A 288,358-nucleotide genomic window follows, 5' to 3' on the forward strand; every position below is an offset into this window, starting at 1 on the left:
TCTGGAGGCGGAGGTGGTGTCGGACGCTTTTCCAAAGGTGGCCGCGTACTTCGTAAACGTAGAGATGGGCGTTTATATTCGGATAACAAGGGTTCTCATCACCAATTAGTTTACTAGAACTTTCCTCACTAGGGGTGACTGTGAAACGCCGACCTACTTCAACTGGATATTCTATACGTGGAGCTTGTGTCACCACAAAACAACCGTTGTAAGGTTTATTACCACCCAAAATAGACGAGTAGAACGAGGTTTGTCGGAATGGACTATGTCGGTACTCTGTGCGTTTCGACTCTTCCTAGTTTTTGGACATTCACCTGTTTGTTCTTTTAGTAATTGGGTTAAGGAATCGCCCTACGATTCCTCGTTGCAGTCTTTAGCCCTTCAACAATACTCTCTTGAAAATGTGCACAGCACGCGAGGGTGTTTTGCGATGAGTTGAATATAGTTGGGGACGTGCAGTTGAGGTAAGCAATAGTGCTAATGAAGCAGTCTCTGAGCTTGACGCCTTTGGTGTTGAAGTTGTGTCCTAGATGTTATACGATCCTTTTGTATGGTCGCAGGGCCGCCAAAATTTAGGCTGAAGCAAATCACAAATCTTCACGTTGGTATAACGCCTTATAGGACTAGTTTTGCGACAACCCCTTTTGGTTTTATAAAAATTTCCGATTAACTGCGGAAGCAAAAATCTAATTCTTGCCTTTTTTCCCAGCCGGAAAACTCGTGGCTACCTTTTCTTTCCTTTTTTAAAACTTTCTTACTCTTTTTTGGTGTTTCTACGGCCGGAAACTCGTGGCTTTTTTCGCTAGTGATCGCCGGTCTTTCTTTCTTGTTTTTCGATACTTTTGTATTGCAACTTTCGCCCCATCACCAGTCACTAGGTGTGTTCGCACGAAAACGCTCCCAAGTGGACCGTAACCGTAGACCATAACAGCAGACCGTAACAAGCTTGTTCTCTGAGAAGATTCAAGAAGAAAGCAAAGCCACCATGATGGAGTAAGGAGCTGGGTCTTCTTAGAGGGCAGGTAAAAGAGATTTAGCAGGAAAAAATTGCGGAAAGCGAGGAGTGCTGGGACGAATACTGATATCTATTGAGGATCTATAAACATGAAACCAACAGGTCAAAGTGGGTGCCATTGCAGAATTTCGTAGAATGTTCCAGCAAAACGGCGAGACTGAGGAAAGTCCAACTAAGAAAGATACAGTCCAGGACTGATAGAAAAGGACGACGGAGTATGGTCACACAGTAATGAAGAGACCCTTGAGGTTTTACTTAACACACACTTTCCATCATGAGATGATATGGAAAAGTTAGTAACCACGTCTAATTGGATGGAACGATTATAGAATGGCTAAGAATAATCTTTGAGGGTTGCATTAAACTGAATCACGTTCCTCAATCTTGGAAAACGGCTCGAGAAGTCTTCATCCCAAAGCGGGAAAATCTAGACATCAGCACCCGAAAAAACCCTAGAGGGATTGATAGATGTGTATATTAAATCAAATATGAACGAGGAATTACTCTCTTCAGCACAATATTCGTACACCAAAGGCAATTCAGTCGATACTGCATTGCATAGGGTGATTATGAATATAGAGAAGGCCTTGGAACATCAGGAATATCCCCTAGGTGTTTTTCTGGACATTGCCGGAGCTTCCAATAATGTCTCGAAAAGAGCAATCATGGACAGTCTCAATTGGATTGAAGTTCATCCAGCTTAACCAATTTGTATCAACTCCACATAAGCTGCAGAATGATCAGATCGCCAGTGGGCAACAAAACCTGTAAACAGAGGAATGCCGCCGGATGGGATTCTATTACCAATGCTGTGCACGCTGGTTATAAACCAATTCCTTAGGCGGTTCGACAGAGGACGTGTCAAACTTACGGTATATACAGATGACGTTTCAGTCATCATAAGAGGCATATGCCTAATAAAAATCAGCTCACTGATTGATCAGGCATTTCGAGATGTACGTGTATGGTATCTGGAGACGGGTAAACCGCTTATGAGGAAATCAATCTAGTATTATTTAATAGGAAATATAAGGTCCCTAATTGGACAAAGCTTAAGCTTCCCTCGTGAAAATTCCATGTGAAAGAGAGAGCGAAGAAAGCCTCCGCGGCATAGTATTCATCCAAGAAGGTGCTAGGGGCCTACCTCCCAAGTTATCTCATTAGGTATTTACGGAAATCGTTAAACCCATACTTTATTATGGGGCTTTACTATGGGGTCTTGGTTGACGGTCAAACCAAAAAGTATGTACACCAACTTGAGGGGGCACGCAGAGTATCAATGATTAGCATAACGGGAGCCGTAAAACCTACCTCGTCAGCCGCAGACTAATGGCCAAAAACACTGCATTAGCAACTGCAGCAAGGCCTATATTGCAGTATAACGACAACTTATATCGGGCAAACGGAATATATGGCCCCGTGCCTGAGATTCGGAAGAGATCTTACGGCCACAATTGAGCCGGAGAGTTGGTGCCAGTGTACAGAAATGGCATACATGTGTATACGGATTTTTACAAATTAATGGAAGGGGTCGGGTCTGCTATTTACTGTGTCGATAAAAAAGTAAGTAAATCCTACAGGCTGCCAGTTTACTGCACCGTCTTTCAGGTGGAGATTATTGCCGTGAAGAAACCTGCAGACATTTGGTAGGAAGGCTGTACAAAGCCTACGACATTAGACTCACAAAGTGGCTCATATCTCTGAAGAGAGAAAACTTATGGTTTACGATGAGCATACTAACTGGACACTGGCTTCTGGCGTCACGTGCTTATAAATTTAGCCTCGTTAGTAACAGCAGGTGTAGGAAGTGCGAGCTGAAAGAAGAAACACTCACTCAGTCAATGTTAGGCCACTTCAACCTAACCCAAGGCCCAAGTCGACACCATTTTCCAATTTAATGTTAGCACTTTAGTATTTTGTGCTTAATTGTAAGATTGGAAAAAAATATTTCAACACATAAGACCTAAGCGATTTACATATTGGAGTCTTTATGAAAACTGTGATGAACCAAATTCATATCCGCTGTAAGTTATCAAAATACATTTGGGTTTACTTTACGGCTAAACGTCATAATAGAAAAGTCAGATAATTTTCACATCTTATCGTCATTAATAATTTGCGCTTAGCCCCTGTTCCTGACGCCAATTGAGGGCACTAGCAAAATTATAGTCTTCCTCCACCTGCCCGTCCGATCTCATTGGAGGTCTCCCCTCTTTCCGCTTCCGAATACGGGTGAAGATAGGAATACTTTCTGAGTAGGAGCGTCTTCTTCCATTATCGTGTCATTATCTAACCAGCGAAGCCATTGTCCGTTGATTCGACGCACTATGCTCGTGTCTTGTTAAGCTCAGACAGTTTTTTCTCTGATGTGTTGCGAGTTGTTTTATTGGACAGTTTCTACTGAGGGCACAGGGCTCTCGTTCGTTCGCCGTAAATAGGACTCATTTCCCCTTTTTCAGTTCTAATGCCTACACCTCTCACCTGACCATCGGTACCATGAAGATTGCTCACGCGTCCTATCCGCTACTCGTAGAGTTGAAAGTTCTCTTTTTTGTGACCACAAGGTAACCTTTCTGTTTGTTTTCGGAAGCTTCCATTTGTGTCTTTTCTACACTTACAAAATATATTCTCCTTTACATCGCTGACAAAATTTGTGAAGAATTGCCACGTGTTTATAACGGTGGAAGTGGACTGGTATGAGTGGTTCCTGGTCCGATGGGTCATCCGATGATGGACTCAATGACTATGAATCTAGGCAAGCTTCTATCCGACACAATAGCGTTTGGAACTCTTCAAAAGAAAACTTGTGTGGGAAGTCAATCTTTTTTAAAATTCTTCACTCCCTCCTCCCACAGACCCCCGTATGCGAAGAGTCGTCCCAATGAATGGTATAATATCTCGCGATCATTTGGTAAAGGCTTTAAAGTCTGATTGTAGAGACCGCGAAGGTCCGAAAAAGGTGGTGCCGTTGTCGAAGTAAATATTTATTGTACATCTTCGTCAGGCAATAAAACGTCAAAGACTGCAAGGAAGGATGGGGAGCTTAGGTCTCTGGTGGCCTCCAAAACAATCCTTTGGGTTGTGAATCATACGAAGAGGCAGACGTAACCCTTCGAAAGTCGATACACCCTTTATCTATAACTCCTTAGATGAAAACACCCGGCAAAATCTAGACCTCGCGAAGATAGTGGGAAGTTTACCCTTGTGTTAAGCTTGTTGTTGCCCTCTTCTCCTCCACGGATGTTGTTTAGGCAGGATGCCTAACTTTTCCGCATCTGATTGCGACCCCCCAATGCAACTCTGAAAATCGATACTTGATACTCGACTTAATTTATAACCACCCATACCATCATCGCCACATGAATGTGCGTGCCTTTCCCCTCCGAAACGGAGGATTTTGCGGGTCAACGGTTGTAGCTTTCTATACAACCGGCCTCTTGGATTCTAACAGCCAACGCGTACACATCTGCCGCCAGGGATCTCTGCCGTTTTTCCTGCAAATACACTCAGGTAGTAATGTACCCAATTTATTTCTATATTTATTCTATAAAGTTCACCCATTATAACGAGAAATTCTCGTCTTCTCTTATTTATTTGCAAATATACCCATTCCCATTGATATCGACCCCGGTGCGCCCACCGACTCAGGAGCAGACGCACCCCGGCCGAACATTTGGTACTTCTTCACCAGGAATTTGGAATACAGTACCTATTACAGTCCACAAATCACATAACAGCAACAAAAGTTATCCGAAAAGTCATTTGCCCATCAACAGCTATACCACAAAATTTGGAAGGTTATATTAATCTCTTCACATCAGGGTCAAGACACTAAACAGGCTAAGCCCAGCGGAAACCACTGCAGCACCACAAGCTGTCACATCATCTCATCAGCACCATACAAATCACCAAAAAGTTCAAAGTAAGTGCAATATTTCTTGCTACATTTTTTTTGGTTAAAATAATAAATAAATAGTGCGAAAAATCAATTTAAAGTGCTATACGTGATTGTAATTAACCGCGAAAAGTGTGAAAAAACTGTGTAGTGCCAAAAAGAAAATAAGTGCAAACGCGGATTCATTAACGTTGTTAAGATTCCTTGTGACTATCTGGCCTGTCCCCCGACCAGCGGTAAGGCTCTCTGGACACAGCACAAGAAAGAGGTGCACATAACCTCACTTTCACTAAAATTTCACGCCATTCGGTTGCGGCAAATTTCAATTTCCTGTTTGCATCACTATTATTTTTTCACTAGTTTTTCTCATCAATTTTTATTACACAGTTTTTCTTTGTCTTTGTTGCACAAATTTTATCACACGTTTGCACACTTTTCGTCGAGATTCATATCAGTGCGCGCACTTATTTATAATAAAGTTGAACGTTTGAGTGGCGAGTGGCCCCCTTTATTTCCGTCAAAGACACTGTTGTTGTTTTTCCCTTCTCCCTGCTTTTTCGGTAGGAAATCAGCTGCAGCGACAGAAAAAATTAACAAATTAAAAGTAATAAATCAATTTTGCGTAATTTTAATAGTTGTTGGTTGGGTGACTCGCTCAGGTTTTCAAGTTTTATATCCCTTGGTTAATTCGCTCTCCACTTTTCAACCATGAATATGGAGTCTTACATTAGATTGGCCGATCCAATAATCGAATTCTAGGCCGATTTTAATGACATATATGCCGCTCTGCACACAGTACACACTCTTGCAATTCAGCAAAATGAGTTGCAAGCTAAGTGGGAAAAAGCAGAGACCACCCTCGAAGAGTTACTTGACTCTGACACGCTTAACGCAAAAAAAATTGCAGCGGTCAAGATCAAGCATAAAGGGGCAAATGCCGTATTATTGAGATGCATGTCGAACATGGCTGAAATTCAAACTAAATTGAAGGAGGAAAAAGAGAGGGCAGTTCGACCTGAGGGAGAACGCGCGCGCGAACATAGTATCCGCCTGCCAGCTTGCGATACTGAGATATTCAAGGGCGACTACCTACCTTGGCCAACGTTTCGTGACCTGTTCACGGCCATCTATAAAAATAACAGGCGCTTAAGACCGGTAGAAAAGTTGTTCCACCTTGTTCCACAAAACCCAAAGTGAGGCAAAGGACATTGTCAAGAAATGTCCTTTGAGAAATGAAGGCTTCGAAACAGCCTGGAAAAACCTATGTGAGAGATACGAGAATAAACGGATTCTCGTAAACTCACAACTACAAATTTTGTTTAATCTAAAAAAGATAGATAGCGAGAGCGGCAGCTCAATCAAAACCTTACAGCGCGACATAAATAATTGTTTAGCATCCTTAAAAACCCATCAGATTGATGTTTCAAATTGGGATGCGATTATTACTTATTTATGTTCGACAAAATTACCTGAAACTACGTTGGCTCTATGGGAGCAGAGCATTAACCACAAAACGGACATATCCAAGTGGGAGAATATGGAAAAATTCTTGTCAAATCGTTTTCAGACACTTGAAACCGTGTCTTATTTTACAGGGAATGCCACTTCGAAAGTGCAAAAATCAAACGCGTCGCGACAATCGACAGATACCCCTACGAAAAGACTTGGTGCTTTTCAAACAAAATTATCCAAGCAAACAACAAAATCAATCTGTAAAATGTGCAAATCTACGGAGCACAGATTACGCAACTGTTCACGCTTTTGCGATCTAACCCCGGTAGAAAGGATTAAATTCGTTAAATCCACAAATGGCTGCCTTAACTGTTTATCCCCAGGACACACAGTGACGAGGTGCACCAGTTCGTACAACTGTTCTAAATGCCAGTCTCGTCACCACATGCTCCTGCATGCGGACACTTTTCAGCAACCGGCGGTGCGCAATCCTTTCAAAGATGCGGATAATACCCCATCAACTTCGGCACAGGCACGGAAAAGACAGGAGACGGGAGAACCACCTTCCTCTATGAACCAGAATGTCAAATCCTGCCATGCCAATTCCAGCACAGGTGTGCTATTAGGAACTGCTTGCGTACATATTCACCATAATGGTACCGACTTCTCCGCGCTGGCATTAGTTGATTCTGGGTCTGAATGTTCCTTTATAACTGAAAGACTGAAACGCAGAATCAATTTGCCAGCGAGGAAAAAGCATGCCCAGGCTTCAGGCATCACAAATGCGGTGTCAGCTCAGGTGAAAGAAGCATCCAACATCGAATTACGTTCACCAGTGGATCCCTGCTTCAGCCTGACTACACCCGTACTAGTTCTAGCGAAACTCACTGGGAATCTTCCATCCTGCCATATCAACGCAATGAATATGCAGGCATTCCCAGACTTGGTTTTGGCAGACGAAGACGTAGACCTTATACTTGGTGGAGACATATATCCCCAAATCATCTTAAGTGGCCTTAAGAAAAACGTGCTTAATACACAGCTGGCCCAAGAGACAGTGTTCGGTTGGATACTAACCGGTCGTATCGAAGCACCGAATCCAACGAAGAGGATCATGTCCTTCTATAACGAGGTTGCGTTAGACAATCAACTGAAAGCTTTCTGGGAGGTAGAAAATGTGTCTAAATATAAAATATTGAATGATGAAGAGAGGTATTGCGAAAAATTATTTAAAGAAACAACGAAACGTGATGAAGATGGAAGATACACCGTATCACTACCATTCAAGCAGGATTACCCTAATAACATTAATTTAGGACCGTCCCTGAAACGCACAATTCTTCCGAAATGAGGGGCGGCTAATAAAAAACCAAGATTTAGGGAAATAGTATGTTCGAGTGTTATCAGAACATGAAACGCTCGGACATATGAGAAAAGCAAAAAAGAATATCCCAGCCGACGATTCGGATAATTACTTCCTGCCCCACCACGCCGTTATTAAAGCAGAAAGTACCACTACAAAGGTACGCGTAGTATTTAATGCCTCGAGCCCTACGGCCAACGGTAATAGCTTAAACGATATCCTCCTCCCAGGCCCAGTTATACGAGCCGATCTACCCATCCATATCTTACGATGGAGACTATACCGTTTCGTCTTCAATAGCGACATCGAAAAGATGTATTGACATATTTGGGTGAACGAAAATCACACCAAATTCCAACGTATTGTGCATCGCACTTCCCCGAATGACCCTATTAGTCTTTACGAATTAAAGACGGTTACCTTCGGAGTGAACTGCGCTCCATATCTCGCGATAAGAACGCTCCTACAACTAGCAGACGACGTCTCAAGTTCACACCCTACAGCGGCTAGCATACTGCGAGAATACATGTGTGTAGATGATGTGTTAGCGGTTGGACATACGATCACATCGACCATTAAAGCCAGAGATGAGATTCGTCAAGTCCTACACTCAGCGGGCTTTCCACTTCGCAAATGGACATCCAATTCAGAGGACATTCTAAGGGACATCCCCAAAGCAGACCTGCTCAGTGAAAACTTCCTGGCATTCGAAGATACCAGTTCAGTCAAAGCATTAGGCATTCGATGGAATGCCCACTCAGACCTCTTCTATTTTAAAGCAGGAATGCTGGGCAATCCCGAAAACAATACGAAGAGAGCGATATTATCGGCACTCGCCAAACTTTTCGATCCATTAGGGTGGCTGGCACCAATGGTCATTGTGGCAAAAATACTCATGCAAAGTATTTGGTTAGAAGGCACCGCTTGGGACGAACCAGTACCTACCAGTACGCTAGAACGATGGAAAACCTTCACCGACCAATACCATGAAATCGATAAGATCAGTATACCTAGATGGGTCAACTTTTCACCAGGAACCGACACCGAGATCCATGGATTTTGTGACGCGTCCGAGAAGGCTTATGCAGCAGCCGTTTACATGCGCGTCAAAACGGATGATAATGTCTGCACAAACCTGCTTCTAGCCAAAACACGAGTAGCCCCAGTGAAAGCTCTTTCTCTTCCGCGTTTGGAAATTTGCGGAGCCGTGCTGTTAGCGGAAATCACCGAATCAATTTTCAGGAATCTTAAACTGGGACCAGTAAGAGTTCACTTTTGGACGGATTCAACTATCGTCCTCGCGTGGATAAGGAAATCGCCTTGTTCCTGGTCCACTTTCGTCGCACATCGGATCACCAAGATCATCGACATGGTCGGAAATAAGGACTGGTTGCACTTAAATTCAGAATCAAACCTAGCAGATTTAGGTAGCAGAGGATTGCCTGCGTCCGAATTGGTCAACAATTCGTTGTGTGGCAGGGATCTTCTTGGCTGCAAGAAGATACTTCCCAATGGCCAGCACAAGAAAGCGACTACATCACCTCCGTAGAGGAAAAGAGGGCGAAGGCCTGCGCAACAACAACCGTAAATACTACCGATATTCTTCAACGCTCTTCCGACCTACCTAGGGCTTTGCGGGTGTTATCATTCGTTATGAGGTTCTACCGAAGAACTCACCCCAAAACAAAAAAATCATTTCAGGTCAAGCCACCTTTAATCTCCCCTGATGAGATCAAATCAGTAACTCAACTTGTCATTAAAATCTATCAGAAACAACATTATAGTTCAGAATATATTGATCTAAAGGCCGGAAAACCAATTGCAGGGAAAAGTGCAATACTCTCACTTAATCCCTACTTAGACCAAGATGACATCATTCGGATAGGAGGGCGACTCGGGCGTTACAGGACTTAGCTTTTAATGAACGCCACCCAATCCTTCTCCCATACAACTGCAGGTTATCTCGTCTGACAGTCCTAATGTTTCATCAACAAAGTCTGCATGGGGAAAACCAACTCATGTTACGTCTGATACGCACACAATACTGGATACCTAATGTAAAAACCATGATTAGGGCAGTCATTCACAATTGCGAGGTTTGCACTATATACCGAAAGCGTGCTCAGACCCAACTTATGGGTATTCTCCCTCGCGAACGCACGACATTCAGCCGTGCATTCACGAATACTGGAGTCGACTTTGCCGAACCCTTCGACATTAGAAGTTACCGCGGCAGAGGGTGTCGCCTATCCAAAGGCTATGTTTGCCTTTTCGTGTATTTTTCCACACAAGCAATTCATCTGGAGGCCACTACTGAGCTCAGCACACCATCATTTCTTGTGGCATATGCCCGTTTCATATCTAGGCGCGGATGCCCAAAAAATATGTACTCCGACAACGGTACGAACTTTGTCGGAGCGTCACGATCCTTACGATCAGAATTCAAGACTTTCATTTCACAAGCCCGAGACAATGCTGTCTCGAAGTACAGCCACCAGTCACTCACTTGGCATTTCATCCCTGCAGGCGCTCCCCATATGGGAAGCTGTGGGAGGCTGGAGTGAAAAGCTTCAAAAGCCACTTCAAAAAGATAGCCTCACCACACAAATTCACCTTCGAGGAATTCCATACACTCTTGTGCTGCATCGAGGCATGCCTGAACTCGCGGCCACTCAGCCCGGCATCCAATGACCAAACGGATATAGAGCCGCTTACCCCAGGCCATTTCCTCACTGGCAGCCACCTACTGGCTTCGCCAGAAGCAGATGCTAGTGAGAGCTCTGCCTAGATGATCAATCGGTGGCAGAAACTCAAAGCCCTCCATCACACCTTCTGCAAACGAAGGAAGGTGGAATATCTATCCGAACTTCAAAAGCGTGTAAAGTGGAAGCATCCTAAACAAAATATAAAAGTGGGAGATAAGTTGTCCTCTTTGAGGAATGGAGGTTAGGTCGAGTTGTCAACGTGCACCCCGGCGAAGATGACCGAGTACGCGTAGTCGACCTCAAAACCGAGAAGGGTCCAGTCAGACGACCTTTGGTCAAACTGATCCTTCTTCCACCGGAAGAGACGGATTGCGAGAAGGCGACGAGCTGCTCCTAACAATCCCTGCGTTCCTCCACATCCCTACTTCCAAAAAAAAAAAAAAAATCAAACCCAGCTCTCGTTCACCCGGAACGAGGCCAACCAACAATCCTAATGCAGATCGCCCATCTACCACCAAACACTTATTTTTTAATTTTTACAGAAACAACCCCAACTCACTCGTTATCCCAGAACGAGGATACCAGAACGCTAACGCAGATTCACTGTCTGCCAGAGAACATAAATACACTCGGCCAAAAGCACGAGACCAACAGGATTTTTTACTGACTGAGTAGGGACAGCCATATACTAAATATGGGTTGACATCGTTTTACAGAGCTTTGCTTAGTGGAGTCCAGGAGTCGGTCACAAGAGGGTTTAGGAAAAGTACGGAAACCATGGAAGCGTGGACTTTCGTAAACCTATGAACATACGAAACCTAAGCCACATCAAATTCATCGCTCGACGTCAAAAAAATTATTTCATTAATAAATGGAGATACCATAACGAAATGCACTCATTGAGCATGCTGATGCGTTCCGTATGTTCGGAACATTAATCTCTCGAACACTTCCACGAAGACTTAAGCGGACAAAAGCTTTCCGAAATTTCTGACAAAAAGGGCGAATACGCCCTGTTTAGCAGGATCGCACAAAAGTTGGATTCTTCTGTCCAAGTTAAGGTAGGAATATAAAGTTGTCAGACAACAAGCCATTTTCTCTATTTTTTTGTTTTTTGTCAGGGTATGTCACAGGGCCGCCCTATATTAGAGTTAGATTGAAGAACGCTTCATCTCAAAATGCTTTTCATTAACCCCCTCTTGTGACCAAATGCCTTGAACTTATGCTCATATAGGGAGTTTAGGCAACAAATATTGGGATGGTGCAGCATTCTTCAAACAAGTTCTGAAAGAATGACCAACCCAACATAACTTTATCAACTCACTGAATATTTAGTAGAAGATGAATTATTTCCCCAAAAACTTGTGGCATTGACAAATTTAATAGCACTACTAATATCCTACTAAAGATACTTGTCTACTACAATTTCACTAAGGTGATTGAATTAGTCCCCGTTTCCCTTACTTAGTCAAAGGAACCCGTCCAGATTTCTCAGTTGGGAGTGTCAAAGATCTGTCATTATTGACGAACAAACCTCTAGTAACTGACTCGAATCAATAACATTTCGGAACTTATATCAAACAGCTTAAGTGTAAACTTATTCAATCAAACTCACCCACTCACTGAGACAGGTGAAGCTGCATCCATCCCTGTTGAAAATGGCCCTTTGTCGCCTTTCGTTAAATTCCATTTGATGGAACTGAATTAAATTTTCTCGGTACTCATTGGCGCATTTAATTTTCTGTGCTTGTTGTCCAAGTTGCATTGAAATCTTCGTTGGCAATCGTTGCGGCTAAAAATAGAAGTTTTTGCATAAATGCGTAACGTGTTATATTGAAAATACAACCTGCATTATGTTGATTTTTGTTTTACTGTGAATAACGACACTATCCCTGCTTTTATTCATTTTCGCTTTAATTACTTCATTGGGAAGTTCATTTAAGATATTTAATGCTAAATCAAATCCCCACTGTATACGTTGCTGCAAACTTTGTAATGTAAGATGTTCCACGGCTTAGTCAGTATGGCTTAAGGTGCAAAGAAGGCCAAACAAATTTGCGTTTCCTGGGAGTCGACGTTCCAAAAAAAATCAAAACCCATTCTCTCGGACTTTGCCAGATTCAACGCTAACGAAAAATCGTCTTCCTGTCAAGGTCTTCCCATCCACACATACGATACTACTCAGCACGTTACTATTTATTACTCTTGAGGGCCTTTATAACTCATTAATTTTTTTTTTGCAACAATTCGCCACGCACAATTTCTAGTATGATTTTGTGACGGAAGTACTCCATATGTTGCTGCGAAAATGTTATCTCACGATTTCTTGTTATATACTCAGCAAACATACAACTAAATACACCTCTTTGCTCGGTTTCCGGCCATTCTCCTACCAACTTCTTTAAGTACTTCAAAAACTTCAAACTTCGATTTAATGCGAATTTCACATAATGTCTCGGCTCATGCATATCGATGCGCTCCCTTATGCCTGTAATATTGGTATAAGCCGGCAATGTCAGCTTCAAATAGCCATGGAAGTAATTAGCCGCCATACTTGAGACTGAATCGAAGCCATGATTGGCTCGTATAAAGGGTACATTGACGCAGTGGTATAACCATAAATTTGGCATGTATGCCAAATAATGAAGAGGTGGAAATAAATGTAAGCTTCGACTAATGCGCGCACGGTATATAGAAATACCTATAATACAAAAGAATAGAACCCTTGAAGGAACATTGTAGCAGTATGCGCGGCATAATATGGTCCATAAACGATTTTCAGGAGAATAGTGACTTTTGTACTTGAAATATTCGACGAGTGTTTTAAAAATTCGTTGGATGATGTCGGCTATATATATATGTTGAACATTATGTGCACGTTGACATCTATATAATCGCCAAACGCATCCATTTTTCGTTTTTGTTTTTTTTCGATTCAGTTTGTATTTATTACGTGTATCAAAATTTTCATCATTGCTCATATCCCTTCCAATTTATAGGCATGCAGGGCTAGACTTAAGGCGCCGTTTAATTCACTACTCTTATTAAGGGCAGGTTGTATATATGAAACATTGTCCAAATGAGGAATTATAAACAAACAACTACATGCACCGGCACAGGAATTATATCTTTGGAGAATATATCTAATTTGCGTATCCAACGTTTCACGCCACTATGACCAGCCAGAAGTAAACGGGGTGTAAAGAAGGTATTCATTGCGTACACATTGGGGAGACCATGTGTTTCAAGCTTGGTCTCACCGCGTTCAGTGATTAGTTTCAATATAAAAATTGATGATTTCAACATTAAGCCCATTGTTGCCCAGTAGCGTGTGTATGTCACGACGGGTTATGTTCAAATTAAATTTCGAAACAAGAACTTCATAGAGCGGTCCCATATTGGAACTCAGTTTTGCACTTATTCAATTCCTGCAACAAAGTAGAAAATTTTCGTGCCATTTCTTCATTCATTTTATCATACTCATCTAAACGATTTGCATATTCGCCTAATAATTTTTGTTGCTCTGCAATTTGGTTGCCTTGCTCAGATGATTTTCGTTTACAGTTTCGCAATTCATTACGCAATACAGATAATTGATTGTTGTAAATTTTCATACCCTGCTTAATTTTGCGTATACCCTTGCGCAATACCATATTGCTTTGGGGTGGTGAAGACGAGGCGCTGTCAGCATGATCGACGGAGGTTACCAAAGCAGGTCTTTTTGTTGTGGTGGGCAATTTAAAAAAGTCCTTATTAAAATAAGCAATTAGTTTGTTCAATGCGATCTCTGAAGTATTCCATGGCCATTGTGGAGAGATCAAATAATTCATCGGTAACGCGACAAGGCCGTTCTAGGCGGCGTGACGGACTTATTCCTGCTGAGGTATGCCCAGTCCGTCCAGGGTTCCTATATTTGGTGGGGAACCTATTCCGCTTGAAATAAATAAGCAAAGAGGTTTCGGAAAACGTTATAATATTTATTCAAAAAAAAGATCGATGTCCTTAATGGCTACTCCTACTCTCTGTCTCTGTTTAAATAAGAGTAGCGGAGGTAGAACCCCTCTGCTAAGCTCTTCGTCAGTTGGAGTAGAAACCTCCTACTGAATATAAAATAACCACGAAATGAAGTAGAAACCTTCAGGTCGTGCTGATCAGTGGTAGAAGACCACTGACTCGTATGCCTACCTCCTAGCTTCTGATCTTACAAGCTAATTTGCCGCCCTTATATATGATTTTGTACGCCGGCGGACGGTTATTTCCTAAAAACAATTCATTGGTAATAATTCCTCCGTTATAAAATTATGTGGGACTGCGCGCAGGCAGTCTGTAACTTTACAATAACAATTTTAACAATTATAAAAGGTGGGAATGCAAAAATCGAATTCTAGTTTAACGCTACTTTCGCTGTGTTCTATTAGTGCATACATACGCTTACATGCTAACATGCGTTTTCCCTCTTTCCAGTATCATACATGTGGTTGTACCTCTGTATATATACATATATGCATATTTTCGATCATGTATGACAATCCGCTATCCCGGCATTTCATATCCCAATTTTCGGGAGCCCTAATATACGTATGCCTGCCGTGTTTTCCAGTCTTTGCTTTACTTATCGAATTCGATCATTTGTGTTTATGCGTATGTTCGCTGTCACTTGGTTTTGATGGTGCGTTGGCCTCGTTTGATGCTTTCGGCTTCTGCTTAGGGCGTGCGTTGGTGTGTCGTATGCTTGTACGTAAGTATGTGGAGAAAAGTCCCAACTAGTAGCGGCGCTTAGTTTGGCGACTTTTACTGTTGGTCTTCGTTTATCCAAATTATTATGCATGTTGTATTTGTAGCTGAGTGCATTGGATGCGCCAAGGGTTGGTTGACGGGCACAATTTTATGGTTTGTGCATTTCCACTTTCCTTCCAAATGTTTGAGTGTATGTTAGGGTGACCTATATTTGAAATTTATGTGGGCGAAAAATGTAAATATTTTGCTTGCGTGCAAAAGTGCGCAAGTCTGGTTTGTCCTTCAATTTAGTAAATAATAATTCAATATGCAACTGCATGTATGTGTTTTGACGTGCAATTCATAAAGATATAATTCATGTCATAAAAATGTATAAATGTTAAATTCAGAGTTAGATTCAATTCTTGTATAACATGTATGTCAGAAAAATTGAAAAATAGGTATATGTTGTGAGGGTACAAAACCCTCGGTTTTGGGGTCCTCACATCGGGGTGTATTTCTTACATAATTCAAAATATTATAAACTTCATCTAAAATTGTCCTGGAAAGAAATAACTGTGACCACATTCGTTATGTTTACCAAATGTCATTTGCAGCAACTACAAACGCATATAGCAGGTTTCAATTATATCACATTCACAAGCCAATGAATGATTGCGACGCGCAGATTCACGACGTGGCATATTCGCTTTAATTGCATGAAAACGATTATATGTTTGCGTAATAAGACGTTGGCGGCCACCGTGGTGTGATGGTAGCGTGCTCCGCCTATCACACCGTATGCCCTGGGTTCAACTCCCGGGCAAAGCAACATCAAAATTTTAGAAATAAGATTTTTCAATTAGAAGAAAATTTTTCTAAGCGGGGTCGCCCCTCGGCAGTGTCTGGCAAGCGCTCCGATTGTATTTCTGCCATGAACAGCTCTCAGTGAAAACTCATCTGCCTCGCAGATGCCGTTCGGAGTCGGCATAAAACATGTAGGTCCCGTCCGGCCAATTTGTAGGGAAAAATCAAGAGGAGCACGACGCAAGTTGGAAGAGAAGCTCGGCCTTAGATCTCTTCGGAGGTTATCGCGCCTTACGTTTATTTTTTTTTATGTTAGGATAGATAACTTAAGTGCATATGCGAAGCATATTATTAAATACAATTTTTACCAAGATGAAATGCGTTATTTACGTTCACCTTACATAAATTTGCAGATTGGCGATGCGTTCTCCGCGACACGTTCTCTCTGCACGTACCATTATGCTAAATGTAACATGCAACCCTGTCGTGTATTTATTGGTCAGCTGATAGCTGGTATGGTGAGTTTGTGGCGTGCGAACATCCTAACATACGTTTTGTAATAAAACACCTCCGCTTCACCCAACCAACCTCACGGCCGCTCGCCGCGGTACATCCATAAAATACCACAGATGCCTTGAGAGGGACACGATACATTAGACGCTGGAACGGAGACCTCGGCCTCTTCGTCCAGCCCAGAAAAACCTAAACAAAAAATGGGAGTCCGGAACGGAGACTTCGACCTCTTCGTCCAACTAAACAAAAATAATGCGAATCTGGAACCGAGACCTCGGCCTCTCCGTCCAACAAAAAGAGAAAAAAAAATTTTGCCAGTCTGGAACGGAGATCTCGGCCTCTTCGTCCAGCACTATTGACCTTCTACATCATATCGCTTTATGGATTCTATATATATCTATGAATTATGTATAATCAAAGGCAAGAAATATTCACTTTCCTCCCCTTCTAATGTTTATTTTCATCCTAGCTTAGGTGGCATGCTAAGCAAGTCGGAAAGGATTCCCGGCCATTTTGCGTCGCAGACGAACTCCTCATCTAGATTAAGTTTAGTGTGTAAGTTTTATATTCATTTTTCTCGTTTCAGCGGAGGTCATTGGCGGAAAACGATGTTGCGTATCGCAAGGGGGCTGGCATGTTTAGGAAGGATGCCTTACTTTTCCGCATCTGATAGCGATCCCCCCAATGCAACTCTGCAAATCGATACTCGATACCCGACTTAATTTATAACCACCCACACCATCACCGCCACATGCATGTGCATGCAAGTACATGCACGTGTATGTGTGCTTTTTGTCAGCACTCATGCATATGCAGGTCGGGGTTGATGTGTGGGTGCCTTTCCCCTCCAAAACGGAGGATTTTGCGGGTCAACGGTTGTAGCTTTCTACACAACCGGTCTCTTGGATTCTAACAGTCAACGCGTACATATCTGCTGCCAGCGATCTCTGCCGTTTTTCCTGCAAATACACTCAGGTTATATTGTACCCAATTTATTTCTATATTTATTCATATACCCATAGAGAGCATCGATCAGAACGGACGTGTTATGTGTTGCTCTGTGCTTTTGCTAAAATTTAGTGGTAAATGCAAAGATATATCTCATAAATTGCTATTAAACATAAACTAAAAAGTCAATTATTGAAATTGGATATTTAAACTTATAAATTATTGAGACAGTGACTCTTAAAATAAAAAAAATAAAAATAAATAAAATTTTAATATTGCCTCAGCTAGAGTGTAAAGATTGCACAGCAAAAATACTGCAAGTGGAAGATATGCTAACATGCAGTGGGGGCTGTGATAATGTTTTTTGTGTGAAGTGCAGCAATTTAAAAAGAGCAGAATTAAAATTTCTAAATGAAAATTTAAATATTAAATGGTATTGTAACCAGTGTAGCTTATCAAACGTAAATACAAAATTTATTGAAATAAAACATTCTATTGAAAAAAGTGAATCAAAAAACTTAAAAAGATCAGATGTTAAAGAAATAGTGGAGGATGCAATAACGAATAAAATGCAAAAAATGAAAAATGACTTTACAGTTGAAATAAATGCAGTAATAGAACAAATATTTAGTGAAAGATGCAAAATATTGAAACAGGAGCTCATAAGTGAGATACATAAGAGTCTGAACAGCAGCTGCGATAAATTAAGTGAAATGCGGGCTGAAAAGAAAAAATAAATGCAAAATCATCATATGCAGAAATGGCAAAAAGAAACGCAAACAAAATAGTTATTAAACCTATAAACAACAAAAATACAAAAGAAACTAAGAAAGCACTAAAAAAAGTAATCGAACCAACCGAAGGTCTTATCACGACTGTTACTAATATAAATAAAGGTGCGATAATAGTTGAGTGCAAAAACAGTGAAGCAGTAGAAGAAGTACAAAAGAAAGTAAACAAAGAAATTGGTCAAGAATATGCTACGGAAAAATTGAGAGAAACGAAAAAGCGGAGATCGTTAAAAATAGTGGGGCTCTCAACAAAATTAAATGATGAGAGAATTATTGAGCGTGTAAAAAAACAGAACGATATTGAAGATAATAAAGAGTTAAAAATTATTAAGGTTTATGAAGATCGCAATAAAAGAGAAGAAAGCTATAATATTATTATAGAAACAGAGTGTGAAACGTATGATCATCTAATTGGGAAGAAGAGAATAAAAGTTGAATGGGATAGTTGTAGAGTTTTTGAACATATAAATGTACCTAGATGTTTTAAATGTCTAGGTTTCCAACATAAAGCTAGTGATTGTGCATTTAAACAAGCATGTAGCAAATGTGGTGAACAGGATGATGTTAAAGAGTGTAACTCAAACATCATAAGATGTGTTAACTGCTTTGACTTGGTGAGAAGAAAAGTTATAGATGTTGAAGTGGATCACTATGCCTATAGTACTAAGTGCCCTGCATATATACGCTATCTGCAGAGCAAAAAAGCGAAGAATTAGCAACCAAATAAAAACTTTGAATTTAAATGTATCTATTTAAATATATGTAGTATTAATTCTAACAAAAATGAACTAGAAAATCTTATTGTGGAGCAGAAACCTGCGTTACTATTGTGCTCGGAAACATGTGCCACGGGTGATATTAGAGAAGCAGAGTTACATATTAATGCCTATACGGTAATTAGATGTGACTCACATAGCAGACACACAGGAGGTGTCTTAATATATGCTCACAACTCTGTGAAATACAACGTTATATATAATAACAGCATTAATAATAACATTTGGTGCATCGTAATAAAACTAAAAGAGTGCGATAAAAAATGGCAAATAGGGGTTCTATATCACTCACCTAATACGAGTGATTCTGACTTCTTAAATTATCTAAATGAAATATTGTTGGAAAAAGTTGAGTTAAGTGTGAATTGCTTCGTGGTTGGAGACTATAACATTAACGTTGATAATGCCAACAACACCTATAGCAAGAAATTAACAGATATGTTTAATGATTTGGCAATGAGCCAAAAAATACTCTTCAACACACGTATCACAGATATAACTGAAACAAAAATCGACCTTCTATACTCAAATTCGAATGATGTTATTTGTCAAAACATGGACAAGTATAAAATATCAGATCATGAAACGATAGAAATAAAAATTAATACATCAGCACCATATAAAATGAGAACAACAAAAACAATTACCTCATGGGAGCTTTATAATAAAGAAAATCTACTTAACTTGTTGCGCGCATGCAGTTTTGTGATAAATGATTCAACCAGTATAGAATCCTACAATGTATGACAGGATTAACATTTGAAAAAGTAGTGAAGCCCACAACGTTACGAGCCCGCGCGCCATTGCCATAAGCCTCGGCGGCAGAGTCACGCATACACACGACGCCAGCAGAGTTACGCATACACACGACGTTGGCCACAGCAGAGTCACGCTTACATACGACGTTGGCCGCAGAAGAGCTACGCAGATATACGAGGTTGGCCACAGCAGAGTCACGCATACACACGACGTTGGCAGCAGCAGAACTACGCGTACATACGACGTTGGCCGCAGCAGAGTTACGCAGGCATACGACGCTGGCCGCAGCAGGCTTAGAACTGCCACTAACCATAATAGGAACACGCCGGCGCAAGGCGTCACCGAGACACATTCACACATACCTAGAAGGCGACCAGTACGGCGACAGAACGTTCCTAACGGGACACGAGGGACCGCTAGCCCATCACGAATTATAAATTTAGGGAATTTACCAATAAAGTGAATTTATATGAAAACGATTTGCAAGGCGCCCCGAAATACAAATTCATTGTAAATGAACCTTGGACACGGCGAGTATACCCCAGCAGTTACTGAAGAAGCACCGGGGCATGGAAAAGCTTCGTTACAAGGTCTTTGCTAAAAGGAAATACGTATAAATCTTATTTTCTTTAGTTATGAAATATAAACGGCTGCCGCATATGCCTTTTCAGAAAATCCATCAATTTGGATGTCCTCCGCTGGTGAGAAGTTTACGCATCCTGAACCCTACATCTCGTTTATTTCGTGAAAGTCTTGTATGAAATTTCTTCCACCTCTCTGAGGTATCAGGTGAGACCGGGCTGTTGTTGTTGTTGTAGTGATAAAGACACTCCCCGAAGGTTTTTGGGAATGTTATCGATGTTGATGGTCCTTTGCCGGATATAATTCAGATACGTTCCGGTAAGAAGCACCATTAAGGTACAAACCCGACCATCTCGGGAACGATTTTATGTGACCACATTGAAACTTCTAGGTCATCTTTCCCCCGCCCCCTACTTCCATGGAACATGAGGTTGCCAGAGCATCGGCTGCTAAAGAAACAGGATTCGCCACTGGTGGGTGAGGTTGACAATTGTGGCGCTTTCGTCTTAAAAACAGCCTGGTATGTCAGAAAATAATCACCATTGTCATCGGCTGATACATTGTTTTTAATTTTTTGCATGTGTCCTAGCAATTCATGCTTCGAAAGTACACGTTTGTATTCTTTTCCCAAATAGGGGTCCTTTGTTAACCGTGTCGCATTCCGAAAGAAAAGGCGTTTAAGTGACCCGCCCAAACTTAAAGTACCTAGATATTCTGGTCTAAAGGGTAGTCAAACTGTATACTTCACTATGGAAATATGATGTTGATTTGACTCGCCGTGGCAGGCCCGGCTGTTAGTATCCAACCAAACACTGTTTCCTGCGCTATAAGTGTACCTAGTACGTTCTCTTTAAGGCCACAAAAGGTAATTTGTGGATAGACATCCCCACCCAGTATGATGTCAAATTCTTCGTTGACATAGATTCGGTTATCAGCCAACACCAGATCTGTTAAGGCCCTGATCTGACAGAATGGCAGATTTCCTGCTAGTTTTACTAATATTAGCACAATTGTTGTCAAGCAGGGATCGGCCAGCGAGCTTTGTTCAATGTGGGCTGCTTCTTAACTTAAGCTGATGCCAAGTTCGTGATGGGTGATACCTTAGCATGCCGCCTGCTTTGTGGCTTTTGCCCTTTTGGCGTGGCATTTTGATAGGAATGGACAAGTTCCTCCCTTTTGAAAGCCCCCAATTGAAAGTATCGATTGCGTGCCACTTAAGGGACGACAATTATTACTAGCGCTATGTAATTTTTTAATGCGATACCACATTCAATATCTATTTTTCTTAAATATAACAAAATTTGCGCGTTTACTAAAATTTTTCAATTATATTCTGCCAAACCATTTCAAACCCGCCCTTAGCCATTGTGCCTCCCTTTGTGTCTTATTGTTGAGGTGGAAAAGCTTTTCTACGTGTACGTGTAGGTTAGGGTGATTCAAAAGTAAAAAATTTTGGAATTTTCATAGAGAACGTTCGGATTCTTGAAGATAGCTGGAAAAATAGCCCCCTGTTAAAATTTTTGAAGGACATTTAGTGGTCGCTCAACGCCATTTTATATTTTTCAGAAAATGAGAATTTTAAAAGAGATCCTTTAGAAAAGTAATCATATTTTCATCATTTCCTATTGGATGTTGCTGAAACTTTGCAAATATATTGCATAATAATGTAGTGGGGGAATGGGATAAAAAAAATCATATAGGATATTAATAATCACTTAGTACAAAAAATTATTTATTCTGCATAAAACCACTTACCATTCCATAAAGAAAGAACAATAATAAATAAAACAAAACAAGTTGTGGCAATTTTTTATGAGTCTGTCACGCTCGGGTGTTTATTGCATTAAACATAGTAAAAAGCCTTATGATTGGTGTATTATTTTGATCACGTCTTCTTTATTTGCCCTTGGTAACATCTTTTGATGGTTGCCTACAGTCAAAAATAGCGCTTGCTGCTGCTCTTCGGGTTTTGAAATTGTATTGTCAAGACTTTGAACGAGTGCGACTCCACGTTAAGCGGGATCGTTCACAACTTTTAAATTTGCTATAATTTTTTTAAGTGTTTCATAGTTGTCATGTTTTGGCCAGTATCTTGCATTTAAACTTAAAAAGCTTATATCCTCAATTCCAAGTATTTTAAAAAAGTTTTTGCTGTTAGCACAAACGAAGTTTTCTAACTTAAAGGCTTTAATGCTATTCATATTTATTTCAGCCCGTACCTTTCTATTACTTATCAGTTTGCCTTCTTGAGTGGATTCATCAGCATTTAATATTTTAGAAATTTTGTTTTTTGTTGCAACACATACTTGTTCGTCAAATAACGAAAGGCAGATGGCTTCCTCTGATAAGTACCACAAGTGACGACAAAATTTGTTTAAAGCAGCATCACTAATCTCAATATCAATACTTTTATAAGCATGCAGCTTTTTCAAAAATATCAGGTCGTTTCGCGGTGCTTCGATTGTAACTGGCGCATTGTACCATCCAAACACATATACAGTTGCAACAAACATACTAATTCACTTAACGTAATTTCTTTCATTATCAGACATGGCAAATTCGTTGCGAAAAATATAAATCTTAGAGCGTAAATAGCCTTTGCCATCCATCTTGCGCGGTGCGTAGCTCCAGGAAGCCTAAACTTTGGTTTTTTCAAACTACCTGTAAAAACAAGAACCAACTCCAAGAGCTCCTTATAATAGTCACGCGATTGAACCAAGAGTAGCTTTTCGGAAACAAATTGGTTGACTTCGTGGCAATTATGTGTTATGTATGTCGCCACATCTGGATCACTTGATTCACTCTCAAAATTATTTTTGTATAAATTGCCCCACGATTCTTGGAATCGTTTGAAAATAGAGGGCTCTGGACCAGCAGATGGACCAAAACATACGGAAAAGGCAGCCTCTATTACGAGCTCAAATACGTGATGCCGACAAGTAAAAATTAGTAAATCTCTTTTTAATTTATTTTGTAGACTAACGCAGGCCCCATTCTTCAGCCCTGTATTAGAACTTGTTGTGTCAAAACACATAACACTGGTCAAATCTGCGATATTCCACTCAATTAAATGTTCAAAAAGTGCTTTGCTCATTTGATCACCTGTTCCGCGGTTCAGTGCTGGTATACCTAACAGCTGTTTATCTCCGGTTGCAGTTGATACCACAATTGGCAGTCTTTCAACTTTTTTAATACCTTAAAAATTATGAAATATGTGTAGCAGCTGCAATGTTAAATATTATAACTACTACATACCATTGCCTGCTGGTAACAGTTTACCATCCCAGTGAAGCGTGAATGGACCGACTGGCTTAAAATTTAATCGGATTTTAGTTGTTTCCGCTAGCCGTGTTGTTTGCCGAGTTCGACGAATTGAATAAAAGTTAACCTGCTGATTCAATGCACTGTTCCCAAACGCTTCAGTTATTACTGGAAGAAGCATTGCGGCTTTTCTATTACTAACTTTAACTCTGTCTAAAGTAAGAGCAACATTTGGGGTTACAATCTATTTAGAAGGTTCTCTGTTCTTTAGTTTGAAGTATTTAGAAGGAGCGAACTCAGCTTCGCGGTTTGTATCACTACAAATACTTAACTACGGAGACAAAGATGATTGCCTTAATTCATTGGTGCCTGCCTTGATGTCACACAGATCAACATTTACACTGTCTTCAGTAATAGCATCATATAATGACTTGTGTGTGTATGAATATTTTTGCAAAACATAGATCCGAAGTGGTCGGCACGTTTTAATTTGTTTGCACAAAAAATCTTGAATTTTTGATTTTTCACATTTTTTGTAGCACTGTTATTGATCCCGCTAAATATCTTTTTTATTTTCTGTTTGAAATGTTGTTGTTTGTATTTTTCTGTTTCGGACATTCTATTTTTGTTCTTTTTTAACTTTGACCAGGCTTTGAAAAGATTAAGCACATCACCAACTACTCGGTTTTTCGCTCGTATTGGTACCCCCAATTTAAAACATAGTTGCAGAACATCTTTCGTTGTATTGTGTGTGCTTTCTTTTAAATTGCACTTTTTTTAAAATGATAGAAACCGAACAAGGATAGCACATGACTCTGGGCTGGTAAGATTCTATTTGGTAACTTTGAAATCACTTTACCGAATAACCACATTATGCAATTCAAAATTGTTCACAACGCGTCTTTAAAAAATTTACTTTTTGCACGAATAAACATATGAAGAATGAAATTTGTCTTTCAAACAAGAAAGTTATGTCAAGGCCAACAATTCTGTCGTGTTTAAAGTACAATGGAAAAGCACAACTTTAATAAGAACAAGTACTACCCGAAAGTCATCGACCAACTACAACTACCACGAGAAGATTTTGTTTTATTTGTTGTTGCTTGTTTTTATGGAATGGTAGGTGAAGAAGAAGAAGAGCAGCAGCAAGCGCTATTTTTACTGTACGTAACCATCAAAAGACGTTACCAAGGGCAAATAAAGAAAGGATCAAAATAATACACCAATCATAAGGTTCGCTTTTTATTATGTTTCATGCAATAAACACACGAGCGTGACAGACTCATAAAAAATTTGCACAACTTGTTTTGTTTTATTTGTTATTGTTCTTTCTTTATGGAATGGTAAGTGGTTTTATGCAGAATAAATAATTTTTTGTACTTGTCACATACATAGTTGTGAAAAAATATGGAATCAACACGGCGTACGAGTGATGCTAATGAGGTGATTTTTATACTCAGTTGAGCAGAGCTCACAGAGTATATTAACTTTGATTGGATAACGGTTGGTTGTACAGGTATAAAGGAATCGAGATAGATATAGACTTCCATATATCAAAATCATCAGTATCGAAAAAAAATTCGATTGAGCCATGTCCGTCCGTCCGTCTGTTCGTTAACACGATAACTTGAGTAAATTTTGAGGTATGTTGATGAAATTTGGTATGTAGGTTCCTGGGCACTCGTCTCAGATCGTTATTTAAAATGAACGATATCGGACAATAACCACGCCCACTTTTTCGATATCGAAAATTTCGAAAAATCGAAAAAGTGCGATAATTCATTACCAAGTACGGATTAAGCGATGAAACTTGGTAAGTTAGTTGAACTTACGACGTAGAATAGAAAAATGGTAAAATTTTGGACAATGGGCGTGGCACCGCCCACTTTTAAAAGAAGGTAATTTAGAAGTTTTGCTAGCTGTTATTTGGCAGTCGTTTAAGATATCATGATAAAATTTGGCAGAAACGTTACTCTTATTACTATATGTCTGCTTACTAAAAATTAGCAAAATTGGAGAACGGTCACGCCCACTTTTTAAAAAAAATTTATTTTTAATTCAAATTTTAAAAGAAAAGTTAATATCTTTACAGTATATAAGTAAATTATGCCAACATTCAACTCCAGTAATGATATGGTGCAACAAAATACAAAAATAAAAGAAAATTACAAAATGGGCGTGGCTCCGCCCTTTTTCATTTAATTTGTCTAGGATACTTTTAATGCCATAAGTCGAACAAAAATTTACCAATCCTTGTGAAATTTGGTAGAGGCTTAGATTCTAGGACGATAGCTGTTTTCTGTGAAAAAGGGCGAAATCGGTTGAAGCCGCGCCCAGTTTTTATACACAGTCGACCGTCTGTCCTTCCGCTCGGCCTTTAACACGATAACTTGAGCAAAAATCGATATATCTTTACTAAACTCAGATCACGTACTTACCTGAACTCACTTTGTATTGGTGTAAAAAATGGCCGAAATCCGACTATGACCACGCCCACTTTTTCGATATCAACAATTACGAAAAATAAAAAAATGCCATAATTATATACCAAATACGAAAAAAGGGATGAAACATGGTAACGGTATTGGTCTATTGACGCAAAATATAACTTTAGAAAAAAACTTGGTAAAATGGGTGTGACACCTACCATATTAAGTGGAAGAAAATGAAAAAGTTTTGCAGGGCGAAATCAAAAGCCCTTGGAATCTTGGAAGGAATACTGTTCGTGGTATTAAATATATAAATAATTTAGCGGTACCCGACAGATGAAGTTCTGGATCACCCTGGTCCATATTTTGGTCGACATCTCGAAAACGCCTTCACATATACAACTAAGGGCCACTCCCTTTTAAAACCCTCATTAATACCTTTAATTTGATACCCATATCGTACAAACACATTCTAGAGTCACCCCTGGTCCACGTTTATGGCGATATCTCGAAAAGGCGTCCACATATAGAACTAACGCCCACTCCTTTTTAAAATACTCATAACCACCTTTCATTTGATACCCATATCGTACAAAAAAATTCTAGAGTCACCCCTGGCCCACCTTTATGGCGATATCTCGAAAAGGCATCCACCTATGGAACTAAGGCCCACTCATTTTTAAAATACTCATTAACACCTTTCATTTGATACCCATATCGTACAAACAAATTCTAAAGTCACCCCTGGTCCACCTTTATGGCGATATCTCGAAAAGGCGTCCACCTATAGAACTAAGGCCCACGCTCTTTTAAAATACTCATTAACACCTTTCATTTGAAACCCATATCGTACAAACGAATTCTAGAGTCACCCCTGGTCCACCTTTATGGCGATATCTCGAAAAGGCTTCCACCTATAGAACTAAGGCCAACGCCCTTTTAAAATACTCATTAACACCTTTCATTTCATACCCATATTGTACAAACGCATTCTAGAGTCACTCCTGGTCCACGTTTATGGCGATATCCCGAAAAGGCGTCCACCCATAGAACTAAGGCCCACTCCCTTTTAAAACACTTATTAACACCTTTCGTTTGATACCCATATTGTACAAACGCATTCTAGAGTCAACCCTGGTCCACTTTTATAACGATATTCCGAAAAGGCGTCCACCTATAGAACTAAGGCCCACTCCCTTTTAAAATACTCATTAATACCTTTCATTTGATACCCATATAATACAAACAAATTCTAGAGTCACCCCTGGTCCACCTTTATGGCGATATCACGAAAAGGCGTCCACATATAGAACTAAGGACCACTCCCTTTTAAAATACTCATTAACACCTTTCATTTGATACCCATATCATACAAACAAATTCTAGAGTCAACCCTGATCCACCTTTATGGCGATATCCCTAAATGGCGTCCACCTATAGAACTATGGCCCACTCCCTCTTAAAATACTCTTTAATACCTTTCATTTGATACACATCGATTACGCCCGAACTTTACCTTCCTTACTTGTTTATAGTCAGTTGAGCAGAGCTCACAGAGTATATTAACTTTGATTGGATAACGGTTGGTTGTACAGGTATAAAGGAATCGAGATAGATATAGACTACCATATCCGTCCGTCCGTCCGTCTATCCGTTAACACGATAACTTGGGTAAATTTTGAGGTATTTTGATGAAATTTAGTTCCTGGGCACTCACCTCAGATCGCTATTTAAAATGAACGATATCGGACAATAACCACGCCCACTTTTTCGATATCGAAAATTTCGAAAAATCGAAAAAGTGCGATAATTCATTACCAAATACGGATTAAGCGATGAAACTCGATAGGTGAGTTGAACTTATGACGCAGAATAGAAAACTAGTAAAATTTTGGACAATGGGCGTAGCACCGCCCACTTTTAAAAGAAGGTAATTTAGAAGTTTTGCAAGCTGTAATTTGGCAGTCGTTGAAGATATGATGATGAAATTTGGCAGGAACGTTACTCTTATCCCTAAATGGCGTCCACCTATAGAACTAAAGCCCAATCCCTTTTAAAATACTCATTAACACCTTTCATTTGATACCCATATCGTACAAACAAATTCTAGAGTCAGGCCTGGTCCACCTTTATGGCGATATCCCTAAATGGCGTCCATCTATAGAACTATGGCCCACTTCCTCTTAAAATACTCTTTAATACCTTCCATTTGATACACATGTCATACAAACACATTCCAGGGTTACCCTAGGTTCTTTTTACAACATGGTGATTTTCCCTTACTTTGTCTCCACAGCTCTCAACTGAGTATGTAATGTTCGGTTACACCCGAACTTAGCCTTCCTTACTTGTGAATTGATGATTTTGGTCCTTAATGATACGAGCGGCTATAAAAATGATTTTTAACGTGAGCTTTGAAGGATTTGGTATGCGTTTGCTGGTTAAGAAAGAAAAAAAAGCATTGCAAATACCAATTGCTTCAAAGACAAAACATACTAATTAACTAGTTAATACAAGTGATTATTAATAACCTATAGGATTTTTTTTTAGCCCTTTCCTCCACTACTTTATTATGCAATATATTTGCAAAGTTTCAGCCAAATCCAAAAGGAAATGATGAAAATATGATTACTTTTATTAAGGATTGCTTTTAAAAGTCTAATTTTCTGAAAAATATAAAATGGCGTTGAGCGACCTCTAAATGTCCTTCAAAAATGTCCAAATTTTAACAGGGGTTATTTTTCCAGCTATCTTCAAGAATCCGAACGTTCTCTATGAAAATTCCTAAATTTTTTACTTTTGAATCACCCTAATGGACAGGGAACAAATTTTCACATTAACAGTAAATGAGTTGAAAGAGAAATTGGTAGCTGTCGGAGTTCCAACGACTGGACGCAAAGCTACCTTGTAGGGTCGTCTTTGTGAGCACTATGGCCTGACCATCGGTGACGACGATGGGTCTTACAACAGTACTGATCCATTTCAGAGCAACGTAATGCAAGAAGGGGTGGGTAGTCGTCCAGCCTTCACATTGCGTGATATAGAAAGTTCCCTGACATCGTTTAGCGGTGTCGGACATCCCTCGGCTGAGGAATGGCTTGACGATTTTGAGGATAATGCCACGGTTGTGCAGTGGGGTGATTTGCAAACATTTATATATGGCAAGCAGCTGTTAAAGGGTGCCGCTAAAATTTTCGTGCGCAGCCAACGCGGAATAAACAGTTGGTGTTTGCTGAAGGATGCACTAAAGAATGAATTTGGAGTTATAGCTTCTTCTATTGAGGTGCACCGTGTGCTTAGGAATCGTAGGAAACGTCCAAACGAGGACTATCGGGAGTACCTATATAGCCTTATAAGATAGGTAGGCCCGTAAATTTTGACGACAAAAGCCGCATAGAGTATTTTGTAGATGGTATTCCTGGCTCCAGGGCAGGAAAAGCAAATTTGTATCAAGCTAGGTCAGTTGCCGAGTTGAAAGCTCAGATTATAATATATGAAAAGATACGATAAAGTCGTCAGATTAGTTCAGGTGTGTCGCAGAGAAAGCGGGAGGATTCCAAAAAAAAAATACAGGCAAGTCGCAAGTAACTAATACCAAGCGATGTTATCCATGTGGTGAAGTAGGTCATTTAGCTAATGGCCGCCAACGCGAACGCAAGTCGACATGTTTTGGCTGCAACCAAACTGGGCATCGCATTGCTGAGTGTCCGAAAAAAGAAGCCAAAATCAAGCAAGAGACGCCTCGCGTCAATACTTTAGAATCGGTGTGTGCTTCATCCTCTATAGGATGTGTTATTTTTAAAGATCTGACAATAAATAATTTCACATTTTCGGCTTTGCTGGATACAGGGTGCGACCTGTGTCTCTTGAGATACGACGTTCTCTTGATGTTAGGATATATTGACTTATCTAGGGAACGACACCAGTTAAGGGGCATAGGTAATAGTGTTCTTCATACAGTTGGCGGATTCAATATCAAATTAAAAGCAGATGACGTCAAACTAGATGTAACATTTCACGTCGTCCGTGAGCGAGACATTGTGTATCAGGCAATAATTGGCAACAACGTTTTGAAACAGGTTGACTTGATTGTTTCGGAAGATAATGTCGAGTTTAAGGCGAAAGGTAAGTTGAAACCGACAGAGTCTCCTGGGTTGAGGGGGCCAGAGTTAGAGATGTGTGTATTGCAGGAGTTTAAAGACTTGTCGTTATCAATCGATGAAAAACCTAAAAACGAAGTAAATATTAACCTATCCCACCCAAACAGCGTGCAACCTAAAGCAATTGAGATTGCTGTGAGAGGTTATTCGCCGATGAAGCATCAGGAATCCCCAGTTGTGATGAAAATTTGTTTAACTGATGATAGTCCTGTTTTCCAAGGACCACGTCGAGTGTCATACTCTGACAGGTTTATCGTTGACAATCAAGTTGCCGAGTGGCTAAGGGAAGGCATTATCCAACCCAGTGCCTCAGAGTATGCATCGCCAATTGTCCTTGTCTCGAAAAAGGACGGTAGTAAGAGATTGCGCTGCGATTATCGTCGTCTTAATGAGAAGATAATCAAATACAATTTTCCCATGCCGCTCATGGATGATGTGATTGAGAGGCTGCAAAGTGCACGCGTATTCACAACCCTAGATTTGAGAAATGGTTTCTTCCACGTCTCAATCGAACCAGCATCCAGGAAATACACTTCGTTTGTTACCCATCAAGGACAATTAGAATTTTTGTATGTACGAATTTCGAATTCTCCTGCTGAACTTACCAGATACATTTACGCCGTGTTTAGGGATCTTGTTGGGAATGACATTGTAGTAACATACATGGATGATCTTACCATTCCCTCTAAGAATGTGGATCAGGGGATAATAAAGCTGAAGGCAGTTTTAGATCGGGCAGCACAGTTTAATTTGCGCATTAAGTGGGAAAAATGCCAATTTCTCAAAACAAAAGTAGACTTCTTAGGGTATGTAGTGGAGGGAGGTACGATAAGACCACCAGAAGGTAAAACCGAAGCAGTAAAGACATTTCCGATCCCAAATGACAAAAAAGCATTGCAAAGGTTTCTCGGTTTAACGTTTTATTTCCGCCGATTTATTGAAGGGTATGCAATGATCGCGGCCACCGTGGTGTGATGGTAGTGTGCTCCGCCTACCACACCGTATGCCCTGGGTACGCACCCCGGGCAAATCAACATCAAAATTTTAGAAATAAGGTTTTTAAATTAGAAGAAACTTTGTCTAAGCGGCGTCGCCCCCGGCAGTGTTTGGCAAGCGCTCCAAGTGTATTTCTGCCATGAAAAGCTCTCAGTGAAAACTCATCTGCCTTGCAGATGCCGTTTGGAGTCGGCATAAAACATGTAGGTCCCGTCCGGCCAATTTGTAGGGAAAATCAAGAGGAGCACGACGCAAATTGGAAGAGAAGCTCGGCCCTAGATCTCTTTGGAGGTTATCGCGCCTTACATTTATTTTTTTATTTATTTATGCAATGATCGCCAAACCATTGTCTGACCTTTTGCGTAAGGACGCCAAATTTGTTTTTGGGGAATGTCAACAGGCCGCGTTTCAGCAGCTGAAGGTAGCATTGATCAGTGCACCGGTTTTGAAACTTTAAAACGCGAAGGCCTTTACTGAGGTTCATACTGACGCGTCTATGTATGGGTACGGAGGAGAACTCCTACAGAGAGACAGTGAAGACCAGCTATTCCATCCGGTCCAGTATATGAGCCGAAAGACAAAACCGGTTGAGGATAAGTACCACTCATATGAGCTGGAAAACTAGCTATAGTGGAAGCTCTCAAGAAATGGCGGGTATATTTGATGGGAATTCACTTCAAGATTGTCACGGATTGCAACGCGTTCACCATTACAATGAAGAAAAAGGACGTGCCTCTAAGGGTAACTCGTTGGGCAATGATGCTACAGGATTACGATTACGTCATCGAGCATCATAGTGGCACCAAAATGCGTCACGTTGACGCGTTAAGCAGGGTAGCCTGTTTGATGCTAGAGGACTCATTAATCCATAGACTCAAACAAGCTCAGCAGCAGGATGAATGCATTCCAGCGATTTTTAAGGTCTTGAAGAGAGAGACGTACAACGATTTCTTTAAGAAGCACAACCTCTTGTATAAGGATCTTGTAAAGGAACTTATAATAGTACTTACGGTTATGGAAGACGAGATAATAAGAACAGCACACAAGCAGGGGCATTTCTCAATAAAGAAAACACAAGACGCTGTTGAGAAAAGCTTTTTCATACCACAACTTAACTCAAAAATATGCAAAATCGTAAGGAGTTGTGTTGAATGCATTGTTACTGACGCGAAGGCTGGGAGGAAGGAAGGTCTGCTGAATCCCATAGATAAAGAGACCCGTCCTCTAAGCACTTACCATATCGACTATGTAGGGCCCATGGAGCAAACAAAGAAGGCCTACAATTATATTTTGGTTGTGGTGGATGCCTTTTCCAAATTTGTGTGGTTGTACCCAACCAAAAATACTGGTGCTGAAGTTGTCGTTGACCGTCTTTCCAAACAGGCAACGAATTTCGGGAATCCTAGGCGTATAATAACAGACCGTGGAGGCGGTTTCACAGGTAACCTTTTTAAAGGATACTGCGAAAAAGAAGGTGTTGAGCATTTATTAATAGCAACGGGAGTTCCGAGGGGAAATGGCAAAGCCGAGCGGATGTACCAAATAGTGCCAATGTTGTCAAAGTTGTGCGCGGAGGAGCTCAAATGCTGGTATAAGCATATAGAAATAGTTCAACAGGCCATAAATAACACTCCAACGCGCAGTACAAAGTTTTCACCTTTTAAAATATTGACGGGGTGTGATATGAGGGCAACCGGGTTGTCGGAATTAAATTAGTTTTTGCAGAATGCAGCTTTCGATGAGCTAGATTTAGAACGTGAAGCTATAAGAGAACAGGCCAAAGAAAATATTGCGTTGATTCAGAAAGAAAATAAACGTAGCTACGATACTAAAAGAAAAGAAGCAGTGAGGTACAAGCAAAACGAGTTAGTTGCCATCAAGCGCACTCAATTTGGGAGTTGCTTTCGGTTAAGGCCGAAGTGCCTTGGCCCTTACAAGATTGTGAAAGTTCTGGCTCATGATCGCTACGAGGTAGAAAAGGTTGGTGAAGGTGAAGGTCAGGGACGAACGACCATAGTCGCCGAGTATATGAAAAAGTGGGACCCATCGTTCGAGCCGAACGATTAGTCAGGATGGCCGAATGTGGGATTGCATGCCTTAACATGATATCCCTAAACGTGCCATAAGGTACGGTCCTGCAAATACGCTAATATGCAACCTTGCACAATAACCCTTTCTTGACGAACGACAACAAAACGAGGACAGCATCAGCGACATTGACGAACGATTGGACAGTTGCATTTGAATTCGAGACACGGACCGCCTAAATATAAGCAAATTTAATTAGTTCGAATATAAGTATTTTTATAGTTATTCTACACTTTAACAATTTAAATACTGAATAAAATAATAAATCCACCAAATTTTAAACGGTCGTGTGTTTAATTTAACTGTGCCTCTATATATATGGTACGTAACAATACTTCCAGTAGAGATAGACTTATCAAAAGCTTTTACACAGTCAACCACTGCACGTTACTGTACGACTTGTAAGGGCCCCCCCCCCCCCCCCTCCTCCTAGTCTAAAAACGTGGGCCGTCAATTATCTGTTAAAAAAAAAGCATTTAACGTAAGAAGAATTTTACAACGTGGTAAGCTATCGCCGCTTTTGTTTAACTTCTATATATTAAAGCTCCCTTCGCCACCAGAAGGAGTTACCCCTCGATATGGTCACCGAGCCTAAAGGTTACTCAAATACGAGCCTGTCAAAACACCGCTCTCAGAACCGACACGGGCTGTCTTCTTATGTCCACAGAGCGCCACCGACATAGTGAGGCGAGAGTTACCCTTTCCAACGCCTCTAACACCCCTCTCACTGTGGCCACCCGTCTTGAAGCTGATGGCTTCCTTGGACTCCCGTTAGAGGATATTGATGACAATTTGGGAGTGGTCGCTCCATATGGATGGGGCGAAGCACTGTTTCAACAAAAACCACAAGTAGAGATATGGAAGTGAACATTACATAAGTTCTATTTGGTTAATCTCTTCACAAAACGAACGACTTACCTCCGAGGAGATTTAGACCCAGCTTCTCTTCCAATTTACGTCATGCTACATATTTTATGGCGATCCCAAACGGCATTTGCAAGGCAGATGAATATGCACTGGGAAGTTTTCATGGGAGAAGTACACTCGGAGTGCTTGCCAAACCACTTCCGAGAGGCGACCCCGTTTAGAAACACTTTTTTCTAACTGAAATTTTTTTAACGCCATAAGTCGATTAAAAATCTTTTAAATCAATTAATTTTCGTGTGGTATCCCTTTAAATGTATCCTTAAAATATATGTAAGAGCACACAGATGGGTATATAGTATTCGGTTTCGTCCAAACTTAAACTTCCTTACTGGTTTTCTATTAAATTCAAAACATACGATCTCATTTAAAAAAAAAGTTACTACACTTTTGGTAAAACTTCCGAAGTACTCACTTGGATCGAGTATACTCGATACCTTTTACTGTATATGAATACTAGCATAGATACTTTGATCCGAGTATTTTATATGAGTACCGGTATCGATACTTTATCTAAAATTTCTATCACTAAGCGTAGCTATCGTTAAATTTCGCCTATTTCTAAACCAATATATTATGGGTCGAAATAAGCCAGCATAGGAAATGTGATAAAGATACATATATGTACTTAAGTAATCGTGTTAACGGACGAACGCACGGATGACTCAGTCAGAATCTTTTTCGACGCCATTACATACAAACGTTATCCAATCGAAGTTATGATAACTTTGTGAATAAGTACCCTCTGGGTATAGATTTCCCACCAACTGAATTTGATTTGGTGCCCTCACAGACTTTTTTTTATCGTAAATAAGGAATGTGTGGTGTACCTTAATACGCAGCGGTTTAATCGCCTAGGCGTAATAGGCAAATTTTGATAATTTTATCAGAACAAGTACTGTTTTAAAATATCCAGGGCAAACGTTAGTTTTATTATTTTTATATTATAAAAGTAAATAAAAATATGACTATCTTAATATTTCTTATTTAAGCACTTCCCCACCGGCACATGCTGCCATGCAACTGAAGCTAAGCATTTTTATTTCAAGAGTTCAAAATATTGGTTTTCTTCCAGTAGTGAACCTAAAGAAGTTGTCATATCATTTATAATCATGTTTGCATTCGGATGAGTTGAACTGCTGACACCTTGATATTGTTCGAAGTTGCTTTGGATAATATTGCATGTAGCCGTTGAGTGATTGGTTTCCAACCAGCTTTGACAATTCTGCACATATTCGAGGGTTCGCTGGTATGTATCAAGCCGCATGCTCTTATGAGCGAGCGATCCGTTTGCATCAGGTATGTTTGAGTGCGTATGCACTCACCACCAAAATCGCTAGTGAAACCAGTACTGTAACGATCAACTGGTATTGCTGTTATTCGATTAGGAGCACTGCATACAAATTGTCCTGCGAACGGGGTTGCTTGTGTCTGATAAGTTGCCATTGATTGTACGGCCATTTTCCTAGTGATTACGGTTTTTTGTGTTGATGTATACGATCCCGGGAGGTTCTTAAGCAGGGCCGACTGATTATTTTCAAAGGTGGGAGACATTAGAGATTGACTAATATCACAACATTGTATTTCAGTAAACGGTAACTCTTGAATTTGACCAGTCAAGGGCTGCAGAGATATCTCTGGTAATTGATCCATATTCTGTTCCTGCTGCATAGGCCGTAATGTAGCAAACTGCAGGTTATTATCTGTACCTTTAGTGGCATATTCTTTAGAACTTAAATCATCATAAGCCTTAGTGTCGAGTAAACTAGACATTGATGAATCAATATAAATACTAGTGGCTGATGGCTTTAAAAGCTTATGAATATGTTGCGGTTGTATACATGTATTGTGTATTCTAGATTGAATAACATATTTTTCACTTTGATAGCCTGAACGATGTTTGAATATCTGTTGCTGCTGCCCCTGCTGCTGTTGTACACAACTCAATGGAGTTTCAGCCAAATCTATTTATTTGCGCGCGTCTACTTGTGCTTGAGGCCGATAATAATCGTTGGTAGAAGTTACCGAAGGTGACCCACTCTGTTCACAGTTAAAGGTATAGTGTTGTAACTCATTTGCTAACGTAGTATTTCCCAAGTAGGCACCATAATCGGTCTTACTTCTACTAAATGGTTGTTAGATAATGAATTTATGATGGGGACAGGTTGTATTACAGAAGAAAATATTGGAAAATCCGGGTTCGAAATTCCTTTATTGGTTAGTTGGTCTGTATATTTCCGATTGTTTGTGGCACTTTCGTTAGTTATTTCAATGGCTTCTGACGGATGCCTTTGAATAAATTGTTGAGGTGCATACTTTTCTGGTTCATTAATGGAATTTGGCTTATCAGACACTTGATTCAAGTACACAAGCATTTCGTCGGGTAAAACCAATTTATTCTCGATAAGTTCATTTTCTTCAACCTCATCCAAGTTAACTCTTTCGTTTGGATGATGTTCGATGGGCACGGCTATTGATTTCTCTGTACCGGGAACGAACCTGTTTTTAACTTCTAAATTGGTTCGATAGTCATCAATTTTTAAATCTTTAGTAGTGCTTTTATTCCTTCGGCTTCTGCATGACATTTGCGTCGGAGATAATTGAAGAGGATCGCAACAAGAATCGTTGTGTCCACTAATGGGTTCTGAATGTCGACGCCAGGAAGATATCTGTATGTCGGACACTATTGGAACCGCTTCTTCATTGTCACATTGTTCATTCTGAGACGGCAATTGTAGGCCTGGAAATGAGGTACGACCGCCATCATTTTGTAAAGCTTTTTTTGAATAATTAAAAGACTGTGCTCGTGAGGTCGTCAAATGTGAAGATCTTGGTGGCGGAACATTGTTTCCTTTTAAATTAGTTTTATACATTTCCAATGAATCAATGCGTGATACTATTTTATCTTCGCTGGAAAAGTGCCCTATATCACATGATACTAATGTCTTCTGGACGTTGTTATCATAAGCTCGGATATTGTTTATATTATTACCATTGGTGATCCCAGTTATAGCTATATTATCTATACCATTATAGTTATTTGCACATCCTCCTACTATGCCACAAGTAATATTTGAAAGTTGACTCGATCGCCTTGAACAGCCAGGCGAAATTGGATCGTAGAGGGATCCTGTATTATATGATGGTCTCATATTTGACATAAGAGATACCTGGGATGACTGACTACTTCGTCTACTCTGCATGCTGCAATAGTATGTACTGACATTAGAACTTTGACTGTCACGGCGTAAGAACTGATGCTGTTGAAGTCGTTTTTGCAACTTCGTTAATTGATGAACTGGTTGCGGCATTTTCGGGATGTTTTCTGAAATTGTGTCATCAGATGGCTCCATTTTTAAGTTAGTTATTCGATGGTTAAGCTCTCCAATACCTATGGTCATATTGCGATGGGGTTTTGATATATTTGATAGGAATGTTGTTCCCAAATGTATCCCTTTGGCATGTAATCGACTACGTAGTCTCTGGCGTGGTATTGCACCACCACCTCCTGCAGTTTCGTTACTTACGCTTCCAATAGAACCAGCATTAGCTCCATTATCAATGCTTACCATTGCTCGTAAGACGTATGGAAAATCTGGTACCTTAAAATCTTCATTACATTCCCAAGGTTCGTCCACTGTACTTGCAACATTGTTCAATTCAATTTCGTCATTTATAAGGTCCAAGGCACAACTTGCAGTAATATATTTGGATTCAGAAATGTTACCAATTACAAAATGCTGTTCATCCAGGCCATTCTGAGTATGCTCGGGCACATTGGTATCCGATTCCGACTTTATGTCAGGGCTAGATACACTTGTTGGCTTTCCAGAGTGTGTATCATCACTTCGGGGGCTGCAATTGATGTGAGGACGACTTCGGCCATGAAACTGTGCATGAACACACGATTTTGAACTGATCATATCGAATGTACCATTATTGCCACCCTGCGCATCTAATCCAAAATTATCGTGCTCTTGCGGTGCACCCTTGTGCTTTTTGCTTGCACAGAACTCGGCACCATGCACTGTTTTAACGTGTTTTCGCAACGAACTGGGATCCGTGTACCTTTTTGTGCAACGAGGTGCTTTACAAATGTATGGTTTCTATAAGAAGTAAACAAATTGTTATTATTTCAATGGATTTCATTACTGACCGAAATTGATGGGAGGGAGGGGTTTTTAAAAATACATGTAAATATTGATATTAAGTGTATTAATTCAATGAGTATCATGAGATTATCACGGTTGGTATTATGCAAATCAGACGAGCTATTTAGTGCACTCATATTGCGTAGTACATGTCTAAACAAAAATTGAAACCTTCTTTTGAAATATTTGTACATGTGTGTGAAAAATCCAAAATAAGCATACTTTTGTACGAAATAGCATCGCCTGTTCCTTAGTTACAGTTAGTCATATGAAATTTCAGCAAAATAAATAATGTTTGAAAAAAAAAATGGACAACTAAGAGACGAATTCGGACCGTAATTCACGCTCTACTCTCTTCATTTCAGCCATAATAAATGGAGAAAAGCAATTCTGCCACATTAGTGTCAGAGCTCCCTAACATTAAATTATTAGCTTTTTTTATTATTAGCACAACAGAAAAAATGTTATAGACTTTCTTACTTCGAGCGGAAGAGTTTGTAGCAAAATTACAGAAGTGTTGGGCATTGAGTATAACACACATTACAGATAAAACAAGTCATTATTTAAACTTTATTCAAAATTTCTGTAATAATTTTTTGTATATTATATGTATCGGCCCGAAAATTGTATTTTCATATTCAGAGCTGCTCTACCCCCATACACTTATAGCACCTTCATATATTGGTAACATATTAGTGCAATAAGATTGAAAGATTTTTCAAGTAGCACAAAGATAAGAAAAGAAGTATGAAATTACGAATACGTAATTAGAGAAAGTGAAATAAGTGCACAAATTAAAAATAAAAGTACGATTAAAAATGGGAAAAAGGAAAAAAAAGGTTTATTATTATATATATATATATATATATATATATATATATATATATATATCAATTTAGAAAGTAAAATTCTATTGATACAAAGCTCTTTTTCGCCCAGATATAGCTTATTATTTTCGTGTACGACCCTTTTAAAAATCCTTTATATAAAAGTGGGCGTGGTCTTTAACCGATCTCGTCCATTTTTTCTAGAAATATTTCCTGCTATAGGGAAAATTTGTGTACCCAATTTTATTACGATCCGTTAATTATAACTTTCATGAAAATGAAATGGAATATTAATTTCGTCACGAAACCCAAAATCGTAAGTCCTTAAAGGAAAATAGATAGACCCAACATTAAGTATACCGAAATAATCAGGTTGAAGAGCTGAGTTGATTTAGCCATGTCCGTCTGTCCGTCTGTCTGTTTGTATGCAAACTAGTCCCTCAATTTTTGAGATATCTTGATAAAATTTGGTGAGCGGGTGTATTTGGGTATCCGATTAGACATTTGTCGAAACCGGCCGGATCGGACCACTATAGCATATATCCTCCATACAACCGATTTTTCAGAAAAAGAGGATTTTTGTCATATCTTCCTCAAATTAACAGATCGAAGCTTCAAACTTCACCATATAATTTCGTATATTGCACATATTATTGCCTGAAAAAATTGATGAGATCGGTCGTATATATCCCCCACAACCGATTGTTCAGATAAGAAACTTTTCGTAATTGCTGCCCTATTTTAAGAGCTAGAGGCTTCAAATTTCAACGAATGCTTACGTATATACCATATATTGTTGTCTGAAAAAATCATACAGAGTGGTGGTATATATAGTATATATATGTTGGTATATTTAGTATATATATATAGTATATATATATATTTTCGCGATTTTAGCCCCATTTTAACAGCTAGAAGCTTCAAATTTTACCGAATGTTTACGTATATGGCATATATTGTTGTCTGAAAAAATCATAGAGATCGGTTGTATATATAGTATATATCTCATACAACCGATTGTTCAGATAAGAAACTTTGCGCAATTTCTTCACCATTTTAACAGCTAGAATCTTCAAATTTCACCAAATGCTTACGTGTATAGTATATATTAAATATAATAAATGTAAGGCGCGATAACCTCCGAAGAGATCTAAGGCCGAGCTTCTCTTCCAATTTGCGTCGTGCTCCTCTTGATTTTTCCCTACAAATTGGCCGGACGGGACCTACATGTTTTATGCCGACTCCGGACGGCATCTGCAAGGCAGATGAGTTTTCACTGAGACCTTTTCATGGCAGAAATACAATCGGAGCGCTTGCCAGACACTGCCGACGGGCGACCCCGCTTAGAAAAATTTTCTTCTGATTGAAAAATCTTATTTCTAAAATATTGATGTTGCTTTGCCCGGGAGTTGAACCCAGGGCATACGGTGTGATAGTCGGAGAATGCTACCATCACACCACGGTGGCCGCCGAATACATGTATAGTATATATTATTGTCTAAAAAAATCATTGAGATCGGTGGTATTTATAGTATATATCTCATACAACCGATTGTTCAGATAAGAAAATTTACGAAATTTCTGCCCCATTTTAACAGCTAGAAGCTTCAAATTTCACCAAATGCTTACGTATATAGCATATATTTTTGTCTGAAAAATCATAGAGATCGGTGGTACATATATTATATACCCCATATAAACTGTATTTGTTTGCCCCTTTTTTACGGGTAGAAGCTTCAAAATTCATAAAATTTCATCAAATAGTTACGTTTACGTCATATATTGTTGAAGTACGTGATTCGTAGTCATAGTTTTTACACGCAGACCACAAAAAACCTGAAACTTTGCACCCTCACACAAAGTACCTACCTGTTTTTATACTCAGTTGAGCAGAGCTCACAGAGTATATATATATATAACTTTGATTGGATAACGGTTTGTTGTACAGGTATAAAGGAATCAAGATAGATATAGACTTCCATATATCAAAATCATCAGTATCAAAAAAAAATTCGATTGAGCCATGTCCGTCCGTCCGTCCGTCCGTCCGTCCGTCTGCCCGTTAACACGATAACTTGAGTAAATTTTGAGGTATCTTGATGAAATTTCGTATGTAGGTTCCTGGGCACTCATCTCAGAGCGCTATTTAAAATGAACGATATCGGACTATAACCACGCCCACTTTTTCGATATCGAAAATTTCCAAAAATCGAAAAAGTGCGATAATTCATTACCAAATATGGATTAAGCGATGAAACTTAGTAGGTGAGTTCAACTTATGACGCGTAATAGAAAACTAGTAAAATTTTGGACAATGGGCGTGGCACCGCCCACTTTTAAAAGAAGGTAATTTAGAAGTTTTGCAAGCTGTAATTTGGCAGTCGTTGAAGATATCATGATGAAATTTGGCAGGAACGTTACTCTTATTACTATATGTCTGCTTAATAAAAATTAGCAAAATCGGAGAACGACCACGCCCACTTTTTAAACAAAATTTTAAAAGAAAAGTTAATATCTTTACAGTATATAAGTAAATTATGTCAACATTCAACTCCAGTAATGTTATGGTGTAACAAAATACAAAAATAAAAGAATTTAATTTGTCTAGGATACTTTTAATGCCATAAGTCGAACAAAAATTTACCAATCCTTGTGAAATTTGGTAGAGGCTTAGATTCTACGACGATAACTGTTTTCTGTGAAAAAGGGCGAAATCGGTTGAAGCCGCGCCCAGTTTTTATACACAGTCGACCGTGTGTCCTTCCGCTCGGCCGTTAACACGATAACTTGAGCAAAAATCGATATATCTTTACTAAACTCAGTTCACGTACTTATCTGAACTCACTTTGTATTGGTGTAAAAAATGGCCACTTTTTCGATATCGAAAATTACGAAAAATGAAAAAAATGCCATAATTATATACCAAATACGAAAAAAGGGATGAAACATGGTAATTGTATTGGTCTATTGACGCAAAATATAACTTTAGAAAAAAACTTGGTAAAATGGGTGTGACACCTACCATATTTAGTAGAAGAAAATGAAAAAGTTTTAGTAGCGGTACCCGACAGATGATGTTCTGGATCACCCTGGTCCACATTTTGGTCGATATCTCGAAAACGCCTTCACATATACAACTAAGGGCCACTCCCTTTTAAAACCCTCATTAATACCTTTAATTTGATACCCATATCGTACAAACACATTCTAGAGTCACCCCCGGTCCACGTTTATGGCGATATCTCGAAAAGGCGTCTACATATAGAACCAAGGCCCACACCTTTCTAAAATACTCATTAACACCTTTCATTTGATACCCATATCGTACAAACAAATTCTAGAGTCACCCCTGGTCCACCTTTATGGCGATATTTCGAAAAGGCGTCCACCTATAGAACTAAGGCCCACGCCCTTTTAAAATACTCATTAACACCTTTCATTTGATACCCATATCGTACAAACAAATTCTAGAGTCACCCCTGGTCCACCTTTACGGAGATATTTCGAAAAGGCGTCCACGTATAGAACTAAGGCCCACGCCCTTTTATAATACTCATTAACACCTTTCATTTGATACCCATATCGTACAAACAAATTCTAGACTCACCCCTAGTCCACCTTTATGGCGATATCTCGAAAAGGCGTCCACCTATAGAACTAAGGGCCACGCCCTTTTAAAATACTCATTAACACCTTTCATTTGATACCCATATTGTACAAAAGCATTCTATAGTCACCCCTGGTCCACTTTTAAAACGATATTCCGAAAAGGCGTCCACCTATAGAACTAAGGCCCACTCCTTTTCAAAATACCCATTAACACCTTTCATTTGATACCCATATAGTACAAACAAATTCTAGAGTCACCCCTGGTCCACCTTTATGGCGATATCTCGAAAAGGCGTCCACATATAGAACTAAGGCCCACGCCCTCTTAAAATACTCATTAACACCTTTCATTTGATACTCATATCGTACAAACAAATTCTAGAGAAACCCCCGGTCCAACTTTATGGCGATATCTCGAAACGGCATCCATCTATAGAACTTAGACCCACGCCCTTTTAAAATACTTATTAATACCTTTCATTTGATACCCATATTCTACAAAATAAATTCTAGAGTCACCCCTGGTCCACCTTTATGGCGATATCTCGAAAAGGCGTCCACCTACAGAACTTAGGCCCACTCCCTTTTAAAATTATCATTAACACATTTCATTTGATACCCATATCGTACAAACAAATTCTAGAGTCAAGCCTGGTCCACCTTTATGGCGATATCCCTAAATGGCGTCCATCTATAGAACTATGGCCCACTTCCTCTTAAAATACTCTTTAATACCTTCCGTTTGATACACATGTCATACAAACGCATTCCAGGGTTACCCTAGGTTCTTTTTACAACATGTTGATTTTCCCTTACTTTGTCTCCACAGCTCTCAACTGAGTATGTAATGTTCGGTTACACCCGAACTTAGCCTTCCTTACTTGTTTATTTTATATTTATCTTAAAAATCGTTTAGGTATGTAGATTTGTTCACTATATATTTCTTATCTTATACATCCGACTATTCGGAGATTACGAATCGGATAAGATTATTGTTGAGCCCCATTCATGAAAGGTATGAAGTCTTCGGCACAGCCGAAGACACTCCCGTCCTTACTTGTTTATTTTATATTTATCTTAAAAATTGTTTAGATATGTTCAAATTTCACCAAATGTTTACGTGTATAGCATATACTGTTGTCTGAAAAAATCACAGAGACCGGTGGTATATATAGTATATATCTCATACAACCGATTGTTGAGATAAGAAACTTTGCGCAATTTCTTCCCCATTTTAACAGCTAGAAGCTTCACATTTCACCAAATGCTTACGTGTATAGCATATATTGTTGTCTGAAAAAATCATTGAGATCGGTGGTATATATAGTATATATCTCATACAACCGATTATTCAGATAAGAAACTTTGCGCAGTTTCTGCCCCATTTTAGCAGCTAGAAGCTTCAAATTTCACCAGATGCTTACGTATATAGCATATATTGTTGTCTGAAAAAAGCATAGAGATCGGTTGTATATATATTATATACCCCATATAAACTGTACTTTTTTGCCCCTTTTTTACGGCTAGAAGCTTCAAAATTCATCAAATTTCATCAAATAGTCACGTTTACGTCATATATTTTTGAAATACGTGATTCGTAGTCATAGTTTTTACATGCAGACCACAAAAAACGTGAAGCTTTGCATCCTCATACAAAGTACCTACCTATTTTTATAAATAAATAAATAAATGTAAGGCGCGATAACCTCCGAAGAGATCTAAGGCCGAGCTTCTCTTCCAATTTGCGTCGTGCTCCTCTTGATTTTCCCTACAAATTGGCCGGACGGGACCTACATGCCTTATGCCGACTCCGAACGGCATCTGCAAGGCAGATGAGTTTTCACTGAGAGATTTTCATGGCAGAAATACACCCGGAGCGCTTGCCAAACACTGCCGAGGGGCGACCCCGCTTAGAAAAATTGTCTTCTAATTGAAAAACCTTATTTCTAAAATTTTGATGTTGCTTTGCCCGGGAGTTGAACCCAGGGCATACGGTGTGATAGGCGGAGCACGCTACCATCACACCACGGTGGCCGCGACCTATTTTTATACCTTTCATGAAAATGAAATGGTATATTAATTTCGTCACGAAACCCAAAATTGTAAGTCCTTAAAGGAAAATAGATAGATCCAACATTAAGTATACCGAAATAATCAGATTGAAGAGCTGAGTTGATTTAGCCATGCCCGTCTGTCCGTCTGTCCGTGTGTCCGTCTGTCTGTTTGTATGCAAACTAGTCCCTCAATTTTTGAGATATCTTGATAAAATTTGGTGAGCGGGTGTATTTGGGTGTCCGATTAGACATTTGTTGGAACCGGCCGGATCGGACCACTATAGCATATATCCTCCAAACAACCGATTTTTCAGAAAAAGAGGATTTTTGTCATATCTTACTCAATTTAACAGATTGAAGCTTCAAACTTCACCATATAATTTCGTATATTGCACATATTGTTGCCTGAAAAAAATGATGAGATCGGTCGTATATATAGTATATATCCCCCACAACCGATTGTTCAGATAAGAAACTTTTCGTAATTACTGCCCTATTTTAAGAGCTAGAGGCTTCAAATTTCAACGAATGCTTACGTATATAGCATATATTGTTGTCTGAAAAAATCATAAAGATCGGTGGTATATATAGTATATATATGGTGGTATATATATTATATATATATAATATATATATATATATATTTTCGCAATTTTAGCCGCATTTTAACAGTTAGAAGCTTCAAATTTCACCGAATGCTTATGTATATGGCATATATTGTTGTCTAAAAAAATCATAGAGATCGGTTGTATATATAGTATATAGCTCATTCAACCGATTGTTCAGATAAGAAACTTTTCGCAATTTCTACCCCATTTTAACAGCTACAAGCTTCAAATTTCACCGATTGCTTACGTATATAGTATGTATTGTTGTGTCAAAAAATCATAGAGATCGGTGATATATATAATGTATATATGATGGTATATATAGTATATATATAGTATATATATTTTTTTTTGCGATTTCGGCCCCATTTTAACAGCTAGAAGCTTCAAATTTCACCAAATGCTTACGTGTATAGCATATATCGATGTCTGAAAAAATCATTGAGATCGGTGGTATACATAGTATATATCTCATACAACCGATTGTTCAGATAAGAAACTTTGCGCAATTTCTGCCCCATTTTAACAGCTAGAAGCTTCAAATTTCACCAAATGCTTTCGCATATAGCATATATTGTTGTCTGAAAAAATCATAGAGATCGGTGTATATATATTATATACTTCTTATAAACTGTGATTTTTGGCCCTTTTTTACGGCTAGAAGCTTCAAAATTCATCAAATTTCATCAAATAGTTACGTTTAGGTCATATATTTTTAAAATACGTGATTCGTAGTCATAGTTTTTACATGCAGACCACAAAGAACGTGAAGCTTTGCATCCTCACACAAAGTACCTACCTATTTTTATACCTTTCATGAAAATGAAATGGTATATTAATTTCGTCACGAAACCCAAATTGTAAGTCCTTAAAGGAAAATAGACAGACCTAGCATTAAGTATACCGAAATAATCAGGTTGAAGAGCTGAGTTGATTTAGCCATGTCCGTCTGTCCGTCTGTCTGTTTGTATGCAAACTAGTCCCTCAATTTTTGAGATATCTTGCTAAAATTTGGTGAGCGGGTGTATTTGGGTGTCCGATTAGACATTTGTCGGAACCGGCCGGATCGGACCACTATAGCATATATTCTCCAAACAACCGATTTTTCAGAAAAAGAGGATTTTTGTCATATCTTACTCAATTTAACAGATTGAAGCTTCAAACTTCACCATATAATTTCGTATATTGCACATATTGTTGCCTGAAAAAACTGATGAGATCGGTCGTATATATAGTATATATCCCCCACAACCGATTGTTCAGATAAGAAACTTTTCGTAATTACTGCCCTATTTTAAGAGCTAGAGGCTTCAAATTTCAACAAATGCTTACGTATATGGCATATATTGTTGTCTGAAAAAATCATAGAGATCGGTTGTATATATAGTATATATCTCATTCAACCCAAGAAACTTTTCGCTATTTCTACCCCATTTTAACAGCTATAGGCTTCAAATTTCACCGATTGCTTACGTATATAGTATATATTGTTGTGTCAAGAAATCATAGAGATCGGTGATATATATAATATGTATATGATGGTATATATAATATATATATAGTATATGTATATTTTTTTTTGCGATTTCGGCCCCATTTTAACAGCTAGAAGCTTCAAATTTCACCAAATGCTTACGTGTATAGCATATATTGATGTCTGAAAAAATCATTGAGATCGGTGGTATACATAGCATATATCTCATACAATAGATTTTTCAGATAAGAAACTTTGCGTAATTTCTGCCCCGTTTTAACAGCTAGAAACTTCAAATTTCTCCAAATGCTTACGCATATAGCATATATTGTTGTCTGAAAAAATCATAGAGATCGGTGGTATATATATTATATACTTCATATAAATTGTCATTTTTGGCCCTTTTTTACGGCTAGAAGCTTCAAAATTCATCAAATTTCATCAAATAGTTACGTTTAGGTCAAAATTGTACGTCCTTAAATGAAAATAGATAGACCCAACATTAAGTATACCGAAATAATCAGGTTGAAGAGCTGAGTTGATTTAGCCATGTCCGTCTGTCCGTCTGTCTGTTTGTATGCAAACTAGTCCCTCAATTTTTGAGATATCTTGATAAAATTTGGTGAGCGGGTGTATTTGGGTGTCCGATTAGACATTTGTCGGAACCGGCCGGATCGGACCACTATAGCATATATCCTCCATACAACGGATTTTTCAGAAAAAGAGGATTTTTCTCATATCTTACTCAATTTAACAGATTGAAGCTTCAATATTCACCATATAATTTCGTATATCGCACATATTGTTGCCTGAAAAAATTGATGAGATCGGTCGTATATATAGTATATATCCCCCACAACCGATTGTTCAGATAAGAAACTTTTCGTAATTACTGCCCTATTTTAAGAGCTAGAGGCTTCAAATTTCAACGAATGCTTACGTATATAGCATTTATTGTTGTCTGAAAAAATCATAAAGATCGGTGGTATATATAGTATATATATGGCGGTATATATAGTATATATATATAGTATATATATATATATATATTCGCAATTTTAGCCCCATTTTAACAGGTAGAAGCTTCAAATTTCACCGAATGCTTACGTATATGGCATATATTGTTGTCTGAAAAAATCATAGAGATCGGTTGTATATATAGTATATATCTCATTCAACCCAAGAAACTTTTCGCTATTTCTACCCCATTTTAACAGCTATAAGCTTCAAATTTCACCGATTGCTTACGTATATAGTATATATTGTTGTGTCAAAAAATCATAGAGATCGGTGATATACATAATATATATATGATGGTATATATATAATATATATATATATTTTTTTTACCGATTTCGGCCCCATTTTAACAGCTAGAAGCTTCAAATTTCTCCAAATGCTTACGTGTATAGCATATATTGATGTCTGAAAAAATCATTGAGATCGGTGGTATACATAGTATATATCTCATACAACCGATTGTTCAGATAAGAAACTTTCCGCAATTTCTGCCCCGTTTTAACAGCTAGAAGCTCCAAATTTCACCAAATGCTTACGCATATAGCATATATTCTTGTCTGAAAAAATCATAGGATCGGTGGTATATATATTATATACTTCATATAAACTGTCATTTTTGGCCCTTTTTTACGGCTAGAAGCTTCAAAATTCATCAAATTTCATCAAATAGTTACGTTTAGGTCATATATTTTCGAAATACGTGATTCGTAGTCATAGTTATTACATGCAGACCACAAAAAACGTGAAGCTTTGCATCCTCACACAAAGTACCTATATCAACATTCAAGTTGATATTTTAAAAAACTCTTTTATTTTGGTTTGCAATATAAAATTTATTTTTGTTTATTTTTTTGTTTAAATATTTTCCAACTAATTAGAATTTTCTTTTTTTGAAGTTATTCAAAATTTTAAGTTAACACGAAAACTCAATTAAAATTATTTTAAAAATTAAAGTAAAGAGTACAAAGTAGTTAACACTATATTTGCTCCCTCTCCAAGAAAATTTGAAACAAACAAATTATTAATTAATATTAAATGTAACCTTTTTTTGTTTTTTGTTGTTTAATGTATTTGTATTTAAATTAGTGTTAATAAGTATGTTTGCTGGTTTAAGTAAATCAATTGAAATATTTTTAATAGTATTTTTGTATTGAATTGTAAATGTTTTATGTTTCTTAGAGATAACTTTAAAAGGTCCTTCATAAGGTGATTCTAAATTAGATTTACGAAGAACTTTAACAAAAACTTACTCACAATTTTCTAATTGTTTAGGAACGAAAAAATTTTCTTTGTTATGATGAAAAACTTTAGAACGAACAAGCGAAATATAATCTCTTATTTTATGAAGAGCGTCATTAGAAAAATCATGTTCTTTATTACTATTTAAAATAATTAATTCACCAGGTATTCTAAGTGTTTGGCCATAAACAAGTTCAGCAGATGAACATTTTAAATCTTCTTTAATAGAAGTTCGTAAACCAAGTAGAATGAATGGTAAAATGTCAGACCAATGCACCGAGTCGTTTGATGCTATAATTGCTGCTTTTAAAGTTCGATGAAATCTCTCTATCATGCCATTTGCTTGGGGATGGTAAGGAGATGTATGAATTTTATGAGAACCTAAAAGTTTAGTTAATTCCGTAAAAAATTTTGAAGTGAATTGTGAACCTTGATCTACTGTAATATTTAATGGTATACCAAATCGTGGTATATATTTTGAATAAAAGTTTTTACTATAGTATTTGTTGAAATAGCAGTGTTGAAAGGCAGTATTTGGCAAGCACTCCGGGTGTATTTCTGCCATGAAAAGCTCTCAGTGAAAACTCATCTGCTTTGCAGATGCCGTTCGGAGTCGGCATAAAACATGTAGGTCCCGTCCGGCCAATTTGTAGGGAAAATCAAGAGGAGCACGACGCAAATTGGAAGAGAAGCTCGGCCTTAGATCTCTTCGGAGGTTATCGCGCCTTACATTTTTTTTTTTTTTTTATTTGTTGAAATATCTTTAAGTGGATAAGCTTCAGGCCAACGTGAAAATCTGTCAATAATTGTTAAAATATAACAATTTCCATTTGAAGTTGGAAGAGGTCCAACAATATCCATATGAATATGTTCAAAACGGCCTGATGGTATTTGAATTTTTTGGATAGGAGATTTAGTATGTCTTGAAATTTTGGATTTTTGACAATTGATGCAAGATGAAGTCCAATCGTTAATCTCTTTACGCATGTTAGGCCAATAATATTTATTTTGAATTAGTTTTCTAGTTGTTCTTATACTTGGATGAGATAATGAGTGAATTTTGTCAAATATAAATAATCAGGTTGAAGAGCTGAGTTGATTTAGCCATGTCCGTCTGTCCGTCTGTCTGTTTGTATGCAAACTAGTCCCTCAATTTTTGAGATATCTTGATAAAATTTGGTGAGCGGGTGTATTTGGGTGTCCGATTAGACATTTGTCGGAACCGGCCGGATCGGACCACTATAGCATATATCCTCCATACAACCGATATTTCAGAAAAAGAGGATTTTTGTCATATCTTACTCAATTTAACAGATTGAAGCTTCAAACTTCACCATATAATTTCGTATATTGCACATATTGTTGCCTGAAAAAACTGATGAGATCGGTCGTATATATCCCCCACAACCGATTGTTCAGATAAGAAACTTTTCGTAATTACTACCCTATTTTAAGAGCTAGAGGCTTCAAATTTCAACGAATGCTTACGTAGATAGCATATATTGTTGTCTGAAAAAATCATAGAGATCGGTTGTATATATAGTATATATCTCATTCAACCGATTTTTCAGATAAGAAACTTTGCGCAATTTCTGCCCCGTTTTAACAGCTAGAAGCTTCAAATTTCACCAAATGCTTACGTATATGGCATATATTGTTGTCTGACAAAATCATAGAGATCGGTTGTATATATAGTATATATCTCATTCAACCGATTGTTCAGATAAGAAACTTTTCGCAATTTCTACCCCATTTTAACAGCTATAAGCTTCAAATTTCACCGATTGCTTACGTATATAGTATATATTGTTGTGTCCAAAATCATAGAGATCGGTGATATATATAATATATATATGATGGTATATATAGTATATATATATTTTTTTTTGCGATTTTTGCCCCATTTTAACAGCTAGAAGCTTCAAATTTCTCCAAATGCTTACGTTTATAGCATATATTAATGTCTGAAAAAATCATTGAGATCGGTGGTATACATAGTATATATCTCATACAACCGATTGTTCAGATAAGAAACTTTGCGCAATTTCTGCCCCGTTTTAACAGCTAGAAGCTTCAAATTTCACCAAATGCTTACGCATATAGCATATATTGTTGTCTGAAAAAATCATAGAGATCGGTTGTATATATAGTATATATCTCATTCAACCGATTGTTCAGATAAGAAACTTTTCGCAATTTCTACCCCATTTTAACAGCTATAAGCTTCAAATTTCACCGATTGCTTACGTATATAGTATATATTGTTGTGTCCAAAATCATAGAGATCGGTGATATATATAATATATATATGATGGTATATATAGTATATATATTTTTTTTTGCGAATTTTGCCCCATTTTAACAGCTAGAAGCTTCAAATTTCACCGAATGCTTACGTATATGGCATATATTGTTGTCTGAAAAAACCATAGAGATCGGTTGTATATATAGTATATATCTCATTCAACCGATTGTTCAGATAAGAAACTTTTCGCAATTTCTACCCCATTTTAACAGCTATAAGCTTCAAATTTCACCGATTGCTTACGTATATAGTATATATAGTTGTGTCCAAAATCATAGAGATCGGTGATATATATAATATATATATGATGGTATATATAGTATATATATTTTTTTTTTTGCGATTTTTGCCCCATTTTAACAGCTAGAAGCTTCAAATTTCACCAAATGCTTACGTGTATAGCATATATTAATGTCTGAAAAAATCATTGAGATCGGTGGTATACATAGTATATATCTCATACAACCGATTGTTCAGATAAGAAACTTTGCGCAATTTCTGCCCCGTTTTAACAGCTAGAAGCTTCAAATTTCACCAAATGCTTACGCATATAGCATATATTTTTGTCTGAAAAAATCATAGAGATCGGTGGTATATATATTATATACTTCATATAAACTGTCATTTTTGGCCCTTTTTTACGGCTAGTAGCTTCAAAATTCATCAAATTTCATCAAATAATTACGTTTAGGTCATATATTTTTGAAATACGTGATTCGTAGTCATAGTTTTTAGATGCAGACCACAAAAAACGTGAAGCTTTGCATCCTCACACAAAGTACCTACCTATTTTTATACCTTTCATGAAAATGAAATGGTATATTAATTTCGTCACGAAACCCAAAATTGTAAGTCCTTAAAGGAAAATAGATGGACCCAACATTAATTATACCGAAATAATCAGGTTGAAGAGCTGAGTTGATTTAGCCATGTCCGTCTGTCCGTCTGTCTGTTTGTATGCAAACTAGTCCCTCAATTTTTGAGATATCTTGATAAAATTTGGTGAGCGGGTGTATTTGGGTGTCCGATTAGACATTTGTCGGAACCGGCCGGATCGGACCACTATAGCATACATATATCCTCCATACAACCGATTTTTCAGAAAAAGAGGATTTTTCTCATATCTTACTCAATTTAACAGATTGAAGCCTCAAACCTCACCATAAAATTTCGTATATTGCACATATTGTTGCCTGAAAAAATTGATGAGATCGGTCGTATATATAGTATATATCCCCCACAACCGATTGTTCAGATAAGAAACTTTTCGTAATTACTGCCCTAGTTTAAGAGCTAGAGGCTTCAAATTTCAACGAATGCTTACGTATATAGCATATATTGTCTGAAAAAATCATAAAGATCGGTGATATATATAGTATATATATATAATATATATATATATATTTTCGCAATTTTAGCCCCATTTCAACAGCTAGAAGCTTCAAATTTCACCGAGTGCTTACGTATATGGCATATATTGTTGTCTGAAAAACTCATTGAGATCGGTTGTATATATAGTATATATCTCATTCAACCGATTGTTCAGATAAGAAACTTTTCGCAATTTCTACCCCACTTTAACAGCTATAAGCTTCAAATTTCGCCGATTGCTTACGTATATAGTATATATTGTTGTGTCAAAAAATCATAGAGATCGGTTATATATATAATATATATATAATGGTATATATAGTATATATATAGTACATATATTTTTTTTTGCGATTTCGGCCCCATTTTAACAGCTAGAAGCTTCAAATTTCACCAAATGCTTACGTGTATAGCATATATTGATGTCTGAAAAAATCATTGAGATCGGTGGTATACATAGTATATATCTCATACATCCGATTGTTCAGATAAGAAACTTTGCGCAATTTCTGCCCCGTTTTAACAGCTAGAAGCTTCAAATTTCACCAAATGCTTACGCATATAGCATATATTGTTGTCTGAAAAAATCGTAGAGATCGGTGGTATATATATTATATACTTAATATAAACTGTCATTTTTGGCCCTTTTTTACGGCTAGAAGCTTCAAAATTCGTCAAATTTCATCAAATAGTTACGTTTGGGCCATATATTTTTGAAATACGTGATTCGTAGTCATAGTTTTTACATGCAGACCACAAAAAACGTGAAGCTTTGCATCCTCACACAAAGTACCTACCTATTTTTTATTTTATATTTATCTTAAAAATTGTTTAGATATGTTCAAATTTCACCAAATGTTTACGTGTATAGCATATACTGTTGTCTGAAAAAATCATAGAGACCGGTGGTATATATAGTATATATCTCATACAACCGATTGTTGAGATAGGAAACTTTGCGCAATTTCTTCCCCATTTTAACAGCTAGAAGCTTCAAATTTTACCAAATGCTTACGTGTATAGCATATATTGTTGCCTGAAAAAATCATTGAGATCGGTGGTATATATAGTATATATCTCATACAACCGATTGTTCAGATAAGAAACTTTGCGCAGTTTCTGCCCCATTTTAGCAGCTAGAAGCTTCAAATTTCACCAAATTCTTACGTATATAGCATATATTGTTGCCTGAAAAAATCATAGAGATCGGTTATATATATATTATATACCCCATATAAACTGTATTTTTTTGCCCCTTTTTTACGGCTAGAAGCTTCAAAATTCATCAAATTTCATCAAATAGTTACGTTTACGTCATATATTGTTGAAATACGTGATTCGTAGTCATAGTTTTTACACGCAGACCACAAAAAACCTAAAACTTTGCATCCTCACACAAAGTACCTACCAATTTTTTATTTTATATTTATCTTAAAAATCGTTTAGGTATGTAGATCTGTTCATTATATATTTCTTATCTTATACATCCGGAGATTACGAACGGCATAATTATTATTGTTCAGCCCCATTCATGAAAGGTATGAAGTCTTCGGCACAGCCGAAGACAGTCCCGTCCTTACTTGTTTTTCTTCGAGTTATGGCTCCCGAAACATAGAAAATTGTTTAGTCATAAAAGGGGAGGTGCCACGCCCATTTTTTTAAATTTGAAAATTGTCCTATTTATTGTTATAAGTCCACTTGGGAAATGAAATACCATTGATATAAAGCTCTTTTTTGCAAAGATATAGCTTATTTTATTCGGCCGCGACCCTTCTAAAAATCTTTTACATAAAAGTGGGCGTGGTCCTTAACCGATTTCGTTAATTTTTCTTCGAAGCATTCCCTTTAGTAAAAGCAACCTCTGTGGGCGTGGTTATCATCCGACTTCGCTCATTTTCAATACCATTCTATTCTGGGCCCAGGTAAGCTCATGTACCAAATTTGGTTAAGATATCTCAATATTTACTCAAGTTATCGTGTTAACGGGCAGACGGACAGACGGACAGATGGACGGACGGACATGGCTCTATCAATTTTTTTTTTTTTGGTAATGATGATTTTGATATATGGAAGTCTATATTTATCTCGATTCCTTTATACCTGTACAACCAACCGTTATCCAAAATTTTTAAGTTTAACCGTTTTATTGAAAACAACATTTATATAAAGTAAAAATAATACTAAAAGCTAGAAAACAATTAGGTAGGTCCTAGGTACTAGTCATCACACTCCTCATCAATCTAGGACGTTGATCAGACAATTAAATAAAAGCGTTGGGCGCGTAAAATTTCTAAAATTGTGAGGCATAACCTGATTAAGGTTCAATTGGTCTTACTTATGACTATCAATAGAAATTTGACGTGTCCAACGCTTTTATTTAATTGTCTGATCAACGCCCTAGATTGGTGAGGAATGTGATGACTATTACCTAGGACCTCCCTACTTCTTTTCTAGCTTTTAGTATTTCTATTACTTAATGTAAGTATTCTTTTCAATTAAACCGTTTAACTTAAACATTTATTTTACTATTTTATTTTCAAGTTTTTAGTCCTTATTTAGTTGCCTATTACTAAATTCATTCTATTTAGTTCATTTAGTGTCTCATTATTACAAAGACTTTTTCCTGACAATTTGTTACAATCTAAGTCCTTCCAAAGACTTTACTCTACTCAGCGCCGCGTAAGCTTGTCCCTCCTCGAACTCCAAAGTATTTTGATGTCACTTCTACCGGACTGTATGTAATATTTGTTCCAAATATAAGCCAAATCGGACCACAAATACGATTATTTTAAATATCTAGATCCTTGCCGCACCTAGCAGGATTTTTTTTCATAAAGCGATTTCTATTTCTCTATGTAATATGTGTTCCAAATTTGAACCAAATCGGACCACAATTACGATTTTTTTTTAAATATTTCGATCCATTCGCCACCTATTGGAGCATTTTTTTTGCTTATTATTGCATTGTCATCGGGTTCTGAACTATATTCCAAGTTTCAAGCTTGTAGCTCATCGGGAATCTACTTAAATTTTAATTACAAACTTCGTAAACAATGGCAGGCCGGTTGGCCGGTCGCTACACAGAGTCAAACTAAATAAAACCGTTTAAAAACGGCCTCGTTGATGATAAAGTATTCAAGTAGGGTACAATTAAATGAGTCACTCGCATAAATGTGGTAAGTACCAACTTAAGAAAGAGGTAATAAGGGGATTTCAGCGTGATGAGCTTATAGATGAATATGCAGTTACGAGCCTTAAAGTATTCAGAGATCTCGCATCCCAATATGCTCCACGTAAAGAAGATATTTGATCAAACTTGCACAGACCGAGGACATAGCGCGATAAATTATTAAATAGAATCTCGAATTTGCGAAATGACTTGCTATCCAGCTTGCCTTAAACCAGTTCTGAAGGAAAATGGTGACCCTTTAATTTTTTATTGATTATTGGGAAAATGAACGACTTATCTCCATTGAGATGCAAGCCATTGGGCTTCGCTCATTGAAATCGTGGATAGCTCAGCATTGACATCAGACCACAGCTCAATAGATTGCGCCAGGAGAACGAACATATATAATTGTAAATCATCAGCATAAGCATGAAGATTTGCTTTCCTACAGACATGAAAAACTTCCTTTAAAAACAACTAAATTGCTTCTAATGAATTGAAGAGCACTATTACTAAGTCCAAAATACGTTTTAGCTTTTCATCTGGCTTTTGTCAAACAGTACAGTAAACGATTTGTAAGCATAGCAGTATTACAGCCATAATCATCTCGAAAACTTTATAGAGATCCGACAAAGTGCTAAAGGGACTAAAATCCTTTGAACTACAGGCAGATGCCTTCTTAGCAACAGGTAACTCAGAAGCAACTTTTCACAATAGCGGAAAGCACGTAGATGTAACACAGTGATTTATGATGTTAACTTCGGCAGGATAAATGGTAAACATTTTCAATGAATTTGATTGGAAGCTCATCTTTTCCCACCACATTCGAGCTCATGCCAAGGGCACACCTTCCCACATCATATTCACAGACTGTATCAAAGTCAAACAGTGTACCATCAAACCGCAATTCACTATGTGAAACAAATAGTATATCAGTTGGACATGATTCAAAAATGCATCATTGACAGTTTCAGGAGCGTACTTGCACAACGCATCGTCCTTACTGCGAACCTGTAGACTATTAACACAAGATACTGGTTTGTAGCCTAGTATCCAACTTTATTCCAAAATACGCCCGTTCTCACACCTAGTAATTAGAGTTGATCTATTTCTAGCAGGTCTGAAAGCCTTCCAATTTTCCAGTTAAGAGTACAGCTTGGAGCATAGCCAGTTGGAGTCGTATCGTCTATTAAGTAGAATCCTGCACTTGCAAGTCGAAAAGCGAATAAGAGTATACATTTAAGAATCACCACAAAATGTCGTGATTATAGTCAATTATATATTAGGACATTACTTCAAAAAAGGACTTTAGAATAAAATATTTTTAATTTTTGTTGTTATATCGGCCTACTGATTTAAAAGGTCGCGGGTTCAAATCGAGCTCAAGGCCTAACAATAATTATTTTATCATTATTATGGTTACGATACATTTTTTCTTAAATGAAACATTTTTTTTATACTTATTATTAAGAATTCATGAGCTTTACACCGGCTTATAATAACACTGTGGAACAAATTCAGGTTAGCAAAAGTTAGGTCGATTCTGAGAGTGGGGGTGAAAATATAGGCTAACTTAGAAGTCCCGTATCGCGGCGTTTGTTTATGTTAGTTCGAATTTTTTTTTTAATCGACCTTCGAACTTTGCAGTCATATACCGATTTTCAGCATATTGTTTGTATGGTTTTTTGGCAATAACTCGTAGACTAATTGATATTTTTTCAATCTGTTAAATCCGAAATCCGACTATGACCACGCCCACTTTTTCGATATCGAAAATTACGAAAAATGAAAAAAATTTCATAATTATATACCAAATTAGAAAAAATGGATGAAACATGGTAATTGTATTGGTCTATTGACGTAAAATATAACTTTAGAAAAAAACTTGGTAAAATGGGCGTGACACCTACCATATTAAGTAGAAGAAAATGAAAAATTTTTGCAGGGCGAAATCAAAAGCCCTTGGAATCTTGGAAGGAATACTGTACGTGGTATTACATATATAAATAAACTAGCGGTACCCGAAAGATGATGTTCTGGATCACCCTGGTCCACATTTTGGTAGATATCTTGAAAACGCCTTCACATATACAACTAAGGGCCACTCCCTTTTAAACCCTCATTAATACCTTTAATTTGATACCCATATCGTACAAACACATTCTAGAGTCACCCCTGGTCCACGTTTATGGCGATATCTCGAAAAGGCGTTCACATATAGAACTAAGTCCCACTCCTTTTTAAAATACTCATTAACACCTTTCATTTGATACCCATATCGTACAAACAAATTCTAGAGTCACCCCTGGTCCACCTTTATGTCGATATCTCGAAAAGGCATCCACCTATAGAACTAAGGCCCACTCCCTTTTAAAATACTCATTAACTCCTTTCATTTGATACCCATATCGTACAAAAAAATTCTAGAGTCACCCCTGGCCCATCTTTATGGCGATATCTCGAAAAGGCGTCCACCTATAGACCTAATGCCCACTCCCTCTTAAAATGCTCAGTAACACCTTTCGTTTGATACCCATATCGTACAAACACATTCTAGAGTCACCCCTGGCCCAACCTAATGACGATATCTCGAAAAGGTGTCCACCTATAGACCTCATGCCCACTCCCTCTTAAAATGCTCAGTACCACCTTTCGTTTGATACCCATATCGTACAAACATTCTAGAGTCACCCTTGGTCCACCTTTATGGCGATATCTCGAAAAGGCGTCCACCTATAGAACTAAGGATTACTCCCTTTTAAAATACTCATTACCACCTTTCATTTGATACCCATATCGTACAAACACATTCTAGAGTCACCCCTGGCCCACCCTAATGGCGATATTTCGAAAAGGCGTCCACCTATAGACCTAATGCCCACTCCCTCTTAAAATGCTCCGCAACACCTTTCGTTTGATACCCATATCGTACAAACATTCTAGAGTCACCCCTGGCCCACCCTAATGGCGATATCTCGAAAAGGCGTCCACCTGTAGACCTAATGCCCACTCCCTCTTAAAATGCCCAGTAACACCTTTCGTTTGATACCCATATCGTACAAACACATTCTAGAGTCACCCCTGGCCCACCCTAATGACGATATCTCGAAAAGGCGTCCACATAGACCTCATGCCCACTCCCTCTTAAAATGCTTAGTAACACCTTTCGTTTGATACCCATATCCTACAAACATTCTAGAGTCACCCTTGGTCCACCTTTATGGCGATATCTCTAAAAGGCGTCCACCTATAGAACTAAGGATTACTCCCTTTTAAAATACTCATTACCATCTTTCATTTGATGCCCATATCATACAAACACATTCTAGAGTCACCTCTGGCCCTCCTTAATTTCGAAAAGGCGTCCACCTATAGACCTAATGCCCACTCCCTCTTAAAATGCCCTGTAACACCTTTCGTTTGATACCCATATCGTACAAACACATTCTAGAGTCACCCCTGGCCCACCCTAATGACGATATCTCGAAAAGGCGTCCACCTATAGACCTCATGCCCACTCCCTCTTAAAATGCTCAGTAACACCTTTCGTTCGATACCCATATCGTACAAACATTCTAGAGTCACCCTTGGTCCACCTTTATGGCAATATCTCGAAAAGGCGTCCACCTATAGAACTAAGGATTACTACCTTTTAAAATACTCATTACCACCTTTCATTTGATACCCATATCGTAAAAACACATTCTAGAGTCACGCCTGGCCCACCCTAATGGCGATATTTCGAAAAGGCGTCCACCTATAGACCTAATGCCCACTCCCTCTTAAAATGCTCAGTAACACCTTTCGTTTGATACCCATATCGTACAAACATTCTAGAGTCACCCCTGGCCCACCCTAATGGCGATATCTCGAAAAGGCGTCCACCTACAGACCTAATGCCCACTCCCTCTTAAAATGCTCAGTAACACCTTTCATTTGATTCCCATATCGTACAAACACATTCTAGAGACACCCCTGGTCCACCTTTATGGCGATATCTCGAAACGTCGTCCACCTATGGAACTAAGGATCACTCCTTTTCAAAATACTCATTAACAGCTTTCATTTGATACCCATATCGTACAAACATATTCTAGAGTCACCCCTGGTCCACCTTTGTGGCGATATCTCGAAAAGGCGTTCACCTATAGAACTAAATCCCATTCCCTTTTAAAATACTCATTACCACCTTTCATTTGATACTCATATCGTACAAACACATTCTAGAGTCACCCCTGGTCCACCTTAATGGCGATATCTCGAAAAGGCGTCCACCGATAGACCTAAGGCCCACTCCCTCTTAAAATGCTCAGTAACACCTTTCATTTGATACCCATATCGTACAAACAAATTCTAGAGTCAGCCCTGGTCCACCTTTATGGCGATATCCCTAAATGGCGTCCATCCATAGAACTATGGCCTACTCTCTCTTAAAATACTCTTTAATACCTTCCATTTGATACACATGTCATACAACCACATTCCAGGGTTACCCTAGGTTCATTTTCCGACATGGTGATTTTCCTTATTTTGTCTCTATAGCTCTCAACTGAGTATGTAATGTTCGGTTACACCCGAACTTAGCCTTCCTTACTTGTTTTTTAGTCAAATTGAAAAAAAAGTTAATACCTTTACAGTATATAAGTAAATTAAGTCAACATTCAACTCCAGTAATTACATGGTGCAACAAAATACAAAAATTAAAGAAAATTTCAAAATGGGCGTGGTTCCGCCCTTTTTCATTTAATTTGTCTAGGATACGTTTAATGCCATAAGTCGAACAAAAATTTACCAATCCTTTTGAAATTTGGTAGAGGCTTAGATTCTAGGACGATAACTGTTTTCTGTGAAAAAGGGCGAAATCGGTTGAAGCCACGCCCAGTTTTTATACAAAGTCGACCGTCTGTCCTTCCGCATGGCCGTTAACACGATACTTGAGCAAAAATCGACATATCTTTAATGAACTTAGTTCACGTACTTACTTGAACTCATTTTATCTTGGTATGAAAAATGAACGAAATCCGACTATGACCACTCCCACTTTTTTGATATCGAAAATTACGAAAAATGAAAAAAATGCCATAATTCTATACCAAATACGAAAAAAGGGATGAAACATGGTAATTGGATTGGTTTATTGACGCGAAATATAACTTTAGAAAAAACTTTGTAAAATGGTTGTGACACCTACCATATTAAGTAGAACAAAATGAAAAAGTTCTGCAGGGCGAAATTAAAATCTCTTGGAATTTCGTAGTAAGTAAGTAAGAAAGTAGAAAGTAAGTAAGTAAAGAAATTAGCGGTACTCGACAGATGAATTTCTGGGTCACCCTGGTCCTCATTTTGATCGATATTTCGAAAACGCCTTCACATATACAACAACCACAACTCCCTTTTAATACCCTCATTAACCTTTAATTTGATACCCATATCGTACAAACACATTATAGAGTCACCCCTGGTCCACCTTTATGGCGATATCTCGAAAAGGCGTCCACCTATAGAACTAAGGCCCACTCCCTTTTAAAATACTTATTATCACCTTTCGTTTGATACCCATATTGTACAAACGCATTCTAGAGTCAACCCTGGTCCACCTTTATGGCGATATTTCGAAAATGCGTCCACCCGTAGAACTAAGGCCCACTCCCTTTTAAAATTCTCATTAACACCTTTTATTTAATACCCATATTGTACAAACGCATTCTAGAGTCACCCCTGGTCCACCTTTATGGAGATATCTGGAAAAGGGCTCCACCTATAGAACTGAGGCCCACTAGCTTTTAAAATTCTCATTAAAACCTTTCACTTGATACCCATATCGTACAAACAAATTCTAGAGTCACCCCTGGTCCACCTTTATGGCGATATCCCGAAAAGGCGTCCACCTATAGAACTAAGCCCACACCCTTTTAAAATACTCATTAACACCTTTCATTTTATAAATATATCTTACAAACAAATTCTAGAGTCACCCCTGGTCCACCTTTATGGCGATATCTCGAAAAGGCGTCCACCCATAGAACTAAGGCCCACTCCCTTTTAAAATACTCATTAACACCTTTCGTTTGATACCCATATTGTACAAACGCATTCTAGAGTCAACCCTGGTCCACCTTTATGGCGATATCTCGAAACGGCGTCCACCTATAGAACTAAGACCCACTCCCTTTTAAAATACTCATTAACACCTTTCATTTGATATCCGTATCTTACAAACAAATTCTAGAGTCACCCCTGGTCCACCTTTATGGCGATATCTCGAAAAGGCGTCCACCCATAGAACTAAGGCCCACTCCCTTTTAAAATACTCATTAACACCTTTCGTTTGATACCCATATTGTACAAACGCATTCTAGAGTCAACCCTGGTCCACCTTTATGGCGATATCTCGAAACGGCGTCCACCTATAGAACTAAGACCCACTCCCTTTTAAAATACACATTAACACCTTTCATTTGATACCCGTATCTTACAAACAAATTCTAGAGTCACCCCTGGTCCACCTTTATGGCGATATTTCGAAAGTGCGTCCACCCGTAGAACTAAGGCCCACTCCCTTTTAAAATACTCATTAACACCTTTTGTTTAATATCCATATTGTACAAACGCATTCTAGAGTCACCCCTGGTCCACCTTTATGGAGATATCTGGAAAAGGGCTCCACATATAGAACTAAGGCCCACTAGCTTTTAAAATTCTCATTAAAACCTTTCACTTGATACCCATATCGTACAAACAAATTCTAGAGTCACCCCTGGTCCACCTTTATGGCGATATCCCGAAAAGGCGTCCACCCATAGAACGGAGGCCCACTCCCTTTTAAAATACTCATTAACACCTTTCATTTGATACCCATATCGTACAAACAAATTCTAGAGTCACCCCTGGTCCACCTTTATGGCGATATCTCGAAAAGGCGTCCACCTATAGAACTAAGGCCCACTCCCTTTTAAAATACTCATTAACACCTTTCATTTGATACCCATATCGTACAAACAAATTCTAGAGTCAGCCCTGGTCCACCTTTATGGCGATATCCCTAAATGGCGTCCATCCATAGAACTATGGCCTACTCTCTCTTAAAATACTCTTTAATACCTTCCATTTGATACACATGTCATACAACCACATTCCAGGGTTACCCTAGGTTCATTTTCCTACATGGTGATTTTCCTTATTTTGTCTCCATAGCTCTCAACTGAGTATGTAATGTTCGGTTACACCCGAACTTAGCCTTCCTTTCTTGTTTTTTAGTCAAATTGAAAAAAAAGTTAATACCTTTACAGTATATAAGTAAATTAAGTCAACATTCAACTCCAGTAATTACATGGTGCAACAAAATACAAAAATTAAAGAAAATTTCAAAATGGGCGTGGTTCCGCCCTTTTTCATTTAATTTGTCTAGGATACGTTTAATGCCATAAGTCGAACAAAAATTTACCAATCCTTTTGAAATTTGGTAGAGGCTTAGATTCTAGGACGATAACTGTTTTCTGTGAAAAAGGGCGAAATCGGTTGAAGCCACGCCCAGTTTTTATACAAAGTCGACCGTCTGTCCTTCCGCTCGGCCGTTAACACGATAACTTGAGCAAAAATCGATATATCTTTACTAAACTCAGTTCACGTACTTATCTGAACTCACTTTGAATAGGTATAAAAAATGGCCGAAATGCGACTATGACCACGCCCCCTTTTTCGATATCGAAAATTGCGAAAAATGAAAATATGCCATAATTCTATATCAAATACGAAAAAAGGGATGAAACATGGTAATTGGATTGGTTTATTGTCACAAAATATAACTTTAGAAAAAACTTTGTAACATGGGTGTGACACCTATCATATTAAGTAGAAGAAAATGAAAAAGTTCTGCAGGGCGAAATTAAAATCTCTTGGAATTTCGGCAGGAATACTGTTCGTGGTATTACATATATAAAGAAATTAGCGGTACTCGACAGATGAATTTCTGGGTCACCCTGGTCCTCATTTTGATCGATATTTCGAAAACGCCTTCACATATACAACAACCACAACTCCCTTTTAATACCCTCATTAACCTTTAATTTGATACCCATATCGTACAAACACATTATAGAGTCACCCCTGGTCCACCTTTATGGCGATATCTCGAAAAGGCGTCCACCTATAGAACTAAGCCCACACCCTTTTAAAATACTCATTAACACCTTTCATTTTATAAACATATCTTACCAACAAATTCTAGAGTCACCCCTGGTCCACCTTTATGGCGATATCTCGAAAAGGCGTCCACCTATAGAACTAAGCCCACACCCTTTTAAAATACTCATTAACACCTTTCATTTTATAAACATATCTTACAAACAAATTCTAGAGTCACCCCTGGTCCACCTTTATGGCGATATCTCGAAAAGGCGTCCACCCATAGAACTAAGGCCCACTCCCTTTTAAAATACTCATTATCACCTTTCGTTTGATACCCATATTGTACAAACGCATTCTAGAGTCAACCCTGGTCCACCTTTATAACGATATCCCGAAAAGGCGTCCACCTATAGAACTGAGGCTCCCTCCCTTTTAAAATACTCATTAACACCTTTCATTTGATACCCATATCGTACAAAAAAATTCTAGAGTCACCCCTGGTCCACCTTTATGGCGATATCTCGAAACGGCGTCCACCTATAGAACTAAGACCCACTCCCTTTTAAAATACTCATTAACACCTTTCATTTGATACCCGTATCTTACAAACAAATTCTAGAGTCACCCTTGGTCCACATTTATGGCGATATTTCGAAAATGCGTCCACCCGTAGAACTAAGGCCCACTCCCTTTTAAAATTCTCATTAACACCTTTTATTTAATACCCATATTGTACAAACGCATTCTAGAGTCACCCCTGGTCCACCTTTATGGAGATATCTGGAAAAGGGCTCCACCTATAGAACTAAGGCCCACTAGCTTTTAAAATTCTCATTAAAACCTTTCACTTGATACCCATATCGTACAAACAAATTCTAGAGTCACCCCTGGTCCACCTTTATGGCGATATCCCGAAAAGGCGTCCACCCATAGAACGGAGGCCCACTCCCTTTTAAAATACTCATTAACACCTTTCATTTGATACCCATATCGTACAAACAAATTCTAGAGTCACCCCTGGTCCACCTTTATGGCGATATCTCGAAAAGGCGTCCACCTATAGAACTAAGGCCCACTCCCTTTTAAAATACTCATTAACACCTTTCATTTGATACCCATATCGTACAAACAAATTCTAGAGTCACCCCTGGTCCACCTTTATGACGATATCTCGAAAAGGCGTTCACCTATAGAACTAAGCCCACACCCTTTTAAAATACTCATTAACACCTTTCATTTTATAACATATCTTACAAACAAATTCTAGAGTCACCCCTGGTCCACCTTTATGGCGATATCTCGAAAAGGCGTCCACCCATAGAACTAAGGCCCACTCCCTTTTAAAATACTCATTAACACCTTTCGTTTGATACCCATATTGTACAAACGCATTCTAGAGTAACGCCTGGTCCACCTTTATGGAGATATCTCGAAAAGGCGTCCACCTATAGATCTAAGGCCCACACCCTTTTAAAATACTCATTAACACCTTTCATCTGATACCAATATCGTGCAAACAAATTCTAGTGTCAGCCATGGTCCACCTTTATGGCGATATCCCTAAATAGGGTCCATCTATAGAACTATGGCCCACTCCCTCTTAAAATACTCTTTAATACCTTCCATTTGATACACATGTCATACAAACACATTTCAGGGTTACCCTAGGTTCGTTTTCCTTCATGGTGTTTTCCCTTATTTTGTCTCCATATCTCTCAATTCGGTTACACCCGAACTGAGCCTTCCTTACTTGTTTTAGGTTTCACTTTGTTTATGTTTTCGATATGGAGTCTCACTTTTATTTTTATGTTTTATTTTTAAGCACTATTGTTTTTTGACGTATTTTGTTTTCAGGGGGGAAATCACTCTTTATTTCTTGTACCCAGAGGGTGACTTTTTTTGTTTTTATCTCACTTAAAGCTTTATTATTTATATTGTTTCTTATGTTTTGACAGCACACACTTTAATTTTCACTTTACGCGAACAGGGTTGCTGATGCAATATCAATGTATACTATCAAAACTTAGTATTAAACGTTTGAGCCACTTGAACCGAACCGGTTCGGCGGTTTGCCTGAGTGGTTCGAACCACTGAACCGAACCGCTTCGATTTTGGAGGCAGTTTGCAGCCCTGCTGGAAATACGGTGGAATGCGCACTCAGAAATATTTTACTTCAAAGCAGGAGCTTTAGAGAATGGCGAGAATATCACCAAACGGCAATCCTATCCGCTCTAGCCGAACTTTTCGACCCTTTAGGATGGCTTGCACCAATGGTCATCGTGGCAAAAATACTTATGCAGAGTATTTTGTTAGAGGGCTCCAATTGAGATGAACCCGTGTCGCAGAGTATTCTGCATCGTTGGAAAACCTTCACCTAACAGTACCACGAGATGGATAACATTAAGATATTGGAATGGGTCAATTTCACGCCAGAGGACGACATCGAAATACATGGGTTTTGCGATGCATCGAAAAGGCATATGCAGCACCAATCTTCATGCGCGTCAATAGGGACTAAAAAGTTTTCACAAATCTTTTGCTAGCCAAAACCCGAGTAGCCTCAGTGAAGACTATATCACTTCCGCGTCTAGCAGAACTGCTCCAGAAATAACCGAATCCATTTTCAGGAACATCAGAATGGGAACCGTAAAACTACGTCTATGAACGGATTTAACCATAGTGATCGCATGGATAAGGAAAGCGCCCTGTTCCTGGTCCACTTTCGTCGCACATCGGATCACCAAGATCATCGACATGGTCTGTAGTAGGGACTGGTTTCACGTGAACTTGGAGTCAAACCCAGCAGATTTAGGCAGTAGAGGTTTACCAGCGTCTGATTTGGTTAGCAATTCGTTGTGGTGGCAGGGACCTTCTTGGCTGCAAGGAGACACTTCCCAATGGCCAGCACAAGAAAGTGACTACATCACCTCCGTAGAGGAAAAGAAGTCGAAAATCTGCGCAGCAAAAACCATGAATGATATTGACGTTCTTCAACGCTTTTCCGACCTATCTTGGGCTTTACGAGTGTTACATATGTTAGGAGGTTATACCGAAGAACTCACGCCAAAACTAAAAGTTATTTCAGGTCAAGTCGCCCTTAATCTCCCCTGATGAGATCAAAGCAGTAACTTAACTTGTCATTAAAATCTATCAGAAACAACATTATAGTTCAGAATATAAAGATTTAAAGGCTGAAAAACCAATTGAAGGGAAAAGTGCAATACTTTCACTTAATCCTTTCTTAGAACCAGATGACATCATTCGGGTAGGAGGGCGTCTGGGGGCCTCACAGGACTTAGCCTATAATGAACGCCATCCAATCCTGCTCCCATACAACTGAAGGTTATCCCGTCTGACAGTCCTAATGTTTCATCAACAAAGTCTGCATGAGGAAAACCAACTCATGTTGCGTTGTGTCACGTTGATACGCACCCAATACTGGATACCTAATGTAAAAACAATGATTAGGGCAATCATTCACAATTTTAAGGTTTGCACCATACATCGAAAACGGGCTCAGACCCAGCTTATGGGCATTCTCCTTCGCGAACGCACGTCATCCAGCCTGGCATTTACGAATACTGGAGTCGACTTCGCCGGACCCTTCGACATCAAAAGTTACCGCGGCAGGGCATGTCGACTATCCAAAGGCTATGTTTGCCTTTTCGTGTGTTTTTCCACACGAGCAATTCATCTGGAGGCCACCATTGGCCTCAGTACACCATCATTTCTAGCGGCATTTGCCCTTTTTATATCTAGGCGCGGATGCCCAAAAAATATGCACTCCGGCAACGGTACAAACTTTGTCGGAGCGTCACGATACTTAAGATCAGAATTCAAGACTTTCATCTCACAAGCGCGAGAGAACGCTGTCTCAAAATACAGGCACCAGTCACTCACGTGGCACTTCAACCCTGCGGGCGCGCCCCACATGGGAGGGCTGTGGGATGCTGGAGTGAAAACTTCAAAAGCCATTTCAAAAAAGATAGCCTCACCACTCAAATTCACCTTCGAGGAATTCCATAAACTCTTGTGCCGGATCGAGGCATGCCTGAACTCGCATCCGCTCAGCCCGGCATCCAATGACCCAACGGACCTAAAGCCGATTGTCCCACGTCATTTCCTTACGGGCAACCACCTACTGGCTCCGCCAGAGCCGGATGCTAGTGAGAGCCCTGCCTCGATGATCAATCGGTGGCAGAAACTCAAAACCCTCCATCACACTTTCTGCAAACGAAGGAAGGTGGAATATCTATCCGAACTTCAAAAACGGGTGAAGTTGAAGCATCCCAAACCAAATATACAAGTGGGAGATCTTGCTGTCGTCAGAGAGGACAACCTATATCCCAACGAATGGAGGTTAGTAGAGTCGTCAACGTTCACCCCGGCGAAGATAACCGAGTAACGGAGGAGATGGATTGTAAGAAGCCCAAGAGCTCCTCATAAAAAACCCCCGGTCATCTCCCTCTTTTCCAAAATCTCTTCACAGACTTCCAGTGAGTTATTCCCACCGAACTTATCTCGTCACTGTGAGAGCATAACTCAGATACTACTCTACTCCTACACCGGGACTCATCGTGGGAGGCTCCCACTGCGGATTCCAAACCACCCTAGTCACTTAGTATCAACAGCGGAATCCCCGGGCTCGCCACGTGAGTAAACACGATCCCCTAAATTTATGCTCTCACGGTAACGGAGATGGGAGGGATGCCTAACAGAAAGACGGAAGAGTTCTGTCGAGGGAAAGGGATGTCAAAAACCCAGCTCTCGTTCACCCGAAACGAGGCCAACCTAACCTAACGCAGATCCGATATCTGCCACAGAACCATGAGTTCGGCCCATTATATTTAAAATTTTCGCAACTATCCCAACTCACTCGTTATCCCAGAACGAGGACACCAGAAAAGCCTACCGCAGAAGGGCGAACCGATCTGCCACAGAATCTAAGGGCTTTCGGCCTTTTATATTATTTAAATTTCCAACAAATCAACCCATATTCACTCGCTCACCCCGAGCGAGGATCACAGACCACCTACGCACTCGGCCAAGGGCGCGAGGCCACAGAATGTAATTGAAGCAATTTCTTCATTATTATAAAATTTCAATTTGCCTACTGCGAAATCCCTTACATTTTTTTGAGAGTTCTTATATTTGGCAAATTGCGGCCACAATCGCTTGTGCTTAAACGTATTTCTTTTTTTTTTTTTTTTTGAAAATGCTATTATATATGGTAGTCTGGCGGGACGGATTTCGGGTTCTTTGCCGTCTTTTCGCGTTCACTTCTTGGTTTGTTTCGGGAAGACTTCGGGTTCATTTAAGCATGGATCCTCGGCACCGACCAAGTGTTGTCGAGACTGCTTGGCTCACGCAAAGGAATGTCGGTAAACAATCCCGAAAACGAATTCTGTAACCTTCAACGAAAGACAAACCAAAGGCCACAATAATTCGGCACATAAATTGCTCAAACGAAGGTTAGGTTAGGTTAGGTTAGAACGAAAGAAAATTGTCTGTTATATTCCACAGTGACCGGTCTGACATTTGGTTCGACTTTGAGTCAAACTTTAAGCAATTTTTTTTTAAATTAATAGTTACAGATCGTTTTTAAACTTCATCAATAGAAGCCTCGCTTTCTAAGAATCTAATTGATTGTAACTGATGAAATATCAGAATTAAGAGAAAAAACGATATAGGTTTTACTAATAATTAATTTATTATATATAAAAATGATTACAAATTATACGCAAATTTTGTGTTATACGGTCGGTGAGAAACTGATTTTTCTTTTTGTGACTTGATGCAGCATACTTATAGCTTTTAGCTTTACACTATTAACATGTATACATGATTGAGTATCTCTATATTTGTGTATTCTCAGATGATGTTAACCGACTCTCGTTACTATGCATAATTATGTTAAGGTGACCAGATGGATGTATATATTATAACACACCTCCTTACATTAATGTTGGTCACCTTTTAAATCTTAACTTAGTACTATATTACAATTCAATAATTTTTCATAGTAATTCAGCATCAGTTAAAATTCTTCATTTTTTTTCAAATTAAATTTATATTTTCTATATTTTTCACAAAATTTGCTTTATGCAGACTTCACTATTTTACAATTTTAAAGTTTTACGATTCAATAATTTTTCATAGTAATTCTGCACCAGATAGTATGTATTTTTAAATCAAATTTAAATTTGCTCTATGGTAAGAAAATCTGCCAGATTATTCCAGGACTCGATCTTGATCTTGATTATTAAACCGTTTTCATAACTCTCGTTTATGTAATGATATTGTACCTCAATGTGCTTAGAGTTTTTAGTGAAATTTCCGAACTTTCCAATAGCTATTGCACATGAGTTATCTTCAAATATTTTAAGAGGTTTTAATGACAATTTGAAAACATCGTTCAACTTGTTTCTAACAAACAATACTTCAGTCACTGCTACTGATAGTGCAGTATACTCAGCAAATGTTGAGCATTTAGTTACTTTATTTTGTTTGTGTGTTTTCCAAAAAACTAAATTTCCATACAATCTAATAATGAAACCTGTAGTTGATTTGTTATCAATATTGTCGCCTGCGAAATCAGAATCAACCATACAATCAAGAGGTCTGCCTTTTAAATTATCAAAATATGTTAATTTCAAATCCTTAGTTTATATAAGTACTAGCAGAACCGGCAGACGTTGTTCTGCCCTAAATTTTTGGTCTATCTGCATACATTTGAATAAGCTTTTTCCGTCTAACTCTGCCCTCGCCCCTCTACACTTTTTCCTAATCTTTGTATTCACTCCGCCCTCCGTATTTTTCGCTTCATCTATCACCATCTTCGTCTCATTCTATGTCTTTCTCAACATTTTCCTTCTCTCTTTTCTCTTCTCTCAAGTTTTTCTCATTCTTGGTGGTAGGTATTTTGTTCCAGTCCCATTCCGCATCTCAGTCCCAGTCCCACTCCGAGTCTCAGTCTCAGCCTCAGTCCCAGTCCTAGTCCTAATCACAGTCCCAGTCCGTCTCTGGTCTACTTCCCGGAAAAAAGCATCGTAAATACTACTATAGGCAAATTTATATACCAAATTTCAGGCAAATCGAATAAGACTTATGTAAATAGGACCGTTGTATATATAGTATATATCTCATACAACCGATTGTTCAGATAAGAAACTTTTCGCAATTTCTACCCCATTTTAACAGCTATAAGCTTCAAATTTCACCGATTCCTTACGTATATAGCATATATTGTTGTCTAAAAAAATCATAAAGATCGGTTGTATATATAGTATATATCTCATACAACCGATTGTTCAGATAAGAAACTTTTCGAAATTTCTACCCCATTTTAACAGCTATGAGCTTCAAATTTCACTGATTGCTTACGTATATAGCATATATTGTTGTCTGAAAAAATCATAGAGATCGGTTGTATATATAGTATATATCTCATACAAATGATTGTTCAGATAAGAAACTTTTCGCAATTTCTACCCCATTTTAACAGTTATAAGCTTCAAATTTCACCGATTGCTTACGTATATATTATGAATTGTTGTGTCAAAAAATCATAGAGACCGGTGATATATATAATATATATATGATGGTATATATAGTATATATATATTTTTTTTAAGATTTCGGCCCCATTTTAACAGCTAGAAGCTTCAAATTTCACCAAATGCTTACGTGTATAGCATATATTGATGTCTGAAAAAATCATTGAGATCGGTGGTATACATAGTATATATCTCATACAACCGATTGTTCAGATAAGAAACTTTGCGCAATCTCTGCCCCGTTTTAGCAGCTAGAAGCTTCAAATTTCACAAAATGCTTACGTATATAGCATATATTGTTGTCTGAAAAAATCATAGAGATCGGTGGTATATATATTATATACTTCATATAAACTGTAATTTTGACCCCTTTTTTACGGCTAGAAGCTTCAAAATTCATCAAATTTCATCAAATAGTTACGTTTACGTCATATATATTTGAAATACGTGATTCGTAGTCATAGTTTTTACATACAGACCACAAAAAACGTGAAGCTTTGCATCCTCACACAGATTACCTACCTATTTTTTATTTTATATTTATCTTAAAAATTGTTTAGATATGTTCAAATTTCACCAAATGCTTACGTGTATAGCATATATTGTTGTCTGAGAAAATCATAGATACCGGTGGTATATATAGTATATATCCCATACAACCGATTGTTCAGATAAGAAACTTTGCCCAATTTCTTCCCCATTTTAACAGTTAGAAGCTTGAAATTTCACAAAATGCTGTGTAGCATATATTGTTGTCTGAAAAAATTATTGAAATCGGTGGTATATATAGTATATATCTCATACAACCGATTGTTCAGTTAAGAAACTTTGCGCAATTTCTGCCCCTTTTTAACAGCTAGACGCTTCAAATTTCACTATATGCTTACGTATATAGCATATATTGTTGTCTGAAAAAATCATAGAGATCGGTAGTATATATATTATATACCCCGTATAAACTCTAATTTTTGCCCCCTTTTTACGGCTAGAAGCTTCAAAATTCATCAAATTTCATCAAATAGTTACGTTTACGTCATATATTGTTGAAATACGTGATTCGTAGTCATAGTTTTTACACGCAGACCAAAAAAAACCTGAAACTTTGCATCCTCACACAAAGTACCTACCTGTTTTTATACCTTTCATGAAAATGAAATGGTATATTAATTTCGTCACGAAACCGAAAATTGTAAGTCCTTAAAGGAAAATAGATAGACCCACCATTAAGTATACCGAAATAATCAGTTTGAAGAGCTGAGTTGATTTAGCCATGTCCGTCTGTCTGTTTGTATGCAAACTAGTCCCTCAATTTTTGAGATATCTTGATAAAATTTGGTGAGCGGGTGTATTTGGATGTCCGATTAGACATTTGTCGGAACCGACCGGATCGGACCACTATAGCATATATCCTCCATACAACCGATTTTTCAGAAAAAGAGGATTTTTGTAATATCTTACCCAATTTAACAGATTGAAGCTTCAAACTTCACCATATACTTTCGTATATTGCACATATTGTTGCCTGAAAAAATTTATGAGATCGGTCGTATATATAGTATGTATCCCCCACAACCGATTGTTCAGATAAGGAACTTTTCGTAATTACTGCTCTATTTTAAGAGCTAGAGGCTTCAAATTTCAACGAATGCTTACGTATATAGCATATATTGTTGTCTGAAAAAATCATAAAGATCGGTGGAATATATAGTATATATAGTATATATATATAGTATATATATATATATTTTCGCAAATTTTAGCCCCATTTTAACAGCTAGAAGCTTCAAATTTCACCGAATATTTACGTATATAGCATATATTGTTGTCTGAAAAAATCATAGAGATCGGTTTGTATATATAGTATATATCTCATACAACCGATTGTTCAGATAAGAAACTTTTCGCAATTTCTACCCCATTTTAACAGCTATAAGCTTCAAATTTCACCGATTGCTTACGTATATAGCATATATTGTTGTCTGAAAAAATCATAGAGATCGGTTGTATATATAGTATATATCTCATACAACCGATTGTTCAGATAAGAAAGCTTCAAATTTCACTGATTGCTTACGTATATAGCATATATTGTTGTCTGAAAAAATCATACAGATCGGTTGTATATATAGTATATATCTCATACAACCGATTGTTCAGATAAGAAACTTTTCGCAATTTCTACCCCATTTTAACAGTTATAAGCTTCAAATTTCACCGATTGCTTACGTATATAGTATGTATTGTTGTGTCAAAAAATCATAGAGATCGGTGATATACATAATATATATATGATGGTATATATAGTATATATATATAGTATATATATATTTTTTTTACGATTTCCGCCCCATTTTAACAGCTAGAAGCTTCACATTTCACCAAATGCTTACGTGTATAGCATATATTGATGTCTGAAAAAATCATTGAGATCGGTGGTATATATATTATATACTTCATATAAACTGTCATTTTGACCCCTTTTTTACGGCTAGAAGCTTCAAAATTCATCAAATTTCATCAAATAGTTACGCTTACGTCATATATTTTTGAAATACGTGATTCGTAGTCATAGTTTTTACATGCAGACCACAAAAAACGTGAAGCTTTGCATCCTCACACAGATTACCTACCTATTTTTATACCTTTCATGAAAATGAAATGGTATATTAATTTCGTCACGAAACCGAAAATTGTAAGTCCTTAAAGGAAAATAGATAGACCCACCATTAAGTATACCGAAATAATCAGGTTGAAGGGCTGAGTTGATTTAGGCATGTCCGTCTGTCCGTCTGTCGGTTTGTATGCAAACTAGTCCCTCAATTTTTGAGATATCTTGATAAAATTTGGTGAGCGGGTGTATTTGGGTGTCCGATTAGACATTTGTCGGAACCGACCGGATCGGACCACTATAGCATATATCCTCCATACAACCGATTTTTCAGAAAAAGAGGATTTTTGTAATATCTTACCCAATTTAACAGATTGAAGCTTCAAACTTCACCATATACTTTCGTATATTGCACATATTGTTGCCTGAAAAAATTTATGAGATCGGTCGTATATATAGTATATATCCCCCACAACCGATTGTTCAGATAAGGAACTTTTCGTAATTACTGCCCTATTTTAAGAGCTAGAGGCTTCAAATTTCAACGAATGCTTACATATATAGCATATATTTTTGTCTGAAAAAATCATGAAGATCGGTGGTATATATAGTATATATATGGTGGTATATATAGTATATATATAGTATATATATATATATTTTCGCAAATTTTAGCGCCATTTTAACAGCTAGAAGCTTCAAATTTCACCGATTGCTTACATATATAGCATATATTGTTGTCTGAAAAAATCATAGAAATCGGTTGTATATATAGTATATATCTCATACAACCGATTGTTCAGATAAGAAACTTTTCGCAATTTCTACCCCATTTTAACAGCTATAAGCTTCAAATTTCACTGATTGCTTACGTATATAGCATATATTGTTGTCTGAAAAAATCATAGAGATCGGTTGTATATATAGTATATGTCTCATTCAACCGATTATTCAGATAAGAAACTTTTCGCAATTTCTACCCCATTTTAACAGCTATAAGCTTCAAATTTCACCGATTGCTTACGTATATAGTATATATTGTTGTGTCAAAAAATCATAGAGATCGGTGATATACATAATATATATATGATGGTATATATATAATATATATATAATTTTTTTGCGATTTCGGCCCCATTTTAACAGCTAGAAGCTTCAAATTTCACCAAGTGCTTACGTGTCTAGCATATATTGATGTCTGAAAAAATCATTGAGATCGGTGGTATACATAGTATATATCTCATACAACCGATTGTTCAGATAAGAAACTTTCCACAATTACTGCCCCGTTTTAACAGCTAGAAGCTTCAAATTTCACCAAATGCTTACGCATATAGCATATATTCTTGTCTGAAAAAATCATAGAGATCGGTGGTATATATATTACATAATTCATATAAATTGTCATTTTTGGCCCTTTTTTACGGCTAGAAGCTTCAAAATTCATCAAATTTCATCAAATAGTTACGTTTAGGTCATATATTTTCGAAATACGTGATTCGTAGTCACAGTTATTACATGCAGACCACAAAAAACGTGAAGCTTTGCATCCTCACACAAAGTACCTATATCAACATTCAAGTTGATATTTTAAAAAACTCTTTTATTTTGGTTTGCAATATAAAATTTATTTTTGTTTATTTTTGAGTTTAAATATTTTCCAACTAATTAGAATTTTCTTTTTTGAAGTTATTCAAAATTTTAAGTTAACACGAAAACTCAATTAACGTTATTTTAAAAATTAAAGTAAAGAGTACAAAGTAGTTAACACTATATTTACTCCCTCTCCAAGAAAATTTGAAACAAACAAATTATTAATTAATATTAAATGTAACCTTTTTTTGTTTTTTGTTGTTTAATGTATTTGTATTTAAATTAGTGTTAATAAGTATGTTTGCTGGTTTAAGTAAATCAATTGAAATATTTTTATACTCAGTTGAGCAGAGCTCACAGAGTATATTAAGTTTGATTGGATAACGGTTGGTTGTACATATATAAAGGAATCGAGATAGATATAGATTTCCATATATCAAAATAATCAGGATCGAAAAAAAATTTGATTGAGCCATGTCCGTCCGTCCGTCCGTCCGTCCGTCCGTCCGTCCGTCTGTCCGTTAACACGATAACTTGAGTAAATTTTGAGGTATCTTGATGAAATTTGGTATGTAGGTTCCTGGGCACTCGTCTCAGATCTCTATTTAAAATGAACGACATCGGACAATAACCACGCCCACTTTTTCGATATCGAAAATTTCGAAAAATCGAAAAAGTGCGATAATTCATTACCAAATACGCATTAAGCGATTAAACTTGGTAGGTGAGTTGAGCTTATGACGCAGAATGGAAAACTAATAAAATTTTGGACAATGGGCGTGGCACCGCCCACTTTTAAATGAAGGTAATTTAGAAGTTTTGCAAGCTGTAACTTGGCAGTCGTTGAAGATATCATGATGAAGTTTGGCAGGAACGTTACTGTTATTACTTTATGTCTGCTTAATAAAAATTAGCAAAATCGGAGAACGATCACGCCCACTTTTTAAAAAAAAATTTTTTTAAATTCAAATTTTAAAAGAAAAGTTAATATCTTTACAGCATATAAGTAAATTATACCAAAATTCAACTCCAGTAATGATATGGTGCAACAAAATACAAAAATAAAAGAAAATTTCAAAATAGACGTGGCTCCGTCCTTTTTCATTTAATTTGTCTAGGATGCTTTTAATGCCATAAGTCGAACAAAAATTAACCAATCAAAACTATTTGGTAGAGGATTAGCTCCCGGGACGATAACTGTTTTCTGTGAAAAAGGGCGAAATCGGTTGAAGCCACGCCCAGTTTTTATACACAGTCGACCGTCTGTCCTTCCGCTCGGCCATTAACACGATAACTTGAGCAAAAATCGATATATCTTTACTAAACTCAGTTCACGTACTTACCTGAGCTCAATTTGTATTGGTGTAAAAAATGGCCGAAATCCGACTATGACCACGCCCACTTTTTCGATATCGAAAATTACGAAAAATGAAAAAAATGCCATAATTATATACCAAATACGAAAAAAGGAATGAAACATGGTAATTGTATTGGTCTATTGACGCAAAATATAACTTTAGAAAAAACTTGGTAAAATGGTGTGACACCTACCATATTAAGTAGAATAAAATGAAAAAGTTTTGCAGGGCGAAATCAAAAGCCCTTAGAGACTTGGAAGGAATACTGTACGTGGTATTACATATATAAATAAATTAGCGGTACCCTACAGATGATGTTCTGGATCACACTGGTCCACATTTGGGTAGATATCTCGAAAACGCCTTCACATATACAACTAAGGGCCACTCCCTTTTAAAACCCTCATTAATACCTTTAATTTGATACCCATATCGTACAAAGGCATTCTAGAGTCGCCCCTTGTCCACCTTTATGGCGATATTTCGAAAAGGCGTCCACCTATAGAACTAAGGCCCACGTCCTTTTAAGATACTCATTAACACCTTTCATTTGATACCCATATCGTACAAACAAATTCTAGAGTCGCCCCTTGTCCACCTTTATGGCGATATTTCGAAAAGGCGTCCACCTATAGAACTAAGGCCCACGTCCTTTTAAGATACTCATTAACACCTTTCATTTGATACCCATATCGTACAAACAAATTCTAGAGTCACCCCTGGTCCACGTTTATGGCGATATCTTGAAAAGGCATCCACCTATAGAACTAAGGCCTACGCCCTTTTAAAATACTCATTAACACCTTTCATTTGATACCCATATCGTACAAACAAATTCTAGAATCACCCCTGGTCCACGTTTATGGCGATATCTCGAAAAGGCATCCACCTATAGAACTAAGACCCACGCCCTTTTAAAATACTCATTAACACCTTTCACTTGATACCCATATAGTACAAACGCATTCTAGAGTCACCCCTGGTCCACTTTTATAACGATATTCCGAAAAGGCGTCCACCTATAGAACTAAGGCCCACTCCCTTTTAAAACACTTATTAACACCTTTCGTTTGATACCCATATCGTACAAACAAATTCTAGAGTCACCCCTGGTCCATCTTTATGGCGATATCTCGAAACGGCGTCCATCTATAGAACTAAGGCCCATTCCCTTTTAAAATAGAAATTACCACCTTTCATTTGATACCCATATCGTACAAAATAAATTCTAGAGTCACCCTTGGTCCACCTTTATGGCGATATCTCGAAAAGGCGTCCACCTATAGAACTTAGGCCCACTCTCTTTTACAATTATCATTAACACATTTCATTTGATACCCATATCGTACAAACAAATTCTAGAGTCAGGCCTGGTCCACCTTTATGGCGATATCCCTAAATGGCGTCCATCTATAGAACTATGGCCCACTTCCTCTTAAAATACTCTTTAATACCTTCCGTTTGATACACATGTCATACAAACACATTCCAGGGTTACCCTAGGTTTTTTTTCAACATGGTGATTTTCCCTTACTTTGTCTCCGCAGCTCTCAACTGAGTATGTAATGGTCGGTTGCATCCGAACTTAGCCTTCCTTACTTGTTTATTTTATATTTATCTTAAAAATCGTTTAGATATGTTCAAATTTCACCAAATGCTTACGTGTATAGCATATATTGTTGTGTGAGAAAATCATAGATACCGGTGGTATATATAGTATATATCCCATACAACCGATTGTTCAGATAAGAAACTTTGCGCAATTTCTTCCCCATTTTAACAGCTAGAAGCTTCAAATTTCACCAAATGCTTACGTGTATAGCATATATTGTTGTCTGAAAAAATCATTGAGATCGGTGGTATATATATTGTATATATCTCATACAACCGATTGTTCAGTTAAGAAACTTTGCGCAATTTCTGCCCATTTTTAACAGCTAGACGCTTCAAATTTCACTATATGCTTACGTATATAGCATATATTGTTGTCTGAAAAAATCATAGAGATCGGTGGTATATATATTATATACCCCATATAAACTCTAATTTTTGCCCCCTTTTTACGGCTAGAAGCTTCAAAATTCATCAAATTTCATCAAATAGTTACGTTTACGTCATATATTGGTGAAATACGTGATTCGTAGTCATAGTTTTTACACGCAGACCACAAAAAACCTGAAACTTTGCATCCTCACACAAAGTACCTACCTGTTTTTATACTCAGTTGAGCAGAGCTCACAGAGTATATTAACTTTGATTGGATAACGGTTGGTTGTACAGGTATAAAGGAATCGAGATAGATATAGACTTCTATATATCAAAATCATCAGTATCGAAAAAAAATTTGATTGAGCCATGTCCGTCCGTCCGTCCGTCCGTCCGTCTGTCCGTTAACACGATAACTTGAGTAAATTTTGAGGTATCTTGATGAAATTTGGTGTGTAGATTCCTGGGCACTCATCTCAGATCGCTATTTAAAATGAACGATATTGGACTATAACCACGCCCACTATTTCGATATCGAAAATTTCTAAAAACCGAAAAAATGCGATAATTCATTGCCAAAGGCGGTTAAAGCGATGAAACTTGGTAGATGGGTTGACGTTATGACGCAGAATAGAAAATTAGTAAGATTTTGGACAATGGGCGTGGCACCGCCCACTTTTACAAGAAGGTAATTTAAAAGTTTTGCAAGCTGTAATTTGGCAGTCGTTGAAAATATCATGATGAAATTTGGCAAGAACGTTACTACTATTACTATATATGTGCTAAATAAAAATTAGCAAAATTGGATGAAGACCACGCCCACTTTTTTAAATAAATGTTTTTAAAATTCAAATTTTAACAAAAAATTTAATATCTTTACTGTATATAAGTAAATTAAGTCAAAATTCAAATGCAGTAATGATATGATGCAACAAAATACAAAAATAAAAGAAAATTTCAAAATGGGCGTGGCTCCGCCCATTTTCATTTAGTTTGTCTAGAATACTTTTAATGTCATAAGTCGAACAAAAATTTACCAATCCTTCTCAAATTTGGTAGGGGCATAGATTCTATGACGGTAACTGTTCTCTGTGAAAATGGGCGAAATCGGTAGAAGCCACGCCCAGTTTTTATACACAGTCCACCGTCTGTCCTTCCGCTCGGCCGTTAACACAATAACTTGAGCAAAAACCAATATATCTTTACTAAACTTAGCCCACGTACTTATCTGAACTCACTTTATCTTCGTATAAAAAATGGCCGAAATCCGACCATAACCACGCCCACTTTATCGATATCGAAAATTACGAAAAATGAAAAAAATGCCATAATTCTATACCAAATACGAAAAAAGGGATGAAACATGGTAACTGGATTGGTTTATTGACGCAAAATATAACTTTGGAAAAAACTTTGTAAAATGGGTGTGACACCTACCATATTAAGTAGAAGAAAATGAAAAAGTTCTACAAGGCGAAAACAACAGCCCTTGGAATCTTAGCAGGAATACTGTTAGTGGTATTGCATATATAAATAAATTAGCAGTACCCGACAGATGATTTTCTGGATCACCTGGTCCACATTTTGGTCGATATCGCGAGAACGCCTTCACAAATACATCTAAGGGCCACTCGCTTTTAAAACCCCCATTAATACCTTTAATTTGATATCCATATCGTACAAACACATTCTAGAGTCACCCCTGGCCCACCCTAATGGCGATATCTCGAAAAGGCGTCCACCTATAGACCTAAGGCCCACTCCCTCTTAAAATGCTCAGTAACACCTTTCGTTTGATACCCATATCGTACAAACATTCAAGAGTCACCCCTGGCCCACCCTAATGGCGATATCTCGAAAAGGCGTCCACCTATAGACCTAATGCCCACTCCCTCTTAAAATGCCCAGTAACACCTTTCGCTTGATACCCATACCGTACAAACATTCTAGAGTCACCCCTGGCCCACCCTAATGGCGATATCTCGAAAAGGCGTCCACCTATAGACCTAATGCCCACTCCCTCTTAAAATGCTCAGTAACACCTTTCGTTTGATACCCATACCGTACAAACAATCTAGAGTCATCCCTGGCCCACCCTAATGGCGATATCTCGAAAAGGCGTCCACCTATAGACCTAATGCCCACTCCCTCTTAAAATGCTCAGTAACACCTTTCGTTTGATACCCATATCGTACAAACATTCTAGAGTCACCCCTGGCCCACCCTAATGGCGATATCTCGAAAAGGCGTCCACCTATAGACCTAATGCCCACTCTCTCTTAAAATGCTCAGTAACACCTTTCGTTTGATACCCATACCGTACAAACATTCTAGAGTCATCCCTGGCCCACCCTAATGGCGATATCTCGAAAAGGCGTCCACCTATAGACCTAATGCCCACTCCCTCTTAAAATGATCAGTAACACCTTTCGTTTGATACCCATATCGTACAAACATTCTAGAGTCACCCCTGGCCCACCCTAATGGCGATATCTCGAAAAGGCGTCCACCTATAGACCTAATGCCCACTCCCTCTTAAAATGCTCAGTAACACCTTTCGTTTGATACCCATACCGTACAAACATTCTAGAGTCATCCCTGGCCCACCCTAATGGCGATATCTCGAAAAGGCGTCCACCTATAGACCTAATGCCCACTCCCTCTTAAAATGCTCAGTAACACCTTTCGTTTGATACCCATACCGTACAAACATTCTAGAGTCACCCCTGGCCCACCCTAATGGCGATATCTCGAAAAGGCGTCCACCTATAGACCTAATGCCCACTCCCTCTTAAAATGCTCAGTAACACCTTTCGTTTGATACCCATACCGTACAAACATTCTAGAGTCATCCCTGGCCCACCCTAATGGCGATATCTCGAAAAGGCGTCCACCTATAGACCTAATGCCCACTCTCTCTTAAAATGCTCAGTAACACCTTTCGTTTGATACCCATATCGTACAAACATTCTAGAGTCACCCCTGGCCCACCCTAATGGCGATATCTCGAAAAGGCGTCCACCTATAGACCTAATGCCCACTCTCTCTTAAAATGCTCAGTAACACCTTTCGTTTGATACCCATACCGTACAAACATTCTAGAGTCACCCTGGCCCACCCTAATGGCGATATCTCGAAAAGGCGGCCACCTATAGACCTAATGCCCACTCCCTCTTAAAATGCTCAGTAACACCTTTCATTTGATACCCATATAGTACAAACATTCTAGAGTCACCCTTGGTCCACCTTTATGGCGATATCTCGAAAAGGCGTCCACCCATAGATCTAAGGATTACTCCCTTTTAAAATAATCATTACCATCTTTCATTTGATACCCATATCATACAAACACATTCTAGAGTCACCCCTGGCCCACCCTAATGGCGACATTTTGAAAAGGCGTCCACCTATAGACCTAATGCCCACTCCCTCTTAAAATGCTCAGTAACACTTTTCGTTTGATACCCATATCGTACAAACATTCTAGAGTCACCCCTGGCCCACCCTAATGGCGATATCTCGAAAAGGCGTCCACCTATAGACCCAATGCCCACTCCCTCTTAAAATGCTCAGTTACACCTTTCATTTGATTCCCATATCGTACAAACACATTCTAGAGACACCCCTGGTCCACCTTTATGGCGATATCTCGAAACGGCGTCCACCTATGGAACTAGGGATCACTCCTTTTCAAAATACTCATTAGCAGCTTTCATTTGATACCCATATCGTACAAACATATTCTAGAGTCACCCCTGGTCCACCTTTATGGCGATTTCTCGAAAAGGCGTTCACCTATAGAACTAAGGATTACTCCCTTTTAAAATACTCGTTACCACCTTTCATTTGATACCCATATCGTACAAACATATTCTAGAGTCACCCCTGGTCCACCTTTATGGCGATTTCTCGAAAAGGCGTTCACCTATAGAACTAAGGATTACTCCCTTTTAAAATACTCATTACCATCTTTCATTTGATACCCATATCATACAAACACATTCTAGAGTCACCCCTGGCCCACCCTAATGGCGACATTTTGAAAAGCCGTCCACCTATAGACCTAATGCCCACTCCCTCTTAAAATGCTCAGTAACACTTTTCGTTTGATACCCATATCGTACAAACATTCTATAGTCACCCCTGGCCCACCCTAATGGCGATATCCCGAAAAGGCGTCCACCTATAGACCTAATGCCCACTCCCTCTTAAAATGCTCAGTAACACCTTTCATTTGATTCCCATATCGTACAAACACATTCTAGAGACACCCCTGGTCCACCTTTATGGCGATATCTCGAAACGGCGTCCACCTATGGAACTAGGGATCACTCCTTTTCAAAATACTCATTAACAGCTTTAATTTGATACCCATATCGTACAAACATATTCTAGAGTCACCCCTGGTTCACCTTTATGGCGATTTCTCGAAAAGGCGTCCACCTATAGAACTAAGGATTACTCCCTTTTAAAATACTCATTACCACCTTTCATTTGATACCCATATCGTACAAACACATTCTAGAGTTACCCCTGGTCCACTTTAATGGCGATATCTCGAAAAGGCGTCCACTGATAGACCTAAGGCCCACTCCCTCTTAAAATGCTCAGTAACACCTTTCATTTGATACCCATATCGTACAAACAAATTCTAGAGTCAGCCCTGGTCCACCTTTATGGCGATATCCCTAAATGGCGTTAATCCATAGAACTATGGCCTACTCTTTCTTAAAATACTCTTTAATACCTTCCATTTGATACACATGTCATACAACCACATTCCAGGGTTACCCTAGGTTCATTTTCCTACATGGTGATTTTCCTTATTTTGTCTCCATAGCTCTCAACTGAGTATGTAATGTTCGGTTACATCCGAGCTTAGCCTTCCTTACTTGTTTATTTTATATTTATCTTAAAAATCGTTAAGGTATGTAGATCTGTTCACTATATATTTCTTATCTTATACATCCGATTATTCGGAGATTACGAACGGGATAAGATTATTGTTCAGCCCCATTCATGAAAGGTATGAAGTCTTCGGCACAGCCGAAGACAGTCCCGTTTTTACTTGTTTTTATACTCAGTTGAGCAGAGCTCACAGAGTATATTAAGTTTGATTAGATAACGGTTGGTTGTAAAGGTATAAAGAAATCGAGATAGATATAGACTTCCATATATCAAAATCATCAGGATCGAAAACAAATTTGATTGAGCCATGTCCGTCCGTCCGTCCGTCCGTTAACACGATAACTTGAGTAAATTTTGAGATATCTTGATGAAATTTAGTATGTAGGTTCCTGAGCTCTCATCTCAGATCGCTATTTAAAATGAACGATATCGGACTATAACCACGCCCACTTTTTCGATATCGAAAATTTCGAAAAACCGAAAAAGTGCGATAATTCATTACCAAAGACAGATAAAGCGATGAAACTTGGTAGGTGGGTTGAACTTATGACGTAGAATAGAAAACTAGTAAAATTTTGGACAATGGGCGTGGCACCGCCCACTTTTAAAAGAAGGTAATTTAAAAGTTTTACAAGCCATAATTTTGCAGTCGTTGAAGATATCATGATGAAATTTGGCAGGAACGTTACTCCTATTACTATATGTACGCTTAATAAAAATTTGCAAAGTCGGAGAAGGACCACGCCCACTTAAAAAAAATTTTTTAAAGTAAAATTTTAAGAAAAAATTTAATATCTTTACAGTATATAAGTAAATTATGTCAACATTCAAATCCAGTAATGATATGGTGCAACAAAATACAAAAATAAAAGAAAATTTTAAAATGGGCGTGGCTCCGCCCTTTTTCATTTAATTTGTCTAGGATACTTTTAATGCCATAAGTCGAACAAAAATTTACCAATACTTTTGAAATTTAGTAGGGGCATAGATTTTATGACGCTAACTGTTTTCTGTGAAAATGGGCGAAATCGGTTGAAGCCACGACCAGTTTTTATACACAGTCGTCCGTCTGTCCTTCCGCATGGCCCTTAACACGATAACTTGAGCGAAAATCGACATATCTATACTCAACTTAGTGCACGTACTTATCTGAACTCACTTTATCTTGGTATAAAAAATGAACGAAATCCGACTATAACCACGCCCACTTTTTCGATATCGAAAATTACGAAAAATTAAAAAAATGCCATAATTCTATACCAAATACGAAAAAAGGGATGAAACATGGTAATTGGATTGGTTTATTGACGCGAAATTTAACTTTAGAAAAAACTTTGTAAAATGGTTGTAACACCTACCATATTAAGTAGAAGAAAATGAAAAAGTTCTGCAGTGCGAAATAAAAAACCATTGAAATCTTGGCAGGTATTACATATATAAATAAATTAGCGGTATCCAACAGATGATGTTCAGGGTCACCCTGGTCCACATTTTGGTCGATATCTGGAAAACGCCTTCACATATACAACTACCACCACTCCCTTTTAAAACTCTTATTAATACCTTTAATTTGATACCAATATAATACAAACACATTCTAGAGTCACCCCTGGTCCACCTTTATGGCGATATCTCGAAAAGGCGTCCGCCTATAGAACTAAGCCCCACGCCCTTTTAAAATACTCATTAACACCTTTTATTTGATACCCATATCGTACAAACAAAGTCTAAGTTGCGATACCTCGAAAAGGCGTCCACCTATAGAGCTAAGGCCCACTCCCTTTTAAAATACCCATTAACACCTTTCTTTTGATGCCCATATTGTACAAACGCATTCTAGAGTCACCCCTGGTCCACCTTTATGGCGGTATCTCGAAAAGGCGACCACCTATACAACTACCACCAAGAACTAAGGCCCACTCCCTTTTAAAACACCCATTAACACCTTTCGTTTGATACCCATATTGTACAAACGCATTCTAGAGTCACCCCTGGTCCACCTTTATGGCGATATCTCTGAAAAGGCGACCACCTATACAACTACCACCACTCCCTTTTAAAACCCTCATTAATACCTTTAATTTGATACCCATATCGTACAAACAAATTCTAGGGTCACCCCTGGTCCACCTTTATGGCGATATATCGAAACGGCGTCCACCTATGGAACTAAGGATTACTCCCTTTTAAAATACTCATTAACACCTTTCATTTGATACCCATATCGTGCAAACAAATTCTAGAGTCAACCCTGATCCACCTTAATGGCGATATCCCTAAATGGTGTCCACCTATAGAACTATGGCCCACTCCCTCATAAAATACTCTTTAGTGCCTTTCATTTGATAGACATGAAATACAAACACATTCCAGGGTTTCCCTCGGTTCATTTTCCTACATGGTTATTTTCCCTTATGTTGTCACCATAGCTCTCAACTGAGTATGTAATGTTCGGTTACACCCGAACTTAAACTTCCTTACTTGTTCTTTTTATACTCTGTTGAGCAAAGCTCACAGAGTATATTAGCTTTGATTGGATAACGGTTGGTTGTACAGGCATAATGGAATCGAGATAGATATAGACTTCCATATATCCAAATCATCAGGATCGAAAAAAGATTCGATTGAGCCATGTCCGTCCGTCCGTCCGCCCGTTAACCCGATAACTTGAGTAAATTTTGAGGTATCTTGATGAAATTTGGTATGCAGGTTCCTGGGCACTCATCTCAGATCGCTATTTAAAATGAACGGTATCAGACTATAACCACGCCCACTTTTTCGATATCGAAAATTTCGAAACACCGAAAAAGTGCGATAATTCATTACCAAATACGGATAAAGCGATGAAACTTGGTAGGTGAGTTGAACTTATGACAGAGAATAGAAAACTAGTAAAATTTTGGACAATTAGCGTGGCACCGCCCACTTTTAAAAGAAGGTAATTTAGAAGTTTTGCAAGCTGTAATTTGGAAGTCGTTGAAGATATCAGGAACGTTACCCTTATTACTATATGTATGCTTAATAACAATTAAAAAAACGGAGAACGACCACGCCCACTTTTTAAACAAAATTTTTTTAAATTCAAATTTTAAAAGAAAAGTTAATATCTTTACAGTATATAAGTAAATTATGTCAACATTAAACTCCAGTAATGATATGGTGCAACAAAATACAAAAATAAAAGAACTTTTCAAAATGGGCGTGGCTCCGCCCTTTTTCATTTAATTTGTCTAGGATGCTTTTAATGCCATATGTCGAACAAAACATTACCAATCCTTGTGAAATTTGGTAGAGGCTTATATTCTAGGACGGTAACTGTTTTCTGTGAAAAAGGGCGAAATCGGTTGAAGCCTCGCCCAGTTTTTATACACAGTCGACCGTCTGTCTGTCCTTCCGCTCGCCCGGTAACACGATAAATTGAGCAAAAATCGATATATCTTTACTAAACTCAGTTCACGTACTTATCTGAACTCACTTTATATTGGTGTAAAAAGTGGCCGAAATCAGACAATGACCACGCCCACTTTCTCGATATCGAAAATTACGAAAAATGAAAAAAATGCCATAATAATATACCAAATACAAAAAAGGGATTAAACATGGTAATTGGATTGATATATTGACGCAAAATTTAACTTTAGAAAAAAACTTTGTAAAATGGGTGTGAGAAGTAGAAGAAAATGAAAAAGTTTTGCAGGGCGAAATCAAAAGCCGTTAGAATCTTGGAAGGATAACTGTTCGTGGTATTACATATATAAATAAATTAGCGGTACCCGACAGATGATGTTCTGGGCCACCCTGGTCCACATTTTGGTCGATATCTCGGAAACGCCTTCACATATACAACTACCACCACTCCCTTTTAAAACCCTCATTAATACCTTTAATTTAATACCCATATCGTACAAACACATTATAGAGTCGCCCCTGGTCCACCTTTATGGCGATATCCCGAAAAGGCGTCCACCTATAGAACTAAGGCCCACTCGCTTTTAAAATACTCATTATTACCTTTCGTTTGATACCCATATCGTACAAACAAATCCTAGAGTCACCCCTGGTCCACCTTTATGGCGATATCTCGAAAAGGCGTTCACCTATAGAACTAAGGCCCCCTCCCTTTTAAAATACTTATTAACACCTTTCATTTGATACCCATATGGTACAAACAAATTCTAGAGTCAGCCCTGGTCCACCTTTATGGCGATATCTCGAAAAGGCTTCCACCCATAGAACTAAGGCCCACTCCGTTTTAAAATACTTATCAACACCTTTCGTTTGATATCCATATTGTACAAACGCATTCTAGAGTCACCCCTGGTCCACGTTTATGGAGATATCTCGAAAAGACGTCCACTTATATATTTAAGGCCCACTCCCTTTTAAAATACTCATTAACACCTTTCATTTGATACCTATATCGTACAAAAAAATTCTGGTCACCTCTGGTCCACCTTTATGGGGATATCTCGAAAAGGCGTCCACCTATAGAACTAAGGCCCACTCCCTTTTAAAATACTCAATAACACTTTTCATTTGTTATCCACATTGTACAAACGCATTCTAGAGTCACCCCTGGTCCACGTTTTTGTTGATATCCCGAAAAGGCGTCCACGAAGAGCTGACTGCGGTAATTAAGAGTTCTGAGGAAAGAGTGATGCAAAAAATTGGGGAGTTAGCCGGTGAAATTGCCAACATAAGACTTTATGTAACTGCGATAGAGTCAAGAGTAACTGCGGTTGAGAACTCTTACACCGAGGTTAATACTCTACGAAATAAATTAGCAAGTATGCGAGCGCAAGTTGCAGAACTATAAAGCAGCGCAGTCGCCACGGACATAGTCATAAACAGTATCCCTCTAACAGCGAACGAAAATCTGCCTGACGTATTCGCCAAACTAAGTAATGCAGCGCAGCACAAACCACCCCAGCTGCGCGATGCGTTCAGAGTGCGTAGCTCGAGTGAAAATGGGCAAAACAAAAACCATGCCCTCATTATAAAAAAACTTTGCTCTTCGCAGGAGCGGAATCAGCTATTAAAATCAATTTCCGCACTCTGCAAATCACACAAAAGGCCGCTCATACTCTCTGACATCGATCAGTCCGGATATGGCAGTGTATATGTGCACGAGTGCTTGTCCAAGATGACACGTGAAGTTATGTCGTATGCCTCTGAGCTCGGGAGGAAAAAACTCTTAACATCAGCTTTCTCTGTAAGAGGAAAAGTTTTCATCAGACTTAAACCCAATGAAGAGCCGCAACTAGTACGTACCAGATCTGATTTGAATACACCTACATACATACATATATACATTATACAGCATAAGTAAGAGTATACCGCTCTCAAAACATTTATTGATTTTATTATCTCTTTATAGTAGTTTTTAGCTTTTGATATTTCACTTATTTATGTTTTCGTTGTTTCTATACCTTCATATCTTCGTCCTTCCCGTTTTTCCTGCTTTTAATCCATCTCTACTTCCACAGCCGGATTTGTTATTTACGTTTTCCCTTTTGTCTTCCTTATATATGTACGTCTGTTTGTTACGCATGTATGAACGCTTGTTTGATATGAAAGCGCAGTGCTCATGTCATTGTTCTGGGCTGTAACACCATTTGTTCTAAGGCTTGTGACAGCGCACATAACATGATCAGAATACTAGGTAAGCAAATAAATGGTTTAAAAATCTGTCACCTTAATGCGCAGAGCCTCCCAAATAAAGTAGATGAGTTTAGACATATTTTTGAATCGTCCGACGTTGATGTTGTATGTGTCTCAGAGACTTGGCTTTCTGCTTGGCATAGTGATACCTTGCTGCATGTTGATAGGTATAAGATTTTTCGCGCAGATAGAGCTGGACGAGGGGGTGGAGTCGCAGTGTTTGTAAAACATGGCTTGTCTTGTAAAATCAAATGCACATCAGAGCCATCTAACTTAATCGAGTATATTTTCATTGAAATCGATTCTAAACTTTCAAAAATACTCATAGGATGCGTTTACAGACTGAATAAACATATTGGTTTAGACAGCTTAATTAACAACGTTTATGACCTTAGCCTGAGTTACAACAATATTGTGATAGTGGGTGATTTCAACAGTGACCTGCTTACTGGTAATATATTACCTTTGGCAATACAAACCCTATCTCTTTTTCCAGTGAACACATTATACCCTACGCACTTTACACAATCAAGCAGCACTCTTCTGGACGTATTTTTCGTAACCGACTTGTCAAAAATCCTGCTCTTTGATCAGCTATCTGTCCCGAATTTTTCCAAACACGACCTAATTTTTCTGACATATGACTTCAAGTTCTCATATACTTCGACCACATATTCATATAGAGATTTTATGCATATAAACTATGTTCAACTTGAAGGTGCTGTTGATAGCGTTTTATGGGAGTCGGTTTATAACTTGACATCTGCAGATGACCAAATAAATTTTCTCCAAGCTAATATTTGCTCACTATATGAAAAATACGTACCAATCGTGACAAAGTCCCGTAATGCTCGAAAGCGCCCTTGGTTTAACAATTATATCAAAGGCCTTATTCAAAAACGCAACAAGGCGTATCGTAACTGGAAACGGCTAAAATGTGAAGACACTTATAATATTTTCAAAGCTCACAGAAGAGAAGTCACCAAAGCTATCAAATCACAAAAACTCAAATATTATGAGAATCAGTTTGGCACTGCGATAGGGAGTAAAAATACATGGAAGCACATCCGAGATATTGGCATAGGCGTTAAGGACAATGCCACTGATGAACACATAAATGTAAATGAGCTGAATGAAAAATTTGTTCAGCTGTCTAACTGTGACAATAACGTATGTATTGATAGGTATAGTGATTGTTTGCATAGTTCTTTACCCGGTTTTTCATTCTCCAACATTGATGATTGTGCAGTTATTAAGTCAGTTCTTAGTATTAAGTCTAATGATACTGGCCTAGATGGTATTCACCCCAAGTTTTTTAAGTGCATACTTCCCAAAATTTTACCATACGTCACTTTTGCCCTCAATACTATCCTGTCCTCATCTATTTTCCCTCAATGTTGGAAGGTGGTTAAAGTAGTTCCAATAAAAAAACCAATGGGGAATATAGGTCCATTGCAATACTGCCTTTTCTGTCCAAAGTCCTCGAACGTTTAATGCATGTCCAAATAAGTTCTTTCTTAAGTCGTAATTCCTTTATTAATTGGACACAGTCTGAATTTAGAACCAAACGCAGCTGTGCAACTGCTCTAATTAATGTTTCTGACGATATTAGACTGAACATAAATAAAAAATTCGTAACGTTCTTGACGCTTTTGGATCATTCTAAAGCCTTCGACACTGTCAACCATGCCATACTCGCCATGAAGCTCAAAAACTTGTTCAATTTCTCACCGTCAGCGTTATGTTTATTAATCTCATACCTTAGCGATCGATCGCAAGCTGTATTTGCCGCTAACAATATATCTGATTATTTACCGATTAGCAAGGGGGTTCCCCAAGGCTCGATTCTTGGTCCTCTGCTATTTGTGTTATATGCAAATGACCTTCAAAGTGTATTAGAGTACTGTGATATTCACGTCTATGCGGATGATGTTCAATTATATGTAAGTTGTCCCACGGTTTCCGTCAATAGCTGTATTAGTCTCCTAAACGCTAACCTTGAGAATGTAAACAAGTGGGCCTGTGAAAATGGGTTACTTTTGAATCCCAACATATCCCAGTGCATAATTATTTATAAGAATATTTTGAAATATGAAGACTACAACAAAGTTATATTAAATAACACAGCTATAAAATTTGTAAATACTGCCAAAAATCTACGAGTAATTTTTAATAGAACGTTGACTTGGAATAACCACATATATCGTGCAATAAGCAGGGTCTACGGCATGCTACGTTCACTTTGGACCATCCAACATTTTATCCCAGTGCAAATTCGACTGCTTTTAGCTAAATCATTCAAGTTCCCTACCCTGTTCTATGGATGTGAACTGTATGCGAGTTGTGATAGCCTGTGCCGTAATAAACTTAATGTTCTATACAATAACATCGCAAGATATGTTTACGGTGTTAAACGTCATGAACACATATCTGCTTATGCCATACAACTATCTTCCATAAGCTTTGATAATCTGCTTAAGTTAAAATGTCTAACTCTACTTCATACGGTCATTGTCTCACGAGAGCCCGAACACCTCAGGGAACATCTTCAATTTGTCAGATCGCCTCGTTCGCTAAACTTAATTAGTTTGAAGTACACCAACCTTATAACTGAGCGCCAGTGCTTCGTTTTCGCAGTCCGCCTTTGGAACGCCCTGCCTGTGAAGCTTAAAGCTGTACAAAACCCACTGCGCTTCAAAACCGAGCTGCGACACTACTTTGCTCAATAATAGACATGCATATATAGTCATTTATTCAACTGCATTCCCTTCTTCCTTCAATTTTCCCTACATTAACACCTTTCCTCCTAAATTTTCTTCCACTCTATGTTATTTTCCCACATTTATTGTATTGTTATAATTGCTGTAATTAAGTTAAGCTCAAATTACTTTAATTGAGTTTAGGATCAAACACTGTAAAGTAACTTATGGTTGTGTGTTTGAAATAAATTTGAATAGAACTAAGGCCCTTTCCCTTTTAAAATACTTATTAACACCTTTCGTTTGATACCATATTGTACAAAAGCATTCTAGGGTCACCCCTGGTCCACATTTACCGCAATATCTCGAAAAGGCGTCCACCTATAGAACTAAGGCCCACGTCCTTTTAAAATACTCATTAACACCTTTCATTTGATACCCATATTGTACAAACGCGTTCTAGAGTCAACCCTGGACAACCTTTATGGCGATATCTCGAAAAGGCGTCCACCTATAGAACTAAGACCCACTCCCTTTTAAAATACTCATTAACACCTTTCATTTGATACCCATAATGTACAAAAGCATTCTAGATTCACCCCTGGTCCACATTTATCGCAATATCTCGAAAAGGCGTCCACCTATAGAACTAAGGCTCACGTCCTTTTAAAATACTCATTACCAACTTTCATTTGATACCCATATTGTACAAACGCATTCTAGAGTCAACCCTGGACAACCTTTATGGCGATATCTCGAAAAGGCGTCCACCTATAGAACTAAGACCCACTCCCTTTTAAAATACTCATTAACAACTTTCATTTGATACCCATAATGTACAAAAGCATTCTAGATTCACCCCTGGTCCACATTTATCGCAATATCTCGAAAAGGCGTCCACCTATAGAACTAAGGCTCACGTCCTTTTAAAATACTCATTACCAACTTTCATTTGATACCCATATTGTACAAACGCATTCTAGAGTCACCCCTGGTCCACATTTATCGCAATATCTCGAAAAGGCGTCCACCTATAGAACTAAGGCCCACGTCCTTTTAAAATACTCATTAACACCTTTCATTTGATGCCCATATTGTACAAACGCATTCTAGAGTCACACCTGGTCCACGTTTATGGCGATATCCCGAAAAGGCGTCCACCCATAGAACTAAGGTCCATTCCCTTTTAAAATACTTATTAACACCTTTCGTTTGATACCCATATTGTACAAACGCATTCTAGAGTCACCCCTGGTCCACATTTATCGCAATATCTCGAAAAGGCGTCCACCTATAGAACTAAGACCCACGTCCTTTTAAAATACTCATTAACACCTTTCATTTGATACCCATATTTTACAAAAGCATTCTAGAGTCACCCCTGGTCCACATTTATCGCAATATCTCGAAATGGCGTCCACCTATAGAACTAAGGCCCACGTCCTTTTAAAATACTCATTAACAACTTTCATTTGATACCCATAATGTACAAACGCATTCCAGAGTCACCCCTGGTCCACATTTATCGCAATATCTCGAAAAGGCGTCAACCTATAGAACTAAGGCCCACGTCCTTTTAAAATACTCATTAACACCTTTCATTTGATGCCAATATTGTACAAACGCATTCTAGAGTCAACCCTGGACCACCTTTATAACGATATTCCGAAAAGGCGTCCACCTATAGAACTAAGGCCCACACCCTTTTAAAGTACTCATTCACACCTTACATTTGATACCCATATCGTATAAACAAATTCTAGAGTCACCCCTGGTCCACCTTTATGGCGATATCTCGAAAAGGCGTCCACCTATAGAACTAAGACCCACTCCCTTTTAAAATACTCATTAACACCTTTCATTTGATACCCATATCGTACAAACAAATTCTAGAGTCACCCCTGGTCCACCTTTATGGCGATATCTCGAAAAGGCGTCCACCCATAGAACTTAGGCCCACTCCGTTTTAAAATACTCATTAACACCTTTCGTTTGAAACGCATTCGTTGTACAAACGTATTCTACAGTCACCCCTGGTCCACGTTTATGGCGATATCTCGAAAAGACGTTCACCCATAGAACTAAGGCCCACTCCCTTTTAAAATACTCATTAACACCTTTCATTTGATACCCATATCGTACAAACAAATTCTAGAATCACCCCTAGTCCACCTTTATGGCGATATCTCGAAAAGGCGTCCACCTATAGAACTTAGGCCCACTCCCTTTTAAAATACTCATTAACAACTTTCATTTGATACCCATATCGTACAAACAAATTCTAGAGTCACCCCTGGTCCACCTTAATGGCGATATCTCGAAAAGGCGTCCTCCTATAGAACTTAGGCCCACTCCCTTTTAAAATACTCATTAACACTTTCATTTGATACCCATGTCGTACAAACAAATTCTAGAGTCAGCCCTGGTCCACCGTTATGGCGATATCCCTAAATGGCGTCCATCTATAGAAATATGGCCCACTCCCTCTTAAAATACTCTTTAATACCTTCCATTTGATACACATGTCATACAAACACATTTCAGGGTTACCCTAGGTTCATTTTCCAGGGTTACCCTAGGTTCATTTTACGGAGGGTGGAGCCGTGTGTAGAAGTCCACGAAAGTGGGGAAAGCTTCTGACCGCAATTCACCTGGGAATGGCCAGAGCGATTCTTTTGCATGCGGTTCAAGCAGCTCACTACTGCCGGTCGCCTGCGGCCAAGTATCCTCTGGGTAGCCGCTAAACACCCGTTTAGAGGTGAGCTAATGTGAAAAGGCGACAACCTGGCTAGGCCACTCTGACATAATCGGTTTAAGGGCTAGCCGGGGGAGATTTCATCGGCAGCGTCTGTACACCTCTAGGTGCGGCTGCAAGCGGGCGTCTGTCTTGGAGCAAGCGGCTCGCTATATAAACGTGCCAAGTAATATTTTCACCCCCGCTGAGCGGGTTGTGCGCTGGGCTTGGGACCCGCCACGTAAAACCATACTCCAATGAATTATAACAACAAGCCTCGGATAAATACACTCTCTATTGATGACGACCATGGCAAACGTTTGAAGGACAATGAATTGAGGGCATGCACCTGGAACGTCCGCTCCCTGAATGGGATTGATGCAGATGCCCGGCTGGTTGATGTCCTCGTCAAAGCAAAATCTGACATCACCGCCATCCAAGAAATGCGTTGGACGAAGCAAGGAAGAAAGAAGATCAAAAATTGTGACATATATTGGAGTGGCCATGCGAATAAGCGCAGTTTCGGCGTCGGATTCGTGGTGGGAGAGAGACTTTGTCGCCAAGTGCTAGAGTTCACGCCTGTGGACGAGCGCCTAGCCGCTATTGGAATAAAAGCAAAATTTTTTAATATATCATTCATCTGCGCCCATGCGCCGACAGAGGAGAAAGACGATGAGGTGAATGACACTTTTTATGAACAATTAGAACGCACATACGAGCGCTGCCCCCGTCATGATATAAAAGTCGTGCTTGGCGACTTTAACGCCAGGGTGGGCAAAGAAGGTGTTTTTGGCCCTACAGTCGGAAAGTTCAGCCTACACAATGAAACTTCTCCTAACGGACTGAGGCTGATTGACTTTGCCGGTGCTCGAAACATGGTCATATCAAGCACGAGGTTCATGCATAAAAAGATACATCAAGCTACATGGCTGTCTCCTGATCGAAAAACTCGCAATCAGATCGATCACGTTGTGATAGACGGACGGCATGCCTCCAGTGTTTTAGATGTGCGAACGATCCGAGGACCTAACATCGATTCGGACCATTATCTCGTTGCAGCCAAAATACGCACCCACCTCAACGCGGCTAAAAACAAGGAACAAAAAACACAAGGAAAGCTAGACGTCGAAAAGCTTCAATCACAACAGACTGCCAATGATTTCGCAACTCGACTCTCACACCTGCTCTCTAAGGGCACAACTCATCCTGAAGGAATACAGGAGCAGTGGGAGCATATCTCCAAAGCACTTCATACTGCCGCCGAGGAAAAAATTGGTTACCGGCGGCCACGAAAAAATAACTGGTATGATGAAGAATGCCGCGTTGCAACCGAAAGAAAAGACGCTGCCTACAGGGCTACGTTAAAAGCGAGCGCGACAAGAGGAGTGTGTGAACGCTATCGTGAGTTGAAAAGGGAAGCGAGACGCCTTTTCAGGAAGAAAAAAGCAGAAGCAGAAAGGCGTGAGTGCGAGGAGCTTGAGCTGCTATCCACCAGGAATAACGCCCGAAAATTCTACCAAAAAATACGGCGACAGACGGAAGGTTTTAAGACCGGGGCAAACTCCTGTAGGAATGAAAACGGCGACCTTGTAACTGATGTCCAGAGAGTGCTTAGATTATGGAGGGAACACTTCTCTGCTCTCCTAAATGGAGGCAGCAATTCACCGCGCAGAGATGAAGAACCCGATCCCGCAATCGATGATGATGGAATATATGTCCCCCCGCCCGATTATGACGAAGTTAGAATAGCAATAACCAGATTGAAAAACAACAAGGCCGTGGGCGCTGATGGATTGCCTGCGGAGCTATTCAAGTTCGGCGGCGAGGAGTTGGTAAGGCGCATGCAGCAGCTTCTTAGCAAAATATGGGCGGACGAAAGCATGCCCGACGGTTGGAATCTAAGTGTTCTTTGCCCAGTCCACAAGAAGGGGGATACTACAAAATGCACCAACTATCGTGGAATCAGCCTTCTTTATATCGCATATAAGGTCCTTTCAAGTGTATTGTGCGAATGATTGAAGCCCACCGTGAACCGGCTGATTGAACCTTATCAGTGCGGCTTCAGACCTGGTAAATCTACCATCGACCAGATTTTCACAATGCGCCAAATCTTGGAAAAAACCCGTGAAAAGAGAATCGACACACATCACCTCTTCGTCGACTTTAAAGCCGCCTTCGACAGCACGAAAAGGAGCTGCCTATATGCAGCTATGTCTGAATTTGGTTTCCCCGCAAAACTTATACGGCTGTGCAAAATGACGTTGAGCAACACCATCAGCTCAGTCAGAATTAGGAAGGACCTCTCCGAGCCGTTCGAAACTAAACGAGGTTTCAGACAGGGTGAGCCCCTATCGTGCGATTTCTTTAATTTGATGCTGGAGAAAATTATACTAGCTGCAGAACTTAACCGCACTGGAACAATATACTATAAAAGCGTGCAATTACTGGCATATGCTGGTGACATTGATATCATCGGCCTAAACACCCGCGCTGTTAGTTCTGCTTACTCCAAGCTGGAAAAAGAAGCGGTAAAGATGGGTTTGATGGTGAATGAGGACAAAACGAAGTACCTGCTGTCATCGAGCAAAGAGTCAGCGCATATGCGCCTTGGCAACCACGCTACTGTTGGCAGCCATAATTTCGAAATATTAAAGGACTTCGTTTATTTGGGAACCAGCATCAACACTAGCAACAACATCAGCACTGAAATCCAGCGAAGAATCAATCTTGCCAATAAATGCTACTTTGGACTAGGTAGGCAATTGAAAAGTAAAGTCCTCTCTCGTCGAACGAAAATCATACTCTACAAGTCACTTATCGTACCCGTCCTGCTATATGGGGCAGAAGCATGGACCATGGCAACAGCAGATGAAGCGGCTTTGGGAGTGTTCGAGAGAAAAGTTCTTCGAAAGATTTATGGACCTCTACGCGTTGGCGAAGGCGAGTACGGAAGAAGATTTAATGATGAGCTGTACGAGCTATACGCAGACATCAACATAGTCCAGCGAATTAAAGCGCAGCGGCTGCGCTGGCTAGGCCATTTTATGCGAATGAAAGATGATGCTCCGACCAAGAAAGTGTTTCTATCGGAACCCGCCTATGGAAGCAGAGGTATAGGGCGGCCCCCACTCCGTTGGAAGGACCAGGTGGAAAACGATTTAAACTCCCTTGGTGTGACCAATTGGCGCCGGTTGACGGAGCGAAGGAGCGACTGGCGCGCCTTGTTGGACGGCCATAACCGTTTAGACGGTTAAGCGCCAATTAAGTAAGTAAGATTTTCCCTTATTTTGTCTCCAGAGCCCTCAACTGAGTATGTAATGTTCGGTTACGCCCGAACTTATCCTTTCTTACTTGTTATATACATATTTTGTATCAATTGTTATGGTACCTGTGAAAAGGGTGCTATGAAACGTTTGAGTATCGTTCAGAAGGTCTTGTGAGATGCCTCCTGTAGCTGCCGCGTGTGCACTGGCTTGTTCCCGGAGCTTCAGCCTGGGGCGGGGTAGTTCAAACAGCTGCAGGACCAAGATATATTCTCCCTATTCTACAGTCCTAACAAGAAATATTTATACTTGTACACTAAACGTAAAGAAAACTATCACCTGAATCTTACTTCTACAAGCGTACTTACGTGTTCAACCCTTATCACTCTGCAGCACATATATAGGTTTCGGCTGCTCTAAACCCACCCTACCTTGGCCTTTAAGATGGTTATAAGGCCCCATTAGACCACCCCCCACTTCCTTCGATCAGACCAAACTAATTATTTTAGCAATCCATTATAAAAACTATATTTATTTACATTCAAGGCATAATTATGTGCTTATGGTACTTATGATTCTAAGAGAAGAAACTCAACTTTCAAATTTCACATATGCTTCTATCACTTAACTACTAACACATTTTTTTGATGGATCTTATACAAAAAGACAATAACTAACCTACCTCAACAGCTGGTATCGTATTTGGTCATTGCCCTATATTCTTAAAGTATGTAATTTTCATGTTCTAATTACATACCTACATACACATGCATTGGTTTTCGCAAAGAAACAGGAAAGGAGCAAACCAAGAACTAGGGAAGAGTGGGAGAACAGAGTCTACCACGTTTGGTTCTCAAATAAAAACAATGTTGGCAGAAAGTTTGAATGAATCAAAAAAAAATGAAATTCTTTGTATTATGAATGAATTCCAGTTCTTTCATGATCTTTGCATAGTTGTGTATGTATGTAGATCAACAAACTAAGCTCCTCCATATGTACGTATCATCGTATCACTTAGAAGAGAAGATCAGGATAGTAAACCAAACGTAAAAGAAGTTTAAGTACACTAATTCTGCGTGTACAACCGCACTTGTGTATATACACACGTATATAGGTACATATGGATGAAAAAAAATTGTTTTTATAATTAGCGAAAAACAATAATTCAATATCACTTACATTGGTGTCAATAAAGCAGTCCCAGGTAGCGAAGAGGCCTCCTTGCTGTGTGCGCTGAAATCTTAGGTTTATGTTTGTTTCATATATGCATATGTTATTTATTTTCCTATCCACCCTAATAAGTATTCATATTTTTAGTTATTGTAAGAAATGAAATGAAACAAATCGACAAGAATTTCAATTGAAAAGCAGAAGAATAGTAAGGGAGGGATCACTAAATGTGATGATCTCCTAAATCACGTGACGGCATGCATGTGTATAAATATGTAAAATGTAGGTGTGCATTGAAATCGAGACTTTAAGATAAAACTAAAAGGAGAAAACCAACTCTTGTTGAGGGAGACTAATAATTATTTTGGCCCTCAAAAATGCCAAAATGACGCTCTTATTTTAGTCATAATTTAACAAGTATTATTGTTCTAATTAGATTTTATTTTCATTGACCTAATTAAGTTAGGTTAACAATAAGTTAAAAGGGGTAACTCTTTACTAAATTACCCTTTGGTTTTCTTTAGATAAGAAAGCAAATTCCTATGTAATATTTAGCGCGATTTAAGATTTTTCTTTTTCTCCTCTTTAAATTAATGTATAATTTCCTTCGGAATATAAAATGTTAACACCTTTTATCGCAATTAGCTTAGTGTGTGCACATGTTTACACACACGTATATATAATGTTAAGTTATTTTTACTTTGGTGCATGTTTAATTTAACATAACATTTATTGGCACGGCAAAGTTAAAAATATTTTACTTTGGGAGCACTAAAATTCAATTAGGATAAAAAGCAATATATTTGGGAGAGAAAATATGTTTATTTATCTGTGTCACGAATTTGTGGCTTCCAGGTGTAGGATGATGATGCTGATTCGCAGAGGATCGGCCTCCTCCTGGTGGTTTCCGAGTCTTGATGGTGGTAGCAGCTAATTAAAATCTGGATGGTGGTTGCAGCCTCGTAGCCAGCAGAGATTTAACACGCGTTGCCGATTAAAATATTTGAAGCGCACACTTTTTATTTACTACTTTAAATAATATTTATATAACCGCGTCAATATATATTTATATCGTTTGGTTATACCATTAAACGTGGTTTTGAACTCATGATTATGTTGGCGTGTCTCTGCTGGTCTTACCTCCTTACACGTTCGTTCCCAAAAAAGAAAAGAAAGAAGTTTTTCCGGAAACTCAAGTGGGCAATTTTTGAAGGCTGGCAAATCAGCTGTTTCATGAATGTCATTGAAGGAAGTGTTCGGAATGACACAACTTTTAGTACAAATTGGGTTAATTACAAGGGGAAAATGATATATACCCTATCGTAAGTTGTGTGGTTTTTTTCGGAATAATCATTATGACGAATATGTTTTTTTTTTCTCAGGCACGTACGCCAGTACACACCCCCCCACCTAGAGTGTTGGTGCGTTGTTTTTGGCTTCCAAAATGTCTTTTCGATGGTATATTCCTCGTTTTCCACTCGAATCGTCTTCAAGGTCATACATGCAGTTTCCTTTTAGTGCCACCACCTTAGCTTTGATGAATTTTGGTGCAAGTTTTGCACAGAACTTCTTTGCTGCATCACTTTGTGCAAAATTTCGCCTATAAACCATGTCTCCTACATTAAAGTTTTTGGTGGAGCTACGCAGGTTATACCGTTTAGCTGAGTTTTCAAACGCCAGTCTAATTTTATCAACTAAAGACGTTCGGATCAGTTTAAGCCTGTCTGTTCTATCTGTTTGCTGGTCATCTAGTACCTGGAGTGTTCGCAAAAGAGGATAGTCCTCGCTATGGGATAGCATTTGTTGACCAAACAGTGCATAGTATGGTGAGCATCCTATTGACTGATGGTAAGCACTTCTTAACGCTTCACCTATGTCAAGGAGATGTTTGTCCCAGAGCGTCTGATCATCCTTCAAGTACGCTCGGATGCCTTGTAGTATCGACCGATTCACCCGCTCGCTAGCATTAGCTTGAGGGCTGTATAAAGCTGTATATACATGTTTTACTCCCCGTTCCTTAAGCAAGTTATTAAATTGCGAAGATTTAAACTGTTTTCCATTATCACTAAGGATTATTTCTGGGGTTCCGAAGATGCTGAAAACTTGCTCTCTCATGAAATTACAAATGCCGGACGTATTAAAATTTCTATCTGGTTTGAGTAATGGGAATTTAGTTAAATGATCAAGAACAATTAAAATGCCGATATTGCCTTGTCGGGATCGTGGATATGGGCCAAGTAAATCTATATACAATTTTTGGAATGGACGTTGAACAGCATACTGGGTGGACATTGGAGATCGCAGGATTACTTTAGGCGCTTTGCTTTGACGACAAATGTCGCACTTTTGTACGTAGTCTTTTACATTAGCGACCATGTTTGGCCAATAAAAATTCACGCGTAGACGCTCCAATGTCTTTGCTATGCCTGCGTGGCCTTTATTTGGCGGAGAGTGTGCGTCTTGGATAACTCTCTCGACTAAAGTTTTTGGTATCCACAATTTCCAGTTAAATGCTTCTCGAGACGGGTCTCCGTCAGGGTGTTCAGTTCGTTTATATAAATGACCATCTACTATTTGCAGATCAGGTAGTTGGCTTTCATTATTACGAACTTGACGTATTAACTTTGTGTACTCATCGGACGAAAACTCTGACGACATGAGATCTATAGACGGACGGACTTGTAACTCACTAATATCTTCGAAATTCTGCCGTGATAAACTATCGGGTACTACGTTTTGGGAACCTTTTCTATGCTCAATTGTAAATCGATATTTCTGGAGCTTAAGTGACCATCGGGCTAGTCGGCTAGAGAGATCTGACTGGCGCATCAACCATTGCAAGCTGGCGTGATCTGTGACGATGGTGAAATCTTGCCCTTCTACGTAGGCTCTAAACTTCTTCAAGCTAAGCATAGCTGCAAGACACTCTAGCTCTGTAACGCTATAGTTGCTCTGAGCCTTGTTTAGCTTTTGCGAGAAATAGGCAATTGGTACTTCGACTCCATCGTCATTTTTCTGCAATAAAACAGCACCAACACCAAACTTACAGGCATCGCATTGTATTATGAACGGTTTTTCATAGTTGGGACTCGTCAAGACTGGGGCACTACATAGTTTTTGCTTAAGGCTTTCAAACGCTGATTGTGCCACATCGTTCCAGCTGAAGTGTTTACTTTTCTTTAACAAGTTGGTCAGTGGAGTGGTAACAGTGGCAAAATTATCGACAAATCGTCTATACCACCCTGCCATACCTAGGAAGCGTCTTAGCTGTTTTATGTTAGATGGGACTGGATAGTTTGTTACAGCAGAAATTTTATCGGGATCCGTTCTAAGAGTGCCATCACCAACAATGTAACCAAGATAACGTACTTCCTTGATACAAAATTTGCTTTTTTCGACATTGATTGTTAAACCGGCTTTCCTTAGGCAGTGAGCAACATCGGACAAAACGGACATATGTGTGTCGAAATCTTCCGACACTATCAAAAGGTCATCTAGGTAGACAAATACTTGGTTCTTTAACTGGGGAGGAATAACACGATCCATCAAGCGACAGAGAGCTTGTGGGGCGTTGCACAGGCCGAAGGGCATCACGCGGTATCGGTAAAGCGGACGATTTGGGACTGTAAAACAGGTGTAATCTCTGGAGTTTTCTGCTAAGGGAATTTGCCAAAAGGCGCGTCGCAGATCAAGGGAACTAATGAATTTAGCCTTTGGTATTCTACTTAATATACCTTCTATATGTGGGAGGGGATAAGCGTCCTTTATTGTGACACTATTTACTTTTCTGGAGTCTAAACACAGACGGACTTTATTCGGCTTTTTCACTAGAACAATCGGACTGGACCATGGACTATTTGGAGACTCCTCGATTACACCTAACATAAGCATCTCATCAATTTCTGCATGGACAAGCTTTTCCCACTGCAGGAGAGATTGGAAAATACCTTTGCTTAATCGGACGGACGTTCGGTTGAAGCTCAATAACATACTCCATTAACGAGGTTTTTCCCAAGCCTTCTTTCTCGAAGTTTGGGAAACGGCTTTTAACTTTTTCAAGACGACGTTTTTTGCTCAAAACTTAAGGGAAGAAGGTTTTCTTCTTCTTTCCATGGGGAAGGTGATATCTCGGCAACTATGTGGGGTGCGATTTGGAACTTGGCCCAAAAGTCAACTCCTAGTATAAACTTTTTGAGACAAGCTAGGTATTATAAAAAATTTTATTTTCTCACTTCTACCTTCAAATTTGACGTCAAGTTCTACTGTGCCATAAACAACTTGCATTTTGCCATCGGCTGTACAAACTGCTGTTGTATGTTTGCGCAGTTTAGTTTTCGTACTAATCTCTTCAGCTAAATTCGAACCTAAACAAGAGACCTGTGCTCCACTATCGAGTAGGGCTAAATATTCTATTCCAAAGATATGTATTTTCGCGTAAGGCCTCACATCAAAGTTTTTATGTTCAATAGAACAGATAGTGCTATTAAGCTGTTTTCGATTCTCCTTAACTTTTTTCCAAAACTCTACTGCACGTGCTGACGATCGAACTAAACGGCAGTTTGTTTTCGCATAATCAGTGTTGAATATTTTGCTTCTAATTTCATTATAATTTTGCATGCGAACTTTATATGGTATAATCGTATGAACGAAAGGGGTTAGTTTATTATCATCGCTAATATTATTATTATTTTTCCTCTCAAGTACTTTTAGATAATCCTCGCTTTGCGACTGATGTGCAAATGTAGATTTATTATTTACCGATTTGTTCTTCTGATCGTGGCGAGGGGTCTGTTTCAAACCCTCGCCCGCTTTCACGTTTCCCGGGTTACAGTTTTTACATGTAGGTCTGTATACATTACTGGCACCGCAACCGTAACAAAATACACTTCTTTCCTCCAGACAGTCGAAATACCGATGTCCTTCATTTTTGCAGTTCCAGCAAATAGATTTTGGTTTATTTAGATTTGTTGAAATTCCATCAATCTCGTATTCTATGTTTCCTGCTGTATCTTCTTCAGGGATCAACTCATTCACAAAACGTCGCTGTGGTGGTCGTTGATTGGTGGCAGATACTGTGGTGCTACAACTTCGCAAGTTCATTCAGAAGGCTTTCACCTTTAAGGACAAAGTCTTCGCAATTCAGCCATTGAACCGATAGGCAAGTATAAGAGTTGTTGGCGCACGCGGGGTCTCAGATTATGTTGCAATATTTCCACCAGCTCAGGTTCAGGCAAGGGAGTTTGTAAAGATTCTGCAATTTTCAGAACAGCATTTCGATAGTCATCGAATGTTTCGTTTGGCCCTTGCTTCCTACTGCGAATTGATTCCTTTATTTCAAAATCACTTTTGTGTTGTTGAAAGTTGGTTCGCAAAGCCCTGGCAGAGAGAAGGCCAAGTGACACGCTCAACAGATCGCCGGTATCGCCAATACCAATCCCTTGCTTCGCTTACAAATAGGATTTGGACATGCTCACATAATAAACTGAAATTGCCGCCTAAGGTATCGACAACCTGACTTTCTATTCTATATATATAAAGCTATCAACTGAAAGACTAGTGGAACCATCAAATTTAATATTCCAGTTTGATATAAGCTGAGCTATTCTTCCCGAGTTTGGAATATTGGTACTATCACTAAACCGTATTTGGTCTATATTTCTATGAAAATTCTGATTCTGAGAATCATACGCTAACTGAGGAATATCAATAGGCCACGAAGGAGTTGATACATTTGGTTGTACCGTGCGAGGTGGATTAACATGTGACGGGCTGTTGTTTACAACAGGTTGCGCCGACTGTGCATTTAGATTTAGTCTCTCTACTAGGTTGGCTATGACACCATCGAGTTTTTGCTCTAGAATTTAGGTAACGCGATTTTCTAAATCGTCAAAAATTGTTGCCTGCCTGGCAGATATCACTGCCGAAACGATGTTTTGGACTCGGTTGTCCTCTTCAGCATTGATGTTGATTGCACCTTGCTGTTGAAGTAGAGGTAAACTCGCTGCTCCTTGCGATTGGTGCTCAGGTAAACTACCTGCTCCTTGCTCTAGCGATTCTCGATGTTGGAAACTCGCGCTTAATCTCCGTCTCTCGTTAGGAGGATTTCCTGTCTGGGTAGCTAGACGCAATCTAGTATTCGGGCCTGGTTTCTGGGTAAATTCCTTGCTACAGCAATTCGCGTTGCATTGGGGACATGAGCTCTTCTTTTTGAGCCAAGTCAACAAGCACGTTCGGTGAAAACGGTGGGAACAGACTGTTGTCAAAAGCTGATCATTTTCATGGAAACTTGTCCTACAGATCGTACATCCGTTCTCCATTTTCAAAAGAATTTTGGAAAAAATGAACAAAATAAAAATATAGATTACTAGCTATACTGACTTTTTCCCGTCGTAATATTAACTAGTCTCGAGTAAAAGGGTATTTTTGTTTTAGCAACCTTCGAAAGGATGCCGCAAAATCGAGTTCAGAAAATATATTATAATATTCTTATAATATTAGTATTATTAGGGCGATTCAAAAGAAAACACAAAAAAATATATTGATATCTAATATTGGTCTGTCACAATATAGAATAGTTCCACAAAATTAAACCAAATTTCATAAAAAAATCAAAATATGATAAGTATAGAAAAATCTTCCAAAAAAACTGATAATTATCTATAATCAAAAAATGTTGTTCTGATTCTCCAGTCGTAGGGGTGTCAGAACTGGGTGATATCAGGATAATGTAAGTACGCTGCAATCGTAAGGCATGGATCAAGAGAAAGAAATAATCCACAAATTTAAATAGGTGGAGTAAACAATATTTCAAATTCTTAACAAAACTCAAACGAGTTGGATCTCAAATCTTATCTTGCTTATAAAATTACACAAATTGTTGGGTACTGTCGGTAAACCAGTTAGCATTTAGCTATACTGCAACTTAATTCCTCACAATTGAACAAAATGCAACTAACAAGAAGAAAATGTTTATTTCGAAAATTAAAGATATATAATTTATAAGATCGTCTACATACTTGGTGATTCGCGGTCAATTCCCAAGGCATATAACCCAAAAGAGTTGCAATTCCAGCAAATACTTGAGCACATAAACGCAAAAAAAAATTTATAAGAAAAAATTTAATTCCTTGGTAATTCCTCTTTGCATGAAAAGCTGGTCAAATCCGTAGGCATTAAGCTACATGGATTGCATTCCAAGAAATTTTTCGCTCAAAGATTCTTACATCACCAAAGAACTATGGCCGGACGGACAATAACGTATTCCAAAAGGGAATAAATACTACAGGCCAAAGAATGCTACTTATATAATCTCTCGGGCCCCACACTTGGACGCCATTTTCTGTTATGGTACCTGTGAAAAGGGTGCTATGAAACGTTTGAGTATCGTTCAGAAGTTCTTGTGAGATGCCTCCTGTAGCTGCCGCGTGTGCACTGGCTTGTTCCCGGAGCTTCAGCCTGGGGCGGGGTAGTTCAAACAGCTGCAGGACCAAGATATCTTCTCCCTATTCTACAGTCCTAACAAGAAATATTTATACTTGCACACTAAACGTAAAGAAAACTATCACCTGAATCTTACTTCTACAAGCGTGCTTACGTGTTCAACCCTTATCACTCTGCAGCATATATATAGGTTTCGGCTGCTCTAAACCCACCCTACCTTGGCCTTTAAGATGGTTATAAGGCCCCATTAGACCACCCCCCACTTCCTTCGATCAGACCAAACTAATTATTTTAGCAATCCATTATAAAAACTATATTTATTTACATTCAAGGCATAATTATGTGCTTATGGTACTTAGGATTCTAAGAGAAGAAACTCAACTTTCAAATTTCACATATGCTTCTATCACTTACCTACTAACACATTTTTTTGATGGGTCTTATACAAAAAGTCAATAACTAACCTACCTCAACAGCTGGTATCGTATTTGGTCATTGCCCTATATTCTTAAAGTATGTAATTTTCATGTTCTAATTACATACCTACATACACATGCATTGGTTTTCGCAAAGAAACAGGAAAGGAGCAAACCAAGAACTAGGGAAGAGTGGGAGAACAGAGTCTACCACGTTTGGTTCTCAAATAAAAACAATGTTGGCAGAAAGTTTGAATGAATCAAAAAAAAATGAAATTCTTTGTATTATGAATGAATTCCAGTTCTTTCATGATCTTTGCATAGTTGTGTATGTATGTAGATCAACAAACTAAGCTCCTCCATATGTACGTATCATCGTATGTATGATCACTTAGAAGAGAAGACCAGGATAGTAAACCAAACGTAAAAGAAGTTTAAGTACACTAATTCTGCGTGTACAACCGCACTTGTGTATATAAACACGTATATAGGTACATATGGATGAAAAAAAATTGTTTTTATAATTAGCGAAAAACAATAATTCAATATCACTTACATTGGTGTCAATAAAGCAGTCCCAGGTAGCGAAGAGGCCTCCTTGCTGTGTGCGCTGAAATCTTAGGTTTATGTTTGTTTCATATATGCATATGTTATTTATTTTCCTATCCACCCTAATAAGTATTCATATTTTTAGTTATTGTAAGAAATGAAATGAAACAAATCGACAAGAATTTCAATTGAAAAGCAGAAGAATAGTAAGGGAGGGATCACTAAATGTGATGATCTCCTAAATCACGTGACAGCATGCATGTGTATAAATATGTAAAATGTAGGTGTGCATTGAAATCGAGACTTTAAGATAAAACTAAAAGGAGAAAACCAACTCTTGTTGAGGGAGACTAATAATTATTTTGGCCCTCAAAAATGCCAAAATGACACTCTTATTTTAGTCATAATTTAACAAGTATTATTGTTCTAATTAGATTTTATTTTCATTGACCTAATTAAGTTAGGTTAACAATAAGTTAAAAGGGGTAACTCTTTACTAAATTACCCTTTGGTTTTCTTTAGATAAGAAAGCAAATTCCTATGTAATATTTAGCGCGATTTAAGATTTTTCTTTTTCTCCTCTTTAAATTAATGTATAATTTCCTTCGGAATATAAAATGTTAACACCTTTTATCGCAATTAGCTTAGTGTGTGCACGTGTTTACACACACGTATATATAATGTTAAGTTATTTTTACTTTGGTGCATGTTTAATTTAACATAACATTTATTGGCACGGCAAAGTTAAAAATATTTTACTTTGGGAGCAGTAAAATTCAATTAGGATAAAAAGCAATATATTTGGGAGAGAAAATATGTTTATTTATCTGTGTCACGAATTTGTGGCTTCCAGGTGTAGGATGATGATGCTGATTCGCAGAGGATCGGCCTCCTCCTGGTGGTTTCCGAGTCTTGATGGTGGTAGCAGCTAATTAAAATCTGGATGGTGGTTGCAGCCTCGTAGCCAGCAGAGATTTAACACGCGTTGCCGATTAAAATATTTGAAGCGCACACTTTTTATTTACTACTTTAAATAATATTTATATAACCGCGTCAATATATATTTATATCGTTTGGTTATACCATTAAACGTGGTTTTGAACTCATGATTATGTTGGCGTGTCTCTGCTGGTCTTACCTCCTTACACGTTCGTTCCCAAAAAAGAAAAGAAAGAAGTTTTTCCGGAAACTCAAGTGGGCAATTTTTGAAGGCTGGCAAATCAGCTGTTTCATGAATGTCATTGAAGGAAGTGTTCGGAATGACACAACTTTTAGTACAAATTGGGTTAATTACAAGGGGAAAATGATATATACCCTATCGTAAGTTGTGTGGTTTTTTTCGGAATAATCATTATGACGAATATGTTTTTTTTTCTCAGGCACGTACGCCAGTACACAATTATTTGTTTACCTTTAGGCATATCAACAACAACCCACGTTTTATTCCTTTTTATATTATTAATTTCTGAGTCCATTGCTTTTTTCCGTTCTTTATTTTCATTACAATTTATAGCCTCATCGAACGTATTAGGTATATTTGCATTGACATAGTTCAGGTAAATATAATGTGTAACAGGACTACCGAATCTATTTACAGGACGTTTATTTCGTTGTGAGGTTCTTCCTAATAAGAGGTTTTGCTCATTCTTCTCTTTTTGTTGTAAATTACTTTTTTTGTTTTCATCTTCAAAATTATTTTCCTTTTCGCTACACGATTTTAGGGTAGGTTCAGAGGGTATTTGATTAGGTATATTATTATTGTTCGGCCGGGGTGCTTCTGATCCTTGCGAGAGGTGGGCGCCCTGGGGTCGATCTCAATGGGAATGTGGCGTGTGGAAATAAAATAAGAGAATACGAGATTTCTCGTTATAATGATATGTTTTATTGAGTAGCTAACAAATATACAGGAAAATATATTACCTTGTGAATATGTGACTACGGCAGAGATCGCTGGCGGCAGATGTGTACGCGGTGGCTGTTGAAATCCAAGAGGCCGGTTGTATAGCAAGCTACAACCGTTGACCCGCAAAATGCTCCGTTTTGGAGGGGAAAGGCACCCACACATCAACCCCGACATGCATATGCATGAGTGCTGACAAAAAGCACACATACACGTGCATGTACGTGCATGCACATGCATGAGGGTGATGGTGTGGGTGGTTATAAATTGATTCGAGTATCGAGTATCGATTCGCAGGGTTGCATTGGGGGGATCGCAGACAGATGCGGAAAAAGTTAGGCATCCTGCCTAAACATGCCGGCCCCCCTTGCGATACGCAACATTGTTTTCCGCCAATGACCTCCGCTGAAACGAGAAAAATGACTATAAGATTTACACACTAAACTTAATCTAAATGAGGAGTTCGTCTGACGACGCAAAATGGCCGGGAATCCTTTCCGACTTGCTTCGCATGCCACCTGAGCTAAGATGAAAAAATTAGCGGTTATGAACAGTTAAGTGAATATTTCTTGCCATTGAATTATACATAAATATAGAAATTCAGAATGTAATATGTGTATAGTCGATGGCCAGTAAGGCTGGACGAAGAGGCCGAGGTCTCCGTTCCAGAGTGGCACCATTGTTTGTTATTCTTTGGTTTTTGTCGTTCCGGATGGAGAGGCCGAGGTCTCCATTCCAGATTTGCGGGTTTTTTGTTGGCTGGACGAAGAGGCCGAGGTCTCCGTTCCAGCGTATAACGTGTTGTGTCGCTCTCAGGTCGACTGTGGCATTTTATGTATGTGCCAGGGCGAGTGGTCGTGAGGTTGGTTGGGTGACGCGCGTTTTCGCTGCAGCGCATGTATTTCGTCAGTTGTGTATTATATTATTACCCTACAAAACACTTGGTCACAAAACTTACCCACGCCCATGCAAATGTGACTACGAATATAACCTATCACCGTAAAATGACTAGTCAAATGACGTGGAGTGACGAGAGCGTTTTTGCAAGGTAATTAGTGATGTGATTTCGAGCAGCTTATGCATTTCAACAAAACCAGCAAGATTGCGGTGTGTGGGAGGTTGGAACGGACGTGATTCCAAGCCACCCGCGCAAAATTACTTGTTTTCGTGATACGCGTGTTGTTTTATTAACGCAAAAAAAAATTTATAAGAAAAAATTTAATTCCTTGGTAATTCCTCTTTGCATGAAAAGCTGGTCAAATCCGTAGGCATTAAGCTACATGGATTGCATTCCAAGAAATTTTTCGCTCAAAGATTCTTACATCACCAAAGAACTATGGCCGGACGGACAATAACGTATTCCAAAAGGGAATAAATACTACAGGCCAAAGAATGCTACTTATATAATCTCTCGGGCCCCACACTTGGACGCCATTTTCTGTTATGGTACCTGTGAAAAGGGTGCTATGAAACGTTTGAGTATCGTTCAGAAGTTCTTGTGAGATGCCTCCTGTAGCTGCCGCGTGTGCACTGGCTTGTTCCCGGAGCTTCAGCCTGGGGCGGGGTAGTTCAAACAGCTGCAGGACCAAGATATCTTCTCCCTATTCTACAGTCCTAACAAGAAATATTTATACTTGCACACTAAACGTAAAGAAAACTATCACCTGAATCTTACTTCTACAAGCGTACTTACGTGTTCAACCCTTATCACTCTGCAGCACATATATAGGTTTCGGCTGCTCTAAACCCACCCTACCTTGGCCTTTAAGATGGTTATAAGGCCCCATTAGACCACCCCCCACTTCCTTCGATCAGACCAAACTAATTATTTTAGCAATCCATTATAAAAACTATATTTATTTACATTCAAGGCATAATTATGTGCTTATGGTACTTAGGATTCTAAGAGAAGAAACTCAACTTTCAAATTTCACATATGCTTCTATCACTTAACTACTAACACATTTTTTTGATGGGTCTTATACAAAAAGACAATAACTAACCTACCTCAACAGCTGGTATCGTATTTGGTCATTGCCCTATATTCTTAAAGTATGTAATTTTCATGTTCTAATTACATACCTACATACACATGCATTGGTTTTCGCAAAGAAACAGGAAAGGAGCAAACCAAGAACTAGGGAAGAGTGCGAGAACAGAGTCTACCACGTTTGGTTCTCAAATAAAAACAATGTTGGCAGAAAGTTTGAATGAATCAAAAAAAAATGAAATTCTTTGTATTATGAATGAATTCCAGTTCTTTCATGATCTTTGCATAGTTGTGTATGTATGTAGATCAACAAACTAAGCTCCTCCATATGTACGTATCATCGTATGTATGATCACTTAGAAGAGAAGATCAGGATAGTAAACCAAACGTAAAAGAAGTTTAAGTACACTAATTCTGCGTGTACAACCGCACTTGTGTATATACACACGTATATAGGTACATATGGATGAAAAAAAATTGTTTTTATAATTAGCGAAAAACAATAATTCAATATCACTTACATTGGTGTCAATAAAGCAGTCCCAGGTAGCGAAGAGGCCTCCTTGCTGTGTGCGCTGAAATCTTAGGTTTATGTTTGTTTCATATATGCATATGTTATTTATTTTCCTATCCACCCTAATAAGTATTCATATTTTTAGTTATTGTAAGAAATGAAATGAAACAAATTGACAAGAATTTCATTTGAAAAGCAGAAGAATAGTAAGGGAGGGATCACTAAATGTGATGATCTCCTAAATCACGTGACAGCATGCATGTGTATAAATATGTAAAATGTAGGTGTGCATTGAAATCGAGACTTTAAGATAAAACTAAAAGGAGAAAACCAACTCTTGTTGAGGGAGACTAATAATTATTTTGGCCCTCAAAAATGCCAAAATGACACTCTTATTTTAGTCATAATTTAACAAGTATTATTGTTCTAATTAGATTTTATTTTCATTGACCTAATTAAGTTAGGTTAACAATAAGTTAAAAGGGGTAACTCTTTACTAAATTACCCTTTGGTTTTCTTTAGATAAGAAAGCAAATTCCTATGTAATATTTAGCGCGATTTAAGATTTTTCTTTTTCTCCTCTTTAAATTAATGTATAATTTCCTTCGGAATATAAAATGTTAACACCTTTTATCGCAATTAGCTTAGTGTGTGCACGTGTTTACACACACGTATATATAATGTTAAGTTATTTTTACTTTGGTGCATGTTTAATTTAACATAACATTTATTGGCACGGCAAAGTTAAAAATATTTTACTTTGGGAGCAGTAAAATTCAATTAGGATAAAAAGCAATATATTTGGGAGAGAAAATATGTTTATTTATCTGTGTCACGAATTTGTGGCTTCCAGGTGTAGGATGATGATGCTGATTCGCAGAGGATCGGCCTCCTCCTGGTGGTTTCCGAGTCTTGATGGTGGTAGCAGCTAATTAAAATCTGGATGGTGGTTGCAGCCTCGTAGCCAGCAGAGATTTAACACGCGTTGCCGATTAAAATATTTGAAGCGCACACTTTTTATTTACTACTTTAAATAATATTTATATAACCGCGTCAATATATATTTATATCGTTTGGTTATACCATTAAACGTGGTTTTGAACTCATGATTATGTTGGCGTGTCTCTGCTGGTCTTACCTCCTTACACGTTCGTTCCCAAAAAAGAAAAGAAAGAAGTTTTTCCGGAAACTCAAGTGGGCAATTTTTGAAGGCTGGCAAATCAGCTGTTTCATGAATGTCATTGAAGGAAGTGTTCGGAATGACACAACTTTTAGTACAAATTGGGTTAATTACAAGGGGAAAATGATATATACCCTATCGTAAGTTGTGTGGTTTTTTTCGGAATAATCATTATGACGAATATGTTTTTTTTTCTCAGGCACGTACGCCAGTACACAATTATTTGTTTACCTTTAGGCATATCAACAACAACCCACGTTTTATTCCTTTTTATAGTATTAATTTCTGAGTCCATTGCTTTTTTCCGTTCTTTATTTTCATTACAATTTATAGCCTCATCGAACGTATTAGGTATATTTGCATTGACATAGTTCAGGTAAATATAATGTGTAACAGGACTACCGAATCTATTTACAGGACGTTTATTTCGTTGTGAGGTTCTTCCTAATAAGAGGTTTTGCTCATTCTTCTCTTTTTGTTGTAAATTACTTTTTTTGTTTTCATCTTCAAAATTATTTTCCTTTTCGCTACACGATTTTAGGGTAGGTTCAGAGGGTATTTGATTAGGTATATTATTATTGTTCGGCCGGGGTGCTTCTGATCCTTGCGAGAGGTGGGCGCCCTGGGGTCGATCTCAATGGGAATGTGGCGTGTGGAAATAAAATAAGAGAATACGAGATTTCTCGTTATAATGATATGTTTTATTGAGTAGCTAACAAATATACAGGAAAATATATTACCTTGTGAATATGTGACTACGGCAGAGATCGCTGGCGGCAGATGTGTACGCGGTGGCTGTTGAAATCCAAGAGGCCGGTTGTATAGCAAGCTACAACCGTTGTCCCGCAAAATGCTCCGTTTTGGAGGGGAAAGGCACCCACGCATCAACCCCGACATGCATATGCATGAGTGCTGACAAAAAGCACACATACACGTGCATGTACGTGCATGCACATGCATGAGGGTGATGGTGTGGGTGGTTATAAATTGATTCGAGTATCGAGTATCGATTCGCAGGGTTGCATTGGGGGGATCGCAGACAGATGCGGAAAAAGTTAGGCATCCTGCCTAAACATGCCGGCCCCCCTTGCGATACGCAACATTGTTTTCCGCCAATGACCTCCGCTGAAACGAGAAAAATGACTATAAGATTTACACACTAAACTTAATCTAAATGAGGAGTTCGTCTGACGACGCAAAATGGCCGGGAATCCTTTCCGACTTGCTTCGCATGCCACCTGAGCTAAGATGAAAAAATTAGCGGTTATGAACAGTTAAGTGAATATTTCTTGCCATTGAATTATACATAAATATAGAAATTCAGAATGTAATATGTGTATAGTCGATGGCCAGTAAAGCTGGACGAAGAGGCCGAGTTCTCCGTTCCAGAGTGGCACCATTGTTTGTTATTCTTTGGTTTTTGTCGTTCCGGATGGAGAGGCCGAGGTCTCCATTCCAGATTTGCGGGTTTTTTGTTGGCTGGACGAAGAGGCCGAGGTCTCCGTTCCAGCGTATAACGTGTTGTGTCGCTCTCAGGTCGACTGTGGCATTTTATGTATGTGCCAGGGCGAGTGGTCGTGAGGTTGGTTGGGTGACGCGCGTTTTCGCTGCAGCGCATGTATTTCGTCAGTTGTGTATTATATTATTACCCTACAAAACACTTGGTCACAAAACTTACCCACGCCCATGCAAATGTGACTACGAATATAACCTATCACCGTAAAATGACTTGTCAAATGACGTGGAGTGACGAGAGCGTTTTTGCAAGGTAATTAGTGATGTGATTTCGAGCAGCTTATGCATTTCAACAAAACCAGCAAGATTGCGGTGTGTGGGAGGTTGGAACGGACGTGATTCCAAGCCACCCGCGCAAAATTACTTGTTTTCGTGATACGCGTGTTGTTTTATTAACAAACGTACGTTAAAATAGATGAATAAACCGAGTTTAAAACGAAGCGTAGAGGCTGACGAAGGTATGTATTTAATTTTGTGTGAAAGCTCATGACGAACAGCGCAAATCGTAATTAAATTGGAAAGTGTACCAACTGCCGGTGCTTGCATGCAGATTGGCGATGCGTTCTCAACAACGCGTTCTATCTGCACGTACCATTTTGAGATGGCATGCAACCCTGTCGTGTATTTATTGGTCAGCTGACAGCTGGTATGGTGAATTTGTGGCGTGCGAATATATATATACATATATGTATTTGCTTGCCATTGAAAGAAAACTAGGTCACTGGGGCAGTAGCACACTAAGCCGGTAGAAACAGTTGACTTTTCCAATTTCGGGATTTTTGTCGTGTCGGGATTCTTTTATTTCGGGGCTCGGATTGTTTTTGCACCGAGCCCTTATAATGAGTTTTTGTGATGTTTGTTGTTGAAAAACAACAATTCCTGCCCCCCGCCAAAAAACAGGCAGTACCGACGGCAAAAAAAATAAAAACAAAAAAAATTTTTTTGTTGTTTTTTTTTTTTTGTTTGTAAATGAGAGCATTAATATTTAAGGAGGTTTTTGCCTTTATTTTTGTGAGTAAGTATGTTTTGGGACTGCCCGGGCGCCCATATGGGTTAAAAAAAATGCCGATCCCGATTTTGTGTTTTGCGGGTTTTCGGTACCCGGTTGCCTCTTTTTATGCAACACTAATATGATATGGCGAGCCAAGTAGGCATACATACATACATATGTACATACGTTGGTTACAAATATGCCAACGGCAAAAGACAAAGCAACTGAACATTCATACACACTCGTGTATCGAATGTAAAATTCCATTGAATTGAAAGAAGCGGTAAAAAATCGAATGATTTTTTTTTTCGCTCTTTCAATTCTTTTTACTACGGCGATTGAAGCATGACGCATGGACAATTGGAAGAAAATGGTAAGTTCGTTTTAAGATTTTTTCATTTGATATATTCTTTTAGTTTAAATTATTAATTCATTTTTCTTTATTTTCAGGTGACTGGTGATGGAGATCCAGGAGAGGTGATGGGTTTTATGTGTCGCTCCTTTTTTTTGTTTTCTAGGTTACCGGCATCGCAAAGGGGTGCTCCAACTGCGGCGTCGGCCGCGCCGTCAGTTGTCACACTTTTGCGATGCCCATTGATGCATGCACTAATGGCTTTTTCTCTTTTTCTTTACAGATTTTGTCATGGATATTTCTGGGCACTAGAGTTAACCTTGGAAGTTACAGGTTTGGAAGCTGGGGAAAGCTTTTCAGAAGTGCAGCAAGCGAGTGCTGCTGGCACTATACACGGCAATGACGAAGTAATGGAACATTGTGAAGATTCGCAAATTGCGAGCTTTGCCAAATCAGGAGAATTGAGGCGACAGAAACTGCATCATGGTGAAAGACCATTTAAATGCAAATATTGTGAATTAAGCTTTGTGCGAGCGGATGATTAGCGCCGTCATACACGTACCCCTGCCGGAGAAAAACCCAATAAGTGCAACTATTGCAAGCGCCCTTTTGCTCAAAGTAATGATCGTATTAGACGTACATATAGAGAAAGGTATGCCGCTGTATAAGAATCCATTGGAGAAGGGTCGCTGATTAAGGGTCACCTTACAAATGCAGATATTGAAAAGGCGATAGAGACGTTTGAGGACATATGTGAAAAATACAAGTGCATCTCAATGAAACATGAGCTCTTGAGTATGACAATTCGAATATGGCTACTAATGCTTCAGTAAAGGGTGTGCAAAATGGTAATAACTCGACATCACCAGCCAATGGTGGTGCGGGCGCCGCTCCAGTGTCTGAGACTAGCGATGACTCGAGCTTGAGCAGCGTTGATAAGGGTTTCCGATGATGGGCCAAATAGATGTGCGACCGTGAGCTTTCACTGTAAGGCGACTTAGCTGCCGCTGGCAGAGAAACATTACGATTGCGTAAGGTGAGTGAAAACGTGATTCCCCTACCTTTTCACATCTGTGCTATAAAATATCACCATCTATAAATTATAGGTAACAATTCGGCCGCGCGTAGTTGTTGCTGATGGATTTGTTGTGGGGAGCTGGATCTCGGGGGCAGGACCTCGTGTGGACAAGATACAAGTAAACGTAAGAGTTCGAAGGAAGGCATCCCAGATTTGGCACAATACCTACCTCGGTAAATTTCGATTGGAATGTGAGTAACTTGCTTTTTTTTTTTTGTATTTTGGGGACCTATTATGGTTCTAGTTTTGAGCATGATACACTATTAGAAGGTAGAACCCATCATGGCCGCCAAAAGGAGAGAATGGTTTTCCCTTTTTTTTGAACTTCATTTCGGCTCACCGGTTCCACCTTGTAATATCGGTATCATGGTTTTGAGTGTGCGTTCTGGAACGGAAGTAAAAATTTGAGAACGGGCGTACTTGAACCCAATTCTGTCTAAGATAAGCTAAACAACAACCTATGATGGGTCTAATCTCAAAGTTCGAAACTCAATAGCTGTGTTTTGAAGGATAATTTGAACTGCGGTAGTACATACCTGTGCTTACGCGGCTGATGCCAGTTTCACACAGAGGCTTAATGAAACAAAAAGGGCCTTTATGAAAAGGGAACCTTAATTATTTCAATAAATCCGATTGATATTCGATTAAGTCTCTGTGCGCAAATGGAGCAGATTCGAAAGATCTGCCTTTGAATTATGACACAACCTTCTCAAGTAACTGTCGCTGTACATTTCGGACTTGTTCCAAAGTTAAAAGCAAAGAGAAGGGAGGATATCATTGTGGAAGATCTGACTTCCAAGTCGGGTGGGAGAGGATAAGTACCCTAGTCCTATTTCTTGAAAATATATTGGATGTTTCGAAACGACTTTCGCTAAATACCCACCGAGACCCGATTAACTCCTGAATTATAAATCGGTATGACGAATGAATAGTTGTTAATTATCCGTTTAGGGCCTTTTTAATTAGAAGTAAGATAGGACCACATGCCGAAGTTCATAAGGTTAGCATTAATTCAGCTACCGGTCGGCAAAGACAACCACGAATGTTCAGACTTATTCTCACTATTTCTTCGTCAATAAAAATATAAGTTTAAGCACAAGCGGTTGGGACCGCAATGTGCCAAATATGATGAACCCCCAAAAGGCTATTTGAGGGATTCTCCAGTCTGCAAAGAAGTCTCTCTTCTTATTGAATTTTATAAGCGTCCAGGCATATTAGGAGGGTTTTTCTTCGATTTTAAAACCTTTACTAGTTGGATACGGAATTCCGATTTCATATCCTCAGATAAGTGAGAGTGTATGTGATATGAGGAATTCTGATAAATTCTGTTGGCCGAGTGCATGTGTGTTCTGTTGCAGACCGTGAGTCTGCGTTAGGGTTCTGGTATACTCGCTCGGGGGAGCGAGTGACCTTGGGTGTGATTTTGTAATTTCTTAACAAATACGTGTTTTGTGGCAGATCGGTTCGCCCTTCTGCGGTAGGCTTTTCTGGTATCCTCGTTATGGGAGAACGAGTGAGTGGGATGGTTTTTGGTGTCCTCGTTATGGGAGAACGAGTGAGTGGGATGGTTTCTGGTGTCCTCGTTATGGGAGAACGAGTGAGTGCGATGGTTTCTGGTGTCCTCGTTATGGGAGAACGAGTGAATTTGGGTTTTCTTTGGAAGCTTAAGGGTAGAGTGGGCTGAGTCTCTCTAGGTTCTGTGGTAGATAGAGGATCTGCGTTAGGTTAGGGTAGATTTTTGTGAAAAGAGGGATGGGGAGTAAAGGAGGGATTGTTAAGAGGAGCCCGTGGTCCTCTCACAATCGATCTCCGTAGGGAGAAGAATCAGTTTGACCAAAGGTCGTCTGACTTGACCCTTCTCGGATATGAGGTCGACTACACGTACTCGGTTATCTTCGCCGGGGTGCACGTTGACGACTCTACCTAACCTCCATTCTTTGGGAGATAAGTTGTCCTCTTTGAGGACGGCGAGATCTCCCACTTGTATGTTTTCCTTGGGATGCTTCCACTTCACTCGTTTTTGAAGTTCGCATAGATATTCCACCTTCCATCGCTTGCAGAAAGTATGATGGAGGGCTTTGAGTTTCTGCCACCGATTTATCATCGAGGCAGAGCTTTCACTAGCATCTGGTTCTGGCGGAGCCAGTAGGTGGCTGCCCGTTAGGAAATGTCCTGGGGTTAGTGGTTCCAGATACGTTGGGTCATTCGACCCTGGACTGAGTGGGCGCGAGTTGAGGCACGCCTCAATCCTGCACAATAGGGTTTGGAACTCCTCCATGGTATACTTATGGGGAGACGCGATCTTTTTGAAGTGGCTTTTAAAGCTCTTCACTCCCGCCTCCCACAAGCCGCCCATATGTGGAGCAGCGGCGGGAATAAAATGCCAGCTTAATGCTTGATGATTGTACTTTGAGACTGTTTTCTCGGCTTTCTGCCAGGAAGGCTTTAAACTCGGATCGTAAAGATCTTGACGCTCCGACAAAGTTTGTACCATTGTCGGAGTAGATGTTTTTCGGACATCCTCTTCTCGCGATAAAACGCGCAAAGGCTGCGAGAAAGCATGGAGTACTAAGGTCACTAGTGGCTTCTAAGTGGATGGCCTTAGTGGAGAAACAGACAAAAAGGCATACGTAGCCTTTTGACAGTCGACATCCCCTACCGCGGTAGCTTTTGATGTCGAAAGGCCCCGCAAAGTCTACCCCGGTATTGGTGAACGCGCGGGTAAAAGTAGTCCGTTCGCAGGGAAGGGTACCCATAAGTTGGGACTGCGCCTGTTTTCGATGAATAGTGCAGGTTTTGCAATTATGAATGGTTGCCCTAATCATGGTTTTAATGTTAGGTATCCAGTATTGGGTGCGTATCAGACGTAACATGAGTTGGTTTTCCCCACGCAGACTTTGTTGATGAAACATTAGGACTGTCAGACGGGATAAACGGCAGTTGTATGGGAGGAGGGTTGGGTGGCGTTCAGTAAAAGGCTAAGTCCTTTGACGCCCCGTGTCGCCCTCCTACTCGAATGACGCCATGTTGGTCTAGGTAGGGATTAAGTGAGAGTATTGCACTTTTCCCTGCAATTGGTTTTCCGATCATTATATTCGGAACTATAATGTTGTTTCTGATAGATTTTAATTAAGAGTTGGGTTACTGATTTGATCTCATCCGGAGAGATTAAAGGTGACTCGACCTGAAATGATTTTTTTGTTTTGGGGTGAGTTGTTCAGTAGAACCTCATAACGTATGAGAGCACTCGCAAAGCCCTAGGTAGGTCTGAAAAGCGTTGGAGAACATCGGTAGTATTTACTGTTGTTGTTGCGCATGTCTTCGCCCTCTTTTCCTCTACGGTGGTGATGTAGTCACTTTCTTGTGCTGGCCATTGGGAAGTGTCTTCTTGCAGCCAAGAAGGTCCCTGCCACCACAACGAATTGTTGACCAATTCAGACGCAGGTAATCCTCTGCTACCTAAATCTGCTGGGTTAGATTCTGAGTTTACATGCAGCCAGTCCTTATTTCCGACCATGTTGATGATCTTGGTGATCCGATGTGCAACGAAAGTGGACCAGGAACACGGTGGTTTCCTTATCCATGCGAGGACGATAGTTGAATCCGTCCAAAGGTGCACTCTCACTGGTCCCAACTTAAGGTTTCTGAAAATGGATTCGGTGATTTCCGCTAACAGCACGGCTCCGCAAAGTTCCAAACGTGGAAGAGAAAGAGTTTTCACTGGGGCTACTCGGGTTTTGGCTAGGAGTAGGTTTGTGCAGACATTATCATCCGTTTTGACACGCATGTAAATGACTGCTGCATAAGCCTTCTCGGATGCGTCACAAAATCTATGGATCTCGATGTTCGGTTCCTGGAGAAAAGTTGATCCATCTAGATATCCTGATTTTATCGATTTCATGGTATTGGTCGGTGAAGGTTTTCCATCGTTCCAGCGTACTGGTAGATACTGGTTCGTCCCAAGCGGTGCCTTCCAACCAAATACTCTGCATGAGTATTTTTGCCACAATGACCATTGGTGCCAGCCATCCCAAGGGATCGAAAAGTTTGGCGATTGCTGATAGTATCGCTCTCTTCGTAATGTTTTCCGGGTTGTCCAGCGTCCCTGCTCTGAAATAAAATAAATCGGAGAGGGCATTCCATCGAATGCCTAACGCTTTAACTGAACTGTTATCTTCGAATGCCAGGAAGTTTTCATTGAGCAGGTCTGCTTTAGGGATGTCCCTTAGAATGTCCCCTGAATTGGATGTCCATTTGCGAAGTGGAAAGCCCGCTGAGTGTAGGACTCGACGAATTTCATCTCTGGCTTTAATAGTCGATGTGATCGTATGTCCACCCGCTAACACGTCATCTACATACATGTATTCTCGTAGTATGTTAGCCGCTGTAGGGTGTGAATTTGACACGTCGTCTGCCAGTTGTAGGAGCGTTCTTATCGCGAGATATGGAGCGCAATTCACTCCGAAGGTAACCGTCTTTAATTCGTAAAGACTAATAGGGTCATTCGGGGAAGTGCGATGCACAATACGTTGAAATTTAGTGTGATTTTCGTTCACCCAAATTTGTCGATACATCTTTTCGATGTCGCTATTGAAGACGAAACGGTATAGTCTCCAACGTAAGATAAGGATGGGTAGATCGGCTTGTAGAACTGGGCCTGGGAGTAGAATATCATTTAAGCTATTACCGTTGGCCGTAGGGCTCGAGGCATTGAATACGACGCGTACCTTTGTAATGGTACTTTCCGCTTTAATAACGGCGTGGTGGGCAGGAAGTAATGATCCGAATCGTCGGATGGGATATTCTTTTTTAATTTTCTCATATGTCCGAGCGTTTCATATTCTGACAACACTCGAACATACTCTTTACCTAAGTCTGGGTTTTTTTTTTTTTTATTTATTTTTTATTTATTTATACAAATTTATTTATTTATTTACTTGTATGTCTATTATACAGCAGACACTTAAGAATATAGTACAACTAATGTAAATTAAGTATTACTTAAAAAATAGGTCTTTAGTTTGAACTGTATAACCGATTTGGTATACGTAAAATCTAAATTCAGAAAATTTGAGAAATAGTTGTAATCAGACATAATTCTATTCAAGGGAGCGTTAGCACCATAGATTGTTCTGTTAAATCCAACACGAAAACCAACAAAATTTCGTAAATTTCTGCAGGGCACATTAAAGTTAACTAGCTGAAGTAAGGAAGGACAATCTATCCTGCCAGAAACAAGATCCATAATAAATGTAACCGATAATAGCGTTCTCCTATCGGATAACGATACCAAACTAATTAATCGACAACGAGCAACGTACGACGGAATCCGTTCAGTAAAGTTAAGAGAGCGTAAAGCAAAACGAACAAAGCACTTTTGGACTTTCTCCAGACGATTTATGTGGACTGAATGGTATGGTCTCCAAATGACAGCTGCGTATTCCATTTTAGAACGGACAAAAGCCGAGTACAAAAGCTTATAGGTATATGGGTCTGAAAAATTAGAAGAGTGGCGTTTCACAAAGGCAAGTGTTCCAAAAGAATTTGTAATTATGTAGTTTAAATGAGTAGTAAAATTTAGTTTGCTATCAAAATACACGCCAAGATCTTTAATTTCATTAACCTCAGAAAGGCACGAGTCCGCCAACCAGTAGCAAGTATCCAAAGGCTTGACCATTTTAGAGTAAGTTACTTTGAAACACTTGTTAATATTTATATAAAGCCTGTTCAAGGCGCAATAATCTAAAAATTTATTAAGTTCACTTTGAAGCGCCGATGAATCACGCGAGTCACTTATTTCAGAATATATTTTAAGATCATCGGCATATAAGAGAAATCTAGACGAGTTAAAACAAAAGAAACATCATTAATAAACAAGATGAATAATAAAGGACCTAATATGCTACCTTGAGGTACACCAGATGTAGCAATGAATGGATCCGAGAATGCCCCATCTATAGCAACTATGCAACTCCTGTTATGTAAATAAGATTTTATCCATTTGAGGATACTGGAATGAAAACCCAGGAATGCAAGTTTCTCAATGAGGATTACGTGAGAAATTTTGTCAAACGCCTTAGAAAAATCAGTATAAATCGTATCAAGCTGAAGACCATTACGAAAGCACGAATGGCAATCCTCAGTAAAGACTGAAAGATTGGTAACTGTCGAGCGTGCTGCCACAAATCCATGCTGATTTGCGCAAATTATATATTTCACATGAAAATAAAGTTTCTCTTTTACAATGCATTCAAATAGCTTGGCAACAGACGACAACTTGGATATAGGCCTATAATTTAAAATATCATTTTTATTTCCACTTTTAAAAATAGGGGTAATAGAAGTGCTTTTCCAATCATCAATGAAAACCCCTGAAGCTAGGGACAGATTAAAAATAAGCATGAGAGGTTTTACCATCGAGGTACAATTTTTCAAAAGTTTCATGGAAAGCCCGTCAACATCGGTATGCGAAGAGTCTTTGACACTCTTTAAACCTTCGATGACATCCACTTCAAATAATACCAAAGATCCAAAATCAATAGAAGAACACGGTTTATCGTTGAGGCTAACACGTAACGCATCTAGGTCGTTTACAGTCAAGTCCTCATCTGATACAAAGTTCGATGAAAAGAAGTTCGCAAATAGATTGGCAGCCTCACTGATCGATGAGGCTGAGACATTGTTGTAGTACACTGTTTTGGGAATATTCGATACATTTTTTTTCGACTTAACATAAGCCCAGAACTTTTTAGGATTATTCTTAATGTTTTTCTCAAAGTTATTAATATAATTGTCATATAAAAGTTTATTCAAATCATTAAATTTTTTATTGTAATAAGCATGCAACTCAAAAAAGTTGGCTCTTTTTATGGCTTTGTACTTTTTGAAAAACTTATTTCTCAAATTTTTCAGATGCTTAAGCTCTGCCGAGTACCAAGGAAACTTATATAATTTACTCTTAATAGCAGGGATATATTTATGACACAAAGCTGCCAGAGAGCTCTTAAGGATACTGAAGCAGGTTGCAACTTCTTTATTTTTAAACGCGGAGTCCCAATCAATGTTGTTCAACTCTGCATCAAAAGCATTAAAATTGCAACGATCAAAATTAAAGGACGGTTTGGTCATAGAGGTAGACGATTTGAAAAATTCTAAAAATTCAACTTCCAATAAGATCGGGATATGATGCAAATTAGCAGGTGATATACAAGTTGCAGCCTGCGATAACACAAAATTCAATTCATTACTTATGAAAATCAAATCCAGAAAGCGATGCAGCTTATTACATAAATCATTAATTTGCGTTAAGCCGATACTTAAAAAGTTATCTATGACATAAGATTCAATAGCACTTGTAATATTTACAGCAGTTAAGTAGGAATTGTTATCAAGATAATTCCAGTTAACAGAGCTCAAATTGAAATCGCCAAGAACGCATAATTGATTGTTACCAATGTCTTGATGAATTGAGAGAATGTTGTCAATATGCGATTTGTAGACACATTCATCACTCAATGGCGGAATATAAGAAACACAAATATAGAGGTAACCAGTGGAACCACACAAACGGACACAAAGTTGATCGAGGAGGGAGTCGTTATCACGCAATTCACAAAATGACGCATGCAAATTGCACCGGGCTGCTATTAACACACCTCCACCTCTCTTGCAGCCAGTTCTAATAGGATCTCTGTCCTTACGAAAAACATCATAACAGCGTATGTCAAAAAATTCAGCATCGAAAAAATTTGAATTGAGCCATGTCTCAGTTAGAACCAACACATCATATTCTAAAAGAGAGCTTATCATGCAAACATCACTTGTCTTACTTCTAAGACCAGAAGTGTTTTGGTAATAAATCTTAATTTTCTCATAAGCACTGCCTCGATCTATTAGGTTCGAGGTGGTTGCTTCACTTCTCTTTGAAAAAAACGGAACGGACGAACAGACACATTCGCCGGCCAAATCTCTGGATTCATCAGTTTTTTATATTCGGTTTCAACCACACCCAATTTGAAATTAACAAATCTAAGAGAATTTGTATCAATCTCTTTTTTTACCAGCTTATGGCAGCACAAATGTTGCTTACCAACATGCGCATATTTTTCGACATGCTCCATAATATTCTCCGGCTGAACCGAAGGCTTAAATGAAGCTAAATGCAAATATTTAAAACGGGCAGCAACCAGCAAATCATCGCTCTCACCAGTTCCTACCAGTGGTTTTTCTTACTGCCTCTGTTTCTTTTTATTTTTGCTCTTATTTTCCACTACCACCCATGCATTATTATTATCCGAAGCTGAGTTAGTAAGAGATGGAGAGATCGTATTTTCTGCATTATCAAAACGCGATTTATGCACCGGTTTGTTGGTAGGAGCATTAGCAAGCTCATTATTGTTTACACAAGCATTGAATTTCACTGTACTATCCATTGGCGCAGCAGAATGAAGCGAAGTAGAGGGCACAGCAGAAAACGAAAACACCTCAGCATTGTTGGTATTTGGCACACTAGGAGAACTAACAATTGCAGCAGAATTAATTGCAGAGTGTAAGCAACCAGAATTTAAGAGCTTATGCTTCAGGTCTTTGACCTCGATCACCAAATCAGCAACAATGGAATGCAAATTGTTATTGACACATTTATCACAATTGAACACTATATTTTTGTTGCTTTTCATAAAATTTGTTATGTTGTCATCAATGCTCTTGCATGAACTATGAACTACGGCCTTGCAAAGTGAGCAACTTAATGCATTATCTTTGGCAATAGATTTACCGCATAAATCACACCTCGTACGTAAGAGCGACATTGTAACGAAAAATAAATAGCAATACAAACACGGAGCTAAGAAAAAACACGTCCGTTTAGCCTGACTTCACTTTACACGAATGTTATTAGCCGCCCCTCATTCCGGAAGAATTGAGAGCATGCACGCTTCAGGGATGGTCCTAAGTTAATATTCTTAGGATAATCCTGCCGGAATGGTAGTGATACGGTGAACCTTCCATTCTCACTTCGCTGCGTTGTTTCTTTAAATAGTTGTTCGCAGTACCTTTCATCTTCATTTAATATTTAATTTTTGGGTACATTTTCTACCTCCCAGAAAGTTTTGAGTTGGTTGTCTAACGCAACCTCGTTGTAGAAAGACATAATGCTCTTCGTTGGATTCGGTGATTCGATACGACCGGTTAGTATTCAACCGAACACTGTCTCTTGGGCTAAGAGTGTGTTTAGCACATTCTTCTTTATACCGCTCTTTATAATGTGGGGATATATGTCTCCGCCAAGTATGAGGTCTACGTCTTCGTTGACGTAGAACCTCTTGTCTGCCAAAATCAAGTCTGGGAATGCCTGCATAGTCATTGCGTTGATATGGCAGGATGGAAGATTCCCAGTGAGTTTCGCTAGAACTAGTACGGGTGTAGTCAGGCTGAAGCAGGGATCCACTGGTGAACGTAATTCGATGTTGGATGCTTCTTTCACCTGAGCTGACACCGCATTTGTGATGCCTGAAACATGGGCATGCATTTTCCTCGCTGGCAAATTGATTCTGCGTTTCAGTCTTTCAGTTATAAAGGAACATTCAGACCCAGAATCAATTAATGCCCGCGCGGAGAAGTCGGTACCATTATGGTGAATGTGTACGCGAGCGGTTCCTAATAGCACGCCTGTGCTGGAATTGGCATGGCAGGATTTGACATTCTGATTCGCAGAGGAAGGTGGTTGTCCCGATTCCTGTCTTTTCCTTGCCTGTGCCGAAGTTGATGGGGCATTATCCGCATCTTTGAAGGGATTTCGCACCGCCGGTTGCTGAAGTGTGTCCGCATGCAGGAGCGTGTGGTGACGAGAGTGGCATTTGGAACAGTTGTACGAACTGGTGCACCTCGTCACTGTGTGTCCTGGGGATAAACAATTCAGGCAGCCATTTGTGGATTTGACGAATTTAATCCTTTCTACCGGGTTTAAATCGCAAAAACGTGAACAGTTGCGTAATCTGTGCTCCGTAGATTTGCACATTTTACATATTGATTTTGGTGTTTGCTTGGTTACTTTGGTTTGAAAAGCACCAAGTTTTTTTGTGGGGTTTTCCGTCGACTGGCGCGACGTGTTTGATTTTTGCACTTTAGAAGTGGCATTCCCTGTAAAACCAGACACGGTTTCAAGTGTCTGGAAACGATTTGACAAGAATTTGTCCATATCCTCCCACTTGGATATGTCCGTCTTGTGGTCAATGCTCTGCTCCCATAGAGCCAACGTATTTTCAGGTAATTTTGTCGAACATAAATAGGTAATAATCGCATCCCAATTTGAAACATCGATCTGATGTGTTTTTAAAGATGCCAAGCAATTATTTATGTCGCGCTGTAAGGTTTTGATAGAGCTGCCGCACTCGCTATCTATCTTTTTTAGATTAAACAAAATTTGTAGTTGTGAGTTTACGAGAATCCGCTTATTCTCGTATCTCTCACATAGGTTTTTCCAGGCTGTTTCGAAGCCTTCATTTGTCAAAGGACATCTCTTGACAATGTCCTTTGCCTCACCTTGGGTTTTTTGGTTAAGGTGGAACAACTTTTCTACCGGGCTTAAGCGACTGTTATTTTTATAGATGGCCGTGAACAGGTCACGAAACGTTGGCCAAGATAGGTAGTCGCCCTTGAATACCTCAGTATCGCAGGCTGGCAGGCGGATACTGTGTTCGCGCGCACGTTCTCCCTCAGGTTTGACTGCCCTATCTTTTTCCTCCTTCAATTTAGTTTGAATTTCAGCCATGTTCGACATGCATCTCAGGAATACGGCATATGCCGCTTTATGCTTGATCTTGACCGCTGCAATTTTCTTTGCGTCGAGCGTATCAGAGCCAAGCAACTCCTCTAGGGCGTTCTCTGCTTTGTCCCACTTAGCTTGCAACTCTTTTTTCTGTATTGCAAGAGTGTGTACAGTGTGCAGAGCCGCATTGATATCATTAAAATCGGCCTCGAATTCGATTATTCGATCGACCAATCTAATGTAGGAGTCAATGTTCATGGTTGAAAAGTGGAAAGCGAATTAATCAAGGGATATAAAACTTGAAAACCTGAGCGAATCACCCAACCAACAACTATTAAAATTACGCAGAATTGATTATTACTTTTAATTTGTTTATTTTGTCTGACTTTGCAGATTATTTGTGCCGTAAAACAGGGAGCACGGTGAAGCACCACAATGTCTTTTGTGTAAATAAAGGGGGCCACTCGCCACTTCCAAGTTAAATTGTATTGTATAATAAGTGCGCGCGCTGGTATGAACTCGACGAAAGGTGTGAAAAAGTGTAATAAATCTTGTGCGAAAATTTATTAAGAAACTAGTGAAACTAAAGTGATGCAAAAGGAAAATTTAAATCGAATGGCGTGAAATTTTATGTGAAAATGAGGTTATGTGTACCTCTTCCTTGTGCTGTGTCCGGAGAGCCTTACCGCTGGTGGGGGGACAGGCTAGATAGTCACAAGGAATCTTAACAACGTTAATGATCCGCGTTTGCACTTATTTTCTTTTTGGCACTACACAGTTTTTTCACACTTTTCGCGGTCAATTACAATCACGTATGGCACTTCAAATGGATTTTTCGCATTTTTTATTTATTATTTTTAACCAAAAAAAAAATGTGGCAAGAAATATTGCACATACTTTGAAATTTTTGGTGATTTGTATTCCGGTGTGGCAAGTAGCTTGTGGTGTTGCAGCGGCTTCAGCTGGCTGTCGCTTGCTCAGTGGTTTTTTTCTCGGTTTTGTAATCAAATATAACCTTTTAGTTTTGGTTTTTTATAGCTGTTGGTGGGCAAATATTTTTCCGTATAAATTTTCGGGCTAATTATGTTGTGGACTGTCGGCAGATGTGTACGCGTTGGCTGTTGAAATCCAAGAGGCCGGTTGTATAGCAAGCTACAACCGTTGACCCGCAAAATGCTCCGTTTTGGAGGGGAAAGGCACCCACACATCAACCCCGCATGCATATGCATGAGTGCTGACAAAAAGCACACATACACGTGCATGTACGTGCATGCACATGCATGACGGTGATGGTGTGGGTGGTTATAAATTGATTCGAGTATCGATTCGCAGGTTTGCATTGGGGGGATCGCAGACAGATGCGGAAAAAGTTAGGCATCCTGCCTAAACAATTATTAATGTTTTCCTTTTCCACACTAATATCATTGCCTTCATTCTCATCTTCCAAACTTAAATGCACGAGACTTTCATTTTCTTTTTCTAAGCAAATTAAATCTGTTTAATTTTCTATAACTCGTACATGTCTGGCATAGATAACCTTATTTTCAACAAGAACCCTATACCAATTATTTTTATACCCCACTAGGATTCCTACTTGTGCCTTATCGTCCCATTTGCATTTCTCAATACTTCTGGTACTCTTACAAAAACTTTACTGCCATAGATCTTTAAGTGACTTACATTAGGTTTTTTACCAAAAAGTATTTCATATGGAGTTTTATTTTGTTGTGTGTTAGCTATTGTACGATTTTTTTAAATAGGAGATAGTTGTCATTATTTCTGGCCAATATCTGTTATGTATGTTTGCCTCTCTTGCCAGACATCTGCCATATCCATTGCCGATCTATTGTAGCGTTCAGCTACACCATTTAACTCATGCACATAAGGTGGGCAGGGTAAAATTTCAATTATAAATTTCTTTATTTAAATATTCTCCCCCATTGTCGCACTGCAATTTTTTAATACACTTGTTGAATTGGTTTTCATCTAAATTTACATACTCTATGAAACCACTTGCTGTATATGACTTGTTTTTGATGCAATATACTTTAGCATATTTACTAAAGTTAGAAAATATTTTTCCCCGCAATACCCTGTAGTTTTATGCGGCCAATTTAAGTCTGTATGTATTAATTCCAATATTTCAGTTGCATGTGTTCGCTTATTCTCAAATGGCTTATTGGTCATTTTACTCTGTATACAATTTGCGCATTTCATATCATTAGTTTCTAATCCATCTGGCAAACCTTCCACCAATTTATCATTTACTAGTTTATTTAAGTACTGAAAATTTATATGGCCAAAAGCCCTATGCCATTTTTCTTTTTCCGTTATCTTCACTAAATTTATACAAGCATTACTTTTATTTTTAGAATTATTCGTGTTATAAAAATTTTCATACGCGAACTTTTTCGTTCGCTACTGCTACTAGCTTTCTGTTTTTGTTATAAATTTTTGCAACATAATTTCTTACTATTATTGTGTTATATTTACTTATTTTTGAAAAATTTCTCTTAATACCTTCTACATAATAAACATTTTTTAAATCGACATCTTTTTCCTTATAGTAAGTTTTAAAGTAAGTTTTTACCGTTCCTATCCTTTGTCGCTTTTAAAGTTTTATCGTCGTGCAGTTTTACATCAATTGGTTTTCTAAATCGATACAATTTGAAAAATACCTTTCATTATTAATAATGTGATCACTGCAACCACTGTCCAATAACCACTCAATTTCGTTAGGCTGTTTATGTTCTACGTGATTCACATTCACTCCTACTACTTGTACTCCCTATGCTTCTTTTGTTGACCCATATTGTTCGTCGTTCCGTGCTTTTAGTTGCCTTGACCCTCCGCCTCGACCACTACTTTGTTGTACTCCACCTCTGTTGTTTCTGTGTGAACCTCGCCCTCTTGGAACATATCTTGTTAGGCTACTTTGCATGACATCACCTGTGTTGATAAATTAAATGCGCTTTTAATCCTACAGAAGTGCTTTATCCGAAAAATGTGTAACGCAGACCGTCTATCACACTCTATGGACCTTTTCAAAAATTAAACATACTTCCCACTTGTACTATTACAAAGTTTTGAAAATGTTTTTTATAAGGAGTGGGTATTCACAAAGCCCGATTATAACCCTTACAGCTTAAGAAGTAAACCGTTATCAAGTGTAAAAATTCCTCGTTTTCGGACCACACTTTTCCGTAGCTTTTACACAATCGTGTCATGTAAACTGTATAATAAATTACCTGCTGTAATACAACTCATTAGAAAATTTTCTAAGTTTATGAGGGAAGTGAAACGGTGGCTACTTGGTTTCAATCATGAGGGTGTAGAAATTCTGTTTGCGACCCATCGTATAAATTCCGCTATGTAATATTTATGAAGTTTTTAGCTTTATATGTAAGTACTTTGTCATTTATAGTATTCCTTTTTATTTAATATAGTATTTTTTTAATTTAAAATAGTTATTCTTTGGTCTTTACTGTAACTAGGGATTGTAGCAATTATATCTTGTGATTATTATGCGCCCACAAGCATTTATAATTATTTTTAAAAGAAATGACATTTCCACTGCTTTTATAATTAGCATTTAATGTCATTAACTATTTTCTTATTTGAATTTGTTACTTTTTTATATTGTACTACTTGGAAAATTGTACGTATTTATAAGAAAATAAAGAATATACAATACAATACAATAAAAATAACTGAAAATGTAAGGCGCGATAACCTCCGAAGAGATCTAAGGCCGAGCTTTCCCTCCAATTTGCGTCGCGCTCCTCTTGATTTTCCCTACAAATTGGCCGGACGGAGAGTTTTCACTGAGAGCTTTTCATGGCAGAAATACACCCGGAGCGCTTGCCAAACACTGCCGACCCCGCTTAGAAAAATTTTCTTCTAATTTAAAAACCTTATTTCTAAAAGCGCTTTGCCCGGGGTGCGAACCCAGGCCTTACGGTGTGGTAGGCGGAGCACGCTACCATCACACCACGGTGGCCGCCAATATACAATACAATACAAAATATTTTTCTGACCATGCCAACAGTCTTTGGCCCAATGCCCTGTTTTTCCACACTGATAACAGGTTCCTTTGGTCTGAACATTAAATCTACTCACAATTGGTTTCTTCAGAGTCAGACCTAGTTAAATTTTTTTCTTGGAAGTTCGATTTTATTAAGTCAACTGTTTTTTGCTCTTGTGGTACTAAGTCTATAAAATCACCAATGTAGCTATAACTTGGTGACAATGCCTTAATCATGTATCTCATTTTTATACCTTTCATGAAAATAAAATGGTATATTAATTTCGTCACGAATCCCAAAATTGTAAGTCCTTAAATGAAAATAGATAGACCCACTATTAAGTATACCGCAATAATCAGGATGAAGAGCTGAGTTTATTTAGCCACGTCCGTCTGTCCGTCTGACGGTCTGTCTGTTTGTATGCAAACTAGTCCCTCAATTTTTGAGATATCTTGATAAAATTGGTGAGCGGGTGTATTTGGGTGTCCGATTAGACATTTGTCAGAACCGCCGGATCGGACCACTTTAGCATATATCCTCCATATAACCGGTTTTTTTCAGAAAAAGAGGATTTGTGTCCCATCTTCCTCAATTTATCAGATTGAAGCTTCAAACTTCACCATATAATTTCGTATATTGCACATATTGTTGTCTGAAAAAATTGATGAGATTGGTCGTATATATAGTATATATCCCCACAACCGATTGTTCAGATAAGAAACTTTTCCTAATTACTGCCCTATTTTAAGAGCTATAAGCTTCAAATTTTACCGATTGCTTACGTTTATAGTATATATTGTTGTGTGAAAAAATTATAGAGATCGGTGATATATATAATATATATATGACGGTATATATAGTATTTATATTGTCACGGATATTAGCATCACTAAGCTATACCATCACTAAGGCGATGCTAAGGCCATGCTAAGCGATATTTACGTCAATAATCAAATCATGTATACACATATATAAGGCAGCCGAGAGATGTCACACACAGATGCATTTACTTATACGCCTATGTGTGCGCAAGAGACTGTAAAATACAAACATTCACATCAATAACTCAATCATTATGTATCAACATAAACGAATAAATAATTGCGTCTACACATATGTACCATGTACGTATACGAGCAGCGGAGGGACAATGCACAAACACATGCATATATCTGAGATACTCCTATAAGTATGCAATGAGAAAAACTATAAAATTGTACAATTGTAATTATACCCGAGATGTTTGAGAGCTAATGGACTAGTAGATTCTGGAAGCGCCTAGAAGATGCGAATGTTAAAGTCAAAGAGTATAAAAGGCGACAGATGTAGAGGCGCTGGAATTCAGTTTGATTTGAGCTGTCAAGCAGTTTCGATTAAGCGCTACCTAGCGAGCTATAGCAGTATTATTTTGAATAGTAGAGTTTCATTTAAGCTATAGGTTTGGTTATTAAGCTATTCGTTGCACAGTTTGAGTGTTATCGTGAAGTATTTTAATAAAGGCTGTTTTTCCATTATTCAATATTGGAGTTATTTATTCAACAGTTTAGCGATACGAACCTAGCAAAAGTGCAAATAAGAGGATTTTCAAGCAAATTCGTTACAATTGGTGTCAGAAGAGGAATTGTTGAATAAATTCCGAAGATTGGGAATACAACTTGGACATGGCAAAGTTCAGTGAATTGAAGATCCAGCAACTGAAAAAGGAGTTGGAGAACCGTGGATTAAATACAACCGGCAATAAGATCGAACTTCAAGCACGGCTACGAGAGGTAATGGAGTCGCAAGGAATTGATGTGGATGAGTTTGTCTTTTATCCTGATGGGGACGAAACAACAACAAAAATAGAAGAGAAAAACGAAACCTCGCAGACAGTTACGAGCACAGACTTGAACATGATATTGGCTGCAATAACTGCTCAAACATCGCCAGTGGCATTTCAATTGGAATCGCAGGAGACACGCATAACATCGAAGATTGGAGCACAGGAAACACAAATTTCTACACAACTGGAAAAACAGAAAACATATATGTCATCACAATTGGGATCACAGGAGACACGCATAACATCGAAGATTGAAGCACAGGAAACACAAATTTCTACAGAGCTCGAAGAAAAGAAGACATATATGGCATCCCAACTGGAGCCGCAAGAGACACGTATAACATCTAAGATGGAAGCACAAGAGGAGTGCTTATCATTGCAGGTGGCGCAAATGTCTTCGCAGTTGGAAGCACAGGAATCAAGGGTAACATCAAAGCTGGAAGCAAAGGATACAAAAATTGTGCAGCTCGAGGACAAAATTGATGCTGAGATAGAAGCTTTGAGAGGTCGTATACAGGAGTTGCAATTAAATCGGCCAACAGTTTCAGCGAGTAACCCAAAAGTTAAGACACCATCCTTTGACGGTTCTGTTCCTTTCCAGGTCTTTAAGCTACAGTTTGAGAAGACCGCAACAGTGAACAACTGGAATGCTGAAGATAAAGTTGCTGCACTCTTCGTAGCATTGAAAGTACCAGCTGCCGAAATCTTACAGACTATTCCAGAGTACGAACGGAACAGCTATCAAGCATTGATGGCCGCTGTCGAGAGACGTTATGGAAGCGAGCATAGAAAACAGATATTCCAAATTGAGTTGCAAAACCGTCACCAAAGAGCGAATGAGACTTTGCAGGAGTTTGCCTCGGATGTTGAAAGATTGGCACATTTGGCAAATGTGGACGCACCCATGCAGTACACCGAGAGGGTAAAAAGCCAGAGTTTTATACATGGCATACGGGACGTAGAAACGAAGCGAGCGACATATGCAAACCCAAAACCTACATTCGCAGAAACGGTATCCCATGTACTGACTCAAGAAACAGCGTCACTTTTGGGTAAGCCAGCGTACAAAGCTCATCGCGTGGAAGTAGAAAGGCCAGACTGGGTAGACGCAATTTTGGAAGCATTCAAGGGTACGCAGCAGAAGAATAATGATGCAGTCAAATGCTTTAAGTGTGGGAAGCCAGGGCACATTGCACGTTATTGCAGTACCAATCCTAACAATTCCAGCAATGTGGGTGGCCGTAAACGCAGAGCTGAAGGAAACGAGCAAATCTCCAAATCCACTCAATCGTTAAACTAAAGCGAGTCAGCCGCAAGGGGCGACAGCTGGCTCACTCAATTGAATGCCCCATAATCCCTATCTCGCAAATTGGAAGAAGGTCGAGGAATCTTACTGTCGGAGGACATGTGGATGGAAAGGAACGTTTAGTGACTGTAGATACGAGTGCATCCCATTCCATCATTCGATCAGATTTAGTCAACAAGAAGATAAGACCACTGCTTGGAGCAAGATTACGTACAGCCACGGGAGAGGATACCCAGGTAATTGGAGAAGTAGAATGTGAAGTAGCAATTGGGAACGTCACGGCACTTCACAATTTTATAGTGGCAGGTATTGTTGATGAAATCATAATTGGAGTGGACTTCTTAATCAACGAAGGCATCAAGATCGATGTGCAAAGCAAGACGATTTAGTCAACAAGAAGATAAGACCATTGCTTGGAGCAAGATTACGTACAGCCACGGGAGAGGATACCCAGGTAATTGGAGAAGTAGAATGTGAAGTAGCAATTGGGAACGTCACGGCACTTCACAATTTTATAGTGGCAGGTATTGTTGATGAAATCATAATTGGAGTGGACTTCTTAATCAACGAAGGCATCAAGATCGATATGCAAAGCAAGACGATTCGATATAAGAACATGGATGTGCCACTTAATTTCGGCTACGAGGGAGGCTACCGCAGTAAACGAGTGCTGGTGGAAGAGAGTCAGCAAATACCACCAAAATCAGAAGCAGTCATCTGGGCAAAGGTTGATGGAGATTGTGGGACAAACAAATTGTGGGTTGTCAAAGCAGCAAATAAATCAGCACTGAACATACTTGTAGGAAAAACCCTGGCTATGACAAAACAAGATGGACGTATTCCGGTAAGAGTACTCAATGAGTTCAAGTCACCACTCAAACTGACCAAAGGAGCTATTTTCGGAAGATGCCAAGAGGCTGAAGTAATTATTAACTGTGAACAGCTCCAGGAACACGTTTCATCTAGTAACACTTTTCATCTAGTAACACTGATCTTTCAAATGACATCACGGAATGGACGGAGGGGCTAGAGGAAGATTATCAGAGTAAGGCAAAGCAACTGCTCCTAAAGTACGCAAACATATTTGACCAGGATGGTTCCAAACCAGGCCGCACCAATGTTGTGAATCATCAAATTGACACTGGAGACGCGAGGCCGATACGTCAAGCTCCACGTAGTGTTCCACTGGCGAAGCGGGAAGTTGTGAGTCAAATCATACAAGAAATGAGCGACAGCGGCATCATCGCACCATCAGCTAGTCCCTGGAGCTCACCGGTAGTACTTGTAAAGAAGAAGAATGGAAAAATGAGGTTTTGCGTGGACTACCGGAAGTTGAATGACGTTACGAAAAAGGATAGCTACCCATTGCCAAGAATCGACGACACTCTGGACTCGCTCTCTGGTACGAAATGGTTTTCCACACTGGACTTGAAAAGCGGCTACTGGCAAGTGGAGGTGAAGGAGGAAGACAAAGAGAAAACAGCATTCAGCGTCGGAGATGGTCTTTGGCAATTTACAGTAATGCCCTTTGGACTTTGTAATGCACCAGCTACTTTTAAGAGACTCATGGACCAGGTACTGAGAGGACTACATTGGAAAACATGTTTGGTGTACCTGGACGACATCATCGTATTGGGCAAGAATTTTGATGAACATCTTAGGAACTTGGAGGAAGTTTTCCAGAGGATAGCTGGCGCTGGTCTGATGTTAAGTCCCAAAAAGTATGCGCTGTTTAAAAAGGAAGTCAATTATTTGGGTCACAAGGTAACGACAGAGGGCACCTGCACTGCGAACGAAAAAATAGAGGCTGTAAAGGATTGGCCAAGACCACAGAACCTACATGAATTGAGAAGTTTCATTGGGCTGTGCCCATATTACCGCCGATTTGTACCAAATTTTTCCAGCGTAGCCCATAGCCTCCATGAGCTTACAAGAAAAAACAAAGCTTTTGAATGGAAGAAGGAGCAAGAAGTGGCTTTCCAAACATTGAAGGAGCGTTTGTGCACTGCCCCAATGTTAGCATATCCGATTCCAGGAGCAACATTTATTCTAGATACAGATGCGAGTGGATATGCTATAGGAGGCGTTTTATCACAACTGGTCGATGAACAGGAGAAGGTAGTTGCATATTACAGCCGTTCGATTGGAAAACCAGAGAGGAACTACTGTGTTACGCGGTGAGAGCTGTTGGCATTGGTAGAGTGCATTAAACATTTTCACAAATACCTCTACGGCCAGCGATTCCGTGTCAGGACAGATCACGCAGTGTTGAAATGGCTTCTGCAGTTCCGTAATCCGGAGGGACAATTGGAACGGTGGATCGAGCGACAACAAAGCTATGACTTTTCCATTGAGCATCGAAAAGGTAGTACCCATGGAAATGGCGATGCAATGTCACGAAGGCCATGTAGTTTGGAATGCAAGCACTGTTCAAAGGTCGAGGATAAAGAAGACATTATAGATGTCCGGCTAATGACTATAACGTGTACGGATGAATGGGACAAGGAACAACTAAGAAAGTGTCAGCTAGAAGACACAGATCTGTCAGATGTTATGCAAGGGCTCGAACGAAACGAAAGACCAAGCAGAGAGGAGATGTCAGCAGAGAGTCCCATTGCGAAATCATATTGGGCACAGTGGAACAGTTTAGAATTGATATCCGGTTGCTTGCATCGAGTATGGGAGAGTGAGGATGGTCAATGCAAGAAGAAACTGAGAGTTGTTCCCAGAAAGAGGATTCCTGACGTGCTCAGCGAGCTGCACAATGGTCCAAGTGGAGGTCATCTTGGAATCACGAAGACACTCGAGAAAATTAAGCAGAGATTCTATTGGGTTGGTTGCCGTCAGTCGGTCACCGAGTGGATTGCCAATTGCGAGGTATGCAACAGAGCGAAAGGGCCCAAAACCCGAAGTCATGGTCAGATGAAGAAGTATATTTCAGGTGCACCATTTGAAAGGATCGCCATGGATGTCGCAGGTCCATTTCCTACTAGCAACGGCGGAAACAAATATGTACTGGTGGTTATGGATTATTTCAGTAAATGGCCAGAGGTATACCCAATCCCAAACCAAGAAGCAGAAACAGTAGCCGAAGTGGTTAAAAACGAATGGGTTGCAAGGTATGGTGTACCAATGGAGTTACATTCTGACCAAGGCAGGAATTTTGAACCAGCTGTGTTCCAAGAAATGTGCAAGAAGTTGGGCATTCGAAAAACACGGACAACTGCATTGCATCCTCAGTCCGATGGTATGGTGGAACGTTTCAATAGAACATTGGAGGAGCATTTAAGGAAAGTAGTAGACAAGTACCATAAGGACTGGGATACACACATATCATTATTCTTGATGGCCTACCGATCGGCAGTACATGACACAACTGGCCAAACTCCCGCAAAGGTAATTTTTGGCAATGACCTTCGACTGCCAGCTGATTTGAAGTATGGGATAGATGCCGATGCGGAGAGGAATGTCAAGAAATCCACTGGTGCCTTGGAAGAAGAGCTGAGAGAGATACACGATCTGGTAAGGCAACGAGCAAAGATTATGAGTGACAAGATGAAAGCGAGGTACGATAAAGCAAGTAACTGGGAGGGCCCATACAAAGTTGTAAAACGAATCAACGATGTAGTGTACCGCATACAAACCACTACCAAACTACGAACCAAAATGAAAGTGGTTCATCTGGAGAGGCTAGCAGCGTTTAGATCGAGAGATTTGTCTGATCCGAACGATCAGACTTAAGTGGAGGGCAGTGTCACGGATATTAGCATCACTAAGCTATACCATCACTAAGGCGATGCTAAGGCCATGCTAAGCGATATTTACGTCAATAATCAAATCATTTACACACATATATAAGGCAGCCGAGAGATGTCACACACAGATGCATTTACTTATACACCTATGTGTGCGCGAGAGACTGTAAACTACAAACATTCACATCAATAATTCAATCATTATGTATCTACATAAACGAATAAATAATTGCGTCTACACATATGTACCATGTACGTATACGAGTAGCGGAGAGTCAATGCACAAACACATGCATATATCTGAGATACTCCTGTAAGTATGCAATGAGAAAAACTATAAAATTGTGCAATTGTAGTTACAGCTGAGATGTTTGAGAGCTAATGGACTAGTAGATTCTGGAAGCGCCTAGAAGATGCGAATGTTAAAGTCAAAGAGTATAAAAGGTGACAGATGTAGAGGCGCTGGAATTCAGTTTGATTTGAGCTGTCAAGCAGTTTCGATTAAGCGCTATCTAGCGAGCTATAGCAGTATTATTTTGAATAGTAGAGTTTCATTTAAGCTGTCAGTTTGGTTATTAAGCTATTCGTTGCACAGTTTGAGTGTTATCATGAAGTATTTTAATAAAGGCCATGTTTCCATTATTCAATATTGGAGTTATTTATTCAACAGTTTAGCGATACGAACCTAGCAAAAGGGAAAATAAGAGGATTTGCAAGCAAATTCGTTACAATATATTTTTTTGCAATTTCAGCACCATTTTAACAGCTAGAAGTTTCAAATTTCACCAAATTTTTACGTGTATAGCATGTATTGTTGTCTAAAAAAATCATTGAGATCGGTGGTATACAAGTTAAACTTTTAAAAATTGGAATCTCTAAAAAAATATATTTTTACACGGGTCTCGCGTGCTCCTTTATTGAATGTAAACTTATATCAGATCTTTACACAATAATAATGCTTACAATCTAACCTAAGTTTGCCTTACCGCGATGAAAGTGAAAACTGCTGATCATGCACTTCCCACAGGTGAGTTTTTTTATTTTAATTTGGTTTCCATTTACCGCTTACTGTTCACACGGTATGCTTTGCACGTGTTGCGGCTTCAGCACCTTTCTCAGTTTGCTATTTCTGGAGTATTATGTGTCTGAATATTTGTTTTTTTTTTATATTATATAAATATGTGCCGTGGTAACAAACCCCCCACCCAAAAAATTTATTCCCGTTAATTTGGATTGTAGCGTTATTAAAGTGAATGACAAAGGTTCCGTTTAGAGTTTTAGAATCTTCGTTTATTAGGGCATAGCCCCTGAAGTCGTTTAGGAATATAACTCCAGGTGACAGATCCTCAAAGTGGAATGTGCTGACTGTGTGTGACGGTGCAGTTCGGCAAACGGCTTGTTAAAAAATTACTAATACAATAAAATGGCGGCCACCGTGGTGTGATGGTAGCGTGCTCCGCCTACCACAACGTATGGCCTGGGTTCGCACCCCGGGTAAAGCAACATCAAAATTTTGGAAATAAGGTTTTTCAATTAGAAGAGATTTTTTCTAAGCGGGGTCGCCTTTCGGCAGTGTTTGGCAAGCGCTCCGAGTGTATTTCTGCCATGAAAATCTCTCAGTGAAAACTCGTCTGCCTAGCAGATGCCTTTCGGAGTCGGCATAAAACATGTAGGTCCCGTCCGGCCAATTTGTAGGGAAAATCAAGAGGAGCACGACGCAAATTGGAAGAGAAGCTCGGCCTTAGATCTCTTCGGAGGTTATCGCGCCTTATATTTATTTATTTATTTTTTTAATACAATAATCATTACTTAAATCTAGCAAATCGTCTTTTAAGCATATTTGTAGTGCGTTATATTGTCTATAATTTCTTTTTATTCCATACATAGTTTTTTCACAGCTAAGGATTGAATTAAAATTTATTTTGTTCATTTTATTATTTTTCTTTACTGCTCTGATATCGGTAGTTTGGCAAATTTGATTCTCTCTTGTTAGTAAACTTATAATATAGATGATTGTCTTGCCATTGGTTGCTATTTCAATTTCCGAAAATTCTAGAGCTTCGTCTAAATTTACGAATGGGATATTATCCTTATCAAAGATTTTTTTAGCAATACCAATTTCTTCGGTCGACAAAATATATGAATTTACTATATTGGCCTTTGCCCAATGTATCGCGTAATCCATGTTCACAACTTCCTCTTTCATAATTTCTAACTCGTATTTTAATTCTAACAAGTAAGAACGGGACTGTCTTCGGCTGCGCTGAAGACTTCATACCTTTCATGAATGGGGCTGAACAATAATCTTATCCCGTTCGTAATCTCCGATTAATCGGATGTATAAGATAAGAAATATATAGTGAACAGATCTACATACCTAAACGATTTTTAAGATAAATATAAAATAAAAAAACAGGTAGGTACTTTGTGTGAGGATGCAAAGTTTCAGGTTTTTTGTGGTCTGCGTGTAAAAACTATAACTACGAATAAAGTATTTCAACAATATATGACGTAAACGTATCTATTTGATGAAATTTGATGAATTTTGAAGCTTCTAGCCGTAAAACAGGGGCAAAAATTACAGTTTATATGGGGTATATAATATGTATACCACCGTCTCTATCATTTTGTCAGACAACAATATATGCTATACACGTAAGCATTTGGTGAAATTTGAAGCTTCTAGCTGTTAAAATGGGTAAGAGATTGCGCAAATTTCTTATCTGAACAATCGGCTGTATGAGATATAAACTATATATACCACCGGTCTCTATGATTTTTTCAGACAACAATATATGCTATACACGTAAGCATTTGGTGAAATTTGAACATATCTAAACGATTTTTAAGACAAATATAAAATAAAAAAGGAAGAACGGGATTGTCTTCGGCTGTGCCGAAGACTACATACCTTTCATGAATGGGGCTGAACAATAATCTTATCCCGTTCGTAATCTCCGAATAATCGGATGTATAAGATAAGCAATATATAGTGAACAGATCTACATACCTAAACGATTTTTAAGATACATATAAAATAAAAAACAGGTAGGTACTTTGTGTGAGGATGCAAAGTTTCAGGTTTTTTTTGGTCTGCGTGTAAAAACTATGACTACGAATCACGTATTTCAACAATATATGATGTAAACGTAACTATTTGATGAAATTTGATGAATTTTGAAGCTTCTAGCCGTAATAAAGGTCCAAAAACTACAGTTTAAATGGGGTATATAATATATATATCACCGATCTCTATGATTTTTTCAGACAACAATATATGCTATATACGTAAGCATTTGGTGAAATTAAAAGCTTCTAGCTGTTAAAACGGGGCAGATATTGCGCAAAGTTTCTTATCTGAACAATCGGTTGTATGAGATATATACTATGTATACCACCGATCTCAATGATTTTTTCAGACATCAATATTTGCTATACACGTAAGCATTTGGTGAAATTTGAAGCTTCTAGCTGTTAAAATGGGGCCGAAATCGCAAAAAAAAATATATATATACTATATATATATACTATATATATGCTATAGTGGTCCGGTCCGGCCGGTTCCGACAAATGTCTAATTGGACACCCAAATACACCCGCTCACCAAATTTTATCCAGATATCTCAAAAATTGGGGGACTAGTTTGCATACAAACAGACAGACGGACAGACGGACATGGCTAAATCAACTCATCTCTTCATCCTGATTATTTCGGTATACTTAATGGTGGGTCTATCCATTTTGCTTTAAGGACTTACAATTTTGGGTTTCGTGACGAAATTAATTTACTATTTCATTTTCATGAAAGGTATAAAGATGCCTCTATGTCTTTACTCTTGTCGTTTCGTATGTCCTTCATAATATGGTTTATAATATTTGTGATTTCATTAACTTTTTCTAATGTAAGCTTATTAATGAGGACTTGATTGTTGTTGTTTTCTAAAACGTTATTTGCTTTGTTCAGAACTATTTCATCGTCCTCATGGTCTGGACTTCCCGCAATCCATTTCCGTGCACTGCCAAAAAATTGAGCGACCTTTTTGATCTTTTTTCTATCCTTAAATTATTAATATGGGCCTTCACTTGGGATATTAAGAGGGATATAAAAGGGTAATTCGGATTTCTGTAGAATTTTTCTGCTTTTGTCGTTGTTTCTATGTTCCAGTATTTCTGTATATTTGTCGATGTTTATTTCGTGTATTATCCTAAATTGTCCTGTCTGTAGTCTAGCCTTTCCTTTTTCTATTGTCATTAATTGGGAGATCGAATAGTCTAATATCTGTACCTCTGCGAGGCATAGTGGTAAAAGAAATCTGAAAAAAGAAAATTTTATTGTAGTAGTTAATTCCGTATCCTACTTTTATGGACGATTAGTCCTCTTTCGCTCACTACCGTGCTGTTCCTGTCTTCTTTAACTACTTCCCTACTATATAATTTGCTTATTTTTGTTCCTAACCTCCTATTTTTTTTTACAAATATGACTTGTCCTGGCAAGTAGGATTTGAGCGTTTGTTTACTTTTATTATGAAATTCAATATCCTTATTTTGTTTTTGTGTTAACTTTTGCAAATTCTCGTATCTTGTTTTTTCTATATCTTCGGGCGTGAAATTTATATGAATATGTCGACCGGTCTTTTCTATGAAACTGAGTGAATGGTATGATTGTACTCGGATACTGCTCTTTATAAAAGTTCCTCAAAGTTTCGATGTCCCCCATTATCTTTCACACAGCGCATTATCTCACTTAGGGTGGATTGGAATCTTTCCACTTGGCCGTTAGCCTGGCTTTTATATGGGGGAGTAGTATAAACTTCGATGCCTAATTCGTCTTTCATCATAAACTACATTGAAATACAATTTAACGATGGTTCATTATCGATCACTATTATCTTCGGGACGCCGAAGGATAATATTATACCCCTTAAGGGTCTCCTTACATCCTCTATGGCCCTACTATTTAGCATTCTTGTTACTGCATATTTCGCAAACTTATCTAGTGCAGTCATAACTCTCTTCCCTTCGGTTAAAAAGATGTCTATATGGACTGTGTGTCCTGGGAAGGTTGGCAATGGGGTTGCTGCTATTTTTGGGTTGTTAGGGTGCCTATCATACTTGCTTTCTTTACATACCGTGCAGTTTGTTATTAGTCGCTTGATTTTGTTCATCATCCCGGGAAAATAACTTTTCTCTATGATCTGTACCGCGTTCCTATGTGCTCTTAGATGTCCTTTCAAAATAATATTTTCCTGCTCTTGCTCGTTAGTTATGTCCTCCACCAACTTCTGGGTGTACCTACATTTATAGTTGCTAAAGTGTTGGATAGACGTTTTGTATTATACCCATAGTCCTCTCGTCGTTTTGGATTCCGTTGATTACGGATGGGTTTAGGTATCTTTTGAAAAAATCTTTAATCTTTTGCTCGTCGAAAAATAGTTCGTTAACTGTATGCTGGTGTACGGTTGGGAAGATTAATTTGAATTGGTAAGATGGCGTTTCTGAATGCTCGAGGAAAATTTGGTTTTTGAACATGTTAATCGGTACCTCCGTGCAGGGAATTAGATTGTGTCCTGAACTCTCATCACTATGGGTAGTGGGTGTAAGCGAATTTATTTGAGCGGGTATTCTTGATAGTGCGTCTGCGACTACATTCGATTTAGCGGGCTAGTAGATAAACTCATAGTTATGTTCTTCCAAGATGGCTTTCCATCTTTTCACCTTACTGTTCGTATTTTTGTGGCACAGGGCATACGTAAGAGGCTGGTATTCGGTCCATATCTTAATTTACTTAGAGCCGTACAGATAACTGCGCATATAATTAAGAGACCAGATTATTGCGAGCATCTCTTTTTCATTGACGGCATAGTTCTCTTCTGTCTTGCTCAAAGTTCTTGAAATATAGGTGATGGGCCTTCCATCTTGTGAAAGGACAGCTCCTATTGCAAAATGGGAGGCGTCAGTGGTCAATTCGAAATCTTTCTCAAAGCTCGGGTGAGCAAGGACAATATCCCTTGATATTAGTGAAGTCTTTAATTTGTTAAATGCATTTAAAGCTTCTTTGTCGAGTTTTATTTCGATCTTCCTAGACTGATTTTTTGAAACATTCCCGGCTTCTCCTCGAAGGATTGCAGCTAAAGGTTTGGCTAATTTGGAGTAGTCCCTAATAAAACGACGGTAGTAGCCTGACATACCTAGAAATGATATTAGTTCCTTCAGATTCTTTGGCACTGTGAACTGTGCTACGGCCTCTACCTTCTTGGGATTGGTTTTTATGCCATCGGGAGTGACGACGTATCCTAGGAATTCGACTTCCTGTTTAGCGAACTCGCATCTAGTTTTATCTTCATGTTCGCTTCTTCTAATGTTTTAAATACTAATTTAATATTCCTTAAGTGTTACTCTTCGGTTTTACCGAATATTATAACGTCATCAATATAGGCGTAGCATCTAATTCCGATGTGATGGCGAAGTATGTCATCTAATGCTCTTTGGAACGTAGAAGGGGCATTTTTAAGCCCGAAAGGTAATGGGAGAAATTCGTATTTTCCGTTATTTACGGAAAATGCCGTTTTCTCCATATTAGATTCACGAAGGGGTATTTGATGGAACCGCTCTTAAGATCTATAACGGTAAATATTTTATTGTTTCCGAGGTTGGCCAGGACCTCGTTATTTTCGGGTATTGGATATTTGTCTGGGATAGTTACGGCGTTAAGTTTCCGGTAGTCGATGACCATTCTATATTTGTTTTCGCCTGAACCGTTGGTTTTCTTATTGACTATCCAGACCGGGGAGTTGTAAGGAGATTTAGATCTCCTTTTTATTCCATTAGCAAGAAGTTCTTCGACTTTACGTTCTGTTTCTTCTTTCAGAGCCATTGGGTATGGGTACGGTTTGGAGTAGACCGGGTGTCTGTCGTTGTTCTAATTTCGCCTTTGACCAGCGTAGTATACGTCAGTTTTTGGTGACTGGTGTCGTGGTTGTAGCATTCCTGTTCGCAATTCTCCATTCCATTTTGTCTCATTAAATTATCATCTGATTTTGGAAATTGGTTCGACGTTCCATAGCTATTGGGGTTTGTATTCCCCCCATATATTTGGTCAGGATCTTCATATACTTGTTGCTCACTTGGATTTACTGATCCCGTATCAACATGGAAGTTCCTTTGAATCTTATTGGGTTGATGCATATGTTGAGATGAGAGGGGAAGCTTCTGTGCGTAATTAAAAAAAAATAAATGTAAGGCGCGATAACCTCCGAAGAGATCTAAGGCCGAGCTTCTCTTCCAATTTGCGTCGTGCTCCTCTTGATTTTCCCTACAAATTGGCCGGACGGGACCTACATGCTTTATGCCGAGTCCGAACGGCATCTGCAAGGCAGATGAGTTTTCACTGAGAGCTTTTCATGGCAGAAATACACCCGGAGCGCTTGCCAAACATTGCCGAGGGGCGACCCCGCTTAGAAAAATTTTCTTCTAATTGAAAAACCTTATTTCTAATATTTTGATGTTGCTTTGCCCGGGAGTTGAACCCAGGACATACGGTGTGATAGGCGGAGCACGCTACCATCACACCACGGTTGGCCTGTTTTGGTAATTTACCTGTCTTGAGTGGATAGAATGGTCTACGCCCATAGGGACAGGTGGTTTAGGTGGTAAGTTAGGCCTATTCGTATTAGGATGGTTTGCTTGATTGTTATAACCGAATTGATTCATACGGAATCCTTGGTTATTTTGAGGGTAATTGTAGTTATTAGGTGACGTAAATGGTTGTTGCTGACGATACGTTTGTGGTTTATACCTATTCGGTTGTCGATTAAATGTTTGCGTTCTTGGTATAAAATTAGTTCTAGGCGTCGTACAATATGTCAATTCGGGATAAAATGGTCTATTATTATTATAATTTGCTTTTTTCGAGGAGGTCGGGATGGTGCGTAGTTGAAGGTTTTGTTCATGCTATGTGTATGATTCATACGAAATGCCATATTGTCCAGTTTCTGACACAGGTGTAATGCCTGTGGCAGTGTGGTTGGTTCGCGGATGCTAAGGAGACGAGGAAGGCTTCCGGTAAGTACGCGAACGAAGGTATCGAAAGCTTTATCTCTGTACGAGTTCGTCTTGGTTCTCATTGATTTCTCTCCTAAGTCTAGGCAGGATATCTTGCCTAGGAAAAGGGACAGATGTTGGTGAACTTTTTGGTAAAACGTCGGGATGTCGTCGTTTCTTTGGGTCAGAGTTGTCATTTGGTACTCGAGCGTACCAATATCTCTTTTACCTGAATAATGCATCATAAGGCATATCCTAATTTGTGCCTAATCGAGCGGTGTACTACACGATTCTAGCGCAGTGTCGGCGTCGCCGAAAATTTTGTGCCTAACTGTATGGAGTATTGAAAAGTACTTTGGTGTATTCCTCAATCCTTCGTAAACCTTAAATATTCTGTCGACGCTTTTCCGCCAGGAGTTCAATTCTCCTGGACGTCCCGAGAACTCGCGTAGGCATTTGACCATATCTGGTATTTTGTCTAATTCTTTAATGTTATTTACGTTCACTATCGGGTTGATAAAAATCATTTATTGGTGGAGCGTTAATTCTCTCTATCACTTCTTTAACGATTGTTTCTACTAATGAGGAATTAGAGGTAGAGGGGTTTTCTTGTTTTGGGAGATATCCCTGCTGGGAAGACCCATATTCCAACCTAAGTTGATTCAATTGATTAACAAATTCTTCCGCAGTATCCGGCATTTTTCTCAACAGAGCAATTAGATTTCCTTAAAATTTTTAGTTTTTATTATTTTTAATTCATTTTTAGTAAACCGCTTTTGATCCTTTTTTTCTAAAAAAAATCTTTACCTTTCTAAAACTTGCAAGGACAATTCTTTAAATTTCACTTTTTGTTTCCTTTTTTCTAAGATTTCTTATTATTCTTCTTCTTAAATTTTGTATTCGAATTTTTCTTTTCTTCCTGCTTTTGTTTCTTTTTTCTAAAAAATTTTTTTCCTTTCAAAATATTGCAAAGTCAATACTTGGAATTTCACTTATTATTTTTACTTTTGTTTCTTTTTTCTCTAAGGTTTATTATTCTTCTTCTTTTTAACCTTTTTTATATGAATTTTTCCTTTTCAGTTGTATCTTCGATAATAATTTTTTTTATCTCACAATTTCTTTTACATAATAAAAACGATTTCAGTTTTTGTTAATTAATTTTTGCTTTCTTATATAAAAAACATTGGTACAGCGAAGGTCATTGGGGTTGATGAGTGGTTCGAATTTATCCTGTTTCCTTTCTGGTACTAAGGGTTCTAGGCCCTCCTTTTTTCAGGTCCTTGCAAAGTGTCACAGTGTATGCCACATTTAGTTTACACACGCGTAGCCGTACTTTTTGTTTTTCGGGCTAATACCACTTTCGCACGCTGGTTCCTGCTCGGGCGCCAGTTAAACTTTTAAAAATTGGAAACTTTAAAAAAATATATTTTTTACACGGGAGACGTGCTCCTTTATTGAATGCAAACTTATATCTGATCTTTACACAATAATAATGCTTACAATCTAACCTACGTTTGCCTTACCGCGATGAAAGTGAAAACTGCTGATCATGCACTTCCCACAGGTGAGTTTGTTTATTTTAATTTGGTTTCCATTTACCGCTTACTGTTCACACGGTTTGCTTTGCACGTGTTGCGGCTTCAGCAATTTTGTCTGTTTGCTATGTCTGGAGTATTATATGTCTGAATATTTGTTTTTTTATATTATATAAATGTGTGCCGTGGTAACATAGGTAACATACATAGTATATATCTCATACAACCGATTGTTCAGATAAGAAACTTTGCGCAATTTCTGCCCCATTTTAACAGCTAGAAACTATACATTTCACCAAATGCTTACGTATATAGCATATATTGTTGTCTGAAAATATCATAGAGATCGGTGGTATATATATTATATACCCCATATAAACTGTAATTTTTGCCCCTTTTTTACGGCTAGAAGCTTCAAAATTCAACAAATTTCATCAAATAGTTACGCTTAAGTCATATATTGTTGAAATACGTGATTCGCAGTCATAGTTTTTACATGCAGACCACAAAAAACGTGAAGCTTTGCATCCTCACACAAAGTACCTGCCTATTTTTATACTCAGTTGAGCAGAGCTCACAGAGTATATTAACTTTGATTGGATGAAGGTTGGTTGTACAGGTATAAACGAATCGAGATAGATATAGACTTCCATATATCAAAATCATCAGTATTGAAAAAAATTTGATTCAGCCATGTCCGTCCGTCGGTCCGTCCGTCCGTCCGTCTGTCCGTCTATCCGTTAACACGATAACTTGAGTAAATTTTGAGTTATCTTGATGAAATTTGGTATGTAGGTTCCTGGGCACTCATCTCAGATCGCTATTAAAATTGAACGATATTGGACGAACGAGATCGGTCCTATATATAGTATATATCCACACAACCGATTTTTAAGATAAGAAAATTTTCGTAATTACTACCCTATTTTAAAAACTAGAGGCTTCAAATTTCAACAAATGCTTACGTATATAGCAGATATTGTTGTCTGAAAAAATCATAAAGATCGGTGGTATATATAGTATGTATATGGTGGTATATATAGTATATATATATATTTTCGCAATTTCAGCCACATTTTAACAGCTGGAAGCATCAAATTTCACAAAATGCTTACATGTGTAGCGCATATTGTTGTCTGAAAAAATCATAGAGATCGGTGGTATATATAGTATGTATCTCATACAACAACTGTTCAGATAAGAAACTTTTCGCAATTTCTACCCCATTTTAACTCCTATAAGCTTCAAATTTCACTGATTGCTTACGCATATAGTATATATTGTTGTGTGAAAAAATTATAGAGATCGGTGATATATATAATATATATAGTACAAATATATTTTTTTTTGCAATTTCAGCCCCATTTTAACAGCTAGAAGCTTCAAATTTCACCAAATGCTTACGTGTATAGCATATATTGTTGTCTGAAAAAATCATTGAGTTCGGTGGTATACATAGTATATATCTCATACAACCGATTTTTCAGATAAGAATCTTTGCGCAATTTCTGCCCCATTTTAACAGCTAGAAGCTTCAAATTTTACTAAATGCTTACGTATATAGCATGTATTATTGTCTGAAAAGATCATAGAGATCGGTGGTATATATATTATGTACCCCATATAAACTGTCATTTTTGCCCCTTTTTACGGCTAGAAAATTCAAAATTCATCAAATTTCATTAAATAGTTACGCTTACGTCATATATTGTTGATATACGTGATTCGCAGTCATAGTTTTTACATGCAGACCACAAAAAACCTGAAGCTTTGCATCCTCACACAAAGTCACTTTGATTGAATAACGGTTGGTTGTAGGAATCGAGATAGATATAGACTTCCATATATCAAAATCATCAGTTTCGAAAAAAAAAAATTTGATTGAGCAATGTTCGTCCGTCCTTCCGTCCGTCTTTCCGTTAAAACGATAACTTGAGTAAAGTTTGAGGCATCTTGATGAAATTTGGTATGTAGGTTCCTGGGCACTCATCTCAGATGCTATTTAAAATGAACGATATCGGTTATAACACCGCCCACTTTTTCGATATTGAAAAGTTCGAAAAACCGAAAAAATGCGATAATTCATTGCCAAAGCCGGACAAAGCGATGAAACTTGATATGGTTGTTGACCTTATGACGCAGAATAGAAAATTAGTAAAATTTTGGACAATGGGCGTGGCACCGCCCACTTTTTAAAGAAGGTTTTTTAAAAGTTTTGCAATCTGTAATTTGGCAGTCGTTGAAGATATCATGATGAAATTGGTCAGGAACGTTACTACTATTATGTGCTAAACAAAAAGTGGCAAAATCGGATAAAGAACACGCCCACTTTTTAACAAAAAAAATTTTTTAAGTCAAATTTTAACAAAAAATTGAATATCTTTACTGTATATAAGTAAATAATGTCAACATTCAACTCCAGTAATAATATGGTGAAACAAAATACAAAAATAAAGGAAATTTTCAAAATGGGCGTGGCTCCGCCCTTTTTCATTTAGTTTGTCTAGAATAATTTTAATGCCATAAGTAAAACAAAAATTTACCAATCCTTCTGAAATTTGGTAGGGGCATGGACTCTATGACGTGAAAATGGGCGAAATCGGTTGAAGCCACGCCCAGTTTTTTTACACAGTCGACCGTCTCTCGTTCCGCTCGGCATTTAACACGAAAACTTGAGCAAAAACCGATATATATCTTTACTAAAGTTAGTCCAAGTACTTATCAGAACTCACTTTATCTTGGTATAAAAAGTGGCCGATATCCGACTATAACCACGCCCACATTTTCGATATCGAAAATTACGAAAAATGAAAAAAATGCCATAATTCTATACCAAATACAAATTTGATTGGCTTATTGACGCAAAATATAACTTTAGAAACAACTTTGTAAAATGTGTGTGACACCTACCATATTAAGTAGAAGAAAATGAAAAAGTTCTGCAGGGCGAAATTAACTGGAATCTTTGCAGGAATACTTTTCGCGGTATTCCATATATAAATAAATTAGCGGTACCCGACAGATGATGTTCTGGGTCACCCTGGTCCACATTTTGGTCGAAATTTCGAAAACGCCTTCACATATACAACTAAGGGCCACTCCCTTTTAAAACCCTAATTAGTGCTTTTAATTTGATACCCATATCATACAAACACATTATAGAATCAGCCCTGGTTCACCTTTATGGCGTTATCTCGAAAAGGCGTCCATCTATAGAACTAAGGCCCAATCCCTTTTAACACCTTTCATTTGATACCTATATCGTACAAACGCATTCTCGAGTCACCCCTGGTCCACCTTTATGGCGATATCTGGAAAAGGCGCCCACATATAGAACTTGGACCCACTCCCTTTTAAAATACTCACTAACACCTTTTATTTCATACCCACATCGTACAGGCACATTCTAGAGTCACCCCTGGGCCACTTTTATGGCGATATCTCGAAAAGGCGTCCACCTATATAACTAAGGCCCACTCCTTTTTAACATACTCATTAACACCTTTCATTTGATACCCATATCGTACATGCACATTCTAGAGTCACCCCTGGGCCACTTTTATGGCGATATCTCGAAAAGGCGTCCACCTATATAACTAAGGCCCACTCCTTTTTAACATACTCATTAACACCTTTCATTTGATACCCATATCGTACATGCACATTCTAGAGTCACCCCTGGGCCACTTTTATGGCGATATCTCGAAAAGGCGTCCACCTATATAACTAAGGCCCAACTCCCTTTTAAAATACTCATTAACACCTTTCATTTGATACCCATATCGTACATGCACATTCTAGAGTCACCCCTGGGCCACTTTTATGGCGATATCTCGAAAAGGCGTCCACCTATATAACTAAGGCCCACTCCTTTTTAACATACTCATTAACACCTTTCATTTGATACCCACATCGTACAGGCACATTCTAGAGTCACCCCTGGGCCACTTTTATGGCGATATCTCGAAAAGGCGTCCACCTATATAACTAAGGCCCACTCCTTTTTAACATACTCATTAACACCTTTCATTTGATACCCATATCGTACATGCACATTCTAGAGTCACCCCTGGGCCACTTTTATGGCGATATCTCGAAAAGGCGTCCACCTATATAACTAAGGCCCACTCCTTTTTAAAATACTCATTAACACCTTTCATTTGATACCCATATCGTACAGGCACATTCTAGAGTCACCCCTGGGCCACTTTTATGGCGATATCTCGAAAAGGCGTCCACCTATATAACTAAGGCCCAACTCCCTTTTAAAATACTCATTAACACCTTTCATTTGATACCCATATCGTACAAACATATTCTAGAGTCACCCCTGGTCCACCTTTATGGCGATATCTCGCAAAGGCGTCCACCTATAGAACTAAGGCCCACTCCATTTTAACATTAACATCTTTTATTTCATACCCATATCGTACAGGCACATTCTAGAGTCACCGCTGGGCCACCTTTATGGCGATATCTCGAAAAGGCGTCCACCTATATAACTAAGGCCCACTCCCTTTTAAAATACTCATTAACACCTTTCTTTGATACCCATATCGTACAGGCACATTCTAGAGTCACCCCTGGTCCACCTATATGGTGATATCTGGAAAAGGCGCCCACATATAGAACTTGGGCCCACTCCCTTTTAAAATACTCATTAACACCATTCATTGCATACCCATATCGTACAAACATATTCTATAGTCACCCTTGGTCCACCTTTATGGCAATATCTCGAAAAGGCGTCCACCTATAGAACTAAGACCCACTCCCTTTTAAAATACTCATTAACGCCTTTCATTTGATACCCATATCGTACAGGCACATTCTAGAGTCACCCCTGGTCCACCTTTATGGCGATATCTCAAAACGGCGTCCACCTATGGAACTAAGAATCACTCCCTTATAAAATACTCATTAACACCTTTCATTTGATACCCATATCGTACAAACATATTCTATAGTCACCCTTGGTCCACCTTTATGGCAATATCTCGAAAAGGCGTCCACCTAAAGAACTAAGACCCACTCCCTTTTAAAATACTCATTAACGCCTTTCATTTGATACCCATATCGTACAGGCACATTCTAGAGTCACCCCTGGGCCACCTTTATGGCGATATCTCGAAAAGGCGTCCACCTATATAACTAAGGCGCACTCCATTTTAAAATACTCATTAACACCTTTCATTTGATACCCATATCGTACATACACATTCTAGAGTCACCCCTGGTCCACCTTTATGGCGATATCTGGAAAAGGCGTCCACATATAGAACTAAGGCCCACTTCTTTTTAAAATACTCAGTAACACCATTCATTTCATACCCATATCGTACAAACACATTCTATAGTCACCCCTGGTACACCTTTATGGCGATATCTCGAAAAGGCGTCCACCTATAGAACTAAGGCCCACTCCCTTTTAAAATACTCATTAACGCCTTTCGTTTGATACCCGTATCGTAAAAGCTCATTCTAGAGTCACCCCTGGCCCACCTTTATGGCGATATCTCGAGAAGGCATCCACCTATAGAACTAAGGCCCACTCCCTTTTAAAATACTCATTAACACCTTTCATTTGATACCCATATCGTACATACACATTCTAGAGTCACCCCTGGTCCACCTTTATGGCGATATCTGGAAAAGGCGTCCACATATAGAACTAAGGCCCACTTCTTTTTAAAATACTCATTAACACCTTTCATTTGAAACCCATATCGTACAAACAAATTGTAGTCACCCTTGGTCCACCTTTATGGCGATATCTCGAAAAGGCGTCCACCTATAGAACTAAGCCCACGCCCTTTTAAAATACTCACTAAAACCTTTCATTTGATACCAATATCGTACAAACAAATTCTAGAGTCAGCCCTGGTCCACCTTTATGGCGATATCCCTAAATGGCGTCCACCACGCCCACGCCTTTTTAAAATATTCATTCACACCTTTCATTTGATACCCATGTCGTACAAACACATTCTAGAGTCACCCCTGGTCCACCTTTTTGTTGATATCTCGAAAATAACTATGGCCCACTCCCTTCTAAAATACTCTTTAATACCTTCCATTTGATACCCATGTCATACAAACACATTCCAGGGTTACCCTAGGTTCATTTTCCTACATGGTGATTTTCCCTTATTTTGTCTCCATAGCTCTCAGCTGAGTATGTAATGTTCGGTTACACCAGAATTTAGCCTTCCTTACTTGTTTATTTTATATTTATCTTAAAAATCGTATAGCATATATTGTTGTCTGAAAAAATCATAGAGACCGGTGGTATATATTGTATATATCTCATACAACCGAATGTTCAGATAATAAACTTTTCGCAATTTCTACCCCATTTTAACAGCTATAAGCTTCAAATTTCAACAATTGCTTACGTATATAGTATATATTTTTGTGTGAAAAATCATTTAGATTCGTGGTATATATAGTATATATATACTATATATATTTTTTTTTTTTTGCAATTTCAGCACCATTTTAACGGCTATAAGCTTCAAATTTAACCAAGTGCTTACGTGTATAGCATATATTTTTGTCTGAAAAAATCATAGATCTCGGTGATATATATAGTATATATCTCATACAACCGATTGTTCAGATAAGAAACTTTGCGCAATTTCTGTCCCATTTTAACAGCTAGAAGCTTAAAATTTCACCAATTGCTTACGTATATAGCATATATTTTTGTCTGAAAAAATCATAGAGATCGGTGGTATATGTATTATATACCACATATAAACTGTAATTTTTGCCACTTTTTTACGGGTAGAAGCTTCAAATTTCAACAAATTTCATCAAATAGTTACGTTTGCGTCATATATTGTTGAAATACATGATTCATAGTCATAGTTTTTACATGCAGACCACAACAAACCTGAAATTTTGCATCCTCACACAAAGTACCTACCTATTTTATATTTTATATTTATCTTAAAAATCGTTTAGGTATGTACATCTGTTCACTATATATTTCTTATTTTATACATCCGATTATTTGGAGACTACGAACGGGATAAGATTATTGTTCAGCCCCATTCATGACAGGTATGAATTCTTCGGTACAGCCGAAAACAGTCCCGTCCTTAGTTGTTTCTTCCTCATTTAGGCTTCCACCTGCTGCTTTTAAATCATTGCATGCCTTTTCAAAATTATTTAAAAAATCTTCAACATTGTCGTAGTTATTTAGTTTCATTTCATCCAATTTTTATCTGTTTATAATTTGCATTACTGTAGATTTGGTTGAGTACATTTTTTTTAGTTTTTGGATCATTTCGAGGGTAGTTTTGTAGTCACTCAAATACTCTAACTGCTTATCTGATACGGCACTTATTAGTATTGTTTTTGCTTTTAAATCGCCTTTTACAATCTTCAGCCTTTTCATTTTCTTGCTTTTCTCTCATTGCAGGTTCAATTACATTCTTTAAGTCATCAACCTGAATTTCCAGCTACTAAAATTTGCGCCATCAAAAGTTGGAATGCAAATATCATACATTTTTGCATGCTTAGTAATTTTTTCTCCCTTTTTTATATTTTCTTCTTTTTCGTTTTTTAAGACCAATATTATTTTTAAAAATTAAATAAAGAGGTGTCTAATATAATTTTGCGTATCTTGGCTTTTATTAACTTCGTCGTTGTCTTTTTCAAAGTTCACCATGTGTTTATTTTCAGGTTTAGTTTCCAAATTTAGTTTTTGTTTTTTTAATTTTCTCACCAGGTGCTAATTTTTTAATGTTTTATTTCGCACCAGGTGCTGCTTTTTAATTTTCTATTTCGGACCCGTGATAATTTTTAATCTTTCTTGTTCACAAACCTCGCTCTCTACCATAATGAAATAACAGGATTAAGAGAAAAAACGATATAGGTTTTACTAAAACTTTATTTATTATGCATAAAGGCGATTACAAATTAAACGCAAAGTTTGTGTTATACGTTCGGTGAGAAACTGGTTTTTCTTTTACTCACTTGATGCAGCATACGTATAGCTCTTAGCTTTATACTATTAACATGTATTCATAATTGAGTATCTCTACATTTGTGTATTCTCAGATGATGTTAACCGACTCTCGTTACTCTGCAGAATTATGTTAAGGTGACCAGATTGTAACGAACCACGGTCGTTCCGGGTTTATAGCCAGGGTTATAACTCGGTCGATGGGTTCCCTTACAAAGAAAAGAACTTCTCTATGTTAACTTAAAGCGTACAATATATATATATTCAATTCTTGTTATAGAATTTCTACATTTTACTCAAGGCCTCTTTCCCTGTGATTTACCTGAAGTATATGCAGTAGGGCGGGTCGAATTAAAAATCGCTCGTTTCTCTCTGAAAATCGTATTCTAGGGATCAAAATATCAAACTTTGCCGAAGGAACCATACCTCTAAAACGAATTCTCATGCCCCCCCCCCCCCCCCCCAGGTAGGGGTAAATTTTGAAAAATCCCACTTTGACCCTAGAATATGATTTTCATAGAGCAATGGGCGATTTTTCTGCCTCCCCACAAACCGACCCGCCCTAATATGCAGCGTTCTAGGTATTTAAACAAACCGAGTGGTCACTACCAGTTGTTTCGTAGTGGTCGCTGCGCGTCCCACTATATACCTGTACTTTCCTGACTCATAACTTAAACAACCTGAGTGGTCACTACCAGTTGCTTCGAAGTGGTCGCTACGCGTCCCACTATATACCTGTATTTTCCTGACTCGTAACTTAAACAACCTGAGTGGTAACTACCAGTTGCTTCGTAGTGGTCGCTACGCGTCCCACTATATACCTGTACTTTCTGACTTGTAATATACGTAACTTAAAAAACCTGAGTGGTCACTACTAGTTGCTCTGTAGTGATCGCTACGCGTCCCACTGTATACCTATGCTTTGGCTGGTTGGCCCCTAACTGACTTTTGTTTGGTGGTTGTCGCTCCTTTTATACGATTTTTGGCAGTCGGCCGCCGCTATTTAGCAATATTTCTTATTAACTAATCTATAAGCTTTACAACAACTAATAACAATGTTCTTGCTGCGTTACTCTTTCGCATTACTTATGTAGGTAGGTATATTGGATTTACAACAAATAACAATACTCTTGCTTCAGTTTTCTTTCTAATTGCTTATCTATGTATATATGTATATGTATGTTCGTAACTTTCCATAGGCTGTACAAAAAGGATCCGCCTAAAACTTCAAGTAATTTACATTAAGAATATACTGTATAGAACTTACATTTCCCTTGTATTTTGTAAAATATATAACATATATATGTTTGTAAAAACATAGTTTTAAATTAATAAGTTTTTGCTTGGTGTTTTAAATTAAGGTATAAAATTCATATTTTGTATAAAATTCAAATATACAATTAAAAATCAAAATTTAGTATATGTTTGTGAAGTTCCCAAACGACTGCACTTTGGGGTCTTCGCAAATTGAATGTATATATTATAACAGTAACTTGGGGTATAATTTACATCATCTAGCTCTATATAATTGTTGACTGCACTTTCCATTTTCAAACAAATTATAAAAATATTTCCAAAGTTGGCTTTACCCTGGTAATTGTAATTGTAAATTGTACCTTTATATTTAGGCAAAACGAAAAATTGAAACTTATTTCTGCTTGTGACGATTTGCATTAAAAGTATATCCATGAAGTGAATTTTGTTTCCTCAAGTTCTTTTGAAATTACCAGGCGAAAAAAATTTTTTTTTTTAACATGAATTTAACTTATAGTATTTTACTTTAGTTAGAATACATTCAAAACTTCTTGCATCCTTTACCAACAAATTATGCATATATTTTTAATTGAAGCTCTATTGCACTAAATGGACAACAGGTATTTATAGAGAGATAAAATATTTCCCCAAAAAAGACCACAACTAATATACCCGCCAATGGCATCATAAAACTGGACATATACCAAGCTTGCTCTTCGAATTGCATCATAAAATGCATTTCTTATAACCCACTCAAATCTATTTTAATCGCCACCTTTGTTGCAGCCGCTAATGCTTTATGCGTTAAACGCATTTAATTATTGCGATAGCCTGCCGAGGCAGTCGCGACAATTGAACAACATAATCATATCACTAGTTTTAGCCACCTCAACGAAGGTCTCTGTTTTTACAATACCCAATGTTTCAATTTTAAAATGCGGTTGCCTTTAAGGTTAAACGTATTTCATCTGCTGCCTTATTTAACTTCTGACAAATATTTGCTGGAGCAGGTCCACGCATAAATACGACATTTAAGCTTGGACTATCCTCATCAAGATTATAATCGATTACATCTTCCACATTCGTCGTTTTAATGGAACACTTTGAGGAGTTGTCAACTTCATCATTGGGGCGCAATATCAGCACGAGTGGTAGAACATTTTTCAAACTACATGGTGCGCCTGCATAGAGATCCAAACATTCGGAGAAATAATATTCATGTTGAGGCCAAAGCTTATTGTGTCTACCACATGAAATTCTGCAAAACATGACGCGCTCATATAGAGATTTTCGCGTCTCAGTTGAAGAAGGTCAAACTGTACAAGCAAATTCATAAACCCATATATGTATGTACATGCATATGTAGTCGCGACAATTATTTGGTCACTTAATAATATGAAATTATTTAAAGAAGCTTCAAGGCGGTACGATCCCAAGAAAGGCTACAAAAACTATTTATAAACTGAAGGTGACTATAAGATCATAGTGGGAATATACCAACAACATTTACTCTGTCAAAACAGTCATAGGCGTACAAACGCCAACCCAGCTCAAGAGCACATTAGTAGCATATTGGGGACACTTAAGGAATTATTTATACATAGTCTGCAGTGTAACAAAGAATATAGTTTTACATATCCAGAACTAATAACAGATTTTATGCAATATTTAATGCCCAAGCGGGTGTCCACAGTATTTACCGTTGTATCCCGCATCACTGCCGATATATAAAACTCAAAGGTATGATGTATTCTCCGCGTTACTTAAAGGTTTACGTGTGCAGTGCAACGAACTAAGGAATAGCTTCAGACACAGTGTCATACTATGCTGCCACCATAACAAAGTAAATGAAAGTGAAGAACTTTTATTAGCGTACACAATAGCTCCTAGTAATGCGATATGGCGTAAACGTTCTCGATTCACTGGAATGTACGATTCATATAACTGACCGTGGATATGTGTACACCAGCACAAACAAAATTAGGCATTACACTCGCCTAATTTCTAATACGTTCACGGCATAAAACCAAAACTCATGATTGGATAATATTCCTTCGATGTCGGCATAAATGACATTACAAGGAAATGATGCTACGTCGATCGCCCATTTACATGGCGCGCATATTGCGTCAATACCGCAAGAGCACAGTTGGCTTGATATTTCAGCACTACCTACGCGAGTTGGCTACTTTCATACATCTTCGCCTCATATCAGGCCCGGTGAGTGCGTACTGCACTTGGCTTTGCAAAGTCATAGCCCTTCTAAAGGTTTTTCTCGATACGGAACAAAACATTTACTACATTGGTTTGTTAACCACCCTCTGAAGAAACAGTTGCTCAATTTGCAACCCCCATTTAGAATTTGACGCGCAAATCCTCTGGTTTAAAACCCAAGACTTCAGGTGAGAAAATAGAGCCAGAATCGTATACTTGAGTGATGAAAAAACCATAAGAGAAGGGCGGGGTTCTCAACATGTTCAGCAATGTTGCTGTACTGCATATGGCCGCCAACGCTAATATTAATAAGGCGGAAAAGCCCGGATGAAGTAAAACATTCTGCTGCCAAATCGAAAAGATTCACAACAACCTGCGAAGACTTATCACTGAGGGGCGAACCGCACATGTTGTAATTTGAGATAACCTACCACCAGAATAACTGTGAGATTTTGCAGATTCGTGAAATTTCTCGATTACTTTATTGTATAGAAATGATTACACGCGGTTTCATTTGGTGCATGGTGCGCTGATCATTTCAAATTTGCAGTTTAGCTTTCGTTTTACCCAATGCTTTCGAGTGATCTGAGGACTCCTCCACTGTAGAGTATGAATGTCGTAACCATAATATATTTTGTCCTTGTACCTCATATTCACGCTGCAACGCTTCCATTGCCCGGCTACTCACTGACCTAATAACTCGCCGCTTGCCACGGAATGTGCCCCGACACAGTTTTGTTAAAGAAATTAATTAAGGTTAGCTGCATCTTAATTGAAAAAGGATTTTGGGGGTAACATTAATGTTTTAACCAATTGTTAACACAGGCACAGGTCCAGCGATCAGCTGCAATGAACGAGCTGTAAATAAAATCACCATGAATGGAAAATCTGAACAGAAAAATGGAAATTAATTAATAAAAAAGGTTATAACAATTTACGAGCTTCCATACTCACCACCGCGTGTTTTACATGAATGATTTTTTGCCATTCAGGAAGTGAAATAGTGTAGCAAATGTCAAAATCTCTACACTTCACTACTCTCACTACTTCACTAACATTAATGTTTTAACCAATTGTTAACACAGGCACAGGTCCAGCGATCAGCTGCAATGAACGAGCTGTAAATAAAATCACCATGAATGGAAAATCTGAACAGAAAAATGGAAATTAATTAATAAAAAAGGTTATAACAATTTACGAGCTTCCATACTCACCACCGCGTGTTTTACATGAATGACTTTTTTGCCATTCAGGAAGTGAAATAGTGTAGCAAATGTCAAAATCTCTACACTTCACTACTCTCACTACTTCACTAACATTAATGTTTTAACCAATTGTTAACACAGGCACAGGTCCAGCGATCAGCTGCAATGAACGAGCTGTAAATAAAATCACCATGAATGGAAAATCTGAACAGAAAAATGGAAATTAATTAATAAAAAAGGTTATAACAATTTACGAGCTTCCATACTCACCACCGCGTGTTTTACATGAATGACTTTTTTGCCATTCAGGAAGTGAAATAGTGTAGCAAATGTCAAAATCTCTACACTTCACTTCTGAAAGTCAGGCAGTCAAGCATTGCAGTACAAAGGCCTCATGCGCCAACCATTTCGCACACTACATGTCGCATGTCGCGTATAACATCTCTCAATCAATCGTTCATTTGGTCGAGATTAAAAATATTTAATTTCACGAATTTCAACATTATCGACAAAAAACGACGAAAAATAATGTTGAATGGTGAAAATGCAATGGCACAGGCATTCCTGTATATCGTTCTAGCCAAGTTGCGAACCGTGTGGTGGCAGGCCACTTGTGGTAAGACAAATCACACCACAAAGTAGCAAATTACCAGCCTCAATATGTATCGTTTTATTCATCACATTATGGCCGTAACTCTGAAAAAGGCGGCAAAGGAGAAGGATATACTCACCTTGTCAAAAATGACCACTCGCCCCCTGCATTTCGAGAATGACTCGACCCAGTCAAACATATTGCACTTCTTTCAGAAAATTGGGTCCTTTTGCCGCTATGCAACGAAGTCCTGCCAAGAACGTAATGTGTTATACGTCGGAATGCCGCGTTTGTTTTAACCCTTCTGCATTATTAAGAAAAACTTACAAATTAGTCATTAAGGTCACAAAATGACCACGCATATATTTCAGTCCAAAAATTATAACATAGGTTTAAAAAAAAATTGAATTCATGTTTAAACACATTAAAATAAAAAGATTTCATATTATTTCATTAACGAAATTATTTTTAAGTTTATGGAGCATGGTTTCCGCAATAAGACGTTGTGATAGAGACCGTAGTCCGATGCTGAGGGCATACAGCAGTTCCACATACCTTACAGTGCTCATAAGTCTTCCGACGTTTACCCGATGAACAGATAGCGCAAGGTACTCTTTGACTCGCTTTCCTTTTACGGCTAGGCTCAGTCGTTGGTGTGTTTGGTTGCTCAGACTCGGTTCTCATTTTTTGGATAATTGATGCCGATGCTTGTGATCTTGGAACACGTTCTCTACGCTGCATATGCTCAAACGCGAGAGCTAATCCAAGCTCTTCTAAATAAAGCCTCCTTTTATAAGTTTTGGACGAATTCCATTCGGGGTTCACTTCAGTCCACAAAACAAATCTATTGAGAGCAGATATATCAATCATATTGCTAAATAAAGCTACAGGCCATGTTTGCCTTTTACAGGAGTATGTTTCTACCAATTGATCAATTGTATCTACTCCTCCTTTCGTGCTGTTGTAGTATGAAATAATCTCTGGTAGCTTTTTTGGATTGCTTGGAATCACATCTTTTCCGTGATGCAGAGTGCTTAAAACTGTGACAATTTTGTATTTCTTAGGAACATATTGTACCAGCGAAACTTGCTGGCTGAAGAAAAATCTACTTGAAAATACAGGCAGTTTACGATCCTCTTTTTTAGTACTGCATACTGGAAGGAACCTTCGGTTACCTCGCAACGTACCAACAAGAGTAATATTTCGTTTGAGTAGTTCTTGCGCCAATTCGTACGTTGTGAAAAAATTATCTGTTGTTATATTACGGCCAGGGTAGGAGCTCACTAGATCCAGAACAACGCGCTGTCCTTGGTTTCTTTCTAGCTGTGAGTTTATTGACTCTTTTCCCAAGTATATTTGAAAATTCAGACAGAACTTCGTGCGGACATCGGCTGCTACCCAAGCTTTCAAACCGTACGTATGAGGTTTACTGGGCATGTAAACCATAAATGGATATCTTCCCTTGAAAGGGATTAAGCGTTCATCTACTTTAACATTTTCGTAAGGTGCAAACAAGTAGGGAAGATTTTCAACCCATTTTTGATATAAATCTCGAATGGGTGCCAGCTTGTCAGTGGGTCTCAGTGATCTGCGGTTTTCTTTATCATCAAAGCGAAGAATTCTGCTGATTTCACTGAAGCGACCCTGGGACATAATACTACGGAATATTGGCCTTCCGTGCGTTTCATCCCAAAGGCTACATAAGCTTTCAGATTGCGATCTGTAAACACCTGTATGAAGTGGTTAAATTTAAAATCATGGGATATTTTGTCTTGAACTTAGTTCTTTACCTGCCAAAAGCAATACGCCAAGATACGCGTCGAACTCAATTTCATCTATTTTCTTCAATTTATCAGGACTTCTCTTAGTACCTTCCATGTTACTAAATTCTATTTCAATTTTTTTCATCTGCTTTGTGAAGCAAAGGTCAAATGAACTTTTGAGTGAAGTTATACAATGCACAGCGTACTGTGTGATTCCAGGTTTTCCTGGAATAATATTTTCTTTTGTTACCCTTGATCTTTCCGGTAAAGTAGGCGATAACGACCACACTACAATTTTCTCTTTTGAGCTGTATGATGCTGAATTTTCTTTATAGCCATGCTCAGATTGGGTATCAGAATCAGAATCAGAGCTTTCATCCTCTAAAATCTCTTCAATTTCGAAGGTTTCATCATTCACATCACTGCAATCATCTATATCATCATCAATATCAAAAATCTCATCTACCATTTGCTGCAGTTGCCTTTCAGTACATAACCTCGAACACTGTACAAAATAAATGTTTCAACAATATGTTGAATTTCGCTAAATAGAAAATAACACTTACACTAGGTCTATCCATGCTTTCAATATTTTTCACAATTTTCTAATTCACTTTATCACTTTCAAAAACTTCTTGCTCCGCCAAGTTGAAAAAGTTTACTAACATATATGTACTTTTGGTCTCTCAGCTATTGTTTCAAATTATTTCATTTGAATTAATCACAGCCTACTATAACTATCTAAAACAAAACGGCTACTTTTTTTGAAATCATCTATCAAAGCACAGCCTACTCATATATAAATTCGAATTCGGATTCAAATAGTGGAACAGCTGTTATATTCATATTATTCTTATGCCGAAATCACAGATGGTGCTGAAAGAGCACACCCAACATTTTTCTTTATATTTTAGGGTATTTTTGTGGATTTGAGTAACAGTTGATACAAAATTATTCGATTGCTTCAATGGTTGTTTGAACTGTATCTATTAATTTGCCTGTGCTCATCAGATGACCTTAATGGCAAATAAGGAAGTTTATGAATAACTTTTTTACTATTGCAAAAAAATATTTTTTTTTGTCAATTTAAATGTAAAATAATATTATTTAGGATAAGGTAACAGGAAATTTTAATAAGTCTTTTCGTTTTCAAGATATCGGCAATTTTATCTTAAAAAGGTCATCAAATGACCTTAATGACGCAGAAGGGGTAAGAAACATCCCATACGCATGTGCGCCATCTTTCGGGCCAAAAAACCCGAGGAGCGCCTTTACGTAGCGATCCGCGGGAGCTACTGCGGAAATTGCTTGGTTCTAGACCACCGCTCTAACGCGTGCCCAAGCCAAGGGCGATGAAAAAAATGCGGCGAAAAACATCATACATTGCTACACATCTCCTCTATTGACTAAGAGGAGCAGCTATTCCACGAAGCCCGCTCCAAGCCATGGAGTGTTCAAGTTGAGGAGGAGCTGGAATCACCCAGAGAGCGGATCGACGACTCCATCTCATTATATGCGCAGATGCTGGAACGGAGACTGGGCCTTTTCGTCCAGCTCCAAGTCAACATGTCCACCGGACCGGAGCGGGTACTCGGTCTCTTCGCCCGACCACAACACCAGCAGCGAAAACATTTCGAACGCTTTTGCAGCATGAGAGGAAGCGGCTCTAGCACGAAGCAGCGACAGTCCAGCGCCATACATGCAACGGCCGAGCGGAGACCCGGTTTCTTCGCCGGCAAACCAAGAGCCCCCAACGGAGACGATATTCGCGCGACCGTAGGGTGGAGACAAGGCCTCTTCGCCTGCAACCACGACACCACACCCATCATCAGCCACGGATCCAGCTCGTTGCAGCTCTCCACAGTGTCCGCCTTCCGGGCAGGGCTCCTAGCCCAGCATTCAGCTGCCACCGCCACCATGATACCGAAGGTAGCGATCACCCCCACCGTGGTCGTGAAAATAGAAGCAGGGGGGCGGCTGGACCTCGTTCGAGCTTTAAGAGATGTATGCTCCCCCACCACAGTGATAGCGGATGAGCTCGCCCAGGAGCTCCAACTCCCTACCAGAAACATTGGCGGGCAAGCAGGATGCCTGCTACGTATCCGGGGAAGACACGGACAGAACAAAAGGATTGCGAGCCACGCTGCTGTCGTATCCAATTTTGGGCGAATGACCCCCACGACCAGCTTCGAGAGCGCCATCGCAGCCTTGTGCGCACATCTTCGTCTGGCGGATCCGCAGTTCCATTTATCCGTCCCGATTCGCCTCGTACTAGGGACAGACGTCTATGCGGAGATCATACAGCCAGGGATTCTGCCAACCACGTTTGGCCCTTTGCTACCTCAGAGTACCATCTTCGGTTGGGTACTCTCGGGCACAACCAAGGCCTAACATTAAAATATTCGGCAAAGACCGAAACTCATTATTTATATTTTTCATTTTTGTATTACATTCTTCGGCACCAACCGAAGCACATGAATTTTGTATACCTTTACCAGCAGGCCCGGCAGACGTTGTTCTGCCCTAAATTTGGCCTATCTGCATACATTTTAATAAGCTTTTTGCGTCTAGCTCTGCCCTACCCCTCTACACTTTTTCCTAATCTTTTTATTCACTCCTCCCTCCGTATTTTTCGCTTCATATCCATCTTCGTCTCATTCAGTCTCTTTCTCAGTCTCCTTCTCTCTTTTCTCTCCTCCCAATTTTTTCTCCTTCTTCTTCATCTCTTATTGCCAGTCCCATAGGGTGGTATGTATTTGTTCCAGTTCCATTCCGCGTATCAGTCCCAGTCCCACTCCGAGTCTCAATCTCGGTCCCAGTCCTAGTCCTAATCCCAGTCCCAGTCCGGCTCTGGTATACTTCCCGGAAAAAAGCATCGTAAATACTAATATAGGTAAATTTATGTACGAAATTTCAGGAAAATCGAATAGGACGTATGTAAATAGGTATGTGGGTATTATTAATTCTTGTCTTTATTGCGGCTTCGCATGCATATTTATCAGTTTTGCCAGGATGATGCGACTAAATCGAATATCACAATGAACTTTAGAGCTCTCAGCAACAGCTTTACTTTGATATCCATAATACACACACATTCTAGGGGTATCCGGGTCAATGTTTTTGGCAATATCTCGAGACCCTAGCATCCCAGTTTTGTGAAAATTATCCTGTACTATAGCACTCATCAACAGCTTTCATTTGATACCCATATTGTATAAACACATTCTAGGGGTACCCGGGTCCACGTTTTGAGCTATATCTCGAGACCCTAACCTCCAGTTGTATGAAAATTATCCTGTACTATAGCACTCATCAGCAGCTTTCATTTGATATCCATATTGTATAAACACATTCTAGGGGTGCCCGGGTCCACTTTTTGTTCTATTTCTCGAGACCCTTTTCACCAATATGTATCCTGGTCCACTTCCCGGAAGAAAAATTATCCGACATTTTATTCTAGATATAACGCTACCTACATACCAAATTTCAGGCAAATCGAGCCATATATAAGACAGTTTAGAATAAATCGGTCGGAAAGAAACTCTTTTCGAAAACACTCTCGGGGTTCCTATTAAGTTATCCTAAAAATTTCATGGCAATCGTTCTATCCGTTCTCGAGTTATGGAGTGACAATCAAAATGTACACTTCTTTTTATATATATAGGTATTAAATCGCTTTCATGTTTGTCCCCTAATTTCCATACGAATTTTTGACCCACGGAAAAGTCTTTTTCCGTAACTTCCCGTTGAGCTAGACACTTGATACTTAGAGCATAGTTCAGATCTGGGAGACACTACAATGCATGTGAAAAAAATCCGCTAGGTGGCGCACGGATCGGGATATACAGAAAATTAATTTTAAAATGGAAATTTTGCGATCGACTTTTAACTAACTTCTCGGTGATCCAGAGACTTGAAAATTAGCACATAGTTTGCGTGTCGATGGCACTACAATTCGTGGAAAACAAAATTCCGCCAGGTGGCAGACGAATCGAGATAAACGAAAATCCCTGAAAAACGCAGGGAATCTTGCGATCGATTTTTAAATAACTTCCCGATGAGCTAGTGGCGCGCTAGTCAAGATAACTGCAAATCCTTGAAAAACGAGGGGTATCTTGCAATCGATTTTTAAGTAACTTCCCGGTGAGCTAGATACTTGAAACTTGGGCCGTGAGTCAGAACCCAAAATTCCAAATGTCTTTTTGTAGGCAGCACTAAAAAAGTGAAAATAAAAAGATGATAAAAAATTTTAAGGACTACCTTTATATAAATGGACCAAGAAATAGAAGGCAATTTTTCCTTTATACAGACATAATCTTGTTGAATTTTGACTAAAAAACTTTAACAATAGCTCTTGTAAAAGAATTTTGGGATTTAAAATTCTAAAGGTAGAGCGCGTGCTTAAATTTTAAATAATCAATTAGATAATCCCAAGTAAATGGTTTACATAAAATTGAAAGAGTGCGCTCCACCTTTATAGTTCAAAATACCAAAGTTCTTTTACAAGAGCTATTGTTAAAGTTTTTTGTCAAAATTCAACAATATTATGTCTGTATAAAGGAAAATTTGCCTTCTATTTTTTGGTACATTTATATAAAGGTAGTCCTTAAAATTTTGTTATCATCTTTTTATTTGGTACTTTGTTTATTTTATTGAATTTTTGTTGTACAAAATTACACAGAGGTGTGCGTGACGAGACTTTCTTAGGTATTGAAGTCTCGATCAACTTTAATTTTTACAAACCATTTGTAATAAACGGCAAGAAATATCAACACATATATCTTCTTACTTCTTTTCTCCATCCCTAGCTTTAGGTAAACATGGCTCGGCAAAACATAACCAAGACGAAAAAAAAGTGGTGAACTACTGGAGCATCGGAAGCCAAGCCTTTTCGCTATACAAACTATCCTTCGCGCTGCTCAGCCGGCGGACTGGCCATCGCTAGATTAAGCCTTAATTGTAACTAGTTGTAAGTTTTGTTTTTTCCTCATCTTCACGGTCGGTGATCTTTGGATGACGATGAGGTTGCGTACCGCAAGGGGGCGTCATGTTTAGGTGCAATGCCTAATCTTTTCTGTTTGATGGCGCCCCTCCCTAACGTTTCAACTGCTTAATCAATTTCCAGTCACCCACACTCTCACGTCCGAATTTTTGTGTGTGTACATACGCATGCACGTGTTTCACGCACATGTACGTGTATGTTTGCAGGTTGACAGCACCCATGCACGTATATGCGGGAATGACTGTGTGCGTGATTTTCCCCTCCTTAAAACCAGAGGACTTTTTCGCGGTTGTCATCTAGGGGAAAACCGGTTTTTTTCGATCAACCGCCAAGCAGTTCACATCGCCCAGGATGACGATCGCCGTCATTTTCGATCTAAAGGTAACCTTGTATCCATTGTACATTTTCTTTCACTTTAATTAAATATCATTTTATAACGAGGAAAATCCTCTTGGGTTTTCTTTATTTATTTCGAGTGAACTACCAACCCGAGATCGACCCTTGTGCGCCTACCCACTGCCGGTTTACGACGCACTCAGGCCGAACAAACAGTTTTATGTAGATTCAATTTTAAGAACATTGAATTAAATAGGGCTAGATTTAACAAGTAAGGAAGTCTAAGTTGGGGTGAAACCGAACATTACATACCCAGCTGTACACTTGAAATGCTGTTGTTTGTTTTGTGTGCTTAATAGTGTTACAATGCTGCGCAATAATACATATACATATGGTTCTATGATGAACTAATTTTTCTTCGAGTTATGGCTCCCGAAACATAGAAAATTTGCTTAGTCATAAAAGGAGCGGTGCCACGCCCATTTTTTTAAATTTGAAGCTTTTCCTATTTGTTGGTACAAATCCACTTGGGAAATGAAATACCATTGATGTAAAGCTTTTTTTTGCAAAGATATAGCTTATTTTATTCGTCCACGACCCTTTTAAAAATCTTTTATATAAAAGTGGGCGTGGTCCTTTACCGATATCGTTGATTTTATCACAATTGGGCGGTGCCACCCCCATTTTAAATTTTTTTTCAAATTTTCATCAAGAGACTCAATATCGGTCCACACGTCAAATTTCAACATTCTAGGTGTCTTATTTACTAAATAATCAGGTTTTTGTGTTTTCCAAAATGTTATATATATAAAAAGTGGGCGTAGTTATCATCCGATTTCGCTCATTGTCCATACCAATCTATTCTGGGTCCAGATAAGCTCATGTACGAATTTGGTGAAGATATCTAAATATTTACTCAAGTTATCATGTTAACTGACAGACGGGCGGACGGACGGACGGACATGGCTCAATCAAATTTTTTTCCGATACTGAGGATTTTGATATATGGAAGTTATATCTATCTCGATTTCTTTATACCTGTACAACCAACAGTTATCCAATTAAAGTTGTGTACAAGTACAGCTGGGTATAAAAAATTTGAGGGGCTAAGGAACAGATAATGTTGGCATTATGGTAGGCAGACATCGAGGCGTAGTAACTTTAATAAGGCAACATCAACCTGACCCAGATAACCCTAATGTACTATATATGGGACGGGCAGTTTATGTGAAATCAAGCACGCGCGCGTGTTCTCAGAAATAACGGGAACGCATTGTTATGTGCAGCAGAGATTGCACAACTGCGGCAACAGTTGTCATTTGCGCTTTTGCTATACAAGTGTGAGGTATTTGATATTAAAATTTGTGAAATTTAGATAATGCAAAATTGTTAGATACACTTTGAAAGGTCAGTTAATTTAAGCGTGCTAATGTTGAAATTTTTTGTATGTTATAACAGAAAAGCATAGTAAAATAAGTGTTGAATACATTCAATAACATAAACTATTTTTAAACTCTTATGGTGAATTTCAAAGAACAAATGTTGGCGTTCTATATGTAGGACATTAGGAAGATATAAGTCTACGTATGTTATTTTATTACAAAGGCCTTTCGCTTCAAGATGCCGTTGCCTTATTGGAAGATGATGAAGAAAATGCTGATGAAATAATTCTGTTTCCTCCAGTTAATGCAAATGGCAATATTACGGATGAAGATTCTGGTCCGGAAGACGCTTTTGATGTAAATAATTTCCCATTATCACAATTAAAAGCCCCTGCCGAAGTAAGATATAAGGCCTAAGAACTTGAAATTTCATCAGATGAGTCTGATGACAATTTACCTTTAAGCGAACTTCAAAGAAAGAATGAGCAAAAACGGTAGCAAGTGAGAAAGAAAAAGCAGTTCCACTGGGTGAAGCATTTGACTTTGGCCGAAACTATTTTCGCAAGTCTTGAATGCCATTCAGCTATCGAAAGTGCTATGAATATATTCCGTAAATTTTTCGAGGATGAAGTAGGGAAACATATTCGAACAGAAAGCAATAAATACGGACAGAAAAAGAATCGCGTCGCAAGCATCTGTTTCGAAACCGCTTCCGACCGAAATTGAATTTTTGATTTCAGAAACATTTAACTGGGTTTCTAAGTCCACATATAGACCAAATAGCTATGCATTGATATATATATGTATGGTGCGTAAAATGTTGCAAATGGCATCCACACGAATGTTTTTCTGTACTTATGTCAACAGGCATATTATTGTAACGAATTTACTGAAATTCCGCTTATTCCAAACCTTCTGCTAACGTTCGAATCGCTAAACTGTTGAGTAAATAACTCCAATATTCAAAAACGCAAAATGGTCTTTATTAGACTACTTTGAGAGTACTTCACAATAACTCTTACTTCACAACTAATTGCGTGCTTAAATGAAACTGCTTAATCATGCCTCAACTTGCGCTGCCTTTATACTCTCGTTTTCTTCGGTCACACATTTCTCCTAAGGTCTAGTAATTTCGTGAACTTCATGCTTGGTTGCCAGTCATATACATGTATATTTGTAGTTTGTAGCCATATGCGTGTGTATATGTGATGATGACATGCGTTTGTGAGTATCTCTCTGCTGCCTTGTATGTATTGTGTACATGATGATTGATTTGTTTACGTACATACGAGTGGCTGCTTAGTGTCGGCTTAGTGATGCTAATATTCGTCACACTGCCCTCCACCTAAGTCTGATCGTCCCGATCAGACAAATTTCCTCATCTAAACGCTGCCAGCCATTCCAAATGAACCACTTTCATTTTGTTTCGTTGTGCGCCAATGGTTTGTATGCGGTAAACTACATCGTTGATCCGTTTTACAACTTTGTATGGGCCTCCCCAATTACACTGCAATTTCGGGGACAAACCTTTTTTTCGTTGTGGTTTGGATAACAGCACCAAATCTCCTTCCTGAAAACCTTCCGAATTAATTGCTTTATCGTATCTGGCATTCATCTTGTGATTCATAATCTTTGTTCGTCGCCTTATAACATCGTGTATTTCTTTCAGCTCTTATTCCAAGACACCCCAATTATCCCAAACTTTAAATCAGCTGGCAGTCGAAGGTCATTGCCAAAACTTACCTTTGCGGGAGTTTGGCCGGTTGTCTCATGCACTGCCGATCGGTAAGCCATCAAGAATAGTGATATGTGTGTATCTAACTCTTTATGGAACTTGTCGACTACTTTCCTTTTTCCTCCAAGGTTCTATTGAATCGTGCCACCATACCATAGGATTGAGGATGCAATACAGTTGTCCATGTTTTTCGAATGCCCAATTTTTTACACATTTCTTGAAACACCGCTGATTCGAAATGCCTGCTTTGTCAGAATGTAACTCCATTGGTACACCATGCCTTGCAACCCAATTGTTTGTAAACACTTCTGCTACTGTTTCCGCTTCCTGATTTGGAATTGGGTATACTTTTGGCCATTTGCTGAAATAATCCATAACCTCCATTACGTATTTGTTTCCGCGGTTGCTAATAGGAAATGGACTTGCGACATCCATGGCGATCCTCTCAAATGGTAAACCTGAACGACATTGCTCCATTTGGGCATGGCCTCGGGTTTTGGGCCCTTTTGCTCTGCTGCAAACCTCACAGTTGGCAATCCACTCAGTGTCCGATTGACGGCAATCAACCCAATAGAATCTGTTCTTAGGTTTCTCGAGCGTCTTCGTGATTCAAAGATGACCTCCGCGTGGACCATTATGCAGCTCGCTGAGCACATCAGGAATCCTTTTTCTGGGAACAGCTATCAGTTTCTTCTTGCACTGACCATCCTTACTCGCCCGTACTCGATGCAAGCAACCGGATATCAATCTTAACTGTTCCACTGTGCCCAAAATGACTTCGCAATGGGACTCTCTGCTGACATCTTCTCTCTATTTGGGCTTTCGTTTCGATCGAGACTTTGCATAACATGTGACAGATCTGTATCTTCTAGCTGACACTTCCTTAGTTGTTCCTTGTCCCATTCATCCGTACACGTTATAGTCATTAGCTGGACATCTATAATGTCTTCTTTAGCCTCAGCTTTTGAACAGTGTTTGCATTCCAAACTACATGGTCTTCGTGACATTGCATCAGCATTTCGATGGGTACTACCTTTTCGATTCTCAATGGAAAAGTCATAGCTTTGGGGTCGCTCGATCCATCGTGCCAATTGACCTTCCGGATTACAGAACTGCAGGAGCCATTTCAACGCTGCGACATCTGTCCTGATGCGGAATCGCTGCCCGTAGAAGTACGTGTAAGAATGTTTAATGCGCTCTACCAATGCCAACAGCTCTCCCCGTGTAACGCAATAGTTCCTCTCTGAGTTTATAATTTAACGGTTGTAATATACAAAGAACCATTTTTGGGACTAAGCTTCAGACCAGCACCAGCTATTCTTTGGAAAACCTCCTTCAATTTCTTCAGATGTTCTTCGAAGTTCTTTCCCAATACGATGATCTTGTCTAGATACACTAAGCATGTTTTCTAATGTAAACCTTTCAGTACCTGATCCACGAGTTTTTCAAAAGTAGCTGGTGCATCATATAGTCCAAAGGGCATTACTGTCAACTGCTAAAGACCATCTCCGGCACAGAAGGCTGTTTTCTCCTTGTCCTCACCCTTCACCACCACTTGCCAGTAGCCACTTTTTAAGTCCAGTGTGGAAAACCATTTTGTTACAGATAGTGAGCCCAGAGTGTCGTCAATTCTTGGCAATGGGTAGCTATCCTTTTTCGTAACGTCATTCAACTTCCGAGAAAAGTTCTTCGAGAGAAAAGTTCTTCGAAAGGTTTATGGACCTCTACGCGTTGGCGATGGCGAGTACCGAAGAAGATTTAATGATGAGCCGTACGAGCTATACGCAGACATCAACATAGTCTAGCGAATTAAAACGCAGCGGCTGCGCTGGCTAGGCCATGTTATGCGAATGAATGATGATGCTCCGGCCAAGAAAGTGTTTCTATCGGATCCCGCCTATGGAAGCAGAAGAGGGCGGCCCCCACTCCGTTGGAAGGACCAGGTGGAAAACGATTTAAACTCCCTTGGTGTGACCAATTGGCGCCGGTTGGCGGAGCGAAGGAGCGACTGGCGCGCCTCGTTGGACGGCCATAACCGTTTAGACGGTTAAGCGCCAATTAAGTAAGTAAGCATTCAACTTCCGGTAGTCCACGCAAAACCTCATTTTTCCATCCTTCTTCTTCACAAATACCACCGGTGAGCTCCATGGACTAGCTGATGGTTCGATTACGCCGCTGTAGCTCATTTCTTGTATGATTTGACTCACCACTTCCCGCTTCGCCAGTGGAACAATACGAGGAGCTTGACGGATCGGCCTCGCTTCTCCAGTGTCAATTTGATGTTTCACAACGTTGATGCGGCCTGGTTTAGAGCCATCTTGGTAAAATATTTTTGCGTATTTTACGATCAGCTGTTTTGTTTTGCCTTACTCTGATAGTATTTCTCTAGCCCCTCCGTCCAGGGCCGTAGAGAGAAAATCCGGGCCCGGGACTAAACAATTTACGGCCCCCCTATAAAAATCGACTAATACATGTGATTAATTTGAATTAATGACGTCTCATTCATGAATCATTATTGATGGATTACATTAAAAAAAAATGTTTGCCACATCAACTAAATGATTTTTGGACTAAGAATTGAAAATAAAATTAACAGAGAATATTTACTATTTATACTGTAACGAATTTAGTGCAATTCCGCTTATTCCAAACCTTGTGCTAACGTTCGAATCACTAAACTGTTGAATAAATACCTCCAATATTGAATAATGCAAAAACGGTCTTTATTAGACTACTTGAAAATAACACTTATACTTCGCAACTGATAGCTTGCTTAAATGAAACTGACTGGTCGTGCCTCAACTGTTGCTGCTTTTATACTGCTTGGTTTCCTCGTTGGCATATTTCCAGGACTTTCTATTTCTAGAATTTACTAGTTTGTTACCAGCTATAAAATTACCAGCTATAACTACGTTTATAGCTTCTCATATGAGCGTGTATATGTGAGTGATACTTGCACAAATTATTGCCTAATTTTGGGAGTATCTCAGATATATGCATGTGTTTGTGCGTTGCACTCCCATGCTTGTATGGACATATGTATAGACATAATGATTTATTTATTGATGTGCATACAAGTCACTGCTTAATGTTGGCTTAGAGATGATAGTATCCCTTAGTGTTTCTAATATTCGTCACAATACTATTTTATTGTAACGTAGAAATAAAATTCTCTTTTAACACCCACATATAGTATCGAATAATCTTTTCTAGTTATTTGGTAACATTTTTATATATTTCTGATAAATTTAATGATGAATATAAATTTTGATTCTTGAAAAGACGCTGAAGGAACCTTCTGCACTAGCTACAGTGACAGGTATAGTGCAAAAGATACGTAACACAAATGTTGGGGAAAATCGTATACAGATTTCGAACATATGTAGATGGAATTTAGCAATTGCAATGGTGACAGTCCTTTTCAAAATTTGCTTCGTAAATGGGTTTCAAGTGAATTATTTCGCATTCTAAGTTTTGAGAAACGTCCAACTTGTATCTTTCGACAAATTTTGCTGCGCTCGCCCCAACCGTAGTTTTGACCATGTCTTCAAATTGCCACAAAAAGGAAAACGTCTCGCTCAACTTTCTCATAGCTGCAAATCGTTCAGTAATACCAGTGATTACCGCATCAACGATCATCAGGAAGGTATTGTTGTTAAAATCAGACTCTGAATCATACGTAATCATCTCATTTAAATTATCTTCAGAACGTCTTTTGGGTTTTCAATTGGGATGTTCAATTGAATAGCAACTGTTTTGCATTCGTTTAACATTGTTTCCCATTGGTTCCTGATCAACTTCAAATCAACTAATAAGGCATCTAGATGTCGGACCTCAACATCTTTGGTGGCGTCTATAGTTTGGAGGACCACGTTTCTTTCATTAATGGTAGTCAAGTTTTTGAACCAAATTGAGGACAGCAAGATACGTTCGAACTTGTTGATGTACTTTAGAATGCCGGTAACATTTCCGTATGCTTGCACAGTCAAATTCGGCTTTTGTGTAAAACACTACAAAGAGAGCTCGGTACATTTTTTTGAGGATGTCCCATCGTTGTGAACTGCTGCTGAAAATAGTAAAATATTTTTGTGCAACCCCGAAGAAAGTAATTGCAGCCGAACAACATTCTGCAGCATCAACACCACATCAATTGAGACTGTGGGTTGCACAAGGCGAGTAATCAGCATTCGAGTTTTTGTCGAGAATGTGACGTAATGCTCCTTTGTTCAATCAAGTATGGCAAATTATATGTATGTATGTATGTATGTATGTATGTATTTATTTATTTAATGATCAAAATTATTAGTACAATAAGATTTGAGGCCTTTTATAGTACAACATGAAAGGAAAGATAGTTATAAGTAGTAGTACAAAAAGAAAATAAACAGTTACATGATACTGATATAAACAGATATATATATATATATATATATTGTAAGCCTATCCATAAAACCTAATTTGTAATTTGTAATTTATTCTAGTATCGTGATCAAATACACGGCCAGTCTACATACTATTATCAGAAAAATAGTTATAAATAACATTCTTATAGTTGCTCCTACTTATACTATTTCTTATAGCATTGGGAATAGAATTCCAGGTACGTATAGTGTTCACGAACAATAGTCTAGTCGACGCAACAGATTTAAATGTGGGTACTATAAGGTCGTTTGAACGAGCGGATCTTGTGAAAGAAAGCTTATTATAAGGATATAGGGGCGTCTTAGTGAGCATGAGTCGGAAAAGGAAAATGCAGCTCCTGGCTATGAGATAGTCGGATATTTGACATCCCAGACGGCTAGATTTCCAGCGGGATATGTGGTCGAACTTCGAAAGCCCATACACATAGCGTATTATATGGTTAAAGGCCACGTCTAACCGATGAGCCGAGTGCGAGTCTACTATTTTCTGACCAGTTTTTTGGTTACAATTCACGAAAGCCAAAAACCGTTCTTGAATTGTAAAATTTGGTGCTTTCGAATTGAAATGGAGTTAGCACAAAATGAACGTAGTCAACGTGACTAGCATCAGGCATAGCATCAACGATAATAGCAAAATACTTGGCTTTCTTGCCTTGATCTAATATAGTTTCCCTCACGTGCTTTGCACAAATTTCTATAAACTCGTTCTGAATGTCTAGAGAATGATAGTGATTTTGTAAACGTTTGTGCTGCTGTTGTCAAATCCCAACTTTCTCCAAATGATCTCTAAGTATCGGATCATATTGGCTTATGAGATCTTAGATGCCTAAAAAATGTCCATCGTTTCGTTCACAAAGATATATACTTTCGCCTTTGAAAGCTAGGCCTCTTTCACCCAAAAATAAAATAGTGCCCAAAATTCTATATAAAATTTCTTTCCACTTTTGAGTTTCAGTGATTAGCTGTTCATTGATAAGTGTATCAATTGTAGCCTCCTTTTGAATTAGATTTTGTAAAGATCGCCATTGAATATAACATTTAATGCGATCTTGAGTATTTTCGTGTGATGGCAGTATATCGTGTAGCTTCTTCCCAGATTTGTAAAAAACTACCAGTACAAGTACAAGTATCAGTACCTCAGTACTTCGAAAAATGAGTACAAGTATAAGTATCGAGGTACTTGTACTTGAATTGTTGAAGTACAAGTAAAGTACTTGTAAGTACTTTCGAAGTACTTTGACAAGTATTGAACGGTTTTGAAGCGGATCAATCAATATTTTTTAACAATCAGCTCAACTACTGATCGAAATGGTATTTTCCAAAAATATGATATGATAGTAAAAATTTTTGTAAATCCTTCGCTAATTTATGAACATTTGTTGGAATGATTTCCTTTCCACAGTTCAGAGTGGTGAAGCTCATCACTCTGTCATCAAACCTCCTCCCAACTAATGAAATTGTTTTACGGGTTGAGAGCTTAAGCCCCGCATGCTTTACCGGGTGTTTTATACGCAGGTGCTTCAAAAATTCGACGAATTGTTTTTGTCTTTTAGGGGTGCATCACAAAACACGCATTTTGCACTAATAGTTCCTCCCATGAGCTTATCATCAATAATCTCTGTTAATATATGTTAAGGTCTTATTATTATTGCAAGACTGCAAATACTTCCTCAAAATTCTAAAAAAAAAATGCATAACTCCATTTTGTGTCGAAGGGTCAAGTCGAAATTTGTTTGCACGATATCTTTTAGATTCACTAATTCTAGGCAATAACATGATTTGTCGTTTACGGAAGCATCCGAATTAAAACCCAAAGGCTAGGAGGGTTTACCTTTTATTAGGTCCACTTTCTGATAATAATACATACTCATGCACAAACTACCTGAAATTGTTGTACAATCTGCAATTTTGATCAGGTTACCCAATATATAGGTTTCCTTAAAAAAAAATAAAATTTATATTTCTTTATTTCCAAAAGACATTCAGAAATAAATGTTCAAAATTTAACACAAAATGTTTTCTTCATAAAACTTGTCCTTGGATTTTGATTCGGCTGATTCTGTCCGCAACCCGGATTTTTCTCCACAGACAAGCAAGTTATTAACTAGAACTAGTGAATCTGAAAGATATCCAGCAAACAAATTTAAACTTGACCCGTCGTTACAAAATGGAGTTCTGTAGTTTTTTATGATTTTAAAGAAGTACAATTTAATATTTGCAGTCTAGCACACTTTAACCGAACTCTTAACACAGATTATTGATGATAAGCTCATGGCACACACGATAAGTGCGAAATGCGTATATTGTGATGCACGCCCAAAAGCCAATAAAAAGATTACTTCGAACTTCATAAAGCACCGGCGTATAAATCCCGGAAAAGCATGCGGGGATTAAGCACTCAAGCTGTACAGCAGCTTCATTGGGTTGGAAAAGCTTTGACGAAAAAGTGATGAGCTATATCATTGATACACTCTCAACCGTGGAGAGGGAATCCTTCCGAAAAATGTTTGAAGGAATATCGCTAAAGGTGATGAGTCGTCCAAAATTAATGAGCAAACTAGGCGAACGCTTTACAAAAATGTTTGGTATAATAAAAGAGCTCATATCGACAAATAAGTACTTTTGTACGACGGCCGATATATGGTCTTCAAAGCATAAAAGTTTCTTCGGGTACACTTGCCATTGTTTGGATGAAAAATTTAACAGGAATTCGGTAGCACTAGCGTATAAAAGGTTTTCTGGGGTGCATAACCACATACGCATACATGAAATGATAGCAGATATAAATAATAATTTCGGTCTTGTATCATCAAAAATTGTGGGGACCATCACAGACAATGGGTCGAACTTTGTAATTGAAAATGGTATCAAAAAGTTTCATAAATTTTGTTTTGTTTTTATATAAGCGGTATTCATGTATAAATTGCCGTGTATCGTCAAATGCCAAATTTAAGTATTGAACATTTGAATATTTGTTTTCTTTGGATATTTCATTTTTGTCCTTTTGGCGTTCGAATTTAGGCAAAAATCTCATTTATTTAAAGCAGGTGGTGAAAAAGTTGGAGCAGAAATTAATTTTACGATTTGAATCATAATTTAAGCTATCTGAAGAAAACTATGACGCCACTGTTGCAGCTTTTTTATGCCCTAGCATAAAGCTCAGATGGTATAAATCCTTACAAGCTATATCAAGTACTACATTGTCCACCACAGATATGTACAAAATTATTATCACTGAAGCAACTCATCACGCAAGAACACACATGGAGATCGAATTTGGAAATCCCAGGCCGACCGATGCACAAAGAAAAGATTTATTTTTTGACTTTAAAACTCGAGGTATTAATACCTTATTCTTTACCTTTTTATGCATTTATGAAAACGATATCTTTATTAAACCTCAATTTTTTAAAATAGATGAGCTATTCGAAGAAATAAGCCATGACCAACCAGAACCCTTACGATCACCTAACTTTGACAAAATGGTTGAAGAAGAATTTTACAGGTATCTTAATGATACATTAACAGATTTCAATATGCTCCAGAGTTATCCTCTTATGAAGGACCTATCACTCAAAGTGAATACGCCCTTAGCTTCCTCCGCCCAAGTAGAGCGTTTATTTTCCTTAGCAGGGCTTGTTTATAGTCCTAGAAGGCAATCAATGACGGACTTTTCGTTTGAGAAGCTAGTACTAATGAAGGCAAACGCAAAACTACTTTAATATTGGTAGCTGTTTTACAATTTTTACTTATTTAATATGTTGTTTAATATGTTGTTATTTAATATGTTGTTTTACTTGCGGTAGGAAATCCCTCGTCATGACAATCACGTTGAAAAATAACAGGACACTTTTGATGACCTCGACGAACTATTTCTTTGACTTCTTCAGATCGCTAAACCTCATTATTCACGGTATCGGTATCGAAGTGGTTTAAATAATCTGGACTTTGATACTGAGTTGGTGGTATTGTTGGAAGACTTGTTGAAGATGAACCTTCATCAGTGTCACCACGAAAACTTTACGATTTCGGATTAATGTAAATATGCATTTTTGTTTGATGTTTCAATATTCGTTGCTTTTGAAATTCGGTTTAAAATTTGTACATGGAACAACTAAAGTACCCCTGAATTAAAAAAAATGTCTTAGTACTTCTAAATTGCGGGCCCCCTGAGAAACCCCGGACCCGGGGGGAAAAAGTACATTGAAGACTGATACAGCTATACAAGTCATTGTAGTGCGAGCACCAGATAAGCAGAGAATTATTTTTAGCAAAGTTTCGGCGACAAAGGGCAAAATAAAAAGGAACGTAGTGTCTGGAAACCCTAGGAGGAACTGCAAAAACAATCGGCTGAGAAGGTCAGCAGAATCATTTTCTCCAATAATGAGCTTATGGATGAACAATACCCCCAGTAATATTCTCTGTTTTCCAGAGTGGGTAAGCTAATAAGAAGAAGTCTATTTCTGTATGGTGGAAGGTGGAGACTTGAGTCACAGTTAAGGCCACGTAATGCGAATATCAGAAATTGCTTTTGAACTGACTCAAGACGCTTTATATGATTTTGAGAAACAGGGAACCAAACGCATGAGCAATACTCGAGTATTGGACTGACCAGCGATGTGTAAAGAATCTTAGTGAGGTACGGATCATCGAAATCTTTAGCCCATCTTTCAACAAACCCAAGTACACCCAACGCTTTGTTGGCAATAGATAAAATATGCATGTTGAAACTCAGTTTCGGATCAAAAAGAACACTTAGATCATTTACAATAGATATACGCTCCAAAGGGGTACCATCTATTACATACGGTTTCAAAACTGGTTTCACTCGGTGAAATGTCATATGTTTACATTTAGAGCAATTTAAAGCTAGTAAATTTGTTGTGCACCAACAATGGAACGAGTCTAAGTCAGCCTGAAGAAGATCCAAGGAACTGAAATCGGTAGGACAGTAAGTGTAGCAAAGTTTTACATCATCCGCATACATTATAATATGGGAATGTAATATTATGTGTGGCAAGTCATTTAGGAATAGGGTAAAGAGCAAAGGGCCCAGATGTCTTTTCTGAGGTAACCCGGAGGAAACTTTAAACGATTCCGAGAGATTGCACTTGAACAGGACTTCTTGGGTCCGGTTAGAAAGATAGCTTTTCAGCCACATTAATAGGTCAAACGGAAAGTCCAGTAAATCAAGCTTATGAATTAGTAACCTATGGTTGACGGTATCGAATGCTTTGCTGAAATCAGTATAAATGACATCCGTTTGATTGTTCGCTAAAAATCCTTCCATAACTAAAGAGGTAAATACTAGCAAGTTTGTAGTAGTTGACCTTTGACGAATGAAGCCGTGTTGGCATTGAGATAAAAGGGAAGAGCGCTGATACTGAAGTTGAGTGGTAACCTGTTCAAAAACTTTAGGAATAGCCGAAAGTTAAGCAATACCCCTCTAGTTCTCAACTATTGACCTACTACCTTTTTTATACAGGGGTATAATAAAAGACTGTTTCCAAAGTGACGGGAATGATGCAGATCCCAGAGATTGCTCAAATAATTTTAAAATATGCTCATATATATTTTCAGCGCAGTACTTAAGCACACAACTAGGAACACCATCTGGTGCCGGAGAAAAGTTGGACTTCAAAGATTTAAAACTCTGAAGAACAATATTACCATCAATAGCAGGATTCCTAATGGAATTCGAGCTATCTAAGCGATAGGGGTATTGACCGGAATGAAAACCACTGGATGAATACGTGGACTTAAAGAACTCAGAAAATAGTTCAGCAACGTCGTCAACAGTGCAAGCTTTTTTACATCCAAAGGTTAATGAAGAAGGATACCCAGAAGTTTTTCGTTTTGAATTTACGAAACTGTAAAACTTTTTTGGATTTTCAAAAAATTTAGATTTACAACAACTTAAGTAATCTTTATAACAAAGCTGATTAAGACCGTGAAAGTTAGAACGAGCTATTAGGTATTTTTAGAGAAGTTTGCAGATGTTCCTGAATCTCTTATAAAGCCTAGATTTGATGTTATTATTTATTTATTTATTTATTTATTTGTTCGTCTACAAATTTTACAATCAACCAGACTAAATATGAATGAATGAATATAAATGCGGATTACAGTGTAAAATTAACAAGCATACATAGTGAGCAAAATTATATTATAAAATATGTATATACATATATTATTGAATCAGTTGTCGGGATGGACTGTGATGCCGAGCAACGGAATTGATTATCAGTGCTGTCGGAATGGACGTGATTTCGAGCAGCTGATGTATATTTAACACACAATGAGTAGGGCTGCGATGTGTGGAAGGTTGGAAAGGACGTGAATCCAAGCCACCCGCCCAAAGTAACTGGAACAGGTAACAGATTTAATTTAACATGTGATTTTGAAACAGTTATGAGTTCAAGGCAGTGAGTACATATTTTTTTATACTGTAAAGTGTGTCGCAAGTATCAATACTATTGCAGTGATTATTGAAATCTTGACACAGACAACGAAGAGGTTCATGCATTTGAAAATTCGATCTACATGTATTTAAATATAGCGGTTGGAAATACCGAGAGTGCCTAAAAGGGACATTAAACATCACCACGCCAAGCAGAAATGGACTGTTTATCATCCCCCTTAATATTTTTACCATAAATATAACGCCAACCATCTCCCTACGGCTCTGTAGTGAAGGCAACTGTAAAAGTTTTAACCGGCTGCAATAGGGAGGTAGGTTCCTTGATGGATCCCAGGGCAAATGATTTAAAGAAAAGAGCAAAAATTGCTTCTGGACCGATTCCAATTTTTCGCTATGAACCTGATAACGCGGGTTCCAGATAATGGAAGCATATTCCAATATAGGTCTTACTAACGATAAAAAAAGAGTTTTAGTGACATAGGGGTCATTGAATTCCTTTGACCACCTTTTAACGAAAGCCAAAGTGCCTCTAGCCCTATTCACACACGATTCGATATGTAATTTGAAGTCCAGTTTAGGGTCCATTATAACGCCAAGGTCAGTAAAGTTTGTGACTTGCTTAATGATATAATCGCCTATCATGTACTGATAGGTTTTAAAAGATTTCCTCGTAAAACGCATAAACTTGCACTTCGGTAAATTTAGTCACATGACGTTCACGTCACACCACTCAACCAGATTATTCAGATCCAATTGAAGAAGTGCCCTATCTTCAGGTGAGCGAATGGGCATAACCAGTTTGACATCGTCAGCGTACATCAGCGGTATGCAGCGCTTTAAAACATTTGGGAGGTCATTAATGAAGAGCAGAAACAACACTGGACCAAGGTAACTGCCCTGTGGAACTCCAGAAGATACATTGATGAATTCAGACAAACAATTGTTAAACACAACGGTTTGCTTTCTACCTACCAAGTACGAAGAGACCCAAGAGAGAAGCCGTGATGGAAAACCCAATCGATCGAGTTTTAGTAGGAGTAAAGAATGGGAAACTTTATCAAACGCCTTACTGAAATCAGTGTAAATGACATCAACTTCGCAGTTCGTCCTTAAGTTATTGGATACGAGGGTTGTGAACTCCAGCAAGTTAGACACAATGGACTTACCCCTGCAAAAGCCATGTTGTGACAGGTCCACTGCCGAAGATACTGCAAAAGCCAGTTGATTTGTGACAACTGATTCAAATAGTTTTGGAATAGCACAAAGTTTGGCTATTCCTCTATAGTTTGTGACACAAAATCTACTCCCACTTTTATAAAGTGGTATTATAAACGACTCCTTCCACTTCTTAGGGAATATCCCTTGCCTCAAAGAGGCATTAAATAAGCAGGTAAGGGGTTGACAAAGAAATTGAGCGCAAATTCTGAGCACAACAGATGGTATTTCATCAGGTCCACTGCAGTAGGAAATTTTCAGACTTTCCAGATGCCTTAGTACCTCATCTGTATGAATATATGGGATGCCTACTGAGTTAAGCGAAGGTAACATGTATTGATATTCCACCGGAGGGGAGCCAGGGATAGTCGAGTAATTAGATTTCAAAAAGTCAGCAAACATATTTGCAATCTCGGAGTCAATACTGGAAATCCGATCGTTATACTTCATTACGGAAGGAAACCCTTTAATTTTTCTTTTGGAGTTGACGAAGGAATAAAATGTTTTTGGATTGGAAGAGATCCGATGCTTAATCTTCATCAGATAATTCTTATAGCATCTTATCTGTAGCCTCTTGTACTTAAGGCGCAAGATGGAGTATGCAGCATAGTCACTATTAGAGCCAGATAATTTGAAACGCTTGAAGAAGCGTGTTTTTTTGTTTTTTAGATAATTAAGTTCTCTAGAGCTCCAAGCAGTAGCTGGAGATGCTGAGGAGGTTTTGGAAAAAGGCACACATTTGAGGAATATCGCATGTAAAACGTTGGTGAAATGGCCGGAGCTCGCTTCAATATCACTGTCGTACTCAGGCCACTTTATTTTAGAGACTTCGTCGATTAGTAAAGACCAATTGGCCTTTCTAAACAGAAACCGGCGGGAAGACGCGTTCGGATCGGTAGTATACCGCACGGGTAAGCTAAGACAATCCAGGTAAATTGAAAGTGCTGGATGATAAACATCCTCAGGCAATACCACTGGATCACATCGAGTAACAGAACAATTCGATGTGTCGTCTGAAAAAATCAAATTTATTATGAATTCTGCTAAGTTGATAAAGACCAATGTCTGCAAGGTCATTTAAAAACTCGTAGAATACAACATTACAAGCAGTGGGAACTAGCATTCCGTCAATAAAATTCCACGACACAAAGGGCAGATTAAAATCGCCAGCCACTAAGACAGAATCAACAGACCTTGACATAGCAAATATAAATTTCAATAGGGAAGAATGTTTTAAGTATACAGAGATATCTGACTGGGGCGGAATATAAGACGCAACAAAATATCTATAAGTAGATAAAAGTTTAACTCGCACGCAGAGGATTTCAACATCAGAAGAATCATCGATGTACACTTCCTCAGCAGAGAACCTGGTGTGTACGGCGATTAACACGCCTCCGCCAACTCTGTTTCGTCGGTCTTTCCTAAAGATCTCATAAGAATCTGCTAATATCTCAGAGTTAAACACAGTTGGTTTCAACCATGTCTCACTAAAAACCAAAACGTCATAGCAGAGTTCATGACTACGGAGAAAAAGATAAACTAGTTTAGCATTTAGACCCCTAACATTCTGACGTTGAGGCCATTATGAAAGATGTCAGACAAATCTATGACTCCGCGGGAATTTCTACATCTTTTCGAAAAAACGGAAGGGGTTAATATATACATTACTGGGCCAAAGAGAAGCATTGAAAAGTTTGCTATATTCACTTTCAATCACTCGAACTTTAAAAGCGACTCTCACTAAAGTGTTAATGTCGACATCCCTCTTTACTAACTTAAAACAAGCGACACTAGAAGCAGCAATGCCAAAGTGATCAGAGATGTATTTAGCAATACTCTCCTCAGTGACCGATGGCTTAAATGAGGACAAATGAATCCATTTATACCGCACAAATACATCTAACTAAGCATTGTCATTGCTACCACTAACAACACGCGATTTTTGCGTAATTTCTTTTGATGCACTCTTTCGTTGTCTGTCAGAAACATCAACAGATGGCACATTTGCATTAACTGCGCTAGCTGCAGCATCTGCATACAATACAGTGCCAGCAGAGCGCGACACTGCACTAGTATTTGTCACATTGTTGGCGTAGATGTGGATGCAGTAGATTTAGTTTTAGATTTAGAATTGGAACTAATTGATGTTGATGTATTTCCAGATGTAGATGTAGTTTTAGACGAATGAGAGACTTTAGAAGATGAGGCGTTTTTAGATGTAGTTTTAGATGTAGATGCAGGCGAAGTAGAAGTTGTCTTTGTAGTAGAACTAGTAGAGAGAATATTCGATGTTTGCGGCTGAGTAATAATAGCAGCAGTTATAGATGTAAGAGTAGTAGTAGGTGCAGGTGATGAAGTATTAGCTCTCAGATTATCGATAGGGGAATTAGAGAACTCCGTGCCAAGCGGGGTAGCGGGAAATCCATTAGGTTGCTTTGTATTAAGTTGTTGTTATTGGATGCCATCGGGAGAGCAGAAATAAATAGCGCACTATTTCTGACATTCGGACAACCATATGACTCAGCAACATTTAAGTTGTTGTTGGATGACTTCAAAGAGTCCATTATATGATTTTTTAAATCATCGAATTTTTTAGACACAGCATTAGAAATTATGTCAAAACCTTGTTTTTGAGCCACAAGAATAGCGTTCAAAATATTAGATAGCTTGTCCGGCATGTTCACACACTTTTCACACAAGTAAAGCAAATGAGGGTTAGCCTTGATTAGCTTTACTTCATAGTCCGATATACCCTCACTACAGGCTCTGTGGAAAATCCTCTTGCAGAACCCATTACACGGCACTAGACTATTGTCACCAGTTCTGGAAAATTGTTTATTACACTTTCCACAAAATTCATCCATTTTGGCAATTTAAATTTAAAAGAAAATATTAAGTCCGATAAGTTGCCTTGAAAACCAAGGCAAGGAATACATGTATCAAAGAAGCCGTCAAGTGTACTGTAAAATATGGCGATCGCCGAATCGACATCAGTGCATGCATAGAGATCCGACCAATCATGGGAAGTCAACAGATCATTAAGCGTAATGAAATTCGCTTTGTAGAAACATTTAAAGCGGGGTCGATCCTGTACTTGAATCCTACGGGGTAGATTTATATCAAGTGATATCTCAAGCGTAGGGTGCAGAGGGTCTTCTGGAAGGGATAAAGGTGGAATTTAAGTAAGGGCAGTGGCCACCGAGCCATCCACAAATACTAAATCTAGCATTTTGTTTCTACTATTTGGAACGTTGTTAATCTGAAGAAGAGATGAGTCTAACAGGCAATTGAGAAAATCGTTGAGCAGTGGGAGTTGAAAAGTTTGAATCAATCATATTAACCCAACTAACTGCTGGCAAGGTAAAATCACCAACAACAACAAGTCGATCATTATCACCTAACTGCGAATGCAAATCGCAGATGGTCGAGCTATGACTAGCATAAATACCCATATCCGAACAAGGTGGAATGTACGAACAGCAAACAATTACGCTATAGGTACCTAATGAAAGCCTAACTGCTATGAATTCGATATGAGAGATATTGTCCAGCAAAATCAACTCAGATGAGAGGTTAGAATCAACAGCAATAAGGACACCTCCCGCTCTAGAATTGCGGTCACGCCGATAAACAATATATTTATTTAAAAATACCTCAGAATTGAGACTATCAGGCTTTAGCCAGGTCTCCGTAAAGGCGCCTACTTGTGCCGCAAAAGTGAAGCTATCAAGAAACAAGTAAGGAAGGTTAAGTTCGGGTGTAACCGAACATTACATACTCAGTTGAGAGCTATGGTGACAACATAAGGGAAAATAACCATGTAGGAAAATGAACCGAGGGTAACCCTGGAATGTGTTTGTATGACATGTGTATCAAATGAAAGGTATTAAAGAGTATTTTATGAGGGAGTGGGCCATAGTTCTATAGGTGGATGCCATTTAGGGAATCGCCATAAAGGTGGATCAGGGTTGACTCTAGAATTTGTTTGTACGATATGGGTATCAAATGAAAGGTGTTAATGAGTATTTTAAAAGGGAGCGATCCTTAGTTCCATAGGTGGACGCCGTTTCGAGATATCGCCATAAAGGTGGACCAGGGGTGAACCTAGAATTTGTTGGTACGATATGGGTATCAAATGAAAGGGGTTAATGAACATTTTAAAAGGGAGTGGGCCTTAGTTCTATAGGTGGACACCTTTTCGAGATATCGCCATAAAGGTGGACCAGGGGTTGACTCTAGAATGCGTTTGTACAATATGGGTATCAAACGAAAGGTGTTAATGAGTATTTCAAAAGGGCGGGGGTTTAGTTCTATAGGTGGACGCCTTTTCGGGATATCGCCATGAAGGCGGACCAGGGGTGACTCTAGAATGTGTTTGTACGATATGGGTATCAAATTAAAGGTATTAATGAGGGTTTTAAAAGGGAGTGGTGGTAGTTGTATAGGTGGTCGCCTTTTCGAGATATCGGCATAAAGGTGGACCAGGGGTGACTCGAGAATGAGTTTGTACAATATGGGTATCAAATGAAAGGTATTAATGAGTATTTTAAAAGGGCGTGGGGCTTAGTTCTATAGGTGGACGCCTTTTCGAGATATCGCCATAAAGGTGGACCGGGGGTGACTGTAGAATGTATAATATGGGTATTTGTATAATATGGGTATCAAATTAAAGGTATTAATGAGGGTTTTAAAAGGGAGTGGTGGTAGTTGTATAGGTGGTCGCCTTTTCGAGATATCGCCATAAAGGTGGACCAAGGGTGACTCTAGAAAGTGTTTGTACAATATGGGTATCAAACCAAAGGTACTAATAAGTATTTTAAAAGAGCGTGGGACTTAGTTCTATAGGTGGACGCCTTTTCGAGATATCGTCATAAACGTGGACCAGGGGTGACTCTAGAATATGTTTGTAAGATATGAGTATCAAATTAAAGGTATTAATGAGGGTTTTAAAAGGGAGTGGTGGTAGTTGTATAGGTGGTCGCCTTTTCGAGATATCGGCATAAAGGTGGACCAGGGGTGACTCTAGAATGCGTTTGTACAATATGGGTATCAAACGAAAGGTGTTAATGAATATTTTAAAAGGGAGTGGGCCTTAGTTTTACAGGTGGACGCCTTTTCGAGATATCGCCATAAAGGTGGACCACGGGTGATTTTAGAATGGGTTTATACGATATGGGTATCAAATTAAAGGTAATAATGAGGGTTTTAAAAGGGAGTGATGGTAGTTGTATAGGTGGTCGCCGTTTCGAGATATCGCCATAAAGGTGGACCAGGGGTGACTCTAGAATGCGTTTGTACAATATGAGTATCAAACGAAAGGTGTTATTGAGTATTTCAAAAGGGCGTGGGGCTTAGTTCTATAGGTGGACGCCTTTTCGAGATATCGCCATAAAGGTGGACCAGGGGTGACTCTAGAATGTATTTGTATGATATCGGTATCAAATTAAAGGTATTAATGAGGGTTTTAAAAGGGAGTGGTGGTAGTTGTATAGGTGGTTGCCTTTTCGAGATATCGCCATAAAGGTGGACCAGGGGTGACTCTAGACTTTGTTTGTGCGATATGGGTATCAAATGAAAGGTGTTAATGAGTCTTTTTAAAAGGGAGTGGGCCTTAGTTCTATACTTGGTCGCCTTTTCGAGATATCGCCATAAAGGTGGACCAGGGGTGACTCTAGAACATGTTTGTACAATATGGACATCAAATGAAAGGTGTTAATGAGTATTTTAAAAGGGCGTGGGCCGTAGTCCTATAGGTGGACGCCTTTTCGATATATCGCCATAAAGGTGGACCAGGGGTGACTCTAGAATGTGTTCGTACGATATGCGTATCAAATTAAAGGTATTAATGAGGCTTTTAAAAGGGAGTGGGTGGTAGTTGTATATGTGAAGGCGTTTTCCAGTTATCGATCAAAATGTGGACCAGGGCGACCCAGAACATCATCTGTTGGATACCGCTAATTTATTTATATGTATAACTAGCAGAACAGGCAGACGTTGTTCTGCCCTAAATTTGGCCTATCTGCATACATTTTAATAAGCTTTTTCCGTCTAACTCTGCCCTACCCTTCTACACTTTTTCCTAATCTTTTTATTCTCTCCTCCCTCCGTCTTTTTCGCTTCATCTCCATCTTCGTGTCATTCTATCTCTTTCTCAGTCTCAGTCTCCTTCTCTCTTTTCTCTTTTCTCAAGTTTTTCTCCTTCTTCTTCATCTCTTATTGCCAGTCCCAGAGGGTGGTATGTATTTTGTTTCACTCTCACTCCGAGTCGCAGTCTCAGTCCCAGTCCTATTCCTAATCCCAGTCCCAAACAGTCTCTGGTATACTTCCCGGAAAAAAGCATCGTAAATATTAATATAGGCAAATTTATATACGAAATTTCAGGCAAACCGAATAGGACGTATGTAAATAGGTACGTGGGTATTATTAATTCTTGCCTTTATTTCGGCTTCGCATGCATATTTATCAGTTTTGCCAGGTTAATGCGACTAAATCGAATATCACAATGAACTTTAGAGCTCTCAGCAACAGCTTTCATTTGATATCCATAATACACACACATTCTAGGTGTATCCGGGTCCATGTTTTGGCCTATATCTCGAGACCGTAGTCACCCAGCGGTATAAAACTTACTCTGTACTAAAGCATACATCAACAACTTCAATTTGATACCCATAATGTAAAAACACATTCTAGGTGTATCCGGGTCCACGTTTTATGCTATATCTCGAGACCCTAGCCTATCAGTTGTATGAAAATTGTCCTGTACTATAGCACTCATGAACAGTTTTCATTTGATATCCATATTGTATAAACACATTCTAGGGGTACCCTGGTCCACGTTTTATGCTATATCTCGAGACCCTAGCCTATCAGTTGTATGAAAATTGTCCTGTACTATAGCACTCATCAACAGTTTTCATTTGATATCCATATTGTATAAACACATTCTAGGGATACCCGGGTCCACGTTTTATGCTATATCTCGAGACCCTAGCCTATCAGTTGTATGAAAATTGTCCTGTACTATAGCACTCATCAACAGTTTTCATTTTGTAATGATCTTTATTCATTTCACGTTGCTTACAGACTAAACTTACGACTAAACTTCAAGTAATTGAGCAGTGCTCCAAATGTGATTTTATGTATATATTCCAGTGAGTACGAGCCTACAGTATATAGTATAAGAGAGAGCATAGTTAATAGTTACACTGTATGTGTTTTCTGGTATACCTATGTGTACACTCATGTTAAATATATTGCTGTCCAATACATTACAATACCCCCTTCTTAACTTAAATATGCCTTCCCATATTTAATAATTTACATTTGTATTATAAAGTTTCCATTTAGCAGTGATAATTTAGTTTTATGCCTTATCATTTTCTTAGTGAATTACTCTACTTCTCAGCTTATATTTATAATCTGGGTTTTCGTTTTCCGTGGTTGGTACATTTTCAGAATTTTTCGTTTCTAGCTCTTTTTCGGCTTCATGTGTGTCTACTGAATTTCCATAGCTTCCAACGGTTATACCTTTATTGGAATCTAAGCTTTGATGCGGTAGCAGATCACGCGAATCATTAGAATTGTATGTATCGCCTTCGTTTGAGGCGTTACATGCTATGATTTGATTTGCGTGACGCTTCCAAATTTTATCCGAAGCTATGATTTTTACTTTGAAGGTCTGTTGGCCTAGTTTTTCTAAAATTTCAGCCTTGGTCCAACTAACCTTCCCCGGTATCGAGTAATCTCTAACAATAACTTTGTCGCCTTTTCTAAATTGGTTTTCCCTATTTCCACAATAATATCTCATCTGCTTATTTTGCTGATCTCTTACTTTATTTCTTACTGACTGATATGAATTGCTATCAGTTTTTCTTTTGGGGTTCAGTACGTCTAAGCGAGTACGCAGTAGTCTGCCAAACATAAGCTGGGCTGGAGATATGTCTGTAGTACTGTGCACTGCATTACGATAGTCCAATAGAAATCTATTCAAAACATCATGGAAATTGGTTTCCGTAGTTTTATACAAGCCTCTCCTTAACGCCGTTTTTATTAGTTTTACACAATTTTTGGCTTGACCGTTGCTGGCAGGATGACCGACTGGCGAAGTTATGTGCTTAATTGCATTTCTTTCTAAAAAAACTTTAAATTCTCGTGATACGAAAGCTGTCCCATTATCCGAGACTAAGGTTTCCGGCAATCCAAACTGAGCAAAAATTTGCTTTAACACCCCTATTGTCGCTTTGCTCGTGGTGTTTTTGCCCATGTCAACACACTCAACCCATTTGCTATAGCTGTCCACTACAATTAGACACCAACGCTTCATAAAAGGTCCGAAAAAGTCTATATGCACCCTAGTCCACGGTTTTTCTGGCCACTGCCAAGGCTTAAGAGTTTGCTTCGCCGGTTCTGGTCGTGACATTAGGCATGCCTCACAGGACTTCGCCTCTTTCTCAATGTCTGCACTTTGGGTTGGCCACCAGCAACACTCTCGAGCCATCGCTTTCACTTTAGCAACCCCCAGATGGGAAGCATGAAGATATTGCATGACATCAGGTTGCAGCGCTCTAGGTATTAGTACCCTATGTCCCCAGAACACACATCCGGAATCTGAAGACAAGTCCAGCCTTCTGTCAAAGAACGGGCGCATGGCCGTATCGGTACAACAGCTGGGCCACCCAGACTTTATGGATTCGCATACTAGCTGTAACAGTTTATCGTTTTGGGTTTCTGTCCGAATTTTTTCAATATTCAAGGGCACCACACTATTTTGTTGAACGTAATTTAAAAATACTCCATCCGGACAGTGTTCCTCCTCGGTTTCCTTTGCCGAAGGGTTTCTAGAAAAATAGTCCGCGATGTTGGTCTTCGACTTAATGTTGACTATATCGAAGGAATACCCAGATAGCGTCAACGCTATCCTCTGCAGTCTATTAGCCGCCATTATTGGGATACCCTTTTTTGGGTCGAAAATATGATGCAACGGTTTATTGTCCGTCACCAAAGTGAAATAGCGCCCGTAGAGAAAATGGTGAAATTTCTTTACACCGTATAGAATTGCCACAGCCTCCCGATCAAGTTGCGAATATCTCTGTTTTGTTTCAGATAACCTACGCGATGCAAATACTATAGGTCTTTCAATGCCATCGGACGTAATTTGTGACAATACTGCCCCAACTCCTACCGGGCTAGCATCTACAGTTAGCTTGGTTTCAAGCTGTGGGTTAAAATGTGCCAAGCATGTTTCCTTTTTTAACCCTGCCTTTAACATGTCTATCGCACTCTCACATTGCTTGGACCAAAGGAATTTGGTGTTTGCCTTGAGCAAGTCATACAGCGGGGCACATGCCTTTGCTACATTGGGTAAGAAGCGACGATAAAAATTAACCACGCCTAGAAATGCTTGAAGTTCCTTAACTGATTTTGGGTACGGCATGCCATCTATTTCGCGCGTCTTTGCCGGATTTGGATGTAAACCTTCTTTGTCTATTATGTGCCCTAAGTACTCTACCCGTTTGCAGCAAAACTGGCATTTATTTTTAGCTAATTTTAATCCGGCATTTTCTAGTATTTTCAAAACTCCCTCAAGCCTTTTCATATGTGTTGCCCTATTCGGAGCCATGATTAATATGTCATCCAAGAAGATTACTACACCCTCTAAATGCATCAAAAGACCTTCTATCATTCTTTGAAAAATTGCTGGGGCCGATGCCAGCCCATACACTAGCCTCGTGTACTGAAAAAGTCCTTTTGTTGTCGCGATTGTAGTCAACTTGCGTGATTCGGGGTTAAGTTCAATTTGTTGATAAGCCGTAGATAAGTCGAGTTTCGTAAACTCTTCGCCCCCATGAAGTTTCGCAAAGAGATCTTCAATCCTCGGTAACGGGTACTGTTCTACTACTAAATTTGGATTAACCGACACTTTGAAATCTCCACAGATTCTAACCCCCCATCTTTTTTGAGAATAGGCACTATCGGTGTAGCCCACTCGGAGAACACCACTGGCTCATGGACTTTTAATTGTACTAGGTTGTTGATTTCTTTCTCCACCTTTGCTTGGATCGCCAGCGGTACCGGCCTTGGCTTAAAAAACCTTGGTGTCGCTTTTTCGATCAACTGCAACCTCGCTTGGCCCTTGTTGAAACAACCTAAAGTTCCATCGAACAGTAACGGAAATTTTTCCACCACCCTAGGCACTCCTATACTTTCGCTGGGCAGTGTGAAGTTTAAATTAGCGATATTTAACCCAAACGCTCTTAAAAAATTCCTGCCTAGTAATGGCGGTCCCCCATTATCAACTACTAAGAATTTTACCACTTCGCGTTTGCCTTTAAACTCCACCAGTCCGTCATAACTACCAACAGGGTATATTGCTACGCCATTATACGTTTTTAATATAACGTTTGTACTTACAAGCTCACTTCTGCTAACTAAGTTTGTGAACCGTGCTGCCGAGAGGATACTGAATTCCGAACCTGTGTCCAACTCCATACTAATAGGCATTTTGTTCAGGTGAACATTTAATTTTATTGGACCATCGTTTACAGATTGCAGTGCGAACAAATTCATTTCGCAATCCTCCGCAAATTTTAGTTGTGTTTCCCTAACCGTACACACCTTTTTTAAATGCCCTATTTGCTTACAATTATGACACTTAAAGTTTTTATACCTGCATTCTCTGCTTACATGGTTCGATTTTCCACATACCGTGCACTGCTTCCCTTGTCTTTGCTGTACGCGTTTTTCTTTGCTGCCTTTGTTCGCTGACTGCGGCTGTTTCTGTTGCCGTCGCTGTTCGTTGCTCTGCTGCGGTGGCTGTTGCTGCTGCTGTACCTTTTTGCCCTTGCTTTGTACATAGTTCAATGCTTCTTGCGGTTCTTGCTTAATCGAGTCACCGAGGCGTTGAGTATATATATACTCGGTGGTGTTTGCAATGTCCACCGCCTTCTTAAAATCACACGCTATCGTTTCCATGAAAATTTTGTCACGCGCTGGACCTTTCTCCAACCCCATGATAAATTTGTCTCTCAGTGCGTCGCTCAAACATGCACCAAATTCACAATTTAATGATAACGACCTTACCCGGACGGCCCACTCGTTTATGGACTCTGTTGTCATTTTCTTTGCCTCATAGAATTTATAACGCTCTGCAAACGCTGACGCCGGTGGCTTAAAATGCGCATCCATAAACTCTACGCAACTTTTAAACGTCGTCGCTGCATCGTCTACCTTGTGTGGGCACATTAAATTTTTCAGGAGAATATAAGATCCCTCACCGATTGACGTTAGAAAGATTGCTTTTTTTCTTTTATCGTCCGTAATTTCATTTGCGATAAAGAATTGGTTCAATTGTTGACGGAATACATTCCAATTATTATCCTCGTGCCTATAATGTGGTACACTACCAATAATTTGAACGGCCATTTTACTTGCTGTCGTATGATTTTGTGAGTTCTGCTTTGCCTCGTCGCCACTGTAATGATCCTTATTCATTTCACGTTGCTTACAGACTAAACTTACGACTAAACTTCAAGTAATTGAGCAGTGCTCCAAATGTGATTTTATGTATATATTCCAGTGAGTACGAGCCTACAGTATATAGTATAAGAGAGAGCATAGTTAATAGTTACACTGTATGTGTTTTCTGGTATACCTATGTGTACACTCATGTTAAATATATTGCTGTCCAATACATTACACATTTGATATCCGTATTGTATGAACACATTATAGGGGTACCCGGGTCCACGTTTTGGGCTATATCTCCTAGCTTCCCAGTTGTATGAAAATTATCCTGTGCTATAGCAGTCATCAACAACTTTCATTTTATATCCATATTGTATAAACACATTCAAGGGGTACCCGGGTCCACGTTTTATGCTATATCTCGAGATCCTAGCCTCCCAGTTGTATGCAAATTGTCCTGTACTATAGCACTCATCAACAGTTTTCATTTGATTTCCATATTGTATAAAAACATTCTAGGGGTACCCGGGTCCACGGTTTGGGCTATGTATCGAGAGCCTAACCTCCTATTTGTATGAAAATTATCCTGTGCTATAGCACTCATCAGCAGCTTTCATTTGATATACATATTGTATAAACACATTCTAGGGGTACCCGGGTCCACGTTGTGGCCTATATCTCGAGACCCTAGGTACCCAGGTGTATGAAAATTATTCTGTACTATAGCACTCATCAACAGCTTTTATTTGATATCCACATTGTATAAACACATTCTAGGGGTACCCGGGTCCACGTTTTGATCTCAAGACCCTATGCTCCTAGCGGTAAAAAAAGGTAAACGTTGGCCGATTCTCAGACCTACCCAATATGCTCACAAAATTTGATGAGAATCGGTTCAGCCGTTTCGGAGGTGTTAAGCCTCAAACACCGTGACAGAAAAATTTTATATACATATTGAATTTTTTCTAAAAAAAATCATAACTCAAAAATGTCTAATCCGATTTGGGATTTCAAAATCAACTAACCATCATCTCTCCTTCCTGTATCTTTCCTAAAAATTTCATGGCAATATTTCTATCCGTTCTCGAGTTATTGAGTGACAATCAAAATTTACACTTCTTTTTATATATATAGATTTCAGGCAAATCGAATAGGACGTATGTAAACAGGTATGTGGGTATTATTAATTCTTGCCTTTATTTCGGCTTCGCATTCATATTTATCAGTTTTGCCAGGTTGATGCGACTAAATCGAATATCACAATGAACTTTAGAGCTCTCAGCAACAGCTTTCATTTGATATCCATAATACACACACATTCTAGGGGTTTCCGGGTCCATGTTTTGGCCTATATCTCGAGACCCTAGTCACTCAGCGGTGTAAAACTTACTCTGTACTAAAGCATACATCAACAGCTTCAATTTGATACCCATAATGTAAAAACACATTTAGGTGTATCCGAGTCCATGTTTTGGCCTATATCTCGAGACCGTAGTCACCCGGCGGTGTAAAACTTACTCTGTACTAAAGCATACATCAACAGCTTCAATTTGATACCCATAATGTAAAAACACATTTAGGTGTATCCGGGTCCACATTTTATGCTATATCTCGAGACCCTAGCCTCCCAGTTGTAGGAAAATTGTCCTGTACTATAGCACTCATCAACAGTTTTCATTTGATATCCATATTGTATAAACACATTCTAGGGGTACCCGGGACCACGTTTTATGCTATATATCGAGACCCTAGCCTTCCAGTTGTATGAAAATTGTCCTGTACTATAGCACTCATCAACGGTTTTCATTTGATATCCATATTGTATGAACGCATTCTAAGGTACCCGGGTCCACGTTTTGGGATATATATCGAGAGCCTAGCCTCCCAGTTGTATGAAAATTATCCTGTGCTATAGCACTCATCAACAGCTTTCATTTGATAGCCATATTGTATAAACACATTCTAGGGGTACCCGGGTCCACGTTTTATGCTATATCTCGAGACCCTAGCCTCCCAGTTGTATGAAAATTGTCCTGTACTATAGCACTCATCAACAGTTTTCATTTGATACCCATAATGTAAAAACACATTCTAGGTGTATCCGGGTCCACGTTTTATGCTATATATCGAGAGCCTAGCCTTCCAGTTGTATGAAAATTATCCTGGGCTATAGCACTCATCAACAGCTTTCATTTGATATCCATATTGTATAAAAACATTCTAGGGGTACCCGGGTCCACGTTTTGGCCTATATCTCGAGACCCTAGTTACCCAGGTGTATGAAAATTATTCTGTACTATAGCACTCATCAACAGCTTTTATTTGATATCCACATTGTATAAACACATCCTAGGGGTACCCGGGTCCACGTTTTGATCTCAAGACCCTATGCTCCTAGCGAAAAAAAAGGTAGACGTTGGCCGATTCTCAGACCTACCCAATATGCTCACAAAACTTGATTAGAATCGGTTCAGCCATTTCGGAGGTGTTAAGCCTCTAACACGTGACAGAAGAATTTTATATACCTATTGAATTTTTTTTTTTTTTAAATCATAACTCAAGAATGTCTAAACCGATTTGGGATTTCAAAATCAACTAACCATCATCTCTCCTTCCTGTATCTTTCCTAAAAATTCCATGGCAATCTTTCTATCCGTTCTCGAGTTATTGAGTGACAATCAAAATTTACACTTCTTTTTATATATATAGATTTCAGGCAAATCGAATAGGATGTATGTAAACGGGTATGTGGGTGTTATTAATTCTTGCCTTTATTTCGGCTTCGCATGCATATTTATCAGTTTTGCCAGGTTGGTGCGACTAAATCGAATATCACAATGAACTTTAGAGCTCTCAGCAACAGCTTTCATTTGATATCCATAATACACACTCTGTATTATAGCACACATCAACAGCATCAATTTGATACCCATAATATAAAAACACATTCTAGGTGTATCCGAGTCCATGTTTTGGTCTATATCTCGAGACCGTAGTCACCCAGCGGTGCAAAACTTACTCTGTACTAAAGCATACATCAACAGCTTCAATTTGATACCCATAATGTAAAAACACATTTAGGTGTATCCGGGTCCACGTTTTATGCTATATCTCGAGACCCTAGCCTCCCAGTTGTATGAAAATTGTCCTGTACTATAGCACTCATCAACAGTTTTCATTTGATATCCATATTGTATAAACACATTCTAGGGGTACCCGGGTCCACGTTTTATGCTATATCTCGAGACCCTAGCCACCCAGTTGTATGAAAATTGTCCTGTACTATAGCACTCATCAACAGTTTTCATTTGATACCCATAATGTAAAAACACATTCTAGGTGTATCCGGGTCCACGTTTTATGCTATATATCGAGAGCCTAGCCTTTCAGTTGTATGAAAATTATCCTGGGCTGTAGCACTCATCAACAGCTCTCATTTGATATCCATATTGTATAAACACACTCTAGGGGTACCCGGGTCCACGTTTTGAGCTATATATCGAGACCCTAGGTACCTAGGTGTATGAAAATTATTCTGCACTATAGCACTCATCAACAGCTTTTATTTGATATCCACATTGTATTAACACATTCTAGGGATACCCGGGTCACCGTTTTGATCTCAAGACCCTATGCTCCTAGCGAAAAAAAGGTAGACTTTGGCCGATTCTCAGACCTACCCAATATGCTCACAAAATTTGATGAGAATCGGTTCAGCCGTTTTGGAGGAGTTAAGCCTCTAACACCGTGACAGAAGAACTTTGTATACCTATTGAATTTTTTCTAAAAAAAAAATCATAACTCAAGAATTTCTAAACCGATTTGGGATTTCAAAATCAACTAACCATCATCTCTCCTTCCTGTATCTTTCCTAAAAATTTCATGGCAATATTTCTCTCCGTTCTCGAGTTATGGAGTGACAATCAAAATGTACACTTCTTTTTAACACGCTTTTATTAGCTTGGCCTGTATGTAACGGAATTTTTGAGCTTAATTTTCACCGGTTTCTAGAAGTCTGATTAATTTGAAACTTTGCATACGTATCAAGGACCGATGACAATGCATTAATGTGGTGGTGTGGTGACATAAGGTCAACGGCCACAAGGTCAATTGACTTTATTAAAACTTTGAATGGCCATAAATTTGATTGAAACTTTGCACACGTATCAAGGCTCGATGACAATGCATTAATGTGATGGTGCGGTGACATAAGGTCAACGGCCATAAGGTCGATTGGCCTGATTACAACTTTGAATGGCCATAAGTTTGATTGAAACTTTGCACATGTATCAAGGCTCGATGACAATGCATTATTGTATGGTGTGGTGACATAAGGTCAACGGCCGTAAGGTCAATTGGCCTTATTACCACTTTGAATGGCCATAAGTTTGATTGAACTTTGCACACGTATCAAGGCTCGATGACAATGCAATAGTGTGATGGTGGGGTGACATAAGGTTATCGAACATAAGGTCAATTGAACTTATGACCACCCCAAATGACCATAGATTTGAACCTTGTAAAACGCATTGCTTTATTAATGATAGAAGTGGATGCATGGCACATCTACGAAAGAGCATACTGGAGCCCTTTTTAACACGCTTTCATTAGCTTGGCCTGTATCTATCTATGTATCCATGTGTGTATGTAACGGAATCTGGAGTGGAGCTGAGAGCCCCGGTAAGGAAGAGCTCCGAACTCCGTTGCGCCTTTTGAAGCATTTTAAGATAGGTACTTTTAGCTAGTGCTGGCCACCAGACCGAGGCACCATAAAGAAGAATCGGGCGCACAATGGCTGTGTACATCCAGTAGGTCACCTTAGGGGAAAATCCCCAGGAGGTGCCAAATGCCCTCTTGAAGGTGAACAGCTCTTCTTCTGCCTTCTTGGATCGCTCCACTATATGGTCACTCCATAATAGCTTCCTATCCAGAATGACTCCCAAATACTTGACTTGATCGCTAAGAACGTACCCCCAATTCTTGGCGGTGTAAGATTTGGTACTTTGTACCTCCTCGTGAAGAGGACAAGCTCGGTTTTATCCGGGTTGACTTCCAAACCTGTGGCGGGTTGTACTCCTGGAGCAGCTCCATGATGTCAGCTGGGTCCGTTGGCGTCACTGGAACCCAGGCTCTAGCCCTTGGTGGTGAGGGGATATCACGCACCTCCACTACCTTGAGGCGCACGCCCGGATATACATCCGCTATCAGCGTGACGGCGGCCCTATAGAGGTTTACCGACCTGGCGTCGTCACAGGCAGTTAGCTTGACATTGCCCTGGAACCAGCCTGCATCTGTGTAAGATGGCGGTGGACCAGGGTTGTCTTTCTTAACCTTAACGGCCACCGTAGCGAGCGCGGCCTCGATCCACTTCCACTGTTGTTTCGGGATCCTGTCACCTACGCTGCTCTCGTCTATAATGCCAATGATCTGCCCACCCTTGGCAATTTCGGCGAAAGACCGCGTCAAGCCTCCCTGCGTCTTGGTCCTTTTCGGTGCCGTGGGGTTGGATTCATCCATGGACCGCTGGCGTTTCGAGGTTTCATCACTCTCGACTAAAACTTTTAAAATTACTTGAACTAAAAATTAAAAATAAATAATATTTTAAAAAAACTAAAAAAACACGCTTTTATAGCTAACCGAACTAAAAAATAGAAAATAATTTTCAATTAAAAAGAGTTTATATAACAGTAGTAGAAGGTCAAACAATCATTTATAGTTAATCACCTCAAAATAAAATTATAATAAAATTTAAGTTATTAACAGATTAATTTTATTCACAGTAAAAAGCGTGGGGTGCTTGATATTGAATGTTACAATCATTCTATTGGCTACTATCTGAGAGGAAATATATGAAATTTATTCAAATGCACCCCACGCTTTTTAATCTGAATTAAATTATTCTGTTAATAACTTAAATTGTATTATAATTTTATTTTGAGGTGATTAACTATAAATGATTGTTTGACCTTCTACTACTGTTATATAAACTCTTTTTAATTGAAAATTATTTTCTATTTTTAGTTCGGTTAGCTATAAAAGCGTGTTTTTTAGTTTTTTTAAACTATTATTTATTACATATATATATTTCAGGCAAATCGAATAGGACGTATGTAAAAAGGTATGTGGGTATTATTAATTCTTGCATTTATTTCGGCTTCGCATGCATATTAATCAGTTTTGCCAGGTTGATGCGATTAAATCGAATATCACAATGAACTTTAGAGCTCTCAGCAACAGCTTTCATTTGATATCCATAATACACACACATTCTAGGTGTCTCCGGGTCCATGTTTTGGCCTATATCTCGAGTCCGTAGTCACCCAGCGGTATAAAACTTACTCTGTACTAAAGCATACATCAACAACTTCAATTTGATACCCATAATGTAAAAACACATTCTAGGTGTATCCGGGTCCACGTATATCTCGAGACCCTAGCCTATCAGTTGTATGAAAATTGTCCTGTACTATAGCACTCATCAACAGTTTTCATTTGATATCCATATTGTATAAACACATTCTAGGGGTACCCGGGTCCACGTTTTATGCTATATCTCGAGATCCTAGCCTATCAGTTGTATGAAAATTGTCCTGTACTATAGCACTCATCAACAGTTTTCATTTGATATCCATATTGTATAAACACATTCTAGGGATACCCGGGTCCACGTTTTATGCTATATCTCGAGACCCTAGCCTATCAGTTGTATGAAAATTGTCCTGTACTATAGCACTCATCAACAGTTTTCATTTGATATCCGTATTGTATAAACACATTATAGGGGTACCCGGGTCCACGTTTTATGATATATCTCGAGATCCTAGCCTCCCACTTGTATGAAAATTACCCCGTACTATAGCACTCATCAACGCCTTTCATTTGATATCCATATTGTATAAACACATTCTAGGGGTACTCGGGGTCGCCCCTTGCGGCTGATTCGCTTTAGTTTAACGATTGAGTGGACTTGGAGATTTGCTCATCTCCTTCAGTTCTCCGTTTACGGCCACCCACATTGTTTGAACTGTTAGGGTTGGTACTGCAATAACGTGCAATGTGCTCTGGCTTTCTACATTTAAAGCATTTGACGGTACCATCGTTTTTCTGCTGCGTTCCGTTTAATGCTTCCAAAATTATGTGTACCCAGTCTGGCCTTTCCACTTGTACGCAATGAGCTTTGTATGCGTGCTTACTCAAAAGTGACGCTGTTTCCTGAGACAGTGCATGGCATACCGTTTCAGAAAATGGCAGCTTTGGGTTTGCGTATGTAGCTCCCTTCGTTTCCACGTCCCGTATGCCATTTATAAAACTCTGTACGTTTACCCTCTCCGTGTATTCCATGGGTGCGTCCGCAAGTGCGAGATGAGCCAATCTTTCAATATTGGAAGAAAACTGCTGCAAAGTCTCATTAGCTTTTTGGTGGCGGTTTTGCTGCTTCCTGTATTCGCTTCCGAAACGCCCTTCTACAGCGCTCATAATGTTTCGTAGTTGTTCCGCTCTCCCTCGAAAATAGTCTGTAGGATTTCAGCATCAAATCCTTTCAATGCCACGAATACTGCAGCAACTTTATCTTCAGCACTCCAGTTGTTCACTGCTGCGGTCTTTTCAAACTGAATCTTAAAGGAAAGGAACAGAACCGTCAAAAGATGGTGCTTTTACCTTGGGATTACTCGCTGGAACAGCTGGGCGATTTAGTTGTAACTGCTCTATATGACCCTTCAAATCATCGACCTCTGCCTGAAATTGAGCGATTTTTGCATCCTGCGCTTCCAGTTTTGATGATAACCTTGCTTCCAATTCTGGCAGTTGCGAGGATATGCGAGTTTCTTGTGATTTCAACTACTCAGCCATATATGTCTTCTGTTCTTCTAACTGTGTTTCCATATTTGTTGTTATACGAGCTTCCTGCGATTCTAGTTGAGATGTTATACGTGTCTGCTGCGATTCCAGTTGGGATGCCATTTGTGATGTCATATATGTCTTCTGTTCCTCCAGTTGAGATGATGTTGGTTGATATTTGTGACGACATTTCTGTTATACGTGTTTCCTGAGATTCCAGTAGGGATGCCATATATGTCTTCTCTTCTGCCAGTTGAGATGACACTGTTTATGTTTGAGCAGATATTGCAGCGAAAATCGTGTTCAAGTCTGTGCGCGTAACTGTCTGCGATATTTCGTTTTTCTATTCTATTTTTGTTGTTATCTCGTCCCCATTCGGATGAAAGACTTCATCGTCCACATTAATTCCTTCCGACTCCATTACCCCTCGTAGCCGTGCTTGATGTTCGATCTTATTGCAGGTTGTCTTCAATCCACGGTTCTCCAACTCCTTTTTCAGTTGCTGGATCCTTAATTCACTTAACTTTGCCATGTCCAAGTTGTATTCGAAATCTTCGGAGTTTATTCAACAGTTCCTCTTCTGACACCAACTGTAACGAATTTAGTGAAATTCCGGTTTTTCCAAACCTTCTGCTGTTGCTCGAATCGCTAAACTGTTGAATAAATAACTCCAATATTCAATAAAGCAAAATGGTCTTTATTAGACTACTTACTTCACAACTAATTGGGTGTTTAAATCAAACTGCTTAGTCATGCCTCAGCTTGCGCTACCTTTATACTCTCGGTTTCCTCGTTCACCCATTTCTCCTAAGGTCTAGTAATTTCGGGAACTTAATGCTTGGTTACCAGCCATATACATGTATATTTGTAGTTTGTAGCCATATGCGTGTGTATATGTGAGTACTACTTCGGCTGATGATGACATGCGTTTGTGATATCATACGTGGTTCCAGGCTCTGGATCAGGGACTGGTATCAGTCTTAGACCGGCCATAGTGACGAATTGTCACACGTGATTAGTTATCTGATAATGGCGGATCTAGAGAGGACAACTCGATAAAACCCGCACCCCTGAGTCATTGTGCCGAGTTCAGGGGAGGGAGGACGCTGTTAAGGGTCAAGACCGGTACACAACTGTGACGAACTGAATTGTTAGGGATTTTGATTTTAACTCTGTTTTGCACTTGATACTTTGGGCTGGTAGGTGCGGTATTCTGCCACCTTAGTAGGTCGGGGTGAAACCTTACCGAAATGGATGTTAGGCTAATGCTGCACCTGTCCACGTCCCGTTAAAACCGTGGCGGGCCTCAAGGTACGTTTCGGCTCCGCCGCCGTTAAGTTGGTGGTGCAGGGGCGGTTGAAAATTTTCCCGTTTTGCGTCCGGTCTGGCTCTGATGGGTAATGCGTCAACCCTCGCGTGGCTTCCCTGGTAGGTGCGGTATTCTGCCACCTTAGTAGGTCGGGGTGAAACCTTACCGAAATGGCTGTTAGGCTAATGCTGCACCTGCCCACGTCCCGCTAACCGTGGCGGGCCTCAAGGTACGTTCCGGCTCCGTCGCCGTTAAGTTGGTGGTGTAGGGGCGGTTGAAAATTTTCCCGCTTTGCGTCCGGTCTTGCTCTGATGGGTAATGCGTCAACCCTCGCGTGGCCTCCCTGCGTAGCATAGATAACCACGAGATCGTAGAAGGGCGACTACAAAATCGGCTCCGGATAGCGGCCTTGAGGGGGGACTTTTTAGAATGGACAATACTAGCACGAATCCGCCAAGTGTGGGGTGCGGAAGAAGAGCGGTTTTGATGGAAATCCGTCAAATAATATTCAGCACTCTAAGGCGGCTTCCGCGAATTTGGTGCTCAGCCTTGAAAAAGGCGCAGTGGATATAGTCCTTGTCCAGGAGCCGTGGCTGAGTAGTAACGGCAGAAAGATCTGGATTAAGGACTGGAAAATTCAAAGCCTTGGTGCATGGGGTGGCAGGTAGGCCTAGATCCTGAGTGCTTCTTAAAAAAGAGATTACAACTTTTATTCTATTTAATTGCAGCAATGCTGACGTAACCACGGTCTGCCTCGAGCGAGGCAGAAATGAAATGTGGGTAGTCTCAGCGTACATGCCCCATGGGGACGTAGCGGGACCACCACCTGCGATACTGGGCGAAATCACCGCTGAAGCAAGGCGGAGAGGTGTTGGCGTGATCATCGGTGCCGATTCTAATGCCCATCATAGCATCTGGGGAAGCTCGGATACCAACACTAGAGCTGAGTCTTTATTTACTTTTATTGTTGATGAGGGGCTTTTTATGGGAATGACCCGACTTTTATTACTGCGGTAAGGGAGGAGGTCCTGGACCTCACCCTGGTTAGTAGGGAACTGGAAGGTCGGATATCTGGCTGGAGGGTTCTCAACGAGCACTCCTTCTCTGATCACCGATATATTCAGTTCTCGGTGAACGAAGAACGTTCCGGTAAAATATCTTTTAGGAACCCTAAAAGTACTAACTGGGACTTGTATTGTATCAAGCTGGGAGAGCTGTTGCCAGCGGCGCCTACTGTTAGTTCAGACCTGTCCGAATCTGAGATAGGCGTTCTGGTGGCAAACTTCACCTCGGCAAGCAATAGCGCCTTTCAACTGTCATGTCCATTGAAAACTTACAGTGATTAGGGCAAGGCGCCCTGGTGGTCGGATTCTCTTGACGACCTAAGAGCGTCCGGTCGGCGGCTCTTCAACAGAGCCAGGAGGAGTAAATTACCCTCGTTCTGGGAGCTCTATAAGGTGAGCATGGGGATTTATAAATATGAAATAAGGATAGCGAAGCGAGATTCATGGCGAAGCTTCTGCGAAAATGTAGAATACTGCAATGAATCCGCGAGGAGAAAAATACTCTCTAGGAATCCCGCTCCTCTGGGGTATCTAAGAGATGATGGTGGGGACTGGTCGATGAGTAGCGAGGAGTCCCTAAAGCTTTTACTGGACAATCATTTTCCCGATGTCCCAATGTGCGGGGATCTTCGCCTGCATGGTCGGCGTTCGTTGGCCATGCAGAAGTGCCTGCCATTCCAATACGGGTATGTCAAATAACATGGGCTATAGGGGCGTTCAAGCCCTCTAAGTCTCCGCGCCCAGATGGAATCATTCCTGCGCAACTTCAAAAGCCATTGGGGACTTCCTGCCGCTGGTTGGCCATCATCTACACTAACTGCCTCAGGCTTAACTATATCCCGAAGTCTTGGCACACGTTTAGGATTATTTTCATTCCGAAGGCCGGCAGAAGCTCTCATGTATTACCTAAGGATTTCAGGCCAATCAGTCTCTCGTCGTTTCTTCTTAAGACGTTTGAGCGGTTGTTTGACCTGTACCTACAGGAAAGGATACCTCGGGGTTTACTGTCGGCTTCACAGCATGCGTACTGCAAAGGCAGATCTACGGAAACGGCTGTCCATTCATTGTAAAGCAAATAGAGGGGTCCCTAGAACACAAAGAGTATGCTGTGGGTGCCTTTCTATACATCGAGGGGGCTTTTAACAATGTCTTACCGGGGGCAATCGAAAGAGCTCTGGTGGGTTTAGGAGTCGAGGTGGCTCTGGTTGAATTTATTAGCAAACTTCTATGCCGCAGAATTTTCGCAGCGGAGTAGGGAGGGGCCATAATTAAGAGGAAGGTGTGCAGGGCCACGCCACAGGGGGGTGTCCTATTTCCTCTTCTCTGGGTTGTGGTAGCCAACGAGCTTCTTGTGGAGCTGGAAGCCAATTGTTGTCGGGTTGCTGCCTATGCAGATGACCTCGCTATCCTAGTCAGAGGCAAATTTCTGGGCACCCTGCGCGATGTGCTGCAGGTCTACCTGGATACTGTGGCTAAGTGGTCTGAATCATATGGATTGGCGGTCAACCCGGGAAAAACGGAATTTGTTCTTTTTACAAGGAGATATAAGATGCCCGATTTCAGAACTCCCTCGATTGGAGGAGCACCGTTAGTACTTTCCGATAGGGTTAAATATTTGGGGATTGTTTTGGACAAAAAACTGTCCTGGAGACCCTATGTGGAAGATCGGGTCAGGAAGGTCGCCGTTGCCTTGTACTGCTACAGAGGGGCTATCGGAAAGAGATGGGGACTCTCGCCAGGAGTAGCACACTGACTTTATGAGATGGTGGTCAAACCGATTCTGCTATATGGGGTGTTGGTCTGGTGGAAAGGACTGGACACAGCAAGCCCCTCCAAAATGTTAGTATCAGTGCAACGGACGGCACTGATCGGTAACAGTGGCGCTCTCAGAACAACACCTACCTTGGCACTGAACGTCATGCTGAACATATACCCCGTAGATATTGCGGGAAAGGCGGCCGCGGCAAGGTTTTTGGTCACGCTTCGTGATATGGGTAATGGCTTTTCTGACTGTGGACACTCTAGCCTTCTTACCAGTTTCGACTTTATCCCGGACAGAACGGATGCCGTATGCCGATAACTGCTCCCTATACAACCTTCACCCCAGTCATTTCACCGAGAGAGGAGTGGGGAAGAGGAATTATCTGGGGCATGGGACCGGTTAACTTGTTCACGGATGGGTCGAAGCTGGACGGAAAGTTTGATGGAAGGGTCTTTTGTCAAGAACTAAATGTAAGCGGCAAGTTTAAGTTGGCTGATCACTGCAGTGTATTCCAAGCGGAAGTTGCTGCGATTAAGGATGCAGTGGATGGAATGCTATCCAGTGCTACTACGGTTAGGGAATTTAACATCTACTCTGATAGCCAAGTGGGTATCAAAGCCTTGAGCTCATCTACAGTGCGATCGAGGGTGATCTGAGAGTGCCTGACCTCGCTTGCGATTGCATCGAATTATTTTACAATTAAGATTAACTGGGTCCCGGGCCATAGCGATTTCCCGGGAAACTGGCAAGCGGATTTCTTAGCCCGCATCTGTACAACTGAATCGAATGGGGATTTTGGGACTCCGCTGGACACCTGTGGATTGCTCCTCCATAGCTGGGCCTCGAGTCAGCTCAGCAAACATTGGGTGGACACCACGTCTTTCAGGGTAGCAAGATCTTTCTGGCCGAAAGTGGATGGCAGGAGGTCTGCTAATTGGGTTCACTAAGGTCATTGGGGTTTAGTCCCATGGGTATCCATGCGGTACGTCTCAATATACTGGAAACTCCATTCTGCTGCAGCTGTATGGAGGATGATGAGGTGGAATCACCAAATCACTTTATGCTTTATTGTCCAGCTTTTGCCAGAACTAGGCAAAAGTATTTCGGTCGCGACTCACTTGGATCTCCCGAGGATTTATCCAAAGTTTAGATTGGTACCATTCGGAGCTTTATCGTTGCTACCCAACAATTCTCTAAGTAGATAGATCTAAGTCAACGTTATTTTTGGTGTATGTATTATCAAAACGGACCTTCGTGTTGTCCAAGTGAGCTATCCTTATCAGGGTAGCTACCACCTAACCTAACCTAATCGGCTTAGTGATACTAGTATCGCTTAGTGATGCTAATATTCGTCACATTATTTATTTGAAAGATATTGTTTTATTTAAAACAAAGTTTTAAATAAAACTTTTATTTAAAACAAAGTTTTAAATAAAACAATACACCCTCAAAATTTTACTCTTAAAAATGTAATTAATTACTTTTCTCAAAAAAACTTTTTTAAAATGATTTTAAAAAAACATTTTGTTGGTAATTCATATTAAAGAAATATACTTAAAAATAACAGTAAAAGAAAATATCTTTTAGAAAATTACATACAAATTCTAACAAGGAGCTTTTTCGTATATTCGGTATTCAAGGAAATCTTACAAATACAATATAAAAAAAAAATGATTTCATTTATCACATTGTGTACATATTTCTATTTCCTTAGAATACAATTAAACACCAAATTATCGCCAAGAATTAATGCTGGGCTCGAGTCGTAACATACGATCACGGATCGTGATACGTCAGGCGTATAAACAAAATGGGATTATAACATACGATACCGAACGGAACGTAATTTATTTTCAATTCACAATAATTTTTACGATCCACATTAGGTTGGATTGTATTTTTAGCTCACAATAGATTTTGAACTGTCAAGTTGGTTGCAAAAAATATAAAAAACAAGTAAGGAAGGTTAAGTTCGGGTGTAACCGAACATTACATACTCAGTTGAGAGCTATGGTGACAACATAAGGGAAAATAACCATGTAGGAAAATGCACCGAGGAAAACCCTGGAATGTGTTTGTATGGCATGGGTATCAAATAAAAGGCATTAAAGAGTATTTTATGAGGGAGTGGGCCATAGTTCTATAGGTGGACGCCATTTAGGGATATAGCCATAAAGGTGGATCAGGGTTGACTCTAGAATGCGTTTGTACGATATGGGTATCAAATGAAAGGTGTTAATGAGTATTTTAAAAGGGAGTAATCCTTAGTTCCATAGGTGGACGCCGTTTCGAGATATCGCCATAAAGGTGGACCAGGGGTGACCCTAGAATTTGTTTGTACAATATGGGTATCAAAAGAAAAGTGTTAATGAGTATATTAAAAGGGAGTAATCCTTAGTTCCATAGGTGGACCCCGTTTCGAGATATCGCCATATAGGTGGACCAGGGGTGACCCTAGAATTTGTTTGTACAATATGGGCATCAAACGAATGGTGTTAATGAGTATTTTAAAAGGGAGTGGGCCTTAGTTCTATAGGTGGATGCCGTTTCGAAATATCGTCATAAAAGTAGACCAGGGGTGACTCTAGAATGTGTTTGTACGATATGGGTATCAAATTAAAGGTATTAATGATGGTTTTAAAAGGGAGTGGTGGTTGTTGTATAGGTGGTCGCCTTTTCGAGATATCGCCATAAAGGTGGACCAGGGGTGACTCTAGAATGCGTTTGTACGATATGGGTATCAAATGAAAGGTATTAATGAGTATTTTAAAAGGGAGTAATCCTTAGTTCTATAGGTGGACGCCGTTGCGTGATATCGCCATAAAGGTGGACCAGGGGTGACCCTAGAATTTGTTTGTACAATATGGGTATCAAAAGAAAGGTGTGAATGAGTATTTTAAAAGGGAGTAATCGTTAGTTCCATAGGTGGACGCCGTTTCGAGATATCGCCATAAAGGTGGACCTGGGGTGACACTAGAATTTGTTTGTACAATATGGGCATCAAACGAAAGGTGTTAATGTGTATTTTAAAAGGGAGTGGGCCTTAGTTCTATAGGTGGACGCCGTTTCGAAATATCGCCACAAAGGTGGACCAGGGGTGACTCTAGAATATGTTTGTACGATATGGGTATCAAATTAAAGGTATTAATGAGGGTTTTAAAAGAGAGTGTATATGTGAAGGCGTTTTCCAGATATCGACCAAAATGTGGACCAGGGTGACCCAAAACATTATCTGTGGGATACCGCTAATTTATTTATATATCTAATACCTGCCAAGATTTTAAGGGTTTTTTATTTCGCCCTGCAGAACTTTTTCATTTTCTTCTACATAATATGATAGGTGTCACAACTATTTTATAAAGTTTTTTCTAAAGTTATATTTCACGTCAATAAAACAATCCAATTACCTTACCATGTTTCATCCCTTTTTTCGTATTTGGTATAGAATTATGGCATTTTTTTTTCATTTTTCGTAATTTTCGATATCGAAAAAGTGGGCGTGGTCATAGTCGGATTTCGTTCATTTTTCATACCAAGATAAAGTGAGTTCAAGTAAGCACGTGAACTAAGTTCATTAAAGATATGTCGATTTTTGCTCAAGTTATCGTGTTAACGGCCATGCGGAAGGACAGACGGACGACTGTGTATAAAAACTGGGCGTGGCATCAACCGATTCCGCCCATTTTCACAGAAAACATTTAACGTCATAAAATCTATGCCCCTACCAAATTTCAAAAGGATTGGTTAATTTTTGTTCGACTTATGGCGTTAAAAGTATCCTAGACAAATTAAATGAAAAAGGGCGGAGCCACGCCCATTTTGAAATTTTCTTTTATTTTTGTATTTTGTTGCACCACATCATTACTGGAGTTGAATGTTGACATAATTTACTTATATACTGTAAAGATATTAAATTTTTTGTTAAAATTTTACTTTAAAAAAATTTTTTTTTAAAAGTGGGCGTGGTCCTTCTCCGATTTTGCTAATTTTTATTAAGCGTACATATAGTAATAGGAGTAACGTTCCTGCCAAATTTCATCATGATATCTTCAACGACTGCCAAATTACAGCTTGCAAAATTTTAAATTACCTTCTTTTAAAAGTGCGCGGTGCCACGCCCATTGTTCAAAATTTTACTAATTTTCTATTCTGCGTCATAAGTTCAATCCATCTACCAAGTTTCGTCGCTTTATCTATCTTTTGTAATGAATTATCGCACTTTTTCTGTTTTTCGAAATTTTCGATATCGAAAAAGTAGGCGTGGTTATAGTCCGATATCGTTCATTTTAAATATCGATCTGAGATGAGTGCTCAGGAACCTACATACCAAATTTCATCAAGATACCTCAAAATTTACTCAAGTTATCGTGTTAACGGACGGACGGACGGACATGGCTCAATCAAATTTTTTTCGATCCTGATTATTTTGATATATGGAAGTCTATACCTATCTCGATTCCTTTATATATGTACAACCAACCGTTATCCAATCAAACTTAATATACTCTGTGAGCTCTGCTCAACTGAGTATAAAAATAAACTCAAAAAGAAAAAACATAGGCATTTCAAAGTGGGATTTTTCAAAATTTGCCCCTACGACCCAAAGGGGGGACATCAGAATTCGTTTTAGAGGTATGGTTCCTTCGGCAAAGTTTCTTATTTTGATCCCTAGAATATGATTTTCACAGAGCAATGGGCGATTTTTTTGCCTCCCCACAAATCGACCCGGCCTAATATACATATATCGCCCGTTTACGTCAATAGTGTCATAATTCAAAAAACACGAACTTTTAGTTAAAAACGAAGAAATTTGCTAAAGGAATTTACCCTATTTCACGCCACCCGTTTAATTTTGTATAAATACATATCTAATATGTAAGTGTGACACAAAACAAAAATTTCGAGTAGAATAGAGGATACCTTCATAAAAATAAAATAAAAATATAAAAAAATTATGTAATGAGAAAGAAGGCAGAGTTTGCTAAAAAAATGTTTAAAGAAAAAAAATAAAGTACTTAAATTGCGAAAAAATTAAGTGAAATGAACAAACAGTCCCATATAAAAACGCAATAAGTGCACTTAGATTTTTTCCGCGTTTTAATGTGATCATTGTGGAAATATGAAGATTCTAATGTTCGGATATTTAATGTTGGGATTCCCATTGAGATCAATGTACGTAATTGATTTGTATTAAATTTGTAAACACTCCATTTCATGAATATATATGACCATATCTACCATAAAATATCGTCTGTGAACAATATAATACTAAGATATAACAAAGCAGAATATATTAGAAAGAAAAGAAAAACAAACAAAAATATTGAAACTATTCACGCAAACATATTTACTAAAATAAAATTAATTTCATAACTTTAAGCGACATAAACAAATTAGGGTTATGGGATCTAAGCATCCGATTACTGGATATATAATCCACCAAAGTTAGCCTAATAATAAATACTAGTATCGCCTGTAGTCGAAATTCGGCCAACGTGTATTTTTTTCAACTCAGTCAAACTGGTCTAACTTACTTAACTTTTTCTTTAAAATTTTGAATTTTATCTTAGACTTTGTACTTTTTGATTGTATTTTCTTAAATTTTCTACAAACTTTTCACACGTAATTATAACGTTTTGGTATGGAGCTCCTTAAACCAAAATATACAAATTATGTAAAATCAAATGAAATTTACATAGAATTATGGTAAAATTACTTGAAATTGAATTGAAAAATAGGTACTTCCACACCCGGAAGGTCCCCGTTGGCGCGCTACCGAAGTTAGTTTTCGGAGCTCGGTTCCCCAGTGGGCCTATATCACCCATATACATATATCGCCCATTTACTTCAATAGTATCATAATTCAAAAAACATGAACTTTTAGTTAAAAACGAAGAAATTTGCTAAAGGAATTTAGCCTATTTCACGCCACCCGTTTAATTTTGTATAAATATATATCTAATATGTAAGTGTGACTCAAAACAAAAATTTTGAGTAGAATAGAGGATACCTTCATAAAAAATAAAATAAAAATATAAAAAAATTATGTAATGAGAAAGAAGGCAGAGTTTACTAAAAAATGTTTAATTAAAGAAAAAAAAATAAAGTACTTAGATTGTGAAAAAATTAAGTGAAGTGAACAAACAGCTCCATATAAAAACGCAATAAGTGCACTTAGACTTTTTTCCGGGTTTTAATGTGATCATTGTGGAAATATGAAGATTCTTATGTTCGGATATTTAATGTTGGGTTTCCCATTGAGATCTATGTACGTAATTAATTTGTATTACATTTGTAAACACTCCATTTTATTAATATATATATGACCATATCTACCATAAAATATCGTTTGTGAACAATATAATACTAAGATATAACATAGCAGAATAAATTAGGAAGAAAAGAAAAACAAACAAAAATATTGAAATTATTCACGCAAACATATTTGCTAAGATAAAATTGATTTCATAACTTTAAGCGACATAAACAAATTAGGGTTATGGGATCTAAGCATCCGATTAATGGATATATAATCCAACAAAGTTAGCCTAGTAATAAATATATTGGGTACTATACTGACTATTCAATACGGCCGCTGTGATGCCGGTTGAAGCTTTGACCTAAAATCAAAAACGTTTTTGGAACGTTTTTTTGTTTCGTAATTAACATAAAAGGGAATTGCCATCATCCGGTGGCAAAATCCTGAGCCAGATAAATAATTTTGCATGTAAATGCAACAACAACTATTTTAGCCAGATAAATCCAGATAGAAGTCTGGTTCAATTTGAGAGCCAGATAATTTGTTAATTACTTCTTTTTAGTTTGGCAACGCTGCCCTTAATAAACCTAATTTTTCAAAAATAGATGTAGCTGCTTAAACTTTCGCCGTATGAGTTAAATGAAAACCGGCGGCGATATCTGCCTATCACATTTCACGTGGGCCAAAATTTCACGACATCTGCTTCTCAAGTTTCTCAATGATCCAGAGCATTCCCGTGAGAATTGAGCGTGAACCGGAGCTGTAAAACTCACTGGAAAACGGCAAATATAAAAAATATAATGTTATATTTTTGTAACTTTTTTTTTTGTTCAGTATAAGACGTACTTTATCTAAAATGAGGATTAAATCTGCAAGTGCAAAAGCATTTTCTTGCAAATTTGCCATTAATTGATATAAATAAATTAGTTAGTTTCAACAAAAGTTAAGTCATTATTTGTGATTTTATGTTTTTTTGAAAACAACTAAAATAAAAAACAAAGAATCTGTTAAATAAAGACTTATGTATTTATTTGTATGTAGGTGAAACGTTTGTGCTTTCGAATTTAGCGGGAATACATAAAATTTGAAATTCACATTAGAACACTTAGATAATTGTTCCCAAAGACGGCGCGCTTGTGCATAAAGGTTTAGGTCTTTGAAATTCGCATTATAACGATAAGATAATTGTTCCCAAAGATGGCGCGCTTGTGCATAAAGGTTTAGGTCTTTGAAATTCGCATCAGAACACTTAGATAAGTATTCAAAGATGGCGCGCTTGTGCACGAAATGAATTACGATATTTGTATGCATTGTTCGAATTTACAAAAAAAATTTTCTATTAATTATAAACAAATAGAGTAATACTTGTTAACAGAAATAGGCCTATGCACTGCGGCTGATCAATACGAATCGATTCATCCAACTTTTATATGATTATACGTATGCTAAGTATGCGAAGCAGCCTGTCAATTCATTGCATGGAAATTTTGTTAGCGTATTAATATATAGATAGTGGGTAATATACTGCCTATGCAATGCGGCCGCTATGATGCCGGTTGCCGCTTTGACGTAAAATCAAAAACGTGTTTGGGACGTTTTTTTGTTTCGTAATTAGCATAAAAGGCAATTGCCATCATCCGGTGGCAAAATCCTGAGCCAGATAAATAATTTTGCATGTAAATGCAACAATAACAATTTTAGCCAGATAAAGCCAGATAGAAGTCTGGTTTAATTTGAGAGCCAGATAATTTGTTAATTACTTCTTTTTAGTTTGGCAACGCCGCCCTTAATAAAACTAATTTTTCAAAAATAGATGTTGCTGCTTAACCTTTCGCCGTATGAGTTAAATGAAAAACGGCGGCGACATCTGCCTATCACATTTCACGTGTGCGAAAATTTCACGACATCTGCTTCTCTAGTTTCTCAACGATCCAGAGCATTCCCGTTAGAATTGAGCGTGAACCGGAGCTGTAAAACTCACTGGAAGACGGCAAATATAAAAAATGTAACGTTATATTTTTGTAACTTTTTTTTTGTTCAGTATAAGACGTACTTTATTTAAAATGAGGATTAAATCTGCAAATGCAAAAACATTTTGAGTCAAATTTGCCATTAATTTATTTTAAAAAAATTTGTTAGTTTCATCAAAAGTTAACTCATTATTTGTGATTTCATGTTTTTGAAAACAACTAAAATAAAAAACAAAGAATCTGTTAAATAAAGACTTATATATTTACGTGTAAGTGCTATTTGCCACAAAAAATGGGCCGGTCAAAAATTAATTCTATTTAAGATTTTTTGGTACGCTACAAATTATTTTGGAACAATTTTTTAGGATTTTGGTAGAGGCTATTATAGGTAAGTGGCAACAATGGGGAACCATATTTGTATGTAGGTGAAACATTTGTTCTTTCGGATTTAGCGGGGATACATAAAATTTGAAATTCACATTAGAACACTTAGATAATTGTTTCCAAAGACGGCGCGCTTGTGCATAAAGGTTTAGGTCTTTGAAATTCGCATTATAACGATAAGATAATTGTTCCCAAAGATGGCGCGCTTGTGCACGAAAATGAGTTACGATATTTGTATGAATTGTTCGAGTTTACAAAAAAACTTTTTCTATTAATTATAAACAAATAGAGTAATATTTGTTTAAAAAAAATAGGCCTATGTACTGCGGCTGATCAATACGAATCGATTCATATAAGTTTTATATGATTTTACGTATGCTAAGTATTCGAAACAGCATGTCAATTGATTGTATGGAAATTTTGTTAGCGTATTAATATATAGATTAGTATCGCCTGTGGTCGAAATTCGACCAACGTGTATTTTTTCCAACTCAGTACATGCGCCAAGTGTTAAATATAGCAAACTGGTCTAACTTGCTTACCTTTTTCTTTAAAATTTTGAATTTGATCTAAGACTTTGTACTTTTTGATTGTATTTTCTTAAATTTTCTAGAAACTTTTCAAACGTAATTATAACGTTTTGGTATGGAGCTCCTTAAACCAAAAATAAAGATTATGTAAAATCAAATGAAATTGACATAGAATTATGGTGAAATTTCTTGAATTGAATTGAAAAATAGGTCTTTCCACACCCGGAAGGTCCCCGTTGGCGCGCTACCGAAGTTAGTTTTTGGAGCTCGGTTCCCCAGTAGGCCTATATCACCCATATACATATATCGCCCATTTACCTCAATAGTGTCATAATACAAAAAACATGCACTTTTAGTTAAAAACGAAGAAATTTGCTAAAGGAATTTAGCCTATTTCACGCCACCCGTTTAATTTTGTATAAATATATATCTAATATGTAAGTGTGACACAAAACAAAAATTTCGAGTAGAATAGAGGATACCTTCATAAAAAATTAACTAAAAATATAAAAAAAATTATGTAAAGAGAAAGAAGTTTACTAAAAAAATGTTTAATTAAAAAAAAAAAAATAAATAAATAAAGTACCTAAATTGCGAAAAAATTAAGTGAAGTGAACAAACAGCTCCATATAAAAACGCAATAAGTGCACTTAGACTTTTTTCCGGGTTTAATGTGATCATTGTGGAAATATGAAGATTCTGATATTCGGATATTTAATGTTGGGTTTCCCATTGAGATCTATGTACGTAATTAATTTGTATTAAATTTGTAATCACTCCATTTCATTAGTATATATGACCATATCTACCATAAAATATCGTCTGTGAACAATGTAATACTAAGGTATAACAAAGCAGAATAAATTAGGAAGAAAAGAAAAATAAAAAAAAATATTGAAATTATTCACGCAAACATATTTACTAAAATAAAATTGATTTCATAACTTTAAGCGACATAAACAAATTAGGGCTATGGGATCTAAGCATCCGATTAATGGATATATAATCCAACAAAGTTAGCCTAATAATAAATATAGTGGGTAATATACTGCCTATGCCAGGGATGGGCCTATTTTCAGCTCCTAAATCAGTTTCAGTGCCAGCGAGTTAGGTGAGACGTTTGTGTGTTTTGGGGTATTAGGAGAGTAAAAAATGCATTGGAAATATCGTACGCTTCGTCTCAAACGATATTCATCGCAAGAAGATTGCGGAAACACTAAAAAACTGAAATGAAAATATTCTTTCTCAACCTCGAAAACCAATTCCCAACCTGTTTTGCAATAGTACGAAAACAAAAACATACATTTTTTTGGCAAGAAATACGAAAAAGGGAAAAACCACAGACTGAAGTCGACTTTATGTTAAGCAGCATATTATTGACATTCATTTCGTCTTCACATACATTCAATTATATGCAAGCCGATTTATTTTGCAATATATACATAAAAGTATTTAAAAAAGTATTTTTAAAGTAGTAGCATTAGAGGAAGTAGTAGTAGAAAAACGTACTAATGCACGTTTCTTATACAATCGTGGGAAAACGAAACCCTTTTCAGACTTGTTGGCAGTGTTGCCGTGAGCCTAGAAAGAAATGTATCAATTTCAAATAAAAAAAGGTACCAATCTCATAAACAACGACTAATTTTACCAGTTTTATTATAAACATAACTGCTTTCATTTATAAATTTCAAATTATAAAGGAATATTCAAATTTCTTCAGCTCACAAACATATATCGTTAAATCCACACTGCAAAAATTGTTGGAGCATGTGTTGCATGTGTGTTTAATTTACGGCGATCATTTTTCTAATTTTAAAACTTGCTGTGTTTATGGTTTGAATCATAAAGGAACTTTTAAAATTACAACTGAAAATTCAGCTCGAGTTGTGAATCACAAAAGCGACATTACATATTTGTAGCCTTTAGTGCGAGCGAAGTCGCCGGTAAAGGCTAGTTTATCCTAAAACGCTTAATAATTTGAACATAATAAGAGCGGTGGCAGCTCTATTTTCCACATACTCTCTCTTTATCAATCTTATGTTTTGTATATTATTCTCTTCCTGTGTTCTTCGCCCCACATACCTGCACTTGATCGTCCCTCACCTAGCACTTAAATGTGCAAAGCGTGTCCGTATGAGCAAAAGCCTCATACGAGCCGTTTTGCCCATCGCTGGCCTATGCAATACGGCCGCTATGATGCCGGTTGTCGCTTTGACCTAAAATCAAAAACGTTTTTGGGAGGTTTTTTTGTTTCGTAATTAGCATAAAAGGCAATTGCCATCATCCGGTTGCAAAATCCTGAGCCAGATAAATAATTTTGCATGTAAATGCAACAACAACGATTTCAGCCAGATAAATGGTCTGGTTACTTCTTTTTAGTTTGGCAACGCTGCCCTTAATAAACCTAATTTTTCAAAAATAGATGTCGCTGCTTAACCTTTCGCCGTATGAGTTAAATGAAAAACGGCGGCGACATCTGCCTATCACATTTCACATGTGCGAAAATTTCACGACATCTGCTTCTCAAGTCTCTCAATGATCCAGAGTATTCCCGTGAGAATTGAGCGTGAGCCGGAGCTGTAAAACCCACTGGAAGACGGCAAATATAAAAAATGTAATGTTATATTTTTGTAACTTTTTTTGTTCAGCATAAGACGTACTTTATCTAAAATGAGGATTAAATCTGCAAATGCAAAAGTATTTTCGCGCAAATTTGCCATTAATTGTTATAAATAAATTAGTTTCAACAAACGTTACCTCATTATTTGTGATTTCATGTTTTTTGAAAACAACTAAAATAAAAAACAAAGAATCTGTTAAACAGAGACTTATGTATTTACGTGTAAGTGAAATTTGCCACAAAAAATGGGCCCGTCAAAAATTAATTCTATTTATGATTTTTTGGTACGCTACAAATTATTTTGGAACAATTTTTTAGGATTTTGGTAGAGGATATTATAGGTAAGTGGCAACAATGGGGAACCATATTTGTATGTAGGTGAAACATTTGTGCTTTCGGATTTAGCGGGGATACATAAAATTTGAAATTCACATTAGAACACTTAAATAATTGTTCCCAAAGACGGCGCGCTTGTGCATAAAGGTTTACGTCTTTGAAATTCGCATTATAACACTTAGATAATTGTTCCCAAAGATGGCGCGCTTGTGCACGAAAATGAGTTACGATATTTGTATGAATTGTTCGAATTTACAAAAAAACTTTTTCTATTAATTATAAACAAATAGAGTAATATTTGTTAAAAAAAAATAAGGCCTATGCACTGCGGATGATCAATACGAATCGATTCACATAACTTTTATATGATTTTACGTATGCTAAGTATGCGAAACAGCCTTGTCAATTGATTGTATGGAAATTTTGTTAGCGTATTAATATATAGAAGTGGGTAACCCTACAAGAATACTGACTATCATATGACTATCATCTGATTGTCAGCAATGTCAACCTAACGATCAGCGCCTCATACAAACTTTCTATCACAAACTTAAGGGGACTTGCGCAAATGTGATGTAAACAACTGTGTACGTGTGAGTTTTTGTCTCCTTCTTATACACCAACATGGCCTACTGATTAAGTATATAGCCGTACTGCTCACTCTCATTCCTTTTCCTGGATCAGTGCTGACACTGTAACTATCAAAAAGTGTCATAAATGATAGTTTACTGTAGATATCAGGTTTGACTGTTATACTATCATAAATGACCATTGTTATATTCCGCCAAAAATGAAACAATGCTTTTTGCTTTTTATTTACTTTATTTCATTACGTTTTTAATTTTGTACGTGATAAAATCATACGTGTTTCTTATTTGTTTAAAATAGTTTTATAAGAATTCGAGTTCAGAATGTTCAATTTAAATTCAGAAAATAACAAAACAACAGAAGAGCGCTTTCCTCATGCGGAAACCCATTTAAAAATGAATCACCACTAACCACTATTGTTTTTCGCGTATCAATTTTTTGAGTGCGCCCCATACATTCCGACAGCTTTTGGTATTAATATTATTTTCGATTTGTTTTCTTTTAGCATGGAGCTTTGAAATGCTCTCTTTTTCATTTTTTAAACTTATTTTTTATATGGTTTTCGTCGGTTGAAAATGGAGGAATTTAAAAAATAACAAAACAACCGTGATAATCATTTGATTGTCATATGACAGTCAGTAGTGACAACATGATTAAACCGGATAAACTGTTCTCGCATACATAAAATTCCGTTGAGAATTATGTATCTGTATCACATGCATAATGGTATCTGCTGTCTGTTCTTTTGTTCTGTACCAGGTGTCCGAAGCTTTCCCAGTTTGAGTCCTTTTTCATGATTATAGGCTGTCGTTGGGAACATGCGGACATGCGTGAGTATCAATGTTTACGTCATCGCAGGATCAGCATTGTCAATTACAAGTGCGAGTGTATTAGTAAAGCTATCAGCGTTTCTTGTAGGGAATATATTGCCTATGCAATACGGCCTTATTGATGCCGGTTGCCGCTTTGACCTAAAACCTAAAATCAAAAACGTTTTTGGGACGATTTTTTATTTCGTAATTAGCATAAAAGGCAATATAAAAAATGTAATGTTATATTTTTGTAACTTTTTTTTTTGTTGAGTATAAGACGTACTTTATCTAAAATAAGGATTAAATCTGCAAATGCAAAAACATTTTGAGTCAAATTTGCCATTAATTGTTATAAATAAATTAGTTAGTTTCAACAAAAGTTAACTCATTATTTGTGATTTCATGTTTTTTGAAAACAACTAAAATAAAAAAAAAGGAATCTGTTAAATAAAGACATGTATTTACGTGTAAGTGAAATTTGCCACAAAAAATGGGCCCGTCAAAAATTAATTCTATTTAAGATTTTTTGGTACGCTACAAATTATTTTGGAACAATTTTTTAGGATTTTGGTAGAGGCTATTATAGGTAAGTGGCAACAATGGCAAACCATATTTGTATATAGGTGAATCATTTGTGCTTTCGGATTTAGCGGGGATACATAAAATTTGAAATTCACATTAGAACACTTAGATAATTGTTCCCAAAGACGGCGCGCTTGTGCATAAAGGTTTAGGTCTTTGAAATTCGCATTAGAACACTTAAATAATTGTTCCCAAAGATGGCGCGCTTGTGCACGAAAATAAATCACGATATTTGTATGAATTGTTCGAATTTACAAAAAACTTTTTCTATTAATTATAATGATCCATACGAATCGATTCATATAACTTTTATATGATTTTACGTATGCTAAGTATGCGAAACAGCCTGTCAATTAATTGTATGGAAATTTTGTTAGCGTATTAATATATATAATAATAAATTGATACTAGAGTTTTGCTTAACACATATTCCGACTTACTTGTTTGAGAAATCCTTGAAAGGGAGTTCATGAGGCTCAAAAAATCAAGTTTTAAATCAAAATTGCATTCAAGTTTATGCTGAATAAAAATTTTCAATAAAACGAAAACTGGAATTATATTCAAATTTTCAACCTTGCTCGCAATATCCATGGCATCTTTTCTAGAAAAATTACTGTGCCCATGTAGAAAAGATAATAAAATAAAAAGGTAAAAAAAATGGATAATAATCTTCCATTTTTTTTTTAACTCTTCTTCAATATTTAACTCTTCTATAATGTGGCTGTAAAATCATTTACAACTGCGGAACCCCCATCCTCAACTGGAGTGCATATATCGACAGTATGTGTACTAATATTGGATACGTCGGCCTCATGGGCTCTGGTAGCAATAGAACCTGCCGAAACATCGACACTAAACTTTAACAAATTGCTATTTTCACCGGCTTCAGATTCACAAACCAAAATGAAATGCTTGCGCTGTAAATGCCTTTTATAAAAAATGTTTCATAAAATCAATGAATAATTTCATAAAAGTTTATGAAAAGCATTCATAGACATTGTTCATATAGCATAAAAACTGAATGTTGTTCTAAGACTTCTTCATGAATTTGCATCCATTACCTTTAAGAGCGTTTTCATAAATTTCTATGAAATTATTCATTTAATTTATGAAAAATTCATTAAAATCAATGAACTTATACATAAAACCAAGGGCAGAATGTTTATGAACGCCGTTCATGGAAAATAAATGATATATGAAAGTTGCGCAATAGGAAGAATAGAAGGCACGATTTTAATTTTTCCATGAAATAGTCTTTTATGTACGCTCACTGGCATTTTGTACCAAGCATATTCTGATAAATACAATTCCCTCGTCTCTGCGACATACTGTTCAAAAGCTATAGAATTTATTTGATATCCACATCCTATGCAGGAAAGTATAGAATGAAACCTTTTCAATATATTAATAACACTGGATCACAAATTCCAATTTTTTTTCTACGCCAGAGACGCCATTATGAAATTCCTATGTAAAATCACCCCTGATTTCGAAAATCAAGGTTATTTTTAATTCTGTGGTAATGTTTTTAAGATATTTACAAATAACTTTTTTTTCTATAGAGGGAAAAAAACAAATCTGCAAAAAAAGAAAAAGTTTTCGAGATCCTTCCTCGCCTAGCAAAAAGTGTTGCATGCACAGTTTATAGACCTTATTACCTTTTAAAAGCTTCAAACCGTTTTGGAATTGCTCAATTCGTTCTTTTTTTTTTGAAAAACCGTTATTCGTAAATATCTCAAAAACGTTACCATAGAATTAAAAATAGCCTTGATTTTCGAAATCAGGTTGTGATTTTACATAGGAATATCATAATGGCATCTCTGGTGCATTTTGGTTATAAACCAGTGTAATTAAGCCTGTTATATCTGATGTTATTTCAGGATCTCCAAAAAAATTTTCTCGCATTGTTGCCATCTTTAGTATTTCCAGCTTTTTGCTTTGGCATATCAATTAAAAGACCAACTTCTATCCTGAATCTATTCTAGATATTGTGGCGAATTTTAGGATCACTAAGCTGTGAGTAAATAGAGGCATAACAGCAGAAACATTAAAGTAAGCTACACTTGAGTACATTCACACTTCAATCATCATTTATACACATACACAGAAGGCGACGAAGAGATAACTCACTCACACACATGTAGTCATCAGCCGAAGTTGTTACTCACACATACACACGCAATATAGTTCAATTACCAAGCAGGATATACAAGAGTTCTAGAAGGCGAAAAGTCTAGAATTAAAAAAAATAAATGTAAGGCGCGACAACCTCCGAAGACATCTAAGGCCGAGCTTCAATTCCAATTTGCGTCGTGCTCCTCTTGATTTTCCCTACAAATTGGCCGGACGGGACCTACGTGTTATATACTGTCTCCTTGCCTTGCAGATGAGTTTTCAGTGAGAGCTTTTCATGGCAGAAATACACTCGGAGCGCTTGCCAAATGCTGCCGAGGGGCGACCCGCTTAGAAAAATTTTCTTCTAATTGAAAAACCTTATTTCTAAAATTTTGTTGTTGCTTTGCCCGGGGTGTGAACCCAGGGCATACGGTGTGGTAGGCGGATCACGCTACCATCACCCCACGGTGGCCGCCAAAACGAAACGTCTAGACCTTAGTAGAAATATGCGGATGAGACAACAGTGAGGATAAAAGCAGCGCAAGCTGAGGAATGATTAATCAGTTTTGATTTAAACACGCTATTGGTTGTGAAGTACTACTCCCAAAGAAATCTAAATAAATACCAGTTTGCAGTACTGAATATTGGAGTGATTTATTCAACAGTTTAGCGATTCGAACATTAGCAGAAGACGCATAAATATCAGAAATCCCCAGAATTCTTTACAATATGTTCTTTCTTCTTTTTCATATACTCCTTATTTTCTTCGCCCGAACACACCAAGTCCTCATCTTCAATCGATGAGCGATGTGCAGCATACATTCCATACATCTTACCCACGAATGTAAAGGATAAATTCCAAAAGCAAGCATTCTGTCGTCTACATTTTGCTCTGACAAGGCACACAAATTGTTCATATCTTTTTAAGAAGCCCCACATATGTAGCACTTTTGTGATGATCTATATGCAGACAGAGCATTACATACTTTGCCGTCAATCATTCACAACAACGTAAATTTCCTTCACTTCTCTGGTAAAAACAATTTTATTAGGTGACAGTATCTCGTGGAAGACAGGATTAATCCAAACTATAATTTTTCGTCCGTTTATCATTGTATACATTTGAAGAAGAACCATTGAAATGAAAAACATACTGGTGTCCGATTGGTTTTCTTCCCAAAATGTTTGCTTATAACTGCTATGTTTTGCTCAATGAAACGACTTTTAATTCGAAAAGAACGTTCCCATCTTGAACGAAAATCATAACATAGCTTGATGATAAATGTTTTTATTTTTATCTCTTCCAATTAAACTCAAAATATAGTTAAGTACGACACCATTATTTTCTTCTTTCTTGCTTTATGTATATTTCAAATTAATTTGGATGTAATCATCGAACAGAATTCAATAGCTTTATCTAAGTATCACCCTATTAATAAATAAATAAAAACTGTCAAAATCAACTAAATATTTAGTGGGTGTGTATTTTATTATATAAAAAATTTTAAAATAATGTCTTAAAGTCTGGAACTTGCCAATGCTGTTAAAAACGCCTAAGTAAGTAAAATTAAGATTTAAGTGAAAATATTTATCCAAAAATTTACCACGTTACCACAAACTTCATCAAAAATGTTTTACTGTGAAATGATTTTCGCATTTATCGCGGTGACACAAGTTTCATAACGGTTATCATGACGATTATTGTTTTTTTGTTTTGCTTTAACTACTTATTCGTAACATTTGCATATTTATCTACTGCATGTCATACAATTTTTGCGATTGGAAAACTTTTTTTTTTTACTTTTTAAAAAAGGTATAATCAGATAAAAGGTATAATCGAAACAGCTGTCGCCTTGTCCGTCCTTATGTCACGTTGTTTAAATGTTTCCGAAATTATTAAATAAATTATAAATTGCTTCAAATAAATGTTTTCATACATTTAAAAGCAATGAGGGCAGTCCCCGCCTAATTCATAAAAAGTCACATTGTGCTGCGTGTAAAGGGCATAACTTTCCACTGGAACAATCCCCGGCCAGGAACAGTGAACGTGGTATCCGGTGGTGATTTTCTGGCGAAAGGAATTTGCTAGTATCCCTTCTTCAGGTCTATGGTCGAAATGAACTTGGCTTCCTCCATCTGATCGAGAATCGATCCAATTTGGGGTAGCGGATACGCGACCGGTTCACTGGCGGCATTCAGTTGGCGGTAGTCTATGCACTTCCTCCAGGTGCATTGTTTCTTGCCGACTAGTACGATTGGCGAGTTATATGTGCTTCGCGATGTTTCATTTCTTCCTCCTACCAACAGTTCGTCGACTTCCTTTTTGATTACTTGCTTCATGTTGCTTCAACGGGCGGTTATGCTTGAGAATGATCACGTGCTCAGCTGCGGTACTAGGGCCAACGATTTCCCCAAACCGCTTTTGGTCATATGTCAATATGATCCCCAGCTCCACATTTTGGTCGTTTCTCAAGTGCTCCCGGCATTGTTATTGTTATTCAATTATTTATTATTATTATTTTTATATATTGGAAAAGGAGTGACGATTCACTGCTTTACACTGGATAAGAGCGCTAGTGTTGCCACCTTCGGCTCTATGCAATTATTATTTTAGTTTTTATTGGGCAAAATTGAAAAGAAGGAAACATTTACTGGCATATTGCGATGGTAGCATTTCGACAACTGCCACGTCATCATTGTCAGGCAATTCCGTAATGTTTATATATTTCAACATGTTTCACCGGAGATGGAACCGCGGTCAAACTTCTGAAATCGCAATCGCCTAACCATTGGGCCATTGTGTTGTATTTTCTTTCTTGGTTAATTTCAGTTTTGTCCCATTTTCACGCTCTCGCACGATTTGAGACATTCTGTCTTTACATTAATTTGTACTAGGTCTGCTTTTTTTTTATTGGTATTGTACCACTCCTCTTCACTGCAGAAGATTGTTTGTGTACTATATCTAAACTCCTGCTCAGTTTGTATAGTTATATGTTTATATGTTTAATGGTGTGTTCAATTTTACTTCAGATTTTTAAGAATTAATGAGCTTAACAGCGGTAAATAATTATTGTTATTCATTCTTTTCAGTTTTTCCAAATAAAGCCAAAATAATAATTGACTAACAATATTATTTACCGGTATTTTTTGGTTATTTAAAATCTACACGTAAATATATTAATTTGCAAGCGTTCAAAAGTTTTTTGGTTGAGTATTTTTTACTAAATTATAATTTTTTTAATGTGTGTTATTTTTGTGCTGAAAATATTTAAAACCGTGAAAAAAAACCTGCCAACATTTTTAACCACGCGCAACCACAATAGTTTTGAATTTATACAATAAAAAAATATTATTACATACAACTCAAATGATTCTTCACCCCCGTATGTCCCCGTTTTGATATAATGACGATAATAATAAGTAAGGAAGGCTAAGTTCGGGTGTAACCGAACATTACATACTCAGCTGAGAGCTTTGGAGACAAAATAAGGGAAAATCACCTTTTAGCAAAATGAACCTAGGGAACCCTGGAATGTGTTTGTTTGACATGTGTATCAAATGAAAGGTGTTAATGATTATTTAAAACGTAGTGGGCCTTAGTTCTATAGGCTGACGCCTTTTCGAGATATCGCAATAAGGGTGGACCAGCGGTGACTCCAGAATGTGTTTGTACGATATGGGTATCAAATTAAAGTATTAATGAGGGTTTTAAAAGGGAGTAACCCTTAGTTGTATATGTGAAGGCGTTTTCGAGATATCGACCAAAATGTGCACCAGGGTGACCTAGAACATCTTCTGTCGGGTACCGCTAATTTATTTATATATGTAATACCACGAACAGTATTCCTGCCAAGATTCCAAGGGCTTTTGATTTCGCCCTGCAGAACTTTTTCATTTTCCTCTACTTAATATGGTAGGTGTCACACCCATTTTACAAAGTTGTTTCTAAAGTTATATTTTGCGTCAATAAACCAATCCAATTACCATTTTTCATCTCTTTTTTCATATTTGGTACAGAATTATGACATTTTTTTTCATTTTTCGTAATTTTCGATATCGGAAAAGTGGGCGTGGTCATAGTTGGATTTCGGCCATATTTTATGCCAAGATAAAGTGACTTCAGGAAAGTACGTGAACTAAGTTTAGTTAAGATATATCATTTTTTGCGCAAGCTATCGTGTTAACGGCCGAGCGGAAGGACAGACGGTCCACTGTGTATAAAGACTGGGCGTGGCTTCAACCGATTTCGCCCATTTTCACAGAAAACAGTTATCGTCATAGAATCTATGTCCCTACCAAATTTCACAAGGAGTGGTAAATTGTTGTTCGACTTATGGCATTAAAAGTATTCTAGACGAATTAAATAAAAAAGGGCGCCCATTTTGAAATTTTCTTTTATCTTTGTATTTTGTTGCACCATATCATTGCTGGAGTTGAATGTTGACATAATTTACTTTTATACTGTAAAGATATTAAATTTTTTGTTAAAATTTGACTTAAAAAAAAAATTTTTTTTTAAAGTGGGCGTGTTCGTCATCCGATTTTGCTAATTTTTATTTAGCACACATAGAATAATAGGAGTAACGTGCCTACCAAACTTCATCACGATATCTCCAACGACTGCCAAATTACAGCTTGCAAAACTTTTAAATTACCTTCTTTTAAAAGTGGGCTATGCCACGCCCATTGTCCAAGATTTTTCTAATTTTCTATTTTGCCTCATAAGGTCAACGCACCTACCAAGATTCATCGCTTTATCCGTCTTTGGTAATGAATTATCGCACATGGTAAGTTGACTTAAACTTTTAGCTTTTTTTCTTAGCCTTAAACATTTTTATTTAGCTTTTATTAGCTTTTTATTATTGTCCATCTAGCCGGTTTTCTGGAAAAGTTCTGGAAATCCTGTTTGCGACATGCACCTTCAATTTTCATACTGACACCGCAGACCAGGTTTGTAAACAGTATGATATAAACAATGACCGAATTTTATAAAAGTTCTTCCCATGAAGCACTGCACTGTAGGTTTTCATCGCACATCTGCCGTATTTTTATCTTTCCTTATAAGTGGCATTTCATTATTTCAAATAATTTTCAAAAATCAATCAATGTAAAAGGGTTCCTGAACTTTTTTATATCAATTTTTGTCATGCAATTGATCAAATATAAACACCCCATTATATTTAAAATAAGTCAACCTTAATTCGAAATTTAACGACTTTGTTTTTTAAGAAGTAAAGAAGATTTATATGAACTTACCTCGTTACTGTGGGTACGGTTTTGGTGTTTAGCCCTATCGCTGGCGTTACTGAAAGCTTTGCTACAGCCAGGGTATTCGCAAGTGTATGGTTTCTCTCCTGTATGTGCACGTAAGTGTGTTTTGAGGTTTTCGAGGCGGGAATATGCTTTAGCACATCCTTCGAACTGTTTGAAATAAAAAGGAAATTACATTTATTTTTCTTATAGCTTTAACAAGATACCGATTGAAAACGGTATAGTTTAAACCACTGCTCAACACCCTTAACCTTTCCAATCGGGACCAAAATTTATATGTGATATTGCCAACTATAAATACTATATAAATGCGATAAAATCCTAAGGGATTTTAGGCCGATCATCTGTTAAAATTTGCGTCGTGCTCCTTTTTAATTTTTCCTACAAATTGGTGGGACGGGACCTACTTGTTTTATGCCGACTCCGTACGGCAGAAATACACTTGGAATGTTTGCCAAACACTGTCGAGGGGCTACCCCACTTAGAAAAATTATCCTCTAATCTAAGTCCAACCTTATTTCTAAAATTTTGATGTATCTTTGCCCGGGCGTGAACCCAGGATCTTTGGTGTGGTAGGTGTAACACGCTACCCTCACACCACGGTGTGGCTATTATAAAACCTAAAATTAAATTTAAATTTTTGAAACCCCATAGAGAAATCTTAATTTTGACCACTGTGCAACACCCCTTAACCGTCCCAAATCATGACCAAATTTCATACGTGTTATTTTGTGACCTCATTTAAATTGTTGAGATTAAAAAAAGTATTTTATTATATATATTATATCTATATAATGCAACCTTATATACAAGGTTTGGTTATTAAGTTCTGGGAATTTGCTTACAATTTAAAAACTGGCAACACTTTTTCGTTCGGCATTTGTCTTAAAGGATCTTCCTTAAGTCAACGAAATAATTTGTCGAGGTCATCAAAAGTGTCCTGTTATTTACCCACGTGATTGTCATGACGAGGCATTTCCTACCTCGTTGTTAAACAGAATCTTGCCAAATGGAGAGAAAGTGGGGCGTGACTGGTTGGCGTGGAGTGCCAGGAGCAATGCTTTTTATTGCCTACCATGTCGTTTGTTAAGCACCGATACTTTAAATTAAACTAAAATTTGTTGTTCTTGCGGATATTCGAAATTCCAGGTATGGAAGAAGCTATACGATAAACTGTCATCACACGAAAATACTCAAGATCACATTAAATGTTATATTCAATGGCGATCTTTACAAAATCTAATTCAAAAGGAGGCTACAATTGATACACTTATCAATGAACAGCTAATCACTGAAACTCAAAAGTGGAAAGAAATTTTATATAGAATTTTGGACACTATTTTATTTTTTGGTGAAAGAGGCCTAACTTTCAAATGCGAAAGTATATAAGTTAACACCACCCACATTCAAACTTCACAAATATTCACATAGTGGGTTGCCTGCATTCTCTAGTCACATCGCAGCACACGTGTGTGCGATAAACGCTGACTAGCATATTCACATCATGGGAACATTACTGGTGATACGATATCAACAACATAAGCTACCTACATTCTTCACTCCAGTTACAAAACGCGCATCCGGAATAAAGGCTGATGCCTCACTACCGCTCCGTGGGAACATAGTTCGCACTGCCAGTACCGCGCACAGGGCCGTAGAGAGAAAATCGGGGCCCGGGACTAAACAATTTACGGGCCCCCTATAAAAAATGACGTCTCATTCATGAGTCATTATTGATGGATTACATCAAAAAAAATTTTGCCACATCAACTAAATGATTTTTGGACTAAGTGCTGATAATAAAATTAACACAGAATATTTACTATTTATAAAAAAATCTTTTCTAGTTATGTGTTTGGTAACATTTTAGAACATTTCTGATAAATATAATGAAGATTATAAATTTTAATTATTCAATATAGAAGGTGCGGATATCAAAGAGTGGCTTTTCTTGCTTTTTTCGCTGCAAAATTTTTTTATAATAATATCAAAATTTAACTGTCTTGCCAAAACGGATTCAACCTAAAGCGTGGCAAGTCTTGAAACTCGCTCTTGAGATGATCACGATCTATGAAAGTTTTTGATTCTTGCAAGAACGCTGAAAGAACGTTCTGCACTAGCTACAGTGACAGGTATAGTGCAAAAGATACGTAAAGCAACACAAATATTGGGGAAAATTGTATACAGATTTTGAAAATATTGTAACGAATTTACTTGCAAATCCTCTTATTTGCCCTTTTGCTAAGTTCGTATCACTTAACTGTTGAATAAATAACTCCAATATTGAATAATGGAAAAATGGCCTTTATTAAAGTACTTCACAATAACACTTATACTTTGCAACTAGCTGGCTTAATAACCAAACTGATAGCTTAAATGAAACTGACTTTCAAAATAATACTGCTATAGCCCGCTAGATAGCGTCTTAATCGAAACTGCTTGATAGCTCAAATCAAACTGAATTCCAGCGCATCTACATTTGTTGCCTTTTATACTCTCTGATTTCAACGTTCGCCCCTTCTAGGCGCTTCCAGAATCTACTAGTCCATCAGCTCTCAAATTTCTCAGCTGTAACTACAATTGAACGATTTATAGCTTCTCTCATTGCATACTTTCAAGAGTATCTCAGATATTTTTATTTATTTATTTATTTATTATTTAAAGTCGACGACAAACTATGGTCGACTGCATAATATAAAAGATATATAAATATACAACTCAAAAGATAAAATTTAAGATATATCGAGCTTTCAACAATGTTATATTGCAAACAAAGAAATATTAATGAACATTACTATTTAATTTCAGAATATAATAATAATAAGAAATATGAGCAGAAATAAGATCTTATGCCGAAATCTTATACTGGCGGAATGCATCAGATTCCGCTCAGCATGATTTCGGAATGCAGTGGATTCCAATCTCCCTGTTGGAATGCAACAAGATTCCAATCAGCATGTCATGGGAATCCGGCAGTGCTAAGAGTAGTGTAATGAGGATACGCCATCACAAGGCATAAAAAAGTAACATGACCTGTGTTGTTGGAATGCACCGGATTCCAATCAGCTCGATGCCTGACCCATAAGATTATACTGCCGGAATGCAAACGATTCCGGTCAGTGACTCATGAAAAAGCATGTTTTTTACGTTGTTGGAATGCACCAGATTCCAATCAACACAGTACTGTCTTGTTCCTTTTTAATGATACATGTTGATAAATGTTCCTCCATCCTTAAGCGAGATAGTTCCTGTTTTTTATCGAAGGAATAAAATGCCGGCAAATTAAATTAGCTTGTATCTCTTAAATTAGATAGGCAAGTATTGCATTACGTATAGTGGCAAAAGTACATTCAAGACTGATGCAGCTATACAAGTCATTGTAGTGCGCGCACCAGATAAGAAGAGGATTATTTTTAGCAAAGTTTCGTCGACAAAGTGGTAAATAGAAAGGAACGTAGTGTCTGGATACTCTAGGGGGAACCGCAAAAAACAAGCGGCTGAGGAGGTCCGCGGAATCAATTTCTCCAATAATGAGCTTATGGATGAACAATACCCCCAGTAATATTCTCCGATTTTCCAGAGTGGGTAAGTTAATAAGAAGAAGTCTACTTCTGTATGGAGGAAGGTGGAGACTTGAGTCCCAATTAAGGCCGCGCAATGCAAATATCAAAAATTGCTTTTGAACTGACTCAAGACGCTTTATATGCTTTTGAGAAACAGGGGACCAAACGCATGAGCAATACTCGAGTATTGGACGAACCAGCGATGTGTAAAGAACCTTAGTGAGGTACGGATCATCGAACTCTTTAGCCCATCTTTTAACAAATCCAAGTAAACCCAACGCTTTGTTGGCTATAGATGAAATATGCATGTTAAAATTCAATTTCGGATCAAAAAGGACACATAGATCATTTGCAATAGATATACGCTCCAAAGGCGTACCATCTATTACATAAGATTTCAATGCTGGCTTCACTCGGTGAAATGTCATATGCTTACATTTAGAGCAATTTTAAGCTAGTAAATTTGTTGTGCACCAACATTGGAACGAGTCCAAGTCGGCCTGAAGAAGATCCAAGGAACTCAAATCGGTAGGACAGTAAGTGTAGCAAAGTTTTACATCATCCGCATACATTATAGTATGGGAATATAATATTGTCTGTGGCAAGTCATTAATGAAAAGGGCAAAGAGCAAAGGGCCTAGATGACTTCCCTGGGGTACGCCGGAGGAAACTCCGAACGATTCCGACAGATTGCACTTGAACAGGACTTTTTGGGTCCGGTTAGAAAGATAGCTTTTCAGCCACATTAATAGGTGAAACGGAAAGCCCAGTAAATCAAGCTTATGAATAAGCAACTCGTGGTTGACGGTATCAAATGCTTTGCTGAAGTCCGTGTAGATGACATCCGTTTGCTTGTTCGCTAAAAATCCTTCCATAACTATAGAGGTGAATACAAGCAAATTTGTAGTGGTAGACCTTTGACGAATAAAACCGTGTTGACATGGAGATAAAAGACTAGAACACTGATATTGCAGTTGATTGGTGACAATCTGTTCAAAGACTTTAGGAATGACTGAAAGTTTAGCAATACCCCTGTAGTTTTCAACTTTTGACCTACTACCTTTTTTATGCAGGGGTATAATAAAAGACTGTTTCCAAAGTGCCGGGAATGACGCAGATCCCAGAGATAGCTCAAATAATTTTAAAATAGGCTCATACATGTTTTCGGCGCAGTACCTAAGCACGCAACTAGGAACACCGTCCGGTCCCGGAGAAAAGGTGGGCTTCAAAGATTGAAGACTCTGAAGAACAATATTACCATCAATAGCAGGATTCCTAATGTAATTCGAGCTATCTAAGCGATAGGGATATTGACCAGAATGAAAACCACTGGATGAATACGTGGACTTAAAGAACTCAGAAAATAGTTCAGCAACGTCGTCATCAGTGCAAGCTTTTTTACCTCCAAAGGTTAATGAGGAAGGATACCCAGAAGTTTTCCGCTTTGAATTTACGAAACTGTAAAACTTTTTGGAATTTCTAAAAATTGGGCTTTACAACAACTCAAGTAATTTTTATAACAAAGCTGATTAAGACGGTGAAATTTAGAACGAGCTATTAGATATTTAGAGAGGTCTGCAGATGCTCCAGATTTCTTGAACCTCTTATAAAGCCTAGATTTGATGTTATTAAGTCTGATAAGTTGCCTAGAAAAGGGGGCTTATTCGAACATAGGGTATAGCGAGTAGGAATGCAGGTATCAAAGAAGCTATCAAGTGTACTGTAAAATATAGAGATAGCCGAATCGACATCAGTGCAAGCATAGAGATCCGACCAATCATGAGAAGCCAACAGGTCATTGAGCATAATGAAATTCGCTTTGTAGAAGCATCTAGATCGGGGACGAGACTGTACTTGAATCCCACGGGGTAGGCTGATATCAAGTGATATCTCTAGCGTAGGGTGAAGAGGGTCTTCTGGAAGGGATAAAGGTGGTATTTGCGTAAGGGCAGTACCCACCGAGCCATCCACAAATACTAAATCCAGCATTTTATTTCCACTATTTGGAACATTGTTAATCTGTAAAAGAGATGAGTCTAACAAGCAATTGAGAAACTCATGTTGAGCAGTGGGAGTTAGAAAGTTTGAATCACTTATATTAACCCAACTAACTGTTGGCAAGTTAAAGTCACCAACAACAACAAGTCGATCGTTATCTCCCAACTGCGAATGCAAATCACAGATGGCCGAGCTATGACTAGCATAAACATCCATATCCGAACGAGGTGGTATATACGAACAGCAAACAATTACGCTATAGCTACCGAATGAAAGCCTAACTGCTATGAATTCGATATGAGAGATATTGTCCAGCGAAATCAACTCAGACGATAGGTTAGATTCAACAGCAATAAGGACACCTCCCGCTCTAGAGATGCGATCACGCCGATAAACAGCATATTTATTTGAAAAAACCTCAGAATTGTAATTAACAGGCTTTAGTCAGGTCTCCGTAAAAGCTACAACTTGTGCAGAAAAGTTGAAAGAACATTTTGATAATTAATGAGAAGACGGGACAGATCAGCAATTACCTTTGTGTTGTTATTACTGTGTTCGTCATACCGTTTTTTGGCTGTAATAAAACAGGTTCGGCCCTCGCCTTTCTCGTGAACAAGTGAACCACAGTATGCTTGGGCCAAAAAGAGGAATCAAGTACCTTATCGAAATATTCATCTGAAAGGGATATTTTAAATGAGGAGATGTCTCTCTCATATTTAAAGTTAAATTTATACACATTGATATTACTAGTGGGTGCAACACCAAGTTTAGAGCAAACGTAATGAGCAATGTCATTTTCGGTAAGCGAGGCGTGTAATCGGGACACAAATACAGCCCTACGAGGTGGCACGGCAGTCACCTGCGAAGGAGTAGCGGATAGCGCACCAGAGAGCTGGGAAGGTGCGGCCGTTATAGCGTTGGTTATCGAGCCCGTACTATTTTTTTCAGGTACACTTGTATCGCTAGCAACAACCCCAGTATCGGTAACTGTTATTGTTGGAGCTAAAGATACCGGTGGAGGTGTAGGATGAATTGGGGAGTCCAGCGAAATCAACATTGGTGACGTAGAACAAACAGCCCCAAAAGTACGACTATTAGTTCGTGCATCGTTTAATTTGCCATAGATCGTCTCACTGGAAGTCTCGACACAACCTTGTGTAGATTCTTGTGGAGATTCCTGAGCTGCATTTTTCATAACGTCTTTGGTTAGCCTGTTCGTATTAGTCAACGCGGTTGAAGGGACATTCGTAGGAGGACAGCTTTGCCCCTGACTCGAAGACAAGTTGGAGTCATTGTTGGGCATACATTTCTTTCGTTTTGGGGATTCAGATATCACTTTCAATTTTTTAAAGTGAGCCTCCATCGTTTTGAATCTTTCGTTAAGGTCGCGAAACCCAATAAAAATGTTGTTGAACTCTTTCTGAGTTTGCCTCATAAAAGCTCGCATGTCATTTTCTACGGAACGACAATCATGACATGTCCAGTTCAGTCCAATTTTGCTGGATATTAGGTCAACCACCCGACCACCTATGTGAGAGAAACCGGCACAGATAACATGAGCCATATTATCACAGAGCCAACAACAAACATAATTATCACCACGGGAAATTTTCTTTTGATTGGTGCACTTCTTGACACAGCAATCCAACATAATTGCAAAGTTAAACAAACCCAAAAGAAAAATAGGCAAAAGAAACTATAAGTATAAGATAAATTGAACAGCTGTTTAAAAATTATGGGCAAGAGTTATTTTGGAGCACTGGATGCAAATCGCAAGACAGCGTATAGCTAGCAGCGAACACAACACAAAGCAAAAAGGGCACACAATGACTTGCTAATAGCAGCTACCAACAAAAAGGTATGCAGTTATCACAAATTTTCGTGAAAATCTATGATATATGAACACACAGACTGAATATTGAAATCGCACAAAAAGCCACTATGTATATTGCACTGTGTAAAGATTTAATAAGAAATTAAACTTATAAACTGTTTATATATGCATGTGTTTGTGCATTGATTCTCCGCTGCTCGTATACGTACATGGTACATATGTGTAGACGCAATTATTGTTTCGTTTATGTAGATACATAATGATTGATTTTTGGATGTGAATTCACGTCATTGCTTAGCATCGGCTTAGAGATGGCAGCACTCCTTAGTTTTGCTAATATTAGTAATACTGCCCTCCACCTAAGTCTGATCGTCCCGATTAGACAAATCTCCCGATCTAAACGTTGCCAGCCTTTCCAAATGGACCATTTTCATTTTGGTTCGTGGTTTACCGATAGTTTGTATGCGGTACACTACATCGTTGATCCGTTTTACAAGTTTGTATGGGCCTTCCCAATTACACTGCAATTTCGGGGACAAATCTTTTTTTCGTTGTGGGTTGTATAACAGCACCAAATCTCCTTCTTGAAAACCTTCTGAATTAATTGCTTTATCGTATCTGCTTTCATCTTGTCACTCATAATCTTTGTTCGTTGCCTTATCAGATCATGTATTTCCCTGAGCTCTTCTTCCAAATCACTAGTGGATTTCTTGACATTTCTCTCCGCATTGGCATCTATCCCAAACTTCAAATCAGCTGGCAGTCTAAGGTCATTGCCAAAAATTACTTTTGCAGGGTTTTGGCCCGTTGTCTCATGCACTACTGATCGGTAAGCCATCAAGAATAATGGTACGCGGGTATCCCAATATTTATGGTACTTGTCTACTACTTTCCTTAAGTGCTCCTCCAATGTTCTATTGAATCGTTCTACCATTCCATCGGATTGAGGATGCAATGCAGTTGTCCGTGTTTTTCGAATGCCCAATGATCTACACATTTCCTGGAACACAGCTGATTCGAAATTCCTGCCTTGGTCAGAATGTAATTCCATTGGTACACCATACCTTGCAACCCAATTGTTTATAAACATTTCTGCTACTGTTTCCGCTTCTTGATTTGGGATTGGCCATTTTCTGAAATAATCCATAACTACCAGTACATATTTGTTTCCGCGGTTGCTAGTAGGAAATGGACCGGGTGACATCCATAGCGATCCTTTCAAATGGCGCACCTGAGTTATATTGCTTCATATGGCCATGAATTTGGGTTCTGGGCCCTTTCGCTCTGCTGCAAACCGCGAAGTTCGCAATCCACTCAGTGACCGACTGACGGCAACCAACCCAATAGAATCTCTGTTTAATCTTCTCGAGCGTCTTCGTGATTCCAAGATGACCTCCGCTTGGACCATTATGCAGCTCGCTCAGCACGTCAGGAATCCTCTTTCTGGGAACAACTATCAGTTTCTTCTTGCATTTACCATCCTCACTCTCCCATACTCGATAAAGGCAACCGGATATCAATTCTAAACTGTTCCACTGTGCCCAATATGACTTCGCAATGGGACTCTCTGCTGACATATCTTCTCTGTTTGGTCTTTCGTTTCGTTCGAGCCCTTGCATAACACGTGACAGATCTGTATCTTCTAGCGGCCACTTTCTTCGCTGTTCCTTGTCCCATTTATCTGTACATGTTATAGTCATTAGCCGGACATCTATAATGTCTTCTTTAGCCTCGGCTTTTGAACAGTGCTTGTATTCCAAACTACATGGTCTTCGTGACATTGCATCGGCATTTCCATGGGTACTACCTTTTCGATGCTCAATGGAAAAGTCATAGCTTTGTAATCGCTCGATCCACCGTGCCAATTGTCCTTCCGGATTACGCAACTGCAGAAGCCATTTTAAAGCTGCGTGATCTGTCCTGACACGGAATCGCTGGCCGTAGAGTTATTTGTGAAAATGTTTAATGCACTCTACCAATGCCAACAGCTCTCACCGCGTAACACAGTAGTTCCTCTCTGGTTTTCCAATCGAACGGCTGTAATATGCAACTACCTTCTCCTGTCCATCGACCAGTTGTGATAAAACGCCTCCTATAGCATATCCACTCGCATCTGTATCTAGAATGAATGTTGCTGCTGGGAACGGATATGCTAACATTGGGGCAGTGCACAAACGCTCCTTCAATGTTTGGAAAGCCACTTCTTGCTCCTTCTTCCATTCAAAAGCTTTATTTTTTCTTGTAAGCTCATGGAGGCTATGGGCTAAGCCGGAAAAATTTGGCACAAATCGGCGGTAATATGTGCACAGCCCAAGGAAACTTCTTAATTCATGTAGGTTCTGTGGTCTTCGCCAATCCTTTACAGCCTCTATCTTTTCGTTCGCAGTGCAGATGCCCTCTGTCGTTACCTTGTGACCCAAATAATTTACCTCCTTTTTAAACAGCGCACACTTTTTGGGACTTAACTTCAGACCAACGCCAGCTATTCTTTGGAAAACTTCCTCCAAGTTCCTAAGATGTTCATCAAAATTCTTGCCCAATACGATGATGTCGTCCAGGTACACCAAGCATGTTTTCCAATGTAGTCCTCTCAGTACCTGGTCCATGAGTCTCTCAAAAGTAGCTGGTGCATTACAAAGTCCAAAAGGTATCACTGTAAATTGCCAAAGACCATCTCCGACGCTGAATGCTGTTTTCTCTTTGTCTTCCTCCTTCACTTCCACTTGCCAGTAGCCGCTTTTCAAGTCCAGTGTGGAAAACCATTTCGTACCAGAGAGCGAGTCCATAGTGTCGTCGATTCTTGGCAATGGGTGGCTATCCTTTTTCGTTACGTCATTCAACTTCCGGTAGTTCACGCAAAACCTCATTTTTCCATCCTTCTTCTTTACAAGGAATACCGATGAGCTCCATGGATTAGCTGATGGTTCGATGACGCCGCTGTCGCTCATTTCTTGTATGATTTGACTCACAACTTCCCGCTTCGCCAGTGGAACACTACGTGGAGCTTGATGGATCGGCCTCATATCTCCATTGTCAGTTTGATGTTTCACAACATTGGTGCGGCCTGGTTTGGAACCATCCTGGTCAAATATATTCGCGTACTTTAGGAGCAGTTGTTTTGATAGGCTTCCTCTAGCCCCTGCGTCCATGCCGTGATGTCATTTGAAATATCAGTATTACTAGATGAAACGTGTTCCTGGAGCTGTTCACAGTTAATAACTACTTCAGCCTATTGGCATCTTCCCAAAATAGCTCCTTTAGTCAGTTTGAATGGTGACTTGAACTCATTGAGTACTCTTACCGGAATAAGTCCATCTTGTTTTGTCATAGCCAGGGTTTTTCCTACAAGTATGTTCAGTGCTGATTTGTTTGCTGCTTCGACAACCCACAATTTGTTTGTCCCACAATCTCCATCAACCTTTGCCCAGATGACTGCTTCGGATTTTGGTGGTATTTGCTGACTCTCTTCCACCAGCACTCGTTTACTGCTGTAGCCTCCCTCGTAGCTGAAATTAAGTAGTACATCCATGTTTTTATATCGCATCGTCTTGCTTTGCATGTCGATCTTGATGCCCTGGTCGATTAAGATGTCCACTCCAATTATGATTTCATCAACAATTTCTGCCACTATAAAATTGTGTACTACCGTGACGTTCCCAATTGCGACTACACATGATACTTCTCCTAGAACCGTGCTGTCTTCTCCAGTGGCTGTACGCAATATTGCCCCATGCAATTGTCTTATCTTCTTGTTGACTAAATCCGCTCGAATGATGGAATGAGATGCACCCGTATCTACAGCCAGTAAACGTTCCTTTCCATCCACATGTCCTCCGACAGTAAGATTGCTCGACCTTCTTCCAATTTGTGAGATAGAGATTATGGGGCATTCAATTGAGGGAGTCAGCTGTCGCCCCTTGCTGCTGACTCGCTTTAGTATAACGATTGATTTGTCTTGGAGATTTGCTCATCTCCTTCTGCTCTGCGTTTACGACCACTCATATTGTTGGAACTGTTAGGGTTGGTGTTGCAATAACGCGCAATATGCCCTGGCTTTCCACACTTAAAGCATTTGACTGCATCATTATTCTTCTGCTGCGTACCCTTCAATGCTTCAAAAATTGCGTCTACCCAGCCTGGCTTTTCCACTTCAACGCGATGAGCTTTGTACGCTGGCTTACTCAAAAGTGAGGCTGTTTCCTGAGTCAGTGCATGCGATACAGTTTCAGCAAATGCTAGTTTGGGATTCGCATATGTAGCACGCTTCGTTTCCACATCTCGTATGCCATTTATGAAGCTCTGGATTTTTACCCTTTCAGTGTATTCCACGCGTGCGTCCGCATTTGCAAGATGAGCCAATGTTTCAATATCTGAAGCAAACTCCTGCAATGTCTCATTCGCTTTTTGGAGCGGTTTTGCAACTCAATTTCGAATATCTGTTTCCTATGCTCGCTTCCGTAACGTCTCTCTAAAGCGCTCATCAATGTTTCGTAGTTGTTCCGCTCGTACTCTGAGATGGTCTGTAAGATTTCCGTAGCTGGTCCTTTTAAAGTTACGAACAATGCAGCAACTTTATCTTCAGCATTCCAGTTGTTCACTGTTGCGGTCTTCTCAAATTGTAGCTTAAAGGCCTGGAAAGGAACAGAACCGTCAAAGGATGGTGTTTTTACCTTTGGATTACTCGTTGAAACTGCTGGGCGGTTTAGTTGCAACTGCTCGATACGTCCTCTCAAAGCATCCACCTCGGAATCGATTATTTCTTCAAACTGTAAAATTTTTGTATCTTGCGCCTCCAACTTCGAGGAAATACATCCTTCTTGCTCTTCCAGTTGAGCAGAGATCTACGATGATAGCTGTGCTGAAATTTGCGCCGACATTTCGGATATCCGTGCCTCTTGTGCTTCAATCTTCGCTGTTATACGGTTCTCCTGCGATTCCAGCTGAGATGACATTTGCGACGACATTTCGGATATACGCGTTTCTTGTGCTTCCATCTTGGATGTTAGACGTGTCTCGTGCGATTCTAGCTGAGATGACATGTTGGTGGATATTTGTGATGACATTTCTGTTATACGTGCCTCTTGCGCTTCCATCTTGGAAGTTACTGTCGATGTTTGAGCAGTTATTGCAGCCAATATCATGTTCGAGTCTGTGCTGGTAATTGTCTGCGATGTTTCGTTTTTCTCTTCAATTTTTGTTGTCTCCTCGCCATCAAGATGAAAGACATACTCTTCCACATCAATTCCTTCTGCTTCCATTGCCTCTCGTAGCCGTGCCTGAAGTTCGAGTTTAACACCGCTTGTATTCAATCCACGGCTCTCCAACTCCTTCTTTAGTTGCTGGATCTTCAATTCACTGAACTTTGCCATGTCCTTGTTGTCCTCTGGAATTTATTCAACAATTCCTCTTCTGACACCAATTGTAACGAATTTACTTGCAAATCTTCTTATTTGCCCTTTTGCTAAGTTCGTATCACTTAACTGTTGAATAAATAACTCCAATATTAAATAATGGAAAAATAGCCTTTATTAAAGTACTTCACAATAACACTTATACTTTGGAACTAGTTGGCTTAATAACCAAACTGATAGCTTAAATGAAACTGACTTTCAAAATAATACTGCTATGGCCCGCTAGATAGCCTCTTAATCGAAACTGCTTGATAGCTCAAATCAAACTGAATTCCAGCGCCTCTACATTTGTTGCCTTTTATACTCTCTGATTTCAACGTTCGCATCTTCTAGGCGCTTCCAGAATCTACTAGTCCATCAGCTCTCAAACTTCTCAGCTGTAACTACAATTGCACGATTTATAGCTTCTCTCATTGCATACTTTCAGGATTATCTCAGATATATGCATGTGTTTGTGTATTGATTCTCCGCTGCTCGTATACGTACATGGTACATATGTGTAGACGCAATTATTGTTTCGTTTATGTAGATACATAATGATTGATCTATGGATGTGAATTCACGTCACTGCTTTGCATCGGCTTAGAGATGGCAGCACTCCTTAGTTTTGCTAATATTCGTAACAATATGTAGATGGCATTTAGCAATTCCAATGGTGACAGACCTTTATCAAAATTTGCTTCGTAAATGTGTTTCAAGTGAATTATTTCGCATTCTAAGCTTTGAGAAACGTCCGACCTGGGGGCCTACTCTGTATTGCGATGCGAAAGGCAGTGCGATGCGAAAATAAATTGCGATGCGAAAGGTAATTGGAACTCTGTAGCGCTATCGCATCGCTAACAATGTCGCTTTTTTATTTTTCGCTAATTTTTTGCTTGAGTATGCATCACTGACCAAACTCAAAGAAAGAGAACAAAAGAAACAAGGCGATTACAATTTCGGAACGATTTTTGGAACGATTTAAATGAAGAAAGGATTGATTTAAATGAAGAAATCCTCCCAGTTCATAAATTAAACTGGAAGAAGTGAACGTGATAAATACAGAAAACGTGGAAAATCATAGAATGGGAAATATTGCTAGATGTATCAGAGAACAAATAAAAAATTACATGATTTCCCAAAAGAAATGCTTTATAAAAAAGTGGTTTCGTTTTAATTGTTATTTATTTATGTATTTTAAGTCCACTAGGATTACAAATTGTTGCTTTTGTGTTTGTTTTGTTTTTTGAGTTGTCCTATATATTTTTAATATAAAGATATCAATTTATAAAATCATCAATTAATAGTTACATATTTGAACAATGCGAATGCCTATTACTTGTAGCAAGAAAAATGCGAAAATGAATGCTGTTTGACATTCGCTTTCGCTTTACAGAGTGCCGGCAATGCGAAAAGGGAGAAAAATTGCGAATGGGCAAAATGTGAATGCGAAAGTCAAAATATTCATGCGAATGTCAAGATACAGAGTACTGATTTTGCGATTTCACGTATTTTTTCTTTCGCATCGCAATACAGAGTAGGCCCCCTGTATTTTTTGACAAATTTTGCTGCGATCGCCCGAACCGTAGTTTCATCCATGTCTTATTCGAAATTCTTGATGTACTTGAGAATGCCGGTAACATCGCCGTATGCTTGCGCAGTCAAATTTGGCTTTTGGCTGAAAGACTATGAAGAGAGCTCGGTACATTTTTTTTGAGGATGTCCTATCGTTGTGGAGTGCTGGTGAAAGTAATAAAATATTTTTGTACAACTCCGAAGGAAGCAATTGCAGCCATACAACATTCTGCAGCATCAACACCTCGTAAATTGAGACGGTGGGTTGCACAAGGCGGGTAATGAGCATTCGAGTTTTTGTCGAGAATGTGACGTAGTGCTCCGTTATGAGCTCCTTTCATATTCCCGCCGTTATCGTATCTTGTGCACGACAATCTTCAATCAAGTATAGCAAATTAGATCAGCGATTTTCTGACCAGTTTTTGGTTACAATTCGCGAAAGCCAAAAACCGTTCTTGAATTGTAAAATTTGTTGATTTCGAATTGAAATGGAGTAAGCGCAAAACGAACGTAGTCAACGTGACTAGCATCAGGCATAGCATCAACGATAATAGCAAAATACTTGGCTTTCTTGTCTTGATCTAATATAGTTTCCCTCACGTGCTTTGCAAAAATTTCTATAAACTCGTTCTGAATGTCTGGGGAAAGATAGTGATTTTGCACACGTTTGTGCTGCTGTTGTCAAATCCTAACTTTTTCCAAATGATCTCTAATTATCGGATCATATTGGCTTATGAGATTTTAGATGCCCAAAAAATTTCCATCGTTTCGTTCACCAAGATATATACTTTCTCCTTTGAAAGCTAGGCCTCTTTCACCCAAAAATAAAACAGTGCCCAAAATTCTATATAAAATTTCTTTCCACTTTTGAGTTTCAGTGAATAGCTGGTCAATGATAAGTGTATCAATTGTAGCCTCCTTTTGAATTAGATTTTGTAAAGATGGCCATTGAATATAACATTTAGTGTGATCTTGGATATTTTCATGTGATGTCAGTTTATCGTATAGCTTCTTCCATACCTGGAATTTCGAATATCCGCAGAACAAGTTTTAAGTTCATTTAAAGCATTGCTACTGGCACTCCACACTAACCAGTCACGCTCCAGTTTCTCTCCATTTGGCAAGATTCTGTTTAACAACGAGGTAGGAATTGCCTCGTCATGAAAATCACGTGGAAAAATAACAGGACCTGTTCGGCCGGGGTGCTTCTGATCCTTGCGAGAGGTGGGCGCACCGGGGTCGATCTCAATGGGAATATGGCGTGTGGAAATAAAAATAGGAGAATACGAGATTTCTCGTTATAATGATATGTTTTATTGGGTAGCTAACAAATATACAGGAAAATATATTACCTTGTGAATATGTGACTACGGCAGAGATCGCTGGCGGCAGATGTGTACGCGTTGGCTGTTGAAATCAAAGAGGCCGGTTGTATAGCAAGCTAAACCGTTGACCCGCAAAATCCTCCGTTTTTGAGGGGAAAGGCACCCACACATCAACCCCGACATGCACATGCATGAGTGCTGACAAAAAACACACATACACGTGCATGTACATGTATGCACATGCATGTGGCGGTGATGGTGTGGGTGGTTACAAATTAATTCGAGTATCGAGTATCGATTCGCAGAGTTGCTTTGGGGGGATCGCAGACAGATGCGGAAAAAGTTAGGCATCCTGCCTAAACATGCCGGCCCCCCTTGCGATACGCAACACCGTTTTCCGCCAATGACCTCCGCTGAAACGAGAAAAATGAATATAAGACTTACACACTAAACTTAATCTAAATGAGGAGTTCGTCTGACGACGCAAAATGGCCGGGAATCCTTTCCGACTTGCTTCGCATGCCAACTGAGCTAAGATGAAAAAATTAGCGGTTATGAACAGTTATAGGTGAATATTTCTTGCCATTGAATTATACATAAATATAGAAATTCAGAATGTAATATGTGTATAGTCGATGGCCAGTAAGTCTGGACGAAGAGGCCGAGGTCTCCATTCCAGAGTGGCACCATTTTTTTTTATTCTTTGGTTTTTGTCGTTCCGGATGGAGAGGCCGAGGTCTCCATTCCAGATTTGCGGTTTTTTGTTGGTTGGACGAAGAGGCAGAGGTCTCCGTTCCAGCGTATAACGTGTCGTGTCGCTCTCAGGTCGAGTGCGGCATTTTATGGATGTGCCAGGGCGAGTGGCCGTGAGGTTGGTTGGGTGATGCGCGTTTTCGCTGCAGCGCATGTATTTCGTCAGTTGTGTATTATATTATTACCTTACAAAACACTTGGTCACAAAACTTACCCACGCCCATGCAAATGTGACTACGAGTATAACCTATCACCGTAAAATTACTAGTCAAATGACGAGAGCGTTTTTGCAAGGTAGTTAGTGCTGTGATTTCGAGCAGCTTATGCATTTCAACAAAACCAGCAAGATTGCGGTGTGTGGGAGGTTGGAACGGGCGTGATTCCAAGCCACCCGCGCAAAATTACTTGTTTTCGTGATACGCGTGTTGTTTTATTAACAAACTTACGTTAAAATAGAGGAATAAACCGAGTTTAAAACGAAGCGTAGAGGCTGACGAAGGTATGGATTTAATTTTGTGCGACAGCTTATGACGAATAGCGACAATCGTAATTAAACTCGAAAGTGTACCAACTGCCGGTGCTTGCATGCAGATTGGCGATGCGTTCTCCACGACGCTTTCTATCTGCACGTACCATTCTGAGACTGCATGCAACCCTGTCGTATATTTATTGGTTAGCTGACAGCTGGTATGGTGAATTTGTGGTGTGCGAGTATATATACATATATGTATTTGCTTGCCCTTGAAAAAAAAACTTGTTCACTGGGGCAGTAGTACACTAGGCCGGTAGAAACAGTTGACTTTTTTCCATTTCGGGATTTTGTCGTGTCGGGATTCTTTTATTTCGGGACCCGGATTGTTTTTGTACCGAGCCCTTATAATGACTGTTTGTGATGTTTGTTTTTGAAAAACAACAAGTCCTGCCCCCAGCCAGAAAACAGTACCCAAAAAACGGACAAGGTAAAAAAAGACGCCAACAGATTTCTTTGTTAAAAAAAAAAAAATGTGAAATTTTTGTGCAAGGAGAGGTTTTTTTGTTTTGTTTCCCCCTTTTGTTGAGTTCCTTTGTTGTGCATGACTGGTTGGTACTGCATGAGACGCCCACATGAGTAAAAATACAAAAACGCGTCAGTCCCGATTGTGATGTTTTGCGGTTTTCGGTACTGATTTTGTCTATTTAGTGTTCGGTATCCGCCCTTAGTCTGACAGCACTAATGAGGCTGCCGTTGTTATGTTGCGGGTTGCCATCCAGTTGTTTTCCCGTAACAGGAATTTTTCAGGGTACATTACTGTAGGATTATGGTGGATAAATTACCCTCACCACATTGTTATTTGGAAAATGATTTTCAGGCTGGTAAAGTAAAACGTAAGTATGACGGGTTCCTAACGAATTTTTAATAATTTTTTCTAATGGGTTTTCTATTTTCTTTCCTTTTCAGTGTCAAATGGACCCGCGGCAGTACATATGTGTGAAACTGGAGTCAGCGGAGGGGGATGCGGAACCCATTGAGGTGGTCGCGGACATCCGCTATGCGGAGCGGCGAAGGGGCTCATGGCCATGTTTTGCGCCGGTCGAGGTTCTGCAGCATGCAGTGAGGGAGGCGCTGCGGTGCGCCGACCCCGGGGTGCTCCGTGCAAGGCGGACGCCCATTGTCGTGAGGGTGCGCGGGAGGGCCACGACGTGGTACTCCACATTTTACCGCGGGTGTGGGGGATTGTTATGGGTGCGGCGACCGCACCAGGATCCAGTGCCTCATTGGCAGTTTAGTTGCCGTGTGTGCCAGCGGGCACTAAGCTCGTTCGCGTGCTTGGTTACCCATTTGAATGGGCATATGGGCTTTTTCCCGTACCGGTGCGGGGATTGTCTAAAGCGGTATACGTCTTCGGCTGCGTTATCCCTGCACCGAAAACGGATGCATTAAGGATTCAATTTTAACATTTGAATGTCGTTTTTTTTGTATTTATGAGTTGTATGAAGTGTTATAAATTAAATGGAATAAAATTTAATGGATCGTGGTCTTCCTGGGTAGAGGGAGAGTGAGTGTCTGAACCCTGACAGAGGCGTTGTGGAACACTGCCGTTCGTTTTCTCTCTGCCGTTTCTCGGTTTCCTTGTATGTATCATACATACATACCTACTTTGTTTGAACATTCCAGTATAGAGAATGAAGCAAAAAAATGAATCGAAAGATTTATTTTACCGTTTTGGCTTCAATTCATGTGAAATTTACGCGTTGCTGGACAAAAGGGTAAGTAGTAAAATATTTTTGCAATAATTTTATTTCAATAAATATTTTTTTATGTTATTTCAGATTTTTAATGCATTTTTCGTTTATTTTCAGGTGACTGGTGATGGGCGCAGGCGGTTGGCGTGATCCAGGGGTTATTGGTTTAGTGTTTCGTTCCCTTTTTTCTAGGTTACCGGCATCGCAAAGGGGTGCCCCAACTGCGGCGTCGGCCGCGCCGTCAGTTGTCACACTTTTGTGATGCCCATTTGATGCGCTAATTAATGGCTTATTTTTTTCTTTTTCTTTGCAGATTTTGTCATGGATATTTTTTGGGCACAGTGGATCCTAATAGTGAAATGGGTTCATGCCACGAATACCCAGAAATGTATTCGTGCTGGTGGTAAACACACTGATTTGGATGATGTCCGTAAAGATGTTTACCATCACACGTTTTTTTGAAATGCTTGGCAATTGGTCATTTGGGGGTTACTTAAAAAAAAGAAATATGTTCTTTTTCGCCCGGTTCATGTTCGTTAACTGCATATAAATTGACACCGTCAGGCTTTGAGTGGGGTTATAAAAATACCGATAAAGGGAATAATCCCAAGGCCTATTTACCCTCACACTATGAGCGTGTTCAGATATTATCAAATAAATTTCTTGGCTTCTTTATGGTACCTGCGCAGGGTAGTTGGAATTTTAAATTTATGGGTGTGAGACATGACGCGAGTATGAGGTATGAGCTGCAATTATCGAATCCTGAGGAACTCTATCACGAAATACATCGATCTTCACACTTTTTATTGTGCTCAAATTTGGAGGGTGGTGGCGATGGCTCTGGTGCAGATCGAGAAGATGTGTTTGCGTAGTTTTTAGTATAAAACGGAAAGCGTATATACTTTCGGATTAATAAAAATAACACGATTAACTTCCTCAAGTTATTTGCAGTGAATGTTATGAGTTAGTGCTTTCATTAATTAAGTTTAGCGAACGTGTAAATAAAGTCCAACAAACGTTCGCTGATCTTCACAACTTAACAAATCAACGACAGATTTACAAATGTTACGCGAAAACTATGACCACAACTCTATAACGATGAAACACCGATGCCTCAACGTGGCATAATAGTGGCAGTGAAGATAGTTGCATGGGTATAAGTTAATCAAAATTAAAAGAACAAAGCAGTGCTGCCGGCAGGGAACATGAAACCGAGCATGGTAATGGAATTTGCATACACAACAGTGGATGTGTGGGAGGTAATAGTTGGTGCTGAACGACGCAAATTTATGAAGCGACAAATAGTGCATATATTGATCGAATTGATTCCGACAAAATAGCGATAGATTTGTCTGCACTAGGTTGAACAGGGGAAACTTGTTACAGAAGAGGCTCAAGGTAAGAATAAAAAATAATGTAATAAGAACGTGTAACTCACAGGAGATAAATCATATTAGGAGGTTGAACGTGGTTAATGGCGCCTTTTACGGGACTTACAGAACGTATATACGGCAAGGGGAGCGCTACCCCAGTATTTAGGTGAGGACCTCTGAGGCGTGAACGTAAGTCCATGGAACAGCATACCAATTTTGATAACGTAGTTGTGGCTGATCGCAAACGTTTGTCTAATTTTCGTCAGGAAGGTGAATCGCAAACGGAGGAAAATCCAACTGCTTCTCGTGAAGCCATTGCAGTTACACCGAACTCGCCGTCTAATCTACGCCCGCTGGCAATAAGAGCAACAACGTCAACATTTCTGCTGGCAGCAACTCAAAAAATAGAACGTTAATGGTAGCAGTGCAACAGCTGCCTTATTCCTGGAGCTCACTGAGTAAGTAGAACTTGTAGTCGAGTTTCGTCAGTAGCGTAGAGTATATGCTTTGGTCTTTGAAACCTGAGAACTCTTCCTCCGACTGTCCAACCTTTACGGGGGCAATGCCCCTTTCGAGGTTTTTTTTTTTGCATTGTTGACACTCGTTATCACTCAACTAAAATTTTACAAAAGCGGTTTGGAAATTGTTGCACCCTTTTTTTTCGTTTAACAAAAGTTTGGAATTTTGTAACACGGAAGCTTGCAAATTAAAAAAAAAAAACATTTTGCAAACTGTATAACAAAGTTTTGAATCTTCACAAAGAATAAGTTTCTGATATGCTAGTTACAGTGATACCCAATAAAACATTTTCGAAAAAAAAAAAAATGGTTTGATATCAGTAAATTTTGTTAGTGCGTGGTATCATCCATTGCGAATTGGCACTGACAGAACAAAAAGGATTCTTTAACGAATTATTCGGAGCTTTGTTAAAATCCAATTAGATAATAGTAATAAGAGAAATTATGTAATTTTACATATTTTGAACCCCCTTTTTTTCGTCTTGTTCGTAATGCAAGCGCAAGTACAACAAAATTACCCATCGATCTATTGGCTCTGAAATTGCTGGATAATAGATGTTTTTTATAACTTAAAGAACGCAAATAAACAAACACACTCTGCTAACATCGGTTTCCTCTGCGTTTCAGGGTATATTCTGCCTTTTCATTTAAAATTGGTTTTAGAGCTGTCACCCACTCAGAATTTAGGTGATTAACCTTAGAATTGGGATTGACTCCACTTAGATTTGAAAATGGAGTAGATAATGAGTTATCATATAATTTAACAGCAGGGCTAGTCAGATATGAATACTCGTAGTGTCCAAAAAACTGAATATAGAAAGTTTTCCAATCACATGGTGGAATCCTCTCCGCCTCTAATGTGGTTACTTTAGGTGATTGAAACTCTTTAGTCATTTCCCCTTCAGCTTTCTGAATCATGGCTGACTATCTTTGATGACTATTAAGATGATGGGATAATGGGTTTTCCACTTGTTAAAGAGCATGTTCCCGAATATGATCAGCGATTGGCTGTCCACCCATTAAAGTTTAATTTCATAATGATATACATTATGACATAAAGCGTTTGGAAATATGGATCGTCAATGATTATTCAAAAAAAATCCTCACATTTACGGTCCATTTTTTTTGACGACGCATTAATTTGCGAGTTGAAGACATTTTTACATATGAACGTTTCAATCAATTTGAGGCGTGACGTTTAAAAATATTTTCTTTGCGCTCAAAATTAATGAGCTATGAAGTCGACTGCTTAGAGTTTTTAAAAATATTTGAAGTTTGTGGGGTTTTCATTCGAATTTTTTGAGTAGTCAAGTGCTGAGATATTCGGATTGACTTCATTAAAATTCCTAAAAGTATAAGGAATTTAACCCTGCTAATATCTGGGGCGGATGAGTTTGCTCATCAGCGGTAGGCTTACGATGTGTCCTCGTTATGGGATAACGAGTGAATTGGGGTTGCTTCTTGAAAATTGTAAATAAAATTAGGCCGAAGGCCTTTATGTTCTGTGGCAGATAGCGGAACTGCGTTCGGGTTCTGGCATCCTCGCTCGGGGGAGCGAGTGACTTTGGGTGTTTTCTGGTGTCCTCGCTCTGGGGAGTGAGTGAATTTGGGTTCGTTTTGGGTCTCGATAGGAAGGTGGAGTTCGGAAGGGGGTGAGGTAGAGGAACGGAGGGATTGTTATGAGGAGCTGTTGGCCTTCTCGCAGTCCATCTCCTCCGTTGGAAGAAGGATCAGTTTGACCAAAGGTCGTCTGACTTGACCCTTCTCTGTTATGAGGTCGACTACGCGAACTCGGTTATCTTCACCGGGGTGTACGCTGACGACTCTGCCAAGCCTCCACTCGTTGGGAGATAAGTTGTCCTCTTTGAGGACAGCGAGATCTCCCACTTTTATATTTTCTTTGGGATGCTTCCACTTCACTCGTTTTTGAAGTTCGGATAGATATTCCACCTTCCATCGCTTGCAGAAAGTATGATGGAGGGCTTTGAGTTTCTGCCACCGATTTATCATCGAGGCAGAGCTTTCACTAGCATCTGGTTCTGGCGGAGCCAGTAGGTGGCTGCCCGTTAGGAAATGTCCTGGGGTTAGTGGTTCCAGATCCGTTGGGTCATTCGACCCTGGACTGAGTGGGCGCGAGTTGAGGCACGCCTCAATCCTGCACAATAGGGTTTGGAACTCCTCCATGGTGTACTTATGGGGAGACGCGATCTTTTTGAAGTGGCTTTTGAAGCTCTTCACTCCCGCCTCCCACAAGCCGCCCATATGTGGAGCAGCGGCGGGAATAAAATGCCAGCTTAATGCTTGATGATTGTACTTTGAGACTGTTTTGTCTCGGCTTTCTGCCAGGAAGGCTTTAAACTCGGATCGTAAAGATCTTGACGCTCCGACAAAGTTTGTACCATTGTCGGAGTAGATGTTTTTCGGACATCCTCTTCTCGCGATGAAACGCGCAAAGGCTGCGAGAAAGCATGGAGTACTAAGGTCACTAGTGGCTTCTAAGTGGATGGCCTTAGTGGAGAAACAGACAAAAAGGCATACGTAGCCTTTTGACAGTCGACATCCCCTACCGCGGTAGCTTTTGATGTCGAAAGGCCCCGCAAAGTCTAGCCCGGTATTGGTGAACGCGCGGGTAAAAGTAGTCCGTTCGCAGGGAAGGGTACCCATAAGTTGGGACTGCGCCTGTTTTCGGTGAATAGTGCAGGTTTTACAATTATGAATGGTTGCCCTAATTATGGTTTTGATGTTAGGTATCCAGTATTGGGTGCGTTCAGACGTAACATGAGTTGGTTTTCCCCATGCAGACTTTGTTGATGAAACATTAGGACTGTCAGACGGGATAAACGGCAGTTGTATGGGAGGAGGATTGGGTGGCGTTCAGTAAAAGATAAGTCCTTTGACGCCCCGAGTCGCCCTCCTACCCGAATGATGCCATGTTGGTCTAGGTAGGGATTCAGTGAGAGTATTGCACTTTTCCCTGCAATTGGTTTTCCGGCCTTTAGATCATTATATTCAGAACTATAATGTTGTTTCTGATATATTTTAATTAAGAGTTGGGTTACTGATTTGATCTCATCAGGAGAGATTAAAGGTGAGTCGACCTGAAATGATTTTTTTGCTTTGGGGTGAGTTCTTTGGTAGAACCTCATAACGTATGAGAGCACTCGTAAAGCCCTAGGTAGGTCTGAAAAGCGTTGGAGAACATCGGTAGTATTTACTGTTGTTGTTGTGCAGGTCTTCGCCCTCTTTTCTTCTACGGAGGTGATGTAGTCACTTTCTTGTGCTGGCCATTGGGAAGTGTCTTCTTGCAGCCAAGAAGGTCCCTGCCACCACAACGAATTGTTGACCAATTCAGACGCCGGTAATCCTCTGCTGCCTAAATCTGCTGGGTTAGACTTTGAGTTCACGTGCAACCAGTCCTTATTTCCGACCATGTCGATGATCTTGGTGATCCGATGTGCGACGAAAGTGGACGAGGAACAGGGCGGTTTCCTTATCCATGCGAGGACGATCGTTGAATCCGTCCACAGGTGAAATCTTACTGGTCCCAATTTAAGGTCCCTGAAAATTGATTCGGCGATTTCCGCTAACAGCACGGCGCCGCAAAGTTCCAATCGTGGAAGAGACAGAGTTTTCACTGGGGCTACTCGGGTTTTGGCTAGAAGCAGGTTTGTGCAGACATTATCATCCGTTTTGACGCGCATGTAAATGGCTGCTGCATAAGCCTTCTCGGATGCGTCACAAAATCCATGGATCTCGATGTCGGTTCCTGGTGAAAAGTTGACCCATCTAGGTATTCTTATTTTATCGACCTCATGGTATTGGTCGGTAAAGGTTTTCCATTTTTTCAGCGTACTGGGTCGTCCCAAGCGGTGCCTTCCAACCAAATACTCTGCATGAGTATTTTTGCCACAATGACCATTGGCACAAGCCAGCCTAAAGGATCGAAAAGTTTCGCGATAGCGGATAGGACTGCTCGTTTGGTGATGTTTTCGCCATTTTCCAGGGTTCCTGCCTTGAAATAAAATACGTCTGAGTGAGCGTTCCATCGTATTCCCAGGGCTTTTACCGAACTAGCTTCTTCGAACGCTAAGAAATCCTCGCTGAGCAAATCCATTTTTGGGATGTCCTTTAGAATTTCCTTACAATTTGAAGTCCACTTGCGTAATGGAAAGCCAGCTGAGTGTAAGGCTTCGCGAATCTCGTTTCTTGCTTTGATGGTTGACGCTATTGTGTGTCCTCCAGATAAAACATCATCTACGTACATACTCTCTCTTAGTATGCTAGCCGCTGTAGGGTGTGAACTTGAGACGTCGTCTGCTAGTTGTATGAGCGTTCTTATCGCGAGATATGGCGCGCAATTCACTCCGAAGGTAACCGTCTTTAATTCATAGAGACTAATAAGGTCATTCGGGGACGTGCGATGCACAATACGTTGAAATTTGGTGTGATTATTTTCGTTCACCCAAATTTGACGATACATCTTTTCGATGTCGCTATTGAAGACAAAACGGTATAGTCTCCATCGTAATATAAGGATGGGTAGATCGGCTTGTAGAACTGGGCCTGGGATGAGAATATCGTTTAGGCTATTACCGTTGGCCGTAGGGCTCGAGGCATTGAATACTACGCGTACCTTTGTAGTGGTACTTTCCGCTTTAATAACGGCGTGGTGGGGCAGGAAGTAATGATCCGAATCGTCGGATGGGATATTTCTTTTCAATTTTTCCATATGTCCGAGCGTTTCATATTCTGACAACACCCGAACATATTCCCTACCTAAATCTGGGTTTTTTATTAGCCGCCCCTCATTCCGGAAGAATTGAGAGCATGCACGCTTCAGGGATGGTCCTAAGTTAATATTGTTAGGGTAATCCTGCCGGAATGGTAGTGACACGGTGTACCTTCCATTCTCACTTCGCTGCGTTGTTTCTTTAAATAGTTGTTCGCAGTACCTTTCATCCTCCTTTAATATTTTATTTTTGGGTACATCTTCTACCTCCCAGAAAGCTTTGAGTTGGTTGTCTAACGCAACCTCGTTGTAGAAAGACATAATGCTCTTCGTTGGATTCGGTGATTCGATACGACCGGTTAGTATCCAACCGAACACTGTCTCTTGGGCTAAGAGTGTGTTTAGCACATTCTTTTTTATACCGTTCATTATAATTTGGGGATATATGTCTCCGCCCAGTATGAGGTCTACGTCTTCGTTGACGTAGAACCTCTTGTCTGCAAAAACCAAGTCTGGGAATGCCTGCATAGTCATTGCGTTGATATGGCAGGATGGAAGATTCCCAGCGAGTTTCGCTAGAACTAGTACGGGTGTAGTCAGGCTGAAGCCGGGATCCACTGTAGAACGTAATTCGATGTTGGATGCTTCTTTCACCTGAGCTGACACCGCATTTGTAATGCCTGAAACATGGGCATGCATTTTCCTCGCTGGCAAATTGATTCTGCGTTTCAGTCTTTCAGTTATAAAGGAACATTCAGACCCAGAATCAATTAATGCCCGCGCGGAGAAGTTGGTACCATTATGGTGAATGTGTACGCGAGCAGTTCCTAATAGCACGCCTGTGCTGGAATTGGCATGGCAGGATTTGACATTCTGATTTGCAGGGGAAGGTGGTTGTCCCGATTCCTGTCTTTTCCTTGCCTGTGCCGAAGTTGATGGGGCATTATCCGCATCTTTGAAGGGATTTCGTACCGCCGGTTGCTGAAGTGTGTCCGCATGCAGGAGCGTGTGGTGACGAGAGTGGCATTTGGAACAGTTGTATGAACTGGTGCACCTCGTCACTGTGTGTCCTGGGGATAAACAATTCAGGCAGCCATTTGTGGATTTGACGAATTAAATCCTTTCTACCGGGTTTAAATCGCAAAAACGTGAACAGTTGCGTAATCTGTGCTCCGTAGATTTGCACATTTTACACATTGATTTTGTTGTTTGCTTGGTTACTTTGGTTTGAAAAGCACCAAGTCTTTTTGTAGGGTTTTCCGTCGACTGGCGCGACGTGTTTGATTTTTGCACTTTAGAAGTGGCATTCCCTGTAAAACCAGACACGGTTTCAAGTGTCTGGAAACGATTTGACAAGAATTTGTCCATATCCTCCCACTTGGATATGTCCGTCTTGTGGTCAATGCTCTGCTCCCATAGAGCCAACGTATTTTCGGGTAATTTTGTCGAGCATAAATATGTGATGATTGCATCCCAATTTGAAACATCGATCTGATGTGTTTTTAAGGATGCTAAACAATTATTTATGTCGCGCTGTAAGGTTTTGATTGAGCTGCCGCACTCGCTATCTATCTTTTTTAAATTAAACAAAATTTGTAATTGTGAGTTTACGAGAATCCGTTTATTCTCGTATCTCTCACATAGATTTTTCCAGGCTGTTTCGAAGCCTTCGTTTGTCAAGGGACATTTCTTGACGATGTCCTTTGCCTCACCTTGAGTTTTCTGATTGAGGTGGAACAACTTTTCTACCGGGCTTAGGCGACTGCTGTTTTTGTATATGGCCGTGAACAGGCCACGAAACGTTGGCCAAGATAGGTAGTCGCCCTTGAATACCTCAGTATCGCAAGCTGGCAGGCGGATACTGTGTTCGCGCGCGCGTTCTCCCTCAGGTTTGACTGCCCTATCTTTTTCCTCCTTCAATTTGGTTTGAAGTTCAGCCATGTTCGACATGCATCTCAGGAATACGGCATATGCCGCTTTATGCTTGATCTTGACCGCTGCAATTTTCTTTGCGTCGAGCGTGTCAGAGCCAAGCAACTCCTCTAGGGCGTTCTCTGCTTTTTCCCACTTGGCTTGCAACTCTTTTTACTGTATTGCAAGAGTGTGTACAGTGTGCAGAGCCGCATTGATGTCATTAAAATCGGCCTCGAATTCGATTATTTGATCGGCCAATCTAATGTAGGAGTCCATGTTCATGGTTGAAAAGTGGAGAGCGAATTAACCAAGGGATATAAAACTTGAAAACCTGAGCGAATCACCCAACCAACAACTATTAAAATTACGCAAAATTGATTTATTACTCTTAATTTGTTTATTTTTGTCTGAATTTGCAGATTATTTGTGCCTTAAAACAAGGAGCAGGGGGAATCAACACCAATGTGTATTGTGCGAAGTAAAGGGGGGCCACTCGCCACTTCAACCTTCAATTTTATTATAAAATAAGTGCGCACGTTGATATAAACTCGACGAAAAGTGTGAAACCGTGAAATAAATGTTATGCAACAAGGAACAAAACTGTGTAACAAGATTAATTAGAGAAATTAGTGAAAATAATAGTGACGCAAAAGAAATAGAATTTTGCCGCAGTCGAATGGCGTAAATTTTTTTGAAAGTGAGGTTATGTGCGCATCTTCCCTGTGCTGTGTCTGGAGAGCCTTACCGCTGGTGGGGGGACAGACCAGATAGTCACAAGGAATCTTAAACGACGTTAATGCAACGCGTTTGTACTTATTTTTCTTTTTGGCACTACACAGTTTTTTCACACTTTTCGCGGTTAGCTACAATCACGTATGGCACTTTAGATCGATTTTTCGCACTTTTATTTATTATTTTAACCAAAAAAAATGTGGCAAGAAATATTACACTTACTGTGAACTTTTTGGTGATTTGTATGTTCTGGTGATGATGTGGCAAGATGACCTGTGGTGTTGCTGATGGCTTAAGCTGGCTGTCGCTTGCTCAGTGTTTTGCACGCTGGTATTAAATAATATACTTTTTGTGGTTGTGGCAAAAATTCTCTGGCTAACTTTTTATGTTAGGAATTCTGAAGTGTGTGCGGTCAGCTATGGTATCTTGTGATGTGGACTGTATATAGGTACTGTATTCCAAATTCCTGGTGAAGATGGACCAAATGTTCGGCCGGAGTGCTTCTGATCCTTGCGAGAGGTGGGCGCACCGGGGTCGATCTCAATGGGAATATGGCGTGTGGAAATAAAAATAGGAGAATACGAGATTTCTCGTTATAATGATATGTTTTATTGGGTAGCTAACAAATATACAGGAAAATATATTACCTTGTGAATATCTGACTACGGCAGAGATCGCTGGCGGCAGATGTGTACGCGTTGGCTGTTGAAATCAAAGAGGCCGGTTGTATAGCAAGCTACAACCGTTGGCCCACAAAATCCTCCGTTTTTGAGGGGAAAGGCACCCACACATCAACCCCGACATGCACATGCATGAGTGCTGACAAAAAACACACATACACGTGCATGTACATGCATGCACATGCCTGTGGCGGTGATGGTGTGGGTGGTTACAAATTAATTCGAGTATCGAGTATCGATTCGCAGAGTTGCATTGGGGGGATCGCAGACAGATGCGGAAAAAGTTAGGCATCCTCCCTAAACAGGATCCTTTTGATGGCCTCGACGAATTATTTCTTTGACTTCTTCAGATCGCAAAAACTCATTATTCATGGTACCGATATCGAAGTCGCTTAAATAATCTGGACTTTGATACACTGTTGGTGGTATTGTTGAAAGACTTTTTGAAGATGAACCTTCATCAGTGTCACCACGAAAACTTTACGTTTTCGGATTCATGTAAACATACATTTTTGTTTGCTGTTTTAGTGTCTCCTCAGGCCCAGGCAAAAAATCATTATCAATATTCGTTGCTTTTGAAATTCTGCTTAAAATTTGCACATGGAACAACTAAAGACGCTCCCGAATTTAAAAAAAATATATTAGTATATCTAAATCACGGGCCCCCTGAGAAAAACATATTGGTTTGATGTTTTTATTGTCTCCTCAGGCCCAGGCAAAAAGTAATTATCAATATTCGTTGCTTTTGAAATTCTGCTTAAAATTTGCACATGGAACAATTAAAGACGCTCCTGAATTAAAAAAAATATATATTAGTACATCTAAATTGCGGGCCCCCTGAGAAACACATTTTTGTTTGATGTTTTTATTGTCTCCTCAGGCCCAGGCAAAAAATCATTATCAATATTCGTTGCTTTTGAAATTCGGCTTAAAATTTGCACATGGAAAAACTAAAGACTATCCTGAATTAAAAAAAATATCTTAGCACATTTAAATCGCGAGCCCACTGAGAAAAACATATTGGTTTGATGTTTTTATTGTCTCCTCAGGCCCAGGCAAAACATCATTATCAATATTCGTTGCTTTTGAAATTCGGCTTAAAATTTGCACATGGAACAACTAAAGACTATCCTGAATTAAAAAAAATATCTTAGTGCATCTAAATCGCGGGCCCCCTGAGAAAAACATATTGGTTTGATGTTTTTATTGTCTCCTCAGGCCCAGGCAAAAAATCATTATCAATATTCGTTGTTTTCGAAATTCGGCTTAAAGTTTGCACATGGAACAACTTAAGACTCTCCTGAATTAAAAAAAATATATTAGTACATCTAAATCGCGGGCCCCCTGAGAAACATATTTTGTTTGATGTTATTATTGTCTCCTCAGGCCCAGGCAAAACATCATTATCAATATTCGTTGCTTTTGAAATTCGGCTTAAAATTTGCACATGGAACAACTAAAGACTATCCTGAATTAAAAAAAATATATTAGTACATCTAAATCGCGAGCCCACTGAGAAAAACATATTGGTTTGATGTTTTTATTGTCTCCTCAGGCCCAGGCAAAACATCATTATCAATATTCGTTGCTTTTGAAATTCGGCTTAAAGTTTGCACATGGAACAAATTAAGACTCTCCTGAATTAAAAAAAATATATTAGTACATCTAAATCGCGGGCCCCCTGAGAAACACATTTTGTTTGATGTTATTATTGTCTCCTCAGGCCCAGGCAAAACATCATTATCAATATTCGTTGCTTTTGAAATTCGGCTTAAAATTTGCACATGGAACAACTAAAGACTATCCTGAATTAAAAAAAATATCTTAGTGCATCTAAATCGCGGGCCCCCTGAGAAAAACATATTGGTTTGATGTTTTTATTGTCTCCTCAGGCCCAGGCAAAAAATCATTATCAATATTCGTTGTTTTCGAAATTCGACTTAAAATTTGCACATGGAACAACTAAAGACTCTCCTGAATTAAAAAAAAAATGTCTTAGTACCTCTAAATCGCGGGCCCCTGAGAAACACATTCTTGTTTGATGTTTTAATTGTCTCCTCAGGCCCAGGCAAAAAATCATTATCAACATTCGTGGCTTTAAAATTCGGCTTAAAATTTGCACATGGAACAACTAAAGACTATCCTGAATTAAAAAAAATATCTTAGTACATCTAAATCGCGGGCCCCCTGAGAAACACATTTTTTTTTGATGTTTTTATTGTCTCCTCAAGCCCAGGCAAAAAATCATTATCAATATTCGTTGTTTTTGAAATTCGTCTTAAAATTTGCACATGGCTAAAGACTATCCTGAATTTAAAAAAATATCTTAGTACATCTAACCGGGACCGGACGGTGTTCCTAGTTGCGTGCTTAGGTACTGCGCTGAAAACATATATGAGCCTATTTTAAAATTATTTGAGCTATCTCTGGGATCTGCGTCATTCCCGGCACTTTGGAAACAGTCTTTTATTAAAACCCTGCATAAAAAAGGTGGTAGGTCAAAAGTTGAAAACTACAGGGATATTGCTAAACTTTCAGTCATTCCTAAAGTCTTTGAACAGATTGTTACCAGTCAACTCCAATATCAGTGTTCTAGTCTTTTGTCTCCATGCCAACACGGTTTTATTCGTCAAAGGTCAACCACTACAAATTTGCTTGTATTCGCCTCTATAGTTATGGAAGGATTTTTAGCGAACAAGCAAACGGATGTCATCTACATGGACTTCAGAAAGGCATTTGATACCGTCAACCATGAGTTGCTTATTCATAAGCTTGATTTACTGGGCTTTCCGTTTCACATATTAATGTGGCTGAAAAGCTATCTTTATAACCGGACCCAAAAAGTGCTGTTCAAGTGCAATCTGTCGGAATCGTTCGGAGTTTCCTCCGGCGTACCCCAGGGAAGTCATCTAGGCCCTTTGCTCTTTGCCCTTTTCATTAATGACTTGCCACAGACAATATTATATTCCCATACTATAATGTATGCGGATGATGTAAAACTTTGCTACACTTACTGCCCTACCGATTTGAGTTCCTTGGATCTTCTTCAGGCCGACTTGGACTCGTTCCAATGTTGGTGCACAACAAATTTACTAGCTTTAAATTGCTCTAAATGTAAGCATATGACATTTCACCGAGTGAAGCCAGCATTGAAATCTTATGTAATAGATGGTACGCCTTTGGAGCGTATATCTATTGCAAATGATCTAGGTGTCCATTTTGATCCGAAATTGAATTTTAACATGCATATTTCATCTACAGCCAACAAAGCGTTGGGTTTACTTGACTTTGTTAAAAGATGGGCTAAAGAGTTCGATGATCCGTACCTCACTAAAGTTCTTTACACATCGCTGATTCGTCCAATACTCGAGTATTGCTCATGCGTTTGGTCCCCTGTTTCTCAAAAGCATATAAAGCGTCTTGAGTCAGTTCAAAAGCAATTTTTGATATTTGCATTGCGCGGCCTTAATTGGGACTCAAGTCTCCACCTTCCTCCATACAGAAGTAGACTTCTTCTTATTAACTTACCCACTCTGGAAAATCGGAGAATATTACTGGGGGTATTGTTCACCCATAAGCTCATTATTGGAGAAATTGATTCTGCGGACCTCCTCAGCTGCTTGTTTTTTGCGGTTCCCCCTATAGTATCAAGACACTACGTTCCTTTCTATTTGCCCCTTTGTCGACGAAACTTTGCTAAAAATAATCCTCTTCTTATCTGGTGCGCGCACTACAATGACTTGCATAGCTGTATCAGTCTTGAATGTACTTTTGCCACTATACGTAATGCAATACTTGTCTATCTAATTTAAGAGATACAAGCTAATTTAATTTGCCGGCATTTTATTCCTTCCATAAAAAACAGGAACTTCCTCGCTTAAGGATGGAGGAACATTTATCAACATGTATCATTAAGAAGGAACAAGAAGTACTGTGTTGATTGGAATCTGGTGCATTCCAACAACGTAAAAAACATGCTTTTTCATGAGTCACTGACCGAAATCGTATGCATTCCGGCAGTATAATCTTATGGGTCAGGCATCGAGCTGATTGGAATCCGGTGCATTCCAACAACACAGGTCATGTTACTTTTTTATGCCTTGTGATGGCGTATCCTCATTACACTACTCTTAGCACTGCCGGATTCCCATGAAATGTTGATTGGAATCTTGTTGCATTCCACAGGAAGATTGGAATCCACTGCATTCCGAAATAATGCTGAGCGGAATCTGATGCATTTCGCCAGTATAAGATTTCGACATAAGATCTTATTTCTGCTCATATTTCTTATTATTATTATATTCTGAAATTAAAGAGTAATGTTCATTAATATTTCTTTGTTTGTAATATAACATTGTTGAAATTTCGATATATCTTAAATTTTATCTTTTGAGTTGTATATTTATATATCTTTTATATTAAGCAGTCGACCATAATTTGTCGTCGACTTTAAATAATAAATAAATAAATAAATAAATAAAAATCGCGGGTCCCCTGAGAAAAACATATTGGCTTGATGTTTTTATTGTCTCCTCAGGTCCAGGCAAAAAATCATTATCAATATTCGTTGCTTTTGAAATTCGGCTTAAAATTTGCACATGGAGCAACTAAAGACTCTCCTGGATTAAAAATAATATCTTAGTACATCTAAATCGCGGGCCCCCTGAGAAACACATTTTTGTTTGATGTTTTTATTGTCTCCTCAGGCCCAGGCAAAAAATCGTTATCAATATTCGTTGCTTTTGAAATTCGGCTTAAAGTTTGCACATGGAACAACTAAAGACTATCCTGAATTAAAAAAAAATATCTTAGTACATCTAAATCGCGGGCCCCCTGAGAAACACATTTTAGTTTGATGTTTTTATTGTCTCCTCAGGCTCAGGCAAAAAATCATTATCAATATTCGCTGCTTTTGAAATTCAGCTTAAAGTTTGCACATGGAACAAATAAAGACTCTCCTGAATTAAAAAAAATACTTAGTACATCTAAATCGCGAGCCCCTGAGAAACACATTTATTTTTTTTTTTTATTTTTTTATTGTCTCCTCAGGCCCAGGCAAAACATCATTATCAATATTCGTTGCTTTTGAAATTCGGCTTAAAATTTGCACATGGAACAACTAAAGATTCTCCTGAATAAAAAAAAAATCCTTAGTACCTCTAAATCACGGGCCCCCTGAGAAGCCCCGCGCCCGGCGGAATCCCCATATACATATCAGAGGTTCAAGACTTCACTCACCGCTGTTACGTAGCTTTCGTTTCATATCAAACCAGAAGAATTTTCTGGTGTTGCGTTATGTGCCACCTCGAACGTTCGTCGTGGAGGACGCCGCCTCCAAATGATAGCTATGTGGGTGCCTATGTTGGTGAAAGCCTCGGTGGTAGCTACATCAAATGTATTCTTGATATTTTTACTAAATAAAACTCGAGCTTTTAAAGATATATATTTAAATATATTTTATTTATCACAAAAAACGTCTGTACGCCAAGCAGGTCCAATCAAGAAAAAGAATGACTTCGTTTGTTTCTTATTTTTCCTATCTCCTTTTCAGTTCTTGTGTGACGTGGGCTTTAGTTGTATTTGACACGTGCGTTGCCAACTGCCCGCGATTAAGAAAAAATTTATCATAACAATAATAATGATAAAAAATTATTGTTAGGCCTTGAGCTCGATTCGAACCCGCGATCTTAAAATCAGTAGGCCGATATAACAACAAAAAATTTTTGTTCTGCCTTCTTGGCTGTATGTAAAAAGTACTTTTATGTACATAGTGAATTCAATATTACTTAATATATTGTCACGGATATTAGCATCACTAAGCTATAACATCACTAAGGCCATGCTAAGCGATATTTACGTCAATAATCAAATCATGTATACACATATATAAGGCAGCCAAGAGATGTCACACACAGATGCATTTACTTATACGCCTATGTGCGCGCGAGAGACTGTAAACTACAAATATTCTCATCAATAATTCAATCGTTATGTATCTACATAAACGAATAAATAATTGCGTCTACACATATGTACCATGTACGAATACGAGCAGCGGAGGGTCAATGCGCAAACACATGCATATATCTGAGAAGTTTGAGAGCTACTGGACTAGTAGATTCTGGAAGCGCCTAAAGGATGTATAAAATTGTGCAATTTTAGTTATAGCTGAGAAGTTTGAGAGCTCATGGACAATGCTAGTAGATTCTGGAAAAATGCGAACGAGGAAACCAAAGGGTATAAAAGGCAACAGATGTAGAGGCGCTGCAATTCAGTTTGAGTTGAGTTATCAATCAGTTTGGTTATTAAGCCAGCGAGTAGCAAAGTATAAGTGTTATTGTGAAGTACTTTAATAAAGGCCATTTTTCTATTATTCAATATTGGAGTTATTTATTCAACAGTTTAGTGACTCGAACTTAGCAGAGGATTTCAAATAAGAGGATTTGCAGAAAATTCGTTACAATTGGTGTCAGAAGAGGAATTGTTGAATAAATTCCAGAAGACAACAAGGATATGGCAAGTTCAGTGAATTAAAGATCCAGCAACTGAAGAAGGAGTTCGAGAGCCGTGGATTGAATACAAGCAGCGTTAAACTCGAACTTCAGGCACGGCTACGAGAGGCAATGGAAGCAGAAGGAATTGATGTGGAAAAGTATGTCTTTCACCTTGATGGCGAGGAGACAACAAAAATTGAAGAGAAAAACGAAACATCGCAGACGGTTACCAGCACAGATTTGAACATGATTTTGGCTGCAATATCTGCTCAAACATCGACAGTGGCTTCTCAACTGGAATCGGAAAAGACAGATATAACATCTCAACTGGCATCTCAACTAGAAGGACAGAAAACGTATATGTCATCTCAACTAGAAGAACAGAAAACGTATATGTCATCACAGATGGAATCCCAAGAGACACGAATAACATCGAAGATTGAAGCACAAGAAACGCGAATGTCAGAAATGTCGACACAGATTACATCCAAGATGGAAACGCAATTGGAAGAACAGAAGACATATATGGCATCCCAACTGGAATCGCAGGAGACACGCATAACATCAAAGATGGAAGAACAAGAGGAGCGCTTATCATTGCAGGTGGCACAAATGTCTTCACAATTAGAAGCACAGGAAGCAAGGGTAACATCAAAGCTGGACAGTTACAATTAAATCGTCCAGCAGTTTCAGCGAGTAATCCAAAGGTAAAACACCATCCTTTGACGGTTCTGTTCCTTTCCAGGTCTTTAAGCTACAGTTTGAGAAGACCGCAGAAGTGAACAACTGGAATGTGGAAGATAAAGTTGCCGCACACTTCGTAGCATTGAAAGGACCAGCTGCCGAAATCTTACAGACTATTCCAGAGTACGAACGGAACAGTTATGACACATTGATGGCTGCTGTAGAACGGCGATACGGAAGCGAACACAGGAAACAGATATTTCAAATAGAATTGCAAAACCGCTACCAAAAAGCTAACGGGACTTTGCAGGAGTTTGCTTCTGACATTGAAAGATTGGCTCATCTTGCAAATTCGGATGCACCCGTGGAATACACGGAAAGAGTGAAGATTAAGAGCTTTATAAATGGTATACGGGACATCGAAACGAAGCGAGCCACATACGCGAAGCCAAAGCAAACATTTTTTGAAACCGTATCCCATGCATTGACTCAGGTAACGGCGTCATTATTGAGTAAACCAGCATACAAAGCTCATCGTGTGGAAGTAGAAAGGCCAGAGTGGGTAGATACAATTTTGGAAGCTCTGAAGGGATCACAACAGAAAAATGCCGGAGTTATGAAATGTTTCAAGTGCGGTAACCCAGGTCACATTGCACGTCATTGCAGTAGCAATTCCAATAGTTCCAACAATGTGGGTGGCCGTAAACGCCGAGCTGAAGGAGACGAGCAAATCTCCAAATCCACTCAATCGTTAAACTAAAGCGAGTCAGCAACAAGGGGCGACAGCTGACTCCCTCAATTGAATGCCCCATAATCTCTATCTCACAAATTGGAAGAAGGTCGAGCAATTTTAATGTCGGAGGACATGTGGATGGAAAGGAACGTTTACTGACTGTAGATACGGGTGCATCTCATTCCATCGTTCGAGCGGATTTAGTCAACAAGAAGATAAGACCATTGCATGGACCGATATTGCGTACAGCCACTGGAGAAGACAACCAGGTAATTGGAGGAGTAGAATGTGAAGTAGCAATTGGGAACGTCACGGTACTACACAATTTTATAGTGGCAGGCATTGTTGATGAAATCCTAATTGGAGTGGACTTCTTAATCAACCAAGGCATCAAAATCGATATGCAAAGCAAGACGATGCGATATAAGAACATGGATGTGCCACTTAATTTCGGCTACGAGGGAGGCTACAGCAGTAAACGAGTGCTGGTGGAAGAGAGTCAGCAAATACCACCAAAATCCGAAGCAGTAATCTGGGCAAAGGTTGATGGAGATTGTGGGACAAACAAATTGTGGGTCGTCGAAGCAGCAAACAAATCAGCACTGAACATACTTGTAGGAAAAACCCTGGCTATGACAAAACAAGATGGACGCATTCCGGTAAGAGTACTCAATGAGTTCAAGTCACCATTCAATTTGACCAAAGGAGGTATTTTGGGAAGATGCCAAGAGGCCGAAGTAGTTATTAACTGTGAACAGGAACACGTTTCATCTAGTAATACTGTTCTTTCAAATGATATCACGGCATGGACGCATGGGCTAGAGGAAGCCTATCAGAGTAAGGCAAAACAACTGCTCACAAAATACGCGAACATATTTGACCAGGATGGTTCCAAACCAGGCCGCACCAATGTTGTGAAACATCAAATTGACACTGGAGATGCGAGGCCGATCCGTAAAACTCCACGTAGTGTTCCACTGGCGAAGCGGGAAGTTGTGAGTCAAATCATACAAGAAATGAGTGACAGCGGCGTCATCGAACCATCAGCTAGTCCATGGAGCTCACCGGTAGTACTTGTAAAGAAGAAGGATGGAAAAATGAGGATTTGCGTGGACTACCGAAAGTTGAATGACGTTACGAAAAAGGATAGCTACCCGTTGCCAAGAATTGACGACACTCTGGACTCGCTATCTGGTACGAAATGGTTTTCCACACTGGACCTGAAAAGCGGCTACTGGCAAGTTGAGGTGAAGGAGGAAGATAAAGAGAAAACAGCCTTCAGTGTCGGTGATGGTCTTTGGCAATTTACAGTGATGCCTTTTGGACTTTGTAATGCACCAGCTACTTTTGAGAGACTCATGGACCAGGTACTGAAAGGACTACATTGGAAAACATGCTTGGTGTACCTGGACGACATCATCGTATTGGGCAAGAGTTTTGATGAACATCTTAAAAACTTGGAGGAAGTTTTCCAGAGAATAGCTGGCGCTGGTCTGAAGTTAAGTCCCAAAAAGTGTACGCTGTTTAAAAAGGAAGTAAATTATTTGGGCCACAAGGTAACGACAGAAGGTGTCTGTACAGCAAATGAAAAGATAGAGGCAGTAAAGGATTGGCCAAGACCACAGAATCTGCATGAATTGAGAAGTTTCCTTGGGCTGTGCACATATTACCGCCGATTTGTACCAAATTTTGCCAGCTTAGCCCATAGTTTCCACGAGCTAACAAAGAAAAATAAAGCTTTTGAATGGAAGAAGGAGCAAGAAGTAGCTTTCCAAACATTGAAAGAGCGGTTGTGCACTGCCCCAATGTTGGCATACCCGATTCCAGGAGCAAAGTTTATTCTAGATACAGATGCGAGCGGATATGCTATAGGAGGCGTTTTATCACAACTGGTCGATTGACAAGAGAAGGTAGATGCATATTACAGCCGTTCAATTGGAAAACCAGAGAGGAACTATTGCGTTACACGGAGAGAGCTGTTGGCATTGGTAGAGTGCATTAAACATTTTCACAAATACCTCTACGGCCAACGATTCCGTGCCAGGACAGATCACGCAGCGTTGAAATGGCTTCTGCAGTTCCATAATCCGGAAGGACAATTGGCACGGTGGATCGAGCGACTACAAAGCTACGACTTTTCCATTGAGCATCGAAAAGGTAGTACCCATGGAAATGCTGATGCAATGTCACGAAGACCATGTAGTTTGGAATGCAAGCACTGTTCAAAAGCCGAGGCTAAAGAAGACATTATAGATTTCTTGCTAATGAATATAACATGTACAGATGAATGGGACAAGGAACAGCTAAGAAAGTGCCAGCTAGAAGATGCAGATCTGTCACGTGTTATGCAAGGGCTCGAACGAAATGAAAGACCAAACAGAGAAGAGATGTCAGCAGAGAGTCCCATTGCGAAGTCATATTGGGCACAGTGGAACAGTTTAGAATTGATATCCGGTTGCCTTCATCGAGTATGGCAGAGTGAGGATGGTAAATACAAGAATAAACTGATAGTTGTTCCCAGAAAGAGGATTCCTGACGTGCTCAGCGAGCTGCATAATGGTCCAAGCGGAGGTCATCTTGGAATCACGAAGACGCTCGAGAAGATTAAACAGAGATTCTATTGGGTTGGTTGCCGTCAGTCGGTCACTGAGTGGATTGCGAACTGCGAGGTTTGCAGCAGAGCGAAAGGGCCCAGAACACGAAGTCATGGCCAGATGAAACAATATGACTCAGGTACATTTGAAAGGATCGCCATGGATGTCGCAGGTCCATTTCCTACTAGCAACCGCGGAAACAAATACGTACTGGTGGTTATGGATTATTTCAGTAAATGGCCAGAGGTATACCCAATCCCAAACAAAGAAGCAGAAACAGTAGCAGAAGTGGTTAAAAACGAATGGGTTGCAAGGTATGGTGTACCAATGGAGTTACATTCTGACCAAGGCAGGAATTTCGAATCAGCTCGGAAGGTCCCCGTTGGCGCGTTACCGAGGTTAGGTTTGGGAGCTCGGTTCCCCAGTAGGCCTATATCGCCCATATACATATATCGCCCATTTACTTCAATAGTGTCATAATTCAAAAAACATGTAAAAACGAAGAAATTTGCTAAAGGAATTTAGCCTATATCACGCCACCCGTTTAATTTTGTATAAATACATATCTAATATGTAAGTGTGACACAAAACACAAATTTCGAGTAGAATAGAGGATACTTTCATAAAAAATAAAATAAAAATAAAAAAAAATTATGTAATGAGAAAGAAGGCAGAGTTTACTAAAAAGTGTTTAATTAAAGAAAAAAAATAAAGTACTTAAATTGCGAAAAAATTAAGTGATGTGAACAAACAGCTCCATACAAAAACGCAATAAGTGCACTTAGACTTTTTTCCGGGTTTTAATGTGATCATTGTGGAAATATGAAGATTCTAATGTTCGGATATTTAATGTTGGGTTTTCCATTGAGATCTATGTACGTAAATAAGTTGTATTAAGTTTGTAAACACTCCATTTCATTAATAAAATCTACCATAAAATATCGTCTGTGAACAATATAATACTAAGATATAACAAAGCAGAATAAATTAGGAAGAAGAGAAAAACAAACAAAAATATTGAAATTATTCACGCAAACATATTTACTAAAATAAAATTGATTTCATAACTTTAAGCGACATAAACAAATTAGGGTTATGGGATCTAAGCATCCGATTAATGGATATATAATCCAACAAAGTTAGCTTAATAATAAATATAGCGGGTAATATACTGCCTAGGCAATACGGCCGCTATGATGCCGATTGCCGCTTTGACCTAAAATCAAAAACGTGTTTGGGACGTTTTTTTGTTTTATAATTAGCATAAGAGGCAATTGCCATCATCCGGTGGCAAAATCCTGAGCCAGATAAATAAGTTTGCATGTAAATGCAACAACAACGATTTGAGCCAGATAAATCCAGATAGAAGTCTGATTCAATTTGAGAGCCATATAATTTGTTAATTACTTCTTTTAGTTTGGCAACGCCACCTTTAATAAACCTAATTTTTCAAAAATAGATGTCGCTGCTTAACCTTTCGCCGTATGAGTTAAATGAAAAACGGCGGCGACATCTGCCTATCTGATTTCACGTGTGCGAAAATTTCACGACATCTGCTTCTCAAGTCTCTCAATGATCCAGAGCATTCCCGTGAGAATTGAGCATGAGCCGGAGCTGTAAAACTCACTGGAAGGCGGCAAATATAAAAAATGTAATGTTATATTTTTGTATGATTTTTTATATGATTTTACGTATGCTAAGTATGCGAAACAGCCTGCCAATTGATTGTATGGAAATTTTGTTAGCGTATTAATATATAGATAGTGGGTAACATACTTCCTATGCAAGACGGCACCTATGTTGCCGGTTGCCGCTAAAATCAAAAACGTTTTTGGGGCGTTTTTTTTGTTTCGTAATTAGCATAAAAGGCAATTGCCATCATCCGGTGGCAAAATTCTGAGCCAGATAAATAATTTTGCATGTAAATGGAACAAAAACGATTTGAGCCAAATAAATCCAGATAGAAGTCTGGTTCAATTTGAGAGCCAGATAATTTGTTAATTACTTCTTTTTAGTTTGGCAATGCACCCCACGCTTTTTAATCTGAATTAAATTATTCTGTTAATAACTTAAATTTAATTTATAATTTTATTTTGGGGTCATTAACTATAAATGATTTTCTGACCTCCTACTACTGTTATATAAACTCTTTTTAATTGAAAATTATTTTTTATTTTTTAGTTCGGTTAGCTATAAAAGCGTGTTTTTTTTAGTTTTTTTTAAACTATTATTTATATGATTTTACGTATGCAAAGTATGCGAAACAGCCTGTCATTTGATTGTATGGAAATTTTGTTAGCGTATTAATATATAGATACTAGAGGTCTATGATCTGACTTTACAATAAAATGTGTGCCATAAACATATGGTCGAAAATGCTTTATTGCGAAGTAAATAGCTAAGAGTTCCAATTCTAAAATTGGTTTTTTCTGCTCTGCTTTATTAAATGCTTTAGAAGCGAAACAAATTGGTAAATCACTGCCTTGCTGCTCTTGACTCAAAATAGCGCCACATCCGGTTGTTGAAGCATCGACGGTAATATCGTCGACGTACAAAAATGCGACATTGGGTGGTATACCCGAAAAAGCAATTGTCATCGTTCGTGAGAATGAATTTGGTGCTATATTTAAGCCGAATGGAAGAACTTTCCATCTAAATGCACCTCGGTCAGTGCTGAAGGAAGTAGTGTCACGTGAGTCAGAACCCAAGGGAATTATTTCATGAAATCCCCAAAAAAGATCTAATGTCGAAAAATACTTTGCCCTACCGAGATTATCTAAAATATCGTCAACTCTTGCTAGTGGAAAGTTATCAGCAATGAGTTTTTTGTTTACTGCGCGGAAATCTACGCACATACGATAAGCTTTTTGACCATTATTACCCTTCTTTGGGACTACAATCAAAGGACTATTGTAATTGGAGTAGCTGGGTTCAATCAAATCGTTGTCTAACAGTTTATTTACTTGGCAGTTTATTTCTTCGCGTTGAGAGTATGGCAATCGATAGTTTTTAACATATACCGGGTCGTTGTCTGGCAATCTTAATTTTTGCTTGTAGAAGTTGTTTAAAGTCATTTTGTCCGTGTCAAGAGCGAAAATATCGGCATAATCTATGCAAAGGTCAATTAATTTACTTTGAGCATGTTGAGCTATTTGATTTTTTAAAATTGAAATCAATTTTTTCGTACGTTTGTCTTCTGTTTCTGTCTTGCTAATTGTATAAACATTGCAATTTGAAAGTTTTTCTGTCCGAATACTGTTTCTTTTCACATAGTTTACATCATCCGTGGTGTTTGTGACTCTAATTATTGGGTTACTGGAATTAACAATACACCTAGCTTTGAAAACACCCTTTTCAATTTCCTGCGAGTCCACGAAAAGTGGCTTGGGTGAATCTCCTAAATCAAAAAGTCAGAAAATTTCACATCTCGGAGGAATGATACATTTGTCGCTTTCTGTTCCGTGCAGTATTGGTACCGCGACTTTTTCATTACCTACCCAAAATGAAATACTATTGCTTTCATAATTAATAATGCATCTGTTAACTTTCAAAAAATCCTTACCCAATATGCCATCGGATGGAATATTAAAGTCTTCATTTAATACATGTAAAGTATGTTTAAGAGAAAAGTTTGAAAAATTTAAATTTACGGTAATTTTACCTAAGTAGAAACTGAATTGGAAGTGACACCGGTAATGTTAATAATGTCGTTTGTATTTAAGGAAATATTACTATCTTTACATGATATTTTTACTAAGGAAATGCCTGCTTGAGCGTCTACTAAGAAAGAACAACATTTTTCTTACTCGTTAAGTTGTAATTCTATGAAATCTGAGTAATTTAAACTTAATTACGTGTGAAAAGTTTGTAGAAAATTTAAGGAAATACATCAAAAAGTACAAAGTCTTAAATCAAATTCAAAATTTTAAAGAAAAAGTTAAGTAAGTTAGACCAGTTTGCTATATTTCCAACACTTGATGCATAGACTGAGTTGAAAAAAATACACGTTGGTCGAATTTGGACCACAGGCGATACTAGTCTCAATTAAGACCGCGAAGTGCAAACATTAAAAATTGTTTCTGCACAGACTCAATCCGCGTTGTATGATTTTTGTGTCTAGGACACCAGACACACGAGCAATATTCAAGTACTGGGCGGACCAAGGAAGTGTATAGGATCTTCGTGAGATAAAGATCGTTAAACTCTTTGGCCCAACGTTTAACAAAGCCAAGTATACCCGTTGCTTTATTTACAATGGATGATATGCATATTAAAATTTAGTTTTGGGTCTAGAAGTACACCTAAATCATTAACGGCAGATAATTGCTCCAGAGGTGTAGAATTTAGAGTATATAGTGTCAAAAATGGCTTTACTCGGTGAAAAGTCACAAGCTTGCATTTTGAGCAGTTTAAAACTAGTAGGTTCGCTGTGCACCAGCTCTGAAATGAATCCAAATCAACTTGGAGGAGGTTCCGACTAAACAAATCCGAGGGCAAGTATGTATTGCATAGTTTTACATTATCCGCATACATCAGAGCCCGGGAATGTGTAAGTATTAGTGTTAAGTCATTTATGAAAAGGGTAAAAAGCAATGGGCCCAGATGGCTACCCTTAGGTTACATTAATTATCTTAGATGCAATATTTTTATACCAAACAAATTGAGTCCTGTTTGTAAAGTATCTTGCGAGCCATAATAATAATCGCTTCGGAAAACTTACATGGTCAAGCTTATGAATCAGTAGCTTTTGGTTGACAGAGTCGAAAGCTTTACTAAAATCGGTGTATATCACATCTGTTTGTTGTTTATACAGGAAGCCGTCCCTTACTAAGGAAGTCAACCCCATTAAGTTGGTGGTGGTTGACATTCGGCGCACAAAACCATGTTGGCAGGAAGATAATAAAGATTTGCACGTATGTTGAAGCTAGCATGTAACTATTTGCTCGAAGGTTTTAGGTATAGATGAGAGCTTAGCAATACCCCAGTAGTTTTCAATATTAGACCTGCTACCTTTTTTATGTAGGGGAATAATAAATGACTGTTTCCAAATTGAGGGAAATATCGCAGAATTTATAGATAATTGAAATAATTTCAAAATCACACAACCGGGTACACAGTCTGCCCCGGAGAATTTGTTGGTTTCACTGCTGAGAGACTTTGAAATACTGTGTTGTAGTCAATTACAGGATTCAGAATACAATTTGAACTATTTATGCAATACGGATAATAATTTGAATTGATACTATTAGACGAATAGGTTGACCTAAATAATTCAGCGATCAAAGCTGGAAGATCTACCACCGTAAGAGAATTAAGACAGAAATCCCGAGGTTTTTCTTTTCAAATTAACAATGAAATAAGTTTTACTTGCATCACAAGGCTTATCCAAGGGTGCAAAATTTAATTTCGACATTACAAGCCGGAAATGATCGCTAGATATGGCTGATTGTAAGGCTTAGTTCCCCAAAGGTTTATTTTTCGACCAGTAGCATTTCAGTGCCGGAACGCGATTATAGACCATTACAAAAATGCATCCAATCACTATACCAACTTCACCAGCATCTGCACAAGCTATTCTTTGCCGCTTAGCCTTTGATTTACGCATTATATCTATCCTTTGGTTGGTGCACTATGCAATATATTGTGCCAAACTTTTTGGAAGGATTTTACGAAATATATAATATGGTGTTGCAAGGCATGAAATGCTCTCTGCGATTTTGAAATTACGGCTATTGGTGACCAATTTTCTTGGTACGAAAAAGTCAGTAGGAGAGGTTCAAATAATAACTTCTGGACTAGTGACATCAGGTACATCAGCTGCCTCGTGTTGATCGTTCACGTTAACATCCTTATCCGAGTAGCCTTGTTCTGCGTCACTGGAATCAACTTCAGTGTCACTGATACCTTCTGAGGGATCGTAAAGGCTATCGCTTCCACTACTAAAATCAGTACCTGAAAGATCCTCGCTGTGTTCGTCTTCGAGGATATCTGCGATTTCATTTTCACTAAAAGAAAATAACACTAAACATATATAGGGTCGAAAACTATCTACTGGGACATTAATGTCCCATCAAAAAATAATGCAGGGACATAAGCGTCCCAAAGTAAGTAAATATCTAAAATCTTTGGAAATAAACAATTAAATATATATTTTGTAACTTACCGTTATCAAATGTTCCGATTTAAAAAAAATAACTAGTTATCGCTTTTTAACAATTCTTTTAAGCACAAGAACGCAATTAGCACGAGTTTCATTGAGCACTGCCGACAAATTAATGAGAAAAACAAAAAAAGGTCTGAGCACATGCGTTTGTATAATGGTAAAATGTAAATAACGTCATAAACTAATGTCTGGGACTTTTTTGTGCCACTTTAAATAACTTATAAGAGATTTAGGAACTTACAAACTTTTCGTGGGACAATAGTGTCCCTGGAGGGTCGAAAGGGATAAATATAAGTATGTACTTGTAAACTGGCTCTTGTTTCTTAAATACAACCCAGCCAACATTGAGAAGGTAACATTGTTAATACTGGCAAAAGAAATATTAAGTTCTTACTATAGACCTTCACATATTTCTTCTCAGCACAGCTTGGAACAAGATCAATTAGGTATTTCAAGCAATAAAACTTGAAGGAAATTAATTTAACAACTAATGTTCTTTAAACAAAGTTAAAAATATTATGTGCGGTGATATATACAGTTGTGTTCAGAAAAATAGCAGCAGTCGAAAATCGGCTTTTTGTCTTTTTACATGTATACACATAAGCATTTAAACTTTATATGGACTGCTAAGTATATAACTTTATTTACACGTATGAAATTGTTGCTCCTAAAATACATACTGCTAAATTTTAGTTTGCATTATACTCACTTTGAACTGAAATGTGTCTCTCCATTTTAACTCTACAATATTCTCCACTTCTATTACCCACAAGTAAAGGTGTCTAAGTTCGGCTGTAACCGAACATTATATACTCAGCGTGAGCTTCAATTGTCATTTCAGATAAATTACTTTTCTACATAACACGTGGCACCGCTCATTTAAAAAAAAATGTCACCCCATTTCCTCTTACAATAAAACTTGATAAGTGAAATATCATTGATTCATAACTATTTTTTTTTAAGTTATACATTACTATTCTAGTGTACGCCTCTTTTAAACTTGTTTTATATCTAAATTGTCGGGGTCTTTTATCGATCCCGTCCATTTTTACTAGAAATATTTTCTGCTATAAGGAAATAATGTGTACACAATTTCATTACGATATGTTAATTTTTCTTCGAGTTATGACTCCCGAAACATAGAAAATTGCTTAGTCATAAAAGGGGCGGTGCCACACCCATTTTCAAAAATTTTAGTGTTTTCCAATTTAATGTTATAATTCAATTTAGAAAGTAAAATTCTATTGATACAAAGCTGTTTTTCGCCAAGATATAGCTTATTATTTTCGTCTACGACCCTTTCAAATATTTTTTATATAAAAGTGGATGTGGTCTTTAACCGATCGCGTCCGTTTTTTCTGGAAATATTTCCTGCTATAGGGAAAATTTGTGTACCCAATTTTATTACGATCCGTTAATTTTTCTTCGAGTTATGGCTCCCGAAACATAGAAAAATGCTTGGGCATAAAAGGGGCGGTGCCTCATCCATTTTTTTAAATTTGAAGTTTTTCCTATTTATTATTACAAACCCACTTAGGAAATGAAACACCGTTGATATAAAGCTCTTTTTTGCAAAGATATAGCTTATTTTGTTCGTCCACGATTCTTTTAAAAATCTTTTATATAAAAGTGAGCGTGGTCTTTAACCGATCACGTCCATTTTTTCTAGAAATACTTCCTGCTAAAGGGAAAATTTGTGTACCCAATTTTATTACGATCCGTTAATTTTTTTCGAGTTATGGCTCCCGAAAAATAAAAAACTGCTTAGTCATAAAAGGGCCGCCCCTTTTTTTAAATTTGAAGTTTTTCCTATTTATTGTTATAAATCCACTTGGGAAATGAAATACCATTGATGTAAAGCTTTTTTTTGCAAAGATATAGCTTATTTTATTCGTCCACGACCCTTTTAAAAATCTTTTATATAAAAGCGGGCGTGTTCCTTAACCGATTTCGTTAATTTTTCTTCAAAGCATTCCTTATAGTAAAGGCAACCTTTCTGCAGAATTTTGTTACGATAAGTTTAACGATTTTTGATTTATGATTAATAATATTGGTAAAATTGATTTTGTCACAAGTGGGCGGTGCTGCGCCCATTTTAAATTGTTTTTTTTAATTTTTATCAAGAGTCACAATATCATGTCAAATTTCAATATTCTAGGTGTATTATTTACTAAATAATCAGCTTTTTTGTGTTTTCCAAAATGTTATATTCTTGGTCCAGATAAGCTCGTGTACCAAATTTGGTGAAGATATCCAAATATTTACTCAAGTTATCGTGTTAACGGCCGGACGGACGGACATGGCTCAATCAAATTTTTTTCGATACTGATGCTTTTGATATATGGAAACTATATCTATCTCGATTTCTTTATACCTGTACAACCGACCGTTATCCAATCAAAGTTAATATACTCTGTGAGCAAAGCAGAAGGAGTTACTATCGTTTCCTACGCTTATGACTGCTCAATAATGGCCACAGGCCCAGGCCCACAGATCGATGAGCTTTGCAACAAAATAAAAGGCTACCACCCTGATCTCTCCAGTTTTTTCGCCTCGCGAGTCCTGGCATTATCACCGACTTAATCCTCCGCGACATTATTTACAAAGTGGACGTCCCAAATGTCGACCATTTTGAACATCCACGTCGATGCCACTACGCTACCGACTGTCCTATATATACCACAAAATATTGGGTGTGACGCTTGATCAGGATCTCCATTTTGGTGAGCATGCAGCCGCAATTGTACGGAAAATCCAGAGCCGTAATAAAATCCTCAAATCTCGTGCTGGCAGTACTTGGGGAAAGAAAAAGAAACGCTTATTACCACTTACAAAGCAATTGGCCAGCCGATTGCATTCTACGCCTCCCCGATATGGTCGCCAAGCCTAAAGACCACTCACTGGAAGAAGCTACAGGCCTGCCAAAACACTGCCCTCAGAACCGCCACGGGTTGTCTTCTTATGTCCCCAGAAACCCATCTACATAATGTGGCGAGAATACCCCCCTCAGGGAGAGAAATGCGATGCTAACCAAACAGTTCCTGTTGAATACCCAGAAACCTGGGCATCCCAACAGACATCTGATTGATGAGCCAACACCGCCCAGGGGCGTAAGGAGTCATCTCCGTTAGCATTATGAGGAAATACGGCTCCTGAGAACTCAGCCGTATGAAGCCAAAATACACAAGTAGGTCGCAGCAGATTCCACAAACAGGCATCGGACCTTTATGCCAGGAATTGCCCGGTGAATCCAGTACTCAAAGAACAGTACCCAAATCTTGCGGAAGAAAAAAAGTGGAAACTTACTTTTAATACCAGTTAATACCAGTTGCTATTGAACTTAAACATTTTTGGTATTAAATTTGTGTTTTAATTCTAAAAAGTTTTATTTTAAGACCATGAAATATAAATTTTAATCCAAAATGGTTTTGAAACAAAACTTTAATCAATGCTGATTGTCTTGTTTAATATATTTCGGTTTTATTATTATACTTTCTGACATTGTTATATATAAATGCCAAATTGGTATTAAAAGTAAACTCTTTGAAACTCCTTGGACCATCGCCTAACAAACGCCGAGGTAACTTTAGCCCTATTTACACAAGATTCAACTTGTGATTTAAAATCAAGCAAGGGGTCCATTAATACTCCTAGGTCAAAGAAGCTAGTGACTTGCTTAATAATGTAATCGCCGAGCCCGTAAGCATGGGGAAGAAAAGGGTTTACGTGTAAAACACATGAAATTGCACTTGGATAGGTTTAGTGACATGATGTTCACATTACACCATTTTACTAGGTTGTTAGGATCCCACTGAAGAAGTGCTCTACAATCTGGTGAGCTGATAGGCATAATAAGTTTGACGTCATTCGCGTAGATCAACGGCTTGCAGTGCTTCAAAACACTTGGTAGGTCGTAAATGAAAAGCAGGAATAACACTAGCTGGCTACCTTGCGGAACACCAGAAGTGGCGTTAACAAAATGAGACCAACTATTTTTAAATATAACGGTTTGCTTTCTTCCATATAAATAAGAAGATATCCAAGAAAGAAACAAAGGTGGAAAGCCCAGTTGATCAAGTTTGTACAAGAGTAAGCAATGAGAGACTTTATCAAAAGCCTTGCTAAAACCGGTGTAAATAACATCAGATTCACAATTAAACTTGAAGCTAAAGGTTGCGAATTCGAGCAAATTAGACATAGTTGATATCCCCTTATAATAGCCGTATTGTGATAAGTCAATCACCAACGATACACTATGCGCTAGTTGCTTAGTGATTATTAGTGATACTTTTGGTTAATTGGCAATTCCCCTATAATTTGTGACACAGGATCTGCTATCACTTTTATAGAGAGGAATTTTAAAGGACTCCTTCCACTGCCTGGGAAACATCCCTTGTTTCACGGAAGCGCTGAACAGAGAAGTTAAAGGTTGATAAAGGTACATGTTTTAAGCACAATTGATGGAATTTGGCCAGGTCCGGTAGAATTGGAAACCTTTAGTTTTTCTACATGTCATAAAACATCCTCCGCGCGAATACGAGGGACTGACACTGAATTCAGCGGACACAGTCTAAATCCGAAGGCACCGAATCAGACGTATTAGAGTAGTTCGATTGGAAGAAATCAGCAAACATATTAGCAATAACGGAATTGTCGATAGAAATAAGATCGTTAAACTTCATTGTAGAATGAAATCCTTTAATTTTTCTTTTGGAGTTAACGAAGCTGTAAATGACTTAGGTTTGCAAAAAATTAAATTTTTAATCCTATCAATATACACTTTATAGCAACTGCTGTTTAACGAGTTGTACTTATGACGTAAAACAGCATAAGTAGCATAAGTAGCATAAGCAGTACTGGATCCTGAAAGTGTGTATCGCTTAAACACGAGCGTCTTACGATTTTCAGACGTTTGAGCCCTTCGGTGCTCCACGCAGTTGACGTGGCAGCTGTAGAGGTATTCGCTAGCGGTATATATTTATGAAATAAAGCGTAGAGTACATTGTTAAAGTGAAATGTACTCTCATCAATATCACCGGTGTATTCGGGCAAGGTTATTTTTGACAATTCACTAATTAGCGCAGACCAATTAATTTTCTTGAACAGAAACCGGCGAGATGTCTCTCTCACGACCTTCTGACTTTGGCAAGGAAGACTATAAAACTCCAAATAAAGAGCTGGATGATAAACATCTTCAGACAATACAATAGGATCACATCTATGAACGGAGAAATTCAAGGTGTTATCTGTGAATATTAAATCTAGACATTTCCCGTATTTCTTACAAACATTGTTTAATTGATAAAGTCCTGCATCCCAAGCTCATTTTAGAACTGAAAAAACATATCAGATTTAGTGCTCGTGATACTTAAATGACGACTTTATAAGTTTGTTTTTAACGGCGATATTGAGAAAATGTATCGCCAAATACTCATCCATTAAGAAGATAAAGATTTTCATAGAATGGTTTACCGAAAACACCCAACTCTGCCGATAGAAGATTTTCGACTGAAAGCAGTTACTTTTGGTGTAAATTGCGCACCATATTTGGCAATTCGAACCCTACACCAACTCGCCCACGACTGTCAAGATGAATATCCGCTCGCAAAAAATATTTTATTGAATGAAACGTATGTTGACGATATTTTGTCAGGCGGTCATAATATACATTCCACTTTGAACTCCATGACTCAAGTTATCGCAGCTTTAAAATCGGCAGGGTTCCCTTTGAGAAAGATGTCGGCAAATCACCCTGCAATTTTAAAACCCGTTCCCGACTCTGATTTGCTAGACGTCGATTTTCTTAAATTCCACGATTCGAGTTCCACAAAAACCCTTGGAATTCAGTGGAACGCGCTAACCGATACCTTCGCCTATACGTACGACCCTCCATCGGCAGCAAACACGACTACGAAAAGGCAGATTTTATGGGCAGTTGCGAAACTGTTTGACCCCGCAGGATGGCTATCGCCAATAATAATTCTTGCAAAACTGTTGCTGCAACATCTCTGGATGGAAGGAACGGATTGGGAAGAAGACGTGAAGCCCGGGCCTCTCCAAAAATTGACCTCAATATACGAAAATTTACCTCACATCAGAGAAATTAAAATCCCTAGGTGGGTACAGTATTCCCATGATAAACTAATCCATCTGCATGGATTCTCAGATGCTTCGGAAAAAGCAATTTGTGCCTGTATATATTTACGTGTACAAACCCATGAAAATAGTTTTTCATCCCATTTGCTAGCTACTAAAAGCAAAGTAGCACCCCTTCAAACCGTGAGCCTTCCACGGCTAGAACTTTGTGGGGCAGCAGCAAGCATCAGGACTTACTAGAATGTCTATTATGATGGGAAGGACCCAATTGGCTTATCAGGCCATCAACTTCGTTGCCAAAAGATCTGTATCACTACCCAATTCCCCCCCAACACCGACATGTAGAGGTATTCCATACCCTGCAGGAAGAAAATACAGATATACTCGACCATTTTTCGTCATTTTCTAGAGCGCTTAGTGTCGTGGCCTATATGTTGCAGTTTATCCAAAAAGCAAGGAAACTAAAAGTTCCAGCCAGGCCAACCTCACCCACGCCGAAGTGAATGATGCCAAAATCAAAAACTTCATTCAAACTCAACATAATTATTACGGAGACACGATAGAGCTGCTTCAAACGTCAGGACCCTTACATAAAAAGAACATCCGACTGACATTAAAGACCATGTTAGATGACTCAGGAATCATGCGAGTTTCCGGAAGATTAGCTTATGCCACATATAGCTTCAAACAGGCACTCAATTATCATACCCGAAAACTCTCGTTTTTGCTCTCTCCTGTTGGACTTCCTCCATTCGAACCTGCTGCACGCCAAAAAACCGATCCGAATGGAATAGCAACAGTACTACATTTCACGTTTGAAGCAAAAGGTAAAAAGCTCATCTTCCACTGCAAAACATGCACCATCTACAAACTGCAGATGAAAACGCAGATAATAGCAGCTTTGCCACCCGATAACTCAACATATTTCCTACCCTTCTATAAACAGGAGTCGACATGGCTGGACCATTTATGATAAAAACTTCTCCCCTTTTTCGAGCTTCGTATGTGAACGCTTATGTTTGTGTGTTCCTCTGTTTTTCCACAAAGTCTGTGCATTTAGAAGTGTGCTCTGATCTTACCACGAAAGCCTTCAAAGCAGCCTTTGCCCGCCGTGGCCTACCCCATCAAATATTTTATGACAACGGAAAGACGTTCTTTGGCGCACAACGCGTATTACAAAAGGAATTAACCACATTACTCTAGGAAGTCGCTGCAGACGTCGCAGAAAAATATGCAACTCACGGACTCGCATATGGGAAGCGGCCGTGAAAAGTTTCAAGATACACTTTACGAAAGTAGCAGGAAACCAGAAGTCATCCTTCGAAGAGTTCACTACCCTCTTTGTAAGCAAAGAAGTGGCCCTCAACTCCCGACAGCTCTCCCCCATGTCCGAAGATCCAACGGATCCCTTAGTCCTAACCCCACGGCATCTCACCTTGGCGAATAAATGGCAGAAACTGAAAGTGCTTCACCATCACTTCAGCACACGATGGAAGAACGAGTACCTCAAGGAGCTGCACAAGCGGTGCAAATGGAAATGCTCTCAACGCAATATTCTAGTTGGAGATTTAGTCGTGGAAAAGAATGATTTATACCCTCGAACGAATGGCGTTTGGGGCAAACAAACAAAACGTACTCATAACCCGGCATATTGCCAAACAGTGTGTGTTACCAACTGCCTAACCCTACCTCTGGTACCCTCTGCTTCATGCCCTAGCAATCTAGAAGGATATATAAGCTACCCTCACCAAAGTATTTTTCTAACCCGAGCATATTGAAGACATGATCCAATTTTCGGACTAAGTCTGCCCCCCTCCGTCTGGCAACACCCGGCCAGTGCCGCCCGCCGTCGCGCAGGGTTGAATTTTTATTATTAACGTTTTCAATTATTAACTCTTTCATATATTCATATTTTAAACTGTGAACTAGGCAAAGTGAAATGAAATAGAAAATCTTTGTTATTCCAAAACAAGTAAGGACGGGACTGTCTTCGGCTGTGCCGAAGACTTCATACCTTTCATGAATGGGGCTGAACAATAATCTTATCCCAATCGTAATCTCCGAATAATCGGATGTATAAGATAAGAAATATATAGTGAACAAATCTACATACCTAAACGATTTTTAAGATAAATATAAAATAAAAAATAGGTAGGTACTTTGTGTGAGGGTGCAAAGTTTCAGGTTTTTTGTGGTCTGCGTGTAAAAACTATGACTACGATCACGTATTTCAACAATATATGACGTAAACGTAACTATTTGATGAAATTTTATGAATTTTGAAGCTTATATCCGTAAAAAAGGGGCAAAAATGACAGTTTATATGAAGTATATAATATATATACCACCGATCTCTATGATTTTTTCAGACAAAAATATATGCTATATACGTAAGCATTTAGTGAAATTTGAAGCTTATAGCTGTTAAAATGGGGCAGAAATTGCGCAAAGTTTCTTATCTGAACAATCGGTTGTATGAGATATATACTATATATACCACCGATCTCAATGATTTTTTCAGACAACAATATATACTATACACGTAAGCATTTGGTGAAATGTGAAGCTTCTAGCTGTTAAAATGGGGAAGAAATTGCGCAAAGTTTCTTATCTGAACAATCGGTTGTATGAGATATATACTATGTATACCACCGATCTCAATGATTTTTTCAGACATCAATATATGCTATATACGTAAGCATTTGGTGAAATTTGAAGCTTCTAGCTGCTAAAATGGGGCAGAAACTGCGCAAAGTTTCTTATCTGAACAATCGGTTGTATGAGATATATACTATATATACCACCGATCTCTATGACTTTTTGAAACAACAATATATACTATATACGTAAACAATCGGTGAAATTTGAAGCTTATAGCTGTTAAAATGGGGTAGAAATTGCGAAAAGTTTCTTATCTGAACAATCGGTTGTATGAGATATATACTATATATACAACCGATCTCTATGATTTTTTCAGACAACAATATATGCCATATACGTAAGCATTCGGTGAAATTTGAAGCTTCTAGCTGTTAAAATGGGGCTAAAATTGCGAAAAAAAATATGTATATACTATATGTATATAGTATATATACCACCATATATATACTATATATACCACTGATCTGTATGATTTTTTCAGACAACAATATGTGATATATACGTAAGCATTCGTTGTAATTTGAAGCCTCTAGCTCTTAAAATAGGGCAGCAATTACGAAAAGTTTCTTATCTGAACAATCGGTTGTGGGGGATATATACTATATATACGACCGATCTCATCAATTTTTTCAGGCAACAATATGTGCAATATACGAAATTATATGGTGAAGCTTGAAGCTTCAATCTGTTAAATTGAGTAAGATATTACAAAAATCCTCTTTTTCTGAAAAATCGGTTGTATGGAGGATATATGCTATAGTGGTCCGATCCGGCCGGTTCCGACAAATGTCTAATCGGACACCCAAATACACCCGCTCACCAAATATTATCAAGATATCTCAAAAATTGAGGGACTAGTTTGCATACAAACAGACAGACGGACAGACGGACATGGCTAAATCAACTCAGCTCTTCAACCTGATTATTTCGGTATACTTAATGGTGGGTCTATCTATTTTCCTTTAAGGACTTACAATTTTGGGTTTCGTGACGAAATTAATATACCATTTCATTTTCATGAAAGGTATAATTAACATCATTCACCCTTTTATTTGATAAGTGCAGTGCTGAATTATATACAATTCGGGTACTAGTTTTTGGCCTTTGTCAGCAATGTACACAGCTGGTATATTTTGAAATTCTATTTGCTATAGGCAGCACATACGATTTATCACTATTTAGGCATAATTCGTTTTTCATCGCCCATTCAACTTCGAGCATATATAATCTGTGCGCTCATGATTCCGGGATAGATATTGCTGGATATCATCAGCATATGCAAGCAATTTGAAACCCAGCTTCACTAGGCCGCATAACCAGCGTTGCCATATATTTTTTTTCCGAGTCGTCAAACGCCGCCCAAAAAATCGTCATATCTATGGCAACAACCAAAGTCGATTTAGGACGAAATTGGGTTATTATCAGGTGCCGTACGATGAGATAGCCGGTTTCATTCAACAATATTATCTTTAAAAGCGCTTCCCTGAAAATTGCCTTTGGTTGTTATTTCTTGTTGCCACATAAAACATATAAAAGCCTTTTTAATTTATTTCATTTTATTTTATAAATGACAAAAACGTCTTATAATATAATTTTTTTATTACATATAAAAGGTACTTGTTTTCAGTCTATTTCATTTCTTAGTTTAACATTTTCGCGTTAATTTTTTTAGCATATTTATTTGCGGTTCAATATTATGACAGAAAAAGTTATTTAATTTTAAATAATCTTGAGCTCCAGGCCTAAAAATAATTGTTTTGTCTTATTATTGTTATGATAAATTTTTTTCTTTCTTCTATTATAATTTAATTCAAAAAATTTATCATAACAATAACAAGATAAAGTAATTATTGTTAGGCGTTATTCTCGATTCGAGCAAGCGATCTTACAAGTCAGTAGGCCGATATGAAAACAAAAATTGTAATCTTGAGCCAGCAATATTCCTTTAAATGTATCATTTTCCATACGGTTTCTGATTTTTATTTTGAAATGTTGTAATTTATTAATATTACATCTGCAACGAATGCAGCGTATGTAGAGTCAACTCTTTTGGTAGTAGAAATAGTTTTCCAAAAAAGTTCCGGGGGAACCTTAGAAATGTCTTCAAAATATGTCTTAAATTCTACAAACTTCAATTACATATACTCGCTCTCAATATCCTGAACAATTTTTTTCAACTTCTTTGGGATTCATGAAACTTAAGTGTTGTATTACAACATTGTGAAAATCAAAACGTTTTTTAATTTGATACAGTTCACTATAAAAATAACACAATCTTGTTTAAATCTGACTTTTTTCTTGCTCGGAAATGTTAGAGGCAGTCTTAAATCGTCATTTTTTTTTTTTTACAAAATCGTCCAAGTTGAAAATCGTCAAAATGACGACGGCGTCGTCAATCTGCCAATGCTGCGCATAACGGCAAATATAAACAAATTTGTAAGAACTCAAGTACATTGAATTGAACAATCGATCGAATCGAATTTTTGCTCCGCAGTTTTGGGTATATTCCTGGTTATTTTTATCTTTTTTCGAAGTAAATCTGGGAATGGCCAATTAATTCTCAATTAAGTCGGAGCAAGTACAATGAACTCTTCCAATTAAAGTGTGTGAACATATCATCGGGTGATCTCGAGTTTCTTCTCGCATCAAACAGACATTTTTTCTGTAAATCTTGTACGGCAGAGCGGCGCGCCTCTATACGTAGTCCTCCACCAAACTCTCTCTCTAGTGCCATAAATAGTATCGGTAACAATATAAGTGCAAGTGAAAATATAAGTGACCAACAACTACTTTTTCTTGACTTTTCTAAAAATATTGAGGCGTTATGCGCTGAAAATGCTCTCATTATCACTATGATGAATGCGTTGAAAAACGATAACATTAAATTTTCGCAAAAGCAAGACGCTCTATTTGTTGAAATTCGCTCTTTAAATTCTTAGATTGTTGACAAAAACTCAGAAATCTCTTCGTTACCATTAGAACTAAAGAATGTGCCTAGTGTTGTTGATGCTTTTTGCTGCTGGTTCTTTACAAAAAGATAATAATAAAGAATTGACTGAAAAAACAAAGCAGTCAACGGGTAACAACAAATGCAGTGAATCTGGTTCAAGTGCAAAATCAATGCAGTCTGAATTGACCAAAAAAACAGAGCAGCCTAGCACTAAAAACAAAGGCAGTAACATGCTCTCGGACTAACAATGTCTCGGCCTCTAAAGCTAAACTAGACAATATAGTTAAACAAAATGCAAATACCAGTTCTGCTGCAACAATAAAGCAGCCTCCTTTAGTTGACTTGTCTTTGACAAACACAACCAGCCATGACTCACAGTCTCCTGTTTTGCATCAATAACACTATGACAGCAAAGCAGATTGTGCCGTTGAAGTCTGCCAGTAAAACCGTGCCTACTTATGCTGACGTCACCATTATGGATAAAGACAACAATGACAGCATAGTTTATAAGCAATCTGCATCTGATGACGTCACTACTGAAATTAAGGTAAACCAAGAAAGCTGCTACCATCGTTGTAGACAGTAACGTAAATGCTGATCTTAATCTAGCTGTTCGCCTAAAATGGTTACACCTATCCTCAATCAAGCCTACAGTTAATGCAAGTGATATCATCAGTTATGTATCTAAAAATGCGAATATTTCGCCATCTCTTATTAATTGTTATAAGCTAGTAAAGAAAAACGCAGATTCTTGCTCCTTAGTAAGATGCAATTTTAAACTTGGGGTCGCGACTTCAATCCATTGTAAATTATTAGACTCTTCTATATGGCCAACCGATGGTAAAGTAAAGCCGTTTAATTTTTTTCAAAAGGGCAAAGGCCAAAAGGTCAAACGCTATTAAATAATCCGAAAAATTCAATTTGTAATAATACAAATATTTACTACCAAAATATCTCGGGTATGAGAACTAAAGCTAAGAACATTTTCTTAATTACCTCACGCTGTGAATATGATGTGTATGTCATAGTTGAGACCTGGCTCACAGGATTGCGTGATCTAAATACTTTTTGATTTAAAATCCAACTTCAAATCAAAGATAATTTTTATTTTCTATTTGATTCGGCATCCAAATAAAACATATTTTTTATTTGTTATTTGATTCTTCAGACGAATCACAGATTCAATTCAATTCAATTTATTTAACACATTTGTACAAGTGAGACTATTGTCTCTTAAAGTACATCGATATTTGGATATGTGTACAATATAATAATGTGAGTTAAACAATATTTATATTAGTATAAAAGAAATAACAGAAATAAACAATGTAGATTCGAGAAAATAGCTAGAATAGTGTTTTTCGTGTATCAAAAAATTCAGACAAATCCAATTTAAAGCGCGATGCATTGGACTCATTTTTAATAAAATTACGTAATGAGTTCCATACTTTGATAGTACTGACAAAGAACGTCCTTGATGATGAGAGATATTTATGGCGTGGAACGATGAGATTACAGGTTCTGTCAGATCTAGCAAAACATAAATTTCGGAATAGGTATTTTGACTTTTTTTTTTTAAATTAATTTGTTCAGGAAAATTAGATTGCGATAGGAAAATTAAATTGCGATATCTTTTTATTTTTTATTTACTCGGCGTTCAAATAAAATTTTTTTTTTTTTGTTATTTGATTCTTCAGGCGAATGAAAGATACTTTTTATTTTTTATTTGATTCGGCATCCAAATAAAAAATATGTTTTATTTGTTATTTCATTCTTCAGACGAATCAAAGATATTTTTATTTTTTATTTGATTCGACATTCAAACAAAAAATACTTTTTATGTGTTATTTGATTCTTCCGCCGACTCAAAGATACTTTTTATTTTTTATTTGATTCGGCATTCAAATAAAAAATACTTTTTAATTGTTATTTGATTCTTCCGCCAAATCAAAGATACTTTTTATTTGTTATTTGATTCTTCAGCCACGTCAAAGATAATTCTTATTTGTGATTTCGTTTCTCAGCCAATTCAAAGGTACTTTTTACACCTTTCATGCAAACGGACTGGCACATTAAGTTTGGTCCGAATCCCAAAATGGTAAGCCCTT

General features: G+C 38.6%; 1 protein-coding gene and 1 pseudogene across 1 annotated transcript; both read right to left on the minus strand.

The window, feature by feature from the left end:
- Positions 1-35,076: 35,076 nt before the first annotated feature.
- Positions 35,077-230,244, minus strand: LOC137235840 (transcriptional activator cubitus interruptus-like). The gene is made up of 5 exons (XM_067758657.1): positions 230,224-230,244; positions 229,254-229,418; positions 36,264-38,286; positions 35,575-36,144; positions 35,077-35,500 (listed from the first exon to the last, which is right to left on the minus strand). Exons 1-5 carry the CDS (start codon positions 230,242-230,244, stop codon positions 35,220-35,222), a joined length of 3,060 nt encoding a protein of 1,019 aa, XP_067614758.1. The 3' UTR covers positions 35,077-35,219.
- LOC137235841 (uncharacterized) lies at positions 158,491-159,412 on the minus strand (annotated as a pseudogene).
- Positions 230,245-288,358: the final 58,114 nt, after the last annotated feature.

This window comes from Eurosta solidaginis, unplaced genomic scaffold (assembly GCF_040869045.1).
Source record: "Eurosta solidaginis isolate ZX-2024a unplaced genomic scaffold, ASM4086904v1 ctg00000779.1, whole genome shotgun sequence".
NCBI lineage: Eukaryota > Metazoa > Arthropoda > Insecta > Diptera > Tephritidae > Eurosta > Eurosta solidaginis.

What these genes read in the sequence shown, in the direction of transcription:
- LOC137235840 (XM_067758657.1), bottom strand. Translation starts at nt 230,244, where the DNA reads ATGCCTCGTCATGACAATCAC. An exon ending in GCCTACTTGGGAAATACTAC is followed by an intron (nt 36,145 to 36,263) that starts GTTAGCAAATGA and finishes GCAAATAAATAG; the next exon opens with ATTTGGCTGAAACTCCATTG. An exon ending in CGCAGGACAATTTGTATGCA is followed by an intron (nt 35,501 to 35,574) that starts GTGCTCCTAATC and finishes TTTGGTGGTGAG; the next exon opens with TGCATACGCACTCAAACATA.